The 214,000-nt window shown below is 45.8% G+C and overlaps 7 protein-coding genes, 2 non-coding genes, 1 pseudogene and 1 gene segment (V, D, J or C); 5 read left to right on the top strand and 6 right to left on the bottom strand.

The window, feature by feature from the left end:
* Positions 1–5,362: 5,362 nt before the first annotated feature.
* Positions 5,363–5,444, bottom strand: trnas-cga (transfer RNA serine (anticodon CGA)). Its single transcript has one exon. It is a non-coding gene; the product is annotated as a tRNA-Ser (tRNA).
* A 19,124-nt stretch (positions 5,445–24,568) lies between these two features.
* On the top strand, positions 24,569–48,347 carry LOC144674391 (uncharacterized; annotated as a pseudogene). Its single transcript, XR_013574529.1, has 3 exons — positions 24,569–25,623; positions 34,748–35,825; positions 47,124–48,347. The product of XR_013574529.1 is annotated as an uncharacterized LOC144674391 (transcript).
* Positions 48,348–60,710: 12,363 nt separating this feature from the next.
* Positions 60,711–76,244, top strand: LOC144674396 (uncharacterized). The gene is given in 3 exon segments (XM_078535791.1): positions 60,711–61,543; positions 75,234–75,545; positions 75,547–76,244. Coding segments are annotated over 3 exon segments (1,602 nt in total). The 5' UTR covers positions 60,711–60,788; the 3' UTR covers positions 76,082–76,244.
* A 4,368-nt stretch (positions 76,245–80,612) lies between these two features.
* LOC144674397 (U1 spliceosomal RNA) lies at positions 80,613–80,777 on the top strand. Its single transcript, XR_013574530.1, has one exon. It is a non-coding gene; the product is annotated as a U1 spliceosomal RNA (small nuclear RNA).
* A 7,297-nt stretch (positions 80,778–88,074) lies between these two features.
* LOC144674387 (uncharacterized) lies at positions 88,075–135,839 on the top strand. Its single transcript, XM_078535784.1, is given in 6 exon segments — positions 88,075–88,263; positions 88,669–89,542; positions 93,445–94,794; positions 105,487–105,819; positions 105,821–106,090; positions 134,853–135,839. Coding segments are annotated over 5 exon segments (3,378 nt in total). The 5' UTR covers positions 88,075–88,263; positions 88,669–88,961; the 3' UTR covers positions 135,697–135,839.
* LOC144674392 (uncharacterized) lies at positions 109,185–126,281 on the bottom strand. The gene is made up of 2 exons (XM_078535789.1): positions 125,372–126,281; positions 109,185–111,698 (listed from the first exon to the last, which is right to left on the bottom strand). Exons 1-2 carry the CDS (start codon positions 126,038–126,040, stop codon positions 110,565–110,567), a joined length of 1,803 nt encoding a protein of 600 aa, XP_078391915.1. The 5' UTR covers positions 126,041–126,281; the 3' UTR covers positions 109,185–110,564.
* Positions 135,840–144,500: 8,661 nt separating the features above from the next.
* On the bottom strand, positions 144,501–153,338 carry LOC144674390 (uncharacterized). The gene is made up of 3 exons (XM_078535788.1): positions 152,302–153,338; positions 152,070–152,221; positions 144,501–145,391 (listed from the first exon to the last, which is right to left on the bottom strand). The coding sequence occupies exons 1-3, from the start codon at positions 153,261–153,263 to the stop codon at positions 144,709–144,711; spliced, it is 1,797 nt and encodes a 598-aa protein (XP_078391914.1). The 5' UTR covers positions 153,264–153,338; the 3' UTR covers positions 144,501–144,708.
* A 12,526-nt stretch (positions 153,339–165,864) lies between these two features.
* LOC144674389 (uncharacterized) lies at positions 165,865–171,079 on the bottom strand. Its single transcript, XM_078535787.1, has 2 exons — positions 170,801–171,079; positions 165,865–166,862 (listed from the first exon to the last, which is right to left on the bottom strand). Exon 2 carries the CDS (start codon positions 166,519–166,521, stop codon positions 166,015–166,017), a length of 507 nt encoding a protein of 168 aa, XP_078391913.1. The 5' UTR covers positions 166,522–166,862; positions 170,801–171,079; the 3' UTR covers positions 165,865–166,014.
* Positions 171,080–173,649: 2,570 nt separating this feature from the next.
* Positions 173,650–193,081, top strand: LOC144674394 (uncharacterized). Its single transcript, XM_078535790.1, is given in 2 exon segments — positions 173,650–174,351; positions 191,850–193,081. Coding segments are annotated over 2 exon segments (1,866 nt in total). The 3' UTR covers positions 193,014–193,081.
* LOC144674388 (uncharacterized) lies at positions 177,773–180,150 on the bottom strand. Its single transcript, XM_078535785.1, has 2 exons — positions 180,095–180,150; positions 177,773–179,133 (listed from the first exon to the last, which is right to left on the bottom strand). Exon 2 carries the CDS (start codon positions 179,022–179,024, stop codon positions 177,903–177,905), a length of 1,122 nt encoding a protein of 373 aa, XP_078391911.1. The 5' UTR covers positions 179,025–179,133; positions 180,095–180,150; the 3' UTR covers positions 177,773–177,902.
* Positions 193,082–200,494: 7,413 nt separating the features above from the next.
* LOC144674393 (Ig heavy chain C region, membrane-bound form-like) lies at positions 200,495–210,953 on the bottom strand. The segment is given in 7 exon segments: positions 200,495–200,763; positions 200,902–201,029; positions 204,091–204,420; positions 205,136–205,447; positions 206,067–206,381; positions 206,596–206,895; positions 210,884–210,953. Coding segments are annotated over 7 exon segments (1,464 nt in total).
* Positions 210,954–214,000: the final 3,047 nt, after the last annotated feature.

The following is a 214,000-nucleotide window of genomic DNA, read 5'->3' as shown; positions in this document are numbered from 1 at the left end:
AGTCTGCTCCGCCATTCAATCATGGCTGATAAGTTTCTCAACCCTATTCTCCCGCCTTCTCCCCGTAACCTTTGATCCCCTTACCAATCAAGAACCTATTTATCTCGGTCTTAAATACACTCAATGACCTGGCCACCACAGCCTTCTGTGGCAATGAATTCCATAGATTCACCACTCTCTGGTTAAAGACGTTTCTCCTCATCTCTGTTCTAAAAGGTCTTCCCTTTACTCTGAGGCTGTGCCCTCGGGTCCTAGTCTCTCCTACTAATGGAAACATCTTCCCCACGCCCACTCTATCCAGGCCTTTCAGTATTCTGTAAGTTTCAATCAGATTCCCCCTCATCCTTCTAAACTCCATCGAGTATAGACCCAGAGTCCTCAAACGTTCCTCATATGTTAAGCCTTTCATTCCTGGGTTCATTCTCGTGAACCTCCTCTAAACCCTCTCCAGGGACAGCACATCCTTCCTGAGATACGGGGCTCAAAATTGCTCACAATATTCTAAATGTGGTCTGACCAGAGCCTTAGAAAGCCTCAGCAGCACATCCCTGCTTTTATATTCAAGTCCTCTAAAAATAAATGCCAACATTGCATTTGCCTTCCTAACTACCGACTCAACCTGCAAGTTAACCTTAAGAGAATCCTGGACTAGGACTCCCAAGTCCATTTGCACTCCAGATTTCTGAATCCTCTCCCCATTTACAGAAGAGTCTATGTCTCTATTCTTCCTACCAAAGTGCATGACCTCACACTTCCCCACGTTGTATTCCATCTGCCACTTCTTTGCCCATTCTCCTAACCTGTCCAAATCATTCTGCCGCCTCCCCGCCTCCTCAATACTACCTGTCCCTCCACCTATCTTTGTATCATCTGCAAACTTAGCCAGGATGCCCTCAGTTCCTTCATCTAGATCATTAATGTATAAAGTGAAAAGTTGTGGTCCCAACACTGACCCCTGCGGAACTCCACTAGTCACCGGCCACCATCCTGAGAAGGACCCCCTTATCCCCACTCTCTGCCTCCTGCCAGACAGCCAATCTTCTATCCATGCTAGTACCTTGCCACTAACACCATGGGCTCTTATCTTACTAAGCAGCCTCCTGTGCGGCACCTTGTCAAAGGCCTTCTGGAAGTCCAAGTAGATAACATCCATTGGCTTTCCTTTGTCTAACAGACCCATATCAAATGCATTACCTGGTGCCTGGCATTCTTTTGCTTGCCAGTCAAGTTTGCAATTCGATGTTGTCTATTTCAGAGAGCCTCAAGTTAACCAAGGGCATCAATATCAAATACATTAATACTGAATGTTAAATAAGGTAAAAAATTGCTGAGAAAAGTTTGTTTAATTTCTTCTGCTGAGGAGAAGTGTGTTCATAATGATTGAGCAGAAAGCATTGCTGCCTAAGACATTCTGTAGTTTGAAATTCAAACAAACTGAGGCACCAGGCGGAAACCAAGAGTTGTCTTCCTGTAACAAGTGACATGACCTCTCAGTCTAACCATTGGAATCCTCCAAACATTCTGGCAGATCAACACTTTTTCCTAAACAAATATGTATTCTGTAAGATTGCCTTCCCAGAACAAATGCATTTTAAACCAAATGAAAGAAACAAACTATGCCAGCTTTTGATCTTGGCAGGGCTCTGTTGAACTGTAACATTGATTTCCCACTGTGATATAACACCCTTGATTAGCTCCACCCTTGTGGAGCAAATGTAATTAGATTCTGTAAATCAAGTCAGAAATAATGAGGTGTTTGATCAGAAAAATGAGCACTTTTGTCAATTCGATATGAAATCAATAGAAAAAGTAAATAATGTTCATATGCATAACTATGTAAGAAGCACTAGTCTAAATCTTCATGGCATTGGGTGAGGGAAACAGTGTTACTTAAGGTAAACTAGGCATGGAATATGCAGAATCTCCTTTTTCAAAAGGGAATTGTGCAATTAATTGATATTCAGAATAATAACAGGTTTACTAAAAGAGGGATGGAAACTGAGATTAATTCGTTTGCTCTTATAAAAAGCTGATCGGGACAAGATTATGGAAGGGCCCCTTATGCCATTGAATAGATACATGGTGCTTTGCCGTTTTATGATTACATTGTTATATGAGTCTGTCTGCAGCATTCCTGACAATACCAGCTGAATTCTATTTCTCCGAAACAGAGACCCAGAGTGCTGCTGCATGACAGAATGGCTTAACATTCCAGATAGGCCTTGGTCAGTCGGACAGCTCACCCTTCATTCTCCCCTGATTCCGTTTCCTAAAGAGTTTGTAAATATTCACAGAACTGGAGACTGGGTTTCCTGTTTTGGTTCCTCCTCCATTTTTCCACCTGCCAATGAACAACATTTTCCAAAATCTCGTCACAATGTTCCGCCTTGCACCATGTTCAGGGGTGAACACATTCAGTTTTGTAGAGACTATAAAGGCCGGGATCGTTTTCTTTAGAGCAAAGCAGGTTAAACTGAGTTTTCATGGTGTTGTTTAAAATTACTGTGCTAAGGAAGGGATCGGCGGCGGGCGGTTTGATAGAGCAGTTAGGGAGAAACTGTTTCCACTCTCAAGGGTCAGTCACCAGAGCACTGGCGTTTTTGATATTTAAATAAAGACAGGCTTGCATTTATATAGCACCTTTCCCGACCAGCGGACGTCTCAAATCGCTTTCCAGTCAATGAAGGACATTGTGAAGTGTCGTCATTGTGATGTAGGAAACCCGGTAGCCAATCACCGCTCAGCAAACTCCCACAAACAATAATGTCATAATGAGCGGAGAATGTGTCTTTGTGACGTTGATTGAGGGATAAATTTGACCAGGAAGCGGGGAGAACTCCCCTGCTCTTCTTTCAAATAGGCTCATGGCATCTTTTACATTCTGGCGCCTAAATCCCGTTCATGTCTCTTCTTTCCAGGCTGAATAAGAAAGGAGGGATTTCACCATGCCTGCACTGAGCCTCGGTTTCCTCGGACATTTTATCGCACCCTGGCAGTTTTTCCTCTTCCTCTGCTGAAGACCGATACAAAGTGATGATGTAGCGTGTCTGCTATTTCTTCTGTTTCAATTACAATATCGCTTTCGTCTGTCTTTTGGAGCACACATTACTGTTCTTCATCTTTGAGACGACGAGTAAGTATGTTAACCTACAGCAATAAACAGATTCATTTATTTTGCTAACTGAACGAACTGTTAATATGTCTGTCGAGTGACAGTAGAAAGTGTTTTACAACCTTTACTGCATCGGGTGCGATAAAATGTCACTTTTGTTTTATTTGTGGGATGTTCTTTAGTATTTCGAGAAGACCAATTGTCACGTGACCGTATTACGCAAGTGCACTCAAACGTGCGGATTTCGGTAACATTTTCCCGGGTTTCGAACCGGGAGACTATGTGCGTGTTAGGGCCACGACGCTAGAGAAACCCTGCACTGCCGAATTCTCAATGGTCTTAGCTGAAACGGTAACCTGTGCGGCCATGCAGCAGCACTTTGGGTTTTTGTTTTGAAGAAATGGAATTCAGCTGCTATCATTAGGAATGCTGGAGACAGACTGATATAATAATGTTGCCATAAAATGGTACAGCACATGAGGAGACAATTCGGCCCATCGTGTCTATGGCAGCTTTTTGCAAAGAGCATTCCAATCAGTCCCAATGACCCAAAAATACAGACTCGAAACGTTAACTCTGTTTCTTTCTCCACAGCTGCTGACAGATCGGCTGAGTTTTTCCAGCATTTTCTGTTTTTGTTTCAGATTTGCAGCATCCGCAGTATTTTGATTTATTTTGATCCTGGAGTCTCTTTACTCCGGGATCTACAAAACCCGTCACTTCTCTTCTTTCATTCTCACGCTTCCATTTCCAGTTTGAGTTGGTTGCCCTTTCGGGCTCTTAAACAAATCCATTTGGACGGACAAGTGGCAGCTGAAATTTAACGTAAGGAAGTGTGAAGTGATTCATTTTGGTCGGAGAGGAGAGGCAACAGGAAATAAAGCGTACAGATTTATGTTGCACAGCGAGTGGTTAGGATCCGGAATGTATCAATGCGGCTCAGTTCCACACGCAGGTGAACGAATTTTTACCATCGCATTCACTTCACGCTTTACAACTACATTCACTTTAGTTTTGTAGCTTCATATTAAAATGGTTCAGAGAGAAAAAGCAGATTGGAAAGATTCCTTTTGTATCTTTTTGAACTGGAAATGTCTGAGATGGAGAATACGAGTTAAAAAATGTGACGTGAAAGTGAAGAATTTGATGTCTATCAGTTGCTTTTAGTGATGAATATCTGCCGTGCGCTGCCTTGTCAGTTTCACAGGAGCCGCAGTGATTAGGTTGGTGGGTTTTGGAAATTGAATTTTGCAATTCACAGCTTTGGGACTATTTCACCACGCTGTCGATTTCATGTTCCAGCCAATAGCTACGTTGATTTTCATTGGCTGAAGAAATAATTTGTGTCCTATCTCAACATGACATTTTGTCGGAGAAACTTCGCCCTCGTGAAAATGGTCCAGAATGAAGAAAATGGCAAAAGCCGCGTGGATATCCCGAGATGCAAGCGCAGAAAGCAGCTTCCTTGGTAGTCCAGTGGTTAGGATTCGGCGATCTCACCGCTGCGGCCCGTGTTTGCATCCTGGTCAGAAGCTAGCCGCTTAATTCTCTTGTTAAAACGACTTGATTGAGTTCCTGATTGAAAACAGAAAATGCGTTACAGCTCTGCCCGAATCAGTGGAATTGGAACTGAAGCTCCGCATCAGAAATGAAAATGTCACATGTGCGTCAGGTCGAGAACAAATGTCGATGTCGAGCTGGAAAGTAAAAGAATAAAAGAGAAAGGCTGAGATCGGTTGCAAAGCACTGGCTACAACGATGTTGGTACAAGGCAGAATATGGATGGGAATGGGGCTGCTTTTACTGGAGCACTGTGTATAGTTCTGAGAATGGCACCTGATAAGAATCAGTATTGATTTTGGAAACACGGCAGCGCTGATCCACCAGGATGTGAGTTCTGGAATGTGAGTGGACATTCTACCCTCTGTAAACTTGAGGTCATTCAAAACTCTGCTGCCCATGTCTAAACTACGCAGCAAGTCCCATTCCCCTATCACCCCTGTGCTTTCTGACCTACACTGGCTCCTGAACAAGTATTATCTTTCGTTTAAAATTCTCCTGCTTGTTTTCAAATCCCTCCATGTCCCTGATCCTCTCTTTCTCTTTAGTCTCCCAGAACCCCAAAACCTTCCGAGATGTCCACACTCCTTGAGATGCGGCAGATAAACGGAAATAGGAAAACGCGGGAGAGTTTATTTTCTACAATTTACCAATAATTCTTTTTGGTTGAAATCGGGAATAATGAGAAAACGCAGTCGGCAGGATTCGAACCTACGTGGGAAGATCCCAATGGATTTCGAATCCATCGCCTTAACCACTCGGCCACGACTACGGGCATGCTTGCAGTGTTCATATAAAATGATAGGTGGCTACAGCAGAGCAGGAAGACATTCGCCAGGTCATGTTCGTGCCAGCTCTCTGGAAGAGCCAATCAGCTGTTTCCACACAGGCTCCTTTCCCCCCACAGAAATTCATATTTGTATTGTCTCTCCTTGTTCTTCCCATCAAAATAAAACACAGCACACTTCAACTGAAGCTTCCCCGTCTGAAGATTTAGTGACACGGAGCGAATACCAGCCCATTGTAACTCTGGGATTCGAACCCACGCCCCCAACGAAAGGGTGCGTTTAGTACAGCATTTTAGACCGCTCGGCCATGATAACATATAATGGACGCTTTTTACCTTACCTGGTATTTCCATTGAAATATAGACAGTAAGGAAAAGAGCAGGAAGCGGCCTTCAGACGCCTCGAACCTGCTCTGCCACTTGTTTATATCATGGCGGATCCCCAGCCGCGACACGAATTTTCTACCCCTTTATTTCCTTAGAATCGAAAAATCTATCCATCTTAACCCTCAATGTACTCGCCGACTGAGAATCTGCAGATGTCTGGGCTACAGTACTCCAAAGATTCACAACCCTTTGAGTGAAGAAATGTCTCCTCATTTCAGTCCTAAATGGCTGACACATTATCCGCAGAATGTGAGCCCAATTCGAGACGCTCCAGCCAAAGGGAAAACATCCTCTCACCATGAACACTCTCAAACTGTCTCAGAATTTCACACTTTGCAAAGAGGTAAAGGAGACCGAGACAGAGACAGAGAAACTGTGAGGGCGAAAGCAGATATACGGAGACAAAGAGAGACAGATAGAGACAGAGTTAGCTCGACACTGAAAGGAACAGATACACGTCACCATTGATAGCTTAGATTGAAAGACGGAAAAGAAGAAGAGAATAAAGAACTTACGTTTAAACAGAGCCTTTCACGAACTCAGGGCAACAGAAAGTGCTGTTCAGCCGATGGAATGCTTTTGAAGTGTAGTCAGTGTTGTAATTTAATGACACAGAGAGACAGTTCGACAAAAATGCTGATCCAGCAAATGACAAAATGTGATCTTAAGAACTACACCTCAATGTAAACATTTCATTCTATGTTTCTAAACTTTTCATTATTTGTTTGATCAGATTCAGCAGGTAGAATCCTTGACAAAACAAGGACAAAGCATTCCATTTCTATAAGGCCAGCGTTCATCTTTCCCTTTTCTAGAGTAAAGAGCTTCAGGCTGTTCAGCCTTTCCAGGTGATTATAACATTTGGGATTGAACTTTAATTTTCCTGTTCCTTCTGAGGTATGACCGCAGGAGAAACAGTTCCTAAGGTCTGAGGGATTTCAGTTTGGTCTATTTGTATTCACAAATTCATTCTCTCGGTGTGTCCATTGCCTTAACTGCTCGACCAGAAGGACTCGGTTTCTGTCTGTTTTAATGTTGCTCAGTGTAAATGTCAATCATCCCCCACTTTGTAACATACGGGCACTTAGGCGCTGAGCAGTCTCCATTCAAAAACAAATAGAGCCGGAATTCCCCTCTTGCATGTTTTAAAGCTGCTCTTTTTTGTTTGTCCGATTTTAATATGAAGCTACTCAACTAATATAAATAAAGTTTTGATTGATAAAAATGGGGAACTGAAGCACATTGACACACACAGAGGAACACACACATACATATAAGACCGAGAGTGACAGAGACCCAAGGACAGGCAAACACTCAGAAAACAAAGATATCACAAATTGATTAAGTTTTGTTTTCACAAATCCGACTGCAAATTCCGTAAATGCTTGCAGTTGAACGGCAATAGGGAAAAACCAAAGTGTTTGGCTGTGTTTTTTATTCCATTGAACAGATAATTAGTCCTGTATCTGTAGACGCCTGGTTAAAATCAGGAATGAGAAGTATAGTCGGCTGGATGGGACCCTGGGTGGGGACAATCCATCACCTTAACCACTCCGCTTTCGCCTGCTGACCCTGTGCGCTCACCAGTCGGGGTCATATAAAATCACATAATGATTACAGAAGAGAAGGAGGTCATTCGGCCCGTCATGTTGGCTCTTTGGAGGAGCAACTCAACTAGTCTCACAATGCCGGCCTTTTACCAGTCGCCCTGTAATTTATATTCACATTTCCTCTCCTCGGGATTCCGACCAATCGGAAACACCGCTCACTTTCCTGCTATAAATTTTAGCAGCCTCCCCTCCGCCGGAAGCGATTTGCACGAAGTCCCCAAAATTATCGCCTGCTAGTGGTGGGATTCGAGCCCACGTCTCGTTAGAGACTGGAACTTAAGTCCAGCGACTTAGACCGCTCGGCCACACTACCACGGTGCTTGCAGCCAGTCATCGTCATGACTGGTATTGGCACTGAATGAGAACATAAGCAATCAGACCAGGAGTCTGCCAAAAGGCCCCTGGAGCTTGCTCAGCTACTTCATAAGGTCACGGAGGATCCTGGGCCTCAACACCAATTTCCCAGCCGATCCCTATAGCCCTTGATTCCTTTGCTGTACCTCGTCTTTGTGGCATAAGTGGTGAGTGTGTTCCGATACCTTCAACACCTCTTTGTTCCTTTGTCTGTGACATCTTTTGATTATCTGCTCCTATCACTGCTTGCTTATCCCTACAACCACCAGCCCCCCCAACTTCTCCCCCTCCCCCCCCATCCTCCCCTTAAACCAGCTTATATTTCACCCCTCTCCTAATATTACTCAGTTCTGTTGAAGGGTCATGAGAACTCGAAACGTCAACTCTTTTCTTCTCCACCAATGCTGCTTGACCTGCTGAGTTTTTCCAGGTATTTCTGTTTTTGTTAACTGAAAACTTGGTGGTTTGACATCATCCGGCAATGACATACGTCTCTTCCTCACCCTCTTCCCTTCTTACTTCCATTGCCGTCATAGTTCCGGATTGTGCGCTTTGATCTGATGAAAATATTCCCCAAACTTTGTCAACCATCTGTTGTCCAGTATGTTCTCACACAAACAGGCGTTTAACTATTAATTTCAAACACAATGAGAATAAAAATAGTTCAACTGCGTATATACATCCAATTCATGAGAAAATATAGGATTCAAAGCTGCGAATAGAAATTCATTCTCTGAATATATTACGAGAACTGGAGCACACCATTGCACCGTGTGAAGTTCCATTTAATTTGTGGATGTTATACAACTGGTATCAAGATAACTGGTATTAAAATAATCTCAGAATCAATATAAAGAAACGGTACAAAAAGGGAAACAGTTACAATAATAATGCAATCAACATAATAAAAACATATTAATTTGCCATAACGACAATCCAGAGATATTCGCGAATATTTTCATTTAGAGTCGATATTTCACAGACAGAATTCCACCTGGAGTCGCTCAAGGGCTCCACCTTTGACCAAACCTACAGAGCAGACAGTTCAGCAGTGACACAGGTCAGAGCTGTGCCATGAAACTAACAGATCTTTTCATTATGTTATTGTGGTTTATTGTAAAGTAGGTTTATGGTGGTGAGTGTATGGTTCTGTCTGTGTGATTTAATTGCATTAGGGCCAGATAGGCTGCAAGCTTCAAATTATCAAAATAAATTAGGGGCAAAAGGTATTTTAAATGCTATTGAGTAAACATGGATGAGGCCTTAGCACGTATAGTGTGAAGGAAATTCGCATTTTTAGATAAGTGAAGGAAGTTAAGAAAGGCCAAGTAGTGTATTTATTTTCCCAAAGGTACTGACCATGTTAGCAACATGAAAAATTTTTGTATCATGGGAAAAGTAAATTTCCAAAGACACAAAGAACAACGGAATTTACAGATTAAAGAGAGAGAAACATATATGAAGAGGAATGGAAGGCTATGTTGGGGGGCCATGTAAGATCTAATAGGACCGTGCATAACAACCTTGGGGAAGCCTCCAGCCGCTTTAGCAGACGCCTGCTGTGTCCAGTAACCAAAGGTGGAGGATAGCCTTTGGAATTCCACTGTCAAGTAGGCGTTGTGGTAAATTTGCTTGCTTGCTACTTAAATTTTAAAGCTATTTTGGACTGCTGCCCTAAAGAGGGTGTATAGTTGGGAGTGAGGTTAATTAGGGATTTTGGGATTTGTATTTCGTAACTGTAATCTTATGCATGTGCTTGAAATTATTCCTTTTGTCAATAAATGTTTTAACTTAGTTTTAAAATCTCTAAAGGTGTTAGTGGACTCATTACTTCTGAATTCGGTGCACATATCTTCTCGTAATGAATACAAATTGTAAAACCGTTGTGATAGCGTGGCCACGTTTCCTTTGTGGAAACGGTCCGCCTGGCCGACATCATCTGCTCGGACAGCTCAGCTGGGGATGAAAGGAAACTTTACTCTGTCATGACAGTGCATCGCACATGATGCTACATTTATAACCAGCGTCATAAACTGACGCTGTTATGGAACAGAAGATTAAATAGTGGACTCTCGGAATCATTGCATTTCATGGTCCAGTGAACGATCAGGTTGAGCGATTGCTCTGAAAAGAACTGACGTCATTTTTCTTTTCAATTAACCGCAGATCTGAGCAAGGTGCGACGTCACACAAACATGGCTGACGCCAATTGGCCCGGCAGTGGATGACGCCACAATGCTTTTCGCACGCCATTGGACCGTGATTGGTTATTACCCGCATTGATTCAGGTGCGGGAGATCATGGCCTGTCTCCAGTCTCTGCTGAGCGGTGAAGTTTGAGCCGCCTGTGATCCTGACTCAGGACTGTGACCCCTTGGCATCTTAAAGGTCCCGTGCGCCCACTGAGAATGTCCGAGAAACTGGGAAGCGCAGTGGTGGAGGTTAAATATAAATGCAGCATAGAGGAGAGAAATGTGGTAGAGATTGGGATAGAGACTGAGACAGAGCAACAGATTAAACACTAACATTACCCTTTCCTAAATATCATTCCGAACCCTTCAGGTGGGCCAGCAATTTTTCCCTCCCTTAATCTTACAATGTTCATCAACAAGCGCCTGAACTCCAGGATTTTAAAGGAAAAACGGCTCTGCATCAGAAGGAAAATGTTGGAAGATATTGGGGTCTGACCAGAAATCTCTGTTGATATTCCCGTGACGGAGGGGGGGGGGGGGTTGAGGGTCGAGGGGGTCTCTGAGGAGATGCAGCGAAATCCCTGGGGTGATGTTCAGTGAGCACAGGGGGATGATATCAGAGGGAATGGAGCTGGGAGAGAGGATCCCTGGGGTGATGTTCAGTGAGTTCAGGAGGATGGTATCAGAGGAAATGGAGCTGGGAGAGAGGATCCCTGGGGTGATACTCAGTGAGTTCAGGAGGATGGTATCAGAGGGAATGGAGCAGGGAGAGAGGATCTCTGGGGTGATGTTCAGCGAGTTCAGTTGTTTGTTGCATCAGGCAGGCCGCAGGGCCTGGGAATTTCCACGATTGTGCTACCTGGTGTTCCTATTAAACTCCAAACTGTGGTAATAACTTGCAGGATTACTGCTTGAAAATGTGTCTGTGTCAGATCGGCCCCAGCCTCTCGGAATCATCCCTGGGTTTGTACCAAATGTTCTGTGTGCGGTATATGTATATACCTTATTATTTATTTATGCGATATGGGAGCGGCTGTCTGGGTCAACATTGATTGCCCATCCCTAATTGGCTTGAGAAGATGGACTGTGACGTCTCTGCCTTGTGAGTGTTTAATTGGACAAGGTACAGAGAGTCCAGGCGAATGCTCTGGGGTCTTGGGTTCAAATCCCAACATAACAGCTGCTGGCATGTGAATTCAATTAATAAAGTTTGGAATTGAAAACTCGACTCAGTAATAGTGACCATGGCAACAATCACCAATTGTCGTAAAAACCCAACTGCTTCACTACTGTCAGCTGTGGCTCAGTTCATAGCACCCTCGCCTTTGAATCAGAAGGTTGTGGGTTCATGTCCCACTCCCAGAAACCAAGAACTGTGAATGTACTCGAAAGAGTTACATGCGATCTGTTGATAACTCAAAAGAGTTACCCACCTTAGTACTGTCCTTTAGTGAAGGAAATCTGCCACCTACACCCAGCCTGGTCGACATGTGATTCCAGGTCCACAGCAATGTGACTTCACTGCCTGCTGAAATGGCCTTGGAAGCCGGGCTGTTCGGGGCGGCCTTGCCAGTGACACCCACATTTCATTAAAGGATAAAGAGAAAAAAACTTTTATTCTCTATCTAACCCCTACTGCACAGACCCTGGGAGTGCTTGATGGGACAGTGTAAAGGAAGCTTTCTTTCTCCACGCACTGCCCTACATCGGCCTCTGATGAAGCAGAGTCCTGCTGTTTATAATTAGCTGACAGACCAGAATATGACTGAGGCTCCCCTCGCTCTGAGGGAAAGATGTATTAACACGAATGAGTCGCTGGGTGGCGGAGTGACTCTTTCACTGACAGGTCTTCGATTCAAACACATCCCCACATCCCAGACAGGACTGGTGAAAAATACCTGTCTGGAAATGGGGGCGGGGGCGGGGGCGGTGGCGGTGGGGTGGGGTGGGGGAGAGGGGGAACCGTGTAATAGGGAAGGTAGAGTGGTGTCGATGGGCCTTGGAGAAAGGATTTCGTCAGAACCATAGTTTGTTTCACAATAATGATTTATTAACAATTTCAGAGAACATTTTACAAAACAGTTTATTTTAAAGTTAACTGAAATGAATATGAGCGTCACATTCAGAACAGAACACATTCCCTCTGAGCTGCCAACTGTATGTATAATAGTAACAGACACCAGAAAGAGAAAACAGGAGCTCAACATTAAGGGAAGGGGATAATTGTGAATGAGGAATGAGAAAAGTTATTTATTTACACGGGGAATTCAAACTACAGGGGAATTATAAGCTACAATTAGAATACAGCGATAGTTATCTCGAAAATTTCAAACAGGAAGCCAGAAATACCATCCATGATTGTCTCAGTCACAAACTCGGAAACAAACTGAAGGTATTTCATTTTTAGAGTCACCAAGAGGACACATTTTAAATTCGGAATACAGAGATTTCAATGAAGAGCTGATGAAAATCTACAGTGCCCAAAATTCAACCGATCACTTGGTCTGTAAAATAGGATAAAATAATGAAACAGATGTTTAAGATCTGAGACATTTATATTAGAGTTTTAATCAATGAAACACTGAGAGGTTTTTCAAACCGCTTCTGTCAGTTTGAAGTGTGACTGTTTAAACTGTGCTGTCACACAACAGCTCTCTGGCTCTTTGGGAGAATTGGAACTTCGCTGCTTTAATTTGGAATGCTGCAGACAGACTCATATAACAAGGTCATCATAAAATGGCATAACACCGTGTATCCATACCATGGCCCTTCCATCATCCTGTCTCTGTCAGCTTTTTAAAAATGCAAACGAATTAATCTCAGTTTCCTTCTCTCTTATAGTAAACCTGTTATTTTTCTGAATATCAATTAATTGCACAATTCCCTTTGGAAGAAGGAGTTTCTGCAGAGTCCATGCCAAGTTTGCCTTAAAAGTTTGCCTCACTGTTCCCCTCACCCAATGCCATGAAGATTTCAACTTGTGTTCCTTACAGAGCTATGCATATGAACATTATTTACTTATCTCTTGATTTCATGTCGAATTGACGAAAGTGCTCATTTTTTTGATCAAACACCTCATTATTTCTGAGTTATTTACATAATCTAATTATATTTGCTCCACAACCCGTTAATCGAGGGAAATCATTGATACAGTTAGACAGAGCCCTGCCAAGGTCACATGTTAAAATAGTTCGTTCCGTTCGTTTGGTTTGAAATAATTTTGTCCTGGGAATGAAATCTTTACAGAATACATATTTGCTTAGGAAAAAGGGCAGTGTTGATCTACCAGAATGCTTGGAGGATTCCAATGGTTAGGCTGAGAGGTCATGACTCTTGTTACAAGAAGACAACTGTTGGTTTCCACCCGGTGCCTCAGTTTGTTTTGAGTGTCATAATGCAGAAGGCTCGGTCCAGCAAATGTCTCAGGCAGCAATCCTTTCTGCTCAATCATTAGGATCACCTTTCTCCTCCTCAGAAGACGAAATTCAACAAACTTTACTCAACAGCATTTTTTACGTTATTCAAGATTCAGTATTTTTTTTTATATTAATGCCCTCGGTTGACTTGAGGCTCTCTGGAATATAGAACAACATCGAATTGCAAACGTGACTAGCAAACAAAAGAATGCCAGACGCCAGGTAATGCACTTGATATGGGTCAGTTTTGAGATTTAGCACAACAGTCAGCATTTCAACTAAATCAAAGAATTTTACAGGAAACAGATTTGAGAGTTATATCTGATCCCTCTTTGTCGTTCTGAACACACATTACTATGCGACATCTTTGACATGGTGAGTAACTGTATTAATCTGTATTGAAAGACGCATTCATTTCTGTTGTTGACTGGACGAACTGCTAATATGTGAGTGCAGTGAAATACGAATATTTATTTCTACTCAACTGTGTCATGAAATCGCAGCACGTCTGATTTTGCTGTATTCATTTTATGACCTCGGGGTGAGAGCAACTGCAACATAGGAGATTCAAGTAAGCTTACAAATCACCCTCATTATTGACTGAACCGGGGTCCTTTCGTGTGTTGGGCGAACGTGATAACCACTATACTACAGAAACTGTCATGTTTCCATTGAGCCTGTCTGGAATGTTAAACTGCGCTGCAACGCAGCAGCACTCTGGGTGTCTGTTGCAGAGAAATGGAATTCAGCTGTAATTAGCAGGAACGCTGCAGCTAGACTGACATAACCGTCTAATCGTAAAGTGGCCGAGCACCGTGTATTCATACAATCGCATGAGGCCCTTCCACCATGCGACCTCTGTCCCCTTTTTAAACAAGCAAACTAATTAATCACAATTTGCTTCTCTCTTTCAATAAACCTGTTTTTTCCTCCTTTTCATTAAATTGCTCAATTCCCTTTTGAAAAAGCAATTTCTGCAGAATCCATGCCTAGTTTGCCTTAATTCACAAGGTTCACATGATGATTTGGACTTGGGTTCCAAGTATACTTTACCATATGAACATGATGTAACTATGCAATTGATCCTTATATCGAATTTATGGAAGTGTTATTTTTTCAATCTTACTATTTTTACAACCTTATTACTTTTGCTCCACAAACCTTCAATCGAGGGCGTTATATCACAGAGGAAAATGTTTGTGAAGGAGTTTAACAGAGCTCTGCCAAGAGCACATGATTTAATAGTTCCTTTCCTTCATTTGGTTTAAAACAATTATGTTCCTGGACTGGAATCTTACAGAGGATAAATATTTGTGTAGCAAACAGGCCAATGCTGAGCTACCAGAATGTTTGGAGGTTTCCAATGGTTGGACTGAGAGGCCATGTCGCTTGTTGCAGGGAGACAACTGTTGGTTTCACCCTGGTGCCTCAGCTTGTTTTGAATTTCTCAATGTAGACGTGTCCGTCCCGCAAATGTCTCCGGGTGCAATGCTTTCTGCTCAATCATGAGGAACATCCGCCTTATCCTTGGAAGACGAAATTGAACAAACTGTATTTGTTCCGCTATTCTATATTTAATATTTATAATTTGTCTGTTATTGATGCCTTCATTTGAATTGAGACTCTCTGAAATATACAGCAAACTTGAATTGCAAACATGACTGATAGATAGAAGAGTGCCAGTCAGCAGGGAATGCAAATCATATGGTGCTCATTTGAAATTGAGCACAGATAGCTTGTAAACAAAATTGAATAATTTTACTGGGAATTGTTTTGAGAATGATTCGTTCATGACATTTGATCCCTCTTTGTTCCAGTTGAGAAGCTTTCTGGCGCATAAATGGCGTCCATATAGAAGACAGGAGGGAAGCCAACAGATCTGCACTGTGCCTCGGTGTCCATAGCTCCCTGGGTCATTTTTTCTGAAATTCTATTCTGAAGACCAATTATTTAAAGAAGTGATTCCGTACCAACTCTGTCATTTCCTCTGGTTCAATTACAGCATCGCTTGCGCCTGTTTTTATGAGCGCACTATAACATGAGATGTCTTTGAGGTGGTCAGTAACAATGTAAATCTGCATCGAAAACCCACTAAATTCTGTTGCTGACCGGACGAACTGCTAAAATGCGTTTTAGCATTTCTTGCTATTATGTGCAACTGCTGACCCCAGAGAACATTGAGGAGCTCAAGAGGGATTACAAAGGTTGGAGAACCGTGAAACCCCTCTTTGAGTCCCTGACACACTGGTGGGAAGTGATCAAGGGAAGCATCAAGAGGTTTTTCATCCGCAAAGGCACCCAGAAAGCTAGAAAGGAACAGAGGGAAATGTCCCGACTCCAGGAAAAGATGCAGAATCTGCTCCGGCTGCAGTCGATGGGGGTCGATGTCAAGGAGGAGCTCCAAGAGGTGAAGGGCCAGCAAGCCTCGCACTTTGCCTCGGAGGCCTCCAAGATCATCTTCCGTTCCAGAGTCCGCTCCGTGGAGCAGGATGAGACGTGCTCACGTTTCTTCTTCCAAAAGGTACACAGAGAGCGCTCTGTGATCAGCAGCCTGAAGGAAGAAGACGGCTCAGTAAAGTCATCACGGTCCGACATTCTGAGGATCAGCAAATCCTTTTATGCCGGACTGTATGACGTGAAGCCCACGGACAGCACGGCCTCCCAGTCCTTCCTGTCCTCTATCACGGAGGTCTTAGACCACAGTACGCGGGAGAGCCTAGACAAACCGCTAACTCCTGACGAACTGACTAAGGCCCTCGAGTCCTTCGAGAAGAGTAAAACCCCCGGAAGCGACGGCCTGCCGGCGGAGTTGTATTCGGCTCTGTGGGACTTGATCGGCCCAGACCTGCTAGAAGTGTACGAGAGTATGCTCCTGGCTGGCAGCATGTCAGAATCCATGAGGAAAGGCATCATCACCCTCATCTACAAGCACAAGGGGCAGAGGGAGGAAATTAGAAATTGGCGACCCATTTCACTGTTGAATGTGGACTATAAGATTCTGTCCAAGGTCATCGCCAACCGGGTCAAATCCGCTCTGGAATTGGTGATTCACCCTGACCAGACCTGCTCTGTGCCAGGCAGGAAGATCTCTGACAGCCTGGCGCTGCTCAGGGATACGATTGCCTATGTACAGGACAGGGGTGTGGATACCTGCCTCATCAGCTTGGATCAGGAGAAGGCCTTTGACAGAATATCGCACACCTACATGGGGGATGTGCTCTCCAAAATGGGGTTTGGGGAGGGAATTCGAAATTGGATCCAACTGCTCTACACTAACATCAGTAGCGCAGTCTCAATCAATGGGTGGGAAACAGATAGCTTTCCGATTAAATCTGGAGTCAGGCAGGGCTGTCCTCTCTCGCCTGTCCTTTTCGTGTGCTGCATAGAACCCTTTGCCGAGTCCATCAGGAAGGATCCGGGCATAAGAGGAGTGACGATCCCAGGCAGTGGAGGCACTCAGGTAAAAGCCTCCCTGTACATGGACGACGTCGCCGTCTTCTGCTCGGATCCGCTGTCGGTGCGCAGACTGATGCACGTCTGCGACCAGTTCGAACTGGCCTCGGGAGCCAAGGTAAATCGTGGGAAGAGCGAGGCCACGTTCTTTGGGAACTGGGCTGACCGATCCTTTGTCCCCTTCACTGTCAGGGCTGACGGCCTGAAGGTGCTGGGGATATGGTTCGGAGGGACCGGGGCATGCGTTAGAAACTGGAAGGAGCGAGTGGCTATGGTGAAAAGGAAACTGGGCATGTGGGAGCGACGCTCCCTCTCCATTGCGGGTAAGAACCTGGTCATCAGGTGTGAGGTACTCTCGCTGTTGCTGTACGTGGCGCAGGTCTGGCCCATTCCACACTCCTGCGCGATGGCGATCACTCGAGCCATCTTCCGCTTTATCTGGAGGTCGAAAATGGATCGTGTCTGCAGGGACGCGATGTACAAGCCTCTAGATAAAGGGGGAAAAAACGTGCCCAACATCGCCCTCATACTGATGGCCACCTTTGTGTGTGGCTGCATCAAGCGGTGCGTAGACCCTCAGTACGCAAACACCAAGTGTCACTACGTGCTGAGGTTCTACCTGTCCCCGGTGTTGCGAAGGATGGGTCTGGCCACGCTGCCGCGGAACGCTCCAAGTAGTTGGACCGTGCCGTACCACCTGTCCCTGGTGGAAAAATTTATGCGGAAAAACACCTTTGACCACAAGTCCATCAGGCAGTGGTCAGCACGCAACGTCCTAGAGGCCCTAAGGGATAAGGAGAGGGTGGACCCTGTGGGATGGTTCCCCGAGCAGACTGTCAAAGTCATTTGGCAGAATGCCTCATCGCCAGAACTTTCCAACAAGCACCAAGACGTAGCTTGGCTGGTGGTGAGAAAGGCCCTCCCCGTCAGATCCTTCCTACACGCCAGGAGTCTCACCCCCTCTGCACGATGCCCTCGAGGTGGCTGTGGTGGGGAAGAGACCGTTGTTCACCTCCTTGTGGATTGTGCCTTTGCAAAGAAAGTCTGGAGAGAGATGCAGTGGTTGCTGTCGAGGTTCATCCCGAGCAGTTCTGTGACACAGGACTCTGTGCTCTACGGGCTGTTCCCAGGGACACACACCGAGACAAACATCGACTGCAGCTGGAGGATCATCAACTCGGTGAAAGACGCGCTTTGGTCTGCCCGAAACTTGTTGGTCTTCCAGCACAAAGAGTTGTCCCCGACCGATTGTTGCGGACTGGCACAATCCAAAGTCCAGGACTACGTGCTGAGGGACACACTAAAGCTTGGGGCAGCTGCCGCAAAGGCGCAATGGGGAAGGGTCGCTGTCTAAGACCTTTCTACCACAGCGCACCGAGAGACTGGGAACTGTTTAGAGCCCCTCGGGCTGTACAGATCAAAATGAAAGGCTGTAAATGATTGTAATATTGTTTGTACTGATGCACCTGGTGATACATTTTGTAAAAGTTTAACCTGGATTGTAACCTTGTAATGTTGTTTTTGAAATGGTTTTGAATGTGATTGAAGATTTTTATGAATAAAGTATATTTTTACAAAAAAAAAAAAAAAAAAAAATTTCTTGCTATTTTGACTCCATTCTCTCTTCTCTTGTCCAGTCCCTTCCCATCTACATCCGTGATTCCTCTGACACCCTACATCATATCAACAATTTCCAGTTCCCTGGCCCCAACCACCTCCTCTGCACCATGGATGTCCAATCCCTCTACACCTCCATCCCCCACCGGGATGGTCTGATGGCTCTCCGCTTCTTCCTCAAACAGAGGCCTGAACAATCCCCATCCACCACTACTCTCCTCCATCTGGCTGAACTTGTTCTCACACTGAACAATTTCTCCTTAAACTCCTCTCACTTCCTCCAAATAAAAGGTGTGGCTATGGGTACCCACATGGGCCCCAGCTATGCCTGTATCTTTATGGGGTTTGTGGAACATTCCTTGTTCCAGTCCTACTCCGGCCCCCTCCCACAACTCTTTCTCTGGTACATCGATGATTACTTCAGTGCTGCTTCATGCTCTCATCTGGACCTGGAAAAATTTATTAATTTTGCATCCAATTTCCACCCCTCCATCATTTTCACATGGTCCATCTCTAACACTTCCCTTCCCTTACTTGACCTCTCTGTCTCAATTTCTGGTGATAGACTGTCCACCAATATCCAATACAAGCCTCCCGACTCCCACAGCTACCTCGACTACAGCTCCTCACACCCCGCTTCCTGTAAAGACTCCATCCCATTCACTCAGTTCCTTCGCGTCTGTCGCATCTGTTCTTATGATGCCACTTTCAAAAACAGTTCCTCTGACATGTCTTCCTTCTTCCTTAACCGAGATTCTCCACCCATGGTGGTTGACAGGGCCCTCAACTGTGTCCGTCCCATCTCCCGCGCATCTGCCCTCACACCTTCCTCTCCCTCCCAGAAACATGATAGGTTCCCCCTTGTCCTCACTTATCACCCCACCAGCCTCTGCATTCAAAGGATCATCCTCCGCCATTTCTGCCAACTCCAGCATGATGCCACCACCAAACACATCTTCCCTTCACCCCTCCTGGCGGCATTCCGCAGGGATCATTCCCTCCTGGACACTCTGGTCCACTCCTCCATCACCCCCTACACCTCAACCGCCTCCCATGATACCTTCCCATGCAACCACAGAAGGTGCAACACCTGCCCCTTTACTTCCCCTCTCCTCACCGTCCAAGAGCCCAAACACTCTTTTCAAGTAAAGCAGCATTTCACGTGCACTTCCCTCAATTTAGTCTACTGCATTCATTGCTCCCAATGCGGTTTCCTCTATATTGGAGAGACCAAACGCAGACTGGGTGACCACTTTGCAGAACACCTTCAGTCTATCTGCAAGCATGACCCAGACCTCCCTGTCGCTTGCCATTTCAACACTCCACCCTGCTCTCATGCCCACATGTCCGTCCTCGGCCTGCTGCATTGTTCCAGTGAAGCTCAACGCAAACTGAAGGAACAGCACCTCATCTTCCGACTAGGCACTTTACAGCCTTCCGGACTGAATATTGAGTTCAACAATTTTAGATCATGAGCTCTCTCCTCTATCTCCACCCCTTTTCCGACCCCACCCCCCCCCACCCCACCCCACTTTTTTTCCAATAATTTAGAAATATTTTTCTTTTCCCATCTATTTCCATTATTTTTAAATGTATTTCCATCCATTGTTTTATCTCTACCTTTTAGCCTTTTTCGATTCCTTCACCCCACCCCACCCCCATTAGGGCTATCTGTACCTTTCTTGTCCTGCTTTCTACCCTTAATTAGCACATTCCTTTAGATAATATCACCACTTTCAACACCTCTTTGCCCTTTTGTCTATGACATCTTTTGGCTATCTCCACCTATCACTGGCCCTCTATCCAGCTCTACTTGTCCCACCGCCCCCCCCCACCCCCCCCCCCCCCCTTAAACCAGATTATATTTCACCTCTCTTCTATTTTTACTTAGTTCTGTTGAAGAGTCATCCGGACTCAAAACGTTAACTGTGTTCCTCTCCGCAGATGCTGCCAGACCTGCTGAGTTTTTCCAGATATTTTTATTTTTGTTTTGAATTTCCAGCATCCGCAGTTTTTTGCTTTTATGCAAAAATGCGTGCCGAGTCAAAAAACGAGTATCTATTTCTACTCAGTGTGTCATGAAATTTCAGCGTTTCTGATTTTGCTGCATTCATTTTAAGGCCCAGATAAGAGCAAAAGCACCATGCCTGAAGCATGCGAGATTCAGGTAACATTCAACAACAAACCTGAACTGCGCAAATTTCCCTGTCACAAAATTAGCAAGCTCAGATAATGTTTGCCTGGTTTTGAGCCAGAGTTTTTTTGTGTGTTAAGCGAATGTGATAACCACTACACTACAGAAACATTGACCAGCCTTGATGGCAGTGAGCCTATCTGGAATGTTAAACTGTGCTGTCCCGCAGCAGCTCTCTGGCTCTTTGGTTGGGGGAAATGGAATTCAGCTGCTATAATTTGGAATGCTGCAGACAGGCTCAGAAAACAATGTCATCATAAAATGGTATAACACCATGTATCCGTACCATGGCCCTTCCATCATCCTGTCTCTGTCAGCTTTTTAAAGGAGCAAACCAATTAATCACAGTATCCTTCTCTCTTTTAATAAATCTGTTATTTTTTCTGAATATTAATTAATTGCACAATTTCCTTAAGAAAAAGGAGTTTCTGCAGATTCCATCCCTAGTTTGCCTTAAATAATACTGTTTCCCTCACCCAATGCCATGAAGATTTAGACCTGGGTCCCCTACATAGCTTTGCATATGAACATTATTTACCTTTTCTCTTGATTTCATGTCGAATTGACGAAAGTGCTCATTTTTCTGATCAAACATCTCATTATTTCTGAGTTATTTGCACAATCTAATTACATTTGCTCTACAACTCGTTAATCGAGAGTGTTACGTCACAGAGGAAAATGATTGCTACAGTTAAATAGAGCCCTGGCAGGATCACATGCTGAAATAGGTCATTTCGTTCAGTTGGTTTGAAATAATTTTGATCTGGGAATGTAATTTTACAGAATATTTATTTCTTTAGGAAACAGGGCAGTGCTGATCTACCAGAATGTTTGGAGGATTCCAATGGTTAGACTTGAGAGGTCATGTCACTTGTTACAGGAAGACAACTTTTGGTTTCCAGCTGGTGCCTCAGTTTGTTTTGAATTTCGTAATGCAGAAGGCTCGGTCCAGTAAATGTCTCAGGCAGCAATGCTTTCTGCTCAATCATTATGAACACCCTTCTCCTCAGAAGACGAAATTCAACAAACTTTTCTCAGCAATTTTTTACGTTATTCAACATTCAGTATTAATATATTTCTATTTGTTATTGATGCCCTCGGTTGACTTGAGACTTTCTGAAATATACAACAACATCGAATTGCAAACGTGTTTGGCAAACAAAAGAATTCCAGACATCAGGTAATGCACTTGATATGGGTCTGATTTGAGATTTAGCACAACAGTCAGCATTTCAACAGAATCATCAAAGAATTTTACAGGGAACCAGTTTGAGAATGACGCGTTAATTATATTTTTTCCCTTTGTGAGCACACATTACTATGAGACAACTTTGACATGGTCAGTAACTGTGTTAATCTGCATCAAAAGACCCATTAATTTCTGTTATTGACTGAACGAACTGCTAATATATGAGCGCAGTGAAATAAGAACATCTATTTCCACTCAAGTGTGTCATGAAATCTCAGCACGTCTGATTTTGCTGCATTCATTTTATGACCTCGATGAGAACAAATGCAAGATGCCTGCAAATGGGAGATTCAAGTAAGCGTCAATGGAGCAAATCACCCTTACTATTGAACGAGTACATTTTAATAAAGTTGTTATTGCATTAAAGGTGTTGTATAAATGCAAGTTATTGTTGTCTACTTTAAGGAGCGATTTCATTACCAGTCTCAGTTGAAAAACCATGGGTGCTGTGGCACCAGGGAGAGGATTTGTACTGGCTGGGAGTGAAAAGGGATTCACTCGGTCATCCCATTTACTGACACAGCAGCACAGTCACTCTGGAGAGAGACCATCCAGGTAATTCACCAGTACGGGAGGGTTTACTCAGTTTTCCCGCCAACTATGAAAGTTCAAAGCATTTGATGGATGTTCAGCACATTCACACAGTAGAGAGGCTGTTTAAGTGTTGTATGCGTGGGCGGTGATTCACCTGTTCTTCCCACCCACTGTGATGCCAGTGAGCTCACATGCGACTGTAGTGGTTGGAATTCTGTTTTTGCTGCTGTTTTGGGGATTCTCGATTAACCATTAATTCCCATTCTCTTTTTTTTATGGTGGGTAATGGAGGGTCCATGCAGTTGGCTTTCGGTATAATTTGTTTCTTAACTTTAGTATTGGACCCTCCGACCCAGCTTCCGCTCCGCAACAGGAAAGCAAATCAGGATACCCTAATTTTGACTTTCAATGGGGGAATGGGTTACCCAGCATTCCCCGCGGTAGAGAATGTCCCCTATCCACACAACAGGAAGTCAGCGCGCAGGCGCAGTGTCGAACAGTGTTTGAGCTTGCGTGGAGTGAGCAATGGCGATGGAGAGAAGCTTCTTTCTCTGATCCGCAATCGGTGAGGGAGGGATGAAGGGTCTGAGGGAGCGAACGATCCAGTGGGTGGACGGGAGGGCTTCGTAAACATGTTGTGTAAGATGCAGTCTCCCGAATGAGAAGCTACCGGTCCCCGTTTACAAGAGCAGGGGGTCAGCTGAGGGGCTCCTGCTGCTGCAGAGCAGGGTGAACGGAGGAGGAATTTCCAAAGCTTGTGGTCTTGGTAACGGAAAGATCGGCACCAATGGTGGGGTGATTAATATGGGGAATGTTCAAGAGGCCGGTGGGAGATGAACACATGTTTCAGAGGTAAAAACAAAAAGCTAAAAGCTACTGCGGATGCTGGAAATCCAAAACAAAATAAAAACAGAATTACCTGGAAAAACTCAGCAAGTCTGGCAGCATCGGCGGAGAAGAAATCAGTCAACGTTTCGAGCCCTCATGGCCCTTCAGCAGAACCTTCTGCTGAAGGGCCATGAGGGCTCGAAACGTTGACTGATTTCTTCTCCGCCGATGCTGCCAGACTTGCTGAGTTTTTCCAGGTAATTCTGTTTTTACATGTTTCAGAGGGTTGTGTGGGTGGAGGAGATAACAGAGATAGGGATGATCGCAGCCAGAGGGGAAATCCATTGATTGGAGGGTTGTGTGGGTGGAGGAGATTACAGAGATAGGGATGATCGCAGCCAGAGGGGAAATCCATTGAGTGGAGGGTTGTGTGGGTGGAGGAGATTACAGAGATAGGAATGATCGCAGCCAGAGAGGAAAACAAGGATGAGAATTTTAAAATTTTGCTGCTTCTTAACCGGGAACCTTTGTAGGTCAGTGAACACAGGGGCAGCAGAGTTTTGGATGACCTCAAGATTACAGGGAGGCTGAATGTGGGAGATTGGCTGGGATTGTGTTAGGATAGTTAAGTCTAGAGGTAACAAAGGAATGGATGATGGTTACAGCAGGGGCTGAGCTGAGATGAGGGTGGAGTCGGCGACGTTACTGGGGTGGAAATTGGCGGTCTTGGTGATGATGCGGATATATGTTTGGAAGCTCATCTTCGGGTGAAATATTTTTCCATGGTTGTGAACAGCCTGGTTCAGCCTCAGACAGTTACCAGGGAGAGGGATGGAGTTGGTGGCTGGCAGTGGAGTTTGTAGTGGGGACTGAAGAGAACGGCTTCTGTTTTCCCAATATTTAAATAGAGGAAATTTCTGCTCATCCAGGACTGGATGTCAAACAAGTCAGGATGTTGTGTGGCTTGGAGGGGAATTTGGAGGTGATGCTACCCTGGTCCTAGGTGGTGGATGTTGAGGATTTTGGGGATTCCTTCACAGTTCTGGTCAAGCTGTAGATATATAAAACATATAAAATCTCTCTCTACCCTCTTTTTTTTTCTCTCTCTCTCTCTCTCTCTTCATTCAGCTCAATTTCACAACCGGCCTTTGTGTTTTTCTGTGTTCTCTCCACCCCCTGTTTCTGTTTTAAATCAGCTTCACAGGATATTAGAAGGGGAGGATCTGCAGTCAGAAAACAGCATCTGAAGGAGTTGCCCAATACATCGTAACCTGAATAGCATAGCATCTTGAACATGGAAGGAAAAAGCACTGTTAGCGAAACCATGGAAATGTGGGGACTGTGAGGAGAGATTCAGTTACCCATGTGAGCTGGAAACTCATCGGCGCAGTCATACTGGGGAGCGACCGTTCGCCTGCTCCATGTGTGGGAAGGGATTCTCTCGATTATCCCAGCTGATTACACACCAACGAGTTCACACTGGGGAGATACCATTCACCTGCTCCAAGTGTGGGAAGGGATTCACTCAGTCATCCAACCTGCTCAGACACCGACGAGTTCACACTGGGGAGAGACCTTTTAAGTGCCCAGATTGTGGGAAGTGCTATAAAAGTTCATGGGAACTGCTGCTCCATCAACGTGTTCACACTGATGAGAGACCGTTCAGGTGCTCTCACTGTGGGACTGGGTTCAAGCGATCATCTCAACTCACGGTACACCAGCGAATTCACACTGGGGAGTTGCCGTTCACCTGCCCCATGTGTGGGAAGGGATTCTCACGATCATCCCAGCTGATTACACACCAACGAGTTCACAGTGGGGCGAAACCATTCACCTGCTCCGAGTGTGGGAAGGGATTCACTCAGTCATCCCACCTGCTGAGACACCAGCGAGTTCACACTGCTGAGAGACCTTTTAAATGTTCAGACTGCGGGAAGTGCTATAGAAGTTCTGGGGAACTGATGTCCCATCTACGTGTTCACACTGAGGAGAGGCCATTCAGGTGCTCTCACTGTGGAACTGGGTTCAAGGCATCATTTCAACTCACTGCACACCAACGAGTTCACACTGGGGAGAAACTGTTCACCTGCTCCGAGTGTGGGAAGGGATTTACTTGGCTAGCCAACCTGCTGAGACACCAGCGAGTTCACACTAGGGAGAAACCTTTCAAATGCTCAGACTGTGGGAAGTGTTATAAAAGCTCCGGGGGACTGATATCCCATAAACGTTTTCACATTGATGAAATCCAGTTCAGGTGCTCTTACTGTGGCACTGGGTTCAAGCGATCATCTCAACTCACTGTACACCAGCGAGTTCACACCAGGAGAGGCCATTCACCTGCTACTTGTGTGGGAAGGGATTCGCTCAGTTATCCCACATGTTGAGACATGAGAGAGTTCACACTGGGGCGAGGCCGTTCACCTGCTCCGAGTGTGGGAAGAGATTCACTCAGTCATTCACTCTGCTGAGTCACCAGCGAGTTTACAAGTCACGACAGTGATTGTATTTTTCTGCCAATCACATCCAGGACTGAACCATGTGCATTGGGGTCTGTTTCTGCTGATGTTAATAAACTCCAGCCTAGTTGTAGGTGCTAATATTCTGGATATAATTAAAATAAATCAGCTTTCTGTTAAATGCACAGTGTGCCGAGTCTTTTTAATATCTATAACACAAGTTAATTCCTTTGAAGTGCTCTCCCTCTCCTGTTTCCATACTCACCAAAGCTCCTTAGACAGCACCTTCCAAACCCACGACCACTACCATCTAGAAGGACAAGGGCAGCAGACACCATTGACCAATCCATCCTCCTCCAATGCCCCTTCACTGGTGTTCAGCTGGGTGAGACTGCACGCTCCTGATTCCTTTCTTACCGGCTTGTAGCCAGAGAATCACCTGCAGTAGCTGTGATCATTTGAGTTACATTGTTACAAACTCACTCACTCGATAGGTGATCAGGTATCATTGCCCTTTGATATACAAATGTTCCATTATCACGTTCACAGTGACTGTAATTTACAGACCAAGCCTTCTTACCACACCAGCCCTCCTGGATAGATCAACAGAGAAATGCGAGGACTTTATAGTCCACCAGCCAAGATCATAGTGGTAAAAACATTTGATAATTCCCATTAAAATATAAAGCACAGCAGAACAACTGTGCATTGGCCTGTTACAAACTTATTGAAACAGATTCATTGCCACCTCCTCCCTTTCCACGTTCCAGGTCCCCAAGCACACTTTCCCGGTGACACAGTGATCTATTTGTACTTCTTACAATTTACAATGTGGCTGTGGAGATTAAATCCAGATTGGGTGACTGCTTCATGTAAAATCACCATTCTCTTTGCAAGTGTGATCCTGAGCTTCTTCTCATTTACTATTTTAATTCTCAGCCTCACTTCAAGTCTGACCTCTTAGCCCTCGGCCTCCTGTACTGCCGCATGAAGCCCAACAGAAGCTCGAGGAACAGCAGCTCGTCTCGTCAGACTCAACGGTAATTTCAATAATTTCATATCATAATCATCACTCCCATTTTTAGGGCAGCAGATGCTGGTAATGGCTCTGCTGTTACCATTTATCCCTCCTCTGAACCTGTCTTATATGTTTACTTGTCCCATTAGTTTCTTTAATTGTCTCATTGTCACCCAATGTTGCCTTGCACCATTGTCCCCTTTATCATTTACTCTCTCCAGCCTTCCATCCTGTCACAAGACCGTTTGTTGTTTCCTTCTGTCTGCCCCTGTTTTCTCTGACTCTCGACTTGTTTATAAACTGTTAAATCTGGGAAATTTTCCAATTTGGATAAAAGTTCAACGACCTGAAACATTCACTGTGAATGATGCTGTTTGACCTGCTGAGTGTTTCCAACATTTTCTGTTTTGAGGTCGGATTTGCAGCATCTGCAGTATCTTGTTTTTGGGGTCAGAGTGGATCAGTTTTCTCTCACTTATTGTTACCTGTTTAAAGGTGAAGAAGGAGCTTTTAAAGAATGAGACAACAGTAACTGTCGCCCTGTTGAACATGAAACTAAACTCACTGCTAATTCCTCATCAGTAGCAATTTTAAACACAAAGTTTCCGGCCGGGATTGAAGAGGGGACTTTCTCATGTAAAGTAAACATGATAATTACTGCACTAGGGAAATGAGTGCGAATCCCCCCCGGACAAAGGGGAACTGACCATCCATCTCTAGCTCTAATTCCCAAACAGAAAATGCTGCCAAGAATCAGCAAGTCAGGCTGAGTCTGTGGCCGCTCTCAGCTGAAACCGTCACAATGCCCGGGTGATTGACGGTAGCTCCGGACCAATAGGAAGAGGGGGCGGGACTGGAGGACCGAGCGGGTGCGGCTGGTCCTCCAAGCAATCGGAGTGAATGAAGGGGCGGGGCCGGGCAGTGACTGGAGCATGCGCAGTGCGGGTAATGGCGATGAGGAGACGGGTCCATAATGGGTAAAGGGGGGGATGGCGGGGCGGAGGGAGCGATGGATCCGGCGGGTGGACGGAGAGGCTCCGGAAACATGTTGTGTAAACCGCAAACCCCGGAAATAAACTGACCGGTCCCCCCTCCCCCGTTTGCACCGAGCGGGGCCGCAGCTCCCAGATCAATGAAGAGCCGGTTTGTATCAGGCTGGGCATTGGTTCCAGAGGTTGGTCCCTGGTCTCCAGTGTCGGTTCTTCATCATTGAATGGTTACAATGCGGACGGAGGCCATTCAGCCCGTCCTGTCTGTGCTGGCTCTCTGCAAACGCAAATCAGCTAGTCCCACTCCTCTGCCCTTTCACTAACAAGACCAGCAGCAGATATTACCCATCCCCAGTTACATGTGGAGAAGATGATGTTTGACCTTTTTGAACCGCTGCAGTCCATGTGGTGAAGGTGCTCCCACAATGATGTGAGGTAAGGAGTTACAGGTTATTCACCCAACAATGATGAAGGAACGGTGATATATGTTCAAATCAACAACAACAATGTGTATTTATATCATGCCTTTCATGTAATAGACCTTTCCAGGGTATTTCACAGGAATGTTATAGAGCAACACTAGACACAGTCATGTAAGGAGATATGAGAGCAGATGGCCAAAGGTTTGGTCAAAGAGGTAGGTTTTAAGGAGAATCTTAAAGGCAGAAGGAACAATAGAGAGGGGGAGAGGTTTAGGGAGGAAATTCAACAGTTTATGGCCTTGGCAGCTCAGAGCGTGGACACCAAGGATGGAGGAATTAAAATTGGGAATGCTCAGGAAGACGGAATGAGAGGAGTGCAGAGAGCTTGGAGGGTTGTGAGGCTGGAGGATATTACAGAGATAGTGGGGGTGAGACCATGGAGAGATTTGAAAACAAGGATGAGAAATTTAAAATTTTGGTGGTGCTTACCTGGAGCCTTTGTTGGTCAGTGAGCACAGGGGTGATGGGTAATCAAGATTCAGTGTGAGTCAGCACATGGGCAGCAGAGTTTTGGATCACCTCAAGATTAGAGGGAAGTTGAATGTGGGAGGCTGGCTGGGAGTGCATTAGGAGAGAATATAAGAAATAGGAGTGGAATAGGCCATTCAGCCCTTAAAGCCTGCTCCGTCATTCAATAAGATTTTCTATTTCAACAACATTTTCTAACAACATTTTCCTGCACTATCCCCATGTACTTTGATGTTTTTAATATGAGAAATCCAGCAAACATACAAATTAGGAGTAGAAGTAGGCCACTCGGCCCCTTGAGCCTGCTCCGCTATTCAATATGATCATGGTTGATCTGATTGTAACCTCAACACCACATTCCTGCCTACTCCCAATAACTTTTCACCCTCTTGCTTATCAAGAATCTATCTACCTCTGCCTTAAAGATATTCAAAGACTCTGCTGCCACTACTTTTTGAATCAGTCTCAAAAATATCGATTTCAGTCTTGAACATGTTCAATGACTGAGCCTCCGCAGCCCTCTGAGGCAGAGAAGTCCAAAGATTCGCCACCCTCTGAGAGAAGAAACTCCTCCTCATCTCAGTCCCAAATGGCCGGCCCCCTATTCTGAGACTGTGGCCCTTAGTTCTAGAACCTCCAGCCAGAGTTAAGTCCAGAGATAACAAAGGAATAGATGACGGTTTCAGCAGCAGATGAGCTGAGCCTTGGCTGGAGTCGGGCAATGAGGTCTTAGTGATGATGTGGATATGTGTTTGGAAGTTCATCTTGGGGTGAAATATTTCACCATGGTTGTGAACAGTCTGGTTCAGCGTCAGATAGTTGTTGGGGAGAGGGATGGAGTTGGTGGCCAGGGAATGGAGTTTGTATTAGGGACTGATGACAATGGCTTTCATCTTTCCAATATTTAAATGAAGGAAATTTCTGCTCATCCAGTACTGGATGTCAGATGTCAGAATATGTATGGCTTGGAGCGGAACCTGGAGGTGATGGTGTTCACATACACCTGCTACCCTGGTCCTTCGAGGTTGAGGACTTGGGAGATTTTGTCAAATTGTGGTTTAAGTTGTAGGTCTATAAAATGCCTTCCCATTGTCCTCTGTCTCTCGCACATCCCTCTCTCTCTCTCCCACTTGTCTCATGCCCTCTCTCTGTCTCTCCCACTTCTCTCTCTTTTTCTCTCTCTCCATCTCTCTTGTCAAAATAGAATTCTCTACCCCAGAGGGTTGTGGATGCTCCATCCTTGAATATATTTAACGCTGAGATGCGGAGATTTTTGGTCTCTCAGGCAGTCGAGAGATATGGGGAGCAGGCAGGAAAGTGGAGCGAATACCAAGATCAGCCACGATCGTGTTGAATCGTGGAGCAGGCTCAACAGGCCGTATTTCTTGTGTTCTTATAGAAGCCAGAGTCTTGTGTAGTCCAGATTGGGTGTCAGGTTCCCTTCCCTGAAGGACATTAGTGAACCAGTTGGGTTTTTTTTGACAATCCAGCAGCTTTCATGGTCACTTTTTCCTAGTGTCAGCCCCACAAAATGCCAGGAAAAACTCAGCAGGTCTGACAGCATCTGTGGAGAGGAATACAGTTAACGTTTCAAGTCCGAATGACTCTTCATCAGAACTAAGGAAAAATACAAAAGAGGTGAAATATAAGCTGGTTTAAGGGGGGGGGGGTGGGACAGGTAGAGCTGGATAGAGGGCCCTTGATAGGTGGAGATTGCCAAAAGATGTCATAGACAAAAGGACAAAGAGGTGTTGACGGTGGTGATGTTAGCTAAGAAATGTGCTAATGGTGACATGAAGGGTAGAAAGCAGGACGAGCAAGGTACAGATAGCCCTAGTGGGGGTGGGATGGGGGGGCGGGGAAAGATCAAAATAGGCTAAAAGGTAGAGATAAAACAATGGATGGAAATACGTTTAAAAATAATGGAAATAGGTGGGAAAAGAAAAATATATATAAATTATTTGAAAAGGGGGGATCGGAAAGGGGGTGGGGATGGAGGAGAGAGTTCATGATCTAAAGTTGTTGAACTCAATATTCAGTCCGGAAGGCTGTAAAATCTCTAGTCGGAAGATGAGGCGCTGTTCCTCCAGTTTGTGTTGAGCTTCACTGGAACATTACAGCAGGCCAAGGACGGACATGTGGGCTTGAACAGCAGCGTGGTGTGTTGAAATGGCAAGTGACAGGGAGGTCTGGGTAATGCTTGCGGACAGACTGAAGATGTTCCGCAAAGCGGTCACCCAGTCTGCATTTGGTCTCCCCAGTGTAGAGGAAACCACATTGGGAGCAGCAAATGCAGTAGACTAAATGGAGGGAAGTGCAAGTGAAATGCTGCTTCACTTGAAAGGAGTGTTTAGGCTCTTGGACGGTGAGGAGGAGGGAAGTAAAGGGGCAGGTGTTGCACCTTCTGTGGTTACATGGGAAGGTGCCTTGGGAGGGGGTTGAGGTGTAGCGGGTGATGGAGGAGTGGACCAGGGTGTCCCAGGGGGACCGATCCCTGCGGAATGCTGCCAGGGGGGGTGAAAGGAAGATGTGTTTGGTGGTGGCATCATGCTGGAGTTGGCGGAAATGGCGGAGGATGATCCTTTGAATGTGGAGGCTGTTGGGGTGATAAATGAGGAGAAGAGGGACCCTATCATGGTTCTGGGAGGGAGAGGAAGGTGGGAGGGCGGATGCGCAGGAGATGGGCCGGACACGGTTGAGGACCCTGTCAACCACCGTGGGTGGAAATCCTCGGTTAAGGAAGAAGGACGACATGTCAGAGGAACTGTTTTTGAAAGTAGCATCATCAGAACAGATGCGACGGAGGTGAAGGAACTGCGAGAATGGGATGGAGTCCTTACAGGAAGCGGGGTGTGAGGAGCTGTCATCAAGGTAGCTGTGGGAGTCGGTAGGCTTGTAATGGATATTGGTGGACAGTCTATCACCAGAAATTGAGACAGAGAAGTCAAGGAAGGGAAGGGAAGTGTCAGAGATGAACCATGTGAAAATGATGGAGGGGTGGAAATTGGAAGCAAAATTAATAAATTTTTCCAGGTCCAGACGAGAGCATGAAGCAACACTGAAGCAGTCATCGATGTGCCGGAGAAAGAGTTGTGGGAGGGGGCCGGAGTAGGACTGGAACAAGGAATGTTCCACACACCCCATAAAGAGACAGGCATAACTGGGGCCCATGTGGGTACCCATAGCCACACCTTTTATTTGGAGGAAGCAAGAGGAGTTTAAGGAGAAATTGTTCAGTGAGAGAACAAGTTCAGCCAGACGGAGGAGAGTAGTGGTGGATGGGGATTGTTCAGGCCTCTGTTCGAGGAAGAAGCAGAGAGCCCTCAGACCATCCTGGTGGGGGATGGAGGTGTAGAGGGATTGGATGTCCATGGTGAAGAGGAGGCGGTTGTGGCCAGGGAACTGGAAATGGTTGATATGATGTAGGGTGTCAGAGGAATTGCGTAGGTGGGAAGAGACTGGACGGGGGAGAGAGAATGGGGTCAAGATAGCAAGAAATGAGTTCCGTGGGCTAGGAACAGGCTGACATGATCAGTCTGCCGGGACAGTCCTGTTTGTGGATTTTGGGTAGGAGGTAGAAGCGGGCCATCCGAGGTTGGGAGACTATGAGGTTGGAAGCTGTGGAGGGAAGATTTCCAGAGGAGATGAGGTCAGTGACAGTCCTAGAAACAATGGCTTGATGTTCAGTGGTGGGGTCATGGTCCAGGGGGAGGAAGGAGGAAGTGTCTACGAGTTGACGCTCAGCCTCTGCGAGGTAGAGCTCAGTGTGCCAGACAACAACAGCACCACCCTTGTCAGCAGGTTTGATGACAATGTCAGGGTTGGACCTGAGAGAACGGAGTGCAGCAAGTTCAGAGAGAGACAGGTTAGAGTGGGTGAGAGGAGCAGAGAAATTGAGGCGACTGATGTCACGCCGACAGTTCTCAATGAAAAGATCAAGAGAAGGTAAGAATCCAGAGGGAGGGGTCCAGGTGGAGGGAGAATATTGGTGGCGAGTAAAAAGATCTGTTGAATGGGGAGAGGACTCCTGCCCAAAGAAGTGAGCACAGAGACGAAGGCGGCGGAAGAAGAGTTCAGCATCGTGCCGAGCCCGAAATTCATTGAGATGAGGGCATAAGGGTATGAAACTGAGTCCTTTTCTGAGCACTGAACGTTCAGCATCAGAGAGGGGAAGGTCAGGGGGTATGGTGAATACACGGCCGGGGCTGGGATTGGAAGACAGGATGGGGACAGAGGGACGGGCAGGGGTGGAGGGTCCTGGATGGGCGTTGGAGCTTGCATTCCTTTGCACCTGAAAGAAAGAGACAAAGATTCTTGTTGAGGCGTCAGATGAAACAAGGAATAAAATGAAACTGGGGGCAAGGGCAGCTTAGAAATAGGGTGCGTCGGTGCTGCTGGAGGGAGAAGTCGAGTGTGTACATATGGCAATGCATGGCACTGAGTGTGGATCTCAGGATGCGACAAGAACAGCAGTCCAAGGTGCGTTGTATGTCCCAGAGATACCTGTAATCCTGGGTGGGTTCGAAAAATGAGGGATGGAACTTCAGTTGAAATCCACGTGGGGTAAGTCGGAGATGGAGACAGTCACTGAGGAAGGAAATATGGCTGTGAAAGCGAGTTTTAGTAAACTCCTTGTCAAACACCAGGAGAGAAATGGAAAGCGATGAAGATGAACAAGGCAAAAGAGAGAGGCAGAAATCCTGTTGGAGAGAAGAGCAATACTTCTTCAAGGTAGGCATTCCTTGAAGAGAAGTGGCAGTCAAATAAACACTAAGATTATAGCAAAAAACTACGGATGCTGGAGATCCAAAACAAAAACAAACATACCTGGAAAAACTCATCAGGTCTGACAGCATCTGCGGAGAGGAACACAGTTAACGTTTCGAGTCCGAATGACTCTTCATCAGAACTAAGGAAAAATACAAAAGAGGTGAAATATTAGCTGGTTTAAGGGGGGTGGGACAGGTAGAGCTGGATAGAGGGCCATTGATAGGTGGAGATTGCCAAGAGATGTCATAGACAAAAAGTCAAAGAGGTGTTGACAGTGGTGATATTAGCTAAGAAATGTGCTAATGGTGACATTAAGGGTAGAAAGCAGGGCGAGAAAGGTACAGATAGCCCTAGTGGGGGTGAGGTGGGAGGAAGGGATACAGCCTTCCGGACTCAATATTGAGTTCAACAACTTTAGATCATGAACTCTCTCCTCCATCCCCACCCCTTTTCCGATCCCCCTTTTTCCAATAATTATATATATTTTTCTTTTCCCATCTATTTCCATTATTTTTAAATGTATTTCCATCCATTGTTTTATCTCTACCTTTTAACCTATTTCAATCCTTTCCCCCCACCCCACCCCCACTAGGGCCATCTGTACCTTGCTCGTCCTGCTTTCTACCCTTAATGTCACCATTAGCACATTTCTTAGCTAATATCAGCACCGTCAACACCTCTTTATCCTTTTGTCTATGACATCTTTTGGCAATCTCCACCTATCGCTGGCCCTCCATCCAGCTCTACCTGTCCCACCTCCCCTTAAACCAGCTTATATTTCACCTCTTTTCTATTTTTCCTTAGTTCTGATGAAGAATCATTCGGACTCGAAATGTTAACTGTGTTCCTCTCTGCAGATGCTGTCAGACCTGCTGAGTTTTTCCAGGTATTTTTGCTTTTGTTTTGGATTTCCAGCATCCGCAGTTTTTTGCTTTTACCACAAAATAACAGATTCATTCAGCTCAATTTCACAACCTGCCTTCGTGTTTTTGTGGGTTCTCTTTCACTCCCTTTTCTCTGTTTTAAATCAATTTCACAGGGTGTTAGAAGGGGAGGATTTACAGTCGGAAAACTGAAACATAACATTAAATCAGGATCTGATGGAGTTGTCCGATTTATTGTAACCTGAATATCATCAGATTTTGAACATGGAAGGAAAAAGCACCGTTCACAGTGGGGAGAAACCGTGGAAAGGTGGAGACTGTGAGGAGGGATTCAAATCCTCGTCTGAACTGGAAACTCATCGGCCCAGTCACACTGGGGAGAAGCTATTCATCTGCTCTGAGTGTGGGAAGGGATTCATTCGGTCATCCAACCTGCTGCAACACCAGCGAGTTCACAGAGGAGAGAGGGCATTTACATGCTCCAAATGTGGGAAAGGATTCACTCAGTCATCAACCCTGCTGGCACACCAACGAGTTCACACTGGGGAGAGACCATTCACTTGCTGTGTGTGTGGGAAGGGATTCACCACCTCATCCACGCTAATGACACACCAGCGTTTTCACACTGGGGAGAGGCCGTTCACTTGCTCAGAGTGTGGGAAGGGATTCACTCAGTCATCTGACTTGCTGGCACACCAGCGAGTTCACACTGATGAGAGACCTTTTAAATGCCCAGACTGTGGGAAGTGCTATAAAAGTTCCCGGGACCTGATGCTCCATCAACGTGTTCACACTGATGACAGACCATTCAGGTGCTCTCACTGTGGCACTGGGTTCAAGCAATCATCTCAACTCACGGAACATCAGTGAGTTCACACTAGGGAGAGGCCGTTCATCTGCTGTGTGTGTGGGAGTGGGTTCACTCGGTCATCTAACCTGCTGACACACCAGCGAGTTCACACTGGGGAGAGACCTTTCACCTGCTCTGAGTGTGGGAAGGGTTTCACTCAATTATCCACCCTGCTGAATCACCAGCAAGTTCACACCAACAAGAGACCTTTTAAATGCCCAGACTGCAGTAAATGCTATAAAAGTTCCAGGGAACTGATGTCCCATCAACGTATTCACACTGATGAGAGACCATTTAAATGTCCAGCCTGCGGTAACTGCTTTAAAAGTTCCGGGGTTCTGATGCGCCATCAACGTGTTCACACTGATGAGAGACCGTTCAAGTGCTCTCACTGCGGAACTGGGTTCAAGATGTCATCTGACCTCAGTGTACACCAGCGTATTCACAGCAGGGAGCGGCCATTCACCTGTCCGGACTGTGGGAAGGGATTCACTCAGTCATCCACCCTGCTGACACATCAGCGAGTTCACACTGGGGAGAGGCCATTTACCTGCCCGAAGTGTGGGAAGGGATTTACACAGTCATCCAACCTGATGAGACACCAGCGAATTCACAGGTAAATACAGTGATTGGATTTTGTCATTAATCATATCCAGGACTGAATCATGTTCATTGAGGTCTGTTTCTGCTGATGTTAATTAACCCCAGGCCAGTTAAAAGGGCTAACATTCTGAATAGAAGTCAAATAAATCAGCTTTGTGTTAAATACAGTGTTTAATCCTTTTAATATCTCTAACACAAGTCAATTCCTTTTGAAGTGCTCTCCCTCTCCCCGTCTCCTCCATCCTCACCTCCAACAACAAGTGTGAGGAGCTCATGGAGCTTCTTTGTCTGTAAGATTGAGACAATCCGATCAGCTGCCTCTGCTGCATCCCTCCCTACCACTAGCCCACCGGGCCAAACCATCTCCAAAGTTCCCCCTTGGCTCAGCCCTGAACTCACATCTTTCTCCAGTTTCTCTCCTATCTCCCGTCATACCCTGTCAGAGTCCCTCAATCCTATTCCCACTAAACTGCTGACCATCTAACTCTCCCAGGTTAGCTGATATTGCTCATGGTTCTCTCTCTCTTCTGGTTTTGCCCCTCTCACCTTTAAATAAACCAATCTTACCCTTCCTGAAAAAAAAACCCTTGACACCACGGTTTTGGCAAACCACCATCCCATCTCCAACCCTCCTTTCCTCTCCAAAGTCCTTGAACTTGGTGTCCCCCAAGGATCTATCCTTGGCCTCTCCTATTTCTCATCCACATGCTGCCATTAGGTGACATCATCCAAAAGCAACATATTAGTTTTCACATGTACACTGACTACTCCCAGGTCTACCTCACCACCATCCCTCTCCATTAATCCACTGTTACTAAATTATCAAACTTCTTATCCGACATCCAGTACTGGATGAGCAGAAATTTCCTCCAATTAAAAATTGGGAAGACCAAAGCCATTGTCTTCAGTCACCACTACAAATTCTGTTCCCTAACTACCGAGTCCATCCCTCTCCCTGGGAACTGTCTGAGGTTGAACCACACTGTTCATAATCTTGGTGTCAGATTTGACCCCAAGATGAGCTTCTAATCACATATCCACACCATCACTATACCAGATATTTCAATCTCCATAACGTCGCCTGTCTCCATTCCACCCCAGCTCATCTGCTGCTGAAACCCTCATCCATGCCCGTGTTACCTTTAGACTTGACAATTCCAATACATTCCTGACCAGCCTCTCACATTCACCCCACCCCCACGTGGAAACGTGAGATCACCCTAAACTCTGCTGCCCGTGTGCTTTCTCACACCAAGTTACATTCACCCATCACCCCTGAGATCGCTGACCTATGTCGGCTCCAGGTCAAGTAATGCCTCAATTTGAAAATTCAGCTCCTTGTTTTCGAATTCCTCCATGGCCTCGTCTCTCCCTATCTCTCTAACCTGTAGTTTCACAACCCTCTGAAATATCTGCGCTTCTCATTCTGGTCTCTTTAGCATCCCTGATTTTAATTACTCCACCATTGATGGCAGGGCTGAGGCATGCAACTCTGAAATTCCCTCCCTAAACTCTCCATCTCTCTCCTGATTAAAAATCTTGTTAAAATCTGCCTCTCCAGTCAAGGTTTTCTCTATTTACCCTAATATCACTGTCAGGAAGAGATAATAATGTCCAAAATGTTATTGGAATTTATTGTAAAATAGAGTCCGTGTCTGTTGTGTGTGTGTGAGAGACTTAATTGAATTAGAGGCAGCTAGTCTGGGTGCTTTAATGTAAGAAGAGAAGTTAGGTTTGAAATGTTAATTAGGTAAACATGGGGAAGTTTTAGAATGTGAAGTGTAAAGGGGGAAATTTGCATTTTTAAATAAATCAGACTAGATTGATTTTAAAGGAGGAGAGAAATGTGTCACCTAGCCAGGTGAAGTTAAGGAACAGTGTGTTTATTTTTCCCAAAGATTACTGGTAAAACTTTATGCTATGAGAGACTTTTATTATCAGAAAAATAAAGTGCAAAGACATAGTGAAACAATGGGAATTTGCATTCAAAGGGGAAAATATGTACAAAGGAGCAAAGGCTGTGTCTAAGGGTAGACATTTTTAAGATCTAACAAGGGTGAAACACCTTCAGCCTGTATATACCAAATTGCTGCCTCTAGGGACTGAAGTTAAGAGAACTCACTTTGAATTCAACTGTTCAGGGTATTGTTTACTTTGCCTGAGCCTTTTAAAATCTGTGTGTCTTACGGAAGTGTAACTGGGAGTTAAATTAATTAGGGGGTTTAGAAGTTATAGTGATAATTTGTAGACATATGTGTGTGCTTAAAAATCATTTTTCTTGTTAATAAATGTTTAATTTAGTTTTATAAAAACCTCTTAAGACTCGGTGGTCCTGTTATCACTGAATTCAAAGCCTGCATCTCGAAACATACAAATTGTAAATTAGTTGTGACAGTTGTTTCAAGTTTCCCTCTGGGATTTGAACAGCTCAGCATTTACCACATGCTATGTCATATCATCACCCTATGTGACTCAATGTCCAATTTTTACTTTATGAAACTCCTCTGAAGTGCCTTGGGATGTTTTATTATAATAATCGTGTTATATAAATACAAGTTATTACTGTTTCATAACAGCCAGTTTGTACACAGCAAGGTTCCACAAACAGCAATCAGAAGAGTGACCGATTAATCCAGTTTTTTTTGGTGGTGTTAGTTAAAACATGAATGTTGGTCCCACTGCACCAGGAGAACTCCCCTGTGGACAGTATGTGGAGGATAAAGATCTTGTGTTCATTTCAAATCTTTCACACCCTCAGAACATCCCAAAGTGACTCACAGTCAATGATACATTTTGGAAGGAAGAATGAGAGGCAGTATAAACTAAATGGTACAATTTTAAACAGAGTGCAGGAACGGAATGACCTGGGAGTGGATGGACACAAATCTTTGAAGGTAACAGGAAAAGTTGATCAAATTGTTTAAGAAAAGCTAATGGGGGCCCTCCATGTATTAATGGAGACATGAAGTACAAAAGCAAGGAAGTCACAATGAAACTTTATAAATCACTTTTTAATCCTCAGCTCAAATATTGTGCTCAGTTCTGAGCACCACACTTCAGGAAAGATGTCAAGGCCTTGGACAGAGTACATGGAAAATTGACCAAAATAGTATCAGGGATGAGGGGTTTCCGTTATGTGGAGAGACTGGAGAAGCTGGGATTGTTCTCTTTAGAGCAGAGAAGATTAAGGAGTGATTTAACAGAGGTGTGGACATTTTTGAGGAGTTTTTATCTACATAGAGAGAAATTGTTTCCATTGATAGGATGGTTGGTAACCACAGAAAACAGATTTAAAATAATTGGCAAAAAATCCAGGGTGAAGATGAGGAGAGATTATTTTACTCAGTGAGTTCTGATGATTTGGAACACATTAATATAAAAGCAAAATACTGTGGGTGCTGGAAATCTGAAACAAAAACAAAAATTGCTGGAAAAACTCTGATGAAGATTCATACAGACTCAAAACGCTAACTCTGTCTTTCTCTCCACAGATGCTGTCAGACCTGCTGAGTTTTTCCAGCAATTTTTGTTTTTGATCTGGAACACATTGTCTGAATGACTGGTGGAAGCAGATCCAATAGTAACTTTCAAAAGTGATTTGGATTTTTACTTCATAAGGAAAGATTTTCAAGGCTCGGAAGAAAGATCAGGGGAGTGGGACAGAATGGCAACATTTTCAGAAAGACAGTACAGACACAATGGGCTGAATGGCCACCTTCTGAGCTCTATGGTTCAATCGTATGGTATTTATTATGAATCATTATCCTGTTATAGAATCATAGGATCTCATCAGAGTACAGCACAGAAGCTCACCGAATCTGCACTGGCTCTTTCAACGAGCAATCCAGTTTATCCCACCTCCCCCCCAATCTTTCCCAATATCAGTGAAGGAGGTTTCAGCCGAACATCTGGCCTGTTAAGACACAAGCACAGTCAACTAGGGAGAAACCGTGTTAATGTGGGGACAGTGGGAAGGGATTCAATTTGAGTTGGAAAGTCATCAGGGCATGCACACCAGGGAGAGGTCGTCGCCTGCTCCATGTGTGGGAAGGGATTCACTCGGTCATCCAGCCTCCAAACACATCAATGAGTTCATACTGGAGGGAGAGAGGGTTTAAATGCTTAAGACTGTGACAAGAACTTTCAAAGCCAGTTCCCATTTTATAGTCCCAGTGAAAGTCAGGGCTTCCCAAACTGTGGGTCGTAACCCCAGTGGGTTGTGAGACAGGATTTTGGGCTCGCTAGCTCCGAGGTAGCAATGGCTGCCGTGGAGCTCCAACTGTTTCCTGACAGCTGCGAGGCCCCTTTAAATCCTCACGGTTTTTTTGTTGGTGGGCGTGGCCTAATGGCCTCCTCTCTCAGGCGCAATTGCTGCTGCAAATAAAGTTTGTGAAAAGGTTGTGCACATTGTACAGGTGTTCGTTTTTTCTGGAAAGCCGACTTCTTCAATAACCAGGATCATAATGTATTAATAATCAGGATAATAGTAAATTAATAAACAGGATTGTAATGCATTACTGTTCAGGATCATATTGCATCAATAACCAGGACACTGTTACAATAATGATCAGAATCCTATTGCATTAATAATGAGGATCCTATTACATCAATGTTCAGGTTCCTATTACATTAATGATCAGAGTCCAATTACTTTAAGATTCAGGATCCCAACTCATTAATAATCAGGATATTATTACATTAATAGTCTGGTGCCTATTGCATCAACAATCAGGATCTTATTGTATAAATAATCAGCATCCTATTACATTAATCAGGGTCGAATTACATTAATAATGAGGATCAAATTACATAATTCCAGTTGTATTAATGTGACAGATAAAGTTCAATGCAGAGAAATGTGAGGTGATTGGTTTTGGCAGGAAAGATATGGAGAGGCAGTATAAAATAAAGGGAGAGCCACTAACGGTGGTGCAGGACAGAGGGACCTCAGTGTATACGTACATAGGTCATTGAAGATGGCAGGGCATGTTGAGAGAGCAGTTAATAAAGCATATAGTATATTAGGCTTTATTAATAGAGGCATTGAGTACAAGAGTGAAGAGGTCATGTTGAACTTGTCTAAGACACTAGTTAGGGCTCATCTGGAGCACTACGTCCAGTTCTGGGCACCGTACTTGAGGAAGGATGGGAAGGCATTGGAGAGAGTGATTCCTGGGATGAAGAACTGTAGCTGTGAGGATAGAGTGGAGAGATTGGGACTGTTTTTCTTGGAGAAAAGAAAGCTGAGAGGAGACTTGATAGAGGTATTCAAGATCCTGAGGGGTATGGACAGGATAAATAATGAAACTGTTCCCACTCAGGAGAACATCAAGAACTAGAGGGCACAGATTCAAAATAATTGGCAAAAGATGATATGAGGAAATTATTTTTCACCCAGAAGGTAGTTGGAGTCTGGAACAAACTTCCTGAAAGGGTGGAGGATGCAGGTCTGATCGAGGTATTCAAAAGGAAATTGGATTGCTGCCTGAAAAGAGAGAATGTGCAAGGTTAGGGGGATGAGTGGGACTGTGTGAAATGCTGTTTCAGAGAGCCAGTGCAGACTCAATGGGCCGAATAGCCTCCTTCTGCACTGTAAAGATACTGTGAAACCGTGTTTAATGATCAGCTGCCTATTGCTTCAATAATCAGCAAATTATTGCAATTATCAGGATACTAATACATTAATAATCAGAATTATTTTAATTGATAATCAGAGTCCAATGGCATCAACTATCAGAATCCTGTCACATTTAAGTTATTTGCCAATTGTGTCAATAATCAGCATCCTATAAATAAATGAATAATCAGGACGCTATTACATTAATAATGAGTTCAAATACATTAATAATCCCCCCCAAACTCGCGCAACAGCTGAAGCACCCACCTCCCCACTACCCCTGTCACAATTCTCATCCCCTCAAATTTTCACTCTGGAGTCACACGAAGTCTGAGGAATTAAAATGTGGTCACACTGGGAAAAAGTTTGGGATGCACTGATTTAAACAACCCCTTTCTGGACTTTAAATGTACTTATCTCATGACTCATCTCATCATTCAATGTCACATCTCCCTGTTCTATCTCCCTGATAGAAGTTATTATTATTCGTGGTGATCAGCTGTCGTTGTGGGCTGTTGTTTTCAGTGTAGGCGTCTGTTTCACTCCATTCTTCACCCTGAAACTGTTGGAAGTGGTGCCATCAAACTGTACAGTCACTGCATGTTGTCATGAAAGGAGCAGGTCAGACTGAGCAGCTTTGGGGGACAGTCAATTTTCTCCAAAATCTTGGAGAGTCCTGCCCTGCTGACGGTGTTGAATGCTTTACTAAGATCTATAATAGTCAGGTGAAGAGGTATATCCTGTTCACTACACTTCTCTTATAGCTGGCTTATGGAGAAGATCATGTTCACTGTAGATCTGCCAGCACAGGAACCGCACTGTGCGTCTGGATACACTCAGTCTGCAAGTAGATGGAGTCTTTAAGCATGACTCCAGCGAAGGCCTTCCCAGTGACGCTAAGGAATGAGATGTCCCTGTAGTTGTTGCAATCTCCTCTGTCACCTTTGTTTTTCTATAGTGTGATGATTTTTATATCACACGTATCCTGTGGATCCTGATTAATCCTTGCCAACAATCAGCACTTTCTAATTGGAGATGTTAATCAGTGGACCCTTTCAGACACTGAATTTTAGATTTTGCAAAGGCCGATTTAGGATTGAAGTAAAAGTTCATAATTTTATTGTAAATGAGTTCTTGTTGAGAATTCTTGAATTAAGGGGAAAGATCAGAGATGGTGTTATTAAAAAAGGATACTGCAGTCCCAAAAATCAGTGCCATCTCCAGGATATTAAACTCCAGCCAGTTATAGGGCTGTTAAATCAGCGGAAACAAACCTAATATTGTCAGACTATCAGTCCTGGATGTGATTAACAGCAGCAAAAACAGGAGAATCCAACTTCTGGAATCACTTATGAACTCACTGGTGTGGTAGCAGATACCATGACTGAATGAATCCCTTCCCAAATACAGAGCAGGTGAATGGCTTCTCCCCAGTGTGAGTGCGTTCATGTAAATGCAGGCTGCCAGACTGAGCGAATCCCTTCCCACACACGGAGCAGGTGAATGGCTTCTTCCCAGTGTGATTGCGTTGGTGAGCAGTGAGGGTGGATGATTGCCTGAAACCCTTTCCACATGAAGTGCAGCTGAATAGCTTCTTCTCAGTATGAATCTGATGGTGTGTCAGCAGGGTGGATGACTGAGTGAATCCCTTCCCACACTCAGAGCAGGTTAACGGCCTCTCCCCAGTGTTAATTCACTGATGTGCCTGAACCTCTTTCTACAGGAAATACAGTTGAAAGGCTTCTCCTCAGTGTGAATTCACCGGTGTGATCACAGAATGGATGAATGAGTGAATTCTTTTTCACATGCAGAGGTGATCGGCCTCTCCCCATTTTGAACTCGCTGGTGTGAGGTGAGGGTGGATGACTGCCTGAACCCTTTTCCACATTTGTGTAGGCGAACAATGTCTCTTAAGTGTGTATTCGCTGGTGTAACATGAGGCAGGATGACTTCATAAATCCCTTCCCAAACACAGAACAGGTGGACGGCTTCCCCCCAGTATGACTGCGCCGATGGTTTTCCAGCAGGCATGGATAATCGAATCCTTTACCGCAGCCCCCACGTTTCCATGGTTTCTCCATTGTGTCTGTGTCCATGTGTCTCTCCAGGTTGGATAACCTGTTGAAGCCTCGTCCACACAGGGAACACGTGTATGTTTTCTCCCTATTGTGAACAATGCAATGTATTTTCATGCTGTGTAACCGGTTAAAGCTCTTTCCGCAGTCAGTTCACTGGAACACTCTCACCCAGGTGTGTGTGTCTTGGTGCTTTTCCAGTCACCCTGATGCTTGAAATCTTTTCCCACAGACAGAACGGACAAACATTTCTCTTTCCACATTCAAAGTCCAATGGTATTCAGGTCCTGATGCATCAAGTGAGTCAACCAGAAAGTGATGTGACATTTGGCTTGAGTTTCACATCTCCAAATCCTTCCTTTTAATATTCTGCAAAAGGAGTTTACAAAATTCATCACTGTCAGTCCAGGATAGAAATTCAGAACAGATTATTCTAGTTTCTATGCAACATTTTTTCCTCTCTTTTCCACTCCCAAAGCTGTAAATCCCCGTAAATCCAGTATTCACTTGTGAACTTGTTGGTGTGTCAGCAGGTGGGATGTACGAGTGAATTTCTTCCCACACTCAGTGCAGGTGAACGGCCTCTCCCTGGTGTGAATTCGCTGGTGTTTCATGAGGTGGGATGTCTGAGTGAATCCCTTACCACACACAGTGCAGGTGAACGGCCTCTCCCCAGTGTGAATTCGCTGGTGTACAATGAGTTGAGACGATTGCCTGAACCCAGTCCCACAGTGAGAGCACCTGAACGGTCTCTCCTGAGTGTGAACACGTTGATGTCGCATCAATTCCCCAGAGCTTTTATAGCACTTCCTGCAGTCTGGGCATTTAAAAGGTCTCTCCTTCGTGTGAACACGTTGATGGGACATCAGTTCCCTGGAACTTTTAAAGCACTTTCCACAGTCTGGACATTTAAAAGGTCTCTCCTCACTGTGAACACTTTGATGGGAAATCAGTTCCCAGGAACTTTTAAAGCACTTCCTGCAGTCTGGGCATTTAAAAGGTCTTTCCTCACTGTGAACCCTCTGGTGTGTTACCAGGATGGATAACTGAGTGAATCCCTTTCCACATTCAGAGCAGGCGAATGGCCTCTCCCCAGTGTGAGCTCGATGGTGTCTCAGCAGAATTGATGACTGAGTGAATCCCTTCCCACACACCGAGCAGGTGAACGGTCTCTCCCCGGTGTGACTGTGTCGATGAGTTTTCAGCTTTGACAGGTTATAGAATTCCTTCCCACAGTCCCCACATTTCCAAGGTGTCTGTCCAGTGTGACTGCATTTATGGTTTGTGAGCCCAGATGATCTGCTGAAGCCTATTCCACACACAGAGCACGTGTACGGTTTGTCCCCACTGTGAACGGTGCTTTTTCCTTCCATGTTCAGAATCTGATGATATTCAGGTTACAATAAATTGGGCGACTCCGTCAGATCCTGATGTGGTGTTTGGGCTGAGTTTCCCAAATTCAGATCCTCCGCTTCTAATACCCTGTGAAATTGATTTCAAACAGAAAAAAAGGATTCTGAAAGTAAGGCAGGTTGTGAAACTGAACTGAATGAATCTGATAATTGGTGGGTCCTGAGACTAGGAAAAAATGAAAGCTGCCAGATGGTCGCTGATGTCCTTCATTGAAGGGAACTTGCTACCCAGCCTGGACCTACACAAGACACTGCCCTCTATGGGAGGAGAGAGATACATGGAAGAGGCAGGAGCAAAGGAGAGGGATGTTATATATCGACAACTCGGGCAGAACTTTGACAGAATTTCCCAAACCCTGAACCTCCATCAGCTAAAGGACCAGGGTGGCAGGTGTAAGCGAACACCATTGCCTCCAAATTTCTCTCCAAGTCTCACACGGTCCTGACTTGTTTGACATCTAGTTCTGGGTGAACAGAAATTTCCTCCAGTTAAATGTTGGGAAGATGAAAACCATTGTCTTCAATCCCTGCTACGAACTCCACTCTCTGACCACTGACTCCATCCCTCTCCTCAGCAACTATCTGAGGCTGAACCACACAGTTTACAATCTCCGTGTCGTGATTCACTCCAAACAGAGCTTCTGACCACATACCTGCATAAACACCAAGACCACTTTCATCTCAGTAACATCACCTGACTCTGTCCTTGTCTCAGCTCATCTACTTCTGAAACACTCATCCATTCCTTTATTGCTTCTGGGCTTAACTATTCTAAGGCACTCTTAGCCAGCCTCCCACATTTCGCTTCCTTGTAACCTTGAGGTCATGTAAATCACTGCTGCCTGTATCCTTTCTCGCACCAAGTATTGTTCACCCATCATCCCTGGGCTCACTAACCTACAAAGGTTCCTGTTTAAGCACAAAAATTTGAAAATTCACATCCTTGTTTTCAGATCCCTACACCAGAAGGACTGTGTTGGTTCAAAAAGGTAGCTCACCCCCACCTTCTAAGGGCAATTAGGGATGGGAAATAAATGCTGGCCTAGCCAGTGATGCCCACATCCCATGAATGAATTAAAAAAAAAACTGGGGGGTGGTGGGCAACAGTTGGAACCTGATTTGGCAGAAATAACAGTAAATTACCAAACATGGTTAAAATAAACCCACTATTAGAGACAGAGGAAGTTAGACAATGACAGAGAGGTGATCAGGGAGGGCAGAGGTGAAGCAGAGCAATAGATAGACATGGATTCAGATCCACAGTAAAGGACCCACACCAGTCCCAGAGCCATGGGACCACAGCACAGCACTAAAAGCTCTAAAGTGAATGTTTAATAATACTCACTTCTGAACCTGTTGAAGCCTGAAGCTGAAAAGATATCAGAAGCACTGGAGTCAAAGAAAAATCTCACAATCTTCATATCTTCTAACTCCCCATAAAAGGAGATTACAAAAGTCAAAAGTGTCAGTTGAGGTTAGAAATTCAGAAAGACAAACATTTCACTTGGTTTGAGTTTGCTGTGTGTAAACCCTCCCCTTTTAACCCCCTGTAAAAGGAGTTTCCAAAATCCATCCCTGTCAGTCCAGGATAAAAATTCACAATGTCTCTCCTTCTGCTCTTGGCCCAGGATTACTTAAGCAGGGACATATTTGCAATGAAAGCAGTTCAGAGAAGATTAATTTGGCTGATTCCTGGGGAAAGGTTGAGCAAGTTGGGTCTATACTTATAGGAGTTTAAAAGAATGAGAGGTGATCTCATTGAAACATGTAAGATTCTGAGGGTGCTTGTCATGGTAGAGGCTGAGAGGATGTTTCCCCTCATGGAGGGATCTAGAACTAGGGAACACAGTTGAAAAACAAGGCATCTCCCATGTAAAACTGAGATGAAGAGAAATTTATTCTCTTCACAAGGACGTGAATTTTCAAATTTTGGTGCTTAAACGGTAATCTTAAGAATTTTATGTCTTTGGAATTCTCTTCCCCAGTGAGCAGTGCAGACTGGGTCATTGGATATATTCAAGGCTGTGTCAAAGAGAGTTTTGAGCTACAAGGAAATCAAGTGTTATGGGGGTAGAGGGAGGGGGACGGTGGCAGGAATGTGGAGTTAAGGCCACAATCAGATCAGCCATGATCTTATTGAATGGAGAAGGCTTGATGGGCCAAATGCTTACTGCTTATTCTGCTGCTTTTGTTCTCTTGTTCTTCAGTCGATCGTGCAAGCTCCCTGCAACACCTTGCCGCTCTAAAGTTGACGGCCATTAACCCAAGCCTGTCACCAACTCCTGTGTGCAGAATGAGAATGAAATCAATGAGTCAATGATTTTCTGTCCTGGTCACCGGGACCCTGAAGACGACTCTGTTGCGTCACTAAGGTAATCGCGCATGCGCAATCCTACCCGCAGAACCAATATGGCAACGATTAACCTGGGCCTGTTCCCGGTAATAAGCCCCGGTGCTGCATACACGAGACTTGCAGCATCTTATTCGGGATTTGGAGCCGACATCAGCTATTTATGAAGCCTCCTCTCCCTCCTCATTGCCCCATCCAATTCCCGACTCCCTTCCTCTATCCCGCTGACTCTCACCCGTTGCAAGAAGCGTCTCCAGCACTGGCAGGGTTCTCATCAAACTGATACTGCGCATGTTCCAGATACTGCGGCTGCGCAATGGACCCCTCTAGTGGGAATGGGCCACGTTCGCGACCGCAGGGAATGTTGGGTAGGGGCAGCACCATTGCTTCCTCAAATAGGAACTAGAAAAAAATACGACCAAATTGGGATAGATTAAAAGAAAGCACACACAAATCTTAGCTCTTCCATGCTCAATTTTTCGAATTGATTTAATCTGCTGCTCTCCCCTGGAAATACACAGAAACTTTAAGGATTTTCCCACTGTTTTCCCTCTCCCATTTCCTGAAGGTGCTGCTGATTCTGCTGAGTTCAATCCCACAGTCACTGGTTCCCCTCTCTCTCTATCCCTGATGCTGAAAATTCACAATCATTGGCACTGGTACGACAAACTCCAGTTAAAACTGATTTTAAAAACTGTCAGGACTCTGATGTGACTGAGGTCAAAGAGGCTGTACACTACAGGGAAGAACTCCCCTCATCCCTCACAGCAAGTAAGGACTCACTCGTCCTACATGATGAGGTTTTTTATCACAAGGATAGCTTTAATTTGACTTGGGCCACACCTCGATGCCTGCAAAAAGAATTATTTTTGTTTCGGGATCAAATTGGGGGAGTGTTTTTACCTCACCCTTAAAGCCTATGTTTTGTATGTCTTGTATATGTGTGTGTGCGCTTGTGTATAGGGGTTAAGAAGGGGTTGAGTTTAAGTTATAGAGTTAAAAGTTAGCAGTTAATTTTTCTTCCTATTGCCACTGGTTACAGATAATTTGTTTAATAAACAGTTATTTTCTTGTTAACTTTACAAACTTGGTGCCTATTCTGTTAATCTAAATTAAATTACAGTTAGGTAAAATTGGGGAAATTTGGTGGTCTAATCAAACTTCTCACATTTGTCTCAGCTCAGGGACCAGTGGGGCTTGCTATTACAGTGCACTATCCCAGTGAGTCATGACAATACCAGGTTGATCTTTTCTATTGAACTTTACCCAGAGCGAGTCATTCCAATTCCCATTTGGTGTTGTTATTTTTCTCTTTTATTCTAAGTGCAGCCATCCCATTAATTACCATTCTATCTCATTCAGGAGTAGTTGAGGAATGTTACCGTCCAATTTGACATTCACATAATATGATGTTTTTACATCAGACACAGAAGCATTTGCAATCAGGTTGGTGATAACTCCCATATCTCCCGTTCTCAAGCACTTTGTCTTGAAAGATACAAATGGGAATTAGCCAAATCTTTAAAAGGCAAAGTCTTTAGTTCAAATTGTCACGATGCTGTCAGTGGAAAGGGGTAACTTCTCTGATTGTTTGCAAACGGGTGGAGAAAACAGTCACAAATGCACACAATTGTGTCAACTTTACGTAACTTCATTTTCAGATCAAAGATGAATCAAACACATTTTGAACTTTGCTTTCCCAATTCATTTGCTTTTTTATTCAGCTTTGTTTCTGTTTTTATTCTGCTCTTTCTTCAGGCACCTATTCAAATGACTGTAATGAAACTAAAGAAAAATAAAACTAAAAAAGTTAGCTTTCACAGAAAAGAAGATTCAACCTTCTTAGATCTGTTATGATCCTACACACCAGACACCGAAGTTGTTGGCAAGATCCAGTTAGGGTGAAATAATGTTTTGTTTAAAATGGACAAGGTTTGAGATTCAAGACAATTGTCAGAGAATAAATCCATAAGATTCCATGGGTTTTGAACAAACAAAAATAAACTTTCATGAACAACATATTTTGTACTCCAACATTCAGAGTTAATATGAGGTACATGTGAATTAACAGGCAAACTGTGGTCGAACACACCACCCTACACAATAAATGGCAAATATGACCAAAACAGAGTCCACCAATTTCTCAATATCCATCCAGACGTCAGTAAACACTCCAAGTCAACCAATCTCATTGAAATTCTGTCTTTCTCACAAGGGGCTGCTGTCTTTGCCTTCAAAGATCTCATCATGGAATTCTCTCCACAAGTCACTCCAACTTGGACAGCATCAATGACGACCTCTCACGGTTTCAATCTCGTCTCCCGAGATTCTGTTCCTTTGGATTCCAGAGTCCTCACTCAAGCACCAACTCACAAGCACTTCAGCTCTTTGGCTGTGACGAGAGAACACTACTGCTCCAAAATGGTAGCTTTGCCCCAAAGGCCAGCAGCAAAGAATCACCAAACTTCTACTGTCTTCTTGGATATTCAGCGCTTCTTCTGAGCACTCTTCATTAAAGTCTCCTAACTTCAGCCCTTTTCCTACTTGGGGCCTCTTTCTCTGCTCTTCTCTTTTTATCTTAACAGGGACTTCTCCCTCTCCCCTGCCAGGGACACTTGTCATCAATGGTGCTCCACTCCCAGTCACATGACATGGGTTTTCACACCTTTTTCCTTTATGCATAAGTACACTGGGCCAGTCCTTGGCCCAAAGAACTCAAAATGCCAAACTGTGCATGTGCAGCCCACTCCCAGCCTGCACATGTGTGGACACTCCGAGGTCTGTTGGGACTTGGAGTTCTTGGCCCCAGCTTCCAACTCCAAAGTAAGTCTGATTTTCATAATGGACCCAAAAGAGATAAAGAGGATGGAGCTTCCCACAGCTTCTGAGATAGGTTCATAAGCTCAAGACTGAAGCTTTTCTTCAGGGAATCAAACCTTCCAGTGCTGTTTACAATTGTACAAATACATTGTAATTCATAGTTAAAAGGTTTACTTTCACTCAGTAGTTAAAATGTTTCATTTTTCTCAGCACAGAAGCTGGCAGCATTTTAGATTAAATACCAATCATACACTTCTCTTGTAGCTGGCGTATGGAGAAGATCATGTCCCCTGTAGATCTGCCAGCACAGAAACTGCACTGTGGCTCTGGACACTCAGTTTGCGAGTATGTGAAGTCTTTTAAGCATGACCCTAATGAAGGCCTTTGCAGTAACACTGGGAAGTGAGATGTCCCTGTCGTTGTTACAATCTACTCTGTCACTTTTGTTTTTGATTATTTTGATGGTTTTTGCATCACACATCTCCTGTGGAACAGATCCCACCTCCCAACAGAGAAGGGCATGAGGTTGTGGCAGTAGATGGGACTTTCCGTGCTTGAGCAGCACAGCTGGAATTCCATCCTTGCCGGGTGCCTTTCTGCTTGCTGAGCAATCAATGGACTTTGAGCTGAATTGATGAGGGTTCCTCATCAAACTCAACCATGACAGGAAGCTGCAGGAGAGCATGAAACAGAGACCAGGAGATGTCCGTCTCATGGGAGTACAGCAGTGGGACATCTGTTTACTTCTGTCGGAGAGTACTTCACCATCTGCAAACTTCAAGGAGGCAACATTGGTGATGTTTGGACCAAGCGCCCTCTTAATCCCATCATACATAGCATGGAGACTTCTGTTATCAGCGACAGTTTTGATTGCCTGAAGTTGGCTGATCTAGTGTTTATTTGAACATCATCTCTCTGTCTTCTCCAGAATGTTAAACTCCAACCAGTTGTAGGGATCGTTAACAATAGCAGAAATAAACCAAATATTGTCAGACTATCAGTCCTGGATGTGATTAACAGCAGCAATAACAGCAGAATCCAACCCTTGCAGTCACTTATAAATTTGCTGCTGTCTCAGCAGATATCATTACTGAGTGAATCCCTTCCCACACACTGAGTAGGTGATTGGTCTCTTTCAGTGTGAACTTGTTGGTGTGCACTGAACATGGATGACTTCCTGCACCTCTTTCCGCAGGAAATACAGCTGAATGGCTTCTCCTCAATGTGACCTCGCTGGTGTCTCAGCAGGTTGGATGACTGGTTGAATCCCTTCCCACAGTCAGAGCAGGTAAACGGTCTCTCCTCAGTGTGAACTCGCTGGTGTGCCCTGAGATTAGATGGAGACTTGAGCCTCTTTCCACAGGAATTGCAGCTGAATGGTCTCTCCTCAGAGTGGATTCTCTGGTGTAATTTGAGGCTGGCTGACTGAGTGAATCCCTTCCCACACACAGAGCAGGTGAATGGCCTCTCCCTTGTGTGAACTCTCTGGTGTGCAATGAGGGTGGAAGAATGCCTGAAACTCTTTCCACAGGAAGTGCAGCTGAATGGCCTCTCCTCGGTGTGAATTCGCTGGTGTGACATGAGGCAGGTTGTCTGAGTAAATCCCTTCCCACATACAGGGCAGATGAATGGTCTCCTCAGTGTGAATTTGCTGGTGTGTCAGCAGGTGGGACGAGCGAGTGAATCCCTTCCCGCACTCGGAGCAGGTGAATGGCCTCTCCCCAGTGTGAATTCGCTGATGTGTCAGCAGGTTGAATGCCTGAGTAAATCCCTTCCCACAAACAGAGCAGGTGAATGGTCTCTCCTCAGTGTGAATTCGCTGGTGTGTCAGCAGGTTGAATGACTGAGTGAATCCCTTCCCACACACGGAACAGGTGAAGGGTCTCTCTTCAGTGTGAACTCGCTGGTGTCTCAGCAGATTAGATGACTGGTTGAATCCCTTCCCACACACAGAGCAAGTGAATGGCTTCTCCCCAGTGTGAATGCGTTGTTGAGTTTCCACCTGGGATGGCGATCTGAATCCCTTCCCACAACCCCTGCATTTCCAAGGTTTCTCCAAGGTGCGGGTGTTCTTGTGTCCCTCCAGTTTCGATGATCAGTTGGAGCCTCATCCACAGACAGAACATGTGTACAGTTTCTCCCAGCTGTGAATGGTGTGATGTCTTTTCAGGCTGTGTAACTGGTGAAAGCTATTTCCAGTCAGTGCACTGCAACAATCTCACTCCAATATGTGTGAACCTTGGTGCTTTTCCAGTCACACTGATGTTTGAAGCGTTCTCCCACAGAGAGAACAAGTATTTCTCCTTCCACATTCAAAGGATGATGATTTTCAGACCCTGATGAATTGAGTGACTCTGTCAGATGTTGATGTTATGTTTGGTTTAAGTTTCTCACCTGTAAATCCTCCCCTTCTGATTACCCTGTAAAATGTATTTTCAGAAGTTATCACTGTAGGTACAGCATAGAAATTCAGAACAGACTATTCTAATTTCGATAGAACATTTCTTCCTATTTGTCTCAAAGGTGTATATCCCCGTCCCACACATGCTCCCCAACGTGTGGAGATCCAAACCCTTCACACCACTTCCACCCTCCACTCCCAGTTTTATCCCTTTCTACTCCTGCCCGAGTTTAGTTCTTCAGCTCCTGTGTGCAGAGTGAGACTAAAATGAATGAATCAATCATTTTCTCTCCTGATCACTGGGACCCTGAAGGCCCGCCCACTCTGTTACGACACTAATATGGCCGCGCTTGCGCTCTGCACCCCGCTGAAACAAGATGGCGGCCGTTGACTTCTGGGAAAAGCCCTGAAGCTGCAAACGCGGGACCTACAGGTTCTAATTCGGGGCTTGCGGCCTTCACCGGGTGTTAATGAACCCTCTCCGCCCTCCCGCCGGTTCCCCGCCGCCGCCTCTTCCCGGCTGCCGAGTGACAATACCCAGCGTTCGCTGCAATAAATGGAGAAATTGTTGGAAATACCCAGCAGTTCCAGCAACATCTATACAGAGAGAGAGAGTTAATGTTTCAGGTCTCTGACCTTCCGTCAGTCTGTAATAAACCCCTCCCTCCAGCCGCTTTCGTTCAGCCTCTGGGAGCCGCACTCGCTTCACTGAGGCTGCGCACGACCCCGCTCAGCCTGGAGCCGCACCGCGCATGCTCAGCGCAATCAGGCGGACTGTGGACGGGGGGGGGCTTCCCGCGCTTGCGCGCTGCGGCCCTTCTGGTGGAGATGGGCCATATCCACGCATGTGGTGTATTGTAGGTAGGACCATCAGCCATTAATTGAAACAACAGAAGAATATTAATGTGGCAGAATCATTGAAAAATAGCATCGGAGAAAACAGTGAACATTATCTACACCCATTCCCATCAGTCTCTCCAAATTAATATGTTAATACAAATAATTAATTTGATAATTATAAAAGGTGTTTGCCTTCAAGTTTATCTAATTGTGTTCCCGCTAATTCATGGCCACAGTTTATTTCTTCCTCCCAGCCCCTGAACTTCCCCTGAAAGTGAAATATTGGTGAGTGGTGAACGATTGTCCTGGGAACCAACAGGAAATGGAATTCAGAGGCTGGAGGATCAATGGAGAAGCAGCTTCTGCGTAAAATTACAGGGCTTGACAGCTGGAACCTGAGTTGACAAGTTAAATGGGTCTGTGTGAATACCGATAAACAAATTATCTTTTAAAAATTTATTCCAGATTTCTTTCATTAAAAAACAGCTTAACTGTTGTTGGTATTTTGTTTTTCTGGTATCAGACTCTTCATCACCAGTTGGATCAGGTGTTTAAAGGTAATTCCTTTAAAGGTGATTCACCTTTCCATATTGCTGTTAATTAAAGATTTGGGGATTCATTTGTCCCTCATTATGCATCCATATGTGATATTTAGAGGGATAATTTCTCACCTTTCTACATGTTTAATCGTTAAATAAGCATCCTTTCCATAATTAGTGATCCACATTCCGTATTGGGGAGATGCATGATGTTTTCAGCCTTTAAAATTCTTGTCCGTTTGTTTAATTCTCTCCATGACCACACCCCTCCCTATCTCTGTGACCTCCTGGAGACTCCAACTCTCTTAATAAGCAACAACTAGATCCAGTGTCGGAAGGATTGGTGAATAGTCAGCTCAGGTTTAAGTTAACATTGAAAAGAGCACGAGTGGATATGAGACATTATTCTAGACATGATCTGGAATACACTGCCTGAAATGATGGCGGAAATAAATTCAATAGTAACTTTCATAAAGTGATAAATTCTTGAACTGGAAAAAATTGCACATCAGCAGACAAAAGGCAGACAAGTGGAGCCAGAATGGGTATGATGAGCTGAATGACCTCTGCCTGAATCGTATCATTTTCTGATTTTCTGAACTCATTGTTCCTCTAGTTCTGGTTTCTTACTCATAAAAAACCTACTCACTGATTCTCAGTTTCAGTTCCACCAGGGCCACAGTGCTCCAGATCTTATTACAGCCCTTGGTACAAACATGGACAAAAGAGCTGAATTCCAGAGGTGAGGTGAGGGTGACTGCCTCTAACATTATAGCATCATTTGACTGAGTGAGGCATCAAGAACCACAGTAAAATTGAACTCAGTTGGAATCAGTGTGGAAAACTCTGCTTGGAAATATATATAGCACAAAGAAAGATGATTATGGTTGTTGGAGGCCAATCATCTCAGTCCCAGAACACTTCTGCAGGAGTTCCTCAGGGTGGTGTCCTAGGTCCAACCATCTTCAGCTGCTTCATCATAACCTTTCTCTTGTCAGAGTTCATTCCTTCACTGTCACTGCACTTACACCACATAGATTGCAGCAGTTCCAGAACTGGATCACGATCACCTTCCAAGGGCAATTAGAGATGGGCAACAAATATTGTCCTTGCCAGTGATGCCCACATCCCATGCACAAATTATAAAAAGGAATTAAGCTATAATTGTCTGTTCTGAATTTCTATCCTGCACTGACTTTTGTAAACACCTTTTAGAGGATATTTGAAAAGTAGGATTTCCCCATCAAGGCTGGAAATTCAACACAGTCAAAGTAGGGTGAGGCCGTGCACTGGCTCCATGCGTGGGAAGGGATTCCCTAATTCATCATCCCTGCTGATGCACCAATGCATTCACACAAGGGAGAGTCCATTTGTCTGTTCCCCATATCGGGAGGGATTTAATTGACTATCCAGACTTTTGAAAGATTGAATTATTTTATTCTGACAGTTGGCTTTGTTTCTGCTGATGTTAATGAACCATATAAGTGGGCCGCTCTTTAATATTGCAAATTGTTGTACATTTTTGTCTTTCCCATCTGAGTGTTTAGCCTCATCTGGTTGGAACTCAGAAAGGACAATATGGGGGAGGATCATATGGCAGGAACAGAACTTCAGCCTGGTCTCAGTCCTTCAGGGTCACACCGAGAGGGACAAACAGCTCTTTGATCTTTCTCATCTCACTTCACTGACAGCAAAACCCAAAGGCGGGTGAATCCTGAGGTGTGTAAGAAATGTGTCCCAGACATTTCTGTACAGTCTAAAGATGGCGAAGGTCAGGCTGTGAGGAGTCCAAGGCCACATAGAAAAATGGATGGAAAAATACAAACTCCCTGTAAATCTAACCCTCTTTTTTCATATAACCATCGTGTTTCAAAGCTCCATGGCACTGAGTAGAAGGCTGTTTTACAACTGTGGTTGAACAACCTGAATCAGGCAGTCTGGAAACGTGCCGTTAAATCAGAGATTGATGTAAAACTGTGCCCTGTTCCTGACTGAAACTGAAATGACAGGATTAAGTCACCAGTTTAAAAATGACTGTGGTGATTATTCTGTGAAGTTTTTAAGGTGCTGTCCTGAGTCCACTACTTTAAGCCAATGTTACCAACAGCTTGTATTGCCATAGCAACTTTAAGTTAAATGTAGTTAAAAATAAATAGTTTAAAGTCTGTTTCAAAATAACACATGGAGGAGTTCACAGGTTCTGTTTAGCTGTTGGGACAATTACAAAATAGTCATTTACCTCTAATTGAAAGGGACTTGCAGCAGTTTCAAGAAATGTCTTATTTTAATGATGTTTACATGTTAGATACGAGGATTTTGTTGCAATTTTCTTCAGCATTAGCTGAATTTGATAATCAATTAACTAATAAATATATCACTTAATCACTTCCTCGTGGCATTGTTCAGTCTACTATTGAATTAAATATTTAATGAACTGTGCTACAAAGTTTTGTTTCTTGGGAATTCTTATCTGCGATTTACTGTAATTCTGCTCCCAAATTTTTAAATTGGAGTTCCAACCAGGTCCATCCTTTTATCAGTCTGAGTAGCTACTCTTAACATCTTCTGTCTGTTTTCTGTTTTGTAACCAACTTGCTCCACAACATTAAGTACAAAGTATTTTTCCTTAGTTCTGATGAAGAGTCATTCGGACTTGAAACATTGACTGTGTTCCTCTCCGCAGATGCTGTCAGACCTGCTGAGTTTTTCCAGGTATTTTTGTTTTTGGTTTGGATTTCCAGCATTTGCAGTTCTTTGCTTTTATTAAGTACAATATACAAGATGACCAAAATCAGGCCATGTGAAGTGAAGGGCCAGGGAGCAGAATGGATGGAAAGATGGCAACAAAACCGAAATCAGAGGGTTAGATTTACAGGGAGTTTGTAGCCATCTTTCCATCCATTCTACTCTATGGCCTGACCTTCAACCAGACCATCAATATAAGGGGAATTAGTACCATCTCTAATACCAGGAGGAAAGTAGAATCTGTAATTATCCAGGAATGTTAACTGTATTTTTCACTATCTCCCGGGGGAGGGAGGGGGTGGTTGGGGGTGGGGGGGGTGTGCTAATCACACAGGGTGACAGCTCATTGTTAACGCTTTGTCATTGATTCTGTCCCAAATGTTGTTCACCGTAGATTTAAAGTTCAGAGAAAGGGGTGGGACTGGATGGCCAAAACTGCTTGCAGTCCCTGCAGGGTAATGCTTAGTTAAATTTCTAGAACATTGTGGCCCATAACCCAATATCCATCAGGTTGATTGGTGTCAGGCAAAATGTTGTCCGCCTGATCAGATTGGTAGTGTCCCACTGTATGCCTGTGAGTGTGTGCATGTGAGTGCTGTGTAAAACCTGATATCGATACAACCAGTCCCCATTTATTTTGTAATAACATGAAGTGTCTGCTGCTTTCCAGACCCCTTCCTTTCTCCTCAATATTATCCTCATATAGTTCACAAATTCCTGTGTATATCATCCTCCAACATGTCTATGGTCTCCATCGAGAGTTCCATCTGTCTTATCAACAGATAACAATGGGATTGGTGCTCATATGATTAGTTCTGACATACTGTCAGTCTGATTTTAAGGCTTTCTGGATTAATACATTGATCCAGATCTTCCCATTTAACACTAATCCATATTCACATTTGAGTTCCAGGTTTTTTTTTACATGACTCTCTAATGTAGAAAATATTTAACCCCTTACAACCCGATTCAGCACACTCCCTCCACACATACTACATAAGATTTCCTTTGATATAATTGTTCCTTTATAGTCTGTGTTCAGAATGATGACAGTATTAACCTTCTCTCTAAGCTTTTTTTTTGCAAAAATATACTTTATTCACACAATATCTTCAACAACATTTCAAACCATTTCAAATTCTTCAAAATCACCATCACAAAAATACAATCTGGTTCAACTTTTACAACGTGTATCACGAAATGCAGCAATACAATAAATGAATATTACAATCATTTGCAGACATTCATTTTGAGCTGTACAGCCTGAGGGGATTTAAACAGTTCCCAGCCCCTCGGTGCACTGTGGCAGAAAGCGACCCTTCCCCATTGCGCCTTTGCGGCGGCTGCCCCAAGCTTTAGTGCGTCCCTCAGCACTTAGTCCTGGACTTTGGAATGTGCCAGTCTGCAACACTCGGTCGGGGACAACTCTTTGCGCTGGAAGACCAACAAGTTTCTGGCAGACTAAAGAGCGTCTTTCACCGAGTTGATGATCCTCCAGCTGCAGCTGATGCTTGTCTCGGTGTGTGTCCCTGGGATCAGCCCGTAGAGCACAGAGTCCTGTGTCACAGAACTGCTTGGGCTGAACCTCAACAGAAACCACTGCATCTCTCTCCAGACCTTCTTTGCAAAGGCACAATCCACCAGGAGGTGAACAATGGTCTCCTCCCCACCACAGCCACCTCGAGGGCAACGTGCCGAGGGGGTGAGACTCCTGGCGTGTAGGAAGGATCTGATGGGGAGGGCCTTTCTCACCACCAGCCAAGCTACGTCTTGGTGCTTGTTGGAAAGTTCTGGCGATGAGGCATTCTGTCAAATGACTTTGACAGTCTGCTCGGGGAACCATCCCACCGGATCCACCCTCTCCTTTTCCCACAGGGCCTCTAAGACATTACGTGCCGACCACTGTCTGATGGACTTGTGGTCAAAGGTATTTCTCTGCATAAATTTTCCCACGAGGGACAGGTGGTACGGCACAGTCCAACTACTTGGAGCGTTCCGCGGCAGCGTGGCCAGACCCATCCTTCGCAACACCGGGGACAGGTAGAGCCTCAGCATGTAGTGACACTTGGTGTTTGCATACTGAGGGTCTACGCACCGCTTGATGCAGCCACACACAAAAGTGGCCATCAGTATGAGGGCGATGTTGGGCACGTTTTTTTCCCCCTTTATCTAGAGACTTGTACATCGTGTCCCTGCGGACACAATCCATTTTCGACCTCCAGATAAAGCGGAAAATGGCTCAGGTGATCGCCACCACGCAGGAGCGTGGAATGGGCCAGACCTGCGCCACGTACAGCAACAGCGAGAGTGCCTCACACCTGATGACCAGGTTCTTACCCGCAATGGAGAGGGAGCGTCGCTCCCACATGCCAAGTTTCCTTTTCACCATAGACACTCGCTCCTTCCAGTTTCTAACACATTCCCTGGTCCCTCTGAACCATATCCCCAGCACCTTCAGGCCGTCAGCCCTGACAGTGAAGGGGACAAAGGACCAGTCAGCCCAGTTCCCAAAGAACATGGTCTCGCTCTTCCCACGATTTACCTTGGCTCCCGAGGCCAGTTCGAACTGGTCACAGATGTGGATCAGTCTGCGCACCGACAGCGGATCCGAGCAGAAGACGGCGACATCGTCCATGTACAGGGAGGCTTTGATCTGAGTGCCTCCACTGCCTGGGATCATCACTCCTCTTATGTCCAGATCCTCCCTTCTCTCTAACCTGTCCTAATTCTTCTGCCGGTTCATTTATTGAAACCAGGGGCTCTCCTTGTTCCAATGGTGACATTCCCTGTCTGCCCAGTTATTCCTTGAAGTCAGACTTGAATTGCTTGTGCATTGCTTCATCATGTTCCCACATTTCACTAAGAACTGTTGAAATATTTGCTCCACACCCACAGGGTTTTATCTGTTTAAAGCCAAAAACAGAAAGGTCCAGTTTTCTCCTGGAGTTTGAGACAAATCAGTTTTCAAAATGATGCAGAGTTTCAGCCAATGAGGGAGATCCGGGCTCAGCCCCGCCTCTCGTTCATTCCGATTGATTGGAGGACCAGCCGATCACGCTCGGGCCTCCAGTTCCTATTGATGCAAAACAGCTGTGAATCAACCAGGCATCTTGAGCTGGAGCATGCGCAGTGCCAATGGACACCAGCACGCAGGCGCAGTGTCGGGAAGTCTGGAGCATGCGCAATGCGATTGATGGCCTTGCGGGAAGAGGCGCCTGATTGTCCCGGAGAAGCGGGGTCAGAGCGAGGCGGTGGGTGGGAGGATTTGGAAACACTTTGTGGATCCGCAAACCCTGAGGAATCATTATCAGCTCCTGGTTTGCAGCTGCGGGGCTTCTCCCTCCCGGGAACAGGCCCAGGTTAACGGCCGCCATCCTGGGGCAGCGAGTGGAGGATGGTTCACATCAGAGGATGGGGGAGGGGGGACAAGAAATAAGAGGTTACACTTTGGGCTCCAGTCAATCAGGATCTGATCTGTGGGAAGGAAGGAAACCCTGGGAGGTGGGCGGGGAGGATTCAGAAACACCCGCTGGAGGCCCCAAACCCCCAATAAGACTCATTGATTTTATTGTCAGTCTGCAGACAGGAGCTGGAGAACTGAACCCAGGCAGAGGAGAGGGAGGGAGAAAACTGGGAGTGGAGGAAAGAAATGGTGAGATGGGTTTGGATTTCAGCCCAGGGGGGAGGGAGAGTGTGTGGGACGGGGATTTACAGCTTTGGGGGAACAAGAGAGGAAAATATGTTCCATTGAAAGTAGAATTGTCTTTTCTGAATTTCTATCCTGGACTGACAGTGATGACTTTTGCAAACTCCTTTTACAGGTTAGATGAGGGTTTGCAGATGGGAAACTTGAACCAATCATCACGTCAAGATCTGACAGAGTCACTCAATTCATTTGAACCTGAGCATCATCGGCCTTCGAATGTGGAATGATAAATATTTGTCTCTTCAGTCGGGGAGGGGGAAGATTTCAAACATTTGTGTGACTAGAAAAGCAGCAAGACACACACACCCAAGTGAGAGCGTTCCAGTGCACTGACTGTTGAAAGATCTTTAACCGGTTACGCAGCCTGAGAAAGCATCACATTGTAGTGGGGAGAAACCATAAACGTGTTCTTTGTGTGGATGAGACTTCAACTGATCATCCAGCCTCGAGAAACACAAGGACACCGGCACAATGGGGAAACCGTGGAAATGTGGGGACTGTGGGAAGGGATTCAAATGCCCATCCACGCTAGAAACTCATCGACGCAGTCACACAGGGGAGAGACCATTCACCTGCTCTGTGTGTGGGAAGGGATTCACAGAATTATCCAGTCTCCAGTCACACCAACTCATTCACACTCAGGAGAAGCCATTCAGCTGCACTTTCTGTGGAAAGAGCTTCAGGCAGTCAGGCACTCTCATTACACACCGGCGAGTTCACACAAGGGAAAGGCCGTTCACCTGCTCTGTGTGTGGGAAGGGATTCACTAAGTCATCCAACCTGCTGACACACCAGCGAATTCACAGTGGGGAGAGGCCATTCACCTGCACTGTGTGTAGAGAGGGATTCACTCGGTCATCCCACCTGCTGATACACCAGCGAGTTCACACTGGGGAGAGACCGTTCATCTGCTCCGTGTGTGGAAAAGGATTTACTGATTCATCCTGCCTCCTGTCACACCAACGAACTCACACTGAGGAGAGACCGTTCAGCTGCACTTACTGTGGAAAGAGGTTCAGGAGTTCATCACACCTCATTGCACACCGACGAGTTCACACTGGGGAGAGGCCGTACACCTGCTCCGAGTGTGGGAAGGGATTCACTAAGTCATCAAACCTACTGACACACCAGCGAATTCACACTGGGGAGAGGCCGTTCACCTGCTCCGAGTGTGGGAAGGGATTCATTAATTCATCCAACCTTTTGGCACACCAGCGAGTTCACAAGTGACTGCAGGGACTGGATTATTCAGTTAATCACATCCAGGACTGAATCATTCTGACAGTTCAGCTTTGGTTCTGCTGATGTTAATACTCCCGGTAACTGGGCTTGAGTTTAATATTTGTAACTGTAACTAATTGTGTTCTAGGGGCTGCAATTTTTAAGAACTGCTGTCTGTGACCTTCCCTGTAGTTCAGGAACTTGCATTAGTAGTTAGTTCAGAACAATATTATGAACTTTTTCTTCAATCCTAAATTGATCTTTGGTACGAACTCTACAAATCAGTGACTGAAAGGTTTCACTGATTAACATCTCCAATTAGAAAGTGCTGATTAATCCTTGCTGACAATTCTTACTGACATACATATTACACACAGTGACAACTCCATTATCCACCAGAAAGAAGGGGAATGGGAATTGGTGCAGAATCGAGAGTCCCCAAATATTACCCCTCCCATCTGGTAGAAATCCCTCGAGTGGGAATGCAGACAAGTCCAATCCATGTAATGGGCTGTAGGAAATCACCATCTATTAACCGTAAGAAATCTTAAGTAAGTTGTTGAATATTGTAGAAATAACTCTCTTTCTTATGAAGAAAGACTCCATAGCAGCTTGGTGCTGACAAGCATGGATAGGGCTGTTGTCTGAGGACATGTCTCTAGCACAGGCCCTGAAGCAAGACATTTCTAACCCTGATACCACTGGATCCCATGACCCAGATGTAAAGCAGCTGTCTGTGGTTTTTTTAAATTCAATTCATTCATAGGATGGAGATGTCACTGGCTCAGCCAGCATTTATTGCCCTTGTTCAGAGGGCATTTTAAGAATCAACCACATCACTGTGGGTCTGGGGTCACATGTAGGCCAGACCAGATAAGGACAGCAGATTTCCTTCCCTAAAGAACATTAGTGAACTAGATGAGTTTTTTATGACAATGATTTCATGGGCATCAGTTTTTTTTTAATGAATTCAAATTTCACCATCTGCCATGGTGGGATTCAAACCCAGGTCCCCAGAGCATTAATCTGGCTCTCTGGAATACCAGTCCAGTGACAATACCACTACTCCACCGCCTCCCCAATGACTGTGTAAAGGTTAACACAGGCTCTTGAGAGGAAAAAAAAATCTCTTTGACTAGGAAGAAAATTCCATACTGATCCATATTGGCTCCAGTACAACACCCACACTTTGGCTCACACCAGCAAACTGTTGAGAAGAGTCCGCTGCCATCAGCTACAGAGCCCAGCACTTACTCTGCATCATCCATCTGTTTGTTCTCCGGGACAGTAAACTGTTCTCACTCCTTCAGCTTCAAGGGTCTCTTTCTGAAAGGGCTCCAGCCATGAGTCTGTAGCATGTGGGGTGTTTATGACACTATGGCAATGACCTGGAACAAGTTGTTTCAACATTCCCATGGGTCCACGAACAGACCCGTGATAACTCCACAAGCACCGATGAAGAGGAAGACCCTTGCCTGGCCAGAAATCTGGACCATCCAGGAACTTCATGCCAGGAAGGGATGACCCAGTGCATCATCCTAATTGTAACCAACTGGTCCACTATGCCCGTCACTGTCACGATAGGTGCAGTGTGGAGACTGACAGTAACTGTGAGTCCTGCTTTCCCCCTCCCCCTGCACAGGAGAGTCCTGATCCTGTTGATCAGTGGCTGGAAAGAATGGAGGCAGTGATAGAGATTAGGTGAATTAGTAACAGAGTTTTGCTGGCTGTCATAGTGTATCAGGTACCCCAGGCACATATCTCCAGACTCCCAGTGACTTTAGCAGGGCTCCCACAGAGTTGTTTCCCCTCTCTGACATGATAGTGGGAGATCGGTATTCTGCATTATCGGTATTGATAATGAAGGCCATCAATAATCCACGATCTTCCCCCCGACCCCATGAAAGGTGTGCCCCAAGTTTTATCAGGCTTTGCAGAGGAGCACGAACCCGTCACCTCTGGTGATCCTGAGGTCCAGGCAGTTCTCGAATCTGTGCCAGGTGCATTCACATGGTTGTGGAGACATGACCAAACTGGAAGATATTAGCAGACTGATACATCCTCCCATGAAGAAGTGTCCTTACCCTGCTGAGAGTATACCATACATTCGAAACACCGTCCAGTCATTGTTAATGCAGGGCATTGCTCGCAAATCTCAAAGATTCAAAAATTCTTTCAAGAAAGAACTAAAAAATTTGGAACCATTTGGCATTTAAGCGAAAATGCCACCAACTTAGGTGCTGAGAGAAGTGAAACGTTATAATTACTCAGTGAAAGTAAATCTTTAAGTACGAATTACAATGCACTTGTACAATTGTAACAGGCATTGAAAGGTTTGCTTCATGGAAGAAACACTTTAGGTTTCAAGTTATGTTTCAGAGTTGAAACATAACCAGTGGGAAGCTCCACCTCCTTTAACTCTTGTTGGTCTAAGAAGGTTGAATCTTTTGTTTAACAGTAAAAGCTAACTTTTTAAATTTTATTTTTCCTCAGTTCTAACACAGTCATTTGGAAAAATACTTGAAGAGAGAATCAAACAAAATAATAAAATTTGGGCAAAGATAAAAAAATTTAAACAAATGATTAGAAAAATAAGTTTAAAATGGTAGTTTCATTCATCGTTGATCTGAAGAAGTTATGTAACGTTTCCACAATTGTGCACATTTGAGAATGTTTGCTCTGTGCTTTTGCAAACATGCAGAAAAGTTAACCCTTTCCAATGACATGATGTTTTGAACTAAAAATTTGGCTTTATCCCATGTGTTATCTTTAAAGACAAAGTACTTGAGAATGGGAGTTATCTCCAAACTGATTGCAAGTACCTAGACTTCTTTCTCTGATCCAATTACACCATATTATGAGAATATTAAATTGGATGGCAAAGTTCCTCCATGGCTCATGAATGAGATAGAATGGTAATTAATGCGATGCCCCACTGAGAATAAAAGATAGAGTAAGTTATACCACCAAATGGGAATTGGAATAACCCCCTCTCCCTACCTCGGGTACACTTCAATAGAATAGATCAATCTGGTAGCCATGTACATTCTAGTGAAACTCAGAGAAGTTTCGATGGGATGAGTAAATTGATAGCTTTCTTTGTTTGTATCCTTGCCTCTGAACTCTTAAGAAAACTGCATTTGATAGTCTGGCCACTACCCAAGGCATCAGAACCATAAGCAAAGATCTTCAGTCAGATGCCCTGTTTGATCTTTCAATAAGATCACATGAAAGTTCAAGAGTGGTTTGTATCAGAAGGAGCATATGTGGCATGATACTAGCATACCGATGTGAGTGTGCAGGTGTGATTTGTAACGTTTGAAAAAATTCCGAGGAGACTGCGACCTCCAGCCTTGGAGATCAGCATCCCCCTGATCCAGGACCAGTAAACCATTCCGAGGAGACTGTCACCTCCAGCCCCGGAGATCAGCATCCCCCTGATCCAGGACCAGTAAACCATTCCGAGGAGACTGCGACCTCCAGCCACGGAGATCAGCATCCCCCTGATCCGAGACCAGTAAACCATTCCGAGGAGACTGCCACCTCCAGCCACGGAGATCAGCATCCCCCTGATCCAGGACCAGTAAACCATTCCAAGGAGACTGTCACCTCCAGCCATGGAGATCAGCATCCCCCTGATCCAGGACCAGTAAACCATTCCGAGGAGACTGCGACCTCCAGCCACGGAGATCAGCATCCCCCTGATCCGAGACCAGTAAACCATTCCGAGGAGACTGTCACCTCCAGCCATGGAGATCAGGTTCCCCCCCTGCATATCCCCATCCATTTGTTCACACCGGGACCAGTAAACCATTCTCACCTGTTACGGGTTGTATGTTCTTTCTGCCTATTTAACTGATGTATCATATCTAAATTGTTGCTTCTTAATAAAATGCTTTAAGATCACCTAGTACTTCGACCCACTTTTTGGGTAATCTGTGACTCCCACAGTAAAATCTTACACTCGTCCATGAGAGTAACCGAAGGTATGAGGACTGAAATAACCTGGCTAATGATGAAGTGTTAGTTGTGGCTCAGTGATTGTATTCTTATATCTGAGTCAGGTGGTTGTGGGTTCAAATCCACATCCAGAAACATGAGCATAAAATCCAGGTTGATATTTTGATGCAGTACTGAGGGAGCACTGCACTGTCAGAGGTCCCATCTTCCAGATGAGACATTCATCTATGGCCCCATCTGCCCTCTCAGTTGGTGTAAAAATTCCAATAGTGTTATTCCAAAGAGCAGGGGAGTTCTCCCTGTTGTACTGCTTCATATTTATCCCTCAACAAACATCATTGAACAGATTACCTGGTCAAAGTCACATTTCTATTAGTGGAAAATGGCTGTGCATAAATTGGCGACTGCACTTTCTCCATTACAGCAGTGACTACGCTTCAAAAGAACTTAATTGGCTGTAAAGCACTTTGGGACATCCTGATGTTGTGAAAGGTGCTATTTCAATACAAGTTTCCATTAACAAAGGAGAAAAGGCCCAAAAATGAAACAGACGGTAACAGGATATCAGTCAGTCTCCTCTTAGAGAAATCAAGGACTCGAACACTGTGTTTGACACAAAGCTGATTTATTTAACCTATATCCAGAATATTAAACTCGAACCTAGTTACAGAGATTATTAACATCAACTGAAACAAACTCCAGCTGTCAGAATGAACATGGTAACAGCATAACACAGAATAACAGCAGAATCCAACTCCTGCAGTCACTTATGAACTTGCTGGTGTCTCAGCAGGTACGATGAACAAGTGAATCCCTTCCCACAGACGGAGCAGGTGAACGGTCTCCCCCTGGTGTGACTGTGTCGATGAATTTCCAGCACGGACGGGGATCTGAAGCCCTTCCCACAGTTGCCACATTTCCACGGTTTCTCAATGGTGCCAGTGTCCTCGTGTCTCTCCAGGCTGAATGATCAATGGAAGCCTCGTCCACACACAGAACACGTGCACGTTTTCTCCCCGCTGTGAATGGTGTGATTTTTTTTTCAGGCAGTGTAGCTGGTTAAAGCTCTTTCCACGGTCCGTGCACTTGGACACTCTCACTCGGATGTGTGTGTGTCTCGGTACTTTTCCATTCACGCTGATGGTTGAAATCTTTTCCGAAAGACAGAACAGACAAACATTTCTCCTTCCACATTCAATGGCCAATGATATTCAGGTCCTGATGAACCGAGTGACTGTCAGATCTTGACATGATGTTTGATTTGATATTTTCCTCTGCAAATCCTCCCATTCTAATATCCTGTAAAAGGAGTTTACAAAAGTCATCACTGTCAGTGCAGGATAGAAATTCAGAACAGATTATTCTAGTTTCTATGGAACATTTTTTCCTCTTCCTTGTTTCCTCCTAGCATGTTGCCCAATCAAACTAAAAGAAACCAAAATCAGCAACAAAGTCCCAACAAAAGCAAAGGGAACTTTCCCAGCTAAACCAGAATGTTGTTTCCAGTGTCTGAGACACTCTGTACCCTGAAGTGCCCACCAGTTGTGGAATGTACCAAGTATACCAGTGGACACTGTTCCCTCTCCAGGGCCACCTGGGCACAGACAAGACCATGGAAAATAGGTTGGTGGCCAGAGTGATTCCCCCCACCACCCTCCCCATGGGACTCACCCATCCTGGATCTACAAATGACTGTTTTAACCAGGTCCAGGACATCACGCTCAGTACAAGCATGAGATACTCGATATTAGAGAGTGTAAGGTCATACTTTGTGAAACTGGCCACAAAACTCTGTTAAGATGGCTGCAACTTAACATGTGACTACGGACATTAAACTGTGAACAGCGTTCGATTCCGTGGCCAATATTTAGTTAAACATGGAGCTGAATAAGGGAACTTCATAGGCACCTGTGAAGTTTAAACATCTCACTGTGCAAGGATGAACAAGCATGTGGGGAATATGAAGTCTCTATACTGTCGGTCTCAGGGTGCCATATCTAATAAAGGATGATATTTGAGCTCAAGGATGGGCAGAGATAAGAGTGAATGACCATTATCAACTTCTTTTGTTTCATGGTGGTCTGGACTCCAGAAGTGTTAACCCTGCAGTCTTGTGACTGGAATTGACTGTCAGTGACTGCAGTATAATACAACCTCAACAAAGCAAATCTGTGTCTGAAAGACATCTGAAGCACCAGGAAACATCTGAAACAACTGAACCATCATAGCTGAAAGTCTACCAATGCAGCCAAAGTACTGTACTTGTTCCAGCTTCCAAGCCTACCTGAGAACCAATCTCCTGGCTGTTCATTGACAAAAGGATGCACAGTTTGATGAGAATTATTTGCTTCTAAAAGACCTTCACTCCAACTAAAGGAACAGCTCAGCCAAGAAGACAACAGGCCCGTACTGATATAAAGACTGAGTTATAAATTCCATTTATATAATTACGGCTTTAACTTCATCTGTATCTAACTTCTGTGTGTGAGATACTGTGGGTGAGAAGAGTGTTTGAGATGTTGCATTTAAACATCCAGGGCAAGAGTGTGACAATAAATAACCTGTTTTACTTTTAAAAATCACCAGAAAGCCTACTGCTGGAATTTATTTTAAATTAAGAAAAAATCACTCAGAAGGTAAGGAAATGACACACAAACATCCTGATTATGGACTGGAAGGGACCACCTAAATTCTGTCTGTAACAATGAGAAGATCCTCTGACTTACCCACCCGCACCCCTCCACACTGGGCAGTCAAAGATTAGGAGCCTGGGGCTGAAGTGTAACCAAAAGTTGTGTAACTCATTCCAGTAACAATACGGGGACTGCAGCCCTGCACTATATACGTGCCCCTTTAAACAAAACAGCACTAGGACCCGGTTGGGAACACAAATCCTGAAACCCCGCCCACTTTGTTACATCACCAATATGGCCGCACATTCACCCGCCCCCTTGAATCAAGATGGCAGCCGTTAACCTGGGCTTGTTCTCTGGAAATAGACTAAAAGCTGCAAACGCGGGAGCTGCAGGTCCGTATTCCAGATTGGAGGGCTTCACCAGGCGTTTAAAAACCTTCCCTGTCCACCCGCCGACTCCACCGCTGCCTCTGCATTTCCCTTTTCTTACCGGCTGCAGATGAGACAAAGAAGCATCTCGCCCAATCGCCATCCCTCGTGTTGGGCATGCACCCGACACTGCGCCTGCGCACTACTCTCTTGAGGCGTGGATAGGGAACATTCACTACCGCTCGGAATGCTGGGTATAGAACCCGCCATCAAAAATCAAATAAGCGAATAGTCATTTTTCGCTGTGATGTCGAGATTGGGGCAGGGTATCGCAATGAATAACATTCGGATCAAATCCTACTGCATTTCTGTCTCTGGCCACCGCATCTTTCCATCTGGTCTTAGACCTTCCCCTTCTTTCTGACAGTCCCATGTCCATTACTCACCTCACCACATTTCCTCTCTCTCTCCACAAATGAAGACCAGACCATTTCAATCTCTTCTCAGCTACTTCCATTGATGTTTCCACAATCTTCACTGACCCCCTGATGTACTGGTTCCTGATTGTATCCTTTCTTGTCACTCCACACATCCATCTCAGTATCTCTATCACATTAGTATCCAGGCATTGTTCTTCTCTTCTTGAGATTGCCCAAGTTTCTGCTCTGTATAACAAGGCCGGTCTCACAACTGCCCTGTAGATTCTTCTTTTTCAATTTCAGTGACAATTTTCTATCAAATCACACTGCACTGCACTTCTTCCAATTACTCCAACCAGAGCTAATCCATTTCCTAGTTTCCATACTTCCATCTCCTGCCATCACTGACCCCAGGTACTTGAAGCTATTCACATTCTCCAAGCCTTTGCCTCTAATCTTACACCATCACTCTGATTCTCTTCCCTGGACTCGAACTGACAGTCCATAGATAAAAGCAAAATACTTCGCATGTTGGAAATCTGAAACAAAAACAGAAAATGCTGGAAAAACACAGCAAGTCTAGCAGCATCTGTGGAGAGAGAATCAGAGTTAATGTTTCAAATCCGAATGACCCTTCTTCAGAGCTTTTCTGACAGACCATAGATTGGGTCTTTGGTTCACTAATGTCCTTTAGGAAAGAAATCTGCTGTCCTTACCCAGTTTGGCCTACATGTGACTCCAGTCCCACAGCAATGTGGTTGACTCTTAACTGCCCTCTGCAATGACCGAGCAAGTCAGTCAGTTCAAAGGCAATTAGAGATGGGCAACAAATGCTGGTCTTGTCAGCGACTCCCACATCCCATGAAAGAATAAAAACAAAACTAATCTTTATACCTGTGTCTTCCAGTGCATTTCTCCAGTTTCCCAGATATTGATACAAACATATGAATTAGGGGCAGGAGTAGGCCACTTAGCCCATCGAGCCTGCTCCGCCATTCAATAAGATTATGGCTGATCTGAATGTAACCTTACCTCCACATTCCCACCTACAACTCCCCGCCCCCCAAGATAACCTGTCACCCACTTGTTAATCAAGAATATATCTAACTCTACCTTAAACATATTCAAAGACTCTGCTTCCACTGCATTTAGAGGAAGGGAGTTCCAAAGATTCACTACCCTCTAAGAGAAAAAAATTCTCCTCATCTCTGACTTAAATGAGCGACCCCTTCTTTTTAGACAGTGGCCCCTAGTTTTGATTCTCTCATAGGAGAAAACATGCTTCCACATCCATCGTGTCAACACCCCTCAGGATCCTGTATGTTTCAATCAAGTCACCTCTTACTCTTTTAAACTCCATCGGATACAAGGTCACTCTGTCCAATCTTTCCTTATAAGATGACCTGCCCATTCCTGGTATTAGTCCAGTAAACCTCCTCTGTCCTGCTTCCATTTACATCTTTCCTTAAAAAGGAGACCAATACTACACACAGTACTCAAGACGTAGTATCACCAGTGCCCTGTATAATTGGACAATAACCTCCCTACTTTTGTATTCAATTCCCCACGCAATAAACAATAACATTCTATTAGCTTTCTTAATTGCTTGCTGTACCTGCTTATTAACCTTTTGAGATTCATGCACTGGGACACCCAGATCTCTCTGCATCTCAGAGCTCTGCAATCTCTCATCATTTAGATAATATGCTGTTTTACTCTTCCTGCCAAAAGGGACAATTTCACATTTTCCCACATTATATTGCCAGATCGTTTCCCACTCACTTAACCTAACTAAATCCCTTTGTAACCTCCTTATGTCCTCTTCACAACTTATTTTCCTACGTACTCAGTCATGTTCTCATCATCCTCACCACATTGCTCAATGTCATCTGCAAATATAATTGACCATGGCATTTCCTGTTATTCTTGCTCAGTTAGAACATCCGCGGCCATCAGGAAGAGGAAGGGGTTCAGTGTCCATCCTTGATGCAATTCAACTTTGACATTGAAACTCTCTCTCTCCCTCCATACTGCTTCTTACTCTTGGCTTGGCACTCCTTGGACATGTCCTGTAATAGTCGTACATGCTCCTCAGGGACTCCATGAATTCTAACACATCTCAAGACTTCCTCCCTGGGCACCCGGTCATAAGTCTTCTGTAGATCAATGAATACAGTCCTCATGTTGCATTGACCTTCCAGATATTTTTCCATCCCTTGTCTTAAAACAAAAATAGCATTGGGATATGTTTCTACTGATGTTAAGAAGCTCTAGCCCAGTTATATATGTTAATATTCTGGATAAAAGTCAAATAAATCAACTTGATGTTAACAGAGTGATGAGTCATTTAAATATCCCTAATACAAGTTTGTTCCTTTTGAAATGTTCTCTCTCTCCCCTGTTTTCTCCATCCTCACCTCTGACAACAGAAGAGCTTATGGACTTCTTTGTCTCTAAGATTGGGACATTCTGATCAGCTGCCTCTGCTGCTTCCCTCCACTCCATTAGTTCACTGGGCTAAACTTCCTCCAAAGATCTGACCAGCCCCAGCCCTGAACTCACATCTTTCTTTAGTTTCTCTCTTATATCCTCTTATCTTCTCACAAGCTCATCTTGTTCATGAGACCCAGCTTCATCTCTATTTACCCTATCCCCACTGGACTGCTGTCCACCCAGGAGAGTTTTGGAGGAGCGTAAGCTTATGCAGGGTGGAAGTTGGGAGACCAGCCAGGAGGGCAGTGGAATAGTCGAGTCTGGAGGTAACAATGATGTGGATGAGTAGCAAATGGGTTGGCGTGGGATGGAGACAACAGATATAGAGTTGGAAGGAGGCGATCTTCATGATGGAGAGGATATGTCATCGGTAGCTCATCCCTCAGCTCAGAGTCAGATCGGAAACTAAGGTTGCAATGGATCTCGTCCAGCCTCAGAATGTGGCAGGGAGAGGGATGGAGTTGGTAGTGAGGGTAACTGAACTTAGGATGGTGGGTTTTTATAGGCCTGAGTATTAATCCACCTCATGGGCCGCAGCTGTACAGACCTGAGCATTAACCAACCTCTGCCACGTATGATTCCATTACAGTAACAGGCCTTTCAGCCCAACCTCGATCTATAAAAAAAATGCCTGTTCACCAATTGGGCTTTCAATGACACTGTTACAATCCATAATTCTCCACGTGGCCGAATATGTTCCATCAGTGACTGCAGAGCCCAGTGTGATTACTCAGCACTGGGTTGTACTCTGAGCATGTGCAGTACAAGTGATGGATGTGGAACATGATGATCAGGATTTGATAGGAGATGACATTGAATTACAGAGAACATCGAGTCTGGAAACAGACTATTTGAAGCAACTCATTTGTTTTCATGGTTATCTTCAAAGTATCTCACTCCATTCCATCTCCCTCACTTCAGCCTTTCAGCTTTTCTTTCTAATCTCCTTTCTCTCGTGTACTCATCTAGTTTCCTTTGAAAGCAACTAAGTTACTTCACCTCAACTGCTTCCTGTGGTAGTAAATTTCACATTCTAACTACTCTCTGACTAAAGACATTTCTCCTTATTTTCCTGTTGGTCTTATTAGGAACTATCTTGAAGATATGGTCCTGGTTTTTGATCCCCCCCCCCCTCCCCCATGGAAACATTGGCTCCACTTCTACCCCGTACAACCCATTCATAGTTTAAAGAATCCTCTGGCAGGTCACATCTAAGCCTTCACTTTTCTAAAGAACAAAGCCCTATCCTTTTAATTTTCCCAATAACTGTAACCGCTCAGTGAGGATATCATCCTTAAAAATCCTTTGTGCACAAGCTCCAATGCTTATTTGACTTTTTAATTGTATGGAGACCAGAAATACCTACATGGTCCTAACCAATTTGAACAATATTTAATTATTTCTTAATTTGGTACCCCTGGAAATAAATCCAGGCCTTTTGTGAACATTTTTATTTGATTTGCTGACTTGCAATAACGTTTTTCATTATTCATCTCTTTCTAGAGATTGCATTTCTCTTCTTCACCATTCAGTTTTTTATTCTCTAAGGTCTAGGCAATGTTTGTATTTTTGCTCCCACGGTATATCATTGCTTATTGCACGAATATATGGGCAATGAGCAGGAGTCGGCCATTCATCCCCTCGTTGTTGAAGTTCATTTGCCACTTAACGACCAGTCTGCAGGTGTTCTAATGTCTTCTTGTATTATGTTACATTCTTCCTCAGTGTTAGAAATGCTGTTTGGCATCAGCTGCCAATATTTTCATTGTTCCCAAGTCCCGGTCCGTAGTGTAAATGATGAATAACGGTGTTGGATCATCACTTTGAACCTTCTTCCAATCTGAAATTGCGGGTGGATGTGGTGGTGATTGCATAGATTACATCAGGGAGGAGGGTCCAGACATTCGGGTTTCCACATAATAAAGTGTTTATTTTATGTATTGTGCCTCTCGAACTGACCTTAATTGGGATGCCGAAACATTACATTCTCTGCCCGCATTCAAGCTATCAATGGCGGCTTATTTACCCAGAACAGCCCGCGCTCCAGAAGGTCCCCTATCAATGACTATAGGAGTCCAGTGCGCAGGTGCAGTGTGGGTGTGCGCTCTGAGCATGCTCAGTGTCAGTCATGGTGACAGAGTGAGGAGGAGCGGATGGTTTGGGAGGCGGGAGGAGATTGTGGGCACAGGGTAGGAATGGAAACCGCGGCTGGACTGGGAACTGGATCAACTTCTGGGGTAGGCCTGAGACCCCGAATAAGAGGCCCGAAACCCCGCGTTTACCCCGCGGTGACAGGCCCGAGGACAGCGGGCTCACTGGCCGCCATCTTGCGAGTCGGGGCGGGGCGGATCCGGGAGGCGGGGCTTCCTCCCCAGTGACAGACCCGGGTTATTAAAACAAAAATTGCAGGAAAAACTCGGCAGGTCTGACATCATCTGGGAAGAGAAAGACAGAGTTGACATTTCGAGTCCGTATGACTCTTCTTCAGAATTGAAGAGAAGTAGAAATGTGGTGAAATATATATGTTAAAGGGCGGGGCGGTGGGGGCGGGGGTGCGGCGTGGGACTGGTGAAGCTGGATAGGAGGCCAGTGATAGGTGAAGGCAAAGGAGAATCCGATTACCCGGGCAACAGGCCGCCGCCATCTTGGGAGAGGAAGGCGGGGCTTGTTCAATGAGGGGGCTCTTGGGCGGCCATCTTGGTGAGGTAAGAGGCAGTGGGCGGGGACTCAGGGACCCATTGGCCTGTGCAGCATTGTAAGATGGAATTCACTTCCCCACTTCTCTGGGGAAGTGAAATAAAAACAAAAAACTACTGCGGATGCTGGAAATCCAAAACAAAAACAGAATTACCTGGAAAAACTCAGCAGGTCTGGCAGCATCGGCGGAGAAGAAAAGAGTTGACGTTTCGAGTCCTCATGACCCTTCAACAGAACTCGAAACGTCAACTCTTTTCTTCTCCGCCGAGGCTGCCAGATCTGCTGAGTTTTTCCAGGTAATTCTGTTTTTGTTTTGGATTTCCAGCATCCGCAGTAGTTTTTTGTTTTTATTTCACTTCCCCAGAGATCAGTGAAGGCTGGGTCATTGCACATTTTCAAGGCTGAGTTAGCTGCATTAATTTTTGATCCACAAGGCAGTCATGGGTTATGGGTGCGAGGAGAAATGTGGCGTGAAGGCCAGAATCAAATCAGCCATGATCTCACTGAGCAGGCTTGATGGGCCGAATGGCCTCTGCTGCTGTTATTTCTCACAATCTTATGAAGGTGGGCTGCTTCAGCGAGCGGAGTGCATGTTTGGCCATCTTGTTGGGGAACAGAGAATTGGTGGAACTTCAGCATCCCAGTCATCAGGAGATAAGAGGGGAACGTATGTGAAACAGGGTGTTAAACCTTCGGGGAACCAAGAGAGAAAAAAATGCTTCATAGAAACTAGAATTTTTCACTCTGAATTTCTGGTCTTTCCTGACAGCGCTAACTTTTGTAAACTCCTTTTACAGCATATCAGAAAGGGAGGATTTGAAAATGGAAAGCTCAAACCAAACATCACAGCAAGATCTGACAGAGCCACTTGTTTCATCAGGACCTGAATATTATCCGCCTTTGAGTGTAGCAGGAGAAATGTTTGTCTGTTTACCCGTGGGAAAAGATTTCAAGCATCAGTGTGACTGGAAAAGCACCAAGACACACACACCCATGTAAGCATGTTCCAGTGAATTGACTGTGGAAAGAGTCTTAACCAGTTAAACAACCTGTAAAACATTACCCCATTCACAGTGGAGAGAAACCACACACATATTCTGTATGTGGATGAGGCTTCAACTGATCATCCAATCTGGAGAGACACAAAGGCACCCACACTATGGAGAAACCATGGAAATGTGGGGACTGTGGGGAGGGTTTCAGTTACCCTTCTGAACTGGAAATTCATCGACGCGCTCACACTGGGGAGAGACCATTTACCTGCTCCAATTGTGGGAAGGGATTCACTCAGTCGTCCAGCCTGCTGACACACCAGTATGTTCACACTGATCAGAGACCTTTTGAATGTTCTGACTGTCAGAAGAAATTTAAAAGCAAAAAATATCTTCTCAGACACCAACACATTCACAGTGGGGAGAAGTCATTCACCTGCTCCATGTGGGAAGGGATTCACTGCTACATCTAACCTGCAGAAACACCAGCGAGTCCTCACAAATGAAAGACCTTTTAAATGCCCAGACTGTGGGAAGTGCTTTAAAAGTTCTGGGGAAGTGATATGCCATCAACGTGTTCACACAGACGAGAGACCGTTCAGATGCTCTCACTGTGGGACTGGGTTCAGGCGATCATCTGAACTCACTGTACACCAGCGAGTTCACACTGGGGAGAGGCCGTTCACCTGCTCTGCATGTGGGAAGGGATTTACTCAGTCATACAACCTGCTGAAACACCAGCGTATTCACTCTGCTATGAAACCCTTTAAATGTTCTGACTGTGAGGAGAGCTTCAAAAGCAGCAATGATCTGCTGAGACACCAGCAAATTCACACTGTGGAGAGACCGTTCACCTGCTCCGAGTGTGGAAATGGATTCACTGACTTAAAACGTCTACTGAGACACCGGAGAATTCACGAGTGTCTGCAGGAGTTGGATTCTGCTGTTTTTGCTACTGTTAGCCACATCCAGTATTAATCACTGTATTAACCTCTGTATTAATCCTGAGGTGTGTAAGAAATGTGTCCCAGCCACTCTCTTCCATAGTTCAGAGCTCCAGGCATGGAACAGAAGGCTCCTTTATAACTGTATTTGGAGTCAAGAAGAGCAAGTGTGAATGCTGGAAAGTGTAAGATTTTAGTCCAGAAGTCACAGATTACCCAAAAAGGGAGCTGTTGAAGTCATTGGTGATTTTTCAGCGTTTTATTAAGAGGCAACATTTAGATACGATACATCAGTTAAATATTCAGAAAAGATACACAACCTGTAACAGCTGAGAATGGTTTACCAATCCTGATCTCTGTGGCTGGAGGTGACAGTCTCCTCGGAATGGTTTACTGGTCCCGGATCAGGGAGATGCTGATCTCCATGGCTGGAGGTGACAGTCTCCTCTGGATGGTTTACTGGTCCTGGATTGGATGATCGGACAGATGAAGCTGATCTCTGCAGCTGGATGTGGCAGCCTCTTCTGTTCTCATTCTTCTGGATCTAGTCCAAGTGTTTGGTGTTAATCTGAAGCCAGATCATTATGGATCAGTTTGAAAAAACCTTTACTGTCCAAAATGATGTTCCCTCTCGAGCCTGTTTAAACTTCACTCAGACAGTTGGTTTACATGTGGGTCATCAGATCCAACCTGATCAGGGTTAGAGATCTCTTGTTTCAGGGACATTGATAGAGAGATGTCCTTGGTAGAGATAACAGGCCTGTCCTGTGTTTGTCACCCAGCAAGCTGCTGTGGAAGCTTTCTTCGTAACAGAGAGTACGAGAGCTGTTTCTATTAATATTCAATGAATTTCTTAACATCTCATGAAGATTATTAGATGGTGATATTTTACCAAACAAACTGTTAAATCAGAGATTGGTGTGAAACTGCGACCTGTTCCTGACTGAAAGTGATGTTTCCAGTCTGAAAATTTCCAAGCGTTTGTGTAACATTCTGGAGTCTCCCAATGTAAGGCAGTGACAACAACAACTTGGATTTACCCTTGAACAGATTAAAATGTCCCGAGACCCTTCACAGAGAATCAAAAGCTGGGTCGAAAAGGTACGAAGGAGACAGGTTTAGTGAGGGAATTCAAGCCCCGAGGACCTCAGCAGGGTGAAAGCGCCTCTGCCAATAGTGGAGTGATGTAGGTGTGGGGAGCTGAAGGGGTCAGAATTTTATTTTTGTTCTTTCATGGGATGTGGGGGGTCACTGGAAAGGCCAGTATTTGTTGCCCATTCCTTGTTGCCCTCGAACTGATGGGTTGCTCAGCACAAGAGTCAACTACATTGTTGTGGGAGTTTGGAGTCACATGTAGGCCAGACCAGGTAAGGATGGTAGATTTCCTTCCCTAAAGGGCATCAGTGAACCAGATGGATTTTTACAACTATCGATTACTGAGACTAGCTTTCAATTCCAGATTCATTAATTGAATTTAAACTCCATCAACTGCTGTGATGGGATTTGAACCCATGCCCCCAGAGGATTAGCCTGAATCTCGGGATTACTGATGCAGTGATATTAGCACCACACCACACCACTGCCCTCAGCCCCTTGATTTCAGGAGCACACAAAATGAAGTTGAACACAGTTAAATGTGAGGTAGTAGATTTTGGTCAGAAGAATGAGGAGGTCATTTATTACTTGGAAGGTGTGAGCCTGGGTGGAAAAAAGGAACTAAGAGATCTCTGAGTATAATTGTATCATTCAGAGCAAGGCCATAAAATGAGCAAATCGAGCACTAGGTTTTATTTCTTGAGGAATGGAATTGGAATGTGGGGAAGTTCTGCTAAAGCTGCCTGGAACCCTGGTCAGACCACACTGAGAGTAATGAGTACAGCTCTGGTCACCATTTTATAAAACAAATAGAGAGACCCTGGAGAGGGAGCAGAGAATATTTACAAGGATGATACCAGAAATACATATGAGGAAAGGATTGACAGACTAAGTCCCTTCCCCCTGAAAAATAGCAGGCTGAAGGGTGACCTAATAGAGGTCTTTAAAATTGTGAAAGATTTCGATAGAGAGGAAACAGAGAGAACGTTTTCATAACATTGATTAAATCTCTATCGTCTACTTCCTACCTGTAGGAAACTCGTTCGAGTTACCAACAGTCACAGATTGCAACTCTTTTCGAGTACAATCACAGTTCTTGGTTTCCGGGAGTGGGACATGAACCCACAACCCTCTGATTCAAAGGCGAGGGTGCTATGAACTGAGCCACAGCGAAACAGAGAGAACGTTTTCTCTCGTGGGAAAGAGAATAACCAGAGGTCTTCAATAGAAGATGGTGTAAAATTATTAACACTGAACTCTGTTAAAACCCCTTTTGTGTTATAGTGAGGAAGGAAAATGGAGAAATAGGGCATAATATAAATTAATTCCACGGGAGAAAGATTCTGGGAAATAATGACAATCTTTAAAACACTTACTGCAGCTAAAAACTAAAGTTCTTGAAGATTGGTTGTGTGAGCCAAAGGCAGGAATGTAGGGGCCTCTCTGAGATAATTGGCAACAGGATGTAGCAGCCTGCAGGTACGAGGAAATAGAACCATGGTGAATACACGGAACATTACATGATTAACCAAGGCTAACATTCCTGACATGAACTGTGAATACGAAAATTTAGGTGATTAACTAAGGCTAACATTGCTGACATGAACTATACCTGATTGGTTAAGAGAAACATTCTCAGGGCATGATCACCACAGGGATGAATATTGATTGGGATGGGGCAGAGGTTAATTGGATAAGAGGCAACAAGAAAGAGATCCTCCTGAGCAAGGCCATGTGGAGGAGAAGAAGCCGAGACCAGCAGCCAAGAGAAGGAGAAACAGAGAAGAAACAGATTTGACACAGGTAGAATAACCCACATTAAACTGTAAATCATTGCCAGAGCTTGTTGCTGTAGTTTACATGAAACTTGATAAACTTGTCCTGACTTTGTCTCCATAAAGTTGTTTCACAATTGAAACTTTGTTACTATGTCTGTTTCTGTTGATAAATGAGGAATTAAAACCTCCCAAAAGTACAGATTGAGTTACTGTTTATATTAAAATAGACTGTATCGGTATTTATGTTAAAGTAGAATGTATCTCTGATTACATTACTGAAAACACTGTCTCAGATTCCTGCACTAAACCAATGCCTCTATTTATAACATACTAGGATCTACCTCAGTTATTACTGCATTGCACCATATCTCTCCTTATATTACAATCGGCTATATTCAAGATATTACTGCACTAGACCCTATCTGATTATTACCAAACTCGACCATGTCTCTCTTTATATTACACGTTACTCTGCCTCAGTTCACAGAATTGTTACGGTGCAGAAGGAGGCCATTTGGCCCATCGTGTCTGCACCGGCTCTCTGAGCATTGTAACTTGGTGCCACTCTCCTGCCTTTTCCCTGTAACCCTGCACATTGTTTCTATATAAATAATCATCTATTGCCCTCATGAATGCCTCAGTTGAACCTGCCTCCACCACACCTCCAGGCAGTGCATTCCCAACTCGAACCAGTCGCTGTGTGAGAAAGTTTTTTTTCACATCACATTTACTTAGACCATAAGACATAGGAGCAGAAATTAGACCATTCGGCCCATCGAGTCTGCTCCGCCATTCAATCATGGCTGATAAGTTTCTCAACCCCATTCTCCCGCCTTCTCCCCGTAACTTCTTTTGCAAATCACTTTAAATCTGTGCCCTCTCGTTCCCTCGATGAGTTTCTCCCTATTTACTCTATCGAACCCCCACGTGATTTTGAACACCTCAGTCAAATCTCCTCTTCACCTTCTCCTCTCCAGAAGAACAGTCCCAACCTCTCCAAACTATCTTCATAACTCAAAACAAAAAACAGAATTACCTGGAAAAACTCAGCAGGTCTGGCAGCATCAGCGGAGAAGAACAAAGTTGACGTTTCGAGTCCTCATGACCCTTCAACAGAACTAAGTAAAAATAGGAGAGGGGTGAAATATAAGCTGGTTTAAGTTGTGGGGGGGAGGGGGAGAGAGAAGTGGTTGGGGGGGGGAGGTGGTTGTAGGGACAAGCAAGCAGCGATAGGAGCAGATAATCAAAAGATGTCACAGACAAAAGAACAAAGAGGTGTTGAAGGTGGTGATATTATCTGAAAGAATCTGCTAATTATGACTGGATGGCAGGACACGCAAGGTACAGCGTGGCGCCCAGAACTATATACAATATTCCAACTGAGGCCTAACAAGTGTCTTATATTGAGGGAACAGCGCCACTAATTGGCGAATACCTGTATTGCAGCCAGTGGCCCAGGAAGGCGGTTTGTCTCCTTTTAAGGCATTATGCAAATATAAATGGAGGACAGTATATCAGCTACCTTTTCTCCATCTAGAGGGATAGTTAAGCATGTTCTACAATACATGAGAAAAACTGAGCTGTTTAATGGAAAAATATGAACAGGGTGACGTTATGATTTTTAAAAATTAGTGTATGTGACTATGAGAGGTAGTGCTTGATGCCGGCTGGCAGCGTGTGAGAGTTTAGGGTATACTTACCTGGCAGGGGAGCAAACAATGATCACGCAGGTTGTTCTCCCAGGACGAGGCTATCCCATTGCACTTCGGGTGTGCTGATGCCTGCGATGTCCCCAAATGCGGGATACTCGACTGCAAAATTTGTGGTAGTGGGGGACTGCGTTCGCGCTCTCCCCTGGTTTACAATTCAAAAAATAGACTTCAACTTATTTGTTTATTGACGTTCTTTGTTATATCTTATCCAATGTAAACAATTTGGGCCACAAAATACTCTTTCGAAATCTAGACTCTTTTGTTTTCCCTCCCGCAACTATCCAACCCCCATTCTTTTCCTCCCTGCGATTATCAATAGGCGATTATTCCATCTCCGCATCATTTTATCGCTGCCATTTCTTTTGCGGCCGCCAAATTCCACGCGCCATTTTTAACCCCGTATTTGCCCACTCCAATATTCTCTCTCAAACCCCCATATAATACCCAACCCACCATCAAAACAGTCCCTGCACTCCTTCCAGCACCACCCTCCACCTCCCAACCCACCCCGTATCTCTCTGGACTTCGTTATAATATCATCATTCATATACATTCACCATTTAAAACATGCAACTGCGAACCCTCACTATTTCAAACATGTGCAAGTACCCTGTCCCCATGTACATTCTAATTACCCCCCTCCGAAATCAACAGCAGCCTCCCACCCCCTCTGTATAATCTCCCATTTCAACAGCTCCCTCTGTGATTTCTACCTTCTCAAACTCCTGCCCCCCTCTCCCCATGTGTAAAGTCTTTCCCTGCCCCTTCTGCAGCTCACTTCCCCTGCTGTGTGTTTATCTCATAAACAGGCTTTCCATTCACTTGCCATTATTTCTTCAAGACTTCAATAGCGCAAAGCGAAGAAATAAACGGAGAAAGAAAGCTGGAGAGAGACAGAAAGAAATCTAAACCCAAAACCTCCGTAAAATGAATAGAAAATGACCAACAGGAATCCCGTTTCTGGGCGGCTCCTTTGTTGTGAGTCGGACTCGGTGGAAATGGAGAAGAAACCGGGAAGCCGCGGCGAGGATGGGGGAGGCGCTGCAGCATCGCTTTAATGGGCAGCCCCGACCCCCAGCCCGGGGAGATCACCGCACGGCCGCCGGGCCCGGCCGCTCTCATTCGGCCTCTGAGAGCCGCACTCGCTGTTCCTGAGGCTGCGCTTGCCCCCCGCTCAGTTTCTCCATTGAATCCTGTTTCTCTCCTTGTTTCTCCCAACTCATATTCACCGCCTCATTTTCTTTTCTTCCTCTGAGCCCCTGAACTCCACCTGACAGGGTCATGTTGGAGAGCGGACATTGACTGTCCTGGGAAACAACAGCAAGAGGAGCTCAGAGGCCGGAGGAGCAAAGGAGCAGCGAGTTCAGTCACCAATCGGGGGCATTGAGGACTGGACCCTGAGTCAGTCAGTCAGGGGAGTCAGAGTGAACCCCTGGGGAATCAGTCATCTCTGAAAAATTGAATGAGTATCTCTTTTATCAACAACACAAGTTAACATTTCTCAGTATTTTTTCTATTCTTTGTTATCTCAATCCCAGGACATCTCTGTTGGAGTTCCTCAGGTCAGTGTCCGAGGCCCAACCATCTTCAGCTGCTTTACCAATCACCTTTCATCCATCATAAGTCAGACTTGGGAATGTATCGCTGTTCCTTCACTGTCGCCGAGTTGAAATCATGGGCCTCCCTTCCTAACAGCACCGACACCACATGGACTGCAGCAGTTCAAGGAAGTGGCTCACCACCATCTTCTCAAGGCAATTCCAGCTGGGCATCAAATACTGGTCTTGCCAGTGACACCCACATCACATGAACAAATTAGAAAAAGGAAAGAAACTGGAATTGTCTGTTCTGAATTTCTATCCTTTACTGACTTTTGTAAACTCCTTTTACAGGATACTTGAACAGGAAGATTTGCTGACAGGAAACTCAAAGAAAACATCACGTCAAAATCTGACAGATTCACTCAATACATCAGGAGCTGGATATCATTGAATCTTTAATATAGAAGGAGAAATGTTTTACCAATTGCACAGCCTGAAAAACCATTGCACCATTCACAGCGAGGACAAATTGTGTGGATGAGGTTTGAACTGACCATCCAACATGGACAGCCACAAGGACACCAGCACCATGGTGAAACCGTGGAAATGTGGGAACTGTGGGAAGGGATTTGGTTCCCCATCAAAGCTGGAAATTCATCAACGCAGCCACACTGGGGAGAGGCCATTCACCTGCTCCGTGTGTGGGAAGGGATTCACTCATTCATCCAGCTTTCTGAGACACTAGCACATTCACACTGAGCAGAGTTCAGTCATCTGCTCCGTGTGTGGGAAGGCAATCGGTCATTCATCAAACTTTCTGAGGCACCAGCAAACTCACAGTTTAGAGAGGCAGTTCACATCCAGGCTTCTGACTCACCAGAGCATTCACACTGGGGAAAGTCCATACACCTGCTTTATCTGTGGGAAGGAATTTAATCGGCCATCCAAACTACTGACACACCAACGAATTCACACTGGGGAGAGGCCATTCACCTGCTCCATGTGTGGAAAGGGATACACCAATTCATCTGACCTGTTGACACATCAGCGAGTTCACACTGGCGAGAGGCCATTCACATGTTCCATGTGTGGAAAAGGATTCATTCGGTCATCCCACCTTCTGACACATCAACTTGTTCATACTGATCAGAGACCTTTTAAATGTTCTGACTGTGAGAAGACCTTTAAAAGTGAAAAGGATCTGATTACACACCAGCGAGTTCACGAGTGACTATGGGGATTGAAATCTGGTTACTGTTGCTGTTAATCCTGTTCAGGATTGAATTCTTTCATTCTGACAGCTGGAGTTTGTTTCTGCTGAAATATAATTGTGCAAATATGGGTGGCAGCTCAGAAGACTGGACAGAATTTAAAAAAAGAAAAGAATGACTGAAAGATTAATAAAGAGGGAAAAGGTCGAGAACGAGAGAAAGCTAGTTAGAAATATAAAGACAGATAGTAAGAGTAAATTTCGATATTTTAAAATGAAAAGAGTTAACAAAGTGAGGGTTGCTCCTATAGAAAGTGAGTCTGGGGAGTTAATAATGGCAGATGAATTGAAGAGGGATTTTGCATTGTCTTCACTATAGAGGATACAAGTAATATGCCAAGAATGGCTGTAAATCAGGATTTGGAAAGGGGGAGGAGCTCAAGAAAATTACAATCACCAGGGAAGTGGTACCGAGCAAATTGTTGGAGCTGCGGGCTGACAAGTCCCCCTGTCCTGATGGATTTCATCCTCGGGTCTTAAAAGAAGTGGCTAGTGAGATAGTTGATGCGTTGGTTTTAATTTTCCAAAATTCGCTAGATTCGGGGAAGGTCTCATCAGATAGGAAAATAGAAAAGGGAGGGAGACAGAGAGCAGGAAAGTATAGGCCAGTTAGCTTAATATCTATCATAGGAAAAATGTTACAAGTGTTATAACAGGGCACTTAGATAAATTCAAGGTAATCAGGCAAAGTCAATAAAGTTTTGTGAGAGGGAAATCATGCTTAACCAATTTATTGGGGTTCTTTGAAGAAGTAATAGGTGCTGTGGATAAAGGGGAACTGGTGGATGTACTGTACCTATATTTCCAGAGGGCTTTTGATAAGATGTCACATTAAAGGTTATTGTGGAAAATAAAATCTCATGGTGTAGGGGGTAACATATTGACATGAATGGAAGATTAGCTAGCTAACAGGAAACAGAGAGTGGGCATAAATGGGTATATTTCTGATTAGCAGAATGTGATGGTTAGTGTGCCACAAGGATCAGTGCTGGGACCTCAACTCTTTATAATTTATATAAATGATTTGGATGAAGGAACCAATGGTATGGTTGCTAAATTTGCTTATGACACACAGGTAGGAAAATAAATTATGAAGAGGACATAAGGAGGCTACAAAAGGATACAAATAGGTTAGGTGAGTGGGCAAAGATCTGGCAAGTGGAGTATAATGTGGGAAGATGTGACATTGTCCATGTTGGCAGGACGAATAAAAAATCATATTTAAATGGTGAGAGACTGCAGAGCTCTCAGATTCAGAGGGATCTGGGTGTCCCAGTGCATGAATCGCAAAAGGTTAGTGTGCAGGTACCACAAGAAATTAGCAAAGCTGAAAGAATATTATCGTTCATTGCAAGGGAAATTGAATACAAAAGTAGGGAGGTTATGCTTCAGTTATACAGGGCATTTGGTGAGCCCACATCTGGAGTACTATGTGTAATATTGGTCTCATTATTTAAGGAAAGATGTAAATGCATTGGAAGCAGTTCAGCGAAGGTTTAGTTGATCATTACCAGGAATGGGGGGGTTGTCTTATGAGGAAAGGTTGGACAGACTAGGCTTGTTGGACATAGCATGTCAAACTTTGTTTTTCACACATTGTTGTACAATTTTGTCTTTCGTACCTGAGTGTTTAACATCACCTGGCTGGAGCTCAGGAAGGACAATCTGGGGGAGGATCATACACCAGGAACAGAACTTCAGCCTGGACGCAGTCCTTTAGGGTCACACTGAGAGGGACAAATGGCATTTTGGTCTTTCTCATATTTCTTCACTGACAGCAAAACCCACATGTGGATTAATCCTGAGGTGTGTGAGAAATGTGTCACAGCCACTTCTGTGCAGTATATACAGCCTAAAGATGACCAAGGTCAGGCTGTGGAATCCAAGGCCACATAGAAAAATGGATGGAAAAATACAAACTCCCTGTAAATCTATCCCTCTGATTTCTGTTTGGAATCATTGGGTTTCAAAGTTCCCGAGTAGAAGGCTCCTTTACAACTGTGGTTGTACAACCTGAGTCAGGCAGTCTGGAAATGTGCTGTTAAATCAGAGATTGGTGTAAAAGTGTGCTCTGTTCCTGACTGAAACTGAAATGGCAGGAATAAGTCTCCAGTTTAAAAATGACTGTGGTGATTATTCTGTGAAGTTTTTAAGGTTTATTGGTGACAGTCCTGAGTCTACTACTTTAAGCCAATGTCAGCAACAACTTGTATTGACATAGCACCTTTAACATAGTAAAATGTAGCTAAAAGTAAATAGTGTAAAGTCTGTATTAAAATAACACAAGGAGGAATTCACAGGATCCTTTTAACTCCCGGGATAATTATACAACAGACATTTGATCTCCAGATAAAGAAGGACCTGCACCATGTTTCCAAGAATTCCCTGCTATATTGGTGTGTGTGTGTTAGATTCCAGGATTTTGTTGCAGTCTTCCTCAGTATTAACTGTACTTCCCAATTTGGTAATCAATTAATTCATAAATAAATCAGTTAATCACTTCCTCATGTCATTGTACACTGTGCTACTGAATTAAAGATTTAATGAACTGTACAACAAAGTTTTGTTAACTGGGAATTCTTATCTGTGATTTACTGTAATTCTGCTCCCAAATTTTAAAATTGGTTTTCTGATTTCTGAGTCCAAATCGTTTATATAAATTTGAATAACAGTGGTTCCAGCATTGCTCCCTGTGGAACATCAATTCCCACCTTTTACCAGTCTGAGTTGCTACTCTTAACCTCTTCTCTCTGCTTTCTGTTTTGTAACCCGCTTGTTATCCATAACAGTGTGCACAAGGTGACCAAGATCAGGCTCTGTGGAGTGAAGGGCCAGGCAGCAGATGGATGGAAATGGCTACAAAACCGAAATCAGAGGGTTAGATTTAGAGGGAGTTTGGAGCCATCTTTTCATCCATTCTGCCTTGTGGCCTGACCTTCACCGAGACCATCAATATAAGGGGAATTATCCGGAATACCAATAGGAAAGTAGAGGCTGCAATTATGCAAAGATGTTTTGTATTGTCTAAAATCTCCCACCAGGGCTGATCACCAGAGGAGACATAAACCGCCTAATATCTATTGGTGGCTTAGCTTTTTGTCATTATGTCTGTTCAAGATGTTGTCCATTATAGATTAAGGTTCAGAGAAAGTGCTGGAATTAGATAGTCAAAACTGCTTTGAGTCCCTGGAGGGTGATGTTTACTTGAATTTCTATAACTTTTTGGTCCTTGCAGACACTGATACTTTATCGCCAGTCTTAGTCAGTAACTTAGTTAGTTGGCGGTGTGAGGCAAAACCTGGTCCACCTGATCGATAGGAAGTGAATCCATGTGGGTTTGTGTGTGTGTTGTGTCAAACCAAGTGGAAGGTCCCATGTCCTTTGTAACAACATGAAGAGTCTGTTTTTTTTTCAAGATCCCTTCCTTTCCCCTCACTATTATCCTCAGTTCAGAAAACCCTTGTGTACATCATCCTCCAGCATGCTACTGTCTCCACTAAATACTTCCATCGGTCTTACTAACAGATAGGAATGGGATCACTGATATCACAGGAATAATTTCTGAAATGCTGCCATTCTGATTTTAAAGCTTCCTGGAGTAAGACATTGATCCAGACCTTCTCACCTAACACCAATCCTTATCCGCATCTGAGTTCCAGATTTTAATGTGATTGTCCCATATGTTTAGCATCTGTCCATCTGTGAGAGATGATGGGAATGCAGCCTCAGAACTTTGGTGAGATCAGATGAGACGATCTGCTGCACTTCATCTGATGGCTGAACAAGCCGATTCTGTAAAGGCAAAAGTGCCTCGTATGAAGGTTTTCCTTACTCGTGTTGCGAGATGATTTCTGCTGACACCTTGTTTGTCTGTGTTGAAGTTTCTGAAACGACATGTTGCTGTGGTGGTGAACTCCTGCCCACAGCTGGTGTTTCCAGTTGCATCAATCATCAATTAGCTTCCCACTTGTCATGATTAATGTTGAGGGCTTTCATGTCTCATCTTTGAAGCATTGTGATTGTGCAATATGGAAAACATGTTTAACCTCTTTAAACCTGGTTCAGCACATCCCCTCCACACACATTACAACAAATTGTCTTTGAGATCAGTTTTTCCTTTACATTCTGTATTGTTCTGAATATTAACTTTATCCCTGACCTGTCCTAACCCTCCTGCCGGTTCATTTATTGAAACCAAGGACTCCCCTTGTTCAAATGGTGAATTCCCTGTCTGCCCAGTTATTTCTTTAAGTTTGTGCCTTGTTTCACCATGTTCCCACATTTCAGTAACAAATATTGAAATATTTGTTCCACACCCACAGGGTTTCATCTGTTTAAAGCCACAAGCAAGAAAGGTCCAGTTTTCTCCTGAAGTTTGAGGCAAATCATCTTCCAAAATGATGCAGAGTTTCAGCCAATGAGGGAGATCCTGGTTAGGCCCCGCCCCTCATTCACTCCAATTGGCTGGAGGGCCAGCCGCACCCCTTTGGTCCTGCAACCTCTTGCTATTGGTTCAGAGCTGCCGTCAATCACCCAGGCATTGTGATGGGAGCATGCGCAGTGTGGTTGCTGGACATCAGTGCGCAGGTGCAATCCCGCCTCGAGTTTGGAGCATGGGCAGTGTATGAGGGCGAAGGAAAGCTGCTTGTTTGTCAGGTCCGCAGCCGGTAAGATAAAGGGCGGAATTGCAGGAGAGATGCAGCCGGCGGGTGGACGGGCAGGTTTCGTAAACACTTTGAGCCGTTCTGAAGCCAGAATAACAAGCTACCGGTTCCTCGCTGGTATCTGTGGGCGGCAGTTGCCCCGATCCGCGTTCCTCGGTGAGAGGCCCGGATTAACGACCGCCATCTTGTGCAGCAGGGCGCATGCGCGGTCATCCCTGCCCCTGTCAGCAGGAGGAGAGAATATTGTGCATTTCTATCCTGGACTGACAGGGATGGACTTTGGAAAATGATTAATTCATTGATTTTATTGTCAGTCTGCAGACAGGAGCCGGAGAACTGAACCCAGGCAGAGGAGAGGGAGGGAGAAAACTGGGAGTGGAGGAAAGAAATGGTGGAGATGGGTTTGGATTTCAGCCCAGGGAGGAGGGAGAGTGTGTGGGACGGGAATTTACAACTTTGGGGGAACAAGAGAGAAAACAATATTCCATTAAAACTAGAATTGTCTGTTCTGAATTTCCATCCCGGACTGACAGTGATGATTTTTATAAACTCGTTTCCCAGAGTATTAGAAGGGAAGGATTTGCAGATGTGAAACTCAAACCAAACATCTTCTGACAGAGTCACTTGATTCACCAGGACCTGAATATTCTCAGACTTTGAATGTGGAAGGAGAAATGTTTGTCTGTTCTGTCAGTGGGGAAAGATACTGAACTTCAGTGTCACTGGATAAACACCGAGGCACACACACACACACCCAAGTGAGAGTGTTCAGTGAACTGACTGTGGAAAGAGCTTTAACCAGTTAAACAGCCTGAAAAAGCATCACATCGTTCACAGTTTGGAAAACCATACACATGTTCTGTGTCTGGACAAGGTTTCAACTAATCATTCAACCTGGAGAGACACAAGGACACCCACACTATGGAGAACTGTGGAAATGTGAGGACTGTGGGAAAGGATTCAGTTACCCATCCCTGCTGGAAAACCATCGACGCAGTCACACAGGGGAAAGGCCATTCACCTGCTCTGTGTGTGGGGAGGGATTTACTCAGTCATCTGGCCTTTTGTCACACCAGCGAATTCACACTGAGGAGAAGCTATTCAGCTGCACTTCCTGTGGAAAGAGGTTCAGGCACTCTTCAGCACTCACTGTACAACAATGCACCCAAATTGGGGAGAGGCCGTTCACCTGCTCCGAGTGTGGGAAGGGATTCACTCAGTCATTCCATCTTCTGACACACCAGCGAGTTCACACTGGAGAGAGGCTGTTCACTTGCACTTCCTGTGGAAAGAGTTTCAGACAGGCATCCTCCCTCATTTTACACCAGCGAGTTCACACTGCGGAGAGACCGTTCACATGCTCCGTTTGTGGGAAAGGATTCAGTCGGTCATCCAACCTCACTGCACACCAGCGAGTTCACACTAGGGAGAGGCTGTTCACTTGCTCGCTGTGTGGGAAGGGATTTGCAAAGTCTTTCAACCTGCTGACCACCAACGCACTCACATTGAGAAGAGGTTATTCAACTCTCGGTGTGTGGGAAGGGATTCACTCAGTCACGATGCCTCCTGAGACATCAGCAAGTTCATAAGTGACTGCAGGGGTTGGATCCTGCTGTTCTTGCTGCTTGTAAGCTTGTTTAATATTGATAGTCTGGCAATATTTTGTTTCTGCTGATGTTAACAACCCTATAACTGGCCGGAGTCTAATATTCTGAAGGTGTCACTGATTTTCAGGGCTGCAATGTCCCTTTTTAAAAGCACCATCTGTGATCCTTCCCCTTAATTTGAAAAACTTTCAGCAGGACCCCCTTGACAAAATTATGAACTTTTACTACAATCGTAAATTGATATTTGGTGAAAAATCTACAATTCAGTGTCTGAAAGATTCAACTGCAGGGATCTAAATATTTTTTTTCAATGCCAATGGGAAGAGGATAACCAGGGAAAGAGTAGGGCCCATTAGGGACCAATGGGCCTTGACATCTTGACCAACATTCAAGGCTATGGGCCAAGTGCTGGTAAATGGGATTAGGTAGGTAGGTCAGGTGTTTCTCACATGTTGATGCAGAATCGATGGGCCAAAGGGCCTCTTCTGCACTCTGTGATTCTGAGACGATTTCAGGTGTGACGGGAAAAATGCAGAGACACACAAACCCAGGTTAGAGCATTCCTGAAGAACTGTGTTCAGTTCTGGGCAACAAACATCAGGAAAGATAGAATGGCCTAGGAGGGAGTGTAGCACATATTTACCTGAGTGATCTGAGCTCCAAGGGTTAAGTTACAGAATGAGATTACACATAAGAGTCACAGAGTCATTATGGCACAGAGGAGGCCATTAGACTCATTGAGTCCATGCCAGCTATGTAGAGCAATCCAATCAGTCCCGTTCCCCTGCTCTATCCCCGTATCCTTGCAAGTTTATTTCCCTCATGCTTCTGTCCAATTTCCTTTTGAAATCACTACCATGTCCATTTCCACCCCCCTCATAGGCAGTAACCTCCAGGTCATCACCACTCACTGTGTAAAGATATTCTTCCTCACATCTCCCGCAGCTTTTACCCAAAATTTTAAACCTCTGTCCTTGAGTCCTTGTATGATCAGCTGATGGGAATAGCTTTTCTTTGTCCACCATATCTAAACCTGTCATAATCTCGTACACCTCTCCCAATCTCCCCTCAACCTCCTTTGCAGGAACCATTCTGGTAAATCTCCTCTGCACCTTCTCAATGACCTTCACATCCTCCCTAAAGTGAGGTGACCAGAACTGGATGCAATTCTCAAATTGTGGCCTAACCAGAGCTTTATAAAGAATTCAACATAACTTTCCTGTTTTTGTTCTCAATATCACTATTTATGAAGCTCAAGATCTAATCGGCTTTGCTAACCACTCTCGTAATACATTCTGTCACCTTCAGAGATCAAAGCCATGAAGCCCCAGGTCCCTCTGTCCCTGCTCACTCTTTAGAGCTGTGCCATGAATAATATTTTCCCTCTCCCTATTCCTCCTGATAAAATACATCACCTCACTGTGAGGGTTGTAATCCCTGGAATTTATAAGATTAAAAGCTGATTTGATCAAAGTTTTTGGGATATTGGAACTGACAGGATAGATAGAGAGGAACTATTTCCACTGGTTGGGGAATCTAGGACCAGTGGGCAGAGGCTAAACATAGAATCAGGTTCTAGCACCTTTTCAGGGAAAGGGTTCCAGATCAGAACAATTCTCTGTTGGTGCACTTCCCTGTTTTTGTACTCAGTACCTCTATTTATGAAGCCCAAGACCCCCATATGCTTCACTGATACCCCCTCAATCTGTCCTGCCACACGAAATTGGTTCCACAAATGGTTTAATCATCACTCGTACTCACAGAACCTACATAATGATACAAGATTTAAAATAGTTCCTGTAATATGTGCCCTGAACACCACACACCCGTCCCTAAGGTTATGTCATCCCATCTACAAGGACCTTGATGTTCGGATGATAAGGGAATTATCCAGGAATTTCATAAGTCAGAATGCAGGGAGAGAGATGGGTGGACTATGACCACCCAGTAGCCAAGACCCCGGTGTTAAGGCAGTTTTGGGAAAACACCGCGATCGTCCCTGTGATAGTGACACCAGTAAAAAGGGTGGAGGGAAGAGAGGGATCAGTGACTGGGCTGGAATAGGGGCCACGGCTGGCACGGCCGCTGGGAAGCACTTAGACATGGAGAATATTTGGGAACAGGACGAGGCTGTGAGGCAGCAATGGACAGGAATCTTCAGTAAAAGAAATAAAAGGCAGAGAGATGAAATCCTGGAACAACAAGAAGGAGTGAAATCCAGAAAAGAGATGGTGGACGGACGGATCGAGAGAAAAGGAACGGTCAGTGAGATCATTCAGCAGAATAAGATTGAGGTGAAAAGTCAGAACATGTCTAAAGCTGTTCCCTGTGTGATGTAAGGAGGGTTTTTATTGGATCAGATACAACAAGGCCAGGAGGACATTGAAAAGCAATAGAGAGTCCAACAATAGAGAGCCCAAAGGGTCTGGAGGGGGGAGAGTTAATAAACTCAGGGAATCACAGGCTGCACGAACCTCAAGTGTGACCCCAGACCCATTGTAAAGCAGTGAACAAATAAATCCCTGATTTTACTGAGACTCTTTTCCGTGTCGCAGCTCCTGTAAATACTGACGGGAAAGGGACTGGAATCTCAGGAGGCTCCAAACCGCTGACTGCTCGTGTGGAAGTGATCTCCAATCAGATTAACGTGCTTCTGCTGTGAGTATTCAATAAAGTGTCTGAACCTTTCATTGTGCTTCCTGTCCAGTATCCCCCTCATCCATGGACTTTCTGTTTTACCAACTGGGGGAAACAAAATGCCCGTTCACTGATTGGTCTCGATGGCGGCTGGTTTATCCAGAATGCCCTGTGGGTCAGAAGGTCCCCTATCAATGAGAACAGGAACCCAGAGCGCCAGCGTGGGGACCGGGCTGTGCTCTGAGGCAGGGGCACAGCTGGGCGATGTTACTGAGGTGGAAATGGGTGGTTTTAGTGATTTGTAGTCAGAAGCTCAGCTTGGGCTGAAACATGACAACAAGATTGTGAACAGTCTGGTTCAGCCTCAGAGACTGCAAGAGGGATGGAGTCGGTGGTTAGGGAGTGGAGACAATGGCTTTCATCTTCCCAACATTTAAATGGAGGAAATTTCTGCTCATCCAGTACTGGATGTCAGACAAGTTAGGACAGTGTGTGAGTTGGAGGTGATGGTGTTCATTGACACCTGTTACCTTCATACTTCTAGGTAGTGGATGTTGAGGGTTTGGGATATTCTGCCAAAGTTCTGGTTGAGCTGAAGATGTATTAAACACATCTTCACCCCCTGCACCTCTCACCTCTCTCTTTCATCCCATGGAGGCCAGAGTCTTGTGTAGACCCAGACCAGGTGACAGGTTCCATTCCCTGAAGGACATTAGTGAACCAGTTGGGTTTTTATGACAATCCAGCAGTTTTCGTGGTCACTTTTCCCTCGTGCCGGCCCCACAAATTACCAGATTCATTCAGCTCAATTTCACAACCTGCATTTGTGTTTTTGTGGATTCTCTCTCACACCTTTTTTTCTGTTTTAAATCAATTTCACAGGGTATTAGAAGGGGATGATTTGCAGTCGGGAAACAGAAACAAAACATCACAGCAGAATCTGACATTCGCTCGATTTATCATAACCTGAATATCATTTGATTTTGAACATGGAAGGAAAAAGTACCATTCACAGTGGAGAGAAATCGTACATGTGTTCTGTGTGTAGACGAGGCTTCAACCGATCATCTGGCCTGTCAAGACACCAGCGCAGCCACATCGGGGAGAAACCATGGAAATGTGGGGACTGGGGGAAGGGATTCAGATTCCCGTCAGAGCTGGAAGAGCATCGGCGGAGTCACACTGGGGAGAGGCCGTTCACCTGCTCAACGTGTGGGAAGGGGTTTACTCTTTCAAGCTACCTGCTGAGCCACCAGCGAGTTCACAGTGAAGAGAGACCTTTTAAATGCCCAGACTGTGGGAAGTGCTTTAAAAGTTCCTGCGAGCTGATGTCCCATCAACGTGTTCACACTGACGAGAGACCGTTCAGGTGCTCTCAATGCAGGACTGGGTTCTGGCGATCATTTCAACTCACTGTACACCAGCGAATTCACACTGGGGAGAAGCCATTCACCTGCCCTCAGTGTGGGAAGGGATTCACTCAGTCATCTCACCTGCTGACACACCAGCGAGTTCACACTGGGGAGAGGCCATTCACCTGCCCCCAGTGTGAGAAGGGATTCACTCAGTTATCTAGCCTGCTGACACACCAACGATTTCACACTGGGGAGAGGCCATTCACCTGCCCTCAGTGTGGGAAGAGATTCACTACCTCATCCAACCTGCTGGCACACCAACGAATTCACACTGGGGAGAAGCCATTCATCTGCCCTCAGTGTGGGAAGAGATTCACTACCTCATCCAACCTGCTGGCACACCAGCAAATTCACACTGGGGAGAGGCCATTCATCTGCCCTCAGTGTGGGAAGAGATTCACTACCTCATCCAACCTGCTGGCACACCAACGAATTCACACTGGGGAGAAGCCATTCATCTGCCCTCAGTGTGGGAAGGGATTCACTCAGTTATCTAGCCTGCTGACACACCAACGAATTCACACTGGGGAGAAGCCATTCACCTGCCCTCAGTGTGGGAAGGGATTCACTCAGTCATCTCACCTGCTGACACACCAGCGAGTTCACACTGGGGAGAGGCCATTCACCTGCCCTCAGTGTGGGAAGGGATTCACTCAGTCATCTCACCTGCTGACACACCAGCGAGTTCACACTGGGGAGAGGCCATTCACCTGCCCTCAGTGTGGGAAGAGATTCACTACCTCATCCAACCTGCTGACACACCAACGAATTCACACTGGGGAGAGGCCATTCACTTGCCTCCAGTGTGGGAAGGCATTTATTAATTCATCCCACCTGCTGACACACCAACGAATTCACACTGGGGAGAGACCATTCACCTGCCCCCATTGTGGGAAGGGATTCACTACCTCATCCAAGCTGCTGACACACCAACGAATTCACAATGGGGAGAGGCCATTCATCTGCCCCCATTGTGGGAAAGGATTCACTACCTCATCCAACCTGCTGACACACCAGCGAGTTCACAAGTAACTAAAGTGGTGGGATTTTGCTGGTAATCACATCCAGGACCGAACCATGTTCATTGGGATCTGTTTCTGCTGATGTTAATAAACTACAGACCACTTAGGGGGGCTAGTATTCTGGATAAATATCAAATAAATTAGTTTTGTGTTAAAAGACACAATGTGTTGAACCTTTTTAATATCTCTAACACAAGTTCATTCCTTTTGAAATGCTCTCCCTCCATCCTCACCCCCAACAACTGGTGTGAGGATCTCATGGAGCTTCTTTATCAATAAGATTGAGACAATCGGATCAGCTGCCTCTGTTGCTTCCCTCCTTTCCACTCGCCCTCCCTAGAGTTCCCCATTACCCGAGCTCTGAACTCTCATCTTTCTGTTTTTTCCCTTCCATCTCCCCTCATGCCCTCTCAGAGTTCATCTTGTCCATGAAATTCACCTCTTGCTCTATTGACCCTACACCCACTAAACTACTGATCAATCAACTTCCCCATTTTCACTGAATATGTCAACAGTTTTCTCTCTCAAGTACTGTCCATCTCTCCTTCAAATCTGCCATCATTATACCCATAGAACCATAGAAAAGTTACAGCACCGGAGGCCATTCGGCCCATCTTGTCCATGCCAGCCCGAGGACACCCAGGTGCTCTTTCTAATCCCACCTTCCTGCACCTGGCCCATAGCTCTGTAGCTTACAGCACTTAAGGTGCAGATCCAAGTACTTTTTAAAAGAGTTTAGAGTTCCTGCCTCTACCACCAACGTGGTCAGCGAATTCCAGACACCCACTGCCCTCTGCGTAAAAAAGTTCTTCCTCATGTCCCCCCTATACCTTCTGCCACTTATCTTGAATCTATGTCCCCTGGTTTTAGAATTCTCCACCAAGGGAAACAATTTTATCCTGTCCACTCTATCTATTCCCCTCATCATTTTGTACACCTCAATCAAGTCACCTCTCAGCCTTCTTTGTTTAAGGAAAATAACCCCAACCTATCCAATCTCTCCTCGTAGCTACACTTTTCTAACCCTGGCAACATTCTTGTAAACCTCCTCTGCACTCTCTCCAGAGTTATTATGTCCTTCCTGTAATGTGGTGACCAGAACTGCACACAATACTCCAGTTGTGGCCTCACCAGTGTTTTATACAATTCCAACATTATATCCTTACTTTTATATTCTATACCTCTGCCAATGAAGGAGAGCATTCCATATGCCTTCTTTACAACCTTGTCTACCTGAACTGCTGCCTTCAGGGACCTGTGTACTTGTAGGCCAAGATCTCTCACTTCATCTACCCCTCTTAGTATATTCCCATTTATTGTGTAATCCCTGTAACTGTTTGACCTCCCTAAATGTATGACCTCACACTTCTCTATGTTAAAATCCATCTGCCACTTTACCGCCCACTGCACCAACCCATCTATATCGTTTTGGAGATTATGGCTATCCTCTACACTATGCACTGCTTGGCCAATCTTTATGTCATCGGCAAATTTCCCAATCTTTCCCCCCACGTTCACATCCAAATCGTTAATATATAACACAAACAGCAAGGGTCCCAACACTGAGCCCTGTGGAACACCACATGAGACAACTTTCCATTCACAAGGGCATCCATTGACCATTACCCTTTGTTTCCTGTTACAAAGCCAACCTTTTATCCAGTTTGCCACATTACCCTGAATCCCATGGGCTTTTACTTTCCTGACCAGTCTGCCATGTGGGACCTTGTCAAATGCCTTGCTAAAATCCATGTACACAACATCCACTGCACTACCTTCATCAACCCTTCTTGTCACTTCCTCAAAAAATTCAATCAAATTTGTGAGGCAAGACCTTCCTTTAACAAATCTATGCTGACCATCCCTGACTGGTCCATACCTTTCCACCTGACAGTTAATCCAATCTCTCAGGATTGATTCTACTAATTTGCTCACTGCTGATGTAGGACTAACTGGCCTATAATTGTTTGGCATTTCCTTTGATCCCTTTTTAAACAATGGAACTACATTTGCATTTCTCCAGTACCTCCCCTGCATCTAGTGAAGATTGGAAAATCAACCTCAGAGCATCTGCTATCTTCTCCCTGACTTCCTTCAGCAGACTCGGAAACAATCCATCTGGCCCTCGTGACTTATCAGCTTTCAAGGATTTCAACCCTTCGAGTACTTCCTCTCTATGACTATCCCGTCCAATATCTCGCAGTGTTCGTCCTGGACTACTCTATCTACATCCTCCCTTTCCTTTGTAAACACGGAGACAAAATATTCATTCAAAACCCTTCCCACAGCCTCTGCATCCACACACAAGTTTCCATCTTCATCTCTGATAGGTCCCACTTTTTCCTTAACTAACCTTTTAGCATTAATGTATTGGTAAAACATCTTTGGGTTATCTTTAACTTTACTTGCTAATCTTTTTTCATGCCTTCTCTTTGATTTCCTTATTTCCTTTTTTACTTCGTCTAGGCTATCTGCAGTGCTTACTTCTTTGTGCCTATTGTACACTTCCTTTTTCTGTTTGATCTTCCCCTGTATTCCCCTAGACAACCAGGGTGGTCTAGATTTGGCAGTACCACTCTTATTTTTGTAGGGGACATGTCTACTTTGTACAATTAGGATCTCGCTTTTTAGTGCTTCCCACTGGTTTTCCACTGTTTTATCCTCCAGCAGTGCTGTTCAGTCCACCTCAACCAAGTCCCTTCTCATTTCTGCAAAACTTGCCTTCCCCCAGTTCAAGACTTTTGCTCCTGCCTTATCTCTGTATCTCTGTTCTTTTCCATGGTAATGCTAAATCTAACTGAATTGTGATCACTGTCCCTGATATGGTCACCAACTGTCACTTCACCCACTTGCCCTTCTTCATTCCCCAAGACTAAGTCTAGAATTGCATCTCCTCTCATTGGGTTTATCACTAATTGGTTAAAAAAAATTTCTTGGACACATTGCATGAAGTTTTCTCCCTCAGTTCCCATTATATTGTTTGAATCCCAGTTGATATTAGGATAATTGAAGTCTCCGACTATTATTGCCCTCTTGTTCTTACAAGCAGAAATTTGCCTACATATTTGTTCTTCTATCTCCCTTTCACTATTTGGGGGTCTGTAGTATACTCCCAGTAGTGTGACTGCCCCTTTTTTATTTCTAAGCTCAATCCATAAAGCCTCGTTTGTTGATCCATTAAGTGTTTCATCCCTTCTCACAATTGGAATTGATTCATTAACCATTAGTGCTACCTGCACCCCTCCCCCATCCTTTTTTAATCTCTTACTCTATCGTGTCTGAAGACTCTATAACCAGGGATATTAAGCTGCCAGCTTTGTCCCTCCTTTAGCCAGGTCTCCGTTATAGCAATGACATCCTGCTGCCATGTGTCTACCTGTGCCCTTAACTCATCTACCTTGTTTGTAATACTCCTTGCATTGAAGTTTAAACAGTTTAACCCCGTCAATTTCCCTTGCTGGACACTTTGTAAACTTTGCTTCTCCTGTAACTCCATGTCTATCACAACGTCCCTAGCTAATGTTCTACCTCCACTTTTCTGATCTGAATCTGACCTATCTGATCCTACTCCTGGGATCCCATCCCCCTGCCACACTAGTTTAAATACTCCCCAACAGAACTAGCAAAAGCTCCCACAAGGACACTAGTCCCAGCTCTGCCTGGGTGCAGCCTGTCCGGTTTATACACGTCCCACCTTCCCCAGAACCAGTCCCAGTGCCTCAAGAATCTGAATCCCTCCCAACTACACCATCTCTCCAGCCACGTATTCATTTGGCCTATCCTCTTATTCCTGCTCTTGCTAGCAGGTGGAACAGGGAGTTATCCTGAGATTACTACATTTGAGGTCTTATTTTTAAATTTATTTCCGAGCTCCCTAGATTCTGCTTTCAGGCCCTCATCCCTCTTATTACCTATGTTGTTGGTACCAATGTGTACCACGACCACTGGCTGTTTACCTTCCCTCCCCAGAATGTCCCGCAGCCGCTCTGTAACATCCTGGACCCTGGCACCAGGGAGGCAACATACCATTCTTGATTCACGTTTGCGGTCACAGAAACGTCTGTCTGTGCCCCTAACTATTGAATCCCCTATCACAATAGCCCTGCCACTTGTTTTCCTCCTGCCCCTCTGAGCAGCAGAGCCACCCACGGTGCCATGAACTTGGCTGTTGCTGCTTTCCCCCGAGAGGCCATCCCCCCCAACAGTATCCAAAGCGGTATATCTGTTAGAGAGGGGGATGACCACAGGGGACTCCTGCACTACCTTCCTGAGTCTTTTACTGTTCCTGATGGTCATTCTGCCTGTGTAATCTTCACCTGCGGTGTGACCACCTCGCTAACCGTGCCATCCATGACTTGCTCAGCATCGCGGATGCTCCACAATGAGTCCACCCGCAGCTCCAGCTCTGAAACCCGATTCGCTAGAAGCTGCATTTGGACACACCTTCCTCACACATGGTCGCCATGGACGCTGGAAGCGTCCCTCATTTCCCACATCCTGCAGGAGTCTCAAAAAGAAAATCCTTGGCCCCACTCTCCTTCCATCTACTGCCCCATCTACAGCCTCTCTGTCCTCTCCAAAGTCCTTGAACGTGTTGCCACCTCCCAAATTCCTGCCCATCTTTCCCAGAACGCCATGTCTGAATCCCTCCAATCATGTTTCTGCCCCTGCCACAGGACTGAAACAGCTCTTATCAAAGTGACAAATGACATCCTATGTGACTGTGACAAAGATAAACTCTCCCTTCTCGTCCTCGACCTGTCTGCAGCATTTGATGTTGACCACATCATTCTGCACCTTCACCTCTCCCCTGTCCCCTGGGTGGGGCTGCTCTCTCCTGGTTCCATTTTTCTCTTTCTAATCATAGCCAGAGTATCACTCACAATGTCTTTCCTTTCAACTCACACAGTTACCTCTCGTGTCCCCAAAGGCCTCCTCTTATTTCTCATTAACCTGTTCCAATCAATGACATCATCTGAAAACACTGCCACTTATCACATTTACACTAACAGCTCCCAGCTCTGCCTCACCACCACGTCTCTCGACTTCTCCACTCTTCGTAAATTATCAGACTGTTTGGTGGATGTGTAGAAATTTCCACCAGTTAAATACTGGCAAGTCATTGTTTGAATGGCTGGTAGAAGCAGATTTAGTCATAACTTTCAAAAGTGATTTGGATTTTAATTTAATAAGGAAAGATTTAGAGGGCGATTGGAAAAGAGCAGGGGAGTGGGACAGAATGGTAACATTTTCAGGGACGGTACAGGCACAATGGGCTGAATGGCCACCATCCCTGCTCCATGATTCTATCATCATGTTTATTATGAATCATTATATTATTATAGATGACAGGATCTCCTAACAGTACAGCAGAGAAGGAGGCTGGTTGGCCTATTGAATCTGTGCTGACAAATTCGACGAGCTATCCAGTTAGTCCCACTCCCCCATTCTTTACTCATCCCTGCATCATTTCTCCTTCAAATATTTATCCAATTCCTGTTTGAAGGTTACTCTCGAACCTGTATCCATCAGATAGTGAATTCCAAATTCTTAACACTTGTTACTGAAAAGATTTCCTCATGATGCTAGTGTAAAAGCAAAATATTGCGGATGCTGGATATCTGAAATAAAAACAGAAAATGCTGATCAAACTCAGCAGGTCTGACACCACCTGTGGAGAGAGACAGAGTTAACAATTCGATTCCGTATGACTCTCCTTCATTGCACAATACCAAATATAGGATAGCCTGTTCCCTAGTCGGTTCCTCGACATTCTGGTCTAAAAGACATCTTGTATACTCCAGGAATTCATCCACCACAGTATTATTGCTAATTTGGTTTGCCCAGTCTATATGCAGCTTAAAGTCACCCATGATTATCGTAGCACCCTTTTTACATACATCTCTAATTTCCTGTTTAACACTGCCCCCTACCTTATCACTACCGTTTGGAGGCTTATAGACAACTCCCACTAATGTTTTCTGCCCTTTGTTGTTTCTTAGCTCCACCCGACTGATTCTAGATCTAGATTTTCTGAGCCAATATCCTCTCTCACTACTGCACCGATTTCATCCTTAACTAACAATGCTTTTTGCTTGTCTGTCCTAAATATCGAGTACCCTTGGATATTCAGTTCCCAGCCTCGGTCACCCTGCAGCCATGTCTCTGTAATCACAGTCATGTCGTACCCGTTTACATTTATTTGCACTGTTAATCCATCTACCTTATTGCGAATGCTCCATGCATTCAGATACAGTGCTTTTAGACTTGTCTTTTTAACATTTTTTATACATCTCTTTTTGTACTATGGTCCTATTTGCTGCTAGCCCTTGTTTCCTCTGCCTTCCACTTTTGCTTTCTACTTTTCTATCTTTCATTCCTATCTTTGTTTCCCTTTCTTGTGTCTCCTCACTCAGTTTCCCATTCCCCTGCCAGTCTAGTTTAAACCCTCCCCCACAGTACTAGCAAATACCCCTGTGAGGATACTGGTCCTGGTCCTGCTGGGGTGCAACCCAATCAGCTTTTACATGTCCCATCGTTCCCAGAATCAATCTCCATGCCTCAGGAATCTAAATCCCTCCCTCCTACATCATCTCTCCAGCCATGCATTCATCCAGTCTATTCTCCTATTCCTGATCTCGCTCGCACATGGTGCTGGATTCCCCATACCTAGTTGCCCTTGAGAAGGTGGAACTGCAGCAGTCCATGTGGTGTAGGTACACCCACAGTGCTGTTAGGAAGGGAGCTCCAGGATTTTGATCCAGCAACTGAAGGAATGGCGATATATTTCCAAGTCAGGATGGTGAGTGGTTTGGAGGCAAACTTCCAGGGGGTCGTGTTCCCATCTATCTGCTGCCCTTGTCCATCGAGATGTCGTGGGTTCAGAAGGTGCTGTCGAAGGAGCCTTGGTGAGTTCCTGCAGTGCATCTTGTAGATGGTACACACAGCTGCCTCTGTTTGTTGCTGGTGGAGGGAGTGAATGTTTGTGAATGGGGTGCCAATCAAGTGGGCTAATTTGTCCTGGATGGTGTCAACTTTCCTGAGTGTTGTTGGAGCTGCACCCATCCAGGCAAGTGGAGAATATTCCATCACACTCTTGACTTGTGCCTTGTAGATGGTGGACAGGCTTTGGAGAGTCAGGAGGTGAGTTATTTGCGGCAGAATTCCCAGCCTCTGACCTGCTCTTGGAGCCACAGTATTTATATGGCTGGTCCAGTTCTGTTTCTGCTCAATGGTAACCCCCAGGATGTTGATAGTGGGGGATTTAGTGAAGGTAATGCCACTGAATGTCAAGGGGTGATGGGTAGATTCTCCCTTGCTGGAGATAGTAATTGACTGGCACTTGTGTGTTGCGAATGTTACTTGGCACCTGTCAGTACAAGCCTGGATATTGTCCAGGTCTTGCTGCATTTAGACATGCATCGCTTCAGTAGCTGAGGAGTCGTGAATGGTGCTGAACATTGTGCAATCACCAGTGAACATCCCCACTTCTGACCTTATGATGGGAGGAAGGTCATTGCTGAAACAGCTGAAGATGGTTGGGCCTAGGACAATACCCTGAGGAACTCCTGCAGTAATGTCGTGGAAATGAGGTGATTGACCTCCAACAACCACAACCATCTTCCGTTGTGCTAGGTATGAATCCAACCATTATAGAGTTTCCCCCCTGATTCCCACTGACTCCAGTGTTGCGAAAGCTCTTTGATGCCACACTTGGTCAAATGTTGCCTGGCAGTCACTCTCACCTCACCTCGGGAGTTCAGCTCTTTTGTCCATTTTGAACCACAGCTGTAATGAGGTCAGGAGCCGAGTTACCCTGGCATTAGTGAGAAGGTGTTATTTCTAAGCAAGTGCCACTTGATACAGAAACAGGCCCAATCTCGATGTGGTGATGAAAATTTTTGTTCACAAATTAAGCTTTGAGTGACACTGTTACAACCCATAATTTTCCATGAATCAGAATGTGCCCCATCAGTGACCACAGGAGCCCAGTGCGATTACTCAGCACTCGGTTGCACTCTGAGCATGTGCAGTACAAGTGGTGGATGTGGAACATGCTGATCAAGAGCCAGTAGGAGATGTCACTGAATTACAGAAAATATCAAATCCAGAAAGAAAGCATTCTGTTCAACCAGTAGGAGATGACACTGAATTACAGAGAATATCGAGTCCAGAAACAGAGCTTTCTGTTCAACTGACCTGTGCTGGAGTTTATGTTTTGCATAGACACATTCCATTTCATCTACCTCAAGTCAGTTTTTCAGCATATCTTTCTTGACACAGGTACCAGCACTGAATTAAAAGCAAAATACTGTGGATACTGGAAATCTGAAATAAAAACGGAAAGTGATGGAATAACTCAGCAGGTTGTTTCCACCAGTTTGTACCAGCATTGATCTTTGTGAATTTCAACTTCGACCTTTTTCCAATCTGCCATTGCAGGTGGAGGTGGGGGTGAATTGCACAGATTGCATCATGGAGGAAGGTCCAGACATTCGGGTTTCTACATACTTTAAGTACCTATTGTGTGTATTGCGCTGTCATGAAAATATAATACTTTTCATAATATTATTTTGATATATTGTAAAGGTTGGTTAATAGTGGAGTTTGGATTAGTTTCTCTGTGTTGATGTGTGTGGTGGTGGGGGGGTGGGAGGGGGGGCGGGAGAATTTAATGGAATTGGAGACAGCTGGTCTGCAGCTTTTGAATGATCAAAAGGGAAGCTAGGTTTGAAATGCTAAATACACAAACCTGGCTGAAGTTTTAGAATGTGAGGTGCGAGGAACATTTGCATTTTTATATAAATTAGGTTAGTTTGAACTTCAAACAGATGGTAAGATGTTACACCTAGCCATAAGAAGCTAAGTCATACAGTGTTTATTTTTCCCAAATGTTACTGATAATATGAGTACTATGAAAAATTTATAATAAAGTTAAAAGTAAAGTTTCAAAGAAATATTGGGAATTGGAATTTACATTAAGAGAGAAGCATGTATAAAGGAGATGAGGTTATATGTAAGAGGGAAGGCATTCTAAGATCTAACACAAGTGTGAAAAGCCTCCAGCCTGTATGCATTTGCTGTCTACAGGAACTGAAGCTAAGAAAATTCACTTTGAATATCACTGCCCAAGGTTTTGTGTGCTTTACCAAGGTCTGTTAAACTTATGTTTTGTTTCACTGTTGCCTTAACAGAGGTGTAACTGGGAGCTAGATTAATTAGGGGAGTTAGGAGTTATTATAATCGTAATTTGTAGACCTATGAATGTGCTTAAAATCTTTTATTCTGTTAATGAATGTTTAATTTAGTTTTAAAAAAACTCTAATTGTGGGTGGACTTATTACTACTGAATTCAAGGCACGCATCTCGAGATAAAATACAAATTGCAAAACGGTAGTGGCAGCTGTTTCAGGTTTCGCTCTGTGATTTGAGCAGCTCGGCATTTACCATCCGCCGTGCCATAACAGCGCCCAGGGTCCCGATCTCGATTGGGAAGCCGATGCATTGAATTTTGTGTTCCCAAGTCAAGCTATCAATGGCGGATTATTTACCCAGAACAAACCGCGTTGCAGAAAGTCCCCTATCAATGACTATAGGAGTCCAGTGCGCAGGTGCAGTGTGGGTGTGCGCTATGAGCATGCTCAGTGTCAGTCATGGTGACAGAATGAGGAGGAGCGGACGGTTCGGGAGGCGGGAGGAGATTGTGAGCACAGGGTAGGAATGGAAACCGCGGCTGGACTGGGAACTGGATCAACTTCTGGGGTAGGCCCCAGGCCCCGTGTTTACCCCGCGGTGACAGGCCTGTGGGGGGGAGGGAGCGATGGAGCCGGCGGCTGGACGGGGAGGATTTGGAAACACTTTGTGGATCCGCAAACCCTGAGGAATAATTGTCAGCTCCTGGTTTGCAGCTGCGGGGCTTCTCCCTCCCGGGAACAGGCCCAGGTTAACGGCCGCCATCCTGGGTCAGCGAGTGGAGGATGGTTCACATCAGAGGATGGGGGAGGGAGCACAATAAATAAGACTTAATTTATAAAAAATAAATAAATTTGGGCTCAAATCAATGAGGATCTGATCTGTGTTTGGGAAACTGTTAACAAATGGCCCCTTGTAAAACATGATCTCCATTTGTAGAATTTATTAAAAGGATACAGAGAATTATCCAACACTTTATTTAGATTTCAGCCCAGGGAGGGGGGAGAGTGTGTGGGACGGGGATTTGCAGCTTTGGGGGAACAAGAGAGAAAAAATGTTCCATAGGAACTAAAATTAACTGTTCTTCATTTCTATGCCGTGCTTACAATGAGGACTTTTGAAATCTCTGCTTACAGGGGCATCAGAAGGGAGAATTTATACACTGGTAACTCAAACAAAACATCACATCAAGATCTAACAGAGTCACTTGATTCATCAGGAGCAGAATATCACTGGCCTTTGAATGTGGAAGGAGAAATGTTTGCCTGTTCTGACTGTAGAAAAAAAAAAATCACTCATCTATATGACTGGAAAAGCATCAAGACACACTCACACCGGTGAGAATGTTCCAGTGCACTGACTGTGCAAAGAGCTTTAGCTAGTTACACAACCTGAAAAAAAAATTACAGCATTTACAGTGGGATGTTATGAATTCCACGTACACATGTTTTCTGTGTGTCTGTGTGTGTATGGACAAGCATTCAACTGATCATCCAATCTGGAGAGACACAAGGGCACCCGCACCACGGAGAAACCATGGAAATGTGGGGACTGTGGAACTGGATTCATTTCCCCATCCCAGCTGGAAATTCATCGGCATATTCACACTGGGGAGAGGCCGTTCACCTGCACCGATTGTGGGAAGGGTTTCACGCAGTTATCAAATCTTCTGACACACCAGCGTGTTCACAGTGGCGTGAGGCTGTTCAGCTGTTCCGTGTGCGGGAAGGGATTCATGAGTTCATCTAACCTCGGGACCCACCAGCGAGTTCAGACTGGGGAGAGGCCGTTCACCTGCTCTGTGTGTGGGAAAGGCTTCACTCAGTCATCTGCTCTGCTGACACCAACTTGTTCACAGTGATCAGAGATTGTTTAAATGCTCTGACTGTGAGAAAAGTTTCAAAGGACCAATAAATCTGCTGAAACACCAGCGAGTTCACACTGGGGAGAGGCCGTTCACCTGCTATGTGTGTGGGAAGAGATTCACTCGGTCGCACAACCTGCACAGACACCAGCGAGTTCACACTGGGGAGAGGCCTTTCAACTGCCCCATCTGTGGGAAGGGATTCATTTTTTCATTTAACTTGAAGAGACACCAGAAGTTTCACATATGACAACAGGGGTTGAATTCTGCTGTTATTGCTGTTGTGAATCACATCCAGGTTTGAACTAGGTTCATTCTGATAACTGGGGTTGGATTTTCACTTTCTGATGGGGGTGGGAACCGGGACTTGTGCGATTTGAAAATTACTTTCCCGGTCGGAGGCACTGGATCCGCTGCCTCTGAGACAGTTTGTAATTTTCAAAGTGCCGGTGGAGGGGAGGAAACAGGAAACCCACTCACCACCAATTAACGGCCCCTTAATCTCATTAAAGAACTTGTTAAGGAGCCTGTCTGGAACAGAATGGGATTTTCAGTCTTCTGGATTCTAAATTGATTTATGGGGTACAGGTTGCAATAAATCCCCAATTGTGAATGAAATCATCAGGTTCTACAGGACTGAGCATCCGGCAGGAATGAACACTCTAAATGGTCATTTTAAAAAGATTTATTAACCACTAAAATGTGGAAAGGTAACAAGTTAGAAAGATAAAAATCAAGTTTCAATTAACAGTAAGAGGAGAATGTTTAACTTTAACAATTAAACAGACTTCTCACAACTTTCCTCGGTTGATCAGGCTGAAGACATGAAGTGAGGATAACCCTCCGTCATTTGATACACAGATAACATGCTAACAAAATGGCTTCTCGAAATCTTCATTTCTACACTTAAAAGATGCTGTAAGCCCACCTTAGCCAAGTTATTGGAAATGGCTAATTGGTCTATGGTTTGTCAATAATGTGACAAGAGTTAACTCCAGTGGTTTTAGCTAATTTGCCACATTGTCTTAAACTTAGGACAGTGCCTTCCTTTAAGCTATGTCTCTCATCTTGATGTTTTTTCAGGAGCCCATTCATTAAGACAGACTCAACAATCAAGGACAGTGTGTGTTCCTGATAGGGAGCAAGTCCGAGGCTTATCCCATTCCTTTCCCAGCTGTTACAGCACTTTAATTCTCTCATAAGAAGTGCTAATGGAGAAATATTGAGATAACATGAAGCGACTTCTAAGCAACTACCAATCATCTGTTGCCCGTCAATCACTGCTTCGTAATACTGTTTTGGGAAAGTTTGTTGGAAAAGGTTAAAATCATCAAAATGGCTTCTCATCTCAATGTTAGCAGAAAATTGTGTTTTGACATTGTTAGCTTATTACAATGAATATGACATGAAATGAACCTGAAAATGGTTGGGCTACACTAAAATCTAGTACCCAGGCTTACTTACAGGATGAAGTCAGATAGTCTGCTGCACGTTAGCGCACAGCTGTGGAGTTACCATAGATCGAAAGGAAGTTAATTTTCATCTGGTTTTTGTTTGTTGAATTTGAGGGATAGACTTGTTCCGGTTTGAGCGCTGTATCTTGATGTCCGTGCACACTTGTATTGTCTTTATTGTCCTGGTCATTTCATGAGCTGCTAGCTCCCCTTGGCAAAGCAGTAGCAAACCCCAAAATGGCTGCCTTTGCTGCTGGACAGGAAGCTCCCTGCCCCCGGAGGCACTTGGTGCCTCGGTCTGGATGCTGAGCTCACCTCCTGCCAAAACAGCTTATTTACATTTAAAAATAATGCTGCAAGAGCGATGCAGTTCAGGTGCAGATTGCGGACCCAGAATTCATCCAGTGTCAGGTTCCCAACCCTCTTTGAAAATCCAGCTCTTGGGGCTTTATTCCTCTTGATGTTAATAATCCCTGTAACAGGGCTGGAGTTTAATATTCTGGTTAAATGTCAAATAAATCACTTTGGCGTCAAACACACAGTGTGTGGAATATTTGTTTTCTTCAGGATAAGAGGAGACTAATTGAAATCTTGTTCTCGACTGTTCCATTTCTGGGCCTTTTCTCCTCTGTTAAAGAAAGATTTTTATTTCTGCAGAGCCTTTCATGACATCAGGATGTCCCAAAGCATTTTACAGCCAATGAAATTCCTTTGAAGTGCAGTCAATGTTGGAATGTAGGAAATACAGCAGCTAATTTATGCACAGCAAGATCGCATAGACAACAAATTGATAATACCCAGATAATCTGTTTCAGTGACGTTGATTGAGGGATAAATATTGACCAAGATTCCTGGGATAAATCCCCTGCTCTTTGAAATAATGTCAATGGATCTCTTACACCCATCCATTCTGTCTCAGTGCAGTCTCTGACAGTCTCTCCCTCAGTACTGCGGTGGAATGTTAGCCTGGATTTTATGCTCATCTTTCTGGATGCGGATTTAAATCCACAACCTCCTGACTAAGACATGAAAATGCAACCACTGAGCCATGACTAACACATCATCATCACTCTGGATTATTTCAGATCCTAGACCTTTGGTTACTCTCATGGACAAGTCCCAGCTCCCCCATACCTTCCAGAGTGTCTCTCCCAACCTTGATAGCAAACATCATCTCACTTTTCAAAAAAGGAGGAAGAGAGAAAATGGGGAACTAGAGGCCAGTTCATCTAACATCAGTAATTGGCAAAATGTAGGAATCTACCATGAGGGATGTGGTAACAGGGCACTTAGAAAATCATTAACTGATCGAGCAGAGCCAATATGGATTTATGAAAGGGAGATCATGTTTGACAAATCTGTTCAGAGCTTTTTGAAAATGTAATAAGTCAGGAGGATAATGAGGATATCAGTAGATGTGTATTTGGATTTTCAAAAAGCATTTGATGAGGGGCCACACGAGAGGTCATCACACAAAATTCGGTCTGGTGTTTGGGGGGTATCTGAGCATGGACTGAGGATTGGTTAATGGTCAGAAAACAGAGAGTGGGAATAAACAGGACATTTTCAGGTTGGCAGGCTGTGACTAGCAGGTACCACAAGGATCAGCAGTTGTGCCTCAGCTATTTACAATCGATATCAATGACTTAGATGAGGGGACTGAGTGTAATGTATCCAGGTTTTCTGACAATACAATGTTGGGTGGGAAAGTAAGTGCTGAGGAGGACACAAAGAGGCTGTACAGGGATATAGACAGGTTGGGTAAGAACATGGCAGATGGAATACAACACGGTGAAGTGTGAAGTTATCCACTTTGGTAGGAAAAAAAAGAATATTTTTTGAATGGTGCGAGACTGGGAAATATTTGCATTCAGAGGGACCTGGGTGTTCTTGTACATGAATCACAGAAAGTTAACATGCAGGTACAGCAAACAAATGGTAAATGGTCTGTTAGCTTTTATTACAAAGGGATTGGAGTATAAGAGTAAAGATGTCTTACCACAATTATACAGAGCATTGGTGAGGCATCACCTGGAGTACTGTGTGCAGGTTTAGTCTCCTTACCTAAGGAAGGACATACTTGCCCTGGAGGGAGTGAAACAAATGTTCACCAGACTGGTTCCTGGGATGAGGAGATTGTCCCATGAGGAGAGATCGAGCAGACTCGGCCTCGATTGAATGGAGTTTGGAAGATTGAGTGATCCAACTGAAACATTCTTAAATGGCCTGACAAGGTAAATGCTGAGAAAATGTTTCCCATCTGGTGAATTTAGAACACGGGGATCAGTCTCAGAATAAGGGGTCGACCATTTAGGACTGAGATGAGGAGGAATTTCTTCACTCAGTTGTGAATCTTTGGAACTTTCTATCCCAGGGATCCGTGGTTCTCAGTTATATTTAAGACAGAGGTCGACAGAGTTTTGGGTACAAGGGGAATTAAGGTTTCTGGGGAGTGTGGATCTGAGGTAGAAGATCAACCATGATCATATCGAATAGCAGAGCAGACTTAATGGGCCAAATGGCCTCTTCCTACTCCTATTTATTATGTTCATTAAACCTCAGTCTGGTTCCCCTCAAGCTGCTGAGTGAGTGAATTAAATCTTTCTTCACAAATCACCCGGATACCAGACTACAAGTCAGGCCATGAACATTGTTTATTGTTTACAAATCACAGTGAAATGTGGGCACACAGACCTTTTCTAGACATGTCTAAGTGTAATCAGAGTTATCCAGCAGTTCAGCACTAATGGGGAGAGCTATTTCATAAAACAAGGAACAAAGACTCCACAGGATATTCAGTGATTCACTGTAAATCAGCACGAATGGCTGAGTATTAATTACAGCAGGGAGCAGAGTCTGAGGTTATCAATTGGTGAGTTTATTTTCAGAGTAATTCCTTCAATATTTGACAAGTTAACAGCTTTGAACAGCCCGTCTCTCAAATAGCTCGAGCCTACTTGTAATTAAAAACATTCAGAACTTACCGAGCTTCATCCTCGAGTTACAGAACAGACTTTCTCCCATCAATATAGAGCTGCAGGATTGCACTGTGATCTCTTTATTGTTCATCTTTAGTTCAAGGCAGTTTCTGAGTGATTTACATTGAAAACGAGGTTTGCAGACATGATGGTCTATTCACACATAATTGAGAGATGGTGCGGGTACACGCTAAGTCTAAACTGGGCAACTAACATTAGAGATCAACCCCAACTGTCAGAATGAACATGATTCAGTCCAGCAATAACAGCAGAATCCAACCCCTGTAATCACTTGTGAACTCTCTGGTGTGTCACCAGGTAGGATAAGCGAGTGAATCCCTTCCCACATCCGGAGCAGGTGAACGACTTCTCCCCAGTGTGAACTTGCTGGTGTGTCAGCAGGTTGGATGACTGAGCGAATCCCTTCCCACACTCAGAGCAGGTGAACGGTCTCTCCCCAGTGTGGGTGCGCTGGTGTGCGGTGAGATGAAATGATTGCCTGAACCCAGTCCCACAGTGAGAGCATCTGAATGGTTTCTCATCAGTGTGAATACGTTGGTGGTATTGCAGATCCCCAGAACTTTTAAAGCACTTCCCACAGTCTGGACATTTAAATGGCCTCTCGTCAGTGTGAACTCGCTGGTGTCTCAGCAGGTGGGGTTTCTGAGTGAATTTCTTCCCACACTCAGAGCAGGTGAACGGCCTCTCCCCAGTGTGAGTGCGCTGGTGTGCAGTGAGATGAGATGGTTGCCTGAACCCAGTCCCGCAGTGAGAGCACCTGAATGGTCTCTCATCAGTGTGAATACGTTGATGACATTGTTGATGCCCAGAACTTTTGAAGCACTTCCCACAGTCTGGACATTTAAACGGTCTCTCGTCAGTGTGAACTCGCTGGTGTTTCAGAAGGCGGGATGAAGTCCTGAGCCTCTTCCCACACTGTGAGCAGCTGAATGGTGCATACGCAGTATGAATGCGCTGGTGCTCCCTCAGTCCATGTGGGTTTTTAAAGCTCTTTTCACAGTCAGGGCATTTAAACTCTCTCTTGTCAGTGTGAACTTGCTGGTGTTCCAGCAGGTGGGATGAGCGAGTGAATCCTTTTCCACACACGGAGCAGGTGAACGGCCTCTCCCCAGTGTGAAGTCGCTGGTGTCTCTGAAGGCAGATTAACTGAGTGAATCCCTTCCCACACACGGAGCAGATGAACGGCCTCTCCCCAGTGTGACTGCGTCGATGAGTTTCCAGATTAGACGGGGATCTGAATCCCTTCCCACAGTCCCCACATTTCCACGGTTTCTCCCTGGTGTAAACGGTGCTTTTTGCTTCCATGTTCAAAGGCTGATGATCTTCAGGTCCTGATGAATCGAGAGACTCTGGCAGATTTTGATGTGATTTTGGTTTGACCTTCCTAACTGCAAATCCTTCTCATACTCTGTAATGTGAATTCAAAACAGAAACAAAGAAATATGAAAGAGAACCCACAAAAACAGAAAGGCAGGTTGTGAAATTGAGCTGAATGAATCCGGTAATTTGTGGGGCTGACACGAGGAAAATGTGACTATGAAAACTGCCAGACTGTCATAAAAACCCAACTGGTTCATTAATGTTCTCGAGGGAAGGGAATCTACCTCCCGGTCTGGGCCTACACGAGACTCTGGCCTCTATGGGAGAAGAGAGAGTGAGAGGTGGAGGAGGGAAAAGAAGATGGATTTCATAGATCTGCAGCTCAACCAGAATTTTGATAGAATCTCCCAAACCCATGACCCCCACCACCTGGAAAGACAAGAGCAGCTGGTGCATGGGGAAGCCATCAGCTCCAAGACACACAGCAGCGAGTTCACACTGGGGACAGGCCGGACACCTGCTCCACGTGTGAGAAGGGATTTAATCCATCATCCAACCGGCTGATACACCAGCGAGTTCAGCATTGACTCCAGGGGTTGGATTCTGCTGTTATTGTTGCTGTTGATCACACCCAGTACTGAACCTTGTTCATTCTGATAGTTTGGGTTTGTTTCTGCTGATGTTAAAAATCACTGTAACTGGACTGAAGGTTTAATATTCTGGAAATCGGCTTGTTTTATATTGTAACCCTTACTCTTCAAATAAAGTATATTTCTTTGGCCTAAAACAAACAGTCATTTACTTGTAATTGTTTTCAATTTAGTTACTGTATTCAGTGCTCATCATGTGCTCTGATCGACATGGTGAAGATCAAACACAGATTGTGTGATCACTTTGTGGAACAACCTCTGTTCAGTCTGTGAGCTTGACCCTGAGCTTCCAGTCACTTGTCATTTTAATTCTCCGCCCCACTCCCACTCTGACCTCTCTGTCCTTGGCCTCCTGAACTGTTCCAATGAAGCTCAGTGGGAGCTCTAGGAACAGCAGCTCATCTTTCGATCTGGCATTTTACAAACTTCCAGACTCAACATCAAGTTCAGCAGTTTCTGCACCAACAGAGAGTTGTCAGGATCTGGAACTCTCGACCTGAAAAGGTGCTGGGACCTGACTCGAGAAGGAATTTTAAAAGGAAGTTGACAGGGATTTGAGAATAAGGAACATATGGATTACAAACAGAAAGTGGGTGTCTGGGGCTAAACATGATTGCTCTTTCAAAGAAACAGCACAAGCATAAAGGGTTGAATGGGCTCTTTCTGTGCTGCAAATTTCTATAATTCTAGAAGTTGGCCGTTTAGTCCCTCGTCCCTGTCAGATTTAAATTTAATCTCGCATCAACTGCTGTTTGTGGAACAGAGTTCCTAACTTCTACCTCCCTTTGTGTGTAGAAGTATTTGCTGACTTCACTCCTGGAAGGTCTGGCTCTCATGTTTACACTATGCCCCCAGAGTCTAGGACTATGACTCTTCTTTGGAACTGACTGAATCTTTGTCTGAATCTGGGGAAGTGAGGACAAGCATGGTCAAAAAATTGTAGCCATGTCTTTCACAGTGAAATGAGGAAACAATCGTTGACACAAAGCTTGACAAGTTTGGAGTTTTCTGCCACAAATGACAATTCCCTCACCAACATCACTACCCATTCACTCCACCTTCCCCTCTCAAGATGACAATAGGCAATTGCCTGCATAAGGCAGGCCTCTTACCAGGGTTTCCAGTCCCGCACACACCATGTGTTTTTTTATTCTATGATGGGATGTGTGCATTGCCCATCCCTAATGGCCCTGGAGCTGTGTGGCTTGCTGGGCCGTTTCAGAGTGAACCACATCACTGTGGGGCTGGAGTCACATGTAGGCCGGACTTGGTAAGGACGGCAGATTTCCTTCCCTAAAGGGACATTAGTGAACCAGATGGGTTTTACGATAATTGATAGTTTTATAAATTATTAACTGACTCTTGGAGTCCAGGTATCATTCCGGTAAAATTGTGCTGCACTCACAAGGACAATAACCCATAGTCCGATGTTGGGACTTGAACCCATGTCCCCAGCCCAGTGGCATTACGACTGGGGCACCGTCTCCCCGCCCTCCAAGCTCACGCGCGGTGTCCAGGCTCCCCCCGGTTCACAATCTCCACCCGCCCTCCGAGCTCGCGCGTGGTGTCCAGGCTCCCCCCCGGTTCACAATCTCCACCCGCCCTCCGAGCTCGCGCGTGGTTTCCAGGCTCCCCCCCCGGTTCACAATCTCCAGCCGTTGGCTTCATTTCTCACCCTTTGTGATCTCAACGCGACCGCTCCTTCTTCCAGCTCCGGTTCTAGTACTGCGCATGTTTCAGTCGCAGCCTAGCCCCGCCCCTCTATCACTCCAATTGGTTGGAGGGCAAACCGCACCCGCTCGGTCCTCTAGTCCCGCCTCTCTCTTCCTATTGGCCCGGAATCGCTGTCAATCAGCCGAGCATTGTGAGCTATCAGGTGAGAGGTCACTGTCGGGAGCGGGTTAATAAACCCCGGGCAGAGGGGCGGGATTTACAAATTCTGAGTGCGGCCCCAGATCCGAATATTTAACAATGAACATTCTCCACTCTCACTATCCGCCGGACAGGTAGATAAGGTGGTTAAGAAGGCATATGGGATACTTGCCTTTATTAACATTTAAGTTATGAAGAGAGGTTGGATAGACTTGGGTTGTTTTCTTTGGAGCAGAGAAGACTGAGGGGTTACCTGATCGAGGTGTACAAGATTGTGAGGGGCATGGACAGGGAGCAGCTGTTCCCCTTAGTTGAAGGGTCAGTCACAAGGGGACACAAGCTCAAGGTGAGGGGCAGGAGGTTTAGGGAGGATGTGAACAAAAACTTTTTTACCCAGAGGGTGGAGAATGTGCTGCCTGGGAGAGGGTGATTAAGGAGGGTTGCCTCACATTCTTTAAAAAGTACCTGGATAAGCACTTGGCACATCATAACATTCAAGGCTATGGGCCCAGTGCTGGTAAATGGGATTAGGTAGGTAGGTCAGGTGTTTCTCATGTGTTGGTGCAGACTTGAAGGGCCTCTTCTGCACTGTGTGATTCTGTGAACAACCTCAAACAAAGAAACCAGGACCCTCCGAGCATGCACAATTCACCCGGCCAACCCGCGGCAGATAGAGCGGTTTCTGAGATGTTTGGGACTGTGGGTAATACGGATGCCATTAGAGACCCAAAGTCCGTTGATCATTAAAATAAAAGCAAAATACTGCGGATGTTGGAAATCTGAAATAAAAACAGAAAATACTGGAAAAACTCAGCAACTCTGGCAGCATCTGTGGAGAGAGAACCAGAGATAATGTTTCAAACCCACTATGGCTCTTCATTGGAACTGACTTAATTTTTGTCTGAATCTGAGGAAATGAAGACAAGGTAATGCTGATATAGAGATTGCAACTAAGAAAGACGAAGGCCCATCTCCTACCATCCAAACCCTGTAACAATGGATCTGTTGGCCAATCTTTGCAATGAATCCATTTCAGAAATCTGTAACAGACCAATACATAATTCTTCTGCTATGTTTTGCATTTGATGGGAATTATCAAATGTTTTTAAGACTACGAGCTTGGGTTGTGGATGGTGATGTCTTCACTCTTCTTGGTTGATCGAATCCAGAAGGGCTACTGTAGTTAAAAGGACTCGGCTTGCAAGATACAATCGCATTTAGAGGGATAAAGGAACATTTTAATATCATAGTTCAGTGACACCTGATCACTTATCAACTGAGTCAGTTTGTAAAAACGTAAAGAAAATAATCACAGCTGCTACAGGTTATTCTCTAGCTACAGTGAGATAGATAAGAAAGGAATCAAGAGAAAGGAATCAACAGTGCAGAGGCATTGGAAGAGAATGGTTTGGTTAATGGTGTCAAAGACTGCAGACAGGAAGAGAAGGAAATTGCGGCAGAATTTACCTCTGCCATATTCACAAAGGCTGTTATTTGTGACTTAAATAAGAGCTGTTTCAATGTTGTGGCAGTTACAGAAATCTCATTGAAGGCATACAAACATGGAGTTCTGGGGAAATGTGCTTGGATTTGGGAGGTGACAAGGACTTTGGAGAGGAAAAGGTGATTAGAGTGGTAGTTGGCAAGAACATTGGGGTCAAGGGCTTGTTTTCTTGAGGATAAGTAGTTATGGCAGATTTAAAGGAAAGGACAGTACCTGAAGAGAGAGCTGTTAACAATATCAGCAAACATGGGAAGGTTGGGTGATCAATTGGAATAGGAATGGAGGAGGTGGGTTTTATGGAAAAGATAAGTTCTGAGAAGCATGAGGGAAGATTGAAGAGAAGCTAACGAAAAAAGCAGATTCAGGGCTGCAGCAAAGGGGCTCTTTAGAGGCGGTTTGGCCTAGTGAGTCAGTGGAAGGGAGGGAAGCAGCAGAGGCAGCTGATCGGATTGTCTCAATCTTAGTGACAAAAAAGCTCCATGGAAAGTTTGGCCCAGGTCTCTCTCCCTCTTAAAAACATTGACATCTTTTGCTTTCCCAGCTTGACACATTTATTTGTCTGACAAAGAATGGCCTCTTTCTTAATATTCACAATTAAAGGGGTGGTTACCCAGGGGCCAATAAATTAATATAGGGCAGAGGTATATCTCGTGTTGTTAAATGGTACATGTTATTTATGGTTCTCTAATTAAGTACATTTATTTCATTCCTTGTGAATAAATCTATTTCAGTAACAATTGCTGAAATGTTTGCTCCACACGCAAAGCGTTTCATCAAGTTTTCTTGTGGAGTTTGAGACAAAATCAGCTTTCAAAATGATGCAGAGTTTCAGTGGCCAGTAAGTTCACAGATGACATAAAAATTGGTGGTGTTGTAAATAGTGAGGAGGAAAGCCTTACATTACAGGATGATATAGATGGGCTGGTAAGATGGGCAGAGCAGTGGAAAATGGAATTTAACCGTGAGAAATGTGAGGTAATGCATGTTGAGAGGACTAACACGGCTAGGGAATACATAATGAATGGTAGGACCCTAGGAAGTACAAAGGATCAGAGTGACCATGGTGTACATGTCCATAGACCCCTGAAAGCAACAGCACAGGTAGATAAAGTGGTTAAGAAGGCATATGGGATATTTGCCTTTATTAGCTGAGGCGTAGAATATAAGAGCAGAGAGGTTATGTTGGAGCTGTATAAAACGCTAGTTAGGCCACAGCTGGAGGACTGTGTGCAGTTCTGGTTGCCACACTATAGGAAGGATGTGATTTCACTGGAGAGGGTGCAGGGCAGATTCACCAGGATGTTGCCTGGGCTGGACCGTTTCAACTATGAAGAGAGATTGGATAGGCTAGGGTTGTTTCCCTTAGAGCAGAGAAGACTGAGGGGGGACATATTAGAGGCTTACAAAACTATGATGGGCATAATTAGCGGAGGTGTCAATAATAGGGGGCATGGAATTAAGGTAAGGGGCAGGAGGTTTAGAGGGGATTTGAGGGAAAAAAATTCACCCAGAGGTTGGTTGGAATCTGGAACACGCTGCCTGAGGGCTTGGTAGAGGCAGGAACCCTCGCAAAATTTAAGAAATATTTAGATGAGCACTTGAAAAGCCATAGCATACAGGGCTATGGGCCAGGTGGTGGAATATGGGTTTAGAATAGACAGGTGCTTGATGGCCGGCACAGTCCCAATAGGCCAAAGGGCCTGTTTCTGTACTGTATAACTCTATGTGACTCTGTTCAACAAATGAGGGAGATCCGTGCTCAGCCACGCCCCTCACTCACTCCGATTGGATGGGGGACCTGCTGCTCCCGTTCAGTTCTCCATCCCGCTCCTTCCTCCTACTGGCCTGGTGCTGCCATCAATCACATGGGCATTGTGAGCTGGAGCATGTTCAATATGGCTGCCCCATCTATATCGGTGCGCATGCGCATTGCGAGTGGTGTCCAGAGACAGACAATTGAAGGGGTGGTTACCCAGGAACAAAAGCAAAAATTGCTGGAAAAACTCAGCAGGTCTGAAAGCATCTGTGGAGAGAAAGTTAACATTTTGAGTCCATATGACTCTTCATCAGAACTAGAGAGAAATAGAAATGTAGTGAAATATAAGTTGTTAAAGGGGGTGGGACAGGTGAAGCTGGATAGAGGGCCAGTGATTGGTGGAGGCAAAGGAGAGACTGCAAAAGCTGTCATAAATAAAAGGTCAAAGGGGTGTTGACGATGGTGATATGAGCTAAAGGATGTGCTAATTGTGACATTAAGGGTGGAAAGCAGGATGAGCAGTGACAGATGGCCCTGGTGGGGGTGAGGTGTGGGGGAGGGGATCGAAATAGGCTTAAAGATGGGGAATAAAGAATGAATAGAAATAAATTTCAAAAATAATAATAGAAATCAGTGAAAAAAGAAAAAAAATATATATATATAAATAAAATTAAATTTTAAAAGGGGGATAAAAGAGGGGGTGAGGATGGAGGAGAGAGTTCATGACCTGAAGTTGTTGAACTCAATGTTAAGTCCAGAAGGCTGTAAAGTGCCTAATTAGAAGATGAGGTGCTGTTCCTCCAGTTTGCGTTGAGCTTCACTGGAACATTGCAGCAGGCCAAGAACGGTCATGTGAGCATGAGAGCAGGATGGGGTGTTGAAATGGCAAGCGACTGGAAGGTCTGGGTCGTGCTTGTGGACAGACCAGAGGTGTTCCGAAAAGCGGTCACCCAGTCTGCGTTTGGTCTCTCCAATGTAGAGGAGACCACATTGGGAGCAGCGAATGCAGTAGACTAAATTGATGGAAGTGCAAGTGAATTGCTGCTTCATTTGAAAGGAGTGTTTGGGCCCTTGGACGGTGAGGAGGGGGCAAGTATAGGGGCAGGTGTTGTACCTTATGCGGTTGCATGGGAGGGGGTTGAGGTGTAGGGAGTGATGGAGGAGTGGACCAGGGTGTCCCGGAGGGAATGGTCCCTACAGAATGCCGACAGGGAGGGTGAAGGGAAGATGATGTTTGGTGGTGGCATCATGCTGGAATTGGCGGAAATGGCGGAGGATGATCCTTTGAATGTGGAGGCTGGTGGGGTGATAAGTGAGGACAAGGGGGACCCTATCATGGTTCCGGGAGGGAGAGGAAGGTGTGAGGGCAGATGCGCGGGAAATGGGGCGGACACGGTTGAGGGCCCTGTCAACCACTGTGGGTGGAAAACCTCGGTTAAGGAAGAAGGAAGACTCGTCAGAAGAACTGTTTTGGAAAGTGGCATCATCAGAACTATGCGACGGAGGCGAAGGAACTGAGAGAATGGGATGGAGTCCTAACAGGAAGCAGGGTGTAAGGAGCTGTAGTCGAGGTAGCTGTGGGAGTCGGTGGGCTTGTCATGAATATTGGTGGACAGTCTATCACCAGAAATTGAGACAGAGGGGTCAAAGAAGGAAAGAGAAGTGTTAGTGATAGACCATGTGAAAGTGTTGGAGGGGTGGAAATTGGAAGCAAAATTAATAAAATTTTTCCACGTCCAGGTGACAGCATGAAGTGGCACTGAAGCAGTCATCGATGTACCGGAGAAAGAGTTGTGGGAGGTTGGGAGACTATGAGCTTGGAAGCTGTGGAGGGAAGATCTCCTTTTGACACACAAAATAAACCCAACAGCCAAGTATTGTGTGCAGTTCTGGTCACCAAATTATAGAAAGGATATAGAGACACTGGAGAGGGTGCAGAGAAAATTGATAAGAATGATATCAGAAATGCATGGGTTTACATATCAGGAAAGGATGAACAGACTGAATCTCTTTTCTCTTGAAAAAATATGTCTGAAGCTGAACTAATTTAGGACTTTAAAATGATGAAAGTTTTAATGGAGGGGAAACAGAGAGCATGTTTCCTCTTGTGGGGAAGAGCAAAACTAGAGACCATCAATATAAGATAGTCACCGAGAAATCCAATAGGGAATTCAGAAGAAACTTCTTCGCCCAGAGAGTGGTGAGAATATGGAACTCAAGACCACAGGAAGTGGGTGAAGGGAATAGTATAGATGTATTCATGGGGAGGCTAGACAAACATATGTGGCTGAAGGAAATATTAGGTCATGATGGTAGATTTAGAAGTGGAAAGATGAGAGGTGGCTTGAGTGGAACATAAACACCAACATGCACTGTTTGGGCTGAATGGCTTCTTTCTGTGCTGTATATCCTATATAATCCTGTGTAAGGCTTAACTGATCGTCCAACCTGGAGAGACACATGGACACTAGTAACAGGGTACTGCACACAGTACTTAGCTGTTGGGTTTATGTTGTGCATCAGGTAAGCTTTGCTTTTTGCTTCAATGATAGATGTCATCTCTGCTGAGTAGGTCTCAAACCAGCCTTTGTTGTGGATTCCCCTTTACCAAATGTTACTGCTGCTATGTAAGAAATGATTGAACTCAGCGACTTCCAAACTTCATCAATATCAATGTTGATTGATTAAACTTTTATTGATGTGCCTGTAAAATATTTCACTGTTTTGATTCCTGTTGTTTGATAATTTAATTTCATAATGGAGGTTTCACTTTGAAGAGTATGTAAGTCAATAAGAATTGTCAGCAAGGATTAAGCAACAGGGAGAAACCGTGGAAATGTGGGGACTGTGAGAAGGGATTCAGTTCTCTATCCCGGCTGGGAACTCATTGGCACAGTCACACTGGAGAGAGGCCATTCACCTGCACTGTGTGTGGGAAGGGATTCATCGAATCATCCAGCTTCCAGAAACACCAGCACATTCACAGTGAGCAGAAACCGTAAAACTTACTCCGTGTGTGGGAAGAGCTTCACTCAGTCATCCATTCTCCGGATACAGTCTGTGAGAATTCTGTTCTTTCTTTGACTGTGTATTAATATAGTCTGCAGAAGTTGTGTTCTTTCTTTGCCTGTGTGTTGATCTGTAGGGTAGAATCTGTGGAGGTGATGTCATGCTTTGAACCGGCTTGTCTGAGTTTAGAACTGTGAGATGGTGGAAGTGCAGAAGTTCTATGTAATCACAGAGGAATATGTGTGTGCTCTCATCAACAGGCGAATGCTGTTCACATGAACACACCTGTGATTGGACAAGAGCCACATGATTGAATCGTGAAATGTCCATGGACAGTTCTGATTGGTGGCCTCAGGGGAGCCAGTTGGGGGGTTTCCAGCATAAGAACAGTCCACCTGAGGGGTTTGGTGCAGTGGAGAAAAGAACAAAGGAAAGAAGAGAAAGAAACACGAAAGCTGGAAACTCCACAAGAAAACTGGAAGCTCCAAGGGAAGAAGTGTGCTCTGCTGTCCAGATATGACAAGGGAAGTATAGAGCTCACGTTGTTCTGTAAATCACTGCCTGAACTTTACCTTTAGTCTTTAAGTTTGTCCTGCCTTTCTCTTAATAGAGCTGCTCCATAACTGAAATTTATTGACACATCCGATCCTGATTCACTTGTGTGTCCAACCTCACTGCCAATCAGGTTGTTCAGTCTGATAAGAGACCTTTTAATTGTTCTCACTGTTTGAAGAGTTTTCAAAGCTCTAAAGATCAGATGAAATACCAATGGAGAGAAAACCATTCACCTGCACTGAATCTGGGAAGGGATTCACTCGATCATTCAACCTTCTGACACAACAATAAGTTCACATCTGACTGTATTGGTTGGATTCTATTGTTCTGTTGTTATTCTGGCCACCACCTGAGTCTGAGCCACATTGTTCATCATCTCAATGTTGATTTCACCTTGAACTGATTTTGTGACCAACATCGGCTCCATTACCAAGACATAGACACTTAGAAACATAGAAAATAGGAGCAGGAGTAGGCCATTTGGCCCCTCGAGCCTGCTCTTCCATTCAAATGATCATGGCTGACCCTCTACCTCAACATCATACTCTCCCTCTTTCCCCAAACCCCTTGATGCCTTTCATGTCTAGAAATCTATTCAGCGATTTGGCCTCCACAGCCTTTTGTGGTAGACAATTCCACAGGTTCACCACGCACTGAGCAAAGAAATTTCTCCGCAACTAAGTCCTAAATGGCCTGCACCATATCCTGAGATTGATCCCTTGTTCCAGACGCCCCCCACCACTCACTCCCCCAAACCCAGCCAGGGGAAACATCATCCCTGCATCCAGTCTGTACACTTCTGCCCGAATTTTATACGTTTCAATGACGTCCCCTCTCATTCTTCTGAACTCTAGTGAATACAGCCCTAGTCGACCCAAAACTCTCCTCATACAACAATCCTGCCATCCCAGGAATCAGGATGGTGAAGCTTTGCAGGCACTTCCTCTGTGGCAAGTATATCCTTTCTTCGGTAAGGAGACGAAAACTGCACACAATACTCCAGGCTGCCTGCTTCCAGCTCTGTGACATCTCCCATTGCCCATTTCAAAATGATGCAGAGTTTCAGCCAATGAGGCTGATCTGGACTCAGCCCCGCCCCTCATTCACTCTAATTGGTTGGAGGATCAGCCGTCGGTGCTCATGCCTCCAACCCCGCCCCCTCTTCCTATTGGTCTAGCTCCGCCGTCAATCAGCCGCGCATCGTGAACTGTCAGGTGAATAAACCCCGGGCAGGGGGGCGGGGTTTACAAATCCCGAGTGCGGCCCCAGAGCCGAATATTAAACAATGAACATTCTCCACTCTCACTATCTGCCGCTTCCGGCTTCTCTCCGGGAACAACCTCAAACAAAGAGACCAGGACCCTCCGAGCATGCGCGATCCACCCGGCCAACCCGCGGCAGATGGAGCGATTTCTGAGCCGTATGGTATTGTGGGTACTGCGGCCGCCATTGGAGATCGACCTCACTTAATCTTCGTTTGATTCTAGGGAAGTGGGGGTGAGATTCCGCTAATGCCGGTGTTGAAAAATAAGAAAGATCAAGCTCCATATTCTACCATCCGCATCCTGCAATAATGGAGCTTTTGGCCAATCTGTGTAATGACTGTTTCAATAAGTCACAGAAGACACAGTTGCTCTGCAATGCCTTGCATTTTAATGGGAATTTTCAGATATTTTTACTGCTATTAGATTGGGTTGTGGACTACACCATCTTCACTTTTCCCTGTTGATCTAATCCAGGAGCGGTGATATATTTAGAAGGACTTGGTCTGTAAGAGACAGTCAATGTGAGACTGATAATGGAACATTTTTATGTTAATGTCTAGTGACACATGATCATTTTCCCAGTGAGTCAGTTTGTAAAAAAAAACCTCAAATAATCACAGCTACTGCAGCTGATCCTCTTGCTACAATTTGATAAGAAAGGAATCAGGGATCAGTCCCACCCAGCTGGACAACAGTGAAGAGGCATTGAAGGAATTTATGTTTTAATTCATTTATGGGATGTGGCTAGGCCAGCATTTATTCACCATCGCTATGGATGGTTTGGTCAATGGTGTCAAAGACTGTATATGGGCCAAGAAGGACAAAGGACAATGAGGGAGAGTTTACCTTGGTTACATTGGATGCAGTTTAGGACGATGAGAAGAGCTACTTCGATAATGTGGCAGAAGCAGAAATCTTGTGTGTCGAGGGGCCAAATGGCCTACTTCTGCTCCTATTTCATATGTTCAGATTCAAAAATGGAATTCCAAAAAGATGGGCAGGATTTGGGAGGTGTCAACGCATTTCAGGACTTAGAAGGGGAAAGGGAGCTTGGAGTGGTTTGCAAGGATGGTGGGATCAATGGTTGATTTTATTGAGGAGGGGGTGATAATGTCAGATTTGAAGGAGAGAGGAGCAGTGCCTGAAGAGAGAGAACTGTTAACAATGTTAATGACCATGGGAAGCTTGGAGATCAGAAAATGAGTGAAAATAGGGCTGGGGTAGCAGGAGATGGGTCTCATGGCAAAGCTAAGTGCTGAGAAGGAACGAGGGGACATGGGAGAGAAACTACAGAAAGATGTACGTTCAGGGCGAGGGGGGAACATTCAAGGTTAATTGGACAGGTGATCTAGTGGAAGGGAGGGAGGCAGCAGAGGCAGCTGATCAAATTGTTTCAATCTTAGTGACAAAGAAACTCCATGAGCTTCTCACACTTGTTGGCAATGAGGATGGAGGAGACAGGGGAGAGGGAGAGCCCTTCAAAAGGAACTAACTTGTCTCAGAGATACTAAAAAGACTCAACACACTGTATTTAACACAAAGCTGCTGATTTGAATTTTATCCACAATACTATGCCCTATAACTGGGCTGGAGTTTATTAACATCAGCAGAAACAGACCCCAATGAACATAGTTCAGTTCTGTTTGTGATTAACAGCAAAATCCAATCACGATAGTTACTTGTGAATTCTCTGGTGTGCCAGTAGGTGGGATGACGAGTGAATCCCTTCCCACACTCAGAGCAGGTGAATGGCCTCTCCCCAGTGTGAAGAACTGGTGTTTCAGTGGGCTTGAAGTGTATTCAAAATCATGAGGGGTCTGGACAGGGTTGATGGGGAGAATGAGATGAGCTCCCCCTTCTGAAAGGATCAAAAACGATAGGGCACAGATTTAAAGTAGTTGGTAAAAGAAGCAAAAGTGACACGAGGAAAACCTTCTTCACGCAGCGAGTGGTTAAGGTCTGGAATGCACTGCCTGGGAGTGTGGTGGAGGCAGGTTCAATTGAAGCATTCAGAAGGGAATTAGATTGTTACCGGAAAAGGAAGAACGTGCACGGTTATAAGTAGAAGGCGGGAGAACGGCTCTAAATCAAATGACCATTCAAAAAGCAGGTGCAGTCACGATGGGCTGAATGGCCTCCTTTTGCTCTGAAACAAATCTGTGCCTCCTGGCCACTTCGGAGGCTGAACATGTTTCTCCTTATGGGAGAGACGACAAATCGGGGCCGTTGTTTAAAAATAAGGGGTCTCCCATTTGAGACAGAGATGAGAAATTTGTCCTCTCACAGGGTCGTCAATTGTGGAATTCTCTTCACCAGAAAGCAGTGGAGGCTATTGAATAATTTTGAGGTTGAGTTAATTCTTGATTGACAGGGAGTCAACGATTATGGGGGTAGACAGGAAAGTAGAGTTGGGGCCTCAATTAGATCAGCTATGATCTTATCACATGGCCGAGCAGGCTCACAGGCCTGAATGGCCTATACCTGCTCCTAATTCATATGATTAACTGCTTTCTACCACAAGGCCTTTCACTGGGAGGGCCACTGTAGATTTCATCCTCTAGCTCCAAGCCAGGCAAATCTTCCAGCTTCTTTTTCCTCACCAACTCCAAGTGAGCTGCAAACTACACAAGCCCAGATGTGCAACTGCCTTCTGTGGGAAACACCCAGATAAATCAAACAAAAGAACCTTCTAACTCCAACAGCCCATCTCCATGGCAACATGGCATGCTTTAGGAGATTCCAAACAGAAATGCATGAATATCTTTTTCCATCTCTACAGCATTTTATTTTATGATCCATATGAAATGTGCAATGGATACTCGCAACAAGCCTCAAAGAGCATCAGCTCACTGGAAACAAAGGTATGAGACCGGCCAGTCCAGCAGAAAGGGATCCTCCCACTTCACCAACTGTCAGGATGAAACTCTTTCGAGTTATCAACAGTCACAGATTGCAACTCTTTCAAGTACAATCACAGTTCTTGGTTTCCAGGAGTGGGACATGAACCCACAACCCTCTGATTCAAAGGCGAGGGTGCTATGAACTGAGCCACAGCTGACACCTCCAACTGTCAGGATGAACATGGTTCAGTCCTGGATGTGATTAACAGCAGCAATAAGAGCAGAATCCAATCTCTGTGATCACTTGTGAACACGCTGGTGTGTCTGCAGGTGGGATGACTGAGTGAATCCCTTCCCACACACAGAGCACATGAATGGCCTCTCCCCGGTGTGAACTCGCTGGTGCCTCTGTAAGCTGGATAATCGAGTGAATCCCTTCCCACACTGAGAGCAGGGGAATGACCTCTCCCCAGTGTGAAGTTGCTGGTGTAGCAGCAGGTTGGATGACTGGGTGAAACCCTTCCCACACACAGAGCAGGTGAACGGCCTCTCCCCGGTGTGGACTCGCTGATGTGTCTGCAAGTTGAATAACCGAGTGAATCCTTTCCCACAATGAGAGCAGGTGAATGGCCTCTCCCCGGTGTGAATTTCCTGGTGTGTTAGGTTGGATAACTGGGTGAATCCCTTCCCACACTCAGAGCAGGTGAGCGGCCTCTCTCCAGTGTGAACTCGCTGGTGTCTCAGCAGGGTTGATGAATCACTGAATCCCTTGCCACACTGAGAGCAGGTGAATGGCCTCTCCACTGCATGAACTCGCTGGTGTGCGTGCAGCTGCCATGAACCACTGAATGCCTTCCCACACTCAGAGCAGGTGAATGGCCTCTCCCCAGTGTGACTGCGTTGATGAATTTCCAGTGCAGACGGGCATCGGAATCCCTTCCCACAATCCCTACATTTCCATGGTTTCTCCATGGTGCGAGTGCCCTTGTGTCTCTCCAGGTTTGACAATCAGTTGAAGCCTCATTCACACACAGAACCTGTGTACGGTCTCCCTGGCTGTGAAAGCTGAAATGTTTCTTCAGACTGTATAACAGTTCATAGCTCTTTCCAAAGCCAGTGCATTGGAATACACTTACTCGGGTGTGTGAGAATCGGTGCTTTTCCAGTCACACTGATGTTTCAAATATTTTGAAGCAGACATAACAGACAAATATTTCTTCTAGATTCAAAGGCTGCTGATATACCGATCCCGATGAATCGAGTGGCTCTGCCAGATCTTGATGTGGCCTTTGGTTTGAGTTTTCTGACTGCAAATCATCCCCTTCTAATGTCCTGTAAAAGGAGTTCACAAAAGTCATCACAGAAAGTCTGCGATAGAAATTCAGAAGACAATTCTAGTTTCTATGGAACATTCTTTCCCCTCTCATTCCCCAAAGGCTGTAAATCTCCATCCCCAACATGCTCCCTGCATTTTGAGCTCTCAGGAATGTTCAGACAGATTCAAAATGTTAGCTCTGTTTCTTGCTCCACATATGCTGCCAGACCTGCTGAGTTTTTTGCACCATTTTCTGTTTTTACTCCCTTCATTCTCACTCTGTTATATCTCATTTATACATTCCCAATTCTCCTGAAGGAGCCAAAAAGATTGTAATACTTGAATAGCGATACAGAGGGGATATGAGGAAGAACTTTATTTAGACAGCAAGTAGTCATGGCCTGGAATTCGATGCCTATGAGGATGGCAGAACCGGAGATGATCAATGGTTTCAAAATGAAATTGGATAGGGAGTTGAAAGAAAAACTTTCAGGGGAACGAGGATACAGATGGAGAATGGGATCGACTGGATTACTCTACAGAATGTCAGCATGGATCTGAGTTTCCAATTGGACACCATCTGTGCTGTAATGCGTTTATGACTGGAAATATATAATGCAGCTACAGTATTATTACAGGACTAGAAATAATAATAAATGAACTTTAATACAGAATAATAAATAACTAGACATTTCTCTGTTGTTACGATCCCTGTGGAAACCAATAACCTTAAAATAAACAAATTCCCAGACAACCCCAACGGAATAAACAGAAGGACAAGGTTTTATTTTTTAAAAACGATTCCGGTAACAATCAAACTAAATTCAACATAAATGAAGCCTGCATTAACAGACAAATGGCATTTCAATAGACCGGATAAATATGACTTTAAACAGCTGGAGCATCAGCCTGGTCCACAAAATCACCAGCATTTCCCCCCTCAGCATATTTGGCACTAATTCCAGTTACAGATTCCCGCAACTCTCTGTATTTCCCAGGGGAAGGAAAGAAAGTGATTTACTCACAGATGTTGGACCGAGGAAGAAGTTTTAATGTTTATGAACCTAAAAACAAATGCTGTGCCGTTTAAAGTCAAATTGCATTGGAAGAAAATGAGAAGACATTTTACACAGTCCCCTCCCGCACCCCCATAGCCGGCAGCCCAGCACGCAGGCGCAGAAAGCGTTTTCTGTCCGAAGCAGGCGCAGTGTGGCTGCCGTCAGCGGTCGCTCTCGATCTCTTTTTGGACCAGCCGGTCGCCGTAGACAGAGGGGGGGAGGGGGAATTCGCTGAGCGGCTTCTCGCTCTGGCCGGAGCCGTCAGCCGGTTGCCTGGAAACTTTGGCTCGAGGGAGTGCAGGGGGAGGGGGAACAATGGGTGGGGGTGGGGGTGGGTGTGGGGCTCCCGTGTCCGCGCGCCTGGTCCGCAAACTGGAACCCGAGGACGTCACCGCGGAGCACAGTCAGTCCTATTGGCTGATTCAGGCGTCACAATGATTCAGAGGAGCGTTCCCAGTTCACATTGAGAGCACTGGACTTGATTTTTTTTTATTGTAAAAATATACTTTATTCATAAAAAATCTTCAATCACATTCAAAACCATTTCAAAAACAACATTACAAGGGTACAATCCAGGTTAAACTTTTACAAAATGTATCACCAGGTGCATCAGTACAAACAATATTACAATCATTTACAGCCTTTCATTTTGATCTGTACAGCCCGAGGGGCTCTAAACAGTTCCCAGTCTCTCGGTGCGCTGTGGTAGAAAGGTCTTAGACAGCGACCCTTCCCCATTGCGCCTTTGCGGCAGCTGCCCCAAGCTTTAGTGCGTCCCTCAGCACGTAGTCCTGGACTTTGGATTGTGCCAGTCCGCAACAATCGGTCGGGGACAACTCTTTGTGCTGGAAGACCAACAAGTTTCGGGCAGACCAAAGCGCCTCTTTCACCGAGTTGATGATCCTCCAGCTGCAGTCGATGTTTGTCTCGGTGTGTGTCCCTGGGAACAGCCCGTAGAGCACAGAGTCCTGTGTCACAGAACTGCTCGGGATGAACCTCGACAGCAACCACTGCATCTCTCTCCAGACTTTCTTTGCAAAGGCACAATCCACAAGGAGGTGAACAACGGTCTCTTCCCCACCACAGCCACCTCGAGGGCATCGTGCAGAGGGGGTGAGACTCCTGGCGTGTAGGAAGGATCTGACGGGGAGGGCCTTTCTCACCACCAGCCAAGCTACGTCTTGGTGCTTGTTGGAAAGTTCTGGCGATGAGGCATTCTGCCAAATGACTTTGACAGTCTGCTCGGGGAACCATCCCACAGGGTCCACCCTCTCCTTATCCCTCAGGGCCTCTAGGACGTTACGTGCTGACCACTGCCTGATGGACTTGTGGTCAAAGGTGTTTTTCTGCATAAATTTTTCCACCAGGGACAGGTGGTACGGCACGGTCCAACTACTTGGAGCGTTCCGCGGCAGCGTGGCCAGACCCATCCTTCGCAACACCGGGGACAGGTAGAACCTCAGCACGTAGTGACACTTGGTGTTTGCGTACTGAGGGTCTACGCACCGCTTGATGCAGCCACACACAAAGGTGGCCATCAGTATGAGGGCGATGTTGGGCACGTTTTTTCCCCCTTTATCTAGAGGCTTGTACATCGCGTCCCTGCAGACACGATCCATTTTCGACCTCCAGATAAAGCGGAAGATGGCTCGAGTGATCGCCATCGCGCAGGAGTGTGGAATGGGCCAGACCTGCGCCACGTACAGCAACAGCGAGAGTACCTCACACCTGATGACCAGGTTCTTACCCGCAATGGAGAGGGAGCGTCGCTCCCACATGCCCAGTTTCCTTTTCACCATAGCCACTCGCTCCTTCCAGTTTCTAACGCATGCCCCGGTCCCTCCGAACCATATCCCCAGCACCTTCAGGCCGTCAGCCCTGACAGTGAAGGGGACAAAGGATCGGTCAGCCCAGTTCCCAAAGAACATGGCCTCGCTCTTCCCACGATTTACCTTGGCTCCCGAGGCCAGTTCGAACTGGTCGCAGACGTGCATCAGTCTGCGCACCGACAGCGGATCCGAGCAGAAGACGGCGACGTCGTCCATGTACAGGGAGGCTTTTACCTGAGTGCCTCCACTGCCTGGGATCGTCACTCCTCTTATGCCCGGATCCTTCCTGATGGACTCGGCAAAGGGTTCTATGCAGCACACGAAAAGGACAGGCGAGAGAGGGCAGCCCTGCCTGACTCCAGATTTAATCGGAAAGCTATCTGTTTCCCACCCATTGATTGAGACTGCGCTACTGATGTTAGTGTAGAGCAGTTGGATCCAATTTCGAATTCCCTCCCCAAAGCCCATTTTGGAGAGCACATCCCCCATGTAGGTGTGCGATATTCTGTCAAAGGCCTTCTCCTGATCCAAGCTGATGAGGCAGGTATCCACACCCCTGTCCTGTACATAGGCAATCGTATCCCTGAGCAGCGCCAGGCTGTCAGAGATCTTCCTGCCTGGCACAGAGCAGGTCTGGTCAGGGTGAATCACCAATTCCAGAGCGGATTTGACCCGGTTGGCGATGACCTTGGACAGAATCTTATAGTCCACATTCAACAGTGAAATGGGTCGCCAATTTCTAATTTCCTCCCTTTCCCCCTTGTGCTTGTAGATGAGGGTGATGATGCCTTTCCTCATGGATTCTGACATGCTGCCGGCCAGGAGCATACTCTCGTACACTTCTAGCAGGTCTGGGCCGATCAAGTCCCACAGAGCCGAATACAACTCCGCCGGCAGGCCGTCGCTTCCGGGGGTTTTACTCTTCTCGAAGGACTCGAGGGCCTTAGTCAGTTCGTCAGGAGTTAGCGGTTTGTCTAGGCTCTCCCGCGTACTGTGGTCTAGGACCTCCGTGATAGAGGACAGGAAGGACTGGGAGGCCGTGCTGTCCGTGGGCTTCACGTCATACAGTCCGGCATAAAAGGATTTGCTGATCCTCAGAATGTCGGACCGTGATGACTTTACTGAGCCGTCTTCTTCCTTCAGGCTGCTGATCACAGAGCGCTCTCTGTGTACCTTTTGGAAGAAGAAACGTGAGCACGTCTCATCCTGCTCCACGGAGCGGACTCTGGAACGGAAGATGATCTTGGAGGCCTCCGAGGCAAAGTGCGAGGCTTGCTGGCCCTTCACCTCTTGGAGCTCCTCCTTGACATCGACCCCCATCGACTGCAGCCGGAGCAGATTCTGCATCTTTTCCTGGAGTCGGGACATTTCCCTCTGTTCCTTTCTAGCTTTCTGGGTGCCTTTGAGGATGAAAAACCTCTTGATGCTTCCCTTGATCACTTCCCACCAGTGTGTCAGGGACTCAAAGAGGGGTTTCACGGTTCTCCAACCTTTGTAATCCCTCTTGAGCTCCTCAATGTTCTCTGGGGTCAGCAGTTGCACATTTAGCTTCCATGCCCCCCTGCCCACCCTCAGGTCTTCCTCCAAGTGGCAGTCCGCCAGTAGGAGGCAGTGGTCAGAGAAGAACACCGGCTTGACCTCGGTGGATCTGACTGTGAATGCACGGGACACAAACAGGAAGTCTATCCTGGAACGAATGGACCCGTCTGGCCGCGACCAGGTGTATCTACGCTGCGCTCCGTCTGCAGGGTTGCTGAAGACGTCGTGCAGCTTGGCATCCTTAACTGTTTCCATCAGGGATCTGGACGTAGCGTCCAATCTGCTTCCGGCCCTGCCGGATCGTCCAGCCGCATCGATGATGCAGTTGAAGTCCCCGCCCAGAATGACCGGCCTGGAGGTCGCCAGCAGCAGTGGGAGATGCTGAAAAACCTCCAGCCGCTCAGCCCCTTGTGCCGGGCCGTACACGTTAATTAACCGGAGTGGAGCGTTCTTGTACATTACGTCTGCTACCAGGAGTCGCCCGCCCACCACCTCCTTGACCTCGGAGACGGTGAAGTTGCCTCCCCGCAGCAGAATACCCAGGCCGGAGGAACGAGAGTCGTTTCCGCCCGACCAGATCGATGGCCCGTGGGACCACCATCGTGACCATTGCCTGTAGGAGCTGAGGTGCGGTATCGCACACTCCTGCAGAAACAACAGGTCAGCTTTGACCTTGGCTATGTAGTCCAAGGTCGCAACACATCGCGTAGTAGATTTAATGCTACGCACATTTATGGATACAATCTTTAAACCCATATTAAAGCATTTATTCTCCTACCAAACCCACTGTCTCTGAGAGTCCCAGACCTTTAGTCTGCTCCTTCATACCCGTAGTGAGCTCAAATTCCTTCACTTTGGATGGGCTGAGGTAGATCTCCTTGGCCGTGTTCTGCTCCGGTGGCATCTGGAGGTTCACGTAGTGAGCGGATTTTGAGATGACCTTTGCTGGAGAAGCTTCTCCAAAACTCACCCCCTCTGGGGGGTTGCTGTTCCCGGCTTCCTGGAGCTGGGGTGCGATGATTGCCTCACTGCTCCCAGATTCCAGGGGCTGTGGTGCACTGGCCTCCTCAGGTTGCAGGCCAAGTTGGGGTGCGCTGGTCTCCTTGTTGTCTCCAATTTTCTGGAGCTCGGGTGTCTCGTCCTCCAACGCCCTGGAGCTTTGCCGCCTCTTCTGTCGGTGCCGCTCTGGCACTTCCTCATCCGAAGAGCTGCTGCCCTTGTCATCCGTGTCGGATGGGAGACGCCTCTTGCCGCTTCTCTGGGAAACGCCTTTGCTTCTTCTTCGCTCCCTCTTACTTTTCTTGTTCTTCACCGTCCGCCACTCCCCCTGCTGCTTTTCCACTGCTGCCTCCTCCTCCATTGATTCGCTGTCCTGAGGACTGGAAGGTTCAGGGGGTAGTGCTGTTGATTGGCTCTCTGTTGCCTCAATCTCTTTCTCCACCTTGTCTCTCTCTGTGTCCTCCTTTGTCCCGTTGAGCTCCCTGGGGGCCTTGGTGGTTGGAGTGACACGGAACATTTCTTCTGCTTCCCCGTGGTCGGCTTTGGCTGCCTGTGCGTAAGTACGGCAGCGTTTGGGGCAGGTCCTGTAGAGGTGACTTGCCTCGCCACACAGGTTGCAGCACTTGGCCTGTTTGCAGTCTTTTGTCTGGTGCCCTTCCTGTTTGCAGATCTTGCAGAGGGAGGCGCTGCAGTTGGCCGCCACATGACCAGCCTTGCCGCATGAGCGGCAATGCTTGGGTTGCCCAGCGTAGACCAGGTAGCCACGGTTTCCCCCGATTGCGAAACTGGAAGGAGGGTGGAAAATGGCTCCCTTACCATCGGTCTTTAGCGTGACCTTAAACAGGCGTTTGCCTGTCCAGATCCCCAAGTCGTCTCGAATCTCAGTGCCGCTCCCCACCTTATCGAAGTACCTGGTGAGGAAGGTGACCACGTCGGCGACAGGGACGAAGGGGTTGTACACATGCACCATCACCTCACGTTCCCGTTGCAACGGCAGAGAAAAGTGCGGCTCCGCCGTCAGGATCTTCATCTCCGGCAGGTCTCTCCTCTCCTCGAACACCCTCAGGAGCCGGACGCAGTCTGCCACTTGCTTGAACGTCACGTCGAAATAACCACCTTTGCGGGAGTCGTGCAGGGTGAAGATCTCCGTAGCTTGGAAGCCGCACGCCTTCAACAGGATCCTCCTGGTGAAGAAGCCCCGATCCATAGGTGATCCTCCTTCGTCGCTGTGGTTCACCGTGACTCGGACGGTGATAGGTAACCCACGGTATGAATTCGGATTGCGATTGGTTATCGCCCTTCCATCCCGACCTTGCCATGGCAGGACCATGGTGTCGCCCCTGCAACACTTGATCTTAGCCAAGAGGCCGAGAATGAGAGCACTGGACTTGATGGTCAAACTCTCTCCACCGAACACGCGCTCGGGTTACTCTCCCTCATTGTGGTCGGACCGAGGTTAACCAATGGGAGGAGCTGGACGACCGGAATGTGGATGGTCCTCCAACCAATCAGAGCGCGGCCACTGTCGCAATGACGACACGGAACTTCCCCCATTGTTTGAATGCGCATGTTGGACAATGAGCTTTTAAACCTGTCCATTACTGCCCAGCAAAGCTGCTGATGCTGCTTCTCTCTCTGAATGAGGATTTAGCTTCTCACACACGAAAACTTTCTCCCCAGTCCCATGTCAAATACCTGTGAGTAAAACACTTTCTTTTTCTCCCCCTTTCCATTTCTTTTCTAATTCTGGGTTTAAATTGTTGACCTGCAGAAACTGAAGGGAAAGGAAGAGGGTGCAGACTCTGGAAAGGTTGGCCCAGGTCTGTCCTTCTCTCTCGCTCTCTCTTAAAGACAATGACATACTTTACTCCCTCAGCTTGACACATTTATTTGTCTGGCTAAAAGGATAGCCTCTTTCCTAGTATTTCCAATAAAATAGGCGGATTCCCCAGGAGATGCCTGACATTTAAGGTGGCAGTAAACTAATATAGGGCAGAGATATGTCGAATGTTTTTATATGGTAAATATTTGATATATTTTTTGTTGACCAATAATAACTTTCATTTATAAATATGTCTAGTCTTGTAATATAGTACTCTAGCTACCGTTATATATTTCCCGTCATCGAGTCATTACAGCACAGGAATGCATTCAGCAACTCAAGTCCATGCCGACTCTCTGTAGAGCTATCCATCCCATTCTCCCTCTATGCCCCGTTCTCCTACAAGTTTATTTCCTTCAAGTGTCCACCAATTTCATTTTGAAATCACTGATCATCGCGAGTTCCTCCAGCCTTGCAGGCAGAGAGTTCCAGGTCATGCACACTCGCTCCTAAATAAAGCTCTTCCTTGCATCCTCTCTGTATCTTTAATCAAGTAGTGCAGTGTATATTATGCACATTTTAAATCCAGTAATGTATACATATATATATAGCCTGCATAATGATTTCCAAGGCCCCTGTGCCCTGGACAGGAAGCAGTGCACATGGATCTGCTGATCAGCATGAAATGGCACCTTCAGGAGATTTGGGAGGTACAGCACAGTGAGAATGGAGGGACAGAGAGTTACTGCTTCTGGGGAATACGAGAGAAAGAATGTTCCGTAGAAACTAGAATTATGTGTTGTGAATTTTTATCCTGCACTGACAATGATGACTTTTGTAAACTTCTTTTACAGGATATTAGGAGAGGACTTGTATCTGGGAAACACAAACCAAATATCGCGTCAAGATCTGACAGAGTTACTGGATTCATCAGAACCTGAATATCATCAGCCCTTTGAATGTGGAATATGGAAGGAGAAATGTTCCCCTGTTCTGTCTGTGGGAAAACATTTCAAGCATCAGTGTGACTGGAAAAGCAATGAGACACAGACAACTGAGTGAGAATGCTCCAGTGAACTGACTGTGAAAAGAGCTTTAACCAGTTATACAGTCTGAAACAACATTACGCCATTCACAGCGGGGAGAGATTGTACACATGTTCTGTGTGAAGACAAGGTTTCAACTGAGCAGTTAACCTGGAGGGACACAAGGACACCTGCACCATGGAGAAACCGTACAAATGTGGTGACTGTGGGAAGGGATTCTGCACCCCATCTGCGCTGGAAACTCATCAACGCATTCACACTGGGGAGAGGCCTTTCACCTGCTCTGAGTGTGGGAAAGCATTCACTCAGTCATCCACCCTGCTGAAACACCAGCGAGTTCACTCCGGGGAGAGGCCATTCGTCTGCTCTGAATGTGGGAAGGGATTCAGTAATTCATCTCACCTGCTGACACACAAGCGAGTTCACACTGGGGAGAGGCCATTTATCTGCTCTGAGTGTGGGAAGGGATTTACTCAGTCATCCAACCTGCTGATGCACCAGCGAGTTCACACCAGGGAGAGGCCATTCACCTGCTCTGAGTGTGGGAAGAGATTCAGCGATTCATCTGCCCTCCTGACACACCAGCGGGTTCACACCGGGGAGAAGCCCTTCATCTGCTCTACATGTGGGAAGGGATTCCCTCAGTCATCCAACCTGCTGACGCACCAGCGAGTTCACACCGGGGAGAGGCCTTTCATCTGCTCCGAGTGTGGGAAAGGATTCACTCAATTATCCCACCTGCAGACACACCAACATGTTCACAATGGGAAGAGGCCATTCACCTGCTCTGGATGTGGGAAAGGATTCATTCAGTCATGCAACCTGGTGATGCAACAGCGAGTTCATACCAGGGAGAGACCGTCCATCTGCTCTGAATGTGGGAAGGGATTCAGAGATTCGTCCACCCTGCTGAGACACCAGCGAATTCACACTGGTGAGAGGCCATTCACCTGCTCTATGTGTGGGAAGGGTTTCAGTCAGTTATCCAGTCTGCTGAGACACCGGAGAGTTCACAAGTAATTACAGGGGTTGGATTTTGCCGTTATTGCTGCTGTTAATCACATCCAGGACTGAACCATGTTCATTCTGACAGTTGGTGAAGTGGGAGGATTGGAGATGTACTAGAATGGTGCCAGGGATGAAGGGGCTTGGAGGAAGATTCAGTCATGGGTTTCAAAAGAAAATTGGATCATTATCTGAAGGGGAAAAATTGACAGGGTTATGTGGAAAAGGTAGCGAAATGACACTATGTTCACTGCTCTTGCAGAGGGCTGGCACAGACACAATGGGCTGAATGGCCTCCTTCAGCGTTGTAACCATTCCATCACTCTAGAACACCAGCTGGATGATTTTATTCAACACAGCATGACAGTGGGTCGCACTCTTACCTCTGACTCAGGAGGTGCTGCATTCGAATCCTCAACCCAGAGACTCAAGCCCCCAGAATCCACGGCTGACACCTCCGGTGCCAATTATGAGGGACAGCTGTCCTGTCGGAGGGACCGTCTTTCCAGTGAGACATTAACCCGAGAGCCCCGTCTGCCCTCTCAGGTGTATGTAAAAGATTTAATGGCCACAATTGGAAGGAGAGCAGGAGGGGGAGGAGATCTCCCCTGGTGTCCTGGTGCCTGATATTTTTCCCTCAATCAACATCAGTGAAAACAGACACTCTGGCCATTGCCGTCTGTGGGAGCTTGCTGTGCACAAATTGGTTGCCACGTTTCCTACATTGTGACCACATTTCAGAAAGTGTTTCATTGGCAGTGGAACACTTTGAGACTCCCTGAGGTGGTGGAAGGTGCTATATAAATGCAAGTTTATTTTTAAATCAACACGCTCCTATTCTTACCGGCAGATTGTCCAGCAGGAGCAGGAGCCAGCTGACCTGAGGGTGGGGGGGAGGGGCAGTGCAAGAACTCCCAGTGTCGACCAATCTGCTTCCGTCCAAAGGCCACTGAATACACTGTGGGAACTGGCTATTTAAAGGGGATGCCTTATCTTGCTCGTCTGAGAATCCACCCCTTTCCCCCTGTGAAATGCTGGCAGAGAATAGATTTTGGGGCTGGTCAATGTACTGAAAGTATCTCTGCCATTGAAGATGTTTGTCTGTAAACAATTGATCTCACAAATTAATGGATGGAATTACCGAAACTTGGTCCACCGACCATGCAAGAACTGTCCTATCTTTGGTGCAGTTCCAGATCCTGGAATTTTTTTGAACGATCCGTTCACATTGGGAGATCAGGAGAATTGACTTTTTCTTTTCAATTGTTGTGGTTTGTTTTATTTCGAATGGCGATTGCTTTGGAATGTTGTGGATTGTCTCCGCTGCTGGGGTGGAATTTATCACAGCTGTCAAAATATCAGCAGAGTTTTCAGAGCAGGTTGTTAGCTGTGGATTAGCCTAAGGCTTCCTTGGTCTTAATAAAAACGTTTATTTTTTTCAGCTTTGTCCTTACAGAGAATGTTTTCATCCCTGTTTGTTTGTCTGTCTGTCTGTAACAATATATCTTAAAAACTAATGGATGGATTTGAACAAAACGTGGTACACAAATAGAGTATGGTCAAAGGAAGAAATGATTAGATGTAGTGAACGTGCAAACTGGATCCAGGCACTGGATTTTTCATATTCAAATACTGGGCCCTGTTTTCTGCACACAAAAGGAATTTGTCCAAGCATTTTGCCTTTTTAATTAAACAGGAGCTTGGGGGACAATTGTTCCCTGATGCATTCCCCATGGCAGCATCTCAACCAATCAGAGTCGACTTGCCATTTCTGAATTTGAACAAAAGCTTTGGGTAACTGTTCCCTGGTGCATTCTACATGGCAATGCCTCAACCAGCCAGGGTCCATTTGACAACCAATCAGCACCCTGTTTCTCAGACAGTATAAACTGTTGTTCACTTTGACATTTGGTATTCTTGCATCTATCCTAATGAGTGCAAGAAGAAAAGCTTTGACAGCATGTCTCTTTTTTCAGCAATATTCAAATGTTTAAAAGGATTTGATAACATTGGGAGATTGGTTGAAATAACATTTTTTTCTCCCCAACAATTTATTGTAAACAAGAACAACAAATTGGCTGAAAAGTCACATACGCTTGCGCTAGCAAATTGGTTAATTTTAGTGGTAAATGTTCACGATCCGGACCATTTCCGGATTCAAAAATAAGTTATGTACATGTAGTTAAAAATTTTATTTATGAAATCACACAAACGATCGTTTCTGCTTACTGCGTAAAGGTAAAGGATTGTACAGGCATCAGCTAATCCCACACTCCCAATAAAGTATATAGTCTGGTGTCAGCTGATTATATAATCAGAAAAATGCTGATGTAATCTTATGACATCATCACAATAGAATGCGATGACATCAGCAGATTATGCAATCCCAATGGAAAGGTTTGATGTCAGCTCAATCTTAGACATAAGTAGTGTCATGGGAAATGTCCAGAACTGGACCAGTTTTCTTCAGTCAACAAACTCTGCTGCCTGTCTCCCAACTCACACTCAGTCCCGTTCACCTATCACCCGCTGTGCTCACTGACCAACACTGGCTCCCACTCAAGCAACGCCTCGATTTTAAAATTCTCTTTTTTTTCAAATCCCTCCCTAGCATCCTTTTTTTCAAATCACCACGTGGTCTCACATCCCCCTCTCCCCATCTCTGTAATCTTCTCCATCCTTAAAACCCTCTGAGATATCTGTGCTCCACTAATTCTGGCCTCTTCAATATCCCCAATTTCAATTGCACAACAACTGGGGGCTTTGCCTTCAGCTGCCTGGGTCCCACGCTCTGGAATTCCCTCCTTAAACCTCTCTGCCCCTTGATCTCTTGTGCTTCTTTAGGAAACTCCTTAAAACCAAGCTACTGGTCATCTCTTTATGTGGCTCAGTGTAAAATTTTGTTTAGTAATGGCACCTGTGAAGCACATGATTAAAGGTGCTATACAAATGCAGGTTGTTTTTGTTGTTGTGGTTTAATCATGTTCAGCGGAGGTTGCTGTTGTTAAGCAGTCAAATGCTTTCTTGCTGCCTCCTGAGAGAGCTACAGGAAGGCTGTTGACTACAATTGGCCATGCAATCTTCAATGTTTAAATATACAGAGGATTGGAGACATTGTTATGTCGGTCCCTCAGAACTAAAGAGAAACTTGTCTCTTTAAATATATATACCAGGATGAGGCTGAAATGAAATCTGACCTTTTAACCTGCACAAAGACAGGAAGCTCAGATTCACAGGCTGCAGAAGGAATCCATTTGGCCCATCATGCCCGTGCCATCTCTTTGAAAGGAATTTCTGATTCATCCAACTGCTCTCCTCTTTCCCTACAGCCCTGCAAATTCTTCCCTTTCAAATATTTACACCTTGGAAATAAATAATTGAATCTGCTTTCAGGCAGATCAGAACAACTCGCTGTGTGAAAAAAATAAAATTTACATAGAAACTAGGAACAGGAGTAGGCCATTCGGCTCCGCCATTCATTATGATCATAGCTGATCATCCAACTCAATAGCCTGCTCCCACTTTCTCCCCATAACCTTTGATCCCTTTCACCCCAAGAGCTGTATCTAACTCCTTGAAAACATACAATGCTTTGGTCTCAACTACTTTCTGTGGTAACGAATTCCACAGGCTCACCACTCTTTGGATGAAGAAATTTCTCCTCATCTCAGTCCTAAATGGTCTACCCCATATCCTCAGACTGTGACCCCTGGTTCTGGACTCCCCCACCATCATCTCACCTTCTGGATCCTTTGCCAATTACCTTAGAGGGATTCACTTTCTGTTAAACAGCCTGCCACTTCCTTTCACCCACTTTCCCTAAAGAGCATAAATCTAATCAAAAGTCCAGCAAAATCAAATATTTTTACTGATAAAATTTATTAATGTCACAGAACATGGTTTAAAAAAAACAGAAAATTACTTGAGGATTAAAGACAACCAGAGTAAAAGGATGTGCACAATGTTCTCGATCCAAATAGTTTCTTTTTGGCTCCTCTGTACCCTGTCCTCATGACTCCCCACTTTGGACACAGGAGCACTGAACCCCGGGGAGGTCACATCACCATCTCTCCCTCCCTGATTGGCTGGAGACCCATTTCCCAGTCAGTCCTCCAGCACCTTGCTGTCTCTCTCTATTAGTGCGGCGTCAGTGGCAGTTTCCCAACTGGGCCACAAGCCCTGTTATTCTCAGCGACATTGAGCCTTCAGCTCCACCGCCTGGCTGTCATTCACATGCGCAATAGAGAGACAGAAAGGCGTAGGAACTCAAATGGGAACTCGAAACTTTGGCTCTAAACCAACACTAACATTTGTCAGTCCTGTATGTGTTTTTTATACTAGGGTTTTTATTATTAGATTTAGGTGCTGGAGGCAAAGGGTGGGGGCTTTTAAAGGGTAACTTTCCCTTTCTAAATTTGTATTGTCTATCGTGTCAGCAGTGGCTCAGTGGATCTCACTCTTACTTCTGAGTCAGAAGGTTGTTGGTTCCAGTCCCAATCCAGGGGCCCAAGAACAAAAATCAAAATCGACATTCCTGGTGCCAGCACAGAGAGTGCTGCACTGACAGAGCTGCTGTCCTTCAGACGAGTAATACACCAAGGCCCTGTCTGCCCTCTCAGGTGGGCGTAGAAGAACCCACAGCCACTATTTCGAAGAAGAGCAGGAGATTTATCTCCAGCAGGGACTGGGAGAGAAATCCTGGGCCCTGGCGCTTTTCCTGTTTCCAGGCTCTCAGGCTTCTCCGTGCAACAGAACCTTTAAGGGGCCAGAGAATGAAGACTGAATGGCTCACAGTTGTATCTGTTTGGTCATCAGCAAGTCTGAAGACTCTGCTGATTGCTGCTTCTCACCACAATATATTTTCAATATCTGCAACGCAACATAACTTTATCACGATATTTCTAACCTCAAAAAACTCAGAAAAAAACAGCAACATGAAGCGGGATAACAGGTAACTGGACAAAAGGACAATATTGAAGTATATGGAAAAGACTCTTGTGAATCATGTGCAGTAAAACAGGTTACTGATTCACACTGAGCTCAATCTGCATTCCTGTCCTGGTGATCTCATCCCACAAATCCTGCTCACAGTAAACTTTCACCAGCAACAAAATAAACAGAACTCCAGCCAGGATTCCACCCTCTGTTCGCACGATAATTATAGATGACAAAGGCCATCGAGTCCTGTTCATCTCACCTGTCTCCATACACACATATGTATTAGGAGCAGGAGTAGGTCATTCGCCCCCATGAGCCTGCTCCGCCATTAGATAACATTCTCTACATTTCACCAATGGCTACAACTCAAAAGTGCTGAATTGGCTGGAAAGTGATTTGGGGCATTGTGAAAGGTGCTGTATAAATGTAGGTTTTGTCTTTCTTTCATTATACCTGCATGCAGTGGACAGAGTGACAGTAGCAATGGTGAAAGTGGAGGCCCAATGCTGATTATTTAAAGATAATTAATCACCGAGCAATCAAGTGATGTTAGCAAAGTGGCTACAAAGGAATCACTACATTTACAAAAACAATTCAAATCTGTACCTAATCTATCCCCAAAACCCCTCTAGCTCCCCTGAACATCCCTCCAACCATCCCCCCTACTCCACCAAACTTCCCCGACCTCCCTCCAAATTTCCCCCAACCCCTTCCAAACTTCCCCAAATCCCTCCGACTTCCCTCCAAACCTTGACATACCCCTCAACCCCCTCCAAACTTTCCCCAGCCCCCTCCAAATTCCCCCAACCTCCCGCTAAATTCTCCCCAACCTCCACTCCAAACTTACCCCCAACAGCCCATCCAAAGTTCCCCCAACCCTCTGAACTTTCCCCAACCCCCTAACTTCCCCACAACCCCTCTCAAAACCTACCCCCAACCACCCCTCCAACCTACCCCCACATCCCCCAAACCCACTCCCACATCCCCCAACCCCTCTAAACATGCCCCCAACCCGCGCCCCCACCTTCCCCCCACCCCCTACCTACAACAGCATCCAATTGGTTGTAAAATTACAGGGATTTGACTGACTATTTCTCAAGCAGGAAAACCCTCAGTTTCTGCTGCTGTTGCTTATCACCTTCAGACAGCTTTGTGGTTTCCTGGCGGGTTTTTCAAAAAAATTGGAATTGCAAAGCTGCCTGAAGGTCAGAGGCAGCAGCAGCGACTCGTGAAATTGACCTGACACTGACAGACTGACTTAGAAAATATCAGAACGCTCAGCCTGACAGATCTGTTTTTTAAGCTGGTCTGTCAGGTCTGTAGCTCTAGCTGCTCAGTGAGGACGATGCAAAACTGTTTGAAACAACGAGCCCGGCCCACACCTACTCACCTCCCCCACCCACAACATCCCAGGTCCTGCTGTTTAGTACTGTCTGAACCCCACTCTCCCGGGCCTTGATTCCTGGTGTCTTGGGCCAATATTTATCCTTCAATCAACATAACCACAAACATATCATTTGGGTCATTATCACATTTCTGTTTGTGGGATCTTGCTGTGTGCAAATTGGCTGCTGAGTTTCCTACATTACACCAGTGACTACATTTCAAAAGTGGCTGTAAAACGCTTTGAAACATCCTGTGGTTGTGAAAGGCGCTATAGAAATGCAAATCCTTGTTTAATTGTCAGCAAATTTGGATACATTACACTCAGTCCCTCATCTCGATCATTCATGAGGATTGAGACCTCATTTTGTGTATGAACCTCCTGGTTGACACCTTTCCGAATGCTTTTTGAAAATCCAAATACACCACACGCAAGATGAGGAATTATTTGTTTTAAAAACACAGCGAGTTGTTACGATTTGGAATCCACTGCCTCAAAACCGACTGGAAGTAAATTCAACTGTATCGTTCAAAAGGGAACTGGACAGATTCTTGAAAGAAAAAAAAAATTGCAGGGCAATGGGATTAATTGGAAAACTCTTTCAAAGAGCCTCCAATTGCCTCCTACTGTGCTCTATGAGCCTCATGTGCATTTAAAGGATCTTCAGTTGTGGGTGACATATTAAAGCAATCAGTGCCTCCTATTCTCTGTATGTTTAGTTTAACACTTCAATCTCCCCTTCACATTCTCTGAAGTGGCAGATGGAGTTTAATACAGGGAAAGTTGAGGTGATGTAATTTGGCAGAAGGGACAGGTAGAGGCAACACAGGCGTAATGGCACAGTTCCAAAGAGTGAGCAGGGACAGAGGGACCTGGGGGTTCATGTACAGAGATCTTTGAAGGTGGCAGGACACAGTGAGAGAGGAATTAGCAAAGCATGGGGGATCTTGAGCTTCAGAAATAGAGAGCTTGGGTTGGATCTTCGGTACCGAGGTGGATAGCTTGGATCTGGAAATTTTCCAGTTACCGGACCTGCCTCGGTCTAAAGGTTCCCAAATGTTGTGATCTTCACTCGGGGGCAGGGGGGGGGGGGGTGCTTGAGGTGGCGGTTATGGATGGAGTTGGTTGCTGTGCCACCGGAATCGGAGCTTAGGCGGTTAACAGGATGCCCGAGCACTGAGGTGAGCTGGTTAAAAGGCCTGCCTCCATTCTCTGGGCTTGATCCCAGTTGCATTGTTAACTTTTGGAATCTCTGGTCCTCACCAGTGGCACCCACATGCCAAGAGAATGTTTTAAAAATAAATTAATAGACATGATTATTTGGAATAATTGCCCACCCACCAGGGGCAGCAACCCAACACAATTCCTCCTCACTAATTGCAAGTGAGCCAATTGCAAGCCCCCTCCTGACCCCAAGGCCCTTATACACTCCATGCCAGCTCATGCCAACTCTTGCCATGGCACGGACCCCCCATAGCCCCTTTTACCCTACATCCCAACTCACATTATTCACCATGGGCAGACCCCAGGAGCCAGGTTGAGATTAAATAAAATAAAGTTCTAAAAATCTAAAATTAAACAAAACTCCCATTCTTGAAACCTTATTCAAAACTTTTGTTTAATCTCATATAAAAACCAACATACTTCTGTCCATACCACTTCAAAGGCAGCTAAACCCTTAATGGTCTCTTTAAGTTGTCAAAGTGTGGACTCAGAACAGCTGCTGAGATGACTGTAGGTTTTGGAAGTCAGCCAAGCATTCATAAATAGCCCTTAGGGAAATGCCAGCAATTACTGAAACTGCTGGGACAGATGCTACATTGTATAGCCAACTATTTTTTTCACTTACACTGACAGCTGCAGACGAAGTCAGGACAGCAGGGGATTTAAAAAAGACTTTCGATCATGACAGTTAAACAGACCCTATCCACCCAACAAGAGTCTTTACGTCTACTCCATAAAGTCATGACTTTCACACTATGAGTTAACTCCCTTGCAGAAGGCAAAATGGTGCCTGTTTGAACTCAGTGCTGAGTTCAGATGGCTCTGCTGAGTTCAGGTTCAACTTGGGTGTGAATCAAGCACTGCCCCTGTCCCCTACTGGCAAAAATTGGATCTGTGAAAAATGGGAGTGGGACTTCCGCATCCGGGTCCCACCCACAATTTTTGAAGGTAGGTGAGTCTTTCTGACTCTGAAAATCCAGGTCATTGAGTAAAAAAGCAGGGAAGTGACATTGGACCATCATAAAGCTCTGATACTCTGAAGCCAAAATGGACATGTCCAGGCATTGCAACATTTTTGAATCCAACTAAATGCTGAGGTCACGAGCTTTCTGGTGAATTCTCCATGGCGACAACTTGACCAATCGCAACTGACTTGCCAACTAATCAGCACCCTTTTCTCACGCAGTATAAATAGTTGCTCCCTTTGAAATTTGGTGTTCTTGTGTTTGTCCTGATAAGTGCAATATGAAAACTTCGAGAGCATGTCTCTTTTTGCAGCAATAAATGACCTTCATCAGCTTCTGTGGAACATTTCAGTGGAAATGTGCACTCCCAGACCACTGGAAACAAAGTTGTAAGACTGGCCAGTACAGCAGAAAGAAACCCTTTGACCTTCCCACTTCACCAACTGTCAGAATGAACATGGTTCAGTCTTGAATGTGATTGACAGCAGCAATCACAGCAGAATCCAACCCCTGTAATCACTGGTGAACTCGCTGGTGTCTCAGCAGGTGAGATGACCGAGTGAATCGTTTCCCACACATGGAGCAGGTGAACGGCCTCTCCCCAGTGTGAACACCCTGGTGTCGCAGTAGGGTGGATGAATCACTGAATCCCTTCCCACACTCACAGCAGATGAAAGGCCTCTCCCCAGTGTGAACTCGCTGGTGTGTGAGCAGGTTGGTTAACTGAGTGAAACCCTTCCCACACATGGAGCAGATGAATGGCCTCTCCCCAGTGTGAACTCGCCGGTGCTTCCGCAAGATGGATGGATCAGCAAATCCCTTCCCACACTCAGAGCAGGTGAATGGCCTCTCCCCAGTGTGAGCTCGCTGGTGTCGCAGAAGGTTGCATAATCGGCTGAATTGCTTCCCACATACAGAGCAGTTGAATAATTTGTCCCCAGTATGAACTCGCTGGTGTATCAGCAGGCTGGATGAATCACTGAAACCTTTCCCACATTTGGAGCAGGTGAACGGTCTCTCCCCCGTGTGAACTCGCTGGTGTGTCCGCAGATTGGAAGAGTTAGTGAATCCCTTCCCACAATCAGAGCAGGTGAACGGCCTCTCCCCGGTGTGAAGTCGCTGGTGTATCTGCAGGTGGGATAACTGAGTGAATCCCTTTCCACAATCAGAGCAGGTGAACGGCCTCTCCCCAGTGTGAATGCGGCGATGAGATTCCAGCGCAGATGGGGACCGGAATCCCTTCCCACATTCCCCACATTTGCATGGTTTCTCCATGGTTCGGGTGTCCTTGCATTCCTTGAGGTAAGATGTTTAACTGAAGCCTCATCCACAAACAGTACACGTGTTCGGTCTCTCCCGGCTGTGAATGGTGCAATGTTTCTTCAGTCTGTGCATCTGGTTAAAGTTTTCTCCAAAGTCAGTGCATTGGAACTCTCTCACGTGTGTGTGTACGCGAGCTTCTTGGTGATTTTCCAGACACAGTGACTTTTAAAATCTGTTGAAGCAGACAGAACAAACATTTCTCTTTCTAGTTCAAAGACTGATGATATTGAGCTCCCATAAATCAAGTCAGGTCTGGATGTAATGTTTGGTTTGCGATTTCTGTCTTTACATCCTCCATTTCTAATATCCTGTAAATGGAGTTAGTTTCTCAAAGTCATCACTGTCAGTACAGGATAGAAATTCAGAACACACAAGTCTACTTTCTATGGAACATTCTTTCCTCTTTCATTCCCCAAAGACTGTCAATCTCGATCCCACATATTCTCCATCCAATCTCAATCTGCTGACCTAACAGATCCATGCCCATCGCTTCCTGTCCAGGACACAGAGACCTGAAAATGTTCAGGCAGGCTGCTGGACATGGAACTCACTGTGTGGTGGAAGTGGAGATGGTCAATGATATGAAAATGAAACTGGGTGTGCACTTGAAGGAAATAAACTTGCAGGGGAACGGGGATATAGAAGGGAAATAGGACTGACTGGGTTACTCTACAGAGAATCAGCTTGGATTTGAATTACTGAATGGACTCCTTCTGTGCCATAATGACTGACTCTAAATATATAACATAGCACAGTGCTATGTTACAAGACTAGAAATAATAATAAATTAACTTTATGACAGAATCATAAATAACATATCTAATATATATCATATAAAAACACCAGGCATATCTCTGTCCTATATTACTTTACTGTCCCCTTAAATGTCAGCCATCTCCTGGGGAATCCACCACTTTAATTGTGAACATGAGGAAAGAGGCCATCCTTTTAGCCAGACAAATAAATGTGTCAAGCCGAGGGAGCAAAGGATGCCTGGATGAGTGCAGTTCCAACAAAACTCAAGAAGCTTGACACCATCCAGGACAAAGCAGCCCTCTTGATTGGCACCCCATCCACAAACCTTCACTCCCTCCACCACCGACGAACAGTAGCAGCTGTGTGTACCATCTATAAGATGCACTGCAGGAATCCACCGAGGCTCCTTCAATAGCATTTTCCAAACCCACGACTACTACCATCTAGAAGGACAAGGGCAGCAGATAGATGGGAACACCGCCACCTGGAAGTTCCCCTCCAAATCACTCACCTTCCTGACTTGGAAATATATCCCGTTCCTTCACTGTCACTGGGTCAACATCCCTTCCTTACATCACTGTGGCTGTACCTACACCACATGGACTGCAGCGGTTCAAGAAGGCAGCTCACCACCACCTTCTCAAGGGCAACTAGGGATGGGCAGTAAATGCTGCCCCAGCCAGTGAAGCCCACATCCCGTGAATGAATAAAAGAACCAATGTCCAGCCTGATACAAACCGGCTCTTCATTGATCTGGGAGCTGCGGCCCCGCTCGGTGCAAACGGGGGAGGGGGAACCGGTCAGTTTATTTCCGGGGTTTGCGGTTTACACAACATGTTTCCGGAGCCTCTCCGTCCACTCGCCGGATCCATCGCTCCCTCCGCCCCGGCGTCCCCCACCTTTATCCATTGTGGACCCGTCTGCCCATCGCCATTACCCGCACTGCGCATGCTTCAGTCACTGCCCGCCCCCGCCCCTCATTCATTTCGATTGGTTGGAGGACCAGCCACTCCTGTAGGTTCCTCCAGTTCCCCCTCCCTTTCCCTATTGGTCCGGAGCTGCCGTCAATCACCCGGGCATTGTGACGATTTCAAACGCTGAGAGCGGCCACAGACTCAGCCGGACTTGCTGATTCTTGGCGGCATTTTCTGTTTGGGAATTAGAGCTAGAGATGGATGGTCAGTTCCCCTCTGTCCGGGGGGGATTCACACTCATTTCCCCAGTGCAGTGATTATCACGTTTACTTCATATGAGAAAGTCCCCGGTTCAATCCTGGCTGAAAACTTTGTGTTTAACATTGTTACTGATGAGGCATTAACAGTGAGTTTAGTTTCATGTCGAACAGGGTGACAGTTACTGTTGTCTCATTCCAGAAAAAACTGATCCACTCTGACCCAAAAACAAAATACTGTAATACTCTAGGTGGAAATCTGACCTAGAACTAGGGGGTCACTGTTTAAAAATAAGGGGTGGCCCATTTAAGACAGAGATGAGTTTTTTTTCTCGCAGAGGGTCATGAGTCTTTGCAACTCTCTTCCTCAAAAGGCAGTGGGGAGTCTTCGAATCTTTTTAAGGCAGAGCTGGATAGGTTCTTGATAAGCAAGGGGGGGGGCGAAAGGTTATCGGGTGTAGACGGGAATGAGGTTACAATCAGATGAGCCATGATCTCATTGAATGGCAGAGCAGGCTCGAGGGGCCGAGTGGCCTATTCCTGCTCCTAATTTGTATGTTCGCACAACCACAAAACAAACTATTGGACAACCTCAGCAGGTCAAACAACATCTATGGAGAAGGAAACAGAGTGAATGCTTCATGTCGGTAACCTTTTATCCAAACTTGAAAAAAATTAAAGATCTCACAGTTTACCAGCAAGTGCAAAGTCAGCAAAAAGAGAGGGCGAGGACGGTGGGGTCGAAGGTTTTTTTAATGATGGGAGACAACAGTGGATTTAAAGGTGAGAGGGACAGTACCAAAAGAGAGAGAGAACCGTTAAGGATGTCGTCTAAAATTTGGAAGTTGGATGGTCAGCAGTTTAGTGAGAATAGTGTCAAGGAAGCAGAAGGCACGTCTCAGAGGCAAGATGAGCTCTGAGTGAGATAGAAGATAGGAGAGAAACTGGAGAAAGATGCAAGTTAGGGGAACAGGCAGGTGTTTGTGTGGCCGTAGAAGTGACTCCAGGATGGTATGTTGCCTCCCTGGTGCCAGGGTCAAGGATGTCACAGAGCGGCTGCAGGACATTCTTTTGGGGGAGGGTGATCAGCCAGAGGTCGTGGTCCACATTGGTACCAATGACTTAGGGAGGAAGGGGGATTTAGTCCTGCAATCAGAATTTAGGGAGCTAAGTAGAAAATTAACAAGCAGGGCCTCAGCTGTAGTAACCTCCGGATTACTCCCAGAGCCATGTGCTAGTGATTACAGAAGTAGGAGGGTAAGGCAGATGAATGCATGGCTGGAAAAGTGGTGCCGGAGGGAGGGCTTTAGATTCCTGGGACAGGCTCTGGGAGAGTTGGCACCTGTAGAAGCCAGATGGGTTGCACCTGAACAGAGCCGGGACTGAGCTCCTTGCAGGGCATTTTGCTAGTGCTGTTGGGAGGGCTTCAAACTAGCTCAGCAGGAGTGTAGGAATCAAGAGAAAATATTAGAGAGGAATACCAGGGTGCACAAAATACTGGGAGGGACAGAGAGTACTAGTTTAGAAAAGAGTAAGTTAATAGGTAAAGTCGGGGCAAGGGAGAAAGTAACAAAAGCCAAATCAGGGTTATTATGCATGCATGTGAATGCACAGAGAATAGTAAATAAGATTGGGGAGTTACAGGTGCAGACTGCCATGTGGAAATGTGATGTTGTGGCAATAACAGACCTGGCTCAAGGAAGGGCAGAACTGGGTGTTAAATATTCCCGAGTACAAGGTGTTCAGAAGAGACAGGAAAGGAAGGAAAGGATGAGGGGTGGTGGTATTGGTTAAGGAGACCATTGCAGTGCTGGAGAAAGAGGATGTCCCAGGGGGTTCAAGGACAGAATCAATTTGGCTAAGGTTAAGGAGCAAAAAGGGTGCAATTACATTGCTTGGTGTAGCCTATAGACCGCCAACTAGTGGGAAGGATGTAGAGGAACAAATCTCATGGAAATTACAGAGAAATGCAGGCATTATAGAGTAGTTATAATGGGGGACTTTAATTACCCGAATATAGATAGGGACACTGGTAGTGTAAAGGGCGGAGAGGGACAAAGGTTCCTAAATTGTGTTCAGGAGAATTTTCTCCAGAAGTATGTGTCTAACCCACTGTTGGACCTGGTTCTTGGAAATTAGGTTGGCCAAGTAGATCAAGTGTCAGTGGGGGAACATTTAGGAGACAGTGATTATTGTATTGCATGTTTTAGGATGATGATGAGAAAAGCACGATAGGCAATCCAGAGTAAGAATAATTAACTGGACAAGAGCCGACTTCAATGGAGCAAGAATGGAGCTGGGCCAGGTAGACTGGAACAAAAGATTGGCAGGAAAAACTGTAGCTGAACAATGGGCTACCTTTAAAAAATGAATTGGGTCGGGCACAGTCAAGTATTTAGATATTCACCTGAGTTGCCATAGCCTCCAGGGCTATGGGTCAAGTGCTGGAAAATGGGATTAGTGTAGTTAGATCTTTGTTGACCAGCTCAGACACGATGGGCTGAATGGCCTCCTTCTGTGCTGTAAACGTCCATGAATCTATATACCATCTAAAGGGAAAGGTGGGGCTGACAAATCCAGAGCTCTCTGGATGAAAAAGGAGATTGAAATTAAGATAAAAAGAAAAAGTGCACTTATGACAGGTGACAGGTAGAAAATACAATTGAGAACCAAGTCGAATGCAAAAGGTTCAGAGGGGAGGTGAAAAAGCACATGAGAGAAGCGAAGAGGGATTATGAGAAGAGACTGGCAGCCAACATAAAGGGGAATCCCAAAGTCTTCTACAGGCATATAAATAGTAAAAGGTTGGTAAAAAGAGGAGTATGGCTGATTGGGGACTGAAAAGGGAATTTACGCATGGACAAAGGGGTCATGGCTGAGGTATTAAATGAATACTTTGCATCCGTCTTTACCAAGGAGGTAGATGCTACCCAGGCCATGGTGACAGACTCTGAAGGGTTCAAAGTTGATAAGGAGGAAGTGTTGAATAGACTATCGGTACTTAAACTTGACAAGGTACTGGGACCAAATGAGATGCATCCAAGGATATTGAAAGAAGTGAGAGTAGAAATTTCATGGGCACTGGCCATAGTCTTTCAGTCTTCCTTAAACTCAGGGGTGGTGCTAGAGAACTGAAAAATTGTAAAGATTATGTCCTTGTTCAAAAAAAGGTTCCAAGGATAAGCCCAGCAATTACAGACCAGTCAGTTTAACTTCAGTAGTGGGCAAGATTCTAGAAACAATTATTCGGGATAGAATTAATAGTCACATAGGAAAATATGTGTTGATAAGGGAGAATCAACATGGATTACTAAAGTTTAACTAACTTGCTGGAGTTTCTCGAAGAGGTAACAGAAAAGGTGAATGAGGGTAATGCAGTTGATGTGGTGTATATGGACTGTCAAAACGCATTTGACACAGTGTCACACAACAGACTTGTGAGAAAAGTTATTGCTCATGGAATAAAAGGGACAGTAGCAATGTGGATACAAAATTGGTTGAAAACTAGGAAGCAGAGAGTAATGGTCAATGGATATTTTTCAGGCTGTAGGAAGGTTTGTAGTGGGGTTCCCCAGGGGCTGGTATTGGGACCCTTGCTTTTCCTGATATATATTAACGATCTAGACCTTGGTGTGCAGGGAACAATTTCAAAGTTTGCAGACGATATGCAAGTTGGGAGTGTTGTGGACTGCGAGGAGGACGGTGTGGAACTTCAAGAGGACAGACAAGTTGGTGGAGTGGGCAGATAGATGGCAGATGAAGTTCAATGCGGAGAAATTTGAGGTGATGCATTTTGGTAGGAAGAACATGGGGATATAGGAGCAGAAAGACCTGGGTGTATATGTGTATAGATCACTGAAGGTGGCAGGACAGGTGGAGAGAGCAATTAGTAAAGCTTATAGTGCCCTGGGCTTTATTAATAGGGACATAGAGTACAAGGGCAGGCAGGTTATGCTGGATTTATATAAGACACTCACCAGACCTCAGTTGGAAAATTGTGTTCAGTTCTGGGCACCATATTATAGGAAGGATGTGAAGATATTGGAGAGAGTGCAGAAGGAGTTTACAAGAATAATCCCAGGGATGAGAAACTTCAGCAATGGGGATAAATTGGAGAGGTTAAGGCTGTTCTCCTTGGAGAGAAGAAGGCTAAGAGAAGATTTGATAGAGATGTTCAAAATCATGAAGGGTCTGGACAGGGTAGATGGGGAGAAGCTGTTCCCACTCGTAAAAAGATCAAGAAAGAGAGGGCACAGATTTAAAGTGATTTATAAAAGAAGCAAGTGGGACAGGAGAAAAATCTTTTTCACACAACGAGTGGTTCGGGTCTGGAATGCTCTGTCTGGAAGTGCGGTGGAGCCAGGTTCAAGTGAGGCATTCAAGAAGGCATTAGATGGTTATTTGGATCAAAACAATGTGTAAGGGTACAGGGAAAAGGCAGGGCAATGGCACTAGGCCATGATGCTCATTTGCAGAGCTGGTGCAGACACGATAGGCCGGATGGCCTCCTTTTGTGCTGTTAAAATTCTGTGATTCTGTGAACATCAGCAAAAACAGACCCCAAAGAACATGGCCCAGTCCTGGATGTGACCAGCTGTAAAATCCAATCACGGTAATTACTTGTGAACTCGCTGGTGTCTCAGAAGAGCGGAAGACTGAGTGAATCCCTTCCCACAGTCTGTGCAGCTGAACGGTCTCTCCCCAGTGTGAATTCGCTGGTGTACAGTGAGTTGAGATGATCGCTTAAATCCAGTCCCACATTGAGAGCACCTGAATGGTCTCTCGTCAGCGTGAACACGTTGATGGGACATCAGTTCCTGGGAACCTTTATAACACTTCCCACGTCTGAGCATTTAAACGGTCGCTCCACAGTGTGAACTCGCTGGTGTCTGAGCAGATTGGATGACTGAGTGAATCCCTTCCCACACTCCGTGCAGGTGAATGGCCTCTCCCCAGTGTGAATTCGCTGGTGTACAGTGAGGTCAGATGATTGATTGAATCCAGTCCCGCAGAGAGAGCACCTGAATGGTCTTTCATCCGTGTGAACACGTTGATGAGACAACAGTTCCTTGGAGCTTTTATAACACTTCCCACAGACTGGGCATTTAAAAGGTCTCTCGTCAGTGTGAACTCGCTGGTGCCTCAGTAATGTGGATGAGCGAGCAAATCCTGTCCCACACTTGGAGCAAATGAATGGTCTCTCCCCAGTGTGAACTCGCTGGTGTGTCAGCAGGTCTGATGAACAAGTGAACCCCTTCCCACACTCAGAGCAGGTGAATGGCCTCTCTCCAGTGTGAACGCGCTGGTGTTGCAGCAGGTCAGATGAATGATTGAATCCCTTCCCACACTCGGAGCAGGTGAATGGTCTCTCCCCAGTGTGAATTTGCTGGTGTATCAGCAAGTTGGATGATCGAGTGAATCCCTTCCCGCACTTGGAGCAGATGAACGGCCTCTCTCCAGTGTGAACTCGTTGGTGTACAGTGAGGTCAGATGATCGCCTGAAACGCATCCCACAGTGAGAGCACCTGAATGGCCTCTCATCAGTGTGAACACGTTGATGTATCAATAGGTGGGAGGACTGAGTGAATCCCTTCCCACACTCGGAGCAGGTGAATGGCCTCTCCCCAGTGTGACAGCGCCGATGAGTTTTCAGGTCAGACGGATAATTAAATCCTTTTCCACAGTCCCCACATTTCCACGGCTTCTCCCTGTTGTGACTGCATTTATGTTCTGATAGGTCAGATAATTGGCTGAAGCCTCGACCACAAACAGAACAAGTGTACGGTTTCTCTCCACTGTGAACAGTGCTTTCTCCTTCCATGTTCAAAATCCGGTGACATTCACATTATGATAAATTGGGCTGCAAATCCTCCCCTTCTAATATCCTGTGAAATCGATGTAAAACAGAAAAAAGGGAGTGAGAGAGAACCCGCAGAAACACAAAGGCAGGTTGTGAAATTGAGCTGAATGAATCTGGTAATTTGTGGGGCCGGCACCAGGGAAAAGTGACCATGAAAACTGCTGGATTGTCGTAAAAACCCAACTTGCTCACTAATGTCCTTCAGGGAATTATTATTATTTATTATTATTGTTTAAATGGAGAGAAACTTCAGAATGCTTCAGTGCAGAGGGGTCTGGGTGTCCTCGTGCATGAATCGCTGAAAGCTAGTATGCAGGTACAGCAGGTAATAAGGAAGGCAAATGGAATTTTGGCATTTATTGCTAAGGGAATAGACTATAAAAATAGGGAATTATTGCTGCAACTGTACAAGGCATTGGTGAGACCGCACCTGGAGTACTGTACACAGTTTTGGTCCCCTTACTTGAGGAAGGATGTAGTTGCATTGGAGGCAGTTCAGAGGAGGTTCACGAGATTGATTCCAGAGATGCGGGGCTTGTCTTATGAGGAGAGATTGAGCAGTTTAGGCCTATACTCGCTAGAGTTTAGAAGGATGAGAGGAGATCTAATTGAGGTATATAAGATGCTAAAGGGGAGAGACAAAGTAGACGCGGAGTGGATGTTTCCTCTTCTGGAGCATTCTAGAACAAGAGGCCATAGTTTTAAGCTAAGGGGTGGTAGATTTAAATCAGAGATGAGGAGGAATTATTTTTCTCAAAGTCGTGAATCTGTGGAATTCACTATCTCAGAGTGCAGTGGATGCCGGGGCGCTGAATAAATTTAAGGAGGACATAGACAGATTTTTAATTAGTAACGGGTTGAATGGTTATGGGGAGTGGGCGGGAAATTGGAGTTGAGGCCGAAATGAGATCAGCCATGATCGTATTGAATGGCGGGGCAGGCTCGAGGGGCTGAATAACCTACTCCTGCTCCTAGTTCTTATTAATGGAACCTTCCACCCAGACCGGGTCAATGCAAGACTCTGGTCTCTATGGAAGGAGAGAGAGAGAGAGAGAGAAGTAAGAGAGGCAGCAGTTGAAGAAGAGGGATTTTATATACCTACTACTCGACCATAACTTTGACAAATCTCCTGAACCACTAGCCTCCAGCACCTAGAAGGACCAGGGTAGCCGGTGTGTGTGAACACCAACTCTCCAAGTTCCCCTTGAAGTCACACACTCTCCTGACTGGTCTGACATCCAGTACTGAATGAACAGAAAATTCTTTCATATAAATACTGGGAAGACTGAAAGTGTTGTCTTCAGTCCCTACTACAAACTCCATTCTCTAACAACTGACTTCATCTCTCTCCCTGGCAACTGTCTGAGGCTGAACCAGACTGTTCAAAACTTTAGTGTAATACTTCACCCCAAGATGAGCTCTTTTTTAAAATTATTCGTTCATGGGATGTGAGCATCGCTAGCTAGACCAGCATTTATTGCCCATCCCTAAGTTAAGAGTCAACCACATTGCTGTGGGTCTGGAGTCACATGTAGGCCAGACCAGTACAAGGACGGCAGATTTCCATCCCTAGAGGACATTAGTGAACCAGATGGGTTTTTACTACAAAAAAAACCCATCTGGTTCACTAATGTCCTTTAGGGAAGGAAATCTGCTGTCCTTACCTGGTCTGGCCTACGTGTGACTCCAGACCCACAGCAATGTGACTGGCTCTTAATTGCCCTCTAAACAAGGGCAATCAGGGATGGGCAATAAATGCTGGCCTAGCCAGCAACCCCACATTCCATGAATAAGTAATGAAAAAAGCTTACAACCACACATCCTCATCATCACCCAGACGGCCTGTTTCCACCTCAGTAACTTCGCCCAACTCTGCCCTAGTCTCAGCTCACCTGTTGCTGAAACTCTCATCCATTCCTTTGTTACCTCTAGACTTAACTATCCTAAGGCACTCCGTGCCAGCCTCCCACATTCAACCTCTCTGTAATCTTGAGGCTATCCAAAACTCTGCTGCCCTTGTGTTTACTCACACCAAGTTTTCCTCGCCCATCACTCCTGTGCCCGCTGACCGACAAAGGTTCTTGGTTAAGAAGAATCTAAATTTTTAATTTCTCATCCTTATTTTCAAATTCCTCCTTGGCCCCTCCCTGTCTCTGTAACCTCCATCAGTCTCATGACCTTCTGAGATATCTGTGCTCATCTAATTCCAACCTCCTGAGCATTCCTATTTTAACTGTTCCACCTTTGGTGGCTGTGCCTTCAGTTGCCTAGGCCGTAAGCTCTGGAATTTCCTCCCTAAACCTCTCTGCCTCTCTACCTCAATTTCCCCCTTTAAGATACTCCTTAAAGCCTACCTCTTTGACAAAGCTTCTGGTCACCTGCCCTAATATCTCCTTATGTGGCTCAGTGTCAAATGTTGCTTTGTAATATTTCTGGGAAATGCCTTGGAACATTTTGTTACATTAAAGTTGCAATATAAATACAGATTGTTGTTATTGATTTGGATATATATCATTGTTTCTTCTTCATCACTGGTGAATAACCTGTAACTCCTTCTCTAACATCATTGTGGGAGCACCTTCACCACACGGACTGCAGTGGTTCAAGAAGGTCAAATATCATCTTCTCCACAGGTAACTGGGGATGGGAAATATCTGCTGTTGGTCTTGTTAGTGACGCCCAAATCCCCAGAATAAATTTTTTAAGTATGCATTTGTAGAATAGATTAAAAGCATCTACAGAAATATTTGTTCCTAAAACAATGATTTTTTACATTTCATGGCCAGTGTCTGCTCAACAACCTCATCTTCCCCAGAACCTACCTCCCTTTGACAATTTCACGTTGGAAATTGCTGGGTCCTTGTGTTTAAACCTAGCAGCTTCTCCTCCATCTCCACTCCAACTCAAACTGTTACAGCAAAGGCTTTGAAAATAAAATTGGATAAGTACCTGAAGTGAAAAAGCTGGGCTATGAGGAAAGGGCAGGGAGTGGGACTAGCTGATCTGCGGTTGCACAGAGCCAGCACAGGAATGACAGGATAAATGGCCTCCTGTATTGTAATCATTCTATGGCTGCATGAAAAAGACTAACACTGGAGGCCAGGGACCAACCTCTCCAATCAACACCCACCCAAATACAAATCCATTCTTAATTGGTTCATCTCTGTTCCCAGACTCAGTTCTGTGAGAAATGCCTGCAATAAAACCAAAGCAAAATACTGCAGCTGCTGGAAATCTGAAAGAAAAAAAGCAAGTGCTGGAAATACTCAGCAGGTCAGGCAGTAACTGTGGAAAGAGAAACAGTTAACATTTCAGGATGTACAGAATGAATTATGGGGAATACAAATGAAGCAGAATTTGACAGTCAATATAAGCTCAGAAGTGGGAGAGAAATGATCTCTAGTGCAGGAAAAACAATTCCTGGCCATGGGAAGATAAAGCTGGTAAATCAGCAGTGAATAGCTGGGGGGATGGGCAGCAGTGGAACCTCATTTAGACACAGTTGGTGAAAATAACAGTAAAATACCAAACATGGTTAAAATACACCCATCATTAGAGGCAGAGGGATCCATACAACGGTAGAGAGGTGATTGTGAAGGGTAAGGGTGAAACAGAGCAATGGATGGACATGGATTCAGATCCACAGTAAAGGAGCCACACCAGCCCCAGAGCCATGGGACCACAGCGCAGCACTAAGAGCTCTAAATTGTCGATGAATGTTCAATAATACTCACCCCTAAAACAATTTCACTGTTTTCAAATTTAAAATCTCCTGCTGGAGCCTGTAGCTGGAAAGATATCAGAAGCACTGGAGTCAGAGAAAAATCTTACAGGCTTCAAATCTTCTAGGTTTCTGTAAAAGAAGATTACAAAAGCCATAATTGTCAGATGCAGGTAGAAATTCAGAAGAGACAAACATTTCTCTTTATTTGAGTTTGCTGTGTGTAAATCCTCCCCTTCTAACCCCTGTAAAAAGGGTTTCCAGAATCCGTCACTGTCAGTCCAGGATAGAAATAGACAACATTCTCTCCCTCTGCTACCTGGTCCAAGATAACTTAAGCAAGGACATATCTGCATTGGAAGCAGTTCAGAGAAGGTTCACTAGGCTGATTCCTGGCATGAGAGGTTTTATCTCATGAGGAAAGGTTGAGCAAGGTGGGTCTGTATTCATTGGAGTTTCGAAGAATGAGAGGTGATCTTATTGAAACCTGTAAGATTCTGAGGGCACTGAATGGGGTGGATCCTGAGAGGGTTTTTCCCCTCATGGGAGAAGATAGAACAAGGAGGCACAAATTTTTAAAATGTTTTCAATAAACTTGACTGAGATGAGGAGAAATTTCTTCTCTCAGGCATCTATTAGCCTGTGGAACTCTCTTCCCCAGCAAGGAGTGGAGGTTTGGTTATTGAATAGATGCAACGTTGAGTATTGCTAAAAAAAAAGGGTATGTTGAAGCTTTTCATCTTGCACTGATCAGGAAGATGAATACAAGAATACTAATATAAGGGGAAAACAACTATATACACTGTATGCAAAGAGTGCTGATTGGTTGGCAAGTGGACTCTGATTGGTAGAGGCGTTGCAATGGAGAATGCACCAGTGATAGTGACTGACAGTTAACTGCCAAGCATTGCAAACATACCCAACCAGCCTGTGTTTGCAAAGCTCAAAAACAGTGTCCAATATTAGATGTGATTCCGCGATTGGACAACATTTGCTAAATAATCATCAGTGTGCTAAGAATTACATTGACAGCCAATTTAAGATTCTCAGTTGGGCTTGCAGTGTGGTGCATTTGCATATACCGGAAGCTACATATATTAATAAGGCTCTGTTCTTTGCAGACAGAAAAACATATACACACATTGCACCTGTTTCAGCTAAACAAAATAAGTGACAGCCATTTGCTGACTCATTCCTCAGGACAATGCCTTGACCAATCAGGGTCAAACTGTCTGGTTTCAATTTCAAACAATGCTTGGCAGTTAACTGTCAGTCACCATCACTAGTGCATTTTGCATAGCAACGCCTCTACCAATCAGAGTCCACTTGCCAACCAATCAGCATTCTCTCTACAGACAGCATATATAGTTGTTTTTCCTTACATTGGTATTCTTGCGAAGTGCCCCGATGAGTACAAGACGAAAAGCTTCCACATGTCTCTTTTTTCAGCAACACTCAAGTTCTGTGCTACCAAAAGACTAATTGAGACTGAGTTAGACAAATTTTTCATCTAAGCATCAAAATGAGGGGCGGGCAGTGCAGTTAAGACCACAATCAGATCAGCCATGATCTCATTGAATGGTGCATCATGCTCAATGGGCCGACAGGCCAACTCCTGCTCCGAGTTCTGATGTTCTTATTCTTATGTTGTTAGGATGGCAGCGCGTGCGCCCAGCAGCACATTGCCCTTCAAACGATGGCGGTAATTAACCCGGGACAGTCGCCATCTCCTGTGCGCAGCGCGAGAATAAAATCAATGAGCCAATGATTTTCTCTCCTGGTCACCGGCGCCCTGAAGCCCCGCCCATGCTCTGTTCCGTCACCAAGACGGCCACTGAACCAAGATGGCGACCATTAAACTGGGCCTATTTCCGGGAAAAAGCCCCAGAGCTGAAAACGCGGGACTTGCAGAGTCTTATTCCCGATTTGCGGCCTACGTCAGGTGTTTATGAAGCCGCCGCTCCCTCCCGACACCGACTCCAGGCTCCATTCCTCCCTCCGCCCCATCGAATCTCACCCGCTGAAAAAATCCTCTCCCGCACTTGCAGGACACTGATCAAAGTGACACTGCGCATGCTCCAGATACAGTCCAGCACTGCGCCTGCGTACTGGGCTCCTGGAGTGTTCATAGGGCATATTCACATCCGCAGGGAATGTTGGGTAATAGCAGCACCATTAAACCCACAGAGGGGAAAGAAAATAATTGAGATCAATTAATAAAAAGACACACATGAATCCTCGTGAATAAATGCTCTTCCATACTCGAATTGCTCAAAGTGATTTAAACCGCTTCTCTCTTGTAGGAATATACTGAGTTTTTAAAGCTTTTGCCACTTGTTCCCACGTCTCTCTCCTGCCCTGAAGGTGCTGATTCTAGCTACGTTCAATCCCATAGTCACTGGTTCCTCTCTCCATCACGGGATGAGGAATATTCACTGTTCCAAAAGAACAGATGAAAATCACTTCGCCCATCATGCTTGTGCTGGCTCTTTGGAAGATCTATCCAATTAATTCCACAGCCCTGCTGGCACTGTCAGAACAATGTATATCCGCTGCAGTGATGCAGGAGCTGAATGGAAAAGCTTTTTCAGTTGGGTGATTCTCAGGAACATTCACCTCCGTGGAAAGATCACTGGCCCAGTGTCCTGAGCCAATATCAAGCGTTCACTGGTTAGTTAAGCCCATAGAGTACCTGGTAGAGTTTATTACAATAATTCTGCACACCCCACATATCACAGTGACATTATTAATAAAGCCCAAGTTAAGGGAGTATCCCGAGTGGGATGGAGTAGATGAATTATTGAGTTACAAAGCAAAGGCATTAAAAGATTGCAGCCTCACAACTACCAGTTGCCTGTGATGTTGCAGTATGAGGTGAGAGTGACTGCCCTTGACATCAAGGCCGCATTTGACTGAGTGCGGCATCAAGGAGCACTCGGAATATTGGAGTTAATGGGAATCGGGGGAAAACTCTCCACTGTATTCACAAAGGGAGGAGACAAAAAAAAGGCCAGTTAGCTTAACCTCCCTCACTGGGATAATGTTAGAGTATATTATAAAGGATGTAATAGTAGAGCATTTAAAAATGCATAATATAATCAAGCAGAGTCAGAAAGGCGTCATGAAGGGGAAATCATGCCTGACAAATTTATTACAATTCTTTGAGGAGGTAACAAGCACGATAGATAAAGGGGAACCAGTGGATGTAATATATTTGGATTTCCAAAAGGTGTTTGATAAGGCACCACACATAAGGCCACTTATTAAGATAAGAGGCCATGGTGTTGCAGGTAGTATTTTAGCATGGATAGAGGATTGGCTAACTAATAGAAGACAGAGAGTTGGGATAAGGGCCACATTTTCAGGATGGCGACCTGTAACTAGTAGAGTGACACATGGATCATAAGAACATAAGAAATAGGAGCAGGAATAGGCCATTCAATAAGATCATGGCTGATCAGCTCCAGGCCCCAACTCCCCATTCACGCCAGTTCCACATAGCCCTCAACTCCCCGGTATTTCAAAAATCTATCTCCATCCTCTTTAAATACTTTCAGTGATCTACCCTCTACAACTTTCTGGGGTAGAGAATTCCAGACATTCATTACCCTCTGAAAGAAGACATTCCTACGCATCTCAGTTTTAAAGACCCCTTATTCTGTAACTATGTCCCCTAGTTCGAGATTCCCCCTCTAGTGGAAACATCTTCTCAACATCTACACTGTCAAGCCCCCTCAGAATTTTTTATGTTTCAATAAGATCACCCCTCATTCTTCTAAACTCTAATAAATAAAGGTCTAACCTGTTTGGCCATTCTTGATAAGTCAACCCCTTCATGTCAGGCATCAGCCGAGTGAATCTTTCTGAACTGCCTCCAATGGCAGTATATCCTTTCTTAAATACGGGGACCAAAACTGTACACAGTACTCCAGGTGCAGCCTCACCAACACCCTATACAGTTGAAACAAGACTTCCCTATTCTTAAACTCCAACCCCCTAGCAATACAGGCCAAAATTCAATTTGCCTTCCTAATCGCTTGCTGAACCTGCGTGCCAACTTTTTATGTTTCATGCACAAGAACACCCAACTCCTTCTGTGCTGCACTTTTTTGGAGTCTGTCTCCATTTAAATAATAGCTTGCCTTTTGATTCTCGCTACCAAAGTACATTAACCTCACATTTTCCTACATTAAACTCTATCTGCCAAGCTTTTGCCTACTCACTCAGCCTATCTATATCCTCTTGAAGATTCCTCATGTTCTCATCATAACGTGCCCTCCCAGCTAATTTTGTATCTTCAGCAAGTTTGGACACATTACACTCTGCCCCCTCCACCGAGTCATTAATATAGATCATAAATAATTGAGGCCCTCGGACTGATCCTTGTGGCACTCCACTAGTTACATCTTTCCAACGTGAAAAAAGACCCATTAATCATGACTCCCTGTCTTTTGTGTGATAACCAATCCTCAATCAATTCCCCCAAATATCGTGAGCTCCCATCATGAGCAATAATCTTTTATGTGACACCTTGTTGAATGCCTTCCGGAAATCTAAATACACTAAAGTTGCCCTTTATCAACTCCGCTTATTATATCATCAAAGAACTCTAGAAAATTTGTCAAACATGATTTTCCTGTCACAAAACCATGTTGACTCTGTTTGATTGCGTTCAGCTTTTCTAAATGTCCTGCTATTTCTTCTTTAATAATGGAATCTACCTTTTTCCCAGCTACAGATGTTAGGTTGACTGGCGTATAGCCTATAGTCCCTCCCTTCTTGAACAGGGGCATCAGGTTAGACGTTTTCCAATCCGCTGGGACCCTCCCAGAATCCAGTGAGTTCTGGAATATTTTGACCAATGCCTCCACTATCTCTGCAGCCACTTCCTTTCAGTGCTGGGGTCACAATCTTTTACAATATATATTAATGACGTAGATGTGGGAAGTGAATGTACTATCGCCAACTTTGCAAATGACAGAAAAATAGGTGGGAAGGCAAGTGGTGAGGATGACACAAAGGATCCACAGAGGGATATAGACAGGTTAAGTGAGTGGGAAAAAAAACTTGGTACGTGAAATATAATGTGGGAAAGTGTGAGATTATGCATTTTGGCAGGAAGAATAGAGGAGCTGAATATTATTTAGATGGAGAAAGACTGCAGAAAGCTACAGGACACAAGGATTTGGGAGTGCTCATGCATGAGTCCCACAAAGCTAACATATCAGTTCAGCAGGTAATAGGGAAGGCAAATTGAATGTTGGCCTTTATTTCAAAAGGAATGGAGAGTAAAAATAGGGAAGGCTTGCTAAAACTATACAAGGCACGAGTTAGACCACACCTAGAATACTGTGAACAGTTTGGTCCCGTTATCTCAGGAAAAATATACTGGCATTGGAGGCAGTCCAGAGAAGGTTCACGAGGTTGATCCCGGGTATGGAGGGATTTTTTCATGAGGAGAGGTTGAGTAGGTTGGGCCTGTACTCATTGGGGTTTAGAAGAATGAGAGGGGACCTTATTGGAACGTATAAGATTTTTAGAGGGCTTAACAGAGTAGATACTGAGAGGTTGTTTCCCCTTGTGGGGGAGGCTAGGACCAGAGGGCATAATCTCAGAGCAAGGGGTCACCCATTTAAGACAGAGATGAGGAGGAATTATCTTCTATAAGAGGGTAGTGAATCTGTGGAATTCTTTACCGCAGAGAGCTGTAGAGGCTGGATAATTAAGTATATTCAAGGCTGTGATAGACACATTTTTATCAGTAAGGGAATCAAGGGTAATGGGGAAAAGGCAGGAAAGTGGAGTTGAGGATTGTCAGATCAGCCATGATCTCACTGAATGGCGGAGCAGACTCGATGGGTTGAATGGCCTACTTTTTCTCCAACGTCTTATGGTCTTATGGTTGGAGTCATGCCTAGCACAAAGGAAGATGGTTTTGGTGGTTGGAGGTCAATCAACTCAGCTCCAGGACTTCACTGCGGGAATTCCTAAGGGTAGTGTCCTCGGCACAACTATTTTCAGCTGCTTCATCAATGACCTTCCTTCCATCATAAGGTCAGAATTGGGGATATTTCTGATGATTGCACAATGTTCAGCAGCATTTGTAACTCCTCAGACACTGAAGCAATACATGTCCAAATGCAGCAAGACCTGGACAATATCCAGGCTTGGGCTGACAAGTGGCAAGTAAAATTCGCACCATAAAAGTGCCAGGCAATGACCATCTCCAACAAGAGTGAACCCAACCATCGCTCCTTGATGTTCAATGGCATTACTATCACTGAATCTCCCGCTATCAACATACTGTGGGTTACCATTGGCCATTAACTGAACTGGACTAGCCATATAACTACTGTGGCTACAAGAGCATGTCAGTGGCTAGGAACTCTGTGACAAATAACTCACTTCCTGACTCCCAAAAGCCTGTCCAGCATCTACAAGGCACAAATCAGGAGTGTGATGGAATATTCCCCACTTGCCTGGATGCGCAGCTCCCACAACACTCAAGAAGCTTGACACCATCCAGGACAAAGCAGCCCGCTTGATTGGCATCCCATCCACAAACATTCACTCCCTTCACCATTGACTCACAGTAGCAGCAGTGTGTACTATCTACAAGATGCACTGCAGGAATTCACCAAGACTCCTTAGACAGCACCTTCCAAACCCACAACTGCCATCTAGAAGGACAAGGGCAGCAGATAGATGGGAACACCTCCCCCTAGAAGTACCCCTTCACGTCACAGACTTGGAAATATATCACCGTTCCTTCACTATCACTGCGTCAAAATCCTGGAACTCCCTAAGAACACTGTGAGTGTACCTACACTACATGGACTGCAGTGGTTTAAGAAGGCAGCTCACCACCACCTTCTCAAGGGCAACTAGGGATTGGCAAAAATGCTGATCCAGCCAGCGAAGCCCACATCCCATGAATGAAAAAAAAAAAATACAAGGACCGTATCAGACTCCTGCTGTGTCTTTACTTCCCCATGACAGCCATTGTATCCTATTAAACACCCATCACAATATTTAGCCCAGAAAGCTGAGGTTATTATGATCACAGCCCTTCAAGGCGTTACTGAGAGAACCACCAACTATTCTGAAAGCTTTTTTATTTGTAACTCCCTCAGTGTAAACCTACTTCTCTGGCAACAAAAACACAGCCTCTCCACAGCAAAAAGGAAAACTCTCACCCACCATTTCAAACTCCGAATGATTTGAGATATTGCTGGTAAGTGACCAGGACAAGTTGCTATTTGTAAGGTGAAGGTGCATCAGCAGCAGGGGCTAGTGAAGAGGGTGATGGTAATAACCAGACAGACTGACTCACTAGGAAAGCTGCTCCAGAGGGGATTCCTTGCGATCCACCCAAAATACAATCTTTGTGATTATGGCCAAAGAGGCCAAGCACAATAGGAAAGACTTTCCCTCATCACTCACAGCAAGTAAGGTCTCCCCCATTATACATGATATGAACATATGAATTAGGGGTAGGCCACTCGGGCCTGCTCGGCCATTCAATAAGATGATTGGTGATCTGATCGTGGCCTCAACATTCCTATCACAAGAATGGCTCTAATTTGAATTGGGTCACACCTTAATGTCTCAGAAAATAATTAATTTTGTTTGTGGATCAAATTGGGGCACGTTTCTCTTTCCTTGAGTTCTCAATGCACCAGGACGTCCATCACCACCTGAACCTGTGTCTCATCTGTGTCCAAATTAATCCAGACCTGTGAAATGAAAGGTCCCAATGGACATGTCCCATCTGAATGATGTTCCCCGGAAAAAATTGCAGTTTGATTGTACAGGCCTATTACACTCAGTAAAAGAAGGGGACCGGTATATCCTGGTAGTTATAAATATGTTTACATGGTGGATTGAAGCTTTCCCTGTCTGTATGAATGATGCAGTCACTACAGCTAAAACTTTGTGGGAACAGATCTTTACCAGATGGGACTTTCTGAAAAGGATAGAGTGATAATGATTCTCATTTCACAGCAGAGGCAATACAGCAGCTGTGTCATCTTGTGGGTGTGGAACAACATTTCCGCATCCCCTACTGCCCAGACTCTAGTGGGATGGTCAAGATGTTTAATCACTCTGGAGAAACGACACTGAAAAAGCTGTCATGAACGGAGCTGATGATCTGATCAAGCCCAATGACTGGGTCACTGCCTCACCTGGTGTCTTAATGATCATTCACTCCACTCCTGTTCACTCCCCGGTCACAGCTCATTTTAGCTCATGACACATCGGTCAATCCAGATCGTGCGTCCCACCAGGTCCCACACCCCATGGCTACTCAACAGACTCAGGACCAGTTTCTCCAGAACCTCCAACAAACCTCAGCAATCTCCCTGCTACAGGCAGTGGAGAAGATGGTGCTGCCCATCTCAACACCTCCAGGGAGAAACACCCCACCTGTTACATTAACTGTTCAATGGGAGATGAAGTCATGTTAAAAACATCGTTAAACGGGGTCGGTCTGGGGAGCTACTTGGGAAGGTCCATATGACGTTCTACATAAATTGGGAGAAACAAATCTTAGATTGAGTATTCAGTAACAAGAGAAGGAAACACAATATCTGTGTTACCATGGAGATCAGTGTAAACAGTAAAAAATGGAAAGGTCAGATAACAAGACAGAGAATAAACGCTGTGTTTGATTTTATCCAACAGGGACAACATGTGGATGGTGATCGTGCTCCTGGACTGTGTCCAGGTTGAAGTTCTGTTCCGGCCATATGATCCTCTCCCAGATTGTCCTTTCTGACCTCCAGCCAGGTGATGTTAAACACGCAGGTGGGAAAAACAAAAATCTACAACAATGAGTTTAACACAGCTGATTTATTTGATATATAACCAGAATATTAAACATCAGTGCAATTATTATCGGAAGAAAGGAACACCAACTCTCAGAATGAACATGGTTCAGTCCTGGATGTGATTAACTGCAGCAATAACAGCAGAATCCAACCCCTGCAGTCACTTGTGTACTCGCCGGTGCCTCACCAGGTGGGATGACTGAGTGAACCCTTTCCCACACTCAGAGCAGGCAAACAACCTCTCCCCAGTGTGAACTCGCTGGTGTCTCAGCAGATGGGATGAATGGATGAATGCTTTCCCACAGTCGGAGCAGGAGAATGGTCTCTCCCCAGTGTGAACTCTCTGGTGGGCCAGCAGGTGGGCTGACTGACTGAATCCCTTCCCACAGGCAGAGCAGGTGAACGGCCTCTCCCCAGTGTGAACTCGCTGGTGTATCCGAAGGTCGGATGAATTAATGAATCCCTTCCCACACATGGAGCAGGTGAACGGCCTCTCCTCAGTGTGAGTGATTTGGTGCCTTAGAAGGTCGGATGACCGAGCGAATCCCTTTGGGCACATGGAACAGGGGAACGGTCTCCCCGGAGTGTGAGTGTGTCGATGAGTTTCCAGCCGGGATGAGTATTTGAATCCCTTTCCACAGTCCCTACATTTCCATGGTTTCCCCATGGTGCGGGCGTCCTTGTGTCTCTCCAGGTTAGGTGATCAATTAAAGCCTTGTCCACAAACAGTACACGTGTACAGTTTCTCCTCACTGTGAATGGTATGATGCTTTTTCAGGCTGTGTAACTGGTCAAAGCTCTTGCCACAGTCAGTGCACTGGAACACTTTCACTCGAGTGTGTGGGTGTCTTTTCCAGTCACGCTGATGCTTGAAATCTTTTCCTCAGACAGAACAGACAAACATTTCTCCTTCTACATTCAAGGGCCGATGATATTCAGGTCCTGATGAATTGAGTGGCTCTGACAGATCTTGATAATTGGTTTTAGTTTCCCTTTGACACCCCAAGCCTGTAAAAAGAGTTTACATAGAATTACACAGAAAATAGAGAATAGAAAGAGGCCATTGGACCAACTAGTGTGTGCTGGTGTTTACACTCCACATGCTTCCCCTTCCATTCCATCTAACTCAGCTCAGTCTTTCGGTTCATCTTTCTATTCCTTTTTCTCTCATGTACTCATCTAGTTTCCTTTTGAAATTATCTCAGCTTTTTGCCATAACCATTTCCTGTGGTTGTGAGTTCCACTTTCTAACCACTCTGAGTAAACATATTTCTCCTTATTTCCCTATTGGATTTATCAGTAACTATCTTGTATTTCTGGCACCTAGTTGTGGATTCTCTGACAAATGGAAACATTTTCTCCACATCTACAAGGTCCCAAATGGCAGACTGGGCAGAAAAATAAAAACTCATGGGATCCCAGAGAAAGTTACAAGTTGAATCCAAAATTGGCTCAACAGCAGGAAGTGATTATGATGGTTAATGGGTGGTATTTTGTGACTGGACGGCTGTTTCCAGTGGGGTTTCACAGGGCTCAGTGTTGGCTCCTTCATTCGTGGTTTATATAATTGAGTCAGACCTAAATACGAACAAACAAATTAGGAGCCGGAATAGGCCACTCGGCCCCTCAAGCCTGCTCTGCCACTCAATAAGATCATGGCTGATCTGATTGTAACCTCAACCCCATATTCCTGCCTACCCCCGATAACCTTTCACACCCTTGTTAATCAAGAATCTATCGAGCTCTGCCTTAAAAATATTCAAAGACTCTGCTTCCACTGCCTTTTGAGGAAGAGAGCTCCAAAGACTCACAACCCTCTGAGAGAAAAAATTTCTCCTCATCTCTGTCTTAAATGAGCGACCCCTTATTTTTAAAAGGTGACTAGATTCTCCCACAAGAGGAAACATCCTCTCCACATTCACCCTGTCAAGACCCCTCAGGATCATAAACGTTTCAATTAAGTCACCTCTTACTCTTCTAAATTCCAGTGGATACAAGCCTAACCTGTCCAGCCTTTCCTCATAAGATATTCCTGGTATTAGTCGCTGAACTGCTTCCAATGCATTTACATCTTTCTTTAAGTAAGGAGATCAGTACTGTACACAATACTCCAGATGTGGTCTCACCAATGCCCTGTACAACTGAAGCATCACCTCCCTACTTTTGTAATCAATTCCCCTCACAATAAACTATAATATTCTATTAGCTTTCCTAATTACCTGTTGTACCTGCACATCAGCCTTTTCTGGTTCATGCACTTGGACGCCCAGATCCCTCTGAATCTCAGAGCTCTGCAATCTCTCACCATTTAGATAATAAGCTTCTTTTTTATTCTTCCTGCCAAAATGAATGATTTCTCATTTACCCACATTATACTCCATTTTCCAGATCTTTGCCCACTCACTTAACCTATCTATTTCACTTTGTAGCCTACTTACGTCCACTTCACAATTAACTTTCCTACCTATCTTTGTGTTGTCAGCAAATTTAGAGATCATTGCTCTGGTTCCTTCATCCATGTCATTTATATAAATTGTAAATAGGCGTGGCCCCAGCACTGATCCCTATGGCACAGCACTCATTACATTCTGCCAACCAGAAAAAGACCCATTTATGCCAACTCTCTGCTTCTTGTTAGCTAGCCAATCTTCTATCCATGCCAATATGTTACCCCCTACACCAAGATCTTTTATTTTCTGTAATAACCTTTGATGTGGCACTTTACCAAATGCCGTCTGGAAATCTAAGTACAGTACATCCACTGCGTCCCCTTTATCCGCAGCACATGTGAGTCCTTCAAAGGACTCCAATAAATTGGTTAAACATGATTTCCATGTTGACTCTTCCTGATTGCCTTGAATTATTCTAAGTGCCCTGCTATAACATTGTTAATAATAGCGTCTAATATCTTCCCTATGACAGATGTTAGGCTAACTGATCTATAGCCTCCTGCTTTCTGTCTCCCTCCCTTTTTGAATAAAGGAGTTATATTTGCTATTTTCCAATCTAATGGACATGAACAGGAAGTTTGCTGATGATACAAAAATGGTTGTGTGTTTGATAATGAGGAAGAAAGCTGTAGGGAAAACAAGGCAAAGGATTACATGATAAATGGAAGGATACTGAGAATTGTAGAGGAACAGAGAGATCTTGGAGCCTGAAGGTAGCAGGACAGGTAGATATGGTGATTAAGAAAACCTACAGGATATTTATCCCTATTAGCCAAGGCATTGAATATAGGAGCAGTAAGGTTCTGCTTGAACTGCGTAAAACACTAGTTAGGCCAGAGCTAGAGTACTGTGTACAGTACAGGAAGGATGTGATCACACCAGAGAGAGTACAGGGGGGATATAAGAAGATGTGCCAGGAATGGAGAATTTTAGCTCTGAGGTAAGATTGGATAGGCTGGGGTTGTTTTCTTTGGAGCAGAGGAGGTTGAGGGGAGACTTAAAGGAAATGTATAAAATTATGAGGGGTTTAGATAGATTGGATAGGAAGGCACTATTCCCTTTGGTTGAGGGGTCCATAATGAGGGGAAAGAAGTAGGAGGTATAGAGGGGAAATGAGGGAATTCTTTTTCACCCAGAGGGGAGCTGTAACCCGCTGCCTGAAAGGATGGTAGATGCAGAAAGCCTCATAACATTTAAAAAGTGTACATTAATGATCTAGACATGAATCTAGGAGCTATGATCAGGAAGTTCGCAGATGAAATGAAAATCGGTGGTGTGGGAAATAGCGAGGAGGAAAGCTTTAGACCACAGGGCAATATAGATGGGCTGTCAGATGGGAAGAACAGTGGCAAGTGGAATTTAATCCTGAAAATGTGAGGTGATGCATTTTGGGAGGACTAACAAGGCAAGGGAGTACATGAGAATGATAGGACTTTAGGAAGTAGAAAGGATCAGAGGGACCTTTGTGTGCATGTCCATAGATCTTTGAAGGCAGCAGGACAGGTGTATAACGTGGTTAAGAAGGCATATTGGATATTTGTCTTTATTAGTCAAGGCATTGAATACAAGAGCAAGGACATTATGATGGAGCTGTATAAAGCATTAGTTAGGCCACATCTGGAGCAGTGTATGCAGTTCTGGTCGCCACACTGTAGGAAGGATTTGATTGCACTGGAGAGGGTGCAGAGGAAGTTCACCAGGATGTTGCCTCGGCTGGATGTTTCAGAGACTGGATAGGCTGGGGTTATTTTTCTTAGAACAGAGAAGGCTGAGGAGGGACCTGATTGGGGTGTACAAAATTATGTGGGGAATAGATAGGGTAGATAGGAAGAAACTTTTCCCCTTAGTGGAGGGTCAATAACCAGGGGACATAGATTTAAGGTAAAGGATTTGAGGAAAAATCTTTTCACCCAGAGAGTGGGGGGTATATGGAGCTCACTGCCTGAAAGGGTGGGAACCCTCAAAACATTTAAGAAGTATTTAGATGAACATTTGAAAAGTCATAGCATACAGGGCTACGGGTCAAGTGTTGGAAAATTAGATTAGAGCAGAAAGGGGCTTGATGACCGGGGCAGACATGATAGGCCAAAGGGCCTGTTTCTGTGCTGTATAGCTCTGTGGCTCTAGGTATTTGGATGTACACTTGAAATGATGTAACCTGCAAGGCTACAGACCAAGAACTGGAAATTGGGATCTGGCTGGATGACTACTAGTTGGTTATCACGGACACGGCGGACTGAATGAATTGCGACATGGACAACAAACTTTACCCAAAACTGGGACTGTAACTCTCACTAATAACACAGCTCAACGGTTTGCCCATTTTAGCTGCCAAGTATGTTTATTTAAGCACACGAGGTAATTTGTCTGCATGCAACAAATTCTTCAACATTCCCAACGAGATCGATGGAATTGGTCTCAAATTTAACCTGAAAAGATCATTAAAAGTTTCCCAGTCTCTCTAATATCTGAAATCTTTGCCCACAGACATTTCACCTTCCACATTCAGAGGACGATGATATTCAGGTCCTGATGAATCGAGTAACTGTCAGATCATAACATGATATTTGGTTTGAGGTTCCCGCTTGGGAATCCTCCTGTTCTAACTCCTGTAAAAGGAGTTTCCAGGGAAGTTTCACTGAGTCCAGGTTAGAAATTCACAACATCTTTTCTTCCTGCATCCGGTCCTAGGATGGCCGCGCCTGCGCCCTGCCGCTATAGAGATAGCGGCTGCGCATGCGCCAGGCTGCACATTATCCCTATAAAGATGGCGGCTGCTAACCCGGACTTGTCACTGGCAGGAACATCAACAGTGTCGGACCTCTCGGTGTAAACAACGGATTGTATCAGAAGTACTGGAACAGACTTCTCACCCTCCGGACGCTTTTTGAATGATGGCGGATAAGGAGACCCAGAATGCTCCGCGCGAGTGAATACGCCATATCTCCATCAGAAGGGCCATAACGCGCAGGCGCAGGAATGCTCCGCCCCCGGAAGCCGCCTGTCCGAGCGGAGCATGCGCAGTGTTGCTCCAGGCTGAGCGCAGCCTCAGTGAGAGTGAGCGCGGTACCTGGAGTCTGAATGGGAGCGGCCGGGAGCGGGAGGAACAAGGATTCCTGTAGGAGCTGTTAATCCATTTCACACAGGCAGATACTTTTAATTTATGATGGGCTTATAGGAATCAGTAGCAAGGCAGCTCATATTGCCAATCCCCAGTTTCCTGTTGAGAAATTGATGGTGGGTTTTGTTCTTGAACCGCTGCAGCCCGTGTGGTGAAGGGGCTTCCACAAAACTGTTAGGTAAAGACTGAGAGGATCTTCATCCAGTGATGAAGCAACAGTGATGGGTGTCCCAGTCTGTAACACTGACTTACATTTAGAACGGTGATGTGTGTCCCAGTCTGTAACACTGACTTACATTTATAACAGTGATGTGTGTCCAAATCTGTAACATTGACTTACATTTATAACGGTGATGTGTGTCCAAATCTGTAACATTGACTTACATTTATAACGGTGATGTGTGTCCAAATCTGTAACATTGACTTACATTTATAACGGTGATGTGTGTCCAAATCTGTAACATTGACTTACATTTATAACGGTGATGTGTGTCCCAGTCTGTAACACTGACTTACATTTAGAACGGTGATGTGTGTCCCAGTCTGTAACACTGACTTACATTTATAACGGTGATGTGTGTCCAAGTCTGTAACATTGACTTACATTTATAACGGTGATGTGTGTCCAAATCTGTAACACTGAATTACATTTATAACGGTGATGTGTGTCCAAATCTGTAACACTGACTTACATTTATAACGGTGATGTGTGTCCCAGTCTGTAACACTGACTTACATTTATAACGGTGATGTGTGTCCAAATCTGTAACACTGAATTACATTTATAACGGTGATGTGTGTCCAAATCTGTAACACTGACTTACATTTATAACGGTGATATGTGTCCAAGTCTGTAACACTGACTTACATTTATAACGGTGATATGTGTCCAAGTCTGTAACACTGACTTACATTTAAATAGTGCCTTTGATGTAAGCAAACATTCCAGGGTGTTTTATGGAAGCTTTACAAAGCAACATCTGACACCGAGACACACAGAGATATCAGGGAAGAAAGTCAAAAGTTTGGTCAAAGAGGTAGGTTTGAAAGAGTGTCTTATTGAGGAAAGTAAGTTACAGAGGTGGAGAGATTTCATGAGGGATATTGTGAGTTTTTGCCTTTGGCCCAGCCACGAACACTGAAGGAACTGAAAATGGGGATGCTGAAAAGACCGGAATTAGATGAGCACAGAGATCTCAGAGGGCTGTGGGGCTGGAGGAGATGACAGAAATAGGGGTGGGTAAAGCTTTGGAGAGAATTGGAAACAGATAAAAGTATTAAGATTTGAAGCACTGCTCAACCTGAAGCCTAAGTAGCTCAGTGAGCAGAGTAGTGACGGGTAGCAGAGTTTTGGATGATCTCAGCTTTACAGAGAAGTTGAATGTGGGATGAATTAGAATAGTCAAATTTAGGGAGTGGAATGGATGAGAGTTTCAGAAGCAGATTAGCTGACTCAGGGGCAAAGCAGGTGAGATTACTGAGGTGGAAATAGGCAGTGTTCTGTGGTCAGGAGATCAGCTGGGGGGAAACATGACACTGAGATTGTGCCCAGTCTTGTCCAGCCTGGGACAGTTGCCAGGGAGAGGAATGAAGTCAGTGGCTATGGAATAGTTTAGAGCAGGGACTGAAGACAATGTCTTTGGTCTTCACGATATTTAACTGGAGGAAATTTCTGTTCATCCAGTACTAGGAGTCAGACAAGTCAGGACAGTTTCAACTTGGAGGGGAACTTGGAAGTGATGGTTTTCATATACACCTGCTTCTCTGGTTCTTCCAGATGGTAGAAGTTGAGGGTTTGGAAGTTTCTGTCAAAGTTTAGGTTGAGTTGTGGATATATAAAATCCCTCTCCTTTGCCCCCTAATGCTCCCACATCTCAAAGTCTGCCTGTTCTCCCTTAGAAGCCAGAGTCCAGATCCAGATGAGATGGTGGATCCCTTTCCCTGAAGGACATTAGTGAACCAGTTGGGTTTTTATGACAATCCAGCAGTTTTCATGGTCACTTTTCCCTAGTGCCGGCCCCACAAATTACCAGATTCATTCAGCTCAATTTCACAATCTGTCTTTGTGGGTTCTCTTGCTCACTCCCTTTTCTCTGTTTTAAGTCAATTTCACAGGGTATTGGAGGGGAAGAATTTACAGTCAGGAAATTCAAACCCAAAATCACTTCAGGATCTAACAGAGTTGCAGAATTTATCGTAACCTGAATATTGTCGGATTTTGAACATGGAAGGAAAAAACACCATTCACAGTTGGGAGAAACCATACACGTGTTCTGTGTGTGGACGAGGCTTCAACCGATCATCTGACCTGTCGAGACACAAGCGCAGTCACACTGAGGAGAAAGCCTGTAAATGTGAGGACTGTGGGAAAGGATTCAATTTTCCAGTTCAGCTGGAATCTCATCGGCGCAGTCACACCGGGGAGAAGCCATTCACCTGCTCCGAGTGTGGGAAGGGATTCACTCTGTCATGTAACCTGTTGGCTCACCAGCGAGTTCACTCTGACGAGAAACCTTTTAAATGCCCAGACTGTGGGAAGTGCTATAAAAGTTCTGGTGAACTGATGCGCCATCAACGTATTCACACTGATGAGAGGCCATTCAGGTGCTCTCGGTGCCATACTGGGTTCAGGCAATTATCTGACCTCACTGTACACCAGCGAGTTCACACTGGAGAGAGGCCATTCACCTGCTCCGAGTGTGGGAAGGGATTCACTCAGTTAGCCAACCTGCTGACACACCAGCGCATTCATGCTGGTGAGAGGCCGTTCACCTGCTCCTTGTGTGGAAAGGGATTCACTACATTATCCAACCAGCTGGAGCACCAGCGAGTTCACACTGGGGAGAGGCCATTCACATGCACCGTATGTCAGAAGGGATTTGCTCACTCATCCACCCTGCTGAGACACCAGCGAGTTCACAAAGATGCATGAGAACGCCACCATCTTCATGTTTCCCACCAAGCCCCACGCCATCCTGACTTGGAACTATATCGCCGTTCCTTCACTGTCACTAGAAGAAAATCCAGGAACCCCTTTCCTAACAGCACTGTGGGTGTACCTATCCCACATGGACTGCAGTGATTCAAGAAGGCAGCTCACCAGCACCTTCTCAAGGGAAATTAGGGATGCGCAATAAATGCTGGCCCAGCCAGTGACACCAGCAACACCCACATCCCATGAACGAATAAGTAAAAAAACTTAGTGCTTGAATTTTGCTGTTAATCACACTTAGAACTGAACTACGTTCCTAGTTTATTTCTGCTGATGTAAATGAACTCCAGCCCAGTTATAGGGATTAATATTCTGGATAAAAGTTAAATAAATCAGCTTTGTTTTAAATTACACAATATGTTGAGTCATTTTAATATCTCTAACGTGTTAGCTCCTTTTGAATTGCTCTCCCTCTCCCCTGTCTCCTCCATCCTCACCCCCAACAAATGCTCATGGAGGGGCAGCTCATGGTCTTCTTTGTCACTAAAATTGAGACAATCCAACCAGCTGCCTCTGTTGTTTCCCTCTCTTCCCCTAACCTACTGGGCCAAACCTCCCCTAAAGTTCCCCTTATACTGAGCTCTGAACTCACATCTTCCTCTAGTTTCTCTCCCACCTCCCCTCATGCCCTCTCATCTTGTCCATGAGACACACCTCCTGCTCCATTGACACTATTCCCACTAAACTACTGACTGCACAACCTCTCCATGGGAAGATAATGCAGTGGATTCGGAGCTCTCTTCTCCCCAGCTCTGATCTAAGAAGCTGCAGCTACACTAGAGATATTTATATTTAACTTGTTCACCACATTCGTCATCTGGCCCTGTTCAAACCATAACCACAACGACATCTGTGTATTGTTCTGAGTGTGAGCACAAGGCTGTGTCACTATTACACACAGGTACCATTTCCTTGGTTCACATCTCTATACAATGACCAGCTCTTTACACATCCCCTTCCACACTCAAATCAACATCACAAATACAGATTATCTGCTCATTATCAGATTGCTTGTGGGATCTTGTTGGTTCCTTAAATCCCCTCTAAACCCCCTGCCCTTTATTTTCAATTTATGCCCCCTGGTTTTTGACACCACCGCTAATGGAAAATGTTTCTTCCTATCTACCCGATCTATGCCCCTCATAATTTTGTACACCCCTATCAGGTCCCCCCTCAGCCTTCGCTGCTCCAAGGAAAACAACCCTCGCCTATCCAGTCTCTCTTCATAGCTGAAACGCTCCAGCCCAGGCAACATCCTGGTGAATCTCCTCTGCACCCTCTCCAGTGCAATCACATCCTTCCTATAGTTTGGTGACCAGAATTGCACACAGCACTCCAGCTGTGGCCTAACTCGCATTTTATACAGCTCCAACATAACCTCCCTGCTTTTATATTCTGTGCCTCGGTTAATAAAGGCAAGTGTCCCATGTGAGCTGGGGTGGGGTGGAGACAGGCGACATTATGGAGATTGAAATATCTGGTGTTAGTGATGGTGTGGATATGTGGTCAGAAACTTATCTTGGGGTTAAATCTGACACCAGGACTGTGAACAGTGTGGTTGAGCCTCAGACAGTTCCCAGGGAGAGGGATGCACACGGCCGTTATGGAACAGAATTTTCCAGGCTGATCAAATCCACAAGGGAGACTTGGCCAAACTATCACAATGATTTTTCTATTTGCATTTATTACAAGGAGGCTTGTGCACTGAAGTCAGAAGTAATGAGTTCACGGCCACCTTCAGAGATTTTAAAGATTAATTTAAAGTATTTATTAACAAAAGAAGAAAAAACTTAAACACACACACACACAAAATCACGGTTACACAGTTACTTAATCTAATAGCATTTCGCAAAATTCATACTTAACCAGACTACCAACTACACACTTCCTTTAAGGCAACAGCCCAAATAGATTCCCAATTTATAAAGACATTCAATACTATTACCACAAGCACCCACTCGACAGTGAAATTCCAAAGGCCTTTAACACAACCTTGGTTACTGGAACAGCAAACGTCTGGAGGGTAGCTAGAGGCTTCCCCCACCCCCCCACCACACCCCCCCCCCCCCACCCCCCACCCCCACAAGTCTGTTTCACACGTTGCACCTTTCAAGATCTCACATGGCCATACCCCACACAACCTTCAATCCTTCTTTAAATATATTTTATACCTTTTGATTTGTAAATCCCATTGTTTTCTTTGTCTTTCGAAGTTACTTTTCCCAGAATACAAAAATCTTTCATGTTGTTATTATGGCCAGCGCTTTTGGGAAAAACAAATGCAATCACTTTGCCTGACTTATCTTGTCAGTTGTAGACATTACACCATCCCTTTGAAAATCAAACAACTCCTTCTTTATCTAAACATGTAAATTACCTTCACACCTTATCCACTGAGACCTCATTCCAGCTCACTCATCCCCATTTCAAATGCTTCTTTTACACCTCACTCCTTTGATAATTTAAAACTTGCAGTCTAATTGTCTTTAGTTAATTAAATTAGCCACACACACAGAACCATAAGCTTGCTTTACAAAATCCCACAATAATATCAGAAAAAAATCTGATAGTTCCTTGACAATTCAAAGTGGTGACTGAAGACAATAGCTTTGGTCTTCCCAAATTTTGATTGGAGAAAATTTCTGCTCATACAGTACTTGGTGTCGGATAAGCAGTTTGATAATTTAGTAACAGTGGAGGAATGGAGAGGGATGGTGGTGAGGTAGAGCTGGGCGTTGTCAGTGTACATGTGAAAACTAACACGTGCTTTTGGATGATGTTGCCTAGTGGCAGCGGGTAGATGAGAAATAGCAGGGGCCAAGGATAGATCCTTGGGGGACACCAAGTTCAAGGACTTTGTAGAGAAAAGGGAGTTTGGAGATGGGGTGGTAGGTTGTAAAGATGGTGGGATAAAGGTTTGTTTCTTCTCAGGAGGGTGATGGTGGTGGATTTTAAGGCAAGAGGGACAGATAAGAGAAAGAACCATTAACATTATCAGCTAACATGGAGAAAATGGATGGTCAGCAGTTTCGTGAGAATAGTGTCAAGGCAGCAGAAGGCAGGTCTCATTGACAAGATGAGCTCTGAGAGGGCAAGAGGGGAGAGAGGGGCGAAACTGGAGAAAAACACAGGTTCAGGGCAAGGGGCAGGGGGGAGCTTTAGAAAGAGTTTGACCCGGTGGGCCAGTGGAAGGAGGGAAGCAGCTGATTGGATTGTCTCAATCTTAGTGACAAAGAAGCTCCATGAGCTCCTCACACTTGTTGTTCGAGGTGTGGATGAAGGAGACAGAAGAGAGGGAGAGCATTTCAAAAGGAACTAATTTGTGTTAGAGATATTAAAAAGACTCAACACAGTGCAAGTTTAACACAAAGCTGATTTATTTGACTTTATCCAGAATATTAATTGGACTGGAGTTTATTAACATCAGCAGAAACAGACCAAATGGACACAGTTCAGTCCTGGATGTGATGAACAGAAAAACCCAATCACTTGTGAACTTGCTGATGTTTCAGCAGTTTGGATGAGGTTATGAATCCCCTCCCACACTCGGGGCAGCTGAATGGCCTCTCCCCAGTGTGAACTCGCTGGTGTCTCAGCAGGGAGGATGTGGTTGTGAATCCCCTCCCACACTCGGGGCAGCTGAATGGCCTCTCCCCAGTGTGAACTCGCCGGTGTCTCAGCAGGGAGGATGTGGTTGTGAATCCCTTCCCACACTCAGAGCAGGTGAATGGCCTCTCCCCTGTGTGCGTGCGCTGGTGTGTCAACAGGATGGATAAGCGCGTGAATCCCATCCCACACTCTGAGCAGGTGAATGGTCTCTCCCCATTGTGAATTCGCTGGTGTACAATGAGTTGAGATGATTGTCTGAACCCAGTCCCGCAGTGAGAGCACCTGAACGGTCTCTCATCGGTGTGAACACGTTGATGGATCATCAGGTCCCCGGAACTTTTAAAGCACTTCCCACAGTCTGGACATTTGAAAGGTCTCTCGTCAGTGTGAACACTCTGGTGATTCTGCAGGGTGGATGCGTTAGCAAATCCCTTCCCACACTTGGAGCAGGTGAATGGGCTCTCCCCAGTGTGAATTCGCTGGTGTACAGTGAGGTTAAATAATGTCTTGAACCCAGTCCCACAGTGCGAGCACCTGAATGGCCTCTCATCAGTGTGAACACGTTGATGGGCAGTCAGTTCCCGGGGACTTTTAAAGCACTTCCCGCAGTCTGGGCATTTGAAAGGTCTCTCATCAGTGTGAACTCGCTGGTGTGTCAGCAGGGTGGATGAGCGAGCAAATCCCTTCCCACACTCGGAGCAGGTGAACGGCCTCTCCCCAGTGTGAACTCGCCGATGTTTCAGAAGGCTGGACGAACAAGTAAATCCCTTCCTACACTCAGGGCAGGTGAATGGCCTCTCCCCAGTGTGAATTCGTTGATGATTTTCCAGCTCTGATGGGTAATTAAATCCCTTCCCACAGTCCCCACATTTCCACAGTTTCTCCCTGTTGTGACTGCATTTATGTTTCAACAGATTAGATGATCGGTTGAAGCCTCGTCCACACACAGAACACGTGTACGGTTTCTCCCCACTGTGAACGGTGCTTTTTCCTTCCATGTTCAACTTCCGATGATATCTGGGTGACGATAAACTGGGCAACTCTGTCAGATCCTGATGTGATGTTTGGTTTCAGTTTCCCAACTGCAAATCCTCCCCTTCTAATACCCTGTGAAATTGATTTAAAACAGAGAAAAGGGAGTGAGAGTGAACCCACAAAAACAGGTTGTGAAATTGAGCTGAATGAATCTGGTAATTTGTGGGGCCGGCACCAGGGAAAAGTGACCATGAAAACTGCTGGATTGTCATAAAAACCCAACTGGTTCACATGTCCTTCAGGGAAGGGAATCTGCCACCCAGTCTGGGCCTACACAAGGCACAGGCCTAGATGGGAGAAGACAGGAAGAGAGAGAAGGGTTGGGGTGGGAGAGGGAACGGTTGAAAAAGAGGGATTACAACTCAACCAGAATTTTGACAGAAACTCAAAACCCTGAACCTCCACCACCTAGAAGGGCCAGCTCACCACCACCTCCTCAAAGGAAACTAGGGATGGGCAATAAATGCTGGCCCATCCAACAAAGCCCACATCCTATGAATGAATGAAAAAAACATAAGGTATTAGCTAATCATAAAAGTATCACAGACACAGATTTAAGATTTAGGGTAAGATCTACAGGGGGAATGTGAGGGAGAAATTTCACACATTGAGTGTTAATGACCTGGAACTCAATGCTTAAACTCAAAGACCGATAATATCCAGGTCCTGATGAATCGAGTGACTCGAGTCAGATCTTAATGTGATCTTTGCTTTGAGTTTGCTGTGCGTAAATCCTCCCCTTCCAATCCCTTGTAAAAGGAGTTTCCAAAATCCATCCCCGTCAGTCCAAGATAGAAATTCACAACATTCTCTCCTCCTGCTGACAGGGATGACCACGCATGCGCCCTGCTGCACTTTAATCCCGCTCAAGATGGCGGTCGTTAACCCGGGCCTTTTGCTGGAGACGCGATCCCGCAGCCTTCGCTCCACAGATAGTTTCTTATTTTGGGTTCAGAGCCGCATCGAGTGCTTACAAACCCTCCCCGTCCACCCACCGGCTCTATTTTTCCCTCCACTCCGCTTTTTATCTTACCTCCTGTGGATCCGACAAACAAGCCTCCATCCACCGTCATTACACACACTGCGCATGCTCCAGATCACCGTGCCCGGTGGATTGACGGAAACTCCGGACCATTAGGAAGAGGGGACGGAGCTGGAGGTCCGATCGTGAGCGTGTGATCCTCCAACCAATCGGAGTGAATGAGGGGCGGGGCTGAATCCGGATGTCCCTCATTGGCTGAAACCCTGCATCATTTTGAAAGCTGATTTGTCTCAACCTCCAGGAGAAAACTGGACCTTTCTGTTTGTGGCTTTAAACAGATGAAACCCTGTGGGTGTGAAGCATACGTTTCAACATTTGTTAATGAAATGTGGGAACATGATGAAACAATGCTCAAACAATTCATGGGCTGACTTAAATGAATAACTGGGGAGACATGGATTGTTAACATTAAAACAAGGAGAGTCCCTGCTTCCAATAAGTGAACTGGCAGAAGGGTTAGGACAGGTTCAGGACGCTTCTCGCTTCTCGGCCTCTTGGCTAAGATCAAGTGTAGTGTTGCAGGGGCGACACCATGGTCCTGCCATGGCAAGGTCGGGATGGAAGGGCGAAAACCAATCGCAATCCGAATTCATACCGTGGGTTACCTATCACCGTCCGAGTCACGGTGAACCACAGCGACGAAGGAGGATCACCTATGGATCGGGGCTTCTTCACCAGGAGGATCCTGTTGAAGGCGTGCGGCTTCCAAGCTACGGAGATCTTCACCCTGCACGACTCCCGCAAAGGTGGTTATTTTGACGTCACGTTCAAGCAAGTGGCAGACTGCGTCCGGCTCCTGAGGGTGTTCGAGGAGAAGAGAGACCTGCCGGAGATGAAGATCCTGACGGCGGAGCCGCACTTTTCTCTGCCGTTGCAACGGGAACGTGAGGTGATGGTGCATGTGTACAACCCCTTCGTCCCTGTCGCCGACGTGGTCACCTTCCTCACCAGGTACTTCGATAAGGTGGGGAGCGGCACTGAGATTCGAGACGACTTGGGGATCTGGACAGGCAAACGCCTGTTTAAGGTCACGCTAAAGACCGATGGTAAGGGAGCCATTTTCCACCCTCCTTCCAGTTTCGCAATCGGGGGAAACCGTGGCTACCTGGTCTACGCTGGGCAACCCAAGCATTGCCGCTCATGCGGCAAGGCTGGTCATGTGGCGGCCAACTGCAGCGCCTCCCTCTGCAAGATCTGCAAACAGGAAGGGCACCAGACAAAAGACTGCAAACAGGCCAAGTGCTGCAACCTGTGTGGCGAGGCAAGTCACCTCTACAGGACCTGCCCCAAACGCTGCCGTACTTACGCACAGGCAGCCAAAGCCGACCACGGGGAAGCAGAAGAAATGTTCCGTGTCACTCCAACCACCAAGGCCCCCAGGGAGCTCAACGGGACAAAGGAGGACACAGAGAGAGACAAGGTGGAGAAAGAGATTGAGGCAACAGAGAGCCAATCAACAGCACCACCCCCTGAACCTTCCAGTCCTCAGGACAGCGAATCAATGGAGGAGGAGGCAGCAGTGGAAAAGCAGCAGGGGGAGTGGCGGACGGTGAAGAACAAGAAAAGTAAGAGGGAGCGAAGAAGAAGCAAAGGCGTTTCCCAGAGAAGCGGCAAGAGGCGTCTCCCATCCGACACGGATGACAAGGGCAGCAGCTCTTCGGATGAGGAAGTGCCAGAGCGGCACCGACAGAAGAGGCGGCAAAGCTCCAGGGCGTTGGAGGACGAGACACCCGAGCTCCAGAAAATTGGAGACAACAAGGAGACCAACGCACCCCAACTTTGCCTGCAACCTGAGGAGGCCAGTGCACCACAGCCCCTGGAATCTGGGAGCAGTGAGGCAATCATCGCACCCCAGCTCCAGGAAGCCGGGAACAGCAACCCCCCAGAGGGGGTGAGTTTTGGAGAAGCTTCTCCAGCAAAGGTCATCTCAAAATCCGCTCACTACGTGAACCTCCAGATGCCACTGGAGCAGAACACGGCCAAGGAGATCTACCTCAGCCCATCCAAAGTGAAGGAATTTGAGCTCACTACGGGTATGAAGGAGCAGACTAAAGGTCTGGGACTCTCAGAGACAGTGGGTTTGGTAGGAGAATAAATGCTTTAATATGGGTTTAAAGATTGTATCCATAAATGTGCGTAGCATTAAATCTACTACGCGATGTGTTGCGACCTTGGACTACCTTGCCAAGGTCAAAGCTGACCTGTTGTTTCTGCAGGAGTGTGCGATACCGCACCTCAGCTCCTACAGGCAATGGTCACGATGGTGGTCCCACGGGCCATCGATCTGGTCGGGCGGAAACGACTCTCGTTCCTCCGGCCTGGGTATTCTGCTGCGGGGAGGCAACTTCACCGTCTCCGAGGTCAAGGAGGTGGTGGGCGGGCGACTCCTGGTAGCAGACGTAATGTACAAGAACGCTCCACTCCGGTTAATTAACGTGTACGGCCCGGCACAAGGGGCTGAGCGGCTGGAGGTTTTTCAGCAGCTCCCACTGCTGCTGGCGACCTCCAGGCCGGTCATTCTGGGCGGGGACTTCAACTGCATCATCGATGCGGCTGGACGATCCGGCAGGGCCGGAAGCAGATTGGACGCTACGTCCAGATCCCTGATGGAAACAGTTAAGGATGCCAAGCTGCACGACGTCTTCAGCAACCCTGCAGACGGAGCGCAGCGTAGATACACCTGGTCGCGGCCAGACGGGTCCATTCGTTCCAGGATAGACTTCCTGTTTGTGTCCCGTGCATTCACAGTCAGATCCACCGAGGTCAAGCCGGTGTTCTTCTCTGACCACTGCCTCCTACTGGCGGACTGCCACTTGGAGGAAGACCTGAGGGTGGGCAGGGGGGCATGGAAGCTAAATGTGCAACTGCTGACCCCAGAGAACATTGAGGAGCTCAAGAGGGATTACAAAGGTTGGAGAACCGTGAAACCCCTCTTTGAGTCCCTGACACACTGGTGGGAAGTGATCAAGGGAAGCATCAAGAGGTTTTTCATCCGCAAAGGCACCCAGAAAGCTAGAAAGGAACAGAGGGAAATGTCCCGACTCCAGGAAAAGATGCAGAATCTGCTCCGGCTGCGGTCGATGGGGGTGGATGTCAAGGAGGAGCTCCAAGAGGTGAAGGGCCAGCAAGCCTCGCACTTTGCCTCGGAGGCCTCCAAGATCATCTTCCGTTCCAGAGTCCGCTCCGTGGAGCAGGATGAGACGTGCTCACGTTTCTTCTTCCAAAAGGTACACAGAGAGCGCTCTGTGATCAGCAGCCTGAAGGAAGAAGACGGCTCAGTAAAGTCATCACGGTCCGACATTCTGAGGATCAGCAAATCCTTTTATGCCGGACTGTATGACGTGAAGCCCACGGACAGCACGGCCTCCCAGTCCTTCCTGTCCTCTATCACGGAGGTCCTAGACCACAGTACGCGGGAGAGCCTAGACAAACCGCTAACTCCTGACGAACTGACTAAGGCCCTCGAGTCCTTCGAGAAGAGTAAAACCCCCGGAAGCGACGGCCTGCCGGCGGAGTTGTATTCGGCTCTGTGGGACTTGATCGGCCCAGACCTGCTAGAAGTGTACGAGAGTATGCTCCTGGCCGGCAGCATGTCAGAATCCATGAGGAAAGGCATCATCACCCTCATCTACAAGCACAAGGGGGAAAGGGAGGAAATTAGAAATTGGCGACCCATTTCACTGTTGAATATGGACTATAAGATTCTGTCCAAGGTCATCGCCAACCGGGTCAAATCCGCTCTGGAATTGGTGATTCACCCTGACCAGACCTGCTCTGTGCCAGGCAGGAAGATCTCTGACAGCCTGGCGCTGCTCAGGGATACGATTGCCTATGTACAGGACAGGGGTGTGGATACCTGCCTCATCAGCTTGGATCAGGAGAAGGCCTTTGACAGAATATCGCACACCTACATGGGGGATGTGCTCTCCAAAATGGGCTTTGGGGAGGGAATTCGAAATTGGATCCAACTGCTCTACACTAACATCAGTAGCGCAGTCTCAATCAATGGGTGGGAAACAGATAGCTTTCCGATCAAATCTGGAGTCAGGCAGGGCTGCCCTCTCTCGCCTGTCCTTTTCGTGTGCTGCATAGAACCCTTTGCCGAGTCCATCAGGAAGGATCCGGGCATAAGAGGAGTGACGATCCCAGGCAGTGGAGGCACTCAGGTAAAAGCCTCCCTGTACATGGACGACGTCGCCGTCTTCTGCTCGGATCCGCTGTCGGTGCGCAGACTGATGCACGTCTGCGACCAGTTCGAACTGGCCTCGGGAGCCAAGGTAAATCGTGGGAAGAGCGAGGCCATGTTCTTTGGGAACTGGGCTGACCGATCCTTTGTCCCCTTCACTGTCAGGGCTGACGGCCTGAAGGTGCTGGGGATATGGTTCGGAGGGACCGGGGCATGCGTTAGAAACTGGAAGGAGCGAGTGGCTATGGTGAAAAGGAAACTGGGCATGTGGGAGCGACGCTCCCTCTCCATTGCGGGTAAGAACCTGGTCATCAGGTGTGAGGTACTCTCGCTGTTGCTGTACGTGGCGCAGGTCTGGCCCATTCCACACTCCTGCGCGATGGCGATCACTCGAGCCATCTTCCGCTTTATCTGGAGGTCGAAAATGGATCGTGTCCGCAGGGACGCGATGTACAAGCCTCTAGATAAAGGGGGAAAAAACGTGCCCAACATCGCCCTCATACTGATGGCCACCTTTGTGTGCGGCTGCATCAAGCGGTGCGTAGACCCTCAGTACGCAAACACCAAGTGTCACTACGTGCCGAGGTTCTACCTGTCCCCGGTGTTGCGAAGGATGGGTCTGGCCACGCTGCCGCGGAACGCTCCAAGTAGTTGGACCGTGCCGTACCACCTGTCCCTGGTGGAAAAATTTATGCAGAAAAACACCTTTGACCACAAGTCCATCAGGCAGTGGTCAGCACGTAACGTCCTAGAGGCCCTGAGGGATAAGGAGAGGGTGGACCCTGTGGGATGGTTCCCCGAGCAGACTGTCAAAGTCATTTGGCAGAATGCCTCATCGCCAGAACTTTCCAACAAGCACCAAGACGTAGCTTGGCTGGTGGTGAGAAAGGCCCTCCCCGTCAGATCCTTCCTACACGCCAGGAGTCTCACCCCCTCTGCACGATGCCCTCGAGGTGGCTGTGGTGGGGAAGAGACCGTTGTTCACCTCCTTGTGGATTGTGCCTTTGCAAAGAAAGTCTGGAGAGAGATGCAGTGGTTGCTGTCGAGGTTCATCCCGAGCAGTTCTGTGACACAGGACTCTGTGCTCTACGGGCTGTTCCCAGGGACACACACCGAGACAAACATCAACTGCAGCTGGAGGATCATCAACTCGGTGAAAGACGCGCTTTGGTCTGCCCGAAACTTGTTGGTCTTCCAGCACAAAGAGTTGTCCCCGACCGATTGTTGCGGACTGGCACAATCCAAAGTCCAGGACTACGTGCTGAGGGACGCACTAAAGCTTGGGGCAGCTGCCGCAAAGGCGCAATGGGGAAGGGTCGCTGTCTAAGACCTTTCTACCACAGCGCACCGAGAGACTGGGAACTGTTTAGAGCCCCTCGGGCTGTACAGATCAAAATGAAAGGCTGTAAATGACTGTAATATTGTTTGTACTGATGCACCTGGTGATACATTTTGTAAAAGTTTAACCTGGATTGTACCCTTGTAATGTTGTTTTTGAAATGGTTTTGAATGTGATTGAAGATTTTTATGAATAAAGTATATTTTTACAAAAAAAAAAAAAAAAAAAAGGTTCAGGACGCTTCTCGGCCTTTTGGCTAAGATCAAGTGTTGCAGGGGCGACACCATGGTCCTGCCAAGGCAAGGTCGGGATGGAAGGGCGATAACCAATCGCAATCCAAATCCATACCGTGGGTTACCTATCACCGTCCGAGTCACGGTGAACCACAGCGAAGGAGGATCACCTATGGATCGGGGCTTCTTCACCAGGAGGATCCTGTTGAAGGCGTGCGCCTTCCAAGCTCCGGAGATCTTCACCCTGCATGACTCCCGCAAAGGTGGTTATTTTGACGTGACGTTCAAGCGGGTGGCAGACTGCGTCCGGCTCCTGAGGGTGTTCGAGGAGAAGAGAGACCTGCCGGAGATGAAGATCCTGACGGCGGAGCCGCACTTTTCTCTGCCGTTGCAACGGGAACGTGAGGTGATGGTGCATGTGTACAACCCCTTCGTCCCTGTCGCCGACGTGGTCACCTTCCTCACCAGGTACTTCGATAAGGTGGGGAGCGGCACCGAGATTCGAGACGACTTGGGGATCTGGACAGGCAAACACCTGTTTAAGGTCACGCTAAAGACCGATGGTAAGGGAGCCATTTTCCACCCTCCCTCCAGTTTCGCTATCGGGGGAAACCGGGGCTACCTGGTCTACGCTGGGCAACCCAAGCATTGTCGCTCATGCGGCAAGGCTGGTCATGTGGCGGCCAACTGCAGCGCCTCCCTCTGCAAGATCTGCAAACAGGAAGGGCACCAGACAAAAGACTGCAAACAGGCCAAGTGCTGCAACCTGTGTGGCGAGGCAAGTCACCTCTACAGGACCTGCCCCAAACGCTGCCGTACTTACGCACAGGCAGCCAAAGCCGACCAGGGGGAAGCAGAAGAAATGTTTCGTGTCACTCCAACCACCAAGGCCCCCAGGGAGCTCAACGGGACAAAGGAGGACACAGAGAGAGACAAGGTGGAGAAAGAGATCGAGGCAACAGAGAGCCAATCAACAGCACTACCCCCTGAACCTCCCAGTCCTCAGGACAGCGAATCAATGGAGGAGGAGGCAGCAGTGGAAAAGCAGCAGGGGGAGTGGCGGACGGTGAAGAAGAAGAAAAGTAAGAGGGAGCGAAGAAGAAGCAAAGGCGTTTCCCAGAGAAGCGGCAAGAGGCGTCTCCCATCCGACACGGATGACAAGGGCAGCAGCTCTTCGGATGATGAAGTGCCAGAGCGGCACCGACAGAAGAGGCGGCAAAGCTCCAGGGCGTTGGAGGACGAGACACCCGAGCTCCAGAAAATTGGAGACAACAAGGAGACCAGCGCACCCCAACTTTGCCTGCAACCTGAGGAGGCCAGTGCACCACAGCCCCTGGAATCTGGGAGCAGTGAGGCAATCATCGCACCCCAGCTCCAGGAAGCCGGGAACAGCAACACCCCAGAGGGGGTGAGTTTTGGAGAAGCTTCTCCAGCAAAGGTCATCTCAAAACCCGCTCTCTACGTGAACCTCCAGATGCCACTGGAGCAGAACACGGCCAAGGAGATCTACCTCAGCCCATCCAAAGTGAAGGAATTTGAGCTCACTACGGGTATGAAGGAGCAGACTAAAGGTCTGGGACTCTCAGAGACAGTGGGTTTGGTAGGAGAATAAATGCTTTAAAATGGGTTTAAAGATTGTATCCATAAATGTGCGTAGCATTAAATCTACTACGCGATGTGTTGCGACCTTGGACTACCTAGCCAAGGTCAAAGCTGACCTGTTGTTTCTGCAGGAGTGTGCGATACCGCACCTCAGCTCCTACAGGCAATGGTCACGATGGTGGTCCCACGGGCCATCGATCTGGTCGGGCGGAAACGACTCTCGTTCCTCCGGCCTGGGTATTCTGCTGCGGGGAGGCAACTTCACCGTCTCCGAGGTCAAGGAGGTGGTGGGCGGGCGACTCCTGGTAGCAGACGTAATGTACAAGAACGCTCCACTCCGGTTAATTAACGTGTATGGCCCGGCACAAGGGGCTGAGCGGCTGGAGGTTTTTCAGCAGCTCCCACTGCTGCTGGCGACCTCCAGGCCGGTCATTCTGGGCGGGGACTTCAACTGCATCATCGATGCGGCTGGACGATCCGGCAGGGCCGGAAGCAGATTGGACGCTACGTCCAGATCCCTGATGGAAACAGTTAAGGATGCCAAGCTGCACGACGTCTTCAGCAACCCTGCAGACGGAGCGCAGCGTAGATACACCTGGTCGCGGCCAGACGGGTCCATTCGTTCCAGGATAGACTTCCTGTTTGTGTCCCGTGCATTCACAGTCAGATCCACCGAGGTCAAGCCGGTGTTCTTCTCTGACCACTGCCTCCTACTGGCGGACTGCCACTTGGAGAAGGACCTGAGGGTGGGCAGGGGGGCATGGAAGCTAAATGTGCAACTGCTGACCCCAGAGAACATTGAGGAGCTCAAGAGGGATTACAAAGGTTGGAGAACCGTGAAACCCCTCTTTGAGTCCCTGACGCACTGGTGGGAAGTGATCAAGGGAAGCATCAAGAGGTTTTTCATCCGCAAAGGCACCCAGAAAGCTAGAAAGGAACAGAGGGAAATGTCCCGACTCCAGAAAAAGATGCAGAATCTGCTCCGGCTGCAGTCGATGGGGGTCGATGTCAAGGAGGAGCTCCAAGAGGTGAAGGGCCAGCAAGCCTCGCACTTTGCCTCGGAGGCCTCCAAGATCATCTTCCGTTCCAGGGTCCGCTCCGTGGAGCAGGATGAGACGTGCTCACGTTTCTTCTTCCAAAAGGTACACAGAGAGCGCTCTGTGATCAGCAGCCTGAAGGAAGAAGACGGCTCAGTAAAGTCATCACGGTCCGACATTCTGAGGATCAGCAAATCCTTTTATGCCGGACTGTATGACGTGAAGCCCACGGACAGCACGGCCTCCCAGTCCTTCCTGTCCTCTATCACGGAGGTCTTAGACCACAGTACGCGGGAGAGCCTAGACAAACCGCTAACTCCTGACGAACTGACTAAGGCCCTCGAGTCCTTCGAGAAGAGTAAAACTCCCGGAAGCGACGGCTTGCCGGCGGAGTTGTATTCGGCTCTGTGGGACTTGATCGGCCCAGACCTGCTAGGAGTGTTGCGAAGGATGGGTCTGGCCACGCTGCCGCGGAACGCTCCAAGTAGTTGGACCGTGCCGTACCACCTGTCCCTGGTGGAAAAATTTATGCAGAAAAACACCTTTGACCACAAGTCCATCAGGCAGTGGTCAGCACGTAACGTCCTAGAGGCCCTGAGGGAAAAGGAGAGGGTGGACCCTGTGGGATGGTTCCCCGAGCAGACTGTCAAAGTCATTTGGCAGAATGCCTCATCGCCAGAACTTTCCAACAAGCACCAAGACGTAGCTTGGCTGGTGGTGAGAAAGGCCCTCCCCGTCAGATCCTTCCTACACGCCAGGAGGCTCACCCCCTCTGCACGTTGCCCTCGAGGTGGCTGTGGTGGGGAAGAGACCGTTGTTCACCTCCTTGTGGATTGTGCCTTTGCAAAGAAAGTCTGGAGAGAGATGCAGTGGTTGCTGTCGAGGTTCATCCCGAGCAGTTCTGTGACACAGGACTCTGTGCTCTACGGGCTGTTCCCAGGGACACACACCGAGACAAACATCGACTGCAGCTGGAGGATCATCAACTCGGTGAAAGAGGCGCTTTGGTCTGCCCGAAACTTGTTGGTCTTCCAGCACAAAGAGTTGTCCCCGACCGATTGTTGCGGACTGGCACAATCCAAAGTCCAGGACTACGTGCTGAGGGACACACTAAAGCTTGGGGCAGCTGCCGCAAAGGCGCAATGGGGAAGGGTCGCTGTATAAGACCTTTCTACCACAGCGCACCGAGAGACTGGGAACTGTTTAGAGCCCCTCGGCCTGTACAGATCAAAATGAAAGGCTGTAAATGATTGTAATATTGTTTGTACTGATGCACCTGGTGATACATTTTGTAAAAGTTTAACCTGGATTGTACCCTTGTAATTTTGTTTTTGAAATGGTTTGGAATGTGATTGAAGATATTTTATGAATAAAGTATATTTTTACAAAAAAAAGGTTCAGGAGAATGTCATAATTCAGAATAACACAGACTCTGAAGAAGAGTCATACGGACTCGAAACATTAACTCTGTGTTTCTTTCCACAGATGCTGTCAGACCTGCTGAATTTTTCCAGAATTTTTTGTATTTCTTACAGACTATAAAGGAACAGCTGATCTCAAAGATAATCTTTTGCAGTATGTGTGGAGGGGATCAGCTGAATCAGGTTTAAAGGGGTGAAATGATATTTTTTCTAGATTGGACAATCACATTAAAATCTGCAACTCAGATGGGACCATGGATTATTGCAGATTTCCATCGGTGCATTATTCCAGGAAGCCTTAAAATCATACGGACAGTATTTCAGAACCAGGGTTCCAACTGTACGGGGGCAATGGGCAATTTTATCCCAGAAAAACCCGCAAAAAATCAATCACAGGGACAGCCACTATAAGAACAACCTTTGTCGGAGGCAGAATCTGTGGGCAGGAGCTCCTCCAGTCGCAATGCAGAATCCCAGCTGCTGGGGTGCTGGGTAATTGTGAGTGGAAAATATTTTTTTTGTGATTACTTTGTGGTTATGGGATTGAAACTTTGACCGTAGACCAATCAATAAAGATCAGAACCAAATGATAAAGAAACACCAATGCACGGAACTTCCATTATACAGCAGAAGGAAAGGGAATGGGCATTTGTAAAGAATTTACAGCAAGTTAGTTGAACATGACTTGCCCTTAACACGTTTGAGCTGGCTTGAAATGTGTTTAAATCACTTCTAGAAATGGAACATGGCAGAGCACCCATTTACTAGGATTTGCGTGTGATTTTTCTTTTTATTTGTTCACAATTGGGTATCAGAAAATTGTTTTCGTTCTCTATTTTGTGTTTCAATGGCACTGCCGATACCCACAATCTCCTGCGTGTGTGAAAGTGCCCTAGTCACAGTGCAGGAGCCCAACGCGCAGGCGCAATTCTGATGATACCTGGAGCATGCGCAGTGTCAGTTTGCTCAGAGCCCTGGGAGTGCGGGAGACGCGGGTGAGATTCGCTGAGGCGGAGGGAGGAGCGGTTCTGGGAGCCGGGGTGGGGAGGATCCAGAAACACCCGGTGTAGGCCGCAATCCCGGATCACAGCCTCCATGACCCGTGTTTGCAGCTCCGGGGCTTCTTCCCGGTGACAGAGCCGGCTTCAGGGGAAGAGGCTCCGGAGCGGGAGGTTCAGAAACTGCGGGGAGACCGCGGGCCGCCCGGGGGCTCAGAAACTGGGGGGACGGACTCAGGGTCCGGGTAAGACACACCCGGGAGGGTCCCCCCTCCTGTGTCCCGCCCGACGGCAGCTGGGGTCCCGCCTGAGACCCTGAATCAGAGACACAGGAGCTGGAGAACTGAACCCAGGCAGAGGAGAGGGAGGGAGAAAACTGGGAGTGGAGGAAAGAAATGGTGGAGATGGTGAGATGGGTTTGGATTTCAGCCCAGGGAGGAGGGAGAGTGTGTGGGACGGGGATTTACAGCTTTGGGGGAACAAGAGAGGAATAAATGTTCCATAGAAACTCTGTTCTGAATTTCAGTCCTGGATTTATAGTGATGACTTTTGTAAACTCGTTTTACAGGGTATTAAACGGCGGTGACTGGCAGACAGAAAACGCAAAGCAAACATCACATCAAGATCTGTCAGAGGCACTGAATTCATCAGGACCTGAGTATCATCAACTTTTGAATGTGGAAGGAGAAATGTTTGTCTATTCTGTCTTTGGGAAAGGATTTCAAACATCGGTGTGACTGGAAAAGCCTCCACACACACACACCCGAGTAAGAGTGTTCCAGTGAATTGACTTTGGAAAAAACTTTAAGCAGTTACACAGTCTGCAAAAATATCGCACCATTCACAGTGGGGAGAAACTGTTCACGTGTTGTGTGTGGACAAGGCTTCAGCTAAGCGTCCAACCTGGAGAGAGACAAGGACCCCCACACCATGGAGAAACCATGGAAATGTATGGACTGTGGGAAGGGATTCAGTTTCCCATCCCAACTGGAAGTTCATCGGCGCAGTCATACTGGGGAGAGACCGTTCACCTGCTCTATCTGTGGGAAGGGATTCACCCATTTGTACAACCTTCGGACACACCAGCGAGTTCACACTGAGGAGAGGCCATTCACCTGCCCTGTGTGTGGGAAGGACTTCACTCGGTCATCCCACATTGTGACACACCAACTTGTTCACACTGATAAGAGACCGTTTACATGTTCTAACTGTGAGAAGAGTTTTAAATGCAGAAAAGATCTGCTGATACATCAACGTATTCACACTGGGGAGAGGCCGTTCACCTGCTCCGTGTGTGGGAAGGGATTCATTCAGTCATCCCACCTTCTAACACATCAACTTGTTCACTCTGATAACAAATTTTTTAATTGTTCTGACTGTGACAAGAGCTTTAAAAGCAAAAAGGATCTGCTAACACATCAATATACTCACACTGGAGAGAGGCCATTCACCTGTACCAACTGTGGGAAGGGATTCAGCCGTCCGTCTGCCCTACTGAATCACCAGCGAATTCACACTGGGGAGAGGCCGTTCACCTGCTCTGACTGTGGGAAGGGATTCATTAATTCATCCAACCTTCTGATACACCAGCAACTTCACACGGGGGATAGACCGTTCACCTGCTCTGACTGTGGGAAGGGATTCACCCGTTCATCTAACCTTCTGACACACCAACAGGTTCACACTGAGGAGAGACCATTCACTTGCTCCGTGTGTGGGAAGGGATTCACTCGGTCATCCAACCTATTGAATCACCAACGAATACACACTGGAGAGAGGCCGTTCACCTGCTCTGTGTGTGGGAAGGGATTCACTCAGTTATCCAACCTGCTGACACACCAGAGCATTCACAGTGGGGAGAGGCCATTTACCTGCTCTGTGTGTGGGAAGAGATTTTCTCATTCATCCTATCTGCTGTAACACCAGCGAGTTCACAGTGGGGAGAGGCCGTTCGCCTGTAATGCCTGCGGAAAGGCATTCACTCAGTCATCACACCTGCGAACACACCAGTGGGTTCACAAGCGACTGCAAGGTTTGGATTCTACTCCTGTTGATGCTGTTAATCATACCAGGACTGAACCATGTTCATTCTGACTGTCCTGACCTGTTGATGAGGTTCAATATTCTGAATAAATGTGACATAAATCAGCTTTGTTTGTAGATTTTTGTTTTTCCCCACTTGAGTGTTTAACATCGCCTGACTGGAGTCAGAAAGGACAATCTGGGGGAGGATCTTACAGTAGGAACAAAACTTCAGCCTGGACACAGTCCATTAGGTTCACAGTGAGGGACCCCCAAACAACACTTTGGTTTTTCTCATCTTTCTTCACTGACTGCACAATCCCCATGTGGGTGAATCCTGAGGTGTGTAAGAAATGTGTCTCAGCTGCTCTCTTCCATGGTTCAGAGCTCCTAGACACAGAACAGAAGGCTCTTTTACAACTGGGTTTAGAGTCAGGAAGAACAACGGTGAATGCTGGAAACGTGCTGCCAAATGAAAGGTTGGTGTAAAATTGTGATCTGTTCCTGACTGAAAGTGAAACAGCAGGTTTAAGTTTCCAGACGGAAAATGGTTCTTAATAAGTCTAAAATGGTTCAACGTGTTTGTGTGTCAGTCCCGAGTCGCTGAATCGAAACATGCTGAAATTTATTGGGTTAAAATCTGCATTAAACTAGAAGCTGGAGGAGTTCACAGGAGACTGTTAACTGCTGGGACAATAATACAACAGGTTGATTCCCAGAAAAAGAACGACCTGCAGCGTATGTCCAAGAATTCCCAGTTTTATTGATGTGTGCTTCCCACACACTGTCCTTTTAAATATACCTCACTCCTACCAGCCTTTAACTATCAGAAAGGTAACAGAGAGAAGGCTGAAGCTGTTTCTGCCCCTTTAACTTCACAGTGTCAGGACCCCTTTGGTCCCTTTAAGAATGAGTGATGTGTTCAGCTGAAGATTCCTGTTGGTAGTTTTCTGGACGGTTTCCTTATTCTGATCATTCCCGGTGAGCCTTGGGTGTGTGAACCCGCCCCACCCCCAGACGCGGCAACCCACCCTGTCCCCGGGTGTGTGAACCTGCTCTATGTGGTACTCGCCTGTGGGCTCTCGTGTTTCTCTCCAGTTCGTTTATTCTGCTCCTTCTGCTTGAAGTTGCTGTTTGTGATTTTATCTGGAAGTTTAACAGTAACGGTATTAACCAATGTTATGGTCAAACTGTAGATGCAAAATGTCACCTTAGCTCCTTAAACATTTCAGTAGCAGCTTGGTTACAGTGACAACACTGATTTCAGGATCTCTAGATTGTGGATTTCACCTTCAGAACCTGAGCATATTGACCAGGCTTCTAACCTCATGATGATATTCAAAATCTGCAATTGAAATCTGGTCTCAGTGATGGTGTCCATGAAACTATCATTGATTGTTGTAAAAACCCATCTGCTTCACTAATGTCCTTTATGGAGGGAAATCTGCTATCCTCACCTGGTCTGGCCTACATGTGAGGCCAGACCCACAGCAATGTGATTAACCCTTAACTGCCCTCTGAAATTACTGAGGAAGCCACTCTGTTCAAGGGCAGTTAAGGTTGGGCAACAAATGTTGGCCTTGCCAGTGACACCAACATCCCATCAAAGAATAAAACAAAATATATTTTGCATGTGAAGATTTAATCATTTCAAGCATTAATTTAATCTCATTGACAGCTATCAGCAGCTATTAACCCTGTTATGTTTTTGATCATTAAAGGCTGGTAGGAGTGAAGTATATTTAAAAGGACAGTGTGTGGGAAGCACACATCAATTTCTAATGACTCCAGTGTTATGTGGGTAATATTTGTGTCGAAAGGATGGGGTGAATCTTGTAACAATCTCCCAGATTAACTGGGATTGAGGGGCAAGACTAAAGGTGAGCATTAGTGCACTGTACTGCACTGCACACTACTTAGTGACAAACCCTGTTGTGTTAAAAGTTTACTAATTCACACTGGTGTAGCACTGAGACAATTGCTCAGATAGATTTCTAATGTTAAGGATTATTTTCCCTGCAGGATTTTCTATTTAGCTTCCACCTGACCCACTGATGGTGTCAGACAGAATCTAGAACTGTCTCCTCAGTCGAATTGACTGCTGCAGGATCCTAATGGTATCCAATTAAAAATCTATCTTCTGGTTAACAGGCACAACTGAAACCAGCTCAACACAAAATGGTGTGTGTGAGTGTTTGCGCGCACACACTCGAGGGTAGCAGTGGAAGGATGCTTTTCTGAATGGAGAGCTGTGACTAGTGGAGTTCTGCAGTGATCAGTGCTGGGACCTTTGCTGTTTGTAGCATGCGTAAATGATTTGGAGGAAAATGTAACTGGGCTAATTAGTAAGTTTGCAGACGACACTAAGGTTGGAGGAGTTGCAGATAGTGAAGAGGATTGTCAAAGGATACAATGGGATATAGATCGGTTGGAGACTTGGCAGATGGAGTTTAATCCGGACAAATGCGAGATAATGCATTTTGGTAGGTCTAATACAGATAGGAATTATACAGTAAATGGCAGAACCCTTAAGTGCATTGACGGGCAGAGTGATCTTGGTGTACAGGTCCACAGGTCACTGAAAGTGGCAACGCAGGTGGATAAGGTAGTTAGGAAGGCACATGGCATGCTTTCCTTCATCAGCAGGGGTATTGAGTATAAAAGCTGGGAAGTCATGCTGCAGCTGTGTAGAACCTTGGTTGGGCCACACTTGGAGGTTTACCAGGATGCTGCCTGGTCTGGAGGTTATTACCTATGAGCAGAGGTTGGAGAAACTCGGATTGTTCTCACTAGAGTGACGGAGATTGAGGGATGACTTGATAGAAGTTTACAAAATTATGAGTGGCATGGACAGAGTAGATAGTCAGAAGCTTTTTCCCCAGGGTGGAAGAGTCAATTACTAGGGGCATAGATTTAAGGTGAGAGGAGAAAACTTTAGAGGAGATGTGCGGGGCAAGTTTTTTACGCAGAGGGTAGTGAGTGTCTGGAATTCGCTGCCAGAGGAGGTGGTGGAAGCAGGTACGATAGTGGTGTTTAAGAGGCAACTTGACAAATACATGAATAGGATGGGAATAGAGGGATATGGACCCTGGAAGTGCAAAATGTCTTAGTTTGACAGGCAATATGATTGGCGCAGGCTTGGAGGGCCGAAGGGCCTGTTCCTGTGCTGTACTTTTCTTCTTTGTTCTTGTGTCTATGTGTCTGATTGTCAAGTTTGAGTCGGTTCTCCTTTCGGGTTCTTCAACAAATCCATTTCGACGGACAAGTGGCAGCTGAAATTTCATGTCTGGAAGTGTGAAGTGATTCATTTTCGTCGGAGAGGAGAGGAAACAGAAAATTAAGGTTACAATTTTAAAGGGGCTTCTATGTTGCACAGCCAATGGTTCGGATCTGGAATATATCAATTCGGTTCAGTTCCACGAGGGGGTGGACGCATTTTACCATCGCAAACTTCATTCACATTAGTTGTGTAGCTTCATAATAAAAAGGTTCAGGGAGAAAAAGCAGGTTGGGAAGATGCAAGAAGAGATTGTTTCTTTCCGTATGTTTTTACATTGGAGGCCGTTCAGTTACTGAGCGTTACAAAGTGGATGGCGTTTGAAATTTCCAGTCAAGGCAATGACAATTTTAGACGTCGCAGTGGCCGAGCGGTCTAAGGCGCTGGATTTAAGTTTCAGACTCTATGGAGGCGTGGCTTGAAATCCCATCGCTGCCAGAGTTTCAGACTGTCCGTATTTCGAATCAATTTTGCCACACCCTTCAGTCATTGAGTTGGAGAGGGCTGCAGCACAGAGAAAGGCCATTCGGCCCATCGAGTCTGCGCCGGTCAAACAAATACCTAACTATTCTAATCCCATTTTCCAGCACTAGGCCCATAGCCTTGTATACCATGGCATCGCAAGTGCACATCCAAATACTTCTTAAATGTTATGAGGGTTTCTGCCTCTACCACCCTTTCAGGCAGTGAGTTCCAGATTCCCACCACCCTCTGGGTGAGAAAATTCTTCCTCGCATCCCCTCTAAACTTCCTACCCTTTACCTTAAAATCCGTCCACCAAGGGGAAAAGTTCGTTCCTGTGTGCCCTATTATGCCCCTCATAATTTTATGCACCTCAATCATGTCCCCACTGTGTGTGCTCCGTGTGCAGTGCTCCATTCTGGCGGAAAGATCGAGGAGAGGCAGCAGAAATTGTAGGACAGCGAGGAATAGATGGGGCTGCATTTCTTCATTCCCTTCTGTAACCACTCTGTCCTTTTATGTACAGAACATTAAAAGGTACATGGCGACGATGTACGGAACTGACTTGCTTATGTAATGGGTTTGAAACCCTTTAGAGTTTCCTGGTACAGGTGAAAATCCAACATTTTGAACCTGCAATCTACATTTATTAGTTTACATTTCTCACAGTTCTGGTTTTAAGAATGAGTTACAGTAAATGATTATCCATTAAATGGACTAAAAAAACCTTTCAAACGCTTCCCTGTATTTTTCATTTCCGTTCATCTGTCGGCATTCACCAAATTTGCAGTTGGAAATGGAACAAAAACGGAGCCAATTTGGTGACATCCTTGATTTCTGGATGTTTGTCTCTCCTTAGGCCGCTGTCACTATCGGTGTCTATGTCTGTGTGTGTTCCTCTGCGTGTGTCAATATGATTCAGTTCCCTGAGGGAGATGAATGCATTTTTACCATCATAAACTTTACTCACTTTCGTTATGCATCTTCATAGTAAATGGCACAGAGAATACCAGTAGGTTTAAGAGTTGGAAGAGGACCTTAACCTTTCTGGCGCGGTTGGCGTAACCCGTGGTTAAAATAGTGGACTTATCAAACCAGATGCTGTGAGTTCGATCCCTGCTGGTGCCTGTGGATAAAGATTAGCTGATGGAAGCGGTGGAAATGTAAACTGTGGGGAGGAGTATCTCGGCTGTGAAGAGATTTAGACACGTCAGGGTAACAAAGATAGAACATGGGAGAATACTTTCCAGATGTGCACAGCTATTAAGAAGGTCTGACAGAAATTGAAAAATGCTGAACTGTTTAGGCACAAGTAATTAGGAAAGCTAATAGAATGTTATCATTTGCTGTGAGGGGGAATTGAAATAAGAAGGTTATACTTCAGTTGTACAGGACAGTGATATCAGGAGTACAGTGTAGAGTATTGGCCTCCTTATTTAAGGAAAATGTAAATGCGTTAGAAGCAGTTCAGAGAAGGCTTACTGAACTAATACCAAGAATGGGCGGCTTGTCTTATGAGGAAAGGTGGCAGGCTAGGCCTACATCCGCTGGAGTTTAGAAGGTTAAGAGGCGACTTGATTGAAATCTTTCAGATCCTGAGGGGTCTTGACAGGGTGGATGTGGTGAGGATCTTTCGTCTTGTGGGAGAATTTAGAACTAGGGGTCACTGTTTAAAAATAAGGGATCGCTCATTTAAGACAGAGATGAGAGAAGTTTTTTTCTCAGAGGGTCGTGAGTACTTGTAACTCTCTCCTTCAAAAGGCAGTGGAAGCAGAGTCTTTGAATATTTTGAAGGCAGAGCTAGATTGATTCTTGATCAACAAGGGGGTGAAAGGTGATCGGGGTAAGCAGCAGGTTTCAATCAGATCAGCCATGATCTTATTGAATGGCGGAGAAGGCTTGAAGGGCCGAGTGGCCTACTCCTGCTCTGAGTTCATATGTTCACATGTTCTTTGAGTCCAGACTGCTTCCCGGCTCAGTGCGCAAATGCCAAAAAGTCAAGGATGATTGAAATTTTCACTGAGCAACATGTAAACTGACAGTGGATTCACTCGGTGCGATGGTGTGTTCCAGTTCTATATGTGCAATCATAGAAACAATTTATATTTGTTGTTTTGAACCCAATATTTCTAATGGGCTGGATGTTATGCACATGTTTGATCTAAGTTATCCCATTTACAAAAATAAATATTCGAAAACTATTTGTGTGGGAGGTTACTGGATAACAGCAGGCCTGGAAATGGAGCAGAGAGAGAGGATCCCTGGGATGATCTTCAGTGAGTTCAGGAGAATGGTATCAGGATGAATGGAGAAGGGAGAGAGTATCCTTGGGGTGATGTTCAGTGAGTTCAGAAGAAAGGTATGAGAGGGAATGGAGCAGGGAGAGAGGATCCCTGGGGTGATGTTCCGTGAATTCAGTTGTTTGTTGCGCCTGGCAGCCTGGGAATTTCCACTATTTTTGCTCCCTGGTGTTCCTAATAAGCCCCAAACTGTGGTAATAATTTGCAGGATTACTGCTCGATAATGTGACTGTGTCAGATCGGCCCTAGTCTCTAGGAATCTCCCATGGTTTGTGTCAACGGTTCAGTCTGCGGTATTTGTGTATTTTTTCTTATTCATTTATGCGATGTGGGCGTGGCTTTCTGGGCCAGCATTTATTGCACATCCCTAATTGCATTGAGAAGGTGGATTGTGACGTCTCTGCCTTGTGAGTGTTTAATTGGACAAAGTGGAGAGAGTCCAGGCGAATGCTCTGGGCGCATGGGTTCAAATCCCAACATGGCAGCTGCTGGAATGTGAATTCAATTATTAAAACCTGGGATTGAAAACTAGCCTCAGTAATGGTGACCATGACAACTATCACCGATTGTCGTAAAAATCCATCTGCTGCACTAATGTCCTTTAGTGAAGCGAATCTGCCATCCTTACCCGGCCTGGTCTTCATGTGATTCCAGGTCGACAGCAACCTGACTGACACTTAACTGCCCTCTGAAATGGCCTCGGAAGCCGGGCTGTTCTGGGCGGCCTTGCCAGCGACACCCACACCTCATGAAAGGGTAAAGAGATAAAAAAAAACTTTTACTCCCTATCTAACCCCTGCTGCACCGACCCTGGGAGTGTTTAATGGGACAGTGTAAAGGAAACTTTCGTCCACCATATACTGTCCTGTATGGGCCTCTGTTGAAGCAGACACCTGCTGTTTACTATTACCTGACATGTGACTGTGACAGGCCTGACTATGAGTGAAATCACCGAGGTTCTCCTCGCTGTGCAATCATTCTGCCTCTGGGGTTTGCCAGAAAAAAGGCAGAAGTAAAGGTGTAGTAACACCGATGGGTCGCTGGGTGTCGCAGTGACTCTTTCACTGAAGGACCTTGGGCTCTGAAGAAGAGTCATAAGGACTGGAAACGTTAACCCTGTTTTTTGACTCCACAGATGCTGTGAGACCTGCTGAATTTTTCCAGCATTTGCAGTTTTTGTTTCACATCCCAGACAGGACTGGTTAAAAATACCTGCCTGGGAAAGGGGGGAAAACAGTATAATAGGGAAAATGGAGCGGTGTCGATGGGCCTGAGAGAAAGGAGTTCAGCAAAGTCAGTTCGTTTCACATTCATGATTTATTAACAATTTCAGAGAACATTTTACAGGGAAGTTTATTTTAAAGTTAACTGAAGTGAATATAATGACTGAGAGTCACATTGAGAACAGAGCACATTTGCTCTGAGCGGCCACCTGTGTGTACAACTGTAACAGAGACCAGAAAGAGAAAACAGGAGCTCAATATAAAGGGAAGGGAGTAATTGTGGACGAGGAATGAAAAAAGTTACTTATTTACACAGGGAATTCAAACGACTGGGAAATTATAAGCTGCTATTGCAATGCAATCATAATTATCTCGCACATTTGAAACAGAGAAATGGAAATATCGTCTATCATTGTCTCAGTTACAAATTCGGAAACATAAGCTGAAGGTATTTCAGTTTTAGAATCACCGAGAGGACATATTTTAAATTCGGAGTACAGAGATCTCAGTAAAGAGCTGAGGAAAATCTACGGTGTCCAAAATTCAACTGGTCACTTGATCTGTAAAAGAGGATGAAATAATGAAGCAGATCTTTATGATCTAGGACAATTATGTTAGAGTTTTAATTAATGAAACATTGAGAGATTTTTCAAACCGCTTCTGTCAGTTTGAAGTGTGAGTGGATTGAATCTTCTCACCTTCGCCAGAGTGACGGCAGCGCTGTAGAAAATGCTCAGGAAGAACAGGATGATGAATGTAGAAGCGGTTGTCCAGATATTGCCGTTATCATCCTCAGAGTCTTCAGTCCAGATGCGGTCTGTGGAATCTACAGGGATATATCCGAGGAGATATTATTAGATTGTTTATTAATCTAGGATATCATTTTTTAAACATTTCCTTTACTCTTTCCTAAGTTATTAGTGTATTCAATGTTCAATATATATCTACTATTAAGTTCGTGACACTCAGTAACCCATTTCTGTAACTATCTCCACAGCTGTTCTTCCTTTACAATCTTTGTACAGTCCGTGTCGGAAAATATGGCAACTTTTCTCCAGTATCAATTCATTTTCGAACAGTTCGTACGATCTATTATTGGAGAATATTATGATGGGTATCGGGAGAGATTCACTGAGCTACTTATTTGGAAACTGTGAACGTTGCTTTTTAAAAGCTCGGATGTGAGTTCCCATCTTGTTTGTTTATTTGTGATGGGAATGTTTGGTGCGTCATTAACTTAAATCAGTTTCTCAGTAAGAGCATTTTTTCAGTGTGTTTATCGGGTAATAGAGACAATTGCCGGAGGATATGCCCGTTAAAAAGTGCATTTGAATTATACTTTCTTCAATCGCCTGGCGTTTGTGTTGTGCTTTAGCTTTTGTGTGTGTCTGCATGAGTATGTCGCGCTTTGCATTAGTTTGTTTGAGTGTCCATAGGTGTACATGTGTGTTAATGTGTGTGTTCATGTGCCAATGTGTGCTGATTTGTGTATTTTTGTGTCTGCTTCTTTACGTATATTTTGTTTTTCTGCCAATGTGGATGTATGAGTGTGTTATTGTGTGTGTTTATGTTTTGATTTCTATATTTACTTATTACTATCTGTGTTTACCTGTTTAATGTGTGCCTGCTAATATGAGTGTTAATGTTTCTTTTTGTGTTCCACGTGTATGTCAGCATATTAATGTCTGCGTCACAGCGTCTGTGTGTGTATGTGTGTGTGTGTGTGTGTGTGTGTGTGACACAGCGAGAGAGAGAGAGTTTTTAATATGTGCATTTGTGTGTTGATCGATATTTAGAACTATGTATCAATGTGTGTTTATGTTTTCATTGGTACTGACGTATGTTTTTTGTTTTCTAGTGTGTATGAGTATATTCATGTTTGTGTCTACATGTGTGTCTGTGAATGTGTTAGTCTGTTCCTCTGTGTTTTTGTGCCTGGGTGTCGTCTGCTCATATGTGTGCATGTGTTAATGTGTGTCCATGCATTTGTTTTAATGTGTACGATAGTGTGTATCTTTATGTCTGTATTTATGTCATTGTGAACGTGTGATAATGCATATGCTAATCGTTACATTTGTGCTTTGTGTCCTTGTATGAGTCTGCTTGTCTGGTTTTATCTGTTTGTGTGTGTGATTGTGGATATGTGTGTGAGCGAGTGTGTCTGTGTGTGTATTTCTGTATGTGTGTGATTGTGTGCGTGTGTATTTGTTTATGTGTGTGATTGCGTGTACGTGTGTGTCTGTGTATGTTTGTGCATCTGCACCCAAGTGTTTGTGATTGTGCGCGCGTGTGTGCATGTGTGTGCACGTGTGTCTGTATTTGTCTATGTGTGTCTGCCTGTGTTTGTGTGGCTGCGCATGTGTGGGTGTAAATGTGTCTGCCTGTACCTGTGTGTGTTTGTGTCTGTGTGTCTGTGCCTATGTGTGTGTGTACGCGTGTTTGTGTCTGTCCATTTTTGTCAGCTGTGTGTATTTTTACTATTTTTCCGAATTTCACCAGTGCAAATGATCGAGTCTGACCTTGATGGTGAAAAGTTTGGTGAATATTTTCAATGTTCTGTGTATAAACGTGTTTTCTGTGAGATGCAAGGTGATATCAGGTGAACGAATGCAAACAATCAACCATGTGTCTCATAAAATTCAGGGACACAACCTTGAACAACCCAGGGAGGATTCAATCACCAGTTTAGATTCGGATTATGGGAAATCAATCTTAGCATAATCTTAACAGGAACAAGAGTGTTAAAACATCTTCAAATTATGTTGCATAAATATATGTTTTTACAACATCCTCAGCATGATGGGAGTTTAAAATCTGTGGCCAGTAAGCTGGAAGCCGACTTGGACTGCTGGTAACTGAGTAGAGACCCGTTCCCTTCCAGATTCACTGCTCGGTGAGTGAGGGTCCAGTGAGCTAATAGTTTTGCTCTGTCTGGTTGTCTAGGCAATTTCCCTTTCGGTTCTCTCTGCTGAGAAGGTGGAGACACACCGGGTTAACCAATGTCCTTCCTCGTCTTTTTTGTTTAGCAAGTGGAGGTAAAATTGGCTTAAAATTTTCTTTTCAGTTTTCTCTGTTGGGGAAGTGGAGGTACAGCGGGTTAACAATTTCCCTTCCCCACTCTCTGTTGAGAAAATGGGGTACAGTGGCTAAACAATTCCCCCCCACCCGCTGTTGTGGAAGTGGGGGTGCAGTGGGTTAACAATGTCCCCTTCCCCTCTCTCTGTTGGGTAAGTGGGGGTAAAGTGGGTTAACAATTTCCCTTCCCCTCCCTCTGTTGGGGAAGTGGGGGTACAGTGGGTTAACAATTTCCCTTCCCCCTCTCTCTGTTGGGGAAGAGGGGGTACAGTGGGTTAACAATTTCCCTCCCCCCTCTCCCTGATGGGGGATTGTTGGGACATGTTTCTGTGTGACTCCACTTCAGTTCCCAGTGGGTGTGGTGCAGCAGCTTAAAGCTGACATCCATTTTAAAGGGATGGGCAACAAGAGAAGCAGGAACACCAAGATCTAAATGCACTGTGTTTGTTTGTCGGAAATGGGAATTGTCAGATTTCTCCTTAGCGGGAGGAGAGCTGGTGATGTTATTTTGCAGAATCCCGTAATGAATGAGCTTTACTCTGTCTCTAACCCAGGGTGTATCTGAGCTGCGAGCACTGGGTGTACAAGACTTGGGTGTGAGCCCTGTAAATATCCGATTTTAACTAAACAGGTCTAACATTAGCAAAAGTGGAAAACAACATTGATTAAACAATTGTGTATTTAAATCATGATTGGAGAAAAGGACTTTATTATTTTTTTATTGAAGTTTGAAATGTAACCGAGAGATTCTCATTGACATGAATTAACGGTGTCCATCAGTGCAAGGGAAATGTTCACAAAACTCGGTTTACCGCTGGATTTATCAACCGTTCTGTTGATGATCTTCAAGGGAATCGCTTCATGTCCCACCACACAGGAGTAAGAAGCGCCGCTGGCCCACTCCTCCGCTGCAATGGATAACAGGCTGTACATGAAGAAGGAGCGATTGTCCTTCTCCGCCACCACCTCGGTGTTCTTGTAGTTCCCGGGATTCACCGGCTTGTCATTAACGGTCCACTTGACGAAGATCTCTCGGGGTGAGAAACCTCTCACTAAGCAGCTGAGGGAGACGAATCTCTGAGCGGAGACATCTTCTGCCGAGGGCAGGAGGACAGACACGGACGGTTCCCGCAGGTCTTTATCTGCAGAAAATGTACAATAAATGTCAATAAACTGGATACTTTCGTAGACAATGAAACCGCTGGTTAAATGTGAGAGAAACGTGTTTTGTGATGAATATTAAGGGTTTGATTATCCACTTCTTGGAAATATATCACCGATCCTTCACTATAGCTGAATCAAAATCCTGGAACTCCCTCCCTAACAGCACTGTGGGTGTATCTACACCACATGGGCTGCAGCGGTTCAAGAAGGCAGCTCACCACCACCTTGTCAAGGGCAATTAGAGATTGGCAATAAACTCTGGCCCAGCCAGCGACGCACACATCCCATTAATTAATAAATAAAATACTTTGGGATCTGTCCGGTTTTCCAGCTCGGAGCAGAGGTGGACACAATCCTTTTCCCTGAGAACTTATGGGGTTGGACGAGAAAGTTTCTCAAAGGTTACAGCACATAAACAGGCCATTCTGCCCAACTGGTCTATGTTGGTGTTTCAGCTTCGCACCAGGCTCCTCCCATCTTGCTTCATCTAAACCCAATGGCACAGCCTTCAGTTCATTGTTCATTCATCTACTTATCAATTTCCCCCTGAAAGTCCACAGGCCCAGAGCGTTTAGTTGGCGAAATTGCTAATCAGAGTAGACCATGAATACACTGAATAGTAAATATTGATCCTTACACTGACACTGGAAATAGACACATTGAACAACTTATTGCTTCAATTTCACCACTCACCTTGTTCCTTGTGGATGGAATTTCTTAAAGGAGTCGGCAGATCCTGATGGCTCACCTTGCAGTAGAACTCAGCCCCACTCAGCCAGGCTTGTGTCGAGATGTTTACGTTGCTGACCACGCTGTCAGGATCCGCTCCCGGTTGGACGGCGATCTCTGATTTCAAAGGCTTCTTCTCTTGTGTCCAGGACACGAGGACTCCATAAGGAGCATTAGAAACGATGCAGGTTAATGTCACGGTCGCCTCCAGTAAGACCTGTTCTATTGGCGGTGGCAGTAGAGTAATTGTGGGATCATTGCGGCAGTCGTGATCACCTGTGAGACAGAAATGAAAATCAACCAAAGTTTCACCTTCAGAAGCAGGACAGCAGTATTCAGCCTTCACTCCCTGAAGGAGAATAAATCACCTTGGACATATCAACCTCTAACTATCGTCTTTAATCTTCTTTACACAATGGAAAACCAGCTTGGTCTGTGTAAATCGTTCTCATAATTTAAGTCCTTCAGCCCCGGTAACATTCTCATGAATCTATGTTGCCCCAGTCCCATTACAAATGTACCATTCCTGGGCCCTGGAATGCAGTACTGAAAGCCGTTTTATAAATAGGGTGGATGCACTTTCCAACACTCTAACCCGAAGCTGTTACCAGTGAAGGGTTCCAGACACCTTCTGCCTCTCCAAATATGATCAGCTGACTCAGGGTCAAGCTAATGTCAAGTCCACCTCACTCACTCTATGACGTCAATGCAGAGACGTGACGTGATAAAATCCTGAATGGTGAACAATCCGAATGCAGCCCTTACATCGGAATTAAACAATAACTACATGATAGTAAATTAGAAGTTGTTCCGTCTACTAACTCCAATAAATTCCTGATTTGATTAACATCGGAGAGCAGAATGATCTATTGCTTCCTCGGTTTGTATTTCTTACCCTCACACTTGGTGGCGTTTCGACTTTGGGTGACCCCTTGATGAGTGACCTGACAGGTATAGACCGCGTCGGTGAACCATTCCCCAGCGGAGACATTCAGCCGACTGGTCGCCGAGAAGGTCCCCTTCACTTCAAAGGCGGGAGAGGTGACAATTCCTGAATCCATGGGTTGTCCATTCTTCAGCCACTTCACGGTCATTGACTTTGGACGGAAATCGACGATTGAGCAGACGGCGGTGGCAAATTTGTTGGTTGTGATTTCTTCCCGGGAACTCACGGTGAGGAGAACAGTTGGAAGTAAGCCAGAAGAAGGGCCTTCAAAAAACACAGGTTAGCCATTTCTTGCAGAAGAAATTGATAACAGATACAATGAGTTCTTATATTTTAACAGGCTCTTTGCGGTCAATGGACACTAACCTGGAATTTCCAGGGATCAAAACGGTGCAGAGTACTATAAATGTATTATAACCAAGGTCCTATACAGGTCAATTACAGCCTTTCTGTTTCTCACAGGTTCCCCAACACTTACATTGCATTCGAATGCTCTTGGCTGAGCCGCTGTATTGAACCTCACACTTGATTTTGCTGCATTCCCCCTCTGACTCGGTGATGATTAACTGGCTGCTCAGGGTGAAAGTTCCCTTCTGGTTTCTCACTGACGGGTAAGTCTTAAATCCAGTGGTGATCGGCTGCCCATCTTTCTTCCAGGTCAGGCTAGTGATTTCTGGGGAGTAGTCCATCGCCAAACAGCCGTAGGTGACGGAGCCGTCGGTGTTGTGTTGCTGACAGGAGGAGACCAGGCTGTAGAGAGTGGGCGAAGACGGTGTCGCTGGGAAAGAATGGCCGATTGAGCAAGTTAGACTCTGTGATTTGTGATCATTAAGTCACCAAACAACTCAAAATTTGACTATAACTATAAACATATCCTAATATATTCCAACTAAAACCCACATCCACATTTGATCATTTATTATTTCCATCATTTGGTGATCCTCATCTGTCGGAACCTCTTTAGAAACCCACACCTCTTTTTCCGCCCCTATCCCATGACTAAAATAGAACATTTTGATGTCATCTGAATGACGTACCCTTCAGTGGATTAAGATGGAAGAGCAGAGGATTTCCCCCATTATTTCGCCACCATTTATTTCTCAATCAACAGCACTTGGTGATAGAGAAATTGTCTTGTCATTCATATCATTGCAGTTTGGAAATTGGCTCTGCTCAAATTGGCTGATGCCCCCTCCCTTCTCCACGTCCCCCCAAAACAAAGAATAGCAAAGACCCTTCGAAAGTACCTTTGTAATGGTACCTATATAATGACCATAGAACTCTAAACTGAATACCAGTTACAGTAAGTACGACATTTTCCAATCGTATATACATATGAACATGCGGATCAGTAGCAGGAGTAGGCCATTCTGCCTCTCGAGCCTCCTCCACCATTCACTCCGATCATAGCTGATTGATTGTGGCGTTAACTCCATATTCCCGCCTATTCTCCGCTAACCTTTGACTCCCTTGTCAATGAAGAATCTCTCTACCTCTGCCTTGAAATATTAATGACTTCTCCTCCGTCGCACTCTGGTGAAGAGAGTTCCAAACTTTCACTACCCTTTGAGAGAAAAATAAAATCTCCTCATTTCTGCCAGAATGGGAGACCTCTTATTTTTCAACTGTGTTCCCTATCGTTAGTCTCTCCCACAAGTGGAAACATCCTTTCAGCATCCACCCTGTCAATTTTCCCCAGGATTTTATATGTTTCAATAAAATCAGCTCTCATTCTTCTAAACTCCAATAGATACAGGCCCAGCCTACCCAAACTTTCCTCATAAGTTAACCGACAACACCTCCCAGTATCATTTGAATGAATATTCTCTGAACAGCTTCTAATGCTTTTATATCCTTTCTTAAAGGAGACTAAATCTGGACACAGTAATTCAGACGAGGTCTCATCGACGCCCTGTTAAACTATAGCAAAACATCTTTACTTTTATATTCTATTCCCCTTGTAATAAATGACAACACTCCCTTTGCCTTCCTCATCACTTGTTGTTCCTGCATTGTAACATTTTGTGATTCATGCACCAAGGGATCCATATCTTTCTGTACCTCAGGGTTCTGCAATATCTCTCCTTTTCAATAATATGCTGCTTTTGTATTCTTCTTGCCAAACTGGACAAGTTTATATTTTCCCACATTATACGGCATCTGTCATTTTTTGCCAACTCCTATAATCTATTTATATCCCTTTGCTGACCTTTATCCCCTCTTCACCACTTACTTTCCTCTCTATCTTTGTGTCATCAGCAAATTTCGCAAATTCATTCAGTCCTTTCATTCAAGTCATTGATATAAATTGTAAATAGTTGAGGCCGCAGCATTGATCCCTGTGGCACTGCACTTGTCACAAAACCATGATGGATCTACATAATTGCATTTGGATTTTCTTAGTGACCCGTGATAGGATCCTTAATAATAAATTCCAGCATTTTCGCTCGGACAGATGTTAAACTAACTGGCCTGTCGATTCTTGCTTTCCCTTTACCTCCTTTATTTGATATAAAAGCCTCATTCACTATTTTCCAATCTGATGAGACCTTTCCACAATCTAGGGGAGTTTGGAAAATTAAAACCAATGCCTCTGCTATTTAAGCAACCACCTCGTTCAGGCCAAGATATTTGGCCAACTTCTCTGCCCATTTCCTTATTTTCCTTTATTGTCCAATCCGTGTCCCGCGGCTGGATTGTGGCCCCCGAAGCCCCTCTATATGGATCCTGGAGCCGTTGTTCAAAATGCTGGTAAGGCGGGTAAGTGGAGTTCAAGATTTCTGGAAGGAGCTGCTCCTCCAATCACAGGCGAGCCTTCTATCCCGTTAGCTGCTGATAGGCCCGCTAGTCAGCCTATCAGCAGTAAAAGTGGGAGACAAACAGGTTGTGTTTGGAGGGGCAGCGACCACCCTCTGGAGAAAGGCGCAGGGAGCCAGGGGGAAGCGCACAGAGACATTGTCTCCCTCTTATGCCAGGTACTGAGTGCCTTTCCCCGGGAATGGAAAGGATTTCAGGAGGAGGAGAGACAATGAGAGAGAGAGAGAGAGAGGGAGAGAAAGAGAGAGTGGGGCCCAGGGCGCCTGGGGCCTCGGCTCGCAACTGCTATCGCCCGGATCTCCCCGCTATAGCCCGGCTCTCAGCCCTTCCCCCACCCTCCGCCTCTCTGCACCCTTAAACACCTGGCTCTCTGCCCTTTCCCCTCGGGTCTCTCTGCCCTTTCCGCCCCGGCATCTCTGCACTTTCCCCCCCCCGCAACTTTGCCCTTTCCCCCTCGCCTCTCTGCCATTTCTCCCCCAGCTCTCCGCACTTATTCCACGGCTCTCTGCCTTTCCCCCCTCAGCCTCTCTTCCCTTTCCACCTCCCGCCTCTCTGTCCTTCCCCCCCCGCCCTTTCCCCCTCTGCCCCTCGCCCTTTCCCCCTCTGCCCCTCGCCCTTTCCCCTTCTGCTGTCCCCCCTCCCGCCTCTCTGCCCTTTCCCCCTCCCGCCTCTCTGCTCTTTTCCCCCACCCGCCTCTCTGCTCTTTCCCCCTCCCTCCTCTCTTCCCTTTCTCCCTCCCGCCTCACTGCCCTTTCCCCCTCCCGCCTCTCTGCCCTTTCCCCCTCACGCCTCTCTGCCCTTTCCCCCTCACGCCTCTCTGCCCTTTACCCCTCCCGCCTCTCTGCCCTTTACCCCTCCCGCCTCTCTGCCCTTTCCCCCTCCCGCCTCTCTGCCCTTTCCCCCTCCCGCCTCTCTGCCCTTTCTCCCTCCCGCCTCTCTGCCCTTTTCCCCTCCCGCCTCTCTGCCCTTTCCCCCTCCCGCCTCTCTGCCCTTTCCCCCTCCCGCCTCTCTGCCCTTTCCCCCTCCCGCCTCTCTGCCCTTTCCCCCTCCCGCCTCTCTGCCCTTTCCCCCTCCCGCCTCTCTGCCCTTTCCCCCTCCCGCCTCTCTGCCCTTTCCCCCTCCCGCCTCTCTGCCCTTTCCCCCTCCCGCCTCTCTAACCTTTCCCCCTCTCCGCTTCTCCCTCCCGCCTCTCTGCCCTTCTCCCTTCTACCTCCCTTCCCTTCCCCCTCCCGCCTCTCTGCCCTTTCCCCCTCCCGCCTCTCTGCCCTTTCCCCCTCACGCCTCTCTGCCCTTTCCCCCTCACGCCTCTCTGCCCTTTCCCCCTCACGCCTCTCTGCCCTTTCCCCCTCACGCCTCTCTGCCCTTTCCCCCTCACGCCTCTCTGCCCTTTCCCCCTCACGCCTCTCTGCCCTTTCCCCCTCACGCCTCTCTGCCCTTTCCCCCTCACGCCTCTCTGCCCTTTCCCCCTCCCGCCTCTCTGCCCTTTCCCCCTCACGCCTCTCTGCCCTTTCCCCCTCACGCCTCTCTGCCCTTTCCCCCTCCCGCCTCTCTGCCCTTTCCCCCTCCCGCCTCTCTGCCCTTTCCCCCTCACGCCTCTCTGCCCTTTCCCCCTCAACCCTCTCTGCCCTTTCCCCCTCCCGCCTCTCTGCCCTTTCCCCCTCCCGCCTCTCTAACCTTTCCCCCTCTGCCCTCCTCCCTCCCGCCTCTCTGCCCTCCTCCCTCCCGCCTCTCTGCCCTCCTCCCTCCCGCCTCTCTGCCCTTCTCCCTTCTACCTCCCTTCCCTTTTCCCTTCTACCTCCCTTCCCTTCCCCCTCCCGCATCTCTGCCCTTTCTCCCTCCCGCCTCTCTGCCCTTTCCCCCTCCCGCCTCTCTGCACTTTCCCCCTCCCGCCCCTCTGCCCTTTCCCCCTCCCGCCTCTCTGCCCTTTCCCCCCAGCTCTCTGCACTTACTCCACGGGTCTCTGCGCTTTTGCCAGGCTCTCTGACCTTTCCACCGACGCTCATCACTCCATTCGGCCATGCTCCACTTTCTGACACTGTGAGGATTCAGGCCTCGCTTCCAGGTCTCTCTTCCCTGCAGGTCCCGCCCTCCCACACACCGATTTAGGAAAAGTGATCTAGTAAGTGAGATGTGCATGATTGACAGTGAGAGTGGCTGAGTGACAGAGTGAGGTGGGTGGCTGATTGCGTGAGGGTGCGTGGGTGAGTGGGTGAGTGAAGGAGTGAGTGAGGGTGGGTGGTGAGTGAGCGAGGGTGGGTGTCTGAAGGTGGGTGAGTGAGGATGGATAAGTGAATGAGGGTGGGTGTTTGAATGAGGGTAGGTGAGCGGGTGAGTGAGGGTTGGTGGGTCTGTGAGGGTGGGTGTGTGAGTGACGGTGAGTGGGTATGTGAGGGGGGTGGATGAGTGTGAATGAAGCTGGGTGGATAAGGGTCAGTGAGGGTGAGTGATGGTGGGTGAGTGAGTAATTGATGGTGAGTCAATGAGGGTGTGTGAAGGTGGGTGAGGGTGGATGAATGAGGGTGTGTGAGGGTGGGTGAGTGAGGAGTGCGAGTGAGTAAGGGTGAGGGAGTGAGGGTGAGGGAGTGAGGGTGAGTGAGTGACTGTGGGTGAGCGAGGGTCAGTGAGTGAGGGCCAGTGAGTGAGGGCCAGTGAGTGAGGGTGAAGAAATGATGGTGAGGGAGCGAGGGTGTGTGAGTGAGGGTGAGTGAGTGAGTGAGGTTGAGTGAGTGAGTGTGAGCGAGTGTGAGTGAGTGAGCGATGGTGAGTGAGGGTGAGTGAGTCAGTCTGAGGGAGTGAGGGTGAGTGAGTGATGAGTGAGTGAGTGAGGGTGAGTGATTGTGGGTAGTGAGAGGACCCAGGTGCAGGAGGCTCATCAAGGCGATGTTTCTCCGGATGTTTTTCCGCTCCGGCTCAGCTTTCCGTTGCCTGTTGTCCACAGCCGAGCTGGGGGCTCCTCCATTCGGCTCCACCACCTCCACCTCCTCCTCTTCCTCTCAATCGATCTTGTCCCGATTCTCCATATTGATCAGCTTTCAGTAACACCGGCTGTGTAAAGTCAGGCAGCAGTGTAGATCGCTGGCCAGCTGCTTTAACACCCATGCCTTTCTTTGAGAAACCCGTGTCAGTGCGAGAATAGGCAGACTGAGGGGGCTGGAGGAGACGGTTACAGCAAAACCAGGATGGGCCATGCAGGCTTCTTGCACCATGTGTGCACCAGTATTGGGGATCCAGGCGGCTGTGGTCCGCCACATCTCTCCCTTTTTTTTGTTTCTATATGTTTGGTTCAACACTAGGAAATTCTCCACATATACAGTGATATCACCTGTGTAATTTCATTTTACACAACAGGTCCTCAGAAATGGAGCAATGAACATGCATGCAGCTTAACGGATTTTCATTCTGCAATTAGTATTTTCAGCCCACTTCTGTGTGTGATAATGTGTGTGTGTGTGTGTGAGAGAAAGAGAGAGAGAGAGTGCATGCAAGTGTATGTGTGTTTTTGAGAGAGAGAGAGACAGAGAGAGACGGAGTGTGTGTGTGTGTGAGATAGGGAGTTTAATTGTGAGAGTGTGTGAAATGGAGAATGTGTGTGTGGGAGAGAAAGACTGCGTGTGCTTGTGAGTGTGGGAGAGAGAGAGAGAGAAAGAGAGAGTGTGTGAGAGAGGGGGACAGTGTGTTTTTCTGTGCGTGTCATAGGGAGTATAAGTGTGAGTGTCTGAGATAGAGAAATGTGTGTGAGAGAGAGAGTATGTGTGTGTGAGAGAGAGCTGCTGTGTGTGTGTGTGTGAGAGAGCGACTGTGTGCGTGTGAGAGTTAGAGAGAGAGAGAAAGAAAGAGAGTGTGTAGGGGTGTGAGTGATTGGTAGTATAAATGTGTGAGAGAAAGTGTGTGAGAGAGCGAACGTGTGTGTGTGTGGGAGAGAAAGAGTGTGTGAAAGACAGAGCCAGTGTTTTTGTCAGAGAGAGAGAGAATAAGAGAGAGTGCATGTGTGAGAGAACAAGTGTGTGTGTGAGAGGGAATGTGTTTGTGTTTCTGTGTGTGTGACAGAGAGAATGGAGAGTGTGTGCATGTGTGAGAGTGTGTATGTGTGTGGGAGAGAGGGTGCATGTATGTGAGAGAGAGAGAGAGAGAGAGTGGTTGTGCATAAAAGAGTGTGCGTGTGTGTGTGAGAGAGAGAGTGCATGTGTGAGAAAGAAAGAGTGCATGTGTCTGTGAGAGAGATAGTGTGCACGTGTGTAAGAGTGTGTATAGTTGAGAGAATATGTGTATGAGAGAATGTGAGTGTCTGTGTGAGAGTGTGTGTGAAGGAGAGAGGAAATGTGTGAGAGACAGAGTGTGTGCATGTTAAAGAGAATTTGAGTGTGAGAGGGAGAATGTGAGAGTGTGTGTGTGTGTGACAAAGAGAGTGTGCATGACAGAGAGAGTGAGCGAGTGAGGGTGTGTGGTTAAGAGACTGAGTGTGTCGAGGTAGATCAGCCATGATCTTACTGAATGGAGGGCAGGATCGAAGGGCTGATATCCTCTCATTCTCTCATTTCTGTCATTCATTCCTCCCCCTGCAGACGGCAATCGAATGACTCAGTTTTTGATGGCGGCTCCTTTGCCCCAAATCCCCCGCGGCTGGTTGTTGGGAGCGGGAGCCTGGTCATTGTCCATTTCAATCGTTTAAATAACTCGCAGCCTCTGATCAGATCAGAACAGGCGCTGCTCTCTGGAGCCTCACTGTCACTCCCTGATTCTGTTTGTTCTGAAATTGTGCTCAAGTTCAGGTCACTCACATTCAATGATTTTCTGATACTCAAAATGCTGAAACATAATTAATTCATTAAAATTTATACATGTTCTCTCCAGAAATATTGTTAAAAACAATTAACGTTCGTCATTTCAACTGAGCAATGGAACAATTTGTTTTCAGAGATGTGGCTCGAGAACTCACAGCCAGTTAGTTCGATGCTGATTCAGTTTGTTTGACCTCTGCAGGGAGAAGACTCTCAGGTCAGTAACAGGACAAGTTAAGATATGGATTAAAGCCCCCACTCCTCCCCCAGTACACTCCTGTCATCAGC

The sequence above is a fragment of the Cetorhinus maximus genome, unplaced genomic scaffold (genome assembly GCF_964194155.1).
Source record: "Cetorhinus maximus unplaced genomic scaffold, sCetMax3.hap1.1 HAP1_SCAFFOLD_650, whole genome shotgun sequence".
Classification (NCBI taxonomy): domain Eukaryota; kingdom Metazoa; phylum Chordata; class Chondrichthyes; order Lamniformes; family Cetorhinidae; genus Cetorhinus; species Cetorhinus maximus.
The sequence above is the reverse complement of the archived record's forward strand: the minus strand, read 5'-3'. Positions and strand labels throughout refer to the sequence as shown.

What these genes read in the sequence shown, in the direction of transcription:
- LOC144674390 (XM_078535788.1), bottom strand. Translation starts at nt 153,263, where the DNA reads ATGGAAGGAGAAAGCACTGTTCACAGTGGAGAGAAACCGTACACTTGT. An exon ending in GTTCACACTGTGGAGCGACC is followed by an intron (nt 152,222 to 152,301) that starts GTTTAAATGCTC and finishes CGCTGACGAGAG; the next exon opens with ACCATTCAGGTGCTCTCAAT. An exon ending in TCTTCTGAGACACCAGCGAG is followed by an intron (nt 145,392 to 152,069) that starts TTCACAAGTAAT and finishes CTCATCGCCGCA; the next exon opens with TTCACACTGGGGAGAGGCCG.
- LOC144674392 (XM_078535789.1), bottom strand. Translation starts at nt 126,040, where the DNA reads ATGGAGAAACCATGGAAATGTAGGGATTGTGGGAAGGGATTCCGATGC. An exon ending in CACACCAGCGTGTTCACAAG is followed by an intron (nt 111,699 to 125,371) that starts TGATCACAGAGA and finishes TACAGAGTATGA; the next exon opens with GAAGGATTTGCAGTTAGGAA.
- LOC144674389 (XM_078535787.1), bottom strand. Translation starts at nt 166,521, where the DNA reads ATGGGGAAACCATGGAAATGTAGGGACTGTGGAAAGGGATTCAAATAC.
- LOC144674388 (XM_078535785.1), bottom strand. Translation starts at nt 179,024, where the DNA reads ATGGAAGGAAAAAGCACCGTTCACAGTGGGGAGAAACCGTACACGTGT.